Source organism: Onychostoma macrolepis, chromosome 07, assembly GCF_012432095.1.
Source record: "Onychostoma macrolepis isolate SWU-2019 chromosome 07, ASM1243209v1, whole genome shotgun sequence".
Classification (NCBI taxonomy): domain Eukaryota; kingdom Metazoa; phylum Chordata; class Actinopteri; order Cypriniformes; family Cyprinidae; genus Onychostoma; species Onychostoma macrolepis.
In genome coordinates, this window is record NC_081161.1 from 31,365,391 (window position 1) to 31,606,849 (window position 241,459).

The 241,459-nt window shown below is 37.7% G+C and overlaps 24 protein-coding genes and 2 long non-coding RNA genes across 42 annotated transcripts in view; 10 read left to right on the plus strand and 16 right to left on the minus strand.

Moving 5' to 3' along the window:
• LOC131543307 (uncharacterized) overlaps positions 1–6,703 on the plus strand; it is a 7,136-nt gene extending 433 nt beyond the window's left edge. The window contains exons 2-3 of the long non-coding RNA XR_009271874.1: positions 5,188–5,349; positions 5,893–6,703. This is a non-coding gene — a long non-coding RNA (uncharacterized LOC131543307). The remainder of the gene's footprint in view (positions 1–5,187; positions 5,350–5,892) is intronic.
• A 9,801-nt stretch (positions 6,704–16,504) lies between these two features.
• Positions 16,505–18,315, minus strand: foxb1b (forkhead box B1b). Its single transcript, XM_058780516.1, has one exon. It carries the CDS (start codon positions 17,853–17,855, stop codon positions 16,965–16,967), a length of 891 nt encoding a protein of 296 aa, XP_058636499.1. The 5' UTR covers positions 17,856–18,315; the 3' UTR covers positions 16,505–16,964.
• Positions 18,316–33,733: 15,418 nt separating this feature from the next.
• Positions 33,734–35,386, plus strand: gtf2a2 (general transcription factor IIA, 2). Its single transcript, XM_058780517.1, has 4 exons — positions 33,734–33,955; positions 34,568–34,672; positions 34,825–34,951; positions 35,046–35,386. The coding sequence occupies exons 1-4, from the start codon at positions 33,884–33,886 to the stop codon at positions 35,069–35,071; spliced, it is 330 nt and encodes a 109-aa protein (XP_058636500.1). The 5' UTR covers positions 33,734–33,883; the 3' UTR covers positions 35,072–35,386.
• Positions 35,387–36,450: 1,064 nt separating this feature from the next.
• On the plus strand, positions 36,451–60,165 carry trpm1a (transient receptor potential cation channel, subfamily M, member 1a). The gene is made up of 27 exons (XM_058781804.1): positions 36,451–36,540; positions 39,602–39,678; positions 40,208–40,406; positions 40,561–40,774; positions 40,967–41,091; positions 41,225–41,396; positions 41,737–41,911; positions 42,151–42,274; positions 45,029–45,101; positions 45,263–45,363; positions 45,528–45,701; positions 45,874–46,008; positions 46,345–46,395; positions 46,671–46,811; positions 47,275–47,304; positions 47,467–47,759; positions 47,921–48,149; positions 48,239–48,370; positions 52,904–53,041; positions 53,136–53,264; positions 53,349–53,600; positions 53,700–53,874; positions 55,094–55,114; positions 55,214–55,358; positions 55,493–55,695; positions 55,783–55,915; positions 58,684–60,165. The coding sequence occupies exons 1-27, from the start codon at positions 36,451–36,453 to the stop codon at positions 59,900–59,902; spliced, it is 4,950 nt and encodes a 1,649-aa protein (XP_058637787.1). The 3' UTR covers positions 59,903–60,165.
• A 100-nt stretch (positions 60,166–60,265) lies between these two features.
• On the minus strand, positions 60,266–65,868 carry rab8b (RAB8B, member RAS oncogene family). Its single transcript, XM_058781803.1, has 8 exons — positions 65,568–65,868; positions 63,893–63,953; positions 63,498–63,558; positions 63,324–63,401; positions 63,157–63,246; positions 62,947–63,012; positions 62,779–62,829; positions 60,266–62,594 (listed from the first exon to the last, which is right to left on the minus strand). Exons 1-8 carry the CDS (start codon positions 65,689–65,691, stop codon positions 62,502–62,504), a joined length of 624 nt encoding a protein of 207 aa, XP_058637786.1. The 5' UTR covers positions 65,692–65,868; the 3' UTR covers positions 60,266–62,501.
• Positions 65,869–67,059: 1,191 nt separating this feature from the next.
• dapk2a (death-associated protein kinase 2a) lies at positions 67,060–78,257 on the plus strand. 6 transcript variants are annotated; one of them, XM_058781797.1, is made up of 14 exons: positions 67,060–67,122; positions 67,334–67,417; positions 72,332–72,472; positions 72,627–72,748; positions 72,901–72,938; positions 73,182–73,249; positions 73,668–73,889; positions 74,035–74,173; positions 74,346–74,475; positions 75,516–75,564; positions 75,677–75,703; positions 75,813–75,965; positions 76,099–76,144; positions 76,264–78,257. In XM_058781797.1, the coding sequence occupies exons 6-14, from the start codon at positions 73,188–73,190 to the stop codon at positions 76,888–76,890; spliced, it is 1,455 nt and encodes a 484-aa protein (XP_058637780.1). In that variant the 5' UTR covers positions 67,060–67,122; positions 67,334–67,417; positions 72,332–72,472; positions 72,627–72,748; positions 72,901–72,938; positions 73,182–73,187; the 3' UTR covers positions 76,891–78,257. The 6 variants fall into 6 exon arrangements, with proteins under 6 accessions (XP_058637780.1, XP_058637779.1, XP_058637778.1 ...); XM_058781796.1 differs by having other exon boundaries at positions 67,098–67,219; XM_058781795.1 differs by lacking the exons at positions 67,060–67,122; positions 67,334–67,417 and having other exon boundaries at positions 71,670–72,472.
• On the minus strand, positions 67,523–85,500 carry sh2d7 (SH2 domain containing 7). Its single transcript, XM_058781801.1, is given in 8 exon segments — positions 67,523–68,364; positions 68,451–69,104; positions 69,200–69,391; positions 69,804–69,987; positions 70,472–70,561; positions 70,725–70,743; positions 70,746–70,957; positions 85,481–85,500. Coding segments are annotated over 7 exon segments (1,275 nt in total). The 5' UTR covers positions 70,840–70,957; positions 85,481–85,500; the 3' UTR covers positions 67,523–68,322.
• Positions 84,026–134,820, plus strand: herc1 (HECT and RLD domain containing E3 ubiquitin protein ligase family member 1). 5 transcript variants are annotated; one of them, XM_058781789.1, is made up of 78 exons: positions 84,026–84,252; positions 86,619–87,562; positions 87,643–87,738; positions 89,485–89,679; positions 89,780–90,091; positions 90,204–90,300; positions 91,021–91,164; positions 91,399–91,526; positions 91,666–91,810; positions 92,729–92,900; positions 93,091–93,225; positions 93,730–93,895; positions 93,976–94,101; positions 94,205–94,417; positions 95,056–95,208; positions 95,327–95,459; positions 95,548–95,739; positions 97,394–97,609; positions 97,727–97,900; positions 98,442–98,556; positions 98,646–98,766; positions 98,957–99,131; positions 99,898–100,180; positions 100,587–100,707; positions 100,806–100,857; positions 102,146–102,414; positions 102,514–102,738; positions 103,110–103,230; positions 103,320–103,557; positions 106,061–106,230; positions 106,318–106,473; positions 106,552–106,658; positions 106,754–106,864; positions 106,952–107,122; positions 107,677–107,916; positions 108,039–108,122; positions 108,890–109,419; positions 109,687–110,462; positions 111,369–111,585; positions 111,690–111,850; positions 112,229–112,345; positions 112,456–112,663; positions 112,774–112,895; positions 113,697–113,926; positions 114,269–114,537; positions 115,394–115,446; positions 115,594–115,794; positions 115,934–116,108; positions 116,505–116,772; positions 116,880–117,093; positions 117,413–117,669; positions 117,754–117,881; positions 117,966–118,102; positions 119,778–119,978; positions 120,067–120,197; positions 120,353–120,564; positions 120,753–120,873; positions 120,978–121,124; positions 121,251–121,352; positions 121,776–121,949; positions 122,053–122,370; positions 122,464–122,529; positions 122,628–122,753; positions 122,942–123,080; positions 123,179–123,360; positions 123,483–123,638; positions 125,310–125,432; positions 125,553–125,655; positions 125,775–125,944; positions 126,054–126,192; positions 130,928–131,097; positions 131,201–131,370; positions 131,490–131,655; positions 131,774–131,850; positions 131,945–132,197; positions 133,429–133,581; positions 133,728–134,033; positions 134,136–134,820. In XM_058781789.1, the coding sequence occupies exons 2-78, from the start codon at positions 86,648–86,650 to the stop codon at positions 134,319–134,321; spliced, it is 14,625 nt and encodes a 4,874-aa protein (XP_058637772.1). In that variant the 5' UTR covers positions 84,026–84,252; positions 86,619–86,647; the 3' UTR covers positions 134,322–134,820. The 5 variants fall into 5 exon arrangements, with proteins under 5 accessions (XP_058637772.1, XP_058637774.1, XP_058637776.1 ...); XM_058781791.1 differs by having other exon boundaries at positions 113,697–113,905; XM_058781793.1 differs by having other exon boundaries at positions 99,922–100,180.
• Positions 134,821–136,089: 1,269 nt separating this feature from the next.
• Positions 136,090–140,574, minus strand: aph1b (APH1B gamma secretase subunit). The gene is made up of 6 exons (XM_058781802.1): positions 140,192–140,574; positions 139,262–139,432; positions 138,226–138,299; positions 138,029–138,151; positions 137,819–137,946; positions 136,090–137,105 (listed from the first exon to the last, which is right to left on the minus strand). The coding sequence occupies exons 1-6, from the start codon at positions 140,302–140,304 to the stop codon at positions 136,938–136,940; spliced, it is 777 nt and encodes a 258-aa protein (XP_058637785.1). The 5' UTR covers positions 140,305–140,574; the 3' UTR covers positions 136,090–136,937.
• Positions 140,575–141,106: 532 nt separating this feature from the next.
• Positions 141,107–147,424, minus strand: slc38a8b (solute carrier family 38 member 8b). The gene is made up of 10 exons (XM_058782840.1): positions 146,211–147,424; positions 144,934–145,132; positions 144,634–144,787; positions 144,342–144,446; positions 144,180–144,237; positions 143,882–143,996; positions 143,622–143,769; positions 143,328–143,527; positions 142,700–142,751; positions 141,107–142,506 (listed from the first exon to the last, which is right to left on the minus strand). The coding sequence occupies exons 1-10, from the start codon at positions 146,406–146,408 to the stop codon at positions 142,404–142,406; spliced, it is 1,332 nt and encodes a 443-aa protein (XP_058638823.1). The 5' UTR covers positions 146,409–147,424; the 3' UTR covers positions 141,107–142,403.
• Positions 147,425–148,466: 1,042 nt separating this feature from the next.
• Positions 148,467–149,732, plus strand: exosc6 (exosome component 6). The gene has a single exon (XM_058782843.1). It carries the CDS (start codon positions 148,792–148,794, stop codon positions 149,602–149,604), a length of 813 nt encoding a protein of 270 aa, XP_058638826.1. The 5' UTR covers positions 148,467–148,791; the 3' UTR covers positions 149,605–149,732.
• A 558-nt stretch (positions 149,733–150,290) lies between these two features.
• tmppe (transmembrane protein with metallophosphoesterase domain) lies at positions 150,291–153,891 on the minus strand. The gene is made up of 5 exons (XM_058782841.1): positions 152,814–153,891; positions 152,337–152,447; positions 151,365–151,530; positions 151,119–151,258; positions 150,291–151,007 (listed from the first exon to the last, which is right to left on the minus strand). The coding sequence occupies exons 1-5, from the start codon at positions 153,529–153,531 to the stop codon at positions 150,817–150,819; spliced, it is 1,326 nt and encodes a 441-aa protein (XP_058638824.1). The 5' UTR covers positions 153,532–153,891; the 3' UTR covers positions 150,291–150,816.
• Positions 153,892–155,206: 1,315 nt separating this feature from the next.
• Positions 155,207–155,771, minus strand: mtbl (metallothionein-B-like). The gene is made up of 3 exons (XM_058782834.1): positions 155,639–155,771; positions 155,465–155,530; positions 155,207–155,372 (listed from the first exon to the last, which is right to left on the minus strand). Exons 1-3 carry the CDS (start codon positions 155,769–155,771, stop codon positions 155,272–155,274), a joined length of 300 nt encoding a protein of 99 aa, XP_058638817.1. The 3' UTR covers positions 155,207–155,271.
• Positions 155,207–165,024, minus strand: gnao1b (guanine nucleotide binding protein (G protein), alpha activating activity polypeptide O, b). Of its 2 annotated transcripts, XM_058782832.1 has the most exons (10): positions 164,439–165,022; positions 164,273–164,315; positions 163,127–163,268; positions 162,454–162,614; positions 162,200–162,328; positions 161,436–161,565; positions 157,450–157,603; positions 155,639–157,355; positions 155,465–155,530; positions 155,207–155,372 (listed from the first exon to the last, which is right to left on the minus strand). In XM_058782832.1, the coding sequence occupies exons 1-8, from the start codon at positions 164,554–164,556 to the stop codon at positions 157,168–157,170; spliced, it is 1,065 nt and encodes a 354-aa protein (XP_058638815.1). In that variant the 5' UTR covers positions 164,557–165,022; the 3' UTR covers positions 155,207–155,372; positions 155,465–155,530; positions 155,639–157,167. The 2 variants fall into 2 exon arrangements, with proteins under 2 accessions (XP_058638815.1, XP_058638816.1); XM_058782833.1 differs by lacking the exon at positions 164,273–164,315 and having other exon boundaries at positions 164,439–165,024.
• A 3,159-nt stretch (positions 165,025–168,183) lies between these two features.
• On the minus strand, positions 168,184–173,478 carry tradd (tnfrsf1a-associated via death domain). Of its 2 annotated transcripts, none has more exons than XM_058782503.1 (6): positions 173,412–173,478; positions 172,842–172,888; positions 172,607–172,760; positions 172,191–172,471; positions 168,902–169,028; positions 168,184–168,780 (listed from the first exon to the last, which is right to left on the minus strand). In XM_058782503.1, the coding sequence occupies exons 2-6, from the start codon at positions 172,860–172,862 to the stop codon at positions 168,482–168,484; spliced, it is 882 nt and encodes a 293-aa protein (XP_058638486.1). In that variant the 5' UTR covers positions 172,863–172,888; positions 173,412–173,478; the 3' UTR covers positions 168,184–168,481. The 2 variants fall into 2 exon arrangements, with proteins under 2 accessions (XP_058638486.1, XP_058638485.1); XM_058782502.1 differs by having other exon boundaries at positions 168,187–168,780; positions 173,351–173,459.
• Positions 168,689–172,180, plus strand: LOC131544351 (uncharacterized). Its single transcript, XR_009272098.1, has 3 exons — positions 168,689–168,825; positions 168,924–169,104; positions 170,663–172,180. It is a non-coding gene; the product is annotated as an uncharacterized LOC131544351 (long non-coding RNA).
• Positions 173,479–173,616: 138 nt separating the features above from the next.
• On the plus strand, positions 173,617–175,785 carry fbxl8 (F-box and leucine-rich repeat protein 8). The gene is made up of 2 exons (XM_058782501.1): positions 173,617–173,901; positions 174,806–175,785. The coding sequence occupies exons 1-2, from the start codon at positions 173,765–173,767 to the stop codon at positions 175,770–175,772; spliced, it is 1,104 nt and encodes a 367-aa protein (XP_058638484.1). The 5' UTR covers positions 173,617–173,764; the 3' UTR covers positions 175,773–175,785.
• A 29-nt stretch (positions 175,786–175,814) lies between these two features.
• Positions 175,815–181,107, minus strand: ogfod1 (2-oxoglutarate and iron-dependent oxygenase domain containing 1). The gene is made up of 13 exons (XM_058782500.1): positions 180,866–181,107; positions 180,546–180,691; positions 180,427–180,473; positions 180,243–180,343; positions 180,014–180,130; positions 179,680–179,771; positions 178,896–179,024; positions 178,701–178,814; positions 177,716–177,795; positions 177,322–177,578; positions 177,122–177,238; positions 176,917–176,975; positions 175,815–176,813 (listed from the first exon to the last, which is right to left on the minus strand). Exons 1-13 carry the CDS (start codon positions 181,020–181,022, stop codon positions 176,655–176,657), a joined length of 1,575 nt encoding a protein of 524 aa, XP_058638483.1. The 5' UTR covers positions 181,023–181,107; the 3' UTR covers positions 175,815–176,654.
• Positions 181,108–181,728: 621 nt separating this feature from the next.
• acd (ACD shelterin complex subunit and telomerase recruitment factor) lies at positions 181,729–187,606 on the minus strand. Of its 3 annotated transcripts, none has more exons than XM_058782545.1 (13): positions 187,352–187,606; positions 187,144–187,265; positions 186,799–186,889; positions 186,103–186,182; positions 185,961–186,005; positions 185,812–185,846; positions 185,490–185,641; positions 185,317–185,395; positions 185,030–185,200; positions 184,846–184,953; positions 184,424–184,755; positions 184,163–184,194; positions 181,729–182,020 (listed from the first exon to the last, which is right to left on the minus strand). In XM_058782545.1, exons 1-13 carry the CDS (start codon positions 187,469–187,471, stop codon positions 181,936–181,938), a joined length of 1,452 nt encoding a protein of 483 aa, XP_058638528.1. In that variant the 5' UTR covers positions 187,472–187,606; the 3' UTR covers positions 181,729–181,935. The 3 variants fall into 3 exon arrangements, with proteins under 3 accessions (XP_058638528.1, XP_058638527.1, XP_058638529.1); XM_058782544.1 differs by having other exon boundaries at positions 184,163–184,239; XM_058782546.1 differs by lacking the exon at positions 187,144–187,265 and having other exon boundaries at positions 184,163–184,239; positions 187,352–187,492.
• Positions 187,607–187,709: 103 nt separating this feature from the next.
• vrk3 (VRK serine/threonine kinase 3) lies at positions 187,710–199,679 on the minus strand. 2 transcript variants are annotated; one of them, XM_058782542.1, is made up of 16 exons: positions 199,314–199,679; positions 198,535–198,633; positions 198,339–198,443; positions 198,033–198,134; positions 197,706–197,801; positions 197,443–197,577; positions 197,219–197,274; positions 197,067–197,133; positions 196,890–196,971; positions 193,489–193,591; positions 193,290–193,382; positions 193,076–193,208; positions 192,871–192,991; positions 191,647–191,705; positions 191,415–191,551; positions 187,710–188,122 (listed from the first exon to the last, which is right to left on the minus strand). In XM_058782542.1, the coding sequence occupies exons 1-16, from the start codon at positions 199,474–199,476 to the stop codon at positions 188,111–188,113; spliced, it is 1,563 nt and encodes a 520-aa protein (XP_058638525.1). In that variant the 5' UTR covers positions 199,477–199,679; the 3' UTR covers positions 187,710–188,110. The 2 variants fall into 2 exon arrangements, with proteins under 2 accessions (XP_058638525.1, XP_058638526.1); XM_058782543.1 differs by lacking the exon at positions 198,339–198,443.
• A 1,595-nt stretch (positions 199,680–201,274) lies between these two features.
• Positions 201,275–207,066, minus strand: LOC131543749 (trichohyalin). The gene is made up of 3 exons (XM_058781491.1): positions 206,728–207,066; positions 204,800–205,321; positions 201,275–202,114 (listed from the first exon to the last, which is right to left on the minus strand). Exons 1-3 carry the CDS (start codon positions 206,948–206,950, stop codon positions 201,735–201,737), a joined length of 1,125 nt encoding a protein of 374 aa, XP_058637474.1. The 5' UTR covers positions 206,951–207,066; the 3' UTR covers positions 201,275–201,734.
• Positions 207,067–207,412: 346 nt separating this feature from the next.
• gfod2 (glucose-fructose oxidoreductase domain containing 2) lies at positions 207,413–212,700 on the minus strand. 2 transcript variants are annotated; one of them, XM_058781492.1, is made up of 4 exons: positions 212,427–212,700; positions 211,244–211,571; positions 210,752–210,930; positions 207,417–209,342 (listed from the first exon to the last, which is right to left on the minus strand). In XM_058781492.1, the coding sequence occupies exons 2-4, from the start codon at positions 211,494–211,496 to the stop codon at positions 208,671–208,673; spliced, it is 1,104 nt and encodes a 367-aa protein (XP_058637475.1). In that variant the 5' UTR covers positions 211,497–211,571; positions 212,427–212,700; the 3' UTR covers positions 207,417–208,670. The 2 variants fall into 2 exon arrangements, with proteins under 2 accessions (XP_058637476.1, XP_058637475.1); XM_058781493.1 differs by lacking the exon at positions 212,427–212,700 and having other exon boundaries at positions 207,413–209,342; positions 211,244–211,496.
• Positions 212,701–213,629: 929 nt separating this feature from the next.
• Positions 213,630–215,459, plus strand: thap11 (THAP domain containing 11). Its single transcript, XM_058781490.1, has one exon. It carries the CDS (start codon positions 213,776–213,778, stop codon positions 214,967–214,969), a length of 1,194 nt encoding a protein of 397 aa, XP_058637473.1. The 5' UTR covers positions 213,630–213,775; the 3' UTR covers positions 214,970–215,459.
• Positions 215,460–215,801: 342 nt separating this feature from the next.
• On the minus strand, positions 215,802–224,575 carry cog4 (component of oligomeric golgi complex 4). The gene is made up of 19 exons (XM_058781489.1): positions 224,383–224,575; positions 224,096–224,178; positions 223,838–223,952; positions 223,572–223,746; positions 222,342–222,535; positions 222,129–222,234; positions 221,882–222,039; positions 221,690–221,748; positions 221,478–221,611; positions 221,068–221,186; positions 220,647–220,813; positions 220,291–220,468; positions 219,847–219,909; positions 219,471–219,587; positions 217,158–217,250; positions 216,885–216,968; positions 216,411–216,512; positions 216,189–216,317; positions 215,802–216,078 (listed from the first exon to the last, which is right to left on the minus strand). The coding sequence occupies exons 1-19, from the start codon at positions 224,515–224,517 to the stop codon at positions 215,944–215,946; spliced, it is 2,346 nt and encodes a 781-aa protein (XP_058637472.1). The 5' UTR covers positions 224,518–224,575; the 3' UTR covers positions 215,802–215,943.
• Positions 224,576–227,945: 3,370 nt separating this feature from the next.
• nrn1lb (neuritin 1-like b) lies at positions 227,946–230,924 on the plus strand. Its single transcript, XM_058783563.1, has 3 exons — positions 227,946–227,979; positions 230,400–230,541; positions 230,630–230,924. The coding sequence occupies exons 1-3, from the start codon at positions 227,946–227,948 to the stop codon at positions 230,922–230,924; spliced, it is 471 nt and encodes a 156-aa protein (XP_058639546.1).
• A 1,129-nt stretch (positions 230,925–232,053) lies between these two features.
• Positions 232,054–236,648, minus strand: dnaaf1 (dynein axonemal assembly factor 1). 2 transcript variants are annotated; one of them, XM_058782579.1, is made up of 10 exons: positions 236,341–236,648; positions 235,703–235,802; positions 235,502–235,593; positions 235,192–235,413; positions 234,923–235,089; positions 234,707–234,828; positions 234,391–234,557; positions 233,343–233,794; positions 233,134–233,190; positions 232,054–232,493 (listed from the first exon to the last, which is right to left on the minus strand). In XM_058782579.1, exons 1-10 carry the CDS (start codon positions 236,444–236,446, stop codon positions 232,242–232,244), a joined length of 1,737 nt encoding a protein of 578 aa, XP_058638562.1. In that variant the 5' UTR covers positions 236,447–236,648; the 3' UTR covers positions 232,054–232,241. The 2 variants fall into 2 exon arrangements, with proteins under 2 accessions (XP_058638562.1, XP_058638563.1); XM_058782580.1 differs by having other exon boundaries at positions 232,055–232,493; positions 235,703–235,797; positions 236,341–236,445.
• Positions 236,649–241,459: the final 4,811 nt, after the last annotated feature.

Here is a 241,459-nt window from a genome sequence, read left to right on the forward strand (position 1 = left end):
AGACAAACTGATATTTATTTGTGTCTTTTTTTTTTTTTTTTTTTTTTACACAAATTAAAAAGCGATTCAATTTAATAACAAAGCCATAATAATGACTTAATAACTTTAAAATTCAAAGACTGAATAGCTATAACAGCCTTTATAGGAATGAACCATGGATAAGGCAAGGCAAGGCAAGTTTATTTATATAGCACATTTCATACATGGTGGTAATTCAAAGTGCTTTACATAGTGAAGTGAAGTGACATACAGCCAAGTATGGTGACCCATACTTGGAATTTGTGCTCTGCATTTAACCCATCCAACGTGCACACACACAGCAGTGAACACACACACACTGTGAACACACACCCGGAGCAGTGGGCAGCCATTTATGCTGCGGCGCCCGGGGAGCAGTTGGGGGTTCGGTGCCTTGCTCAAGGGCACCTCAGTCGTGGTATTGAGGGTGGAGAGAGCGCTGGACATTCATGAAATAGTCATTAAAAATAATAATAATCACAACAATAAAAACAAGGAATTAAAAAAATAATCACAACAATAAAAACAAAATGATAAAAAAAATTGATTTAAAAAGAATTTAAAACAGTTAAGAATAGAAAATGATTATACATAGTGCAATCAGTTCGGACGTAGCACAGTGCTCATTTAACAAATGCACAGCTAAACAGATGAGTTTTGAGTCTGGATTTAAATGTGGCTAATGTTTTAGCACATCTGATCTCTTCTGGAAGCTGGTTCCAACTGTGGGCAGCATAATAGCTAAAAGCGGACTCCCCTTGTTTTGTGTGAACCCTTGGTATTTCTAACTGATTCAATCCTAATGATCTGAGTGGTCTGTTAGGTTTATATTCAGTGAGCATATCTGCAATGTATTTAGGTCCTATACCATTGAGTGATTTATAAACGAGTAAAAGTACTTTAAAATCAATCCTAAATGTAACTGGAAGCCAGTGTAAGGACCTGAGGACTGGTGTAATATGCTCAGATTTTCTGGTTCTAGTCAGAATCCTGGCAGCAGCGTTCTGGATGAGCTGCAGCTGTCTAATGGTCTTCTTGGGAAGGCCGGTGAGGAGACCATTACAATAATCCACCCTGCTGGTGATAAAGCATAGCTGTGATAAGCAATTTGGTTCTTTCTCATTATTCGACTTAGTGGGAGCATATACAGGCAAAACAAGAATGGTGCAAGAATTGAGCCTCGTGGGACTCCGCATGTCATGGACGTCCACTTAGACTGATGCTCTCCTATACTCACATAATAACCTCTCCCTTCTAAGTATGACCTGAACCATTCGAGTACCATCCCAGAAAGCCCGACCCAGTTTTCCAGTCTCTCTAGAAGTATGTTATGATCGACAGTGTCAAACGCAGCACTAAGGTCCAGTAGTACCAGCACTGATATTTTTCCAGAATCAGAATTAAAGCGAATATCATTTATTATCTTAATGAGTGCTGTCTCTGTGCTGTGATGCACTCGGAAACCAGATTGAAAATTGTCCAGGCATCCATTTGAGTTTAAGTAGTTGTTCAGCTGATTTAAAAACTACCTTTTCAATAATCTTACCTATGAAAGGAAGATTTGATATTGGTCTATAGTTGCTTAATATGGTGTTATCAAGATTGCACTTTTTCAGAAGGGGCTTAATAACTGCACTTTTCAGGGAGTTTGGAAAAGTCCCAGAAATAAGTGAGGCGTTCACCAGTTCTAAGAGATCTGCTTCTAAACAGTTAAGCAAACTTTTGAAAAAAGATGTGGGAAGTGTGTCAAGATAGCAGGTTTACGATTTAAGGTGCTGTACTATTTCTTCCAAAATGTGGCTATCAATTGCTTCAAAAACAGACATAGTCACTTCTTTTTGAAATTGCGGTCGAATCTATGTGACCTCTGCATAACTTGAGGATGTGCCAATCTCCTTTCTGATATTATTGATCTTCTCAGAAAAGATGGAAGCAATCTCATTGCATTTGCTGTCGGAGAGCATTTCACTGGGAATCTTGTCAGTCTCTCAACAGTAGCAAAAAGAGTGCGAGTGTTGTTTAAGTTACTGTTTATAAGGTTTGAGAAGAAGGTCTGTCTAGCTGTGGCTAGTTCCACATTGAAAGCATGAAGGCTGTCTTTATAGATGCTATAGTGAATTTCAAGTTTCGTCTTCTTTTCATACTCTGCACTGCTGTTGATTTCCTCCAAGGTGATTTTTGGATAATAATAAACTTGAAAGCATTTAAACTACAAAAGAAACTGTTTTGTCATGGCCTATGTATTAATGTTTAATATATATATATATATATATATATATATATATATATATATATATATATATATATATATATATATATATATATATATATATATATATATATATATTACATATTTAAATGAACATATAAATTAGATCATATTTAATGTCATTAAAAACACATAACCTCAACGAGCAAAGTTTATATTTAATCTCAAATTGAGGTAAAATTACAGCTTGAACTGCAAATAAGTATGTCCATAGGAATGACAGGAATCCAAAAATGTATATATTTGTCATTTGAACAATTGGTTTTTGATGTCTTGATCATGCATTGTTGAACTTGTGTAGACCTACAGACCATAGCTGCACACTGCATCGACATTCTGACCCTCGGTTATTGTAATGGAGACCTCCAGGTCAACTATATTGCTATGATCACAGCCTGAAAGAGCATGAATAATAGAGAGTGTGCACTGCTGTGTGTTTTCTGAAGGTGGATGGTAGTAAATCATCAGACGTGACAGTTTTTAATCTTCCAGATTAATGTCATTCCTCAGAAGCAAGGAGGAAAAAGTGATCAGTGTGGATGATTTTGTCATTGCTCCTCTCCTTATAGGTTTCCTTTTCTCCTCTCAATTCCCCCTCTTTTTTTCTGAAAGCTCCAAAAATGTTACACTTTATTATAAAATTACATTGATTTGCATATGCCTATATATTATCTCTTTTGTGATGGCTTCACATCAGCTGTTGTAGAATATTGGTTTAAACCTGGTTAGTTTCACCAAAACACTACATACATCTCCTAACTCATTCATCTGATATTTGTACATGTTCACAGGCAAGATTTTTCATGAAATGAAACTTGTTTACAACAGCTACAGGCTATTGCTATGGGCCGGCATCTAGAATAGCCCGCCAGCACACCCTCACAGAACTAAACACATATTTGTATTACAAAGCAAACTCAATTGTGCCATAGAGCAACCCTGATCAATCAGTCATGTGCTCAGAGACAAACCCAATCATACCGACACAACACACTCACACATACACACACAGCGGTTCTAATGGACTGGAAGGGTAGAGGAGGCCAAACTCTGCAGGCCACATATAACGTAAACGTTAGACGTCTCATTGAATTAGTATCACACTGTGAAAGACAAAGCACTGGCAAATGTAAATGAGGCCAGACATGCAATACTGCTGATTGGACTGATATAATTAGAATAATATTGCCAGGAGTCTTATTAAGAAGCAGGGGACATAAATAACTGGGGAGATGAGTTAATAGCAGCCGGCTAAAGTAGCTCTTAAATATGCTAAGGCCAGCTATTTCTGTTTATCCATGGCCCACTGATAATCTGATTATTGATGTGCGGGTGCTATCGGAGGTGAACGATCTCATCCTTGCGCTGCTGGATGCAGTGGCTATTTTAATTTCAATTATTTCACTGAGTAATTAGGATGAGGACAGCCAGTGAATGCCATCCCTCTCTGCCTTAGGAATGCAGTCACTATCCACACAATTGCAAAACTTACATCGGTTAGTAGACATTAATTACTTTTTGAAAGAAATTTTTTATTTACCAAGGATGCATGAACTTGTGAAAAGTGACAGTAAAAACATTAGATTTTACAAATAAATTGAATTTCAAATAAATGCTGTTCTTTTGAACTTTGAATTCATCAAAGAATCCTTAAAAAATGTCAGTTTCACTGATTCCACAAAAAAATGAAGGACTATTTATAATAAGAAGAAATGTTTCTCAAGTACCAAATCAGCATAGTTAATGATTTCTGAAGGATCATATGGCACTGAAGACTGGAGTAACGGCTGATGAAAATTCAGCTTTGCCATCACAGGAATACATTACATTTTTACTTTATACAAATATATTAAAATGGGAAACAGTTCATTTGTAATAATATTTCACAATATTAAGTTTTTTATTATTATTACAATCAAATAAATTCTTTCAAAAACACTTAAAAATCTTAGATCCCAAACTTGTAAATGGGAATGTACCTATCATTATTTTTATGAAAGTTGACTCTTGACATGAAGGTTCATAAGGCAGCTTTTTTTTGTGAACCAAAGAAAAGATAAAGATAAAGATATTTAGTGGAATACCTCTATTTTAGTGTAATCGAATAAGAAAACAGCAAACAATAAAAAGAAAAATGCATTTATATTTACATGGAGATTATTAAATATTGCTTAAAGAAAAGCAGACAGACTGGGGGGAAGATGCATCTCATTATGTGCACTTTAAAGCAATGCAACCAACGCATTGTGTTGGCCTCTGCTGTTTTACATATAGATGCTGTGATTCTGTCATGGACCCTATTCTGGTGACACCCCGCCCTTTGCTAGATTGCATGTATAATTTATAGACAGGGGTGCCTAGAGTTCATTTGGTGTTGTTTATATCAGCTCTGTACTTTTCTTAATGCTAGTTGTTGATTCCACTTGAGCGTGTCAAACCCTCAGTGCTAATAATTGATTTGGAGACTGAAATTTCTGCACAGGTTGTTCTGGCCAAGAACGTTCATTCACAGAGATCTTGGAGATGAATATATGATTCCCCCCTCTGCTGCCCCGCAGCTTTATGAAAGCTTGCATATGAAAGAACAAAAAGAATACAGAAACAACTTATTGTCATATCTTGATTTCTTATTTTGAGTGACGTGCACACGATGACAGAATGAAAATAAGAGAACATCAAATGGCGGAAACACCTCGGGCCTCTGTCACTAACACAGCTGCCATTAATATGAGATGGTTATGTATCAAAAATGATAAAACTGATAAAATTGTTAACAGTTTGCTACTTGAGTCTGAGATCATGTGACAGTGTTTTCTAAAGCATTGTGTGCAATATAAATACAATATGCCTAGAAAAAACATTCTGGTTCCATCTAGCCTATATTTACTCTCTCGTTTCAGATGGGTTGTTTGATGCCTCTCTGTCACGAGGAGACGTTGTGTTGAGTGCTCGTTGGGGACTTGTGCTTGCCCCGTGGCCACGAAGAGAGTGCAGCGCTCTCTCTCTCTCTCAGCCTGCAAACAGAGACGCTTTCATTTCCGCGCCAAGCGCTTCCGCCCTGGGTGAGTTTCCCTTCTTTTTCACTCTCTCATTCGCTCTCTCTATCCAAACACACTGTTACACACACACTATCAGTAAACAACAGATTTAGGCCTAAAACAATGTGAATCCCTGTGGACTTCAATTATTTATAAAATCAAACAAGTACGGCTGTTTGTTATGTGGGCGGCCTTTGATGAATATAAGATAAATGCCCTGCCACAGTGAACAACCCTGCTTCCTTCCAAAACCAAAACAAAGTAAACTTATGCAGAGGCCATGCGCAGTGTCCCTCTCAGCCTATTAAAGGCGGATTCCTTATTTGCTTATTTTAATGCCGTTGTTTCAAATGAAGCCATTATAAAAGCAACATGAAACAATGGGGAATAGTTATGCTGTTCAAATGTTTGAATTTTTAAAGATGTTAATTAATGATTCTGAAAGATGTTTCTTATGCTCATTTATTTAATTTAAAAAAAGTAAAAACAGATATTTTATGAAATATTATTCCTATTTAAAATAACAATTTTCTATGCTAATTTATTTTCAAATGTATTTTTTTTCAGCAGCCATTCCTTCAGTCTTCACTGTCACATGCACGATCCTTCAGAGATCATTCTAATATTTTGATTTGCTGCTGAAGAAACATTTGTTTATAGTTAATGCCAAAAAGAGTTGTGCTGCTTACATTTTTGTGGAGACCATGATAGATGTTTTTTTAGGATTCTTTGAATAGAAAAAGGGAAACATCTATTCTTCCTTCAGAAATTGGGCAGATGGAGTTGCGGGCAGCGTGCCAACATGCAGCACCATTGTGCTATGGGTGTCCCGAGTTTGAATCCCGGCTAGAGGACCTTTCCTGATCCTGCCCCCTGTCTCTCCCACTTCACTTCTTGTCAACTCTAAACTCAAAAATCGCCAAAAAGAAATTGGCAAATGGAGCCATCTCCACAGACAGAATATTACACAGATTTTGGATTCAGACATGTCTGGATGCTTTCATCATTTTTTAGGTTTCAGGCTCTCCATGTAGATGTTAAAAACAAGGGTGGTAATGCTTATTGAATTTTATTGAATGTTACTGTGTATTAAAACAGAGTGCTGAATCTGCGAGTGAGATGAACTGTCATATCCACACAAAAGCGTGTGCTGATCTGAGATGGATAAAGAGTGTATGTGTGTGTGTGAGTGTGTGTGTGTGTGTGTGAGCACTTGGAGTAATTGATGGAGTTGGATGGGCATTTAATGTTGCGTGTTATGATGCTTGAGATTTTATTACTGAACTTAATTACTTTTTCGTCCTTTGTTTTCTTTACGAAACAGTCTTGCCACTACAAACAGAATAACATCTCAGGAAATGCTTAGGTGAACATTGTACCGTCCATGAAAGGAATTAAATAACTAATTTAAGATGCTCATGCAGAGTCAGAGCAAAAATTTGTCTTTTCTGCAAGTCAGCATTATACTCTGAAAAGAATGAGGTTGAAGCCCATTATCATGTAAAACTATTATAATTGTATCATGTGATGAAGCATGTTTATTAATACTTTATGGGTTAACGAGTGACCAAAATTAAGCCAAAACGGAAGAAAAAGAAAGCGTGGGTTCATTTATAATGGTTCAATTGAATGGAATGTATTTAAATCATGTGATATATAATTATAAGTTATGTAATCTTTATATTTATTTAGCTATTTGTTTTTTTGAAGCTTAAACTGTAATATAATATAAACTGTCACACACAGAGTGCCCTGAGAAGTTTTTCTGCATGATTTCATAATGATTTAATGTAGGTTCAGATTCCAGTCTTACATCTTTTATTTACTACAACACGAGGAAGAATTCCAGAAAGACTCTGCGACCCCCAAAAGTGTTAATATCTGATGTGTGTTTTCTGTTCTGCACCGCTCGTGGTGTTTCTGATGAAGAACAATGAAGATATATCAATGAGCTCTGTGGCCTCTGTCACTTTTCCTATCCCCTCGTCTTCTGCATGCTAATCAGCGAGCTGGGTGCGCCGCCCTGCTAGATTATTATAAATGCTGTTTATGGTCCTGCTACGACAACTGTGAAGGGCACGGCAAAGAATTTATCATGGGACGGTTTCCCTAGCGTCAAAATGCGTTATGGTATTGTAAATGACCCTTGATAATGAAAGAAGATCCTCTTGTTTCCTGCAATAAGAGTGAATAAAACATCAGGCACTTCACAGTCAGGTTTATCGTTCGAGCATGGCTCATTGCGATTTGGCTTCTCATTACAAAAGATTTTCTTTCTTATTTCACTTTTGTGGAAGTCATATCGACAAATAAAACATCCATCACCTCCAGTGTTAGCTCAGTAAATGCAATCTTGTTTTTGTTTTTAAAGCAACATCTTAAGATTTAAACATAATCCACCAAGCAGTTAAATTAGGCCATCGTGAGCTTAATATTTTGTCCTGCCAAACGGTTAATGATACATGCTAACAGAGCCAAACAGGGTGCAAAGCTCATATGTTTGTGTAAGTATGCAAACATATGGCAGTGATGGAGAGGGAGGCATGGCCTCAGGAAGTCCTCTGCAGGCATGGCACCCTCTGCATCATGGCTCCTCTACAAAGACAGTCGGAGAAGCTTCACAGACCTATGGGCTTCGTCCGTCTGTCAGTTATTTGTTAACCAAGCAAGTGCTAAAATAGAAATGCTAGATACATGTCTAAATGCTAATGATATATACAATAGTGTTGAGACGATCTTACAAAAAAAAAAAAAGATCTAAGTTTAAATTTTAGTTTTTTTTCTAACTTAAAAAATTCATGTGATCAATTAATTATTGAAATTAAACATGAAATATTATGTTAGTACACCGTATGTATGCACAGTTTTTTTAAATAATGCAATTTAGTATAACCGGCAATCATTAGTTTTAAGTAACCTATTGAAGTCAAGTGGATTTAATGATATTAAATCATATTTTTTACTTAAATACACCCACAAAATCATTCATTTGTCTAATTAAAATCAATTTTGGGTTACCTGACAAATCTTTTTTACTGGGTAAGTGATAAGAACAATTAATTACAGACTCATAAAACTAAACGTATCACATGTGTATATATATTTTTTGTATTCAGTGTAGAATGTTGAGGGTCTAACACTGTCCAATGAATGCAGTCCCAGAGCAGTTCAGTCTGAGCTTTACAGCCGACAGTAAAACATTTCAGTGCTGAAGAAATTTGGCTCTTGTTGAAATACTGGCCCCGTGTTGTCATGGATGACATACGGTTATTTTTCGTGAGGCTGAGACATATTTTATCATAATCAGTATATGACGAGAGAGTGGGGCCTTGCACACATCATTGGCTTTTCTTGCTTAGTTAGATGGTGAAGGTCAGAGTTCTTAGCCTTTATGGTTGTTTAACTTTAAAGAATTATGGCATGTAAAGAACACACCCCATTTATTTTCTCCTCGATTGGAGGCTGGTTTCTCGCAAGTACAAAGGGGTTTACTTTACAACAAAAATAGAGGAATTGAATACTTTCAGATTTTAAAGGTATGCTCATTTAGGAAAATACTTCTCATTTAATTATTTTCAGTGCATTTATATGACTTTGGTGATAAATTACTTTCTATTTGCATATTAACTGGATCAATAGTTTAGTAATAATGATACCCAGAAAATCTTGTATCGTGGTTTAAAAATCAGCAGTCTGCCAGCTTTGGCTCTGCTGTCAATAAGCAATTTACTTTTTTCTGTTATTTTACCCTACTTCATTGTAACATGACATCTGTAATGTCAATTTTGCGTAGATTACCCTGAAAAAGTAGTGATTATGACCACTAGGGGGAGAGAAAAACCAGTTTATTAGTGAATGATGAAAATGACTACAAGCTCAAATAGATGAGAAGATGATTATGTAAAGTCACACACAAAGCAGTAATACACAAAGTGTATCATAAATTTAAGCATATGCATTTTTATCATGAATTCCTCTAAAAACTGGAAAAGAATTTATTCCTTTGATTTTGATCCACTCTTAAACTCTGGTGAAAGATAGTCCTAAGGATTTCTCCTTGGTGGCAAGTCCAAGGAAAGCAGGGAGGTTTCTGTTCACTATTTCTATAGTGGTCAGACATTTAGTGAGGGATTGGCCATGTCAGAACCTCTTGTATACTTCAAAGCTACCTGTGAATAAAAGCTACCCGTTGTTCCTTTCAAACGCAAACTTGGGAAATTAAAAGTGCTTCACAAGCGCATTAGACCACCAAGCTCAGAATTACCACTCCAATACACAATGTGATGTTGACACCGCCCCCTCTTCAGTCCTGTGGAGCTCTAGGGTGGGAGTCTTTCTCTTTCTCAATAAGAGGCTTTACTCCAGCCTTATCTTACCCTTGTAACTGTCTCTTGTTGTCCTGAGTTGGGGTCTTTCTGGGTATTTTAATGAGTCAGGAGTGGGCAATGTGACCCTGAATAATAAAATCAAACATTTCAGGATGACCACAGTACAGTGTACGGAAACGTTCAACATGCTTGCCTAAATATACAAAGGGGTGAAATTACGGTTCTTTTGCACTGATTTTCAACTGTCCATTATTTAGATTTTTAATTGACAAAAAGGATTTTTGGGGAGGCAATATTTTTTATGATTTTAAATACAGTCACAAAACATATCCACTTTTAAAATATTAGAATTGTATGTTTTAGATAACAAAATATAAAGTGGTGTTTATTTTAATGATGATATGAATTGCACAAGTGAACTTTTAAAGCATCTGTGTTTATTCTGTTACTGTTTTCTGTCAACTCAATGTTAACTGACTTTCAACATCCATTAAAAATTGCCTTTAGGATCAGTCGGTTAAATTTAAATAAATAAAAATATAGCTCTGAGAAAAGCTCTTGCGTTTTATTTATTTTTTGTAATCTAATGTAACAGCATTCAGGATGAAATGCAGAAAATGGTTTCACATTCAGTGGAACTGGATTCAGTGAAATGCAAGATATACTATAGTAGGGCAATTGTTAAAAAATGAAAACTGAGAATTGATCAATGGCCAAGCTTCCCAGTGATGATCAGAAATGTAAACTTTAATAATGAGCATATAATTAAACCGTCAGAACTTTATTCAAACACTGCGCCATGAATCAGACGGTTTATGAGTTCCTGAGAGCCTTGTTTGTTGTAATGGAACTTTACCAGGAGGCAATCTGTTGTCACAGCAATCAGCTGCCACGGCTTGAATAAATCATTCTGTTCAGCTACAGCTCGTTCTGTTTGATTTGCTTTGACCTAAATAGTACAGCTCACATTGAGGTACAGTTGCCCTTTGTGTGTGTCCATCTGTATTTCTCAGAGTTTCTAGGAAAAATCAAGCCTGGTGTTTGTATGAGTTAAATAATCAGTTCCACACTCCAAATGTATATCCTGCTGTCAGGAATTGCTAACAATAGTTATTTTTAAAAAGTTATGTAAAAGTTAAACCACACTATTAGTGACAATACTAATAAATAATTTATTTATTTTTTTTGCATATTCTGCTGACATGCTTTTTCATGTCTTCTAAATTAAATGAACACATTCAGTTTTTTGTGTGTGCAATCAATATTGTGATATTGACCAGTTCTCAGTTACAGTATGTATCCTTTTCTGCTCTGGTTGAGAGAAGTGGACTTGTTGGAATGAAAACTAAGTCAGTTTCCTCCATCCATTCTGTGATAATTGGCTGAAGGGTAAAAGGGCGCAATCAAATTGACCCTTATTTAGAAAGAGTGCTTTTATGGAGGCTTGAGTAATTTACTTTCACAGACTAACTGTTTCCACTATAATCAGCCCACCCTCTTTCTTGAGGCCACACACCTGTGGAAGACCTGCCCATCCAGGTGTCAGACACACTATCATTACACTTTATAGGGTTCTGTGTGTTCATATACCACCTTTTGTATGATTCAAAATCAGATCACCATGTCTACAGATACATGAAGATATAGTGTTTTGAAGATTTCATATAGACAGTCTCAAAAAGCCAACAATTAGCACAGGCAATAGTTGTGCTTACAATGGATTTGAAACGCAAGGAATTTCATGGAAGTGCAAAGTACACTACGCATTACTAATTATCCTCTCATTGACATTGTAAATAGACTGACAGTAGAACAAAGGTAACATGAACAAAGCACAGAGGAGTTTATCCCAATTACAAAAGGTCAGTTATTAGTTCCTGACATTGGGAAGGACTTAACACAGATCAAAGAAATTCAGGCCATTGTTATGAGCCAGAAGAAAATGTACTCTTCCTTCCTTTTCATGCAGTACTGGGAGTAACGGCTTTAAAGCCAAAAGTAATTTGTTGCCTTGTTTAGTTCATTTAATTTCAAAGTTGTATTGATCATTTAGATTTAGAAGCTGATAGGTTTAGTCATACAATCATTATTTTTGATAGATATGTTCCTTCTGGGATTCCTTAAAAATGTGACTCAAAGCTGGAAGCAGCACCTGACCCCCAGCAATACATAACCCCAACTATCTCCTCTATCTGTCCTTCTCGCTCTGTGCACAGAACATGCTGCCCTTTGTCACCTCAGGTGCGAATGACCCTTTGAAGTGTCGTAGAGGTGTTAGTTTATGAGAAACAAGGAAGATTCCTGCTCGGCGTAAATCAACCTGTCAGTCAGCGGCTGCAGGGGAAACCGCAGAGTTCAGTCTGTCATTACACCCACACATTTAAAACATCACAACACCTGAGAGCTGAAGACGCCCTAGAGCTTCAGAGAAGAACTGCAGTTAAGGTGGGGTGTTAATCATTGCATTGTTTTCGTGAAAATGACTGGTTGTGTGAACTGGTTGTTAGGAAAAGTGACGTCCTGAAGCATAGTTATCATGTCAAATCTTTAGCCATCTGTTTATCTACTTGCCTGTAGTTGATTATTAAACTGGTGATTATACCTTCCTTCAGTGTTGCCAAGTCCGTAGTTATCCCGCGGAATTGGGCTACTTCAACACTGTTGCCGTGGGTTGTTTTTCATGTCCACGGGTTTAAGCGACTCCCAGAATGCGATGTTTACCTGGGTGCACCCCTCGAAATGCGATTTTGGGATAGTTTGAGTAGCGATTGGGCTGGTTTTGTTGTCAAGACCTGGCAACCCTGTCTTCCTTTACTCTCCTAATGTGTAAGGGTAAAAGCAGGTTGATACTGTATATTAGTTTGTAATGTTTCATGCCTAGAATTGTACATTCCAGCTGGGACTTGTGACAGTTTCTTTGACTGAACTTGATTAAACTAAAAAAAAAATGTCTTTGACAGTTAATACTGATACTTCTGGAGGCCTGCAAGTGATATTGTTGCATGTTTCTTTCAGCATACATGTTGTCAGCATTGCACAAGAGCAGCAGCTGGAGGACCCTTCATCTTCAGGCTGTCAGTCATCTGCTGTTATGAAGGTGGAGGGTCACTGGCGCCACCTTATCAGATCAGAATCTGACTTTGTATTAGTGAGTGTTCTGAAACCAAACTCCTTGAGGGCTTCTTCTTATTACAAGCTGTTTTCTTGCATGTCCCAATAATGTGCGCACTTCAGAAATTTGGGGTATGTAAAGTTTTTAACATTTTAGGAACGTTAACGTTAGGAAATATTATAATTTAAAATATTTTATATATATATTACGAGATTAAAGTTATAATATTTTGAGAGTAGCCTATAGAAAGTTTAAATGAACAGCATTTATTTGAAAAATAATCTTTTAAAAGTCAATAAGAGTCTTTCCCTTTCAATCAATTTAATTAAATTTAATTTATAATCCTTGCTGAATAAAAGTATTAATTTCTGTCAAAGAAAAATCTTACTGACCCAGAACCTTTTAGACGCAGAATGCAAAAATAAATAAATAAATAATACAACAGATTTAATGTTAAAAGTGAAGATTCAGAAGACTGAGTTTTTGGTTATTATTTATTTGCCCAGTGCATTCAATGATTGTTCTTCTGAAGGTGACAGAAACTCTCAACTATTGTACTTTTTAGTGTTTTTGGCACTGGGCACACATCAGCCACTTTTACATTGTGTGCTGTAAACTAAAAAACTTACTCACACAAAAGGGTGCTGTTCCTCTCACTGGAGGTCTCTTAGTGAGACAAAGCAAAAGCATTTGCCCACTCACAACACCAAACACACAGACATGCAGGGGATTGATCACTCAGACCAGCATGGCTGTGTCAACGCATCCAGTCGCCTGGCAACACGTTGAAAGGAGTGAAGTGCATTGATGGGACACAATAGTCCAGGCCAGTGTTTGCTGGCTGATGTTTATGGCTGACCAAACAGTCTTGCTCCACTCCAAAAACTTGAGAGTGTTTACTCACAATACTTTCTTTGAAATCATTTTGTGATCCGTTATCTTTTCAGATGGAGACTGATTTAGGTCTGCAAACACTGATAATAAAATTCAGATTATATAATGTTTTAGATTGCTTTGACAATATTTACTTTTAGTATTTTGCTTTTTAGTATAAGTCCAGAAAAATCCTAAGTCCAGTGGTCAATGGATGAGCATTTAACTTAGCTGTTGTTTCTTGAGCTAATATTGGCAGTCCCACCCAGTGGTGTAATTTGTCTCACATGAATTAAATGTTGACACAGTGATTTCATGCACACACAGGCGTTTGGCTGGGTCGAGCAGAGAGTGTCCCCTGCACCTGCTGCTGCTGCTGCTTTCAGCTACAGCCATGCTGATTATTACGGCTTAGCTCAAAATATTCTTGCACTGTGAATCCTGTATAAGAGTCATTGTCAGGAGAGAAATCAGGCACACATTGCTCTATTTTTTATGCTCATTAATTTTTATTCATTTAAAGATTCATGTTTTAAAAGATTCTTTGAATCTAAATATATTGGATAAAAAGGTTGTTATTGAACTGCCATTTTGGTTAAACAGGTCTTTAAAGACTTATGAACACACATAGTCTGTTTGTGTGTGTTTTATTTTCACTCTCCAGGCTCCACAGCTTGTTGATTTATGGCCATATAAATATCCCTGCCTGAGCATGTTCAGGTATTTTGCTCATAAATATGCACGCCCCAAATTAATAACGTCACAGAGAGAAATAAATAAGGCTATTTAGCTTACTGCAGGCAATATTTCCCTCCAAATAAGTTCTGTGAGTTGATTTCAAGCTTGATGACATTAGTTTTTCTAGTGATTATAAATAACAGGTTCCTGTCCATTCCATCTCTTGTGTCCCGGGGTAAGGCTGCCTCATTATTCAGGCCACTGCCCACGTGCATTAAGAAATGGATAAATTACACATGCTAATTACCTTGGATGTTTCTCCATTTTAATGCATTCATTTAATTAAAGTTGTGTATGAAATGTTATATGTAGTGAACAAAAATCCTAGACTAACCTTTAGTATGACTACAATTTATACCTGTTATCTGATGTTTTTGATCACCTAGCAAAACCAAGAGACTTAAAATCTTCTATATCTCAAAGTATGTCGTGTGTCAGTACTGAATTCAAGCTTTCAAAGCTAGAATACTTTTTTTTTTTTCAGTTCCATTTAAATGTGAAGAAATGTAAAGAAATGAAAAATGCTTATTTCTTCATCAGATCATAGTTTGGTCTAAATTCATTGTTCACATTTACTGTTGTAAATGTCTTGTTTTAAAAACCTGATGCGTTTGTTGTGTTGTGTTTTTCTGTTATTTATGTCTAGACAGTAGAAGTTATGGCTTATTGAACTGCAGCAGAAAGACTGTCATTTGAAGAATTATATTATTCAGTTCCCCGTATCAGTAGGATAAAGTTAACTGAGTAATTTATATTATTAAAATAAATGTATAGAAAAATAGGAGCTTTTTATTTTGATGGACAAAATGTGTTTAAGTTAAAGTTAAAAAGGCACAAGTGAGTGAAGATCTCTTGACATTTCTTGGTTCATAGCCTGTTCATAGATAATAGATAAATTTAATTTATGTGGGCTCAAAATATTTGGAAACTTGAGCCACAATTGTAAATGTAAAAAAAAAAAAAATTCTCAGATTATTTTACTATGATTATTTTGTTGTAAGCCAACTGGTCATGTATTTTTCATTGATGTATGAAGTCAGTTCTCCTTAAGATGTGAGTAATCACAGGTACTTCATCACATGTTCCAGTAAAGTTTAGCAAACCAGAAAGTGTACAAATATTTTGTCTTAATTTTGAAGTATCTATTTTGTGAAATGTTTTTTTTTTTTTCCCAAAAGTGTTCTTGTGGTATTTTTCTTAAGGCACTTCTAAAATGCCACTGATATTTTCTTAAATGCCAATGACATTCATATATATTTTTTAATTAAATTATAATTTTTTTATTACATTATTATTTGTTTCTGTTGGTACAAAAGCTGTTAAAATACTTTTGGGGGCCATTAGCATTAAATATACATTAAATGTATTCTATTAAGACATGTCAGACACATTTAATTTCTGAGAAGAATTCAAAAGGTCCCTGCGACTAGTCACCAACTGAGGAAATAAGCAAAATATGCAAAATCAGCTTTGTTCATATTGCACCTCACTTACTAAAAAAAGAATCAATCTCGATTCGGATTCATTGATTTTAATTAAGCTATGCAGGCATGCTTTCTTTAATTTCATCAATTCCCCGCCGATTTTACTAAATTTCTGCAATACAAAACATTAACCATTGGCCCAACAAGTGTACAGTATTTTGAGCTCAGGATTGTTTGTCTGTTCTTTCCATTTCAAAAAGCAATTTACAACATGCAATAAAGCTATTAATACATGTTGTCCATTATTATTAGGTCTACTATTGTTATGTGGTTGATTATTATTATTATTTTTTTTTTTTACCGTGCATTGAAACAAATCACTTCAACTGTAATATTAATAATACTGAGCAACTCTATTACACAAATTAAAATGACATAAGTCTCAGGATATTTTAATGAGGTTTGATGACAAAGTTTATAATTTATTTCAGTATACGTGAAAAGCAGCATGCTAGTACATCAGAGCATGTCAACATTATACAGAAAACTTATATACAACAGCTTTGACTATATTTTCAACGAAGCGGATGAATTAGGCTGAGCATTGTTCACAGAACAACATCTCTTTCGATATTTGTAACGCCACACCAAAAGTGCATTGTAGGAGTATTTCCAATTTTTATATTTCTACACTGCCACACGGAAACGCTGCAGCATCTGTGCTTATACATGCGGTTCTCAGTCATTTTCTGTCTTTCGATGAAACTTAATGGTTTAAAAATAGCCCAAAATTTTAAGTTACACGTAAAATTATCTACATGGAGAATGGTCGTCTTTGTAATTCTGCTTAATGAACTTTATTGTCCAAAACTCTTTACGCTTGTTCTCACATTTTCATTTTCATTGTGCATTTTTCAATAGGATTCTTGACCTTTGATAATATGAGGTAGCCTAAATTCATGACATATATGTCATACACAAATTGAGCTATAAGTAAACAGAATATTTAATTCCACTGTATTTTGAAATAGTCACTTTCTATCATTTCACAGGTTTCGGATAAGATGGTTTGTATACTGTCAGTTTTTTTTTGTCTTGCCTTATGGTCGGTGCCAGTGAATCAGGGTGGATGTGTAAGGAAAGTTTGAAGTCCCTCTTAAAGTTTTAAGTGACCTCTTGACAGTGCACGGCGACCGAATGGAGCAGCGAGGTCGGGCTCGGTGTGGCGGGGCTGCTCTGGCTGGGAGACGTCGGGCTGAGGGACTGTGGAGAGCGGGAGAGGAACGCTGGAAGGTGCGCATGCAGCGCCGGGATGGACGCAACCGAAGCTGGAGCGGGTTTGATTGGCACAGGGATCGCCGGTAAACTTTGCGCGCCATGACTCAGGGATTTGAGTGGTACTCCATAAGCAGTATACTCAGCATCTATCACGTTACTGCTATACATGTGGGGCCATGCCGTGGTCAGTTGATTGTGTATCTGATAACCCGTAGACATGGGCTGCATGGTGGAGAAAGCAAGGCTTCCTGGCATTTTGTAATCTCTGGCAATGATGTTTTCAATGGCAAAGGGGTGTTTGAAAGTGGAGGGTTGAGACACACTTAAGTTGTAGCTGGTCATCTGAGGTAGATGTGTCCCTAAAGCAGTCATTCTGAGTTTCGCTTGTTGCTGGAGGTAATGCGCAGCGTCCGAGGGTTTTTGCAGGTGCTCGGAGGTGATCATCACTTTGAATCTCTTCCGGCGCCTCAAGAAACTCCCGTTTTCAAACATGTCCCCGCAGCTGGGATGGAGAGCCCAGAAGCTGCCTTTACCCGGCTGGTCCGGTCTCCGAGGGATCTTGATGAAGCAGTCGTTGAAGGAAAGGTTGTGGCGAAGAGAGTTCTGCCAGCGCTGTGTGTTTTCCCGATAATAAGGAAATCTGTCCATGATGAACTTGTAAATTTCGCTGAGCGGGAGCATCTTCTCCGGGCAGCTCTGAATGGCCATAGCGGTGAGCGAAATATACGAATACGGCGGCTTCTGATCGCTGTACGTGTTTCTTCCAGGACGAGGCATTTTCCCGAGTGAATTAGGCTACCTTGAGTTCAGTTATGAATATCTTCAAAACACTCCGAGTTTGTTGAAAATCGCAGACTCATTCGAAGTGAAAAGTCAGACATCTTAATAGCTACATACAGGTGCCTCCGCTGACACTCACTTAATATCCATTCTTGTAAAAAGTTTTGAGCAAGTTAGGCCTCTGCAGTGCGTTTCATTCGTTTGTTTTAGGAGTTTGTGAATTGCTGTCCATTATAGGCTAGCCTATAACTTCAGCACAGAATCAAAATCTCAAAGTCTTCTCTCATGGTCTGACTCACCCGGACTTCTCTGTGTGTGTGCTAAAGTCTGTGAGCGTCTGTCCCCCTTTTTCTGTGTCTCCTCGAGATCCCTCTGTGTTGTCACATGACAATCTTCCTCAAAAGGAGGGGCGCGCGCACTGTCTTCTAAACAGTTTTTATTTACACCTCTTTCACGCGACCCGCTGAACCAATAATATTCATCTCTGCCTGAGAATAGTGCGCTGCAAGAGGCGACTGGATGAGAGATTATGGCATCTGGCTCTTGTGCAAGTGAACTTTGTGTAAACATACACAGGAAATGGACTCCCAGTCATTTAAGGACTTTTGTTAGTGACTTTGAGGTGACTTTTTTTTTTCTTTTTTTTTTGTCCGCACAGTAACCATAATTGAAATCGCATCGACATTATTCTCCTGATTTTTCTGAAGCATAGCCTAACTTTTTCATTATTTGTTCTTATTTCTACTTTGAATATATTTTCTTAATTAGAATCCTAATTAAGTTTTATTTATGAATTTAATTAAAATGTAGGCTACTTGATTAGCCTACAAAATGTTTCCACATAGCCTGCATTATAGCCTATTTTTGTTGCAACATTTTTATTTTATTTTCTGTCATTTCTACTCAATTTTCAACTCGTTTTTCTTCATCAGAAATGAGCTAAATTTAGTGTTCAAAAAAGTGCGGCGACTTGTTTTATTTAAACTTTCAGACGCCAATTAATCTTAAGAGTTCACTTTTAATTAGCTAATTAGTTATAGTGTAATGTTCTGTAGATATAACCATAATAACTGCGTTTCTTTAGGAGGTCTGAATCGCCTACTTGACTGTGTTCAAGTCATTCTTATATGTAAAGCTAGACAATCACTCAGACCACACGCAGACAGCTTCCCATTCACACTGCTGAAGAACGGGATTCATGTGCAGCCTATAAGCGCAATTTCGATACATGCTGGAATATATAGGCCTGTATATATATATATATATATATATATATATATATATATATATATATATATATTTTTTTTTTTTTTTTTAAGAATTGAACGCGTTAATATTCAAAATGAGTTTGAATTAAATCCATAAATGCCTTGCCATTTATTGAAGTTTTGTGATAGTCGATATCTACATATCATAATTTAGAGCGTCGGCGTGGGGAGGATCACTTCTACATATTTCATAACTGTTTCTTGTTAATTAATTTTTTTTTGTTATTAATAAATTCAGTTAACCTACTTAATGACTTCTAACGGATGAAAATGCATTTTATTGTAGGCTATTAATGTGCGAATTGACAACATTAGAGGTTAGAGGTTAAAGGGACTAACTTTATTCAGATTATCAATAAAATCGAAGAATATGTTTTTGTGACGTAAAAAATAGTTTGATTGCCATGCATATAGAGAGAGTTGTTTGTAATTGTTTTACCATTGTATGTTTTATTGTAAATTTTCACCGATAAATATAGGCTAGTAGTGGCCGGGATATAGAGAATGTGCACAGTCGGAGAAGTGCTGGCATTACAAAGGAATGAGTGTGTAAGCAGATGAGTCCTATAAGCAGACGAGGACTGTCATAATTGGTTTGAGGAGGGGTGACGTCAAGGACCTTTGATTGGAGGATGAATTTATAAATCATAAACCAAACTATGGAGTTCGTTTATCTTTTTATAATGGCACACTTAATTTGAGAAAGGTTTCTAAAGACCCCATAAAATGTGAAAATACATTTAAAATGCACAGTTGTAGTAACAACACTAATAATAAAAATAATCGTAAAATATTTTCTAACCTCAAATTACGTTTTAACTTATTAACATTAAAAAAGGTCATTAGCTCAAATTAAGTCAATTTAGTGAGCCTATCGCTTTAATAGACAAGTGAATATTTAATCTACTCGTGTCTTTTATTGTTGTCATCAATACATTTGGAAACGCATATACAGCTGGAGGAAGGAAGCATTGAATTATACAGAATGTACCAGCATTCTCCAACTGCTCCTGATGAAGTGCCCATGTATGTGGCTGTGTGTGTGTGTGTCAAAGTGTGTATAGATGCTGCAGTTAACCCTTGACCACTACAGCACAGGGTAAGACTGGGAGCAGGTTGATGCTGTATGCCGTGATGAATGATATTTAGTCTAATGGAGAACATGTGACGCATGTGTGTCTGATAGATGAGACTGGCCTGTAAATACAGCCCACTGATGACACCATGTTGTCTCATCCTCAGCCAGCTCAGAGCCTCGGCTATTCTTTATTATAGCTTTTTGTGCTTGATTTTGTGTTTGTATTCTGTTCTTTATATATATATATATATATATATATATATATATATATATATATATATATATATATATGTATATATATATATATATATATATATGTATATATATATATATATATATATATATATATATATATATATATATGTATATGTATATATATATTAATTTCATGATCTGAAAGTTGTGGTAAAACTTGTTAAAATATAACAAGAATTAAAGAGTGAACTGACTTACAATACCAATTCCTATTCACAGCTTACAGTATTAATGCTTTTATATAACTTGATGGGGCAGCTATGACAGGTCACCAAGAGTTCACGAAGATACCAAGGATCGTCTGTCTGTGGCTGTCAGCATTACAGCAACCAGGCCTCACCTACAGCATAGGGCAACAATTTGTAGTGTAAGAATGACAACAATCCTGATAAAGGGTTGACAGGTTAGTGTTGTGAGGTGAAAGATTCCTGTAACAAGTGGCTGAGGATATGTAGAAGTAAACTACTGTTCAAAGATTTGAAGTCTGTATGATTTAAAAAAAAATGTTTTTGAAAGGCTCACCAAGGCTGCATTTATTTGTTAAAAAATACAGTAAAAACAGTAGTGTAGAATATTATTACAATTAAAAATAATTGTTTTCCTTTTTAAAATGTAATTTATTCATGTGATGGCAAAGCTGAATTTGAAACAGAAACGAACAACGAAAAAGTCTTTGTTGAAAATCTACGGACCCCAAATTTTTTAACTGTGTGTGAAGAAGCTCTTCCTTGATTTTGTACTTTATAAAAATAATAGGCCATTTATGTTTTTTTTTGTTTGTTTGTTTGTTTGTTTTTCTGACAGACCTATCTAAGATCATCAGAGTAGCTTTCTTAAAAAAAATAAAAAGACCAAACTCTGGGATTTTTGATTAAATAGTTGGATTTAAGATTTGTGTGCCTGCTGTCAGTGAGATCACAGATGCTTTTTCATTTAAAATTAAAGCATTGAGTTGTCAGTTTCCTTCAAGTACAGCTCAGAGTTATTGTAATTAGATTTTAAAGTGGATTATTGACCTCTCAGCCCCTTATTTTGTTCTTAAGAGTCACAGAACATACTCTCCATGGTGTTTGTTGCCCTCTTGTTTATTAATGCTCAAGTGTGTCTGCTTAGAGGTGTGTGTTTATGTATGAATGCGTCTATGCGCATACGTTACGCTCTCTGATGGGAGTCTGTGCGAGTGGCTCTGAAGTGTGATGGCTGATGATGAGCATGTTTCATGCAAGGATGCAGCTCTTCCTCCTCTTAAGACGGCCGTGCATTTCTGGTCCTGTTGCAGAAACATCTTCTCTCAGATGGTAATGAGACCAGAGGAAGTATTGTGCCACTGTGTGCAGCGTCTCAAATGCAGTGGCAATACGTGACCATGCAAAGGTTTTTCATTACAAAGAGTTTTGCCATTATGACATTTCATTCTGTCATTTTTGGCAGATTCTATTGTTGTTTTTGTTTAACTAAAACTATTAAAAATTGATTTCATTAACTGAAATGAAGCTGAAATAATATAAAATAAAAAACACTTAAACTAGAAATATTGTTTTGAAAACTAACATTTCCAAAATTATAATAAATTGAAATAGAAAAAAACAAAATATAACAAAAATTCTAATTAATTCAAATTAAAACAAAAAAATATAAAAATAAAAGCTAATTCAAAATATTAATACTTCACTGTAAAAAGTGATAAGTTGACTTAACTTAAAACAATTGAGGAAACCTGTTGCCTTAAAATTATTAAGTAAATAATAATTTATTTTTAAAAGTTAAGCGAATTTGATAATTCACTTAACTTTTCTTCTTTTTTTTTATTATTATGTACTTAAAAATTTGAAGGCAACAGGTTTCCTAAATGTTTTTAAGTTAAGTCAACATCACTTTTTACAGTGTAAGTAATAATGAAAAAATCTGACAAATCTGAAAAATATTTTGATATTGGTCACTACTTTGAGGTCACATAAACTTTCTGTATTTCAGGTACTGAAACAACTATGAGGTTGTCCATATTCGTCCATATTACCCTTTTTTGTCATTTATCTTCTTAGGTTTAAAACACTTCAGAATGTTTTAACAATTGGACATTTATTTAAAAACGAAATGAATTCATACAATATTGAGTATGTGTAATTTATATAATTTATATAATATATTTGTACTAGAACTGACTAGAAGCAGTTGTGAATCCAGTATAAAGTAAAGCATGCAGCAATACATCAGTTCTTTAATCGTCACCCTCCCTTCTACTCAGAGGGCATCATGAATATTTAATAAATAATTAGCAACATCATTTTTCCTCAGGAGTCATCACAACTCTAATTGCATTGTGAATTAAATGTTGAGTAACATTATGGGTGGTTCCGTATTCTGTGATGTCAGGAGAGTTAAAGCAGTATTACTCTGATCAAAGAGCTTTAATCAGGAGGCAAGTCTGTGTGAGGCTATAGCTCGCTCAGTAATATGCTAATGAGATGTCTCTTTCCGAAAACATGCTGGGAGGAGCTATTCTAATTAAGCAGCCTTTTCACTTACACTTGCATATTCATTACAGTAAATGCACTATGCAAATCGAATGTGGTAGAGTGGTAATGCCCTGTTAATTTATTGAAATTTATCAGATCAGATTTCAGATTTATTAGAACACTTGTAAAATGGACCACTCTAATTATGGCAATGTCTCAGCTAGACCACTTATCTTGATGTGCGTTTGTGTCATTGTCCGAGATGAAAGCTTATGCTGTTTTTGGTAAATTTCATGTTCTGTCTGATAATATAAATCTCAGTGCAGTCCAAGTATTGTTCATTTTTTTTTTGTAATCATGGACATTTCTGAATAATAATTTTGTTCTTTGGGGGAAAAAAAAGGTTGATCAAATTGTTCAAATCTCACAACTATGCTGGTTTTGTCTTTAACTATAGAAAGCCTATCATATTGATATGCAAAATGCCAGCATGATCAAAAGTTTTCTGACAAAACTGTTTTACATAACCTGCTATATGCCTTCTGTTGTCTGATTGATAGCTTAAACTTTTGTTAGCAAGTAAAATGCCTTGAAGGTACTAAAGTACAATTCTAAAAACATACCTCTTCTTTTTGATGTGAAAGCTTTGCTGATTTTTATAATGTGTTTTTTATTTATTTATTTTGTTAGTAATATTTCAAGATGAACACTTAATGGACTGAAGCAAGTGATTTACTTTATTATCGATACAGAATTTTCTTTTAGAAAAAATCATGTTAAAATGTAAGTATCAAATATGATACATCTAGCTTTTTCTGAATGTTTTTTTTTTTTTAATATGTCAGTCATCATTATTGCATTGCATTATATGTTTTGCCTCCCATAATAAAAACTACAGAGCTTATATAAGCATTTAAATATCATCTTACTAAGACATTTTATTGGAAGTGACAACTTTATGCATTTTATGTGCCATTATGTTAAGTTGTCTGTTATACTGTTATGTAGGTCTCATTGATTTATATTACAAGCTATCAGAATTTCATCTTCGTTTTTATACTTTTGCCTCTGAATAACATTGAGGTATTTTTTCCACTTTCAATATGAGCTCCATATTCTCCTGTATCATACTATATGAGCCATTAAAAGCCTGATATATCATGATACTTTACACAGTTTTAAAAATTTAAAGTTCATATTATTTCGTCTGCTTTATGGGGTTAACGATTTAAGTTTCAGGGGGGGAAATATTATTTTAATTGCTACTCGCTAAAAGTTTTTTTTGGTTTTTTTAATTTTTTGGATATAAATGAACTGATAACCATCTAATGTTATCGAGCATCCGTGAGTTAATACAAGATGTTGTGTATTCTTATCCCGCCTTCACTGATGACCAAAGCTTTCTTAAGTACATACAAATATACAGTGCTATCTTTCCATCATCGCCACACACACACACACACACACACACACACACACACCTCCTCCTACCACCCTCTCTCTACCTGGCATATTAGCAGGGTGGATTTATGACATCGTTAGCTTAAAGTATTAGCTATGCTGGGACAGACCATGACTTTTATTAATTAGATTAATCTAGAGGCCCTTACTCAGAGTGTGATTAACTCTGCATGCCCCAGAGAAACATATCTGTCCCCTTGCTAAGGCTCTGACATGAGTGGCACAGCATGACCTCTATATCCTTCCTATTAATTATCCAAACCTGGACCTTTTTAAGGGTTAATCTTCAGGGTCTGAAAGAAAATATCATTACAAACCTGATGTTTGCAGAGCCGAAAAAAAAACCTTAAACTTCACATTCATCAGAAATAACTGTAACCGCATCCCACCCGCTACAAAAGCACGTATAAGCACATAACAGACGCCATCCATTCTTTATCATAATCATGCTGTCTGCATGAAATTGCTTGAGCGACAGAACCAGTCTACAGTGGAGCCACAGAGAGAGAGGCACAGAGCCGAGGTGATGGATACACCGCCGTGAACAGGAATAAGTGCGTTTGTGTGCTTGATAAAGACGTGAGAGTGGCGAGAGGTGGAAGCTGAAGCTGATTAAAGGAAGGAGAAGCTCCACTCCATCTTGTCTTGTGTCTTGCGTGTCTTATGATATCTTATCATTAGTTCCCCTGACAGTGATTTAGCAGCTGCTATTCTCTCTCATTGCCAGGGAACAGTGTTTAAAAGTAACCTTCTTTTAATAATCGTGGCCATTTATCACCTCCGCTGCTGTCAGAGTGGAGTGGAGGTAGTCAGACAGTAGTTTCGTGGAGTGAGTGTGATTTTCAGGCCTAAAGGGCTCAGAGGGCTCAGTCCAGATAAGAGTCAGGAATCATCAGGCCTTCAGGAGAATATCTGAAGCTGAAGAGTCCAGATATCATCAGCTGAATCAGAGCGGCTTATCGGACACTTTCCTACCTGATCCACCTAAAGACATATCTTATAGCGCAGGGGTGTTCAGTCTGACATGTGGGGGACACGGTTGGGTATTTTAACATTTAAACCAAAAGAAATGAAAACTTGATAATGAAGTGACGGTAAAGACATTTATAGTGTTATAAATGACTTTATTTCAAATAAATCATGTACTTTTTAATTTTCTATTTGTCAACGAATCCTAAAAAATGTATTACAGTTTTAAACAGCACAACTGTTTTCAACAATGAAAATAAATCATTCTTGATCTTCTTATTTTTGATCGAATAAATGTAGCCTTAGCGAGAAACGTCTTTACAAAACACACTTACTTAAATCTTATTTGCCCAAAATATGTAACATAATTGAATATATTTACAAATATTTTAAATATTTCCTATATTTATGCAAATTTTCATTTACATTTTTGTTAAATGATTTGAAAGTATTAGAGCATTTGTATTGTATCTTTCTATGCAATATAAATATACAACAATACAAATTTGCAAATCAATTTTAACTGATAATGTTTCTCTTATAATAATCAGTAGGAAAAATCATAGAACATTAATCTAATACAAAGAAATGATAAAAAATTATATTTCAGCAATAAAATTAAAAAAATAAAATATTTTGATCATTTATTTTGGCTTTATTACAGTGGCATATAAAAAGCTGATATTTTAATTTTACAAACAACATGTTGTCTAATATCACATGTACTGTTTCCCACAGCATAAATTTGTTTGTATACATGAAAAAGCATAGCTTATATTTAGCTATAGTTATGTAAATATCGGTCATGATTTAGGAACATCATAATTTGGAATCCCTGACATTAAAAAAATTGAAAACTGTGTATGTGTGTGTTTGCTGTCAAACATTTGAGGTTTCAGTGTGCGTTGTGTGCTTGTGTGTATTAGAGTAGGTTAAGTCTTGTATCTTCATAGCATGAGGTCAGTAGCTCTTCTATAGTGTACAGATGGTTAATCATGAGCCACTCTGACAGCACTCATTTTTCCTCAGCCATGTTTTCCTCCAGGTGTATTCTCATACTCTGCATGCACATGTATGTGTGTGTGTGTGTGTGTGTGTGTGTGTTCCTTCCTGCACGTTTGAGGAGAGATGAATGAGACCGTGTTGGATTCGGTGTAGTTGGTGTGAATGTGTTGACATTTTGTCAATACAGTATTGGCATTCCGGTTAAGCTGAGGATTAGGCAGATAAATGTGTGGTAAATGGATTGTTTGCTGTTGTGCCCACCATAAATCAGGTAGCACCACTTAAACACACACACATAAAAGGTTTAGGGGCCAGGCTCTCTTTCAAGTTATTACTTCACAACGGCAGAAAGGGCAGGACTGTAGGACCAAAGGCCATTAAGATGTCAAAATTGTCAGATTCATAAATTCATTTGATGTGCTAAAGTAGAAAAAGTGCAAGGTTTAACGCAAGTGTGAAATCTTAATTCGAAATCTCTCATGAGTAAAATAACACCACTTTTCATGATTTAACTGAACCTCCAACTTCATACGATGTGTAGTTCTGTAAAAATATTGGACTTCATTTGTCTATGCTCTGCTTAATCTCATCATCAGTGTGAATTAGCACATTAATGTAGTTTCTGCAGGGTTTATGAATGATAATCTATATGACACTAATGGAATGTGTTCTCTGTTCAGCAGAGGCTGAACAAGTCGTGAATCAAGAGATAATCAGAATGCTTTATGAAAATAAGATCTGCTCACTGCACACTGTAAATTAAAAGGATATCAGTAACTTTTCTCACTTGCATTTTTGGACAGCAAATATAGAAATGAAAAAATGAATGCAATGGTTAAAGGGATAAAACAGTACACAAGTTGATTTTTTTACTCTCATGACCTAAAGACTTAATGAACTCTCATGTTTAATGATTGTTTATCAGTAACCAGTGCATTTTCATGACCTTGAATGCGTGTACTTGTACTTGATGCCTTTTGTTTGTGTTAGTTTGTTTGCATGTCATATTTATTATTATACACAGGTCAGTATTTCATTGTGTGGTGTATATACAATATGTATAGATGGTGCATAGATGGATTATCTGCATTGATTATCTGCGTGTATCATTAATTATCCAGGAAGTGCTCTCAAGGTCACAGGGCTGGAAATTTAATTATGCTGCCACTTTATTAAGTGGTCCATTTAAAAATGCTGAATCGCAGTAATTAATTTGGGGGGCAGTATTCCCACAGGAAATTATTATTTTTGCTCCTCCCTCCAGATTAAGGGTGTGTGTAAGCGTAAATGAACGTGCATAGACAGTATTTCATTTCTTGTGTGAGTTGACAGCTGCTTTATTGGTGGGTGGTGGTCTTCTTCTTTGATGGCAGGGTCCTCACATCTATAGTATCATGTATACAAACACTAACAGGTTGATCAGTTCTCAATGTTCAATGCAACCTGGATTTCTCAATGATATAGTACATTTCATAAAGTTTTTGGTCTGATTAAAAAAAAAAAAAATCTGCTATTTGCATAGAAAAAACAGTATCAACAATCAAGAGCATGCATAAATTAGGTTTAGTCTACTGCAAAAGAAAATCATTTCTGTGTATCAAGATATGTGTCATTATGTAGTGTGTTAAATGAGTAGACAATAAATTCAGATGTCCAGAAAGATAAAATGTATTTTTTAATCAGTACTTTAAAGAAATTACTTTTTTTTTTCGACCAGGGTGCATTAATTTCAACAAAATTAGAAGTAAAGACATTTTTAATTTTTATTTTAAATAAATGCTGTTCTTTTGAATTTTCTATCCATCAAAGAATGCTGAAAAAATGATCACAGTTTCCACAAAAATATTATGCAGTACTACTATTTTTAGCGTTGATGATAATAAGAATTTATTCTTGAGCACCAAATCATCATATTAGAATGATTTCTAAAGGATCATGGGACACTGAAGACTGGAGTAATGACTGCTGAAAAGCTGATATAGAATCACAGAAATAAATTACATTTTAAAGTGCATTGTAACAGAAAACAATACTGTTTATTACTTTACTGTTTTTTTGTCATTCTTATCAAATAAATACAGTATATTTAAAAAAATATACTGAAGGGTTGTGTGAACATTTCATTCAATAAACAGCTGGTGTGGATATATACCATACACTATTTCTTTAACAATGTATTTGTTTATTATTTTGATTGTTTATTTACTTATTCAGTCATTATTTATACTAATCAGTCAATTGGAAGGTTTTAGTTCAATTCATTTTTCATTATTAAATGAATTCTACTAAATAAATTGAACCATTGTCACTAAACAGACTCTTCTTTTTAACGTCATGGCATCACAATAGCAGAATGAGTTCCAATGAACCCACAGCACCGAATAAAGGCAGAGGAGCAGAATAAGGGGAGGCTAATCTGTGCTGTTCCAGCAGTGGGGGAGGATGCTGCACTCATCTTCACTGCTTAACCAGGGACAACCCAGAATCACAGTGCTGCGGCTGTCGAGGATGAGCTTTGGTCTGGTGGGCTGAACGGCAGTCATCTGAAACGGGGAAATACAACTGAAAACGCTGTCCATCAAAGACAATGAGCTGTCACTGGAGTCATATTGATTTTTTTTTTTCTATTTGAACTGAACAGGATATGTGTAAATAAAATAAAGGCCTTTCATGAAGGTTTTCCTGGTCTTTCTCAAGATGCCATTTTCAAATAAAATCAGCCATTGAAAGGATGCTATAGTAGTTTTTATTTCATCTTTTCATTGACAGTACATATTCGATATTTTGATTTGATTTCTTTGATTTGAATTAAATGTGATTGTATGAGTTCATTTTTCTCTACATCACCTGACATCTTTTTGTTAATCAGAATTGATGGCCTCAAAATCGTTTTGCATTCATAATGCTGGAGCTGCATGAGAAAATATCTAGTTTGTGGTTAATCATGCTGTTATACGGCAATGGGAAAATTAATTAAGCTTATCCCAGTCTCTGGGGCATTGTTGTGTTAATTGTTCTCATTGACTTGTGTAATTATTTGTTTGCTGATCACATTTGCATACTCTTGAAAATCCTGCTGATGAATGGTGTAATGATTGGTGATAAGCTGTGCTGTCTGTAACAGCCCGTGTGCTGTAAAATGAGAGAGACTCTTAATGAAAATCAGCTTAACTGACTAGAGATGTAGTATCACAGCACACTGCCTTGTGTCCCGTATAAATGAGTTGCACTGACCCCATCTCTGCTCCGAGAGAGGTCAGAGGCCAAAAGAGGGTGAAAGTTCCCAGTAAATAACGTGGGTTACTGAGGTCATGTAGGAACAATTTTGACCTCCAAAGACTACACTCAATTTATGTATCTATCTGTATAGATTCGTTTTTTTAAACCGTTTGTGTTCGCATCTAAATCCTAATTAAAATGTCACAAAGAGTCTGTTTCTTGAACGAAATCTAAAAATTTTAAAAGGAATTATTTAATAAATGTTGACCACTGATACAATTACAGAAACAACATTTTGAAAGGGATAAATCTGTCTTAATCTTGCTTATTTAACAATGCTGCTGCAGTCCCATTAAAGAGAGTCTTTAAACAGCAAAACAGGAGTTGTTGAAACAATATCATCCAGCAAAAGCGAGATACTAAATAAATGTTGGAATACTCCACATGCCAACAAATAACTAAACAAATGCATCAAAGTGAGGGAAAAAGCAAAAAGACCAGCATAAATGAAGTATGAATAAATCTGTGGTTTAGTGGTCATGTTTTCTGATTTCGAAGGTAATTCGGTTTGACACAGTAATTAAATGAAGGAAGCAGCTCCCATTTCTGCCAGCCTCTCTGTATCCATCATCGTTTAAAACCCACCATCCTCCACTGCACACAAACACACGCTCAAGAGGAGATGAATAAGCTAAACGAATGCCATTATTCCAACACAGACAGAACAGAACCATTGATCAATGCTGATGGTTTGGTTTGAGCCCACATTCTCTCATTGTATCCAAATAATTGCATACCATTTTTTCATCTATTTACCAGGTGCCTTATTTGCATTCTCTTAAAAATGAAATCATTACAAGGATGTGTCGTTTCAAATATCTCTATAAACACTTCCATTCATTATCAACATCAGTTTATTAAGCTAAAGCACAGTGAGTATTTGACCAAATTTCTTCCAAACTATGATTTATCAGTGGTTTTCTCTGTGTAGATGCTTATTCCAGCATCTGCTGGCATCTTCATTTGTCTGTGTAAAGTGTTACTAATGAAGAGCTGTATTTAGGCTCAGCTTCTGCTTTTGGTTAGATCGAACCCTAAACCCCTAACCCTATCTCTTCAATGAATTTAGTTAATTAACTTGAAATGATTTATTAAAACTTTTGAACTTGAATTACAAAGTTGAAATGTGCAGATATTACAGAACATGCATAATACTGAGTTTAATTTCATAGTTTATTTTAATTCATTTAGAAGTCATTACAATTCATTAAGAATTGTAGATTGCCCAGAGATGATGCTCAGAATATTTGACTGATCGTGAAAATCATGAATATTTCCACTACAGTGTCATTTCCACCATATCTCAGATGTATTTTGACACTTTAAATATTTTTTTTAATGAAATGGGTGACTCCTTTGTGCTGCTTAGACAAACTTATATAAAGCTAACATTTTATGTATGCTTATAAAACATTATGTTGTCAAAATCTTTGTTTCCATAATTGACAAAATTACATTTTGATTTTAATTGATAAATTACTTAATAAATTATATATAGTCTATATAGTCTCATATTTTACTTCAGTCATGCTTTTCATTGGCATTGTTATCTACTTAACATGGTAAACAGGTAGTGTTTTGCTAAAACAGATTATGAAGATTATGACATGATTTAAAAAAAAAATAAATCAAAGAGAGCTTTATTTGTGACCTTTTTAAAAATAAGAAAACCTCAAATCTGTTTTAATAAAATGGGAAACAGAAGTGTCCAAAAAAGGTGTCCAAAAAAAAAAAAAAAACCCATGCTAATTAATTCAGAAATGTACAGTTTACATCATTTTACAAATATAATAAGGGACGTTCATGAGATTACAAGGGTAATACAGTTTTTCTCAGTCGCTTTGGTGCATTTCTCAGATCAGAAATAAATTTTCAAAACTACTTGTTCAACCTCCACATCATAGTCACTTGTGCACATCATAAAAGCAGTTTCTCATTCTTTTGAACAAGTTGCGACTGCTTTGGTACATTCATGCAACTGATTATGTACATTTATCTGCGGTTTCCTACATTTTCAGTTGCTAATATCATGTTGCTCAAAATGTATTATATAGTTCTCCGTGCAATAGTCTTACCCCTCAAAACATCTAGTAATTAGTTAATCGTATAAGTCATTAAATGCAAAATGGTTAATCTAGTTGTCATAAACTGTCAAACATATTTTCTACACATTTCTATTAGACTTTTTGTAAATTTGTCATGAATTGTGAAAGTGAATCTTGACTTTCACTAATGAAGAGAATATAGATCAACCAATTATAAACCAGTTCTCTGAAATAGCTCAAAGGTGCATCTCATGAATCTTCAATTGGAAAGCATATATAGACAGAGGACAGCAAGAGTTACAAATTCTGACGATAGATGAACATCCAGAAAACGATCAGGGTCAACAGCCGAGAGGAAGAAGAGGAGTAAAGATGCATGGTGGAAAGGTCAAAACAGAGGAAGAGGCAGACGAGGCCAAGGACAGAGGCGCATATTACAGTAGATGAAATAAAGGCCACTATTGTGGACCATGTTGTCAATCATGGCCTTACAATGGCTGAAGGGTGCAGCTAAATATTGGGAGATCGACCATATCCTCAATAATTCAAACATTTCGAAACAGTCTCTTTCAATCAGTATCCCACATACAGTAATGTGTAAATTTGTACTTTTGAAATGGATATATCGCATGCACAAGAAGCGCAGCCTTCTGCATTTCAGTTCAGTAACTCTCATCCAAACTGTTGCCATAGTTTACATCAGGTAATACTAACAGAGCGCACTGTTATATTGACAACATGACTAAACATTTTGACTTTGATCTTGTTTGTGAACAATGACACAAGGACTTTTCATTCTGATGGCACTGATATGTTCTTTGACACATAAATACTTACTTTTGAGAGATGAACTAAAGATTTTGAGTAAGTTACAGGCTTTTGCAGGAAATGCATTGTGTGGTGCTGTTTGAACGAATTGTTTTGAGAAATGCACATACTTCTTTGCAAATATTAAGGACGATTCGAGAAATACACCAAAGCGACTGAGAAAAACTGTAATAATGGCTTGGACTTGTCATTTGCTGCCATCTACTGGTATTTTGAGAAAATGTCAAGTCTCTGTGGCAAAAATCATTATTTTCTCCCTCACATCACGTGGACGGGAAATAAAGAGTGGCAAGAAATAATGATGGATAATGTTAATGTGACTAACCAACAGTCACACATATCTCTTCATTGTACTTAAACATGAGGTTCCATTTGTGCCAAAAAAGAACCGACTCTTTTGTGCTTTGTACTACACATTTGTGACCCTGGACCACAAAACCAGTCTTAAGTCGCTGGGGTATATTTGTAGCAATAGCCAAAAATACATTGTATGGGTCAAAATGATCCATTTTTATTTTATGCCAAAAATCATTAAGATATTAAGTAAAGACCATGTTCCATGAAGATATTTTGTAAATTTCGTAAATATATCAAAACTCAATTTTTGATTAGTAATATGCATTGCTAAGAACTTCATTTTGACAACTTTAAAAGCGATTTTCTCAATATTTTGATTTTTTTGCACCCTCAGATTCCAGATTTTCAAATAGTTGTATCTAGGCAAAATATTGTCCAATCCTAACAAACATCATTCCATACATCGATGGAAAGCGTATGTATTCAGCTTTCGGATGATGTATAAATCTCAATTTTGAAAAATTGATACTTAAGACTGGTTTTGTGGTCCAGGGTCACATTTGTCCTTTTATCTGAACAAGTAGACAATAACTGTAGACAAAAACAAATGTGTAGTAGCCTACAAAGCATAAAGCAGTCGGTTAATTTTTTTTTTGGCACAAATGGAACCACATACTTAAAGTTTACGGAAGGATGTGTAATGAAAAACTATTATAGCAAAATGGAAAAACAACAACAACAAAAAACAAAGCATTGTTTTATATATATATATATATATATATATATATATATATATATATATATATATATAGCCTACATATAAATATATATATATTTTTAAATATTAATATTAATTTTCGTTTTTCTTGTTAAAGAGGAACTGTACGAACACCTACTAGATGATTTGTATCCTCCTACCTTCATGTTCGGAGATTTGTGTCCCTCGCGAGTTTCCGTAGCGCGATCGGTCTAAGTTTGGATTTTGAGGAAGTGCTCGGCCAGCGGGCAAATCACAAAGCATCAGCGAAGATCCTACGGTTATTTTAAACAGAACACCGTACAGCGTTCACACTGAAAATACACTATGGCATATCAACTCTACAGAAACACGACACTCGGGAACAGTCTACAGGAGAGTCTTGATGAACTTATTCAGGTAAGAGGGTTGAATCAAAGTGAAGTTATCTAGCTTGATTGCTAGCCAGCGCAGAATGATGTAACGTTAATAGATAAACACAGATAACGGAATAAAACGAATACATCTAGTCATCTACCTTCGGTGGTTTATTATATCGTATCTTAGTGATAAATCCTACGATTTGTTCTCATCGTGGTTTGTGATGTGTCGGTTTATTAAAGTTAATGAGTGTTAGCTAACGACAGCTGTGTTTGTAATTGAGCTGCTCTTTATTAGAATAAGTTATGAATTTAAATGCTCCAGTGAGGGACAAATGAACTGTTTTAGTGTTTCTTAGATGTTTACATGAAATGTGTGTGTATATATATATATATATATATTTTTTTTTTTTTTCACATTACCGCAGATATCATAACAATCATACCTGTATGTGTTTAATAATAACAATCATGCAGGCAGACTTTGTATGTAACGTTACATGCTTATGCCTGCCTAATAATATTAACTCCACTCAAGAAAGCCTATTAGTGTTGAATCAAAACAAAAATACAGTGAAGCTTAATGTGTTAAATATGTATGAATTCTCTTAGTAACGGAAAATATTCAACTGTATTTTCTGTCCCTCCACAGACTCAACAGATCACACCACAATTAGCCCTTCAAGTCCTTTTACAGTTTGATAAAGCTATCAACACAGCACTGGCCAACCGGGTCCGCAACAGGGTCAATTTTAGGGTAAGTCAAGCGAATGTTAATACTCTACAATAACTTTAAAATGGAAGTTTAAGTTTTGTCTGCTTATGCAAGTTATTTAGGTAACTAGCTCTGCTTTGAACTGGACGTAGCTGTGACATGCTAAAACTCACTGCTGTTTGTTTTATCCACAGGGATCTCTGAACACATACAGATTCTGCGATAACGTCTGGACGTTTGTTTTAAATGACGTTGAGTTCCGAGAGGTGACGGATCTGGTCAAGGTGGACAAAGTAAAAATTGTAGCATGTGATGGCAAAAGTAAGACATTTGATTCACTTTGCTGATGTTCAATATTTTCATACTTATGGTGTTGTGATGCAGTCCTCCTTATTAAACCTCTTCTCTGTTATAGACACTGGGTCTAATGCAGCTGAGTGAAACCAAGGTGGAGAGAGAGCGTGCAAGAGAAGTGAGCTGAATTTGCTGGTTGATGGGAAGGATGAAAAGAATTGAAGACGAGGCACACAGCGGTGGGGACTGTGTATATATTATTTATTGCAAGAAACAGTTCTCCAGCCTTCATACATCAACCTGCTCAGTGGAGGACTGACAAACGTATGGAGCACACAAGGCCTTGGATGTCACATGAAATTTTTCTTTTTATAAATAAATATATATAATTTTCATAGAAATGCCAATGCTTTTCAGTTTGTTACTATTTAGCTTATTCTCTAATAAACTTGTTTTAAATGGTTTTTGGCTTCTCTTGTTTTGAATAATTTTTTTCCTTCAAATGAACAGGATAATAAAACGTACGCACCGCTGAATGTGCACTAGCTGACTGGTCATGTCTTCAACCCCGGTTTCACAGACAAGGCTTAAGCCTAGTCCTAGACTAAAATGTAAGTGAACCGTTTCAAATGAAAGAAACTTGCACTCACTGATCTTAAAATATATCCGTGCCTTTGTTTTGTCTTAAGATGCACACCGGTAATGTTTTTTCTAAGGCACGTTTATAAAAATGTCCTAATTGAACTATGGCCTAATCCTGGTTTAGGCTAAGCCCTGTCTGTGAAACCGGGCCCAAATGTTTTTGCAGAGTTTAATTCTTATTAGCTCTCATCTATAACCTTAAATGTATCAAAACCATCAACTTTAGTTCACTCGCAATTCAGTGATTCTGAACATTAAATCAGGCAGAAATGCTATCAGAAGTGTAATCTGAAGAATTCATGCCTGTCTTTATTCCTTACGTTGTGTATCAGTTGCAGGAGCAGAACAAAAAAGTTTTGGCTTCATTTACATTTCGAACCAAACTACTTAATATTTTTATAATCTTGAGATTTTAACTGATAATAATGAGAAAAACATTGATAACAGATTGTTTTGTGATCCCATCACCTGAACATTGGTACATGAGTGATTATGCTGCACTCTCCTATTCACAGCTAAGCCCTGCATTTCGATATCTTAATACTTCCCAAGTCATGACCTAACCATGTGTTTTTTTATTTAGCATTAGAGCCATTTTTGTTCGACTTTCACCCAGATTTACCTTCAATCACCATTTAATAAATCTCCTGCATTAAAGAGCATCACTCATAGGGCAACTCCATTAAGCCTGATTACACACACACACATACAGTAGTCAGGGAAGGGGGTCTTTGTGTCAACGTCATACTATTTGCATCTCACTGTGTCTGACTGTGGAATGCTGGAGTTGGACATCACTCTGTTCAGTTGTTGGTCATTTTGTGTGCTGGTCACGGAGACTGTAAGGCTGGATGGTGATGGCTGGACTTTAGGAGCTCATAAAAATGGATAACAGGGGCTTTGGAGGGAAAAAGGCCAAAGAGGGCTCTTTTAAGCATGCATCTATTAAACGCACATCCTCTGGCTCTCAGAAGGTAAGAGACCTCAACAAGCTTTGAATTTCCCCTCATTTCTACTGCAACTAACTGGGTTATCTTGAGTTGGTGAAGAAACAAGCCTGTATCGAATTATGGTTGGGAGCAGAGCCAGCTAAGAAATCTGGGCCCTTATTTAAGAAATCTAGAAATGGTTGTGAGCCCCTAGAATCGTTCCCATCTTTCACCTGGCTATGCCTCCGCTTTGGGTTGGCTAATTAACTGAAGTGATGCTATCATACTCAATTCATGCTGAATTTGTTTAGGACTGGAAATGTTTGAGGTTTGACTGATTCTTGCACTTGCATGTTTTGGTTGCATGTTGCAGGCTTGTTTTATAATGTTAACAAAACTGGGGTCTCTGTTGGTTAACTTTTTATATCGGCAGTGATTTTGTCCATGTGTGTGAACTTATTTGGTGAATGCATTCATTCTAGTGATGGTCTTGGTCTCTATATGTTCACTTACACATGTGCACATGTACAAAAACTGTTTTCAGCATTGTCCTCTAATCTCTGATAATGGCCCAGTAAAGAGCACTGGCCCGGGTAGCTTAAACCCCTGTTCTCTCTAAGTGTCAATCTTATGTGATTAATGCAGAGTTCTGTGGAAAGAGTCCAAACAAAAATGGACAAAACACACTTAGTGGACTTACAATGGACCTGAAATCATTTCAAATCAGCTCGTGTTTTCAAGGGAATGGAAAGTGGTGTACTGGAGTTCTTGAAAATTCAAGGTTGCATTAAAAAAATTCAGCAATGTCATGATTCACTTGACCTTCCAGCTCTGTAAACTGGCTGTTCCATCCTTGTCTGGGTACAAACTGACAAACAGCATTTTTCTTTATCAAATTCATACATGCTTATAATCAGCATTCACAGCTGTACATGTTCTGTAACTGCACTTTTAATCGTCCATAATAATGTTAGAATATAATAACTCCCAGAATCATATGATTTGGGGTAATCATAATGAGTGGATGGGAATTCTGAATAAAGCCCCCAAATACCTTTTACAAAATCCATTGTAACGGAATCCTGTTGCATTGTAGAATATTTACTGTATTATCTTTCTTTCTCGTAAACAGTGTGGAAACATTAGTCTTCATTTCCTATTGGCAGACAGAGTTGATTTGCTCTTTGCTTGATTTACTTAGATGAGGATTATCTGAGTTGAGCTTCTCACAGAGCTCCTTTATGTAGCTGCTCACGGGGTAGACATGTGTTAATGTGAGAGCTTTGAGGGACTTAATTGTAATTAGGGATCAGTGAGAGCAGATTTTTCTGGTTTACTCTTTCTGTTTAATTTAGTCAGTCTTTATCAGGAAGCTAGGGACAATACTGGCTATGTGGCTATCCGTATGTGTAGTTGAAAAAAAAAAAATATATATATATATATATATATATATATATATGAACACCATGTAAATAATATATTAAAAATGTGCATTTTATTTTTTACATTCTTTTGTCTTGCTCAGTCAATTAAAGTATATCATATTTTTTGCCTAATATCATATATTTAAAAAAAATAAAAATGTTTTGCCTAAAAGATAATTGTTTGAGCAGTTTCAGAGAGTGGTTTGTGTGACGGTGCAGCTTCACTTTCCACATGGGAAATTCCACATGTGTGTTTCTATGACTAAACCCTTTAGGATTTGGGAGAAATGAAGCTCTAAAATGCCCAAATCCAAAGATGTCGAAAGCTGTCGACAGATGTCTAAACACAAATCTCATATGTACTTGGGACGGAGCCAGATTATCTTTCAGCGATACTGCTCTTTGTGAATGAGAGCGCTTGTGCTTAATTTGATTTGTGTGGAAGGCTTTTTAATATGGTGCTGCTACAGCAACACAGTTTTATAGAATACCTTTCTGAAAAAGATAAAAACATGCCTACTGTCTCCAATATAAATCCTAAATTATTGACAAGACTTCAGTAAGAACTTGAGGCACCTGTATCTTTCATTTAGTTCCTATCTTTCCCAGTTTACCTCAACAAACAGCATTAAGAAGAGGTGTGGAGGGGCTAATGGGAGAGATTAGCATGCTGACCAATGAGGCAGATTAGAGAGCCCCTCGTCTCGGAGTAGGCTTTAGTTTGTGGTGTTCCGGTGGACTGGTCATGAGGTTCCAGCAGGATTATCTTCAGTGGTCATGGGACTCTGAGACTGAGGTCCAGCACACGTGGTCCAGACCTCTGCTCCATAAATGAAGGCCACAGGCAGTTGAAGGCAGGCTGGAGGAAGACTTCATGACAAGCCTGCCATTATGCAAGCCTTTTGTCTTTCTCTTTATTTTCAAGGGTAAGTGCCTGTCTAGCAAGTCAGTTTGAGCTCAAGAGATAATGTTAATGATGGTATATACCTCAGATATCTATTGGTGGAATATTGTAAGCTAGATCCTCCACAGCAAGATTTCTTGGGGGTTTTATTTAATTTATTTTTTTTAGGTATTTTCCTTTCTAGTGATGTGTTTGGCTTGCTATTGGAGCATTGAAGGTCAGGCGTATTTCTGTAAATACCCTTGTGTTACACAAATAACATTAAGCTGATAGTGCCAGATGATTTATTTATTATATATTTGTATGTATGTATCACAAGCCTGTTTTCATGTATTATTGTCTTAAATACAAGTGCAGTTAAAATTCTTAACAAATATATGAATAGAAAGTAAACAACTGTGCGTGGGAGAAATACTACTGTGTAATGTGACCTAGAAGGGTTCAGCTGTTTTCATAATTTTAATATGTCTAAAGTGTTTTCATTTACCCGGAGTGCTTTACTGCTGTTGTGAAAACCCTGAACACACATATTCATACTTGTGTACTGTATATATAGGTAACCTATATATGATCACAATTATTCTTACAGTGTGTGCTGTTTTCATTGTTTTCCACATTGTTAGTCAGAAACAATTTGATAAACAGATAAGCTGCAGAACAGCTTGTTCTTTTTTGTAGCTACTGAGAAAATTAAAGTAATGGATTACAAAAGAGATTTAGGAAATGTTTTGACATTCCAAATGAAATGACTTAAATTCTCCTCTTCTGTGTCTTGCAGTTTCAGAGGGCATGGATTGAAAGGACATTTCTAAAAAGGGAGTGCATTCACATATTCCCCAGCAAAGAGCCCAACAAGTGAGTAACAGTGTTGCTAAAATTAACTAAAACTAAAACCAAAATATTTTTTGTTAACTGAAATAAAATACAAACATTAAATGAAAAAAATAATATTTTACAAAATTAGAAATATTGTATTGGCAGCTTATAGAAACAAAATAAGTCTAAGTTGAAATACTAAAATTGCTAAATAAAATAAATGAAAGGCAAACAGAATTATGAAATATTTAAAAAACAAAAACTAATAAAAACGATAAAAGCACAACTAAATTAGTAAAACTAATATGAAAATGGAAGCTAAAATAAAAATGCTGCTCAGTAATATTTTTTGCTCAGTAATATCTCACAGTAATTTGATAAAAGACAAACTGGATGATTTACTCATTTACAAAGTACTTTTATTAATACAATAAATTAAACTTAGTGCAACATGATAGTTCTAAATCCATAAACATGCTTGTTCATTCGGCCCTCAGAAGAAGTTTATATTAATAAGGTATACTTTTGCGGTTAATATTGACTTTTTCATTTTTGCTAACTATTGTAGGTGTTGTTGCGGTCAGCTGGTAAACCAACATGTGGCTATTCTTCCTGGCTCCACCAATAAGAGCGCAGAGGAAGGCCTGGGGGTGCAGACCGAGCCTCCACAAGAGAAATGGTCGGTTGCTAAGCACACACAAGCCACGCCCACTGACGCATACGGCGTCATTGAATTCCAGGGAGGAGGTCATGTCAACAAGGCCATGGTATTTTTTTCAGATAACCATGTGATTCATTTGTTTTCCATTGCACAAAAATGTGCTCAAACACTTTGGGCGTCATCCTAAAAATTATCCTGAACCAGCATTTTAGATCCCCTAAAGTCTTATTATTTTCTCTCTCTTCCTTGTTTATCATCAGTATATCCGTGTGTCCTATGATACCAAGCCTGATAACCTTCTGCATCTGATGGTGAAAGAATGGCAGCTGGAGCTGCCCACCCTGCTGATCTCTGTGCATGGAGGCCTGCAGAACTTCGACTTGCAACCCAAACTCAAGCAAGTGTTTGGAAAGGGCCTGATAAAAGCAGCAGTTACCACTGGGGCCTGGATCTTCACTGGGGGAGTTAGTACAGGTGGGTGTTTGACAACACAGAGAAGTGCAGCCATGGTCATGGTGTGACCTAACTGACATCAATTAAATGGTCTTCTGTTCCTGTTTCAGATACTGAATCATCTGCTTTCCTGTTGTGCAAGAAACTGCGAATGACTCCATCACATGACACACTAATAATTTCATGTTTATTCCCTCTTGTCACATTACACAGGAGTGATTCGGCATGTGGGAGATGCGCTGAAAGACCACTCCTCAAAGTCCCGTGGGAAGGTGTGCGCCATCGGAATTGCACCATGGGGTATTGTGGAAAATAAAGAGGATCTGATCGGACGAGACGTAAGCCATTCATGTCATTGCACAGGGATGCACGTACTCGTGTTTAATCAGCATAAGTGAATGTTTCAGGTTTGGTTTCTGCGAAGTTTTTGGCTGATGTGTCACAACTGTGTCTGTGTTTTGCTTTGACCAGGTGACGCGACCTTACCAAACCATGTCCAACCCTCTCAGCAAACTTTCTGTGCTTAACAACAGCCATTCCCACTTCATTCTGGCTGACAACGGCACTCACGGAAAGTATGGCGCGGAGGTCCGACTGCGCAGGCAGCTGGAGAAACACATCTCTCTGCAGAAGATCAACACACGTAAGTCAACTTTTAGCAGTTACGTCAGCTTTTTGAAGAATGTTAAACAATTTTAATGAAGCCATCAAGTCAAAAGGGAACGAAACACTGTCAAAACACTGTTGGAGTCCATGAATGTTGGTCTAGTGATGGAAAGCCTCCTGTGACCTCCTGGGTTTCCCTTTGTCATCCTATGCCTGGAGTTCCTGATGAGGCTGGGACAGCAAAGGGAGGTCCAGACGTCATCCCATACTGCAGTCAAAACAACCATCTTAATCGTGCTCAAAAGCATCTTTTCATGTCTAATCACTTATTTGTGCATATTTGTACATGAGTGTGTTTTATGTGTGTGTTTGTACAGGTCTGGGTCATGGGGTCCCTTTGGTGTGTCTGATTCTTGAAGGAGGGCCGAATGTAATCTCCATTGTGTTGGAGAGTCTGCGTGAGGAGCCTCCTGTACCTGTGGTTGTGTGCGACGGCAGCGGCCGAGCATCAGATATCATTTCATTCGCTCACAAGTACTCTGAGGAGGATGGGTGAGGAAAATATTGATGATGATTCAGTGATTAATAATGAATTTTAAAGGTGCAGTTCTGCAAGTGCTTTTTTCTGAGGTAAATTGACTGCATAACAGCAGAAAAAGTAAGTTTTTACTGCTGTTCAAAAAAACCGTATTTGTGATATTAAAGGTCCCTGAACACTGAACCTCTTTGGTCTCTAAAAACTGTTTCTAAAAGCTCCTTCTCTTGGTCTCCATTACCTTGTTCTGGTGCAGGTTGGTTAATGATAGTGTTAGAGACCAGCTTCTAGTAACCATACAGAAGACATTCAACTACAACCGGAATCAGGCACAGCAGATTTATCTCATGGTGATGGAGTGCATGAAGAAAAGAGAGCTGGTGAGTAAAATAAAGGATGGGATGTCAAGAAAACATATTACAGACAACTTTGTTCAAGATTTTTGCCATAATATAAAACATACTGTGTATTTTTTTTCAACATTTTGTTTTATATTGTGTTATATTTCACAGAAATGATAATAAACATGACTGTTATTCATCTGGACTCATTTGCCTTTTTCATATCATACATTGTTCTTTTTATTTTCTTGTTTTTATTTTTTGCTATTTTTTCCTATGTTGTAATTTTAAACCACCCAGCTCACAATTTTCCATCGTATTTCCCTGTCATCCCATTGAGTGCTTTTGTCCTTCATGAAAATATAGACATGAGGTTTAAAATTATATCCATAACCCGGGGACACTGAGGCAAGTTCCTCAAAACCATGCAAAGAACACATGATTTACAGAAGCTATGGGAAACTTAGAAAACACATATCAGTAAACATGTTTGTGCATCTTGGCTTTTCTGGGTAGCAATTTGTGATGTCTCAGATCATACTTTTTTGAAGTTTAAGATATTAAATTAATCAAAGAAAGCTTTACTGTTGCTGTGAATATGTCATCTTTTGGAGCCTTTTAAAAAGTTTGCATAATGTAATATATAAATGCATGTTTTAAACAATGCATTACTCACTCCCCACTCTCATGAACAAATCATTATGATCGATCTATTGCTCACATATTATCTGACCAGCTAATCATTTATTGTCTTTCAACGTATATATACAGTGGGTACGGAAAGTATTCAGACCCCCTTAAATTTTTCACTCTTTGTTATATTGCAGCCATCTGCTAAAATCATTTAAGTTCTTTTTTCCCTCATTAATGTACACACAGCACCCCATATTGACAGAAAAACACAGAATTGTTGACATTTTTGCAGATTTATTAAAAAAGAGGGCTCTGGCTGGGCCATTCAAGAACAGTCACGGAGTTGTTGTGAAGCCACTCCTTCGTTATTTTAGCTGTGTGCTTAGGGTCATTGTCTTGTTGGAAGGTAAACCTTCGGCCCAGTCTGAGGTCCTGAGCACTCTGGAGAAGGTTTTCGTCCAGGATATCCCTGTACTTGGCCGCATTCATCTTTCCCTCGATTGCATCCAGTCGTCCTGTCCCTGCAGCTGAAAAACACCCCCACAGCATGATGCTGCCACCACCATGCTTCACTGTTGGGACTGTATTGACAGGTGATGAGCAGTGCCTGGTTTTCTCCACACATACCGCTTAGAATTAAGGCCAAAAAGTTCTATCTTGGTCTCATCAGACCAGAGAATCTTATTCAGGTGTTTTTTAGCAAACTCCATGCGGGCTTTCATGTGTCTTGCACTGAGGAGAGGCTTCCGTCGGGCCACTCTGCCATAAAGCCCCGACTGGTGGAGGGCTGCAGTGATGGTTGACTTTCTACAACTTTCTCCCATCTCCCGACTGCATCTCTGGAGCTCAGCCACAGTGATCTTTGGGTTCTTCTTTACCTCTCTCACCAAGGCTCTTCTCCCCCGATAGCTCAGTTTGGCCGGACGAACAGCTCTAGGAAGGGTTCTGGTCGTCCCAAATGTCTTCCATTTAAGGATTATGGAGGCCACTGTGCTCTTAGGAACCTTAAGTGCAACAGAAATTTTTTTGTAACCTTGGCCAGATCTGTGCCTTGCCACAATTCTGTCTCTGAGCTCTTCAGGCAGTTCCTTTGACCTCATGATTCTCATTTGCTCTGACATGCACTGTGAGCTGTAAGGTCTTATATAGACAGGTGTGTGGCTTTCCTAATCAAGTCCAATCAGTATAATCAAACACAGCTGGACTCAAATGAAGGTGTAGAACCATCTCAAGGATGATCAGAAGAAATGGACAGCACCTGAGTTAAATATATGAGTGTCACAGCAAAGGGTCTGAATACTTAGGACCATGTGATATTTCAGTTTTTCTTTTTTAATAAATCTGCAAAAATGTCAACAATTCTGTGTTTTTCTATCAATATGGGTTGCTGTGTGTACATTAATGAGGGAAAAAATGAACTTAAATGATTTTAGCAAATGGCTGCAATATAACAAAGAGTGAAAAATGTAAGGGGGTCTGAATACTTTCCGTACCCACTGTATATACAGACAAATACATATTCGATTTCTGTCCAACCATGATAATTAAAAACAGCTGTGGAAAAGTGAATAAGCAAATACTATAATTGTTTATTTCATATTTTTATTTCTCGTTAAGTACTGTGACCATGTAGGTCGATTTGTGCTTGTCCTTCATAGAGTTACACTACTTCTCTGTGGTTTGGGGTCAGTAAGATTTTTATTAATTTTTTTAAATGCAATAATAAAAAGTGGCAATACGGACTTTACAAAAGATTTCTATTTAAAATTTAAAAAAATATGTTTTTTTAAACATCCTATTTATCAAAAAAAAATCAGAAAAAATGTATCACAGTTTCCACAAAAATGTTAAGTAGTGTAACTGTTTTCAACACTGATCATGATTATTATGATTTCTGAAGGGTCATATGACTGGAGTAAAAGCCTGCTGGAAATTCAGCACTGTCATGACAGGAATAAATGAAATTCAAAAAAATATTACATTGTAGTAATACTTCACAATATCACTGCTTTTACTGTATTTCTGATCAAATAATAATGCAGCCTTGGTCAAAAGAACTTACTGTCCACAAACTTTTGAACAGTAGTGTATAATGTAGTGTATAATAGTAGTATGCTATTACATGCATTCCACACAGTTTTACATTTTGTGCTGTAACAGATCACAGTTTTCCGCACGGCCTCAGAGGGTCAGCAGGATATTGAGATGGCCATCTTAACTGCTCTGCTGAAAGGTGAACTCTTGTTCAGACCACACATCACACAGTATACAATATGGACCAGTTTTGAAAACTGAAATGTAACATTCCTGAAAAGTACATTGTTTGTATCAAACAAAATATTTTTAATGCAGCTCTTTCTCTCTTATTCCTTTTAAAATCTTTGGGTTTGTCAGGCACAAATGCCTCAGCTCCAGACCAGTTGAGTTTGGCTTTGGCCTGGAACCGTGTGGATATTGCTCGCAGTCAAATCTTCGTCCATGGACAACACTGGCCTGTAGGTGAAGGGTTAATGGAAACATAGCACACTGATTGCCTAGAGACTCAGTATTCATATATGTATATACTGTATGTATATACACATCCATACATACATATTATAGTATTTGTATTCACTATTATAAAGTTATTGAATACATATTTACATGTCTATATCATCAGCCTGCCGGGTCCCTGCCCACCTCATCCACGAGCCAGCAGGATAAACCAAAGAGCCCTATCACCACCCGTGCCAGCAAGGGTAAACCTGCCAGGGCCAAGAAGGGCAAAGGTGCCAAATCCAAACCTGAGCCTCCAGAGGAGACAGATCCTAGAAAACTAGAGCTGCTTAACTGGGTAAGGTTCATTCTTTAGTAATATTGTGTTAGTATATTACTAAAGATATATACTGTTATTATATTACTGGATTTGTATATATTCTAATTAAAATTATTCTGTCTATATGTGTGGGTATGTTCTTGTTGGTCAATTAAATTTCATGTGTGTGTGTGTGTGTGCTGTAAAATAGGTTAATTCTCTGGAGCAGGCCATGATGGACGCACTCGTGCTTGACAGAGTGGATTTTGTGAAGCTCCTTATTGAAAATGGCGTCAACATCCACCATTTCCTGACAATCCCGCGACTTGAGGAGCTCTATAACACAGTTAGCACACAATCATATATTTATGGAATATTAGAGGGTCACATAGCCACTCTCTGTTTTACCATTTTATGTTTTAATGATACAACCAATAACAAATGTGACCCACATGTCCAGTTATTAGAGCTTTTACTGCTGTTCACTTCTCGCTTTCCATGCAGTATGGTTTGAAAATGTCATTTGTGTGTTTAGTATTATCCATTATCATATGAACAATCTGTTGTTGAGGAGAAAGCACTTAGCCCACAAACATCTGTGTGTTTTACAGAAGATGAAGCCTAATGGGCTTTTCCCTGAATTGCGTAAGTGGTTTTATGATTTTTTTATTTTTTTATACAGAAATTAGGGCCGACCAACACATTGCATTTTGTGGTCAGAGATGTCAAAAAGGTAAAGTCCATTATTAATAATTTGTGCTATGGTCTTTCTTGTCTTCGAGGTTATCAAAATGAGTTAAAACATACACTGTATTTTTCTGTAATTTTATGGCCTATTTGTTCTAAAGAATAAGACGTTAATCTTCTTAGCAGTGTGTGAATGCAGTCGTGTGTTTGGATTTGTGTATGTGTGTTTTGTGTGTGAGCGTTGCATAAATAGTTTTATTTCACTCTAGTTTCAGTAGTTTCAGCAGTTACTTTATGGTGTTATGAAATGAATGTTTCCAGGGAAACCTACCACCAGATTACCAGATCACTCTGATTGACATTGGCTTGGTTCTGGAGTACCTCATGGGAGGAGCGTATCGGTGTCACTATACTAGGAAAAGTTTCCGCACACTCTATAATAACCTCTATGGACTGAAGAGAGTGAGTTACCACCATCCCTTATACACTTATTCATGCATATCTGAAAATACAAAGTCTTTTCCCTGCAAACACATTATACCTAACACAACTGCTTAGCTTAATAATATCATAGTGGCCAACCAAGACTTTTCCAGGGGCTAAAAAAACTAACAAAAATATTTGACAGAACATATAGTAAAAATATTGAAACATATATAATTTCTGATTCTGATTCTATTTTACAGAAAAATATCAAACAAAAATTACTGACTTGTCAATTAATGGGCCAATTAGTTGTTCTTGCTTAGTCTATGGTCTAGCAAAAATATAGATAATTATTAATAGTAAAATTTTTCTCAGCTTCCACACTTTTGAGAAATTAAAACAGACATAAAATCGATTAACCAGTTATTTACCAATGTGTTATTAAATAATCAAATATGCTCAAAAACATCTGATTCTCTCTCTTTTTTTTCTCTTACAGCCCAAAGCTTTGAAACTCCTGGGTATGGAGGTAAGCCACTAACAAAATAATATTAAAAAAAGGCATATTTTTTGTAAGTATTCAGTATTAATATGTATACTCTCTCTCTCTCACACAAAAGAAATTTGACTGGTAGCAAAAACTTGTAGTAGCCCATTTACAGACACAATCACTTCGTTTTGTTTTCGACAGGACGATGACCCAAGACCTAAAGGCAAAAAGAAGATGAAGAAGAAGAAAGAGGAAGAAATCGATATTGACGTTGATGACCCAGAGGTCAGTCGATTCCAGTACCCCTTCCATGAGCTGATGGTGTGGGCTGTTCTCATGAAGCGACAAAAGATGGCGCTGTTTCTCTGGCAGAGGGGAGAAGAGGCCATGGCCAAAGCTCTGGTGGCATGTAAACTCTATAAAGCCATGGCGCACGAATCCTCACGGAGCGAACTAGTGGACGACATTTCGCAGGATCTGGACAATAATTCCAAGTGAGCAATTATTATATTATATTGTTTTTACTATCTCACTTGGTTGCATGTGGCTGAATAGAATAGAATAGAACTGTTTTTGGTTTTCATTTCTTAATTGAACTGTAAACACAACAGTGTTACTTCTCATAAAACCTCTCTCTTCTCTCTCTCACACTCAGGGAATTTGGCCAGTTAGCGTATGAGCTGCTAGATCAGTCATACAAGCATGATGAACAGGTGGCCATGAAGCTTTTGACATATGAGCTGAAGAACTGGAGTAACTCCACCTGTCTGAAACTGGCTGTAGCTGCCAAACACAGAGACTTTATAGCCCACACCTGCAGCCAAATGCTGCTCACCGACATGTGGATGGGCTGCCTGCGGGTGGGCAAGAGCAATGGACTCAAGGTCTGCAATACAAAATAAATACACTACATTTTTAAGTCACTGACTCTAAATATTATATCAACATTTTTATAATTTAATATCATTCACAGGTAATCCTTGGAATCATCTTTCCTCCAACCATTCTTCTCCTAGACTTCCGAACTGGAGATGATCTGTCTTACCAAAACTCCAAAGACAAAGAAGAGCTCAAAGACAAAGAGGATGATAACAAATCTGGCAAGGTAAAAATATATACATTACATTTCTAAATATATTACAATGAAAAACATTTTTTTTATTGTACAACCCGAATTCCAGAAATGTTGGGACATATTTTAAATTTGAATAAAATGAAATCTAAAAGACTTTCAAATCACATGAGCCAATATTTTATTCACAAAAGAACATAGAGAACATAAGAAATGTTTAAACTGAGAAAGTTTACACTTTTATCCACTAAATGAGCTCATTTCAAATTTGATGCCTGCTACAGGTCTCAAAAAAGTTGGCAAGGGGGCAACAAAGGGCTGAAAAAGCAAGAAAATTGGAAAAGATTCAGCTGGGAGAACATCTAGCAACTAATTAAGTTAATTGACATCAGTTCTGTAACATGATTAGCTATAAAAGGGATGTCTTAGAGAGGCAGAGTCTCTCAGAAGTAAAGATGGGCAGAGGCTCAATATGTGAAAGAGTGTCAATACGTCAAATTGATACGTCAAATTGCAAAGGCTTTGCAGCCATCAGTAAACAACAGACTGATCACCCGGAAGCAGCTTTTATTGTTGCAGGTGACTTTAATCACTCAAACTTAAAGTCAGTGCTACCCAAGTTTCACCAGCATGTTTCCTGTCACACCAGAGGAAACAAAACCTTAGACCATGTTTACACAAACATGGCTGGAGCTACGTTGCAACACCCCTCCCCACCTGGGACAGTCAGATCACCTTTCTTTGTTCCTCACCCCAAATATGCACCCTCATCAACCGTGTGAAGCCATCAGTGAAGACCATCAAGGTGTGGCCTGCGGGGCAGATTCCACACTCCAGGAAAGGTTTCTACACACAGACTGGAGTATGTTTGCTTCTCAAGCCACCAGTGGCGCTCACACAGACATTGACTCTTACACCTCCTCTGTATTGGATCATATCAATATCACCATTGACAGTGTTACAACCCAGAAACAGATCACCACATATCCAAATCAGAAGCCTTGGATGAACAAGGAAGTGCGACTCCTGTTGAAGTCACGCAACACTGCCTTCAGATCAGGAGATGCACAAGCCTACAGCACATCCAGAGCAAACCTGAAGAGGGGCATCAAAAGGCCAAGCACTGCTACAAGCTAAAGATAGAGGGACACTTTTCCAACTCTGACCCTCGACGCATGTGGCAGGGCATTCAGGCCATCAGTGACTACAAACCCACCCACTCCACCCCCGCAGCCACTGATGTCAACTTCCTGAACGAGCTAAATTACTTTTATGCTCGCTTTGAAAGAGACAACAGAGAAACTGCCACCAAGCTCAATCCCTCAGCTGACCACCCACCAATCATACTCTCCTCCACAGATGTCTGCAAGGAACTGAGTCGGATCAGCGCACAAGGCTGCTGGACCAGACAACATCCCTGGTCGTGTTCTCAGGGCATGTGCGGAGCAGCTCGCTGGGGTTTTACAGACATTTTCAATCTGTCTCTTGCCCAAGCAGCCGTACCAACATGCTTTAAATGCACTTCCATTGTGCCAGTGCCAAAACACTCTAGTCCGAGGTGCCCTAATGACTACCGCCCTGTAGCACTCACACCCATCGTCATGAAGTGCTTTGAGCGGCTGGTCCTGGAACACCTAAAAGACTCTCTACCATCCACATTGGACTCACACCAGTTTGCCTACCGTAGCAATAGGACCACAGAGGATGCAGTTTCCATGGCACTGCACTCTGTGCTCACTCACCTGGACAACGAGAACACTTATGCACGTATGCTGTTTGTTGACTTCAGCTCAGCATTCAACACTGTCATCCCAACCAAGTTAATAGCCAAACTTGGAGACCTGGGCATCAATACCTCAATGTGCAACTGGATTTTGGACTTCCTGACCAACAGACCCCAGAATGTTCGATCAGGATTCACCTGCTCCACATCCATCACACTTAACACTGGTGTACCACAGGGCTGTGTGCTAAGCCCGTTTCTCTACTCCCTCTTCACCTCCGACTGCAAGCCTGTGTATGGATCTAATTCCATCGTCAAGTTTGCAGACGACACCACGGTGATTGGCCTCATCAGTAACAACGATGAGACTGCCTATACGGAGGAGATCCAGCACCTGGCCACATGGTGCACTGAAAATAACCTGCTCCTCAACACCACCAAAACGAAGGAGCTCATCGTGGACTTCAGGAAGGAGTCAAGAGGCACACACGACACCATCCACATCAATGGAATGGCTGTTGAGCGTGTCTCCAGTTTCAAGTTCCTGGGGATCCACATCTCGGCGGACATGTTGTGGAAAACCAACACCTCCAGCCTGGTCAAGAAGGCTCACCAGCGCCTCTTCTTTCTGAGGACACTGAGGAAGAATCAGCTCTCCTCGGCTATCCTGGTGAACTTCTATCGCTGCGCAATAGAAAGCATCCTGACCAACTGTGTCACAGTATGGTATGGGAGCTGCTCTGTTGCGGAGCGCAAGGCACTGCAGCGGGTGGTGAAAACTGCCCAGCGCATCACAGGGACTCCACTACCTGCCATCGAACACATCCAGAGGAAACGCTGTCTGCATCGAGCTCGCAGCATCCTTAAGGACTCCTCTCACCCAGCCCTCAGACTGTTTTCTCTCCTGCCCTCCGGCAGGCGTTTCAGGTGCCTCCGGACCAGGACCAGCAGATTAAAGAACAGTTTCTTCCCCAGAGCTGTCTCTTTACTGAACTCTAACCCCCGTTGATCCACTTCCTCATATATTATTAACTCTTCTCTCCTACCTCACATCGGCCTTATTTGCACTACTGAATGTAAATTTTTATTACAGTAACAACTGTTTACTTTTGTATCTTGCACTACCATACCTAAATTGGATTATGCTCATTTGCACTGCTGACTGTTGTTTACATTATCAATGTTTACATTAACATTTTGCACCGTATGTCTAATTGTAATATGCAATCACTTCCACTGCACTTTTACACCTTGTTTATAGTAATAGCCATCTGTATATATATTATATTGATAGTACATATCACCTGTAAATTCTGTTTATAGTAATAGCCATCTGTATATTTATTCACTATACATATTCACCTGTAAATTCTGTTTATATTAATAACCATCTTTCTATATATATATTTATACATATATTCAGTACATATCCTTGTCCTGCACTTATTCAACCATTGTATATCCTGCACTTGCTGCTATTGCACTTCTGGTTAGACCTAAACTGCATTTCGTTGCCCTTGTGTAATGACAATAAAGTTGAATCTAATCTAATCTAATCTAAATCTCATCAGCTACAGTGTATAACATCATCAAAAATTCAGAGAAACTGGAGAAATCTCTGTGCGTAAGGGACAAGGCCGAAGACCTTTGTTGGATGCCCGTGGTCTTCGGGGCCTCAAACGATACTGCATCACTCATGGGCATGATTCTGTCATTGACATTACTAAATGGGCCCAGGAATACTTCCAGAAACCACTGTCGGTAAACACAATCCGCCATGCCATCTGCAGATGCCAACTAAAGCTCTATCATGCAAAAAGGAAGCCATATGTGATCATGGTCCAGAAACGCTTAAAAATGGACAGTTTCAAAGTGGAGAAGTGTTCTATGGTCAGACGAGACATTCTTGTTGGAAATCACAGACGCCGTGTCCTCCGGGCTAAAGAGGAGGGAGACCTTCCAGCGTGTTGTCAGCTTTCAGTTCAAAAGCCAGCATCTCTGATGGTATGGGTGCATAGGTGCATACGGTATGGGCGGCTTGCATGTTTTGGAAGGCACTATGAATGCTGAAAGCTATATAAAGATTTTAGAGCAACATATGCTCCCCTCCAGATGACGTGTATTTCAGTAGGACAATGCAAAACCACATACTGCAGCTATTGCAACAGCATGGCTTCATAGTAGAAGAGTCTGGGTACTGAATTGGCCTGCCTGCAGTCCAGATCTTTCACCTATAGAAAACATTTGGTGCATCATTAAATGAAAAATACATCAAAGACGACCACAAACTCTTCAGCAGCTGGAAACCTATATCAGGCAAGAATGGGATCAAATTCCAGAAACTCTAACCTCGATGCCCAGACGTCTTCAAACTGTTTTGAAAAGAAGAGGAGATGCTACTCCATGGTAAACATGCTCCCGTCCCAACTATTTTGAGACCTGTAGCAGGCATCAAATTTGAAATGAGCTCATTTTGTGCATAAAAGTGTAAAATTTATCAATTTAAACATTTCTTATGTTTTCTATGTTCTATTGTGAATAAAATATTGGCTCATGTGATTTTGAAAGTCTTTTAGTTTTCATTTTATTCAAATTTAAAAAACCTTCCAACATTTCCGTAATTTGGGTTGTAATAATATTTCACAATATTACTGTTTTTCTGTAATTGATTAAATAAAAGCCCTCTTGGTGAGCAAAAGAGACTTCAACAACAGTAAAAAAAATACAATAAAATTGTACTGACCCTAAACTTTTGAATGGTAGAATAAATATTCTGTGTTGGCTTCTTAGTTTTTTATGGATCTTTATGAGGTAAAACTCTCAGGGTGGGTATTTATTTTCAGGATGGCACCATGAGCATGGACGGAGTGTCTAAGAAAGGCGATGAGGAAGATGGTAAAAAGAAACAAAAACGAGTGCCTGTTGGGAAGAAGATATACTATTTCTATAACGCTCCGTTCACCAAGTTCTGGTTCAATACGGTATGATATTACTTAAAAGCAAAAAAACATCATTAATAAAAAACATTATGTAAAATATTTTTTTTTTAAAACAATGATTAATGTATCTACTCAGACTGCGTACCTGGTATACCTGATGCTATATAATTACATCATACTGGTGAAAATGGAGAGATGGCCATCACTTCAGGAATGGATCGTCATCTCCTACATTATCACTCTTGGACTAGAGAAAGTTAGACAGGTGAAGTACACAAACAGAAAATGTTTTGCTATATTGTCATATTTATGTGTTTTTTCTTCATTGGACACGTGTGTTTGTGTGCAGATCCTGATGTCAGAGCCGGGAAAGCTGAAACAGAAGATAAACGTATGGCTTGAAGAGTACTGGAATATCACTGACCTGGCTGCCATCACCATGTTCCTCATGGGACTGTTACTGCGATTGCAGAATGAGCCTTACATGGGCTACGGACGCGTCATCTACTGTGTAGACATCATCTTCTGGTACATTCGTGTCCTCGACATTTTTGGAGTTAACAAGTATTTGGGACCGTATGTCATGATGATTGGTAAAATGGTGAGAACTAACAGAAAAACTTATATTAATGGCTCAAAAGCTTTTGTTTTCTGTTTTCTGAAGAATAATGATATTTTATGTGTGTGTGTGTGTGTGCAGATGATTGACATGCTGTACTTTGTGGTGATCATGCTGGTGGTTCTCATGAGTTTCGGTGTGGCACGTCAGGCCATCCTGCACCCGGACGAGGAGCCGACGTGGCGTCTGGCGAGGAATATCTTCTACATGCCCTACTGGATGATCTATGGAGAAGTGTTTGCTGACTCGATAGACCGTAAGACTAGAATTCATAGTAAGATTCTGTTTCCTGATTCATGTGTGGATGATCCGTCTCGTCTCCATTCCACCCTCTCTGTATCTGTGAACTATACAGAAAGATTCGTGTCTCATCTCCTGATCATGTGACCATTTACACTGCAATGGCATTCGTCCTCTACTGAATCATGTGTGATGGACTGAGTGTGTGACAGTGCCAGTCTTTACCTGCCCTGCTTGTGAGTTTTATGTCTTTATGTCTTGTAGCTGTTAATTGTTGGCATTTTTCTTTCACTTTTACACTTCACTGCTCGCTTGGGTTAAATTGTGCCTATATAATTCTCATTTGTAAGCTGCTAAATGAATAAATGTACATTTAAAAAGAATAAAAACAAGGTGAACGAATAGCTGCTATTTTAATTTAAAAATTAAATAAATAAAAATACTGTTTTTAATGATAATATGGTTAAAACACATAATATATAACATGATTTCAAGTCATAAATAAATTCTTCCAAAAAGAGTAAAAATGTAATACTTTAAATTCGTTACCTGTTCCTCCACTGACTAAAATGTTCATTTGTATGCGAGTACTTTTTTTTTTTGTACTTTGTAGTGATAAAAAGAAAATTGCCAGTATCTTGGCATGTAGTCCATTTTGGATACAGTGCAAATTAATTTCAAGTGCTGAGTTTTACTCTTTTTGGAAGAATTTAATGATAATATAGAACATATAAAAATAAATGATGGTAGTTGTACAGAAGTATGTGAAAATGCGGTTAAGAAAAACTTATTGTGCAAACCTACACTACCATTCAAAAGTCTATAGGGTTGGTTTTTCATGAGTTTTATATTAGTCTCTTATATTCACCAAGGCATTTATTTGATCAAATAAAGTAAAAATGTTACTTTTGTGAAATATTACTTTAAAATAATTTTTTAAATAGAAGACTTTTGTTAAATCTTTTTGTCTTAACTGTCAGTTTTGGTCAATTTAATGCATCCTCCTTGATGAATAAAAGTATCTTACCCAGAACTTTGAATGGTATTGCATCTTTCCTTTCTTCACCTAAAATGTGAAGTGCACAAAAATCTTTAACAATGACTATTTTAAAATATTTAACTTCCCCTCCTAATGCACTATTTTGATGGCTGGCTGATTGTGAAATTATTGATATTTGCTTAATTCTCCATAATCTTTAACTGTGCCTTTTCTCTTTCTTTTTAAATACTCATAGTCTATGCGATGGAGATTAATCGTGAGTGTAAAATTCTTCCACTATACCCACAATTAAATGTAATTATCAAACACTAGAATGATGTCATGGTTGGATCATAACCTCTGTAATGTATGGCAGCACCCTGTGGTGAAAACATGTATGATGAAGATGGGAAGAAGCTCCCTCCATGTATACCTGGGGCCTGGCTCACACCTGCCATCATGGCCTGTTACTTACTGGTAGCCAACATCCTACTGGTTAACCTGCTCATTGCTGTATTCAAGTGAGTCAAAAAATAACACAAAATGTAAGCACTGTAATGTAAAGCAATGATGAGCCATAGCACTGTAGCAGTATTATGTCCTCATAGATTCATTATCAGCACTACAACACTGAGAGAACTCATTCCTTTCACAGTAACACATTCTTTGAAGTGAAATCCATCTCCAACCAAGTATGGAAGTTCCAACGCTACCAGCTCATCATGACTTTTCACGACAGACCGGTGCTTCCTCCTCCCCTCATCATCTTCAGCCACATGTACATTGTGTTGAAGCGCCTGTGCTGCCGCTGCAGGAAGAAACAGGAAGGGGAGCTGGATGAGAGAGACCGCGGACTGAGTTATTACTCCTGTTACTCATTTTTACTGCTTCAATGTATCAATCTTATAGCAACCTATTTTAAAACACATTTTTTTCTTTTTTCAGAGTTGACTCTGAGTCTGGAGGAACTGAAGAGTCTGTATGAGTTTGAGGAACAGTGTGTCGAGGAGTACTTCAGAGAGAAGGAGGACGAGGCACAGTCTTCCAACGATGAGCGAATCCGAATTACTTCCCAGAGGTACTGGATGAAAAATAATAACTGCACCTGCAAATGCCATTTCAGGGCTCAACAATAAGGATCTTCTTTTGTGGTTCTGAATGATCAGTTTTTATAGTTAGCAATGCATTTATTTTAATTTATTCATTGTTTTTTATTTATTTTTAGAGAAAAGGAACATTTGCAATAAGCTGCAAAACACAGTTATAATATTACTCCATAAATTCATAAAAAGACTATTGTATGCGATGTAAAACATTACTGTCTGGTATGTAGTTTTCAACAGAATGTGTTTTTGCACTCCACTGCACTGCTTTCAAATTGATTCCCTTTTAAGTAAATACGTGGTAAATATGGATTTCTTTGACCGTTGCATCACGTCTGCTCTCTTTTGCAGCATCCCACTCACGATGATGTTCTAAAAATGCAGCGCTGAAGTAATGCCGTGGACATACTAGACTTTCTACAGACATTGCAATGCTCATAATATGACATCACACTGCATAATTTCAACATATAATACATTCAAAGTGTAAAAATATGCAACCTACTCCACTCCAATTCTGCATATTCATAGTTAGCATACTTTAATTCAGATAAAAGATCAAACCTTCTATTGATCACACAGCTTGACGTGATACAAAGTTGCAGGTCAGAGTTCACCAAATTTGAACATTGAAACGCAGCAAAAATTGACATGAGCTCGCGTTTCCTGTGTCCCGCATTTACACTCGCTAGAATGGAAGTCAGTCGAATGAAAACTGTAGTCTGACTATCTTTTAAAAAAGTCGCATCTTGAGTTTTGTTTTGTGAACAGTAGAATGGAAAAAATTTTTTACTTAAGGGTGCTGTTTTTAGAACGCCATCGTGTATGAGACACTGCAGAAAAATGCAGTGGAATGCAGAAATGCGTTCTGTGTGAACAGCCCCTTATGCTTTCGAGACTTTCAACAAATCCTCATCTACACTGAACAAAATGATAAACGCAACACTTTTGTTTTTGCCCCATTTTTCATGAGCTGAACTCAAAGATCTAAGACTTTTCCTATGTACACAAAAGGCCTATTTCTCTCAAATATTGTTCACAAATCTGTCTAAATCTGTGTTAGTGAGCACTTCTCATTGGCCGAGATACTCCATCCACCTCACAGGTGTGGCATATCAAGATGCTGATTAGACAGCATGATTATTGCACAGGTGTGCCTTAGGCTGGCCACAATAAAAGGCCACTCTAAAATGTGCAGTTTTACTGTATTGGGGGGGTCTGAAAACCAGTCAGTATCTGGTGTGACCACCATTTGCCTCACGCAGTGCAATACATCTCCTTCGCATAGAGTTGATCAGGTTGTTGATTGTGGCCTGTGGAATGTTGGTCCTCCTCTTCAATGGCTGTGCGAAGTTGCTGGATATTGGCAGGAACTGGAACACGCTGTCGTATACGCCGATCCAGAGCATCCCAAACATGCTCAATGGGTGACATGTCCGGTGAGTATGCTGGCCATGCAAGAACTGGGATGTTTTCAGCTTCCAGGAATTGTGTACAGATCCTTGCAACATGGGGCCGTGCATTATCATGCTGCAACATGAGGTGATGGTCATGGATGAATGGCACAATAATGGGCCTCAGGATCTCATCACGGTATCTCTGTGCATTCAAAATGCCATCAATAAAATGCACCTGTGTTCGTTGTCCATAACATACGCCTGCCCATACCATAACCCCACCGCCACCATGGGCCACTCGATCCACAATGTTGACATCAGCAAACCGCTCACCCACACGATGCCATACACGCTGTCTGCCATCTGCCCTGTACAGTGAAAACCGGGATTCATCCGTGAAGAGCACACCTCTCCAAAGTGCCAGACGCCATCGAATGTGAGCATTTGCCCACTCAAGTTGGTTACGACGATGAACTGCAGTCAGGTCGAGACCCCGATGAGGACGATGAGCATGCAGATGAGCTTCCCTGAGACGGTTTCTGACAGTTTGTGCAGAAAGTCTTTGGTTATGTAAACCGATTGTTGCAGCAGCTGTCCGGGTGGCTTGTCTCAGACGATCTTGGAGGTGAAGATGCTGGATGTGGAGGTCCTGGGCTGGTGTGGTTACACGTGGTCTGCGGTTGTGAGGCCGGTTTGATGTACTGCCAAATTCTCTGAAACGCCTTTGGAGACGGCTTATGGTAGAGAAATGAACATTCAATTCACGGGCAACAGCTCTGGTGGACATTCCTGCAGTCAGCATGCCAATTGCACGCTCCCTCAAAACTTGCGACATCTGTGGCATTTTGCTGTGTGATAAAACTGCACATTTTAGAGTGGCCTTGTATTGTGGCCAGCCTAAGGCACACCTGTGCAATAATCATCTTGATATGCCACACCTGTGAGGTGGATGGATTATCTCGGCAAAGCAAAAGTCCTCACTAACACAGATTTGTGAACAACATTTGAGAGTAATAGGCCTTTTGTGTACGTAGAAAAAGTCTTAGATCTTTGAGTTCAGCTCATGAAAAATGGGGGCAAAAACAAAAGTGTTGCATTTATAATTTTTAGTTAGCCATCTAGATAACATTGTCTTGGTGGCAAATTAGCAGAATTGCTAATTGCACATGTTCAGTGAATATAAAATGTTTAGTGGCAATGCAGCACTGGCCCGAACAAGCTCGCGACAATTCTGTCATCTGGTCAGAAATTCTCGCACACTTGCATCCTAATTGTTGAGTCCTACATTTAGAATAACTATTGAGGTTAAAACAAACAACAATCATTTGAAACACTTGTTGTTGCAGAGTCGAAAACATGTCCATGCGCCTAGAGGAGGTGAATGAACGAGAGCACTCCATGAAAGCCTCTCTGCAGACAGTAGACCTGCGCTTGGCTCAGCTAGAGGAGTTCTCTGGCCGCATGATGCATGCGCTGGAGCGGCTGGCTGGCATCGACCGCTGCGAACTGGTCCGTGCTCGATCCGGGAGCTCAATGGCCGTGGACCAATCTGGCCTGCTTCGCCGCGGTAGCATCAACAGCGCCGACGGCTACAGTTTGTACCGCTGGCACCTGGATGCTGAGGACCGTGGTGAGGAGATGTCAGGGGACAGGAAGGCCCACGCAGAGAGACGCGGTAGTATTGGCAGCAGCGACCTCCTTCTAAACCCTCATCAAGGCTCTTGCTACGGACCCACGCTGGACGTGGTGCCCCTCCGGCAAAGGACACGCTCCAGCTCCAGTGTGGACATCCTCATCTCTCCTTGCGAGTCACAAGACAGAGTCCAGACCACTCAATCCCCAAAACTCACCTCCGCTCAACACCCTAAAGATCCACAAGCTCTGCTAGAAGCTGGAATAGACATAGCAGTTTCACATCCTCTGGAAAGGGCGCAATCTCTGAGGCAGTACCCAACTGCAGCTCAAAGTAACTCACTTTCATACGAGAACAGATCCCAAAGTGGTACTTTGTACGTCTCGATGGCACAGTCGAGGTTGTGCAGTCCAGGGAATACGTGGGCTTCGGAGCCCCACGGCCTACAAGATCAAGCAAGCAGATCGCCAACGTTAGGTCGCTGGCCTCCACGCTTTGATGACAAAGTTCATCCCTCCCCATTCGGACTTTCACCCAAGACATCTTTAGAGAAATTAAGACAGAGAGAGGCCCAAGATGAAGAAGGATCTTCTAAGGAGAGCAAGTGGACAAAAACGCAACAAGGGGAAAGTGAGGAGAAGAAGAAAGATGAGGATCAGTCAGAGGCAAATAGCGAAAGCACCAAAACAGAGGGAGGAGAAGAGAAAAGAGAGGAGCTGACGGACTCAGATCACTTGTATGTTGCAGAGGACAGGATGTACCCCTCACTCAGATCTAAGAGTCTGAACACTAACCCACGAAAGGCGAAGGCTGTAGGGAACATGCTGGATAAACCTCGAGCAGCCAGTAGTGTGAAAGACCTGGCTGGGGCCTTTGAAGTCAACACCAATGACTACAGACCCTCCAGAGACAGGACAGGCACACAGACATAAGCGCAAGATCATCGCAGTAGTGCTAGGTTAAAAAAGTTGATTTTCATTGTTTTCCAGTATGGATAGCAATTCTAACTAACACTAGCTATGCTTGTGCATTGACATCTTACCTAGCAGGCATATTTTCATACATTTATATTTATGAAGTATGTCATTTTAATGCTAAAACCTGGTATGCAAAAAGGGAAATTAGGGACTACCTCTGTACTGTAGATATTAACCATCCCATTTTTTCAAAATAAAGGGACATTTTACTTCAGTTATGCTGTTTATTACTCAACAACTTCACATCTTTCCTAATAATATAATATAGATTATTTCCTATGGTAAAGCATCATAAAGAATAAATCAGGCACTTGTAAATAACTTAGAAAAGATATTTTAATCTTTTTTACATAATCTGTTAACTCTGGCATATTACAGTACAGACAAGAAAATCAAGGAAGACATGTTATAAAATAGGACATAAAAGCTTGCATTGAATGGTCAGTAAGACTTTATGCTCATATGGGAGGCTGAGTGCTGTCACTGTTTCATTGAAAAATATGCAAATGTGCCTGCCTGCATGCATATTCAAAACATGACTACTGGGCAATTAAAGGGACAGTTCACACAAAAAGAATGATTCTGTTATCATTTGCCCACCCTCATGTTATTTCAAACCTGTATGACTTTCTACAGAACACAAATCAGCATATTTTAAAGAAAGTCTCAACCGAGTCTCATTGACTTCCATCGTATGGACAAAAAACACACACATTTCTCGTTCCAAAAATACTTTCTTTTATGTTCCACAGAACAAAGAAAGTCAGGTTTGGACTGACATGAGGGTGAGTTAATGAGGTTTTATTTCTGGGTGAACTATCACTTTAATTGGAAATGGCACGCCTCACGAGCACGAGCAGGGGTTCTTTCAAACAGATGCACAAAGCCAATAGAACTCGAGCAATCGTACACCCTTAAACATAAACAGCAGAATCAATCATTAATTCGAGTAACTTAGGTGAATTCTGAAATATCTAGGCTGATTCTCAGCATTTCAGTTTGTGTTCTCAATTTGTAACAGGCCCACATGGAATCTATACATGGAAAGATCTGCAGATTTACACAGAATTTGGAACATTTCTCATACACTAAGGTAATGAGAGTTTAGTACTCTCAGCTCTGGTTAACCATGTTTAAATGTAAAAGTCCATGTATTTGTCCCCCACAGAATCAGTAATAAAAGTCTGCAAATTCCACATGGGCCTGGTAATAGCCCAGTAAGTTCAAAGGACACTTTATATTACAGCTATTACGATCTTGCACTCTGTTTTTAAATGGCTGACTTCACAGGCGGGACTTTTAAGTGGTTTATGAAGTGAGGAGGTTCTACAAGAGACCCACACACACACACACAAATAACAGTGCATGACTTCAAAAAAAAAAAAAGATACTGTTGCAGTGGTGCTGTAAACACTACACGACTTCACACTCATAAGAGTCTTATAAAAGAGGGAATTACAAAAGACAATGTACAGAATACTGAGACAACATTTAAACGAGTTAAAAAAATAAGTATTAACAAATAAATCAATCTCACATAAGCACAGGTTAACATGCTTTAGGTGCTTCATATGCAGTGGTGAGTAAAAGATGCTTGCGTCGATAGAGTATAAAAATATAATACCATTAGTAAATGTAATACTGTATATACTAATATACAGGGCCTAGCTGGCTGCTGCTTCAACAAGCATTAGGAAACGGGTCCTAGCCCTCTTTCTTTATTCTTTTGTCTTTCTTTTTCATGCTCAATATATATGAGAGATTACAACCAAAAAAGAAAGAAAAAGAAGGAGAAATTTTGACTGTTAGTATCCATCACAGTTTCGATTTCTTTTTACTTTGGTCTCTGTTGCAGTTAAAGTTAATGACATAAAGTCAGGGAAAGGGGGAAGACTAAGACCTGTGGAACATTGCTTTCTATTCCACAGTTTATTGCGGCTTTGGAACAGTAACTAAAAACACAATTAAGTACATATAAAATGGGTGACTTAAAATATAACAAAACATAACGTTCAACAACAACAAAAATTATATATATATTGCATGTCCTTCAGTTTGACCAATATTTAACTGTCAAACCATCAGGTTCTTCAGTCACTACTTTAGGTCCACAATCTTTATTGTTTGATATACTGTAATCTCTTCATATATTTTCCTTCATTAAATGGTGCTTTAATAAACCATATAAAATCAACATGACTATAAATTGACTATATGTAATTAATTATTTTAAAGATGAAAAAGGTTCTCAAAATTCAAATTAGGCTACACTAAATTGGGACAGATCCAGGAGGTTAAGGGGTAGGTAGATGGACATTTTGGCTTAAAAGGAACGTTTTGGGAACAGCGCAAGAGTCCTTTATCTAGCACACTCTCGTCATGACCTTCAATACGTATAGATGAGGCAGGCTAAAGTCCAGAGCTCTCAGCAGCAGCTAACAGCTGAAAGTCCAGTGGTACTGTAAACCCTCACACAAACACACACACGCACGCGCGCCAAACACACAAAGAGAAATGAAATCATTCACACACTGAGGCTGCAGAAGTTGCCGGGTTAGAGCAGTGCGCAGCGGAAGAAGCTTGGCTTCTTGGATCGACTCTCTGTGATTTTCACTGCTCCTCCTCCTCCCGAAGGGTTATTCTCATTCTAAACACAAAGATGCAAGCAAACAAGAATCCATTCAGCATTAGTGTTAGCCATAAAACCACATGTAAAAGTTTTTTTGGACACAATAAAAACATTTCCATAATATTAACATCTTATATTTCTGTATTTGAGTCGATTCAGGATGATAAACATTTTCTACGTGATTGTAATATTTCATTCTCACCATTTTTCTGTTTAATCTGGTCATGATGTCTCTAGCAAGAGTGACAAAGGCCTAGCATTGAAGAAAACATGCCATTAGATTAGATCAGTAAAAAATGCAAATCTTGTTCAAATAAATTAATCAACATTAGATAACTAATTCTTTCCATAAAAAGAGAATTTCCCCCACCTCTTCAACATTTGTGCTAGATTTTGCACTTGTTTCCAAGAACTTGATTCCATAATCAATAGCTAGCTGTAGCAGAAAAAAAGGGAAATGTTTAAATAAACATATCAGCATTTTTACATACTAGCTTGTTCTGGCTCGTTTCTGGACTGAGGTTTGCTTCATAAAATAGATTTTCAGTCATTTGAAAAATATTTTTTTAATGATACATACCTTTTCCCCTCTTTCTTTTGAAACTTGCCTCTTATCATTCATGTCACATTTGTTACCCAATATCATCCGTTCCACATCTGATGATGCATGCTAATAAAACAGACAGAGGGAAAATGAATCTCACTTTAAATGAAGTGAAAACTTCATGCATTAGGTCTGTTTCTCACCTCTTCAATGTTCCTGATCCAGTTCTTGATATTGTCAAATGATTTCTCATTTGTGATATCGTACACCAGCATAATTCCCTGTGAAAATGACAGAAAAGAAACACATAGATTAGGCAACGTAAGCTGTGCAGAAGCATATCTAGCATTATTTGCTCAAGAGAATAAGACCATTACCATTGCTCCTCTATAATATGCAGTGGTGATGGTTCTGAACCTCTCCTGTCCAGCTGTATCCCTTTATGGCAAATTTAAAAAACACATTTAAAATATTGTTTGTACACAATAATAATAATATACCAGGCTTGCCCAAACTTTTTACTAAGAAAGGCCAAAAAAATCTAAATTGATTGAGGGTTGTGGGGCTAATGTAAGTCCTGCATATTATCCAATTCGATCCAAATTCAATGATATGCAAAAGCAATACAAAAAACAAATTAGAAATCAACATATGCTTTAATGGAATGTTTCCCCTATTTTTCCCCCATTTGTGATACAGTATAGCGACCAAATCTTTTCACAGGTTTGGGCATCTTTGCTTTATAAAGTATAATGCAGACTTGTGCTCTCACCAGATCTGAAGCTTGATCTTCTTCCCATCCAGCTCAATTGTTCTGATTTTAAAGTCAATCCCTGCAATAATAATGTTTAGAAATAAGTGATGTGAAACACTTCATCTCAAAACCTAGCATTCACACAACACAAATCAGTCCTATCATGACACAATGTGAAACTGACTCATTTCAGAACACATCACGAATCTTTCCACTTAAAGGGGACTGTTGCATTAGCACGTTTTCATGGCGTAACCATGGAGATGGACTGTGTAGAAAGGTCAGAATGGTGTAACATATGTCTGACCGACACAATGGATGCTGTGTTGCAAAAGGCTTTGCACATGCATTTAAACCTGTTGCATTCAGTAGCAACAGAACGTGGCCCCTGATTATGGCAATTATGAGAAAACTTGGCAGTGTGTGTTGAGGCATTCAATCCTGCCACCAGTGAAAGCTCAGACAGGACATGGGACAGGAAGTGACACAGCAGTATTGTCCATGGCAATAGGGGAAGTCTGTGGCATAACAACGACAAAAGGTCAAGGAACTCTCGCATGGGTTTCACACAGGAAATGACATATTGGACCACAGTAGAGACAGGCTTACCTAAAGGTGTGTCAAAAATATCACAACTCTGAGCTTGGTGACCTAGTCCATGTTTGTACAATTTCTTGTGACGTGTACATTCTGATTTTGAGGGTTTCATATTCTACAATAACACTATAGGTCCGCTGACTTAAGAAACAGATGCTGCTTCTGTAATAGTGTTAAAATCACCACGAAAAGGAAGTAGCTACAAATCTTTTCTTCCTATTGTGACGTACATCCGACTGAAACAGATTACCGAAAAAGAAAAAATGCAGGGTGAGGACTTGGATTTTGATATGTGGGCGTGGCACCCAAAGGTGAAAGCAGATGAATGTGAGCTTGCAGGGGCGAGGTTTAAGTGTCACCAGAGAGAAGTCTGTCGTTTTTCCCAGAAAGGTCAATTGTGACACTTTAATGAGATTAGAACATGAAAAACACATTACACACATGCACAGATTAATTGTTCGAAATAGGATCTATAACATGTATTTACAAAACATAAAAGTAAGCATGAAATACATTTTAATTTCATGCCGATTTTAAAGTGAAAGTGTACGTAGGAACTGATGTACCATCACAAAAGTAACATCACCATGGTGATCAGATGTTGATGAGATAAGCCACCTGCGACAGCGCACACACACCCAAGTAAAGTGCTCGCTCTGGCCCTCTTGAACTCTTGTTTAAGTGGTAAAACGTGAATCTACTACACGTCTCTTTAACCACAGAAACGAAAGTGTAGTCCAGCACACACCGCTAGCAGCACAGCTAATCACAATGCAATCATGCTAGCTCTACAAACGCAGCATGCTTGTAACGTCTTGTTCAAATGACAGATTAAAGTAGTATATTCCAAGTGATCCTGACATTTCAGTATGTAAAATCGGGCGTTTGTCATTTTAAACGCTAGTAAAACACATGTCGATGAACAGCTCAAGTGAACGGGCTGTCACATCCACGGCCTCTTCCTGTCACTTCAGCAGACGGTCACATGTGTGTGTAAACCTCCATGTAACTCTATAACAGCTTACTTCTCCTCCCGCAGGACTACATAAGAGGCATTCCTGTAACGTACACTCAGAAAGCACAGAGTTGAACTGACCTATAGTGGAGATGAAGGTGGTGTTGAACGCGTCCTCACTGAATCGAAACAGCAGGCACGTCTTGCCCACTCCGCTGTCTCCGATGAGCAGCAGTTTGAACAGATAATCGTACGTTTTCGCCATGTTTTCTGTTTCTCCTGTCTGGCTACCTTGCTTTGGCTCGGTAGCAGAGTAACGGTATTCGGCTAACGGTACATAAAAGATGCGCTTGAACTTGTGTTTCCGACTTTGCAGCTCACAGTGAGTGAAGAGGAAGAGGCTGGGCGTGTCCGCCGTAGCGTCACCGAGCGAAAGAGGGTTTGTTATTGGTAAGGAAGATTTGGTAAATCATACTTTTGACATTAAAAGAGGATAAACGGGGGGAAATATGAACTAATGATATACCAAGTCATAATTATAAGATAAAAAGTTGAAATTATGAGGAATTTGTCATAAGGATTATGAAAGTCAAAAGTTTTTATTTCATAAATATTACTTTTTATTTCATAGTTTTGACTATTTATCTCAAAATAGTGACTCGCTGTCTTAATTTTTACTTTTATGATTATGACTTACTATTTATTTTTTTATGTCAGAATTTCCATTATACAAATCGTTTCTTATATAGCAGAAAATCTTTCTTATTCTTCTTAGTTTAAAAAAAATAGCTAAACGTACTATATCTCTTTATTTATGACAATCTCATGCTATTTTTTTTTCCTTTTTCTATTTTCATATTTATTTATTTCTCTTTTTCTGTATGTTGTATGTTCAACACAACCTACTGTGTTTTGCAACTGCTCGTGTTTATTAAATATAATTTGATTGTCAATTAGAAAAACTGCAGAAGGTATTGCTAATGGGATTTTACTTCATCGCAGTTATTCTCTTTTAAACCCTTTCACTAGAAAGATTCATTCGCTGATTTGTTCAGTGATACATTTTTAATATTAAAGCAAGATGTTTGAATATGTGAAGAGGGTGGAGAATCTATACGTGCGTTAGGTGTTTCGTCCAAAAAAAAAAAAACCACTTCTGCATAGGAAACACCCGTATTTTCTCGCTTTTCCTAACTCCTTTGGAAGTTTCCTCCGTTCTCGCAGTGCAGTACTTAGATGCATTTCCGGGTCACGGGCTGAAGAACGGAGGAGCAATGAAACGAAGCAGCGTCAATTTGTTACAGTGTTGAGACACACCCTGTTTCTTTCACATACATCTGTGTAATACCGGACTTTTTGATCCAAATGATTCATGATGCGGTGTTATTTCACTTTGTCATATTAATACCCACATCTATGTCAAGTTTCTGAATTATAAATTATATGATTATCATTTTAGGGACAAACCTGTTGTTCATACCAAATTTCCCTTAGGCCTATTTGATTTCTTCATATGCCATTTTTGGTTTTTTTAAACAATCTGGAAACATTTAAAGTGTGGTGGAAATAATGAATTTAGTTTGTAAATGTCCCCGCCTGCTGGAGGACACTGAAACTTAATCACCACCGTACAGTTCCTGAGAAAGTCTGTGTGCTCTGGAGCCACAAAGGGCCTGATAAGTAAATCTCCTATTGCGTCAGTGTTTTCAACGTGTTTGCATTTAATCTACCTTGACATGTAAAATAGTACAGCAGATTAGAACATCTGGCCTGTCAGAAGAACAACAAACATAGTATGTTTCCCTGGTTAAGAAACTGATGTCGGTGTGTGTGACTGTTTGCCTTTAACAGTCATGAGGAGGGATTGTTTTGTTATCTTGTATGACCTGTCAACATGTTCCCCTCAGTGAAATGAAGGTAAACAGACTTGGATGGAGATGGAAAGCTCTTCACTTTGAGAACGTGATCTTCAAGACACTTGATTTCATCATGTGAGTACTGTACAACTTAAAGTATAAGCATGTATAATTATCATGAATCGTAAGTTTTTCATAAATCTAATACAGTGAAGCCCCTTAAAGACTTTCAACCCTGAGTTTCAAGCTTGATGGCTAAAAAATGCAAACACAGTTTATTATATAGCATAAGGCTGTTAAGAAACCTTTAAAAGTTGACCTGCATTGGCATGAGGTTGTAAGTGGACCAATATTTAAAGTCCAAACCATTTGGAAATGTCTCAGTGGCTCAGAGATGTGATTATATCACTATCCATTAAGTCAGCTATTATCCAAATTGGCAATGGGTCACATAGCAATAGTGGTGGGCAAAATGACAAGGTCTGTTCTAAACTTTTTTTCTACAGTTTATTCGATATGAATATAAAATAGGGAAGCACATCACTTTAAAGGAGATAGAAAGCACAAAGCAGTCAGTCTACTCAATACTAACCTCATACAGAACACTCATTGTATATTATCCCCATGCTTTATTCAGTTATGGGTTCAGACGTGTAGAGAAAGACTATTGTATCATACAAACAGTGTGGATTGCTGGATTAGGGTTACAGAAAATGTTAATAGGCTGTGAGCACTATACTAATTACAAAATACTAAATTACGCAGGTCTAGTCTACATTGAAAGATAAAGTCCTGGGAGAATAGTGGGAAATTCAGTCATAACGATAGATATAATCAGAGCAGGTGTTTTACCATAACCATCTCATTGTACCATTGTATTTGCATAAAATATTTCAGTATTTTGTAAGGGTAGAAACCATACTGTACTGAAGTTATGTGTATATTGTGCACACCAGCATAACAAATGACTTTAAATGAAATATTAAATGAAAACATTAAATGAAATATTTTTCTCAGCTTTTGCATTCACTTGATGACTATTACTTCTTATTCTCCAGTCGAAGTTTCCACCACTTATGATTCTGTAAATAATAACAGTTTTTTCATTTATACAAAATAATCAGTACAAAAATTATTTATATTTCTTTGATATTACATCAGGTCTCACCTTCTTGCCCAAGATGCTTGGTGTGTGGGGTTGCATTTCATCCAAACTTGCATACGTGTTGCTGTCTGTCACTCGGATGTCCTCATAGGTGTTGCTCTCAGAAATGTGTTCGTAGGTATTACTGTCACGTTGTTCAGGTATGTCTTGATAGGGGTTTTCTGCTAGAAAGATGTTGTCAATGGGCTTTACACGGTTGTCATATTCTTGCCCGGGCTGGTCCATCTCTCCAGCACACACCACAGATGAGGTCTGGTAGAGTGGGTTGGGCTGTAGGGCTTCTTGGTCAGTATTGGGCACTCGGCAGGCTCCACTATTGCGTTTTTTAAGATCAAGGACAGCATAAGAGCAGGAGGCTGTTTTGGGTGGAGCTAAAGGAGGTTGTTGAGGGGTGGAAGGCATAATGTTACAAGAATTAGAGGTTAAAGACTGATTGTTTTCATCGTGGAGAGGCAACTTAAATTGAGAGTTGCAGCCCTCTGTGTCAAAGGTATCGCTTTTTTTGCCATTTTCTCTCTCATCGCCACCTGACCTTCCAGGTGTCCTTGATTCTGAAAAGCTGTGCTGTTCTTGTGATGAATTTGTACCAGGAAACCCGGCGCTTAAGGAATTCCGAAGTGGTGTATTCTTCTTTGGCAATGGTGGAACTTTCGCACCCTAATGATTTTACAACACAAAAATGAATTTCAACACTATGTATAAAGGTTTTACATCATAGAATTAGCCATGGTTACTAGAGCTGACTTGGTTACCTGAGACAGGCTGTTCCTGTCAATAGAGGTGGAGATTGCGAGTTTCCGGCCACTTTTAGAATACAGAACAGGAGGCGTGCTGTGCGGGACATTGCTAGTTTGTTCCCATAAACTTCTTAGAGCCTTAACGCTAACACCCGCATTGACTCTGGGGTTATTTTGAACCACATCATAAAGCTCATTTTTGCCATCCTAGAAGAATGACGATGCAAAAGGACATGCATTGTAAAACAATGTTGATATTCTCTTTGTTTTCATGTATTTAAAGGTGAACTTTGTATTAGTATTTTGTGCTTGCCAATATGCCCTACACTCAAACAATATCCCTTCCGATGCCATTAATGATTTATTCACAGTTAACCATGATTTGTTTTTTTTTCCCATAAGCAAATCTGTCTAATAACAGGGGATTACCAAGATAAAGTGTGTGAAATTTGGCTGGTCATGTGATCAAATAAAGGCTACTTATATTAAATAGATTCTTCATCTAATGTGATTGAACATGATTTTAAAAGTACTATTCATTTCTTTATACATAAGACTTTTTTAATGAAGAATAATTAATGAGTGCACCTTTAAAAAGAATGCAAAGTATGATTGATACCTCTTCCACAGAGTCCATATCTGTGTTATATGAAGTCAGATACTCTCCAAAAGGCTGGATCGGTGTGGTTTTAAAGTGATTGATCAGCTCTGTGAGACTGTTATGAGTGGTGGAATCACCAGAAACGACGAACAGGCCAGTCTTGGTTTGATTTATGACGAAATGGCGACAACGATCCTGTCCTCTGTCAGCATAAAGCATTAGAGAAATTAAACAACTGAAAACACTGCAGCTTCAAACTGTTTTTTAAAGGTTAGAACCATTAGCTAGTTTATTTTCCCTCTACATTGTAGGGGTTTTAACATAAGATAGGATCTGCTTAAAATGACAAAATTTGGTAACGCTTTACAATAAGGTCTGATTTGTCAATATTAGTTAACATGAACTAACAAATAACAGTACTTTATAGAATTCATTTGTCTTAGTTACTGTTCATTTCAACATCTACTAATACATTTCAAAAGGTTTTAAAATTTAAAAATATTTTTAAATATTACCATCTGTGAACTAACCTGAACAAACAATGAACACTTGTATTTTTATTTCCTAATGTTAAAGATGATTAATTAATTCTTATATTGCTTGTTGTTAGTTCATGTTAGCTAATGCATTTAAGAATGTTAACAAATGAGATATTATGGTAGTTACAGAAAAATGGTTATTCTTACTTGTATGAAAGAATATATCCAATGGCTTTTTCGCTGAGTCTGATAAGAAAGCAACCAACATTCTTGTCTCTGAGCTGATCTTCTGCTTCACTGCAAACAGCAACAGTTACCACAGTGCACCAGTGCAACCGCCTCAATTCACAAACATAAACATTTGCATCTCCTTCACCATTACAGTATTTAATTTGTTCTGATGCTTTTACAGCTCATGATAAATCAATTAATAAACCTCTTATCTCTCAGTAGTTCTTACTGTCTGGAGATGAAGCCTGGAACCAGGGCGGAAAACTTCCATCACACAAGATGAGCACAGCCTGAGTCTCCACAAACCACTTGAGGATGTGCTCCTTCTGTAGTCCTCTGTCCATGGTGTGGTCTTCCCCTGTTCCTCCATTCTTTCCATCTGCTTCTCATTTAATTTCTCAGATATCTTCATCTTCTGGTACAAGGCTGCCTCTATTTGCTCCATTGTGAGCATCTCCCTCCCTGCACAAATGCACTGCACGCATCCAGTAAAGCCAGCTTTCCACCGTCAAACATTCATAACATCACTCACTGCAACAGGAAGACTGGCACACTTCATTTGCTTAGTTTCCTCCTACGTAAATGTGTGATCTTGCAAATGTAAAAGGTTCTATTGTTTGAGTTTATCTGCCTGTAGTCAGTAACGACTTACGGGTTTAGTGTGATTTTGTTGCACTATCTTTGGAAGGTTCTTCCGCCTGAATTGCAGTCTTGAATAAATATCAAAGATTAAAAACCTGGTTTGGATTTGGAAAACAGATTGGATCAGGAACTAACCACTGCACACTTTTAAAGTATTAATATGTATATGAAGAGTTCAGATGCAAAAGTTAGAAATTTTCTTCTAAAATGAGCATTTTTATCAGGCTCTTATGTGTAGGTTCAGTATTTTCACTTTAATGGCAGTGAATAGGTTCTTTTCATTGCCATTTAAGTGAAATATCTGAACATAAATATAGGAGCCTGATAAAAATGCTCATTTTAGAAGAAAATTTTAAATGGCACTTAGAGGCTTTTGCATCTGAACTCTTCATACATACAGTATATATATATATATATATATATATATATATATATATATATATATATATATATATATGCATTTCGGAGGTTTATTATTATTTTTGTGTCATACTACCAATGTCAAATAGTTCACATTATTGCCATGTTTTGATACATTTTGATGATTTTGATTGTCAAAACATAAAGGACAATGGGAGGCAGGCATGGATTTTTAATTTTAATATTAGGCCTCACAATTTGCATGTCAGGTAGATATGTGCATACATTTTTATGTAACATTTAATTTTAATAGAGTGTTTTTGATTAAATGATAGAAAAAAAGAATCAGTTAGGAATTAGTCCTAAATTTATGCTGAAGCAATATATGCTGTTCTATGAGGAATGTTTCCAATTAATGAATTAAATCCAATACATTTATATCTTTTTGATGGGGCAACGAGTGAAAAAGGTCTGTAGTTTAACAGTCAAAATAAATGTCTCATTAAAATAAATAGTGGCAAATAATACATACTAAAAACACTTGGCATGCTCGTTTTTGTTATTTACTTAAAAGTATTTGCAAGTGCTTTATTACCTCATTACAAAAACTACATACAACTGTTTGTCACATGTTTAAAATGATAAGCTTTAGCACATGTCAGCAGTAAACAGAATAGAAGAGTGAGACCACGGACAACATTTATCATTCTGACTTTGACCCACAGCGACAGCAACGACCGTCCAACCTAGATATAATTCAGAAGAATCCCTTATGTCGTGTTATTTTTCAGTCAAGGGACAAGCCTGTCAATCTGTTGTCGTTTTTATACTCAGGCATGAGTTCAACAGGTGCCGTGTCCACATTTAGAAACACGCTGCTGCTGGGACTCGTGCTCTTTTCCGATGGTCTGTGAAGAGAGTCGCGTGAGCGCATGACAGGATTCAGAAACGTAACATAGTTGTTGGTGATGACAGGTAGGTACATTTCTTGTTCTTTTATTTACTTTTAATAAATACATTAGACATGCAATTGTCACACGAACTCTTTAGATTATTATGTTACCGCTGTGGGGAGCGCATTTGATGATTTATTATTGCGGTTACGTTTAATTTCTTTAATTTTCTACAGTTTGGAAAATTAAAAACAAATGAAGGGAGTGAAATTACACAGTATTTTTGGAGATCTGCTATTTATCCGGTGTTGTAACGATCACACCTACCTCCAGGATGAACGATAGTCGTGTTTGTCAGGTAAAAAGTGCTTATTTTTCGAGAGAAGCAGCTAATGCACATTAGAAGTGTTACAACATGGGAAGCATATCTTGTCAGTTAGAAAATACCTGTCAAAATAGACTTTTTCCATTGTGCATTTTGTGAGTTTTCCATTTTTTTCTATATTCCAGACACCAGATTTCCTTGGATAAATTTAGGCTAAATATAGGTGAGGCCTCATCCTTATCTTGCACACTAAAGTAAGATCTAAATTTGTCCCACCATCATGAATGAAATATTTAGGTCACAACAAACCATATAGTACTGTATGATTCGCTTTATTGTACTGTATATGCATTAAATTGATTTCTGACAAAGATTGCATAAAACAATTAGGCCTATACATTTTTGTGTGCATACTATTTGTTTTGAGTCCAGTAAATCTAATAATCATTTTTGTTTCTTAAATAAGATCACAATGGCTGTGTTCAAGCAGCAGCAGGTCGAGAATTTCTATGAGATTGGAGAGGAACTTGGCAGGTAAAAAAAATAGCTGTTGGTGGTTTATCATATACTTGCTGATTGCTGCAATACGTATGATACACATTACACAGATGGATTCATATATATATATATATATAGTTGCTAAATAGGGGGGCACGGGGTCATTCGCCTGACTCCAAAAGTTTTATCCCAGCACAATTCTAATGAAGATCAGAGATTGCTAAAACTGCATAAACAGTATGAAAACATCAACATTTTAATTGGGTCTCTGATATGATCTGAATATAACAACAATCTGCAGTGTACAAATGAAAAAATATAAAATAAAATACAACATATTATATACATTGGCCTTTAAGTGTCTATATACAGTATAAACACTTAAAGGATGCAACGCATTATGGTGTGTTGCTTGTGTCAGTGTGTGTTTTATAACTGTTCATGTGTTTTTCAGTGGGCAGTTTGCAATTGTTAAGCAGTGTCGTGAAAAGTGTTCAGGCCGGGATTTTGCAGCCAAGTTCATAAAGAAGCGTCAGAGTATTGCTAGCCGGCGAGGTGTGCTCCGAGAAGAGATTGAGCGAGAGGTCAACATCCTACAGCAGATACACCATCCCAATATTGTCATGTTACATGACGTGTTTGAGAACAAGACAGACGTGGTGTTGATTTTGGAGCTGTGAGTAGAGCTTGTATCGATGCTTATATAAATAATTTTGTTATTACATAAGTTTGGACTTGGATCATATTTTATGAGCGTATTCTATTAAATTGTTCACCTACTGTACATATCGTTATTGAGAGGAGATTATGTATATTTGCAGGGTGTCTGGAGGAGAGCTTTTCGACTTTTTGGCAGAGAAAGAGTCTCTAAGTGAGGAGGAAGCCACACAGTTTATTAAACAGATTCTAGAGGGCGTACACTATTTGCACACAAGAAATATTGCTCATTTTGACCTGAAGGTACAGTACACCCACTGGTCTCATAACACTGCCCCAGAACATTACAGTACGACACATTTGCGCTGACAAACGTGGAGTGCTGCAAAATGCTCTGTCAGAAGAATAGTGTGTCTTTGTGTGCTTATGAGTGTGGGTGTGCTCCTGTGTGTGTAATTTATTTTCCGGTTTGCAGCCTGAAAACATCATGCTTCTGGATAAGAATGCTCCTCTGCCCCGAATCAAACTCATTGATTTTGGCTTGGCCCACAAGATTGCTGAAGGGGTTGAGTTTAAAAACATCTTTGGAACACCAGAGTTTGTTGGTATGATACATGTTCTGTTTAAACTCTAAAGCCTGCAGCCTTTAACATGCACACTAAGGGACCATTCACACAGAACACATTTCTTAAAATGCATTGAGTCCTGCATTTTGAAAATGCAGTCATGCGTAAGACGCTGCGAAGACGTGAGTGCAACGGTCAAACGTGTTCGTCTAGCATGTTTACATAGAAAAATAGCACAAAAGCAGCGCAGTGGAACGCAAAAATGTGTTCTGTGTGAATAACCCCTAACACACTTTTTAAATTCTTAAAGGAATGGTTCACTCGAAAATTTTCACAATATTTACATCCAAGATGAAGATAAGTTTGTTGCTTCTTTGGAAAAGATTTGGAGATATTTAGCATTACATCATTTGCTCACCAATGAAACCTCTGCGGTGAATGGGTGCCATTAAAATGAGAGTTGAAACAAAAACGTCACAATAACTCACAAGTAATCAATGCGACTCCAGTCCGTCAATTAACGTCTTGTGAAGTGAGGGAAAGTGCGTGTTTGTAAGAAACAAATCCATTAAGATGTTTTAACTTAAAACCATCACTTCTAATCCATAGTAACGCTTCCTTCAGTGAAAATGATCCACCAGCATATTAGTTTAGAAGTTTTGGACTATTTTTGCTTGTAAACGGTGCATATTTCTCTCCTGATTCAGATATTATCAGTATTATGGATATAGGCCTTGTTTGAAGTTGAAAACACATTAATGATGGATTTGTTTGTTACAAAACACGCAGATTTCACTTTTTGTTGATTGATTGACCGAAGTCGTGTTGGTTACTTGTGGAGTATTGTGATGTTTTTAACAGCAGTTTGAACACTCATTCTGACGGCACCCATTGATTTAAAGCTGAATTTCATAAAATCTGTTCTAATGAAGAAACAAACTAATTTTGGATGGTCTGAGGGTGAGTGAGGTGAGATATTTTCCACAAATTTGAATTTTTGGGTGAACTATTCTTTTGATGATTTATTCCTCTACTGAGAATAATTTTTTTATACTTCATATTGTTTTTATGGTTTTCAGCTCCAGAGATTGTGAATTATGAACCACTGGGACTGGAAGCAGATATGTGGTAAGGATCTTTTTTTTTTTTATTTGTTTAATGTTAATTAAATGTAAATATCTCAATAATTTGACCTGTTTTTAAATGGTTAATAATCAACTTAAATGCTTTACTTTTATAGGAGTGTTGGTGTTATAACATATATTCTGTAAGTACACAAAAAACTTTTTTTTTTTTGTGAAGCCTATAAATGCATATGAGATTATAGCAAAGTTCCTATACGTCTAATATGTTGCTAATATGCTTTCTGAATGTAGGTTGAGTGGGGCATCTCCTTTCCTAGGAGAAACGAAGCAAGACACTCTGGGAAACATCTCAGCCATGAACTATGAGTTTGATGATGAATTCTTTGGCCACACCAGTGAGCTTGCCAAGAATTTTATACGACAACTGCTGGAAAAGGACACCAAGTAAGTGCAGAGGGCTGAGATCATCTAAGGCCATGCGTGTTTGATTGTGAGCTTTGTGTTTGTGACAAAACGATATATGGTGCTTTGTTGCAAGTAATATGGCATAAATTACCAACTTAATCATGTGTTTCAGAAAGAGACTCACAATTCAAGATGCCTTGAACCACCCCTGGATTAAGGTATGTTATGAGCTTGTGATTGTGTGCTTGAAAGACATGTATAGGCATTGATTTCTTAACTTTCTCTCACTCTGTCCTTAAATATCACTCTCAGTCTTAACCCCATTGTCTGTTGACAGTCTAACGAGCATAAAGAGGAACGCAGCAAAGCACCAGAGAGGAAGAGAGAGCGTAGGCAGCTGAAGACGAAACGTCTCAAAGAGTACACCATCAAGTCCCACTCCAGTATGCCTCCTAACAACACCTACATCAACTTTGAACGTTTCGCACAGGTGGAGGAGGACGTGTCGGCCATGGAGGGCACTTTCTGCCAGCTGGCGTCGGCCCACGACTCCCTGCAGGAAGACGTGGATGCACTAGTGTCCATCTACAATGAGAAGGAGTTGTGGTACAAAGAAGAAAGCGAAAGCATCAGACATGAGTTGTCCCAGCTTCGTTATGAGTTTCGTAAAGTCGAGGCCCAGAGGAGGGGCGTTCACGAAGACATGAGGAGTGTGGATGTCAGCGTTAGCCGAGTTAGCGAGCGATATAAGGAGAGGCAGACTCGATATGAGGCCTTACAAAAGGAGCTGTGTGCTGAGCTACAGTGGGTACAGGAAGTGGTGGGTTCTTTCCAGGTCACCTTCCCAAACTGTAGCTTTAGCAGCGTGTTTAATACAGATGCCAATGATGCACTGAAAGAGTTGCTGAACAGATCCTGTGGAGGAGACCTGCTGACAGGCAGCAATCTGGACCAGCAGAGATGACACATTAATAACCCCCCTCCCACTGATGACACATCGGCCAGATAAATGTGCGGAAGAGACTGTGCTGAGAATATAGACCTGAATAAAAGCAGGTATGGTCAGGCAGAGAGAACTATATACATGAAAAATATGTAACATAACTGTGTATGAGTTTATTATTTATGGTTAACAGGTTAAATTAGTTAATGTTTTTTTTATATATATTAATTGGGTCAATCCATCTCAAGTGTAAAGTTGATTGCTTGACCAATTTAATTTTCCTATTTTTTTTATTTGAGCGATTACCTCTATGTTTTGGTTTTGCAAAACCACCAGTTTTTTTATTATTATTTTAAAGGGGTCATCGGATGCAAAATTCACTTTACACGTTGTTTGAACATAAATGTGTGTTGGAAGTGTGTGCACACATCCATCCTATAATGATAAAAATCCACCCAGTGGTTTTTTTAAAATCCCCTTTCTCAAATCAGGCTGTTTTGAGATTCCTGTCAGAACGACGTAGTTCTGCACAGACCGATCCCACGATAGTTGATTGACAAGACCGTCTTACCTTAGACCCGCCCTGAGTGAGCTGAAAGCTGTCTGACTCCGGTGCAGGGGAAGACAAGGACGTCTCCGATTAAGCGATTGAGGTGCAACATAGCAGTCGTCATTTACTCCCGACATCTGAGCCGCTGAAGACGCAAAGGATTAACGTTACTTTCGTTTTGAAGTGAATGCGCCGATCCCCAATCTGCCTAAATGCATCTATGTTCGCGCGAATCATTCGTGATCCAGCTTCACCTACAGAAGAAGTGAGTATAAGGGTTTTTTATAAATCTTTGCAAATCGCCTTTCCTAATAACGTGCTAGTTAGCCAGTTTCGCGGCTAAAGTAAACAGTACTGCTCATCACCCCATGCAAGAGAGGGGCGGGGTCAGCAGAGCTCATTAGCATTTAAATCAACATGGACTAGAATAACTTGATAAAAACAGAGATGATTTTGACAGGGTAAAAAAGGTGTTTTTTACACTACCATTGAGAAATTTTAACCAAAATATGTTATAGACTTTTCATTAAGACCCTAAAGAATCATATCAGCTTGTGGAAAATGGGCATCCGATGACCCTTTTAAAATGTGCACTGGATGTTATTTTTTTATTTCAAGGAACTATAGGACTATCCTGAGCCAAGGTAATGAAGTTTCGAGGTTTCCATAAATGTTTGTTTAATTTATTGTGACCCTTGACACAAAGGCCCGTCACTGTAGTTAAACCAAGTATTGCAATACTAATACATAGAGGTAAAAAAAAATAAAAAATAGGAAAATTAAAATTGGTCAAGCAACCTCCATTGGACAGATTGACCTAATATATATATATATATATATATATATATATATATATATATACAGTGGTGTGAAAAAGTGTTGGCCCCCTTCCTGATTTTTTATTTTTTTGCATGTTTGTCACACTTTAATGTTTCAGATCATCAAACTAATTTAAATATTAAATACGTTTTTTATTATGAAGGGAAAACAAAATCCAAACCCACATAGCCCTGTGTGAAAAAGTGCTTGCCCCCTAAACCTAATAACTGGTTGAGCCACCCTTTACAGCAACAACTGCAATCAAGCGTTTGCGATAACTGGCGATGAATCTTTCACATCGCTGTGGAGGAATTTTGGCTCACTCTTCTTTGCAGAATTGTTTTAATTCAGCCACATTGGAGGGTTTTCGAGCATGAATGGACTGTTTAAGGTCATGCCACTGCATTTCAGTTGGATTTAAATCCAGACTTTGATTTGGCCACTCCAAAACCTTCATTTTGTTTTTCTTGAGACATTCAGAGGTGGACTTGCTGCTGTGTTTGGAATCATTGTCCTGCTGCATAACCCAAGTGCACTTGAGCTTGAGGTCACAAACTGGTGGCGGACATTCTCCTTCAGGATTTTCTGATAGAGAGCAGAATTCATGGTTCCATCAATTATGGCAAGTCGTCCAGGTTCTGAAGCTGCAAAGCAGCCTCAGACCATCACACTACCACCACCATGTTTGACTGTTGGTATGATGTTCTTTTTATGAAATGCTGTGTTGGTTTTACGCCAGATGCAACGGGACACACACCTTCCAAAAAGTTCAACTTTTGTTGCATCAGTCCACAGAATATTTGCCAAGAAGTCTTGGGGATAATCAAGATATTTTTTGGCAAATGTGAGACTAGCCTTTGTGTTCTTTTTGGTCAGAAACGGCTTTTGCCTTGGAACTCTCCCATGGATGCTGTTTTTGCCCAGTCTCTTTCTTATTGTTGAATCATGAACACTGACCTTAATTGAGGCAAGTGAGGCCTGCAGTTCTTTAGATGTTGTTCTGGGTTCTTTTATGACCTCCTGGATGAGTCATCTTTGTGCTCTTGGAGTAATTTTGGTAGGCCGGCCACTCCTGGGAAGGTTCACCACTGTTCCAAGTTTTCTCCATTTGTGGATAATGGCTCTGACCATGGTTTGCTAGAGTCCCAAAGCCTTAGAAATGGCTTTATAACCCTTTCCAGACTGATACATGTGAACTATTTTGTTTCTCATCTGTTTATGAATTTCTTAAGATCGCGGAATGATGTGTTGCTCTTTAAACATGTTTCACTTTGTCAGACAGGTTCTATTTAAGTGATTTCTTGATTCAACAGGTCTGGCAGTAATCAGGCCTGGGTTTGGCTTTTTTTAAACTCAGCTTTCTAAAATAATGTGGTTAATCACAGTTCTTTCATGATTTAATAGGAGGGGGCAATTAATTTTTCACGTAGGGCCAGGTAGGTTTGGACAGCTTTTTTCCCTTAATAAATGAAATCATCATTTAAAAACTGCATTTTGTATTTACTTGCATTATCTTTGTGTAATATTAAAATTAGTTTGATGATCTGAATCTTTTAAGTGTGACATGCAAAAAATTTAAAAATCAGGAAGGGGGCCAACACTTTTTCACACCACTGTATATACACAGTATATATATACTTTAAGATTACTGCTGTTAGGTAAAGAAAAAAATTAAATGGTGCTACAAAGTTTCTTTTTTCTTCTGTTTTGTCTTTTTCTCTTTTGTCTATCAATGTAAAACAGATCTGACCATTTTGAGTTGTAAAATCACAAAACAAGATGTTATGTTTTGATTTATTATTATTATTTTATTAGTTAAAATCATGATGCTTCCTTTTATTTGTTACGTGATCAGCTGTAATTTGTTCAGGCAGTGTTTACACAGAACATGTTGTCCACCTTTGGTTATTTGTGTACCAGATCAGATTAAGTTGAAATGGCAAGTGAACCAAGCTTATTTGATTAAACCCTGTTAATTTATTAAATATGCCACAGTTTCAGATTCATATTTTTTTCCATTGCTGTAGTGCTTTAGAGTAATGTGTGTTTATTTTGAATGTGTGTTTAAATTTATGTATTTAATAAGTACAGAAGGGCTGATTGTTATGTCTGCATGACATAAGTCGCTATGCTTAGTAAGATGATGCCCCTTCCAGCATGTACTCATGGACTTGTCAGAGTGTAGAGTCTTTAAACAATTGACTACACTATTGGAACAGCTGGAAAGCAATGTTGATTCTCAGTGAACTGTTGGAGAAGCTGTGAACTCTTAATCCATGTCTGATCACTCTGCTAGATTCTGCATATTACTGGTGAGTAATACAATTAAGCTTTAGCATTATAGTATTTATTATGTGGTAATTGTTGTATCTCTTAAGGTATTTTATATGCATTGTCTTTTTCAGTGTATTTATGTTACATTGCATTCATTCTTTCATGCTTTGAAGACATTCCTTTCTTCAAAGCATCCTTTTAAGGTCTGACTGCTGTACTCTTATAAATTTAAATGCATGCATGTTGTAGGATACACATAGTGTTTCCTTATTATCTATGTCCAGGGTTTCCGCGGGTCCTTAAAAAGTCTTAAATTTACTTTATCAAATTTAAGGTCATAAAAAGTCTTAAATTGTACAAGAAAGTCTTAATTATGATTTCAAGAGGTCTTAAATTTGGGTACTGACCAGAATCACGATGCAGCTTAATGTGACGATTAAACTTCAAAAAGCTATAAATAAATATGAGCGCAGCACGTTTCAAAGTCCGGAAATCCAAAAATAATGTAAGAAAGAATGAAGAACATCACACCTCTGTTTATCAATTTGCACTGGCTACCAATAGCTACGACCACTGGCTCTGCACCCCTTTACCTAAATTCATTACTTCAGACTTGTGTGCCTCTAGAAGCTTACGTTCTGCAAGTGAACGTCACTTTATTGTTCATCCCAAAGAGGCACAAAATCACTTTCACTGACTTTTACATTAACTGTTCCCTCCTGGTGGAATGACCTGCCCAACTCAATCCCAGCAGCTGAGTACTTAGCCATCTACAAGAAACGGCTAAAAACACATCTCTTCCATCTTTATTTGACCCTCTAACTCTAGCACTCTCTATTCTAATTCTATTCTTTAAAAAAAAAAAAAAACCTTGCTACGTGTACTGCATTAAGCTAACTGAGACTTGTTATAGCACTTGCATATCATTGCTCTTTTGTTGATTTTGATTGCTTCCATTGTCCTCATTTGTAAGTCACTTTGGATAAAAGCATCTGCTAAATGACCAAATATTAGTGGCTCATATTATTTTATAGCACTTGCTATTCAATTCTGTATATTATTATTTTTAAGGAATTATGTAGTTGTTTAATTGTATGCACTTAATTATTGTCCTAACCCTAAACATACCCGTTGGTAACCCTCTTGAAATATTTAACCTAATTTATTTCAATATATTCTATATATTCTGGTTTTAAATTCAGTTTTCTTGGAAAGAAAGACTTGTGTCTGTGACAGACTTCAGTTCATTAGCCGCAGCGCTTCACGTCTGATGTGTGACAAACTTAAAGTGCAGTAAATGGTAAAACACTTGTGGTACAAATTGGTGTGATTATTAGTACTTTAATAAATGTAAAATAATTTGAATACAAATACTAATTTACAACATCCAGCATCACAATGAACTGTTTTGCACAGCTAAAAAGGCTAAATGGAGATTGCTGACTCCCCCTCAAACGGTTCACGCTAGCTCTTACATTAAAAATAAGATGGAAAGATAAAAAATGAATAGTTTCCATGGATCTAGTCTTTGCATCTGTTTGTTTTATGTTTGAATCAGGTCTCCTCTGTTGGAGTAGACAGCGCTGTCCCAAAAAATAGGGTCCTAGAACTGCAGGAACATTAGGTTTTTTGTTCAGACCAATGTGAAAATCGACCCATGTTTTTACCTTGCAAACACGCAGAGCTGTAAATGTGAACTGGTGGGTCAAGAAGATAATTCATTATAAAAATCTAAACAGTAAAATGTGTTTGTATGTTATTTAATTAATATAATAATTTATTGATGATAATTGTTTAAATTAATATAATAATTAATATTTTTGACTCATCCATTTTCTTAAAAAATGGTTTAAAGGCTGAAATGTGAAGTGTATCATTTTATAAAACTTTTTGTTTTCCTGAAAACTTGTATCTGAACTGTAAATCATGCTTTTTATAGTCATTTTACAGTTTAATAGTTTACCATAGACATTGCCCTACCCCGCTCATATGGTATTAATTTTATTTGTGCAGGTCTTAAAAAGTCTTAAATTTGAGCTTAAAAATCCTGCAGAAACCCCGATGTCTCTTGACAGAAAGTGTTTTTGCAACATTTTTTGTGGGTTTTCCCCTAGTGTATCTGTCATTGTCACAGTCATGCTGTCATAGAAAAAGAACACAAAACCAGGTTGTGCAAGTTCATCTGTAAAGCCGAACCACTGACCAGGATCTTTAAGCGACACTGTCATGCCGATCAGACTTGTTTTTCTCTCCTGAGCAACACAGAGCTTTTCATTCATGTGCTGCAGCTGTTAACCCTCTTACTGATGATTTGTGTGTGGTTTCAGCAGAAAAGGCAGAACTCTAGGAGGCAAGCTTGACATTTTTCAGCTCCAAGGGGATGCGTTTACAAAGTAAAAAAAAAAAAAAAAAAAGTACAGTGTACCCAGATGTCAGCACAAGGCATTCTACTGTGACGAGGCTTATTTTCCACTTCAATACAGCATACCAGAAATCAGTCCGGAAAAAAACTTGTTTTTGCATTATTCTTTTAGTCCAACAGGAGGCAGCGTTCACCTCTTATTTACACTTGGACCCACAGACATGTAGTCCATGAGAAGTACACTGTTGTTGGGTAACTCTGAGGGCAGTGACTCACTGGTGTTTGGCTGCTGTCCCTTATAAAAGTTGGACAGGTCAGGGATGATCCAATGTTTTACTGCAATTTAGGAAACAATTTTCAGGTCTTGAGCAGCCTGTGCGCATGTGCTAAATCATGGACTCTTCTGTCAGTTTAAGCCTCAGTAATTCATTCTTATTAATTTAATGGCTTTCTTTGGACTCACAACCACATTATCCCATCTTTTTATTAGACTCAGCGTGCGTGAACATGCGCTGCTGTGTGTGCTCAGATAGTTCTGGAGAATGTTTATCTGTTTGTGTGCAGGACAGATTAAGTCGGCCTTCTTTAAATCATTATTTTTGTTTTATTCACTCTGTAGTTGACAAGTTGTCCCACTAAAAATTAAAACTTAATTGCTTATTTAATAATATTTTTAAGATAAATCCAGTTTATGATTACAGTGACGTGTTAAATAGAGGAATAGGAAATAGTTTTTTTAAATAATGTATATTAAACATTTAACAGTGCACAAAGAATATACTGGTGTAAAAAAAAATGACAAAAGCACATAACACAAAACAGAAACTAAAATTAACATGAACTGAAAATATATTTTAAAAACCTTAAAATACTACTAAATACAATAATGGTGTATAAATAATATAATAGTATATAATAATAAATACATTATAACAGTGGGAAACTGGGAATATTGCATTGGCTGTGTGTGTGTTTGTGTGTGTGAGAGAGAAAGAGAGAATGCTATTGCATCTCAAATTATTTAAAATAACGAACTACTCTTGCATATGCATGTTACATAATTCTATAAGTGTGTATGGCTGCATATGTATAGTCGCTCAGGGTTGTGAGCGCTGTTGTTCTGTGCAGTGGGTAATGAATGATAGGGAGGGACTGAGCACTGAGCCTGCCGCTTATTTCAGAGCGACTGAGTCGTGAGGGATTGAGCAGCACTGCTCTCCTCACTCCCAAATCTCAAATATTCAGCTTTACCAGGTCCTCAACCCAGCGATTACGAGCCTTTTCTGTCATGCACTGTCACATGCAGGTGCCGAGGGACCATTAATCACCATGAAAGCCACTTTCGTTCATGCATTGAATAGGCCTTTGGCAGTTTATGGTAAGCTCCAGCCTCACCTTTTCAGTTCTTTATTACCACAGCAGCCGACAGGTTCCAGCCATTTCAAACGCGACATTATGTGTAGTCTTCTGAACTTGCATTTCAGTGATTGAAACAGCCTATGTGTCAAATGCATGCCTCGTACATTGGGAAGATGTTTGTTTGGGTGCATGATTTTAATGTGAAATATCAGCAGCTGAGCTGACTCATGTAAAGAGAGTGGCGGAGGGGAGTTGATCACAGCCTGGCAACCATAGACAAGCAGCTCCACAGCCCGGCTAATGCGACAAGCTACCCGTGCTATATAGTCATACACTCACAAGACAGTTAAGTATTTTACTTGAGGCTCTATTAATGTGATAATTCAGTCAATGTACACAACATAAGACGTGAAGTTATTGAATAATTTCAGTGTAGTGGATTAGCTTAGCTTGCTGGCGTATACTGTTCTGTTAGCTATGCTAACAAGCTAACGCCTTTAAGTTCCGCTTCACTTGCAGACGCGAACACCGTAAGACGTTTCTTTTAAATATCTTTAACAAATATGCTGCAGGTCTCGTATGAAGATTTAAGCAGTCGGATATTTCTGGGGAACGTATCTTAAGTAACGCTGTTTATGCGAGCAGTGTTATGCGGTGGGTTAGCCAGCTGAATGAATAAGCAAACCGCAAGATTGTCATAACCAATACCGTTAATCATTGCAACGCAAACAGCTGGATGGAAAAATCTATCTAAATTTCAGACAATTAAAGTGCTTGTTAGCAAGATGTGATAATGTCTCTGGAGCAGAGGAATGGGTTAAATAACCTCATTTGCTGTTGTAACAATGCATTAGCTGACAACCTGTAACTTTAAAAGTTGGATTCTGTAATATAACTTGCTGTATGAATTTGCTAGTCTGTTGTTATTCATTGTGATAAGATTATGTTTAGTTCAGATTTGAATATACAGCCAGTTTCCTTTACATTAATCAAAATACTGTATTGCCCACATACCGTCTCTCTCATATAAGTAATATTTTATCTACTGGCAACATGTACTTTAGTATTATAGGATTTATTACATGTTATCATAGGCTTATGAAATAATTTGAACAAGATTAAGGTGCTAAAAGCTGAAATGGTGTATTTTATCAGGTGTAAACCATGCATTGCTTTAGGTGTGTCTGTCTTATTTGTGTTTATGATAAGATTCAACAGACAATTGTGTAAGAAGATGAAAATCTTACCCACAAAGTCTTAACGCTGGCCTGCTTATGAAAGTTAGCTGACTAGATAAATAAGTTAATAATCAATGGGATGACTCAAGACCTACATTTATGCATGTGTGTTCGGGCTGAGTACCCAAAGGCTGTCATATTGCTGTACGGATTCCAGGCTTTGATAAGTGGATTGGCAAGCTGTCAAGTATGTGTCATCACAGCCTCATCTGCACTTGATGATCTTTCTAGATAAGTCAGTTCTGAAGTTCATTTTTTGTTTTAGGAAGAATACATATTTCATCACCTTGTGTTTTTAATTTCTGTTTATGGTTCCATCAGAATGCTTAGTTGCTTAGTGAGGAAAAGTGGTTTCTCTGCTAATGTGTGTGAGACAGTTAATGTTTCAATTGATTCACTTTGGGATGCATGATCTATCAGGGCCATATTGGTTATCGACTGATAATAGAGATTTTGTTGATTTAAATTTATCTGTATCAATCCATATTTTATGTACCCTGCTATTCAAAAGTTTCTTTTAGAGGATGTATCTTATGCTGCATTTATTTGATCAAAAAACAATAAAAAGTCATATTGCGAATAAAATATCATAATTTTAATTAGGTTTTTATTTTAATATATTTAAAAATGTAGTTTATTCCTGTAATGGAAAAGCTGAATATTCAGTGTCACATGATCCCTCAGAAATCACAAAAATGCTTTTTATTAGAAATGCTGAAAACGGCTGCATAATATTTTCATGGAAACAGGGTGGGCTTTTTCCTGGATTCTTTGATGAATAGAGGGTTCAGAAGAGAAGCATTTAATTTAAATAAAATATTTTGTAACATTATATGTCTTTTGTTATGTTTTTATCAATCTAATGCATCCTTGCTGAATAAAAATATTGATTTCTTAAAAAAACATATTGACCCTAAACCTTTGAACAGTAGTGTAACAATTACCTGTCAATAATATAGATTAATATCAAAATAATAATTTATTTGTGCGTGCCCATTGTCCCTATTTTTTTAGTATTTAGATTACCTTTGTTTCTACAAGTAGTATAGAATGATTATATTGATCATTTATTAACATGATTGACCCATCTGTATCAAATATTAATACTGCTGCATCCCAAGATTCACTGTACCTCTTTATCTCTCAGATGTGACGGTGAGGTTGTAAGGTGGCACCATGGCTGCGATGATACCACCAGTAAAACTAAAATGGTTGGAGCACCTCAACAGCTCCTGGATCGCTGAGGACAGCGAGTCCATCTCCACCCGTGAAGGCGTCGCTCTGCTGTATGGCAAGCTGCTGGCCAATAAGGAGGTGGTTCTTCTCCCTCAGCAGGTGCTATGTCTGAAGGGCCCTCAGCTGCCGGACTTTGAGCGAGAGTGTCTGTCCAGCGATGAACAGGAGCATTATCTTGATGCGCTGCTGGCCAGTCAGCTTGCTCTGGCCAAGACGGTGTGCTCGGATTCGCCCTTCGCCACTGCCCTACGCAAACGTCTGCTAGTGCTGCAGCGGGTGTTTTATGCACTTTCCAACAAATACCATGACAAGGGCAAGGTCAAACAGCAGCAGCACTCAACCGAAAACACTCTGGGTTCTGCGGACTTGCAAGCAGTTAGCGAGCGGCCGCGTTCTAGTACAGACGCCCTCATTGAGATGGGCGTGCGAACGGGTCTTAGTTTGCTTTTTGCTTTGCTCAGGCAGAGCTGGACGCTTCCTCCGGCCGGTCCAGGGATCAACCTCTGCAACGATGTCATCACCACAGCCATCGAAGTGGTGGGCTCCCTTCCACCGCTCTCCTTGGCCAATGAGAGCAAGATTCCACCGATGGGTTTGGACTGTCTGGCCCAGGTCACCACGTTCCTGAAAGGAGTCACCATGCGCAACTCAGGGGCCGATGTGGTGGGGAGGAGGCTGGCGTGTGAGCTGCTGCTGGGATTGGCAGCGCAACGAGGGTCCCTGCGCTACCTGCTGGAGTGGGTTGAGATGGCCCTGGCTGCATCGGCCGGAGTCAGCAACCTGGAGCAGAGCCAGGAGGGGCTGATGGGATACGACTGCTTCATGAACATTCTGATGCAGATGAGGCGTTCACTGGTACATGCTCACTAAAACACGCAGAATTGTTTTTACATGGTGTTGGATGTTGTTAAATTACTGAATGTCTGGTGTTGTAGGGTTCATCTGCTGATCGTAGCCAATGGAGAGAGCCGACCCGCACGCCTGATGGTCTCTGTTCCCTATACGAGGCTGCACTTTGTCTGTTTGAGGAGGTAAAATACAAATATAAATATAGTCATGTAAATCTGTTGTATGGACAAGGGAGGGCCATGTCATTTTGCACATGAATCACCCAATGAAACTTTTGGTACTTTGATGCTGTACCAGACATTTGTTAAAATCTGATATGATAAATAATCGTCCAAAAAATTATTTATTTATTAGAAGTTGAGTCATTTATTAAACCTTTAGATGAAATATTTGTAAAAATTCTAAAAACAATTGCTGTTTTTTTTTTAGTATCATATCTGATAAATCAGGCTTTTGTGGCTCTTATATTGTGAAAGCTCACACTTTTATTCAGAGGCCCAAACTGAGCAAAAAATGAATATTGATGGTGATATTTATCTGAAATATATAATGCAGAACAATGATGACGTAGAGTTGTACAAATTTAAACATTTCGCAGAAGCCTTATGTATAATATTTGATAGATTTTAAGATGATTTTTCTATTAAGTATAGATTATCTTTAACTTAAATTTATTTAAATTAATCCATGACCTGAAGGGGGACATTTTTAGAATGATACAAAAAAAGAAAAGAAAAGTATAAACTATTAGTCAGACAGAAGGCATGTAGTAGACTGACAAAAGGTTTTTCGGCAGAGTTTTGATCATGTTGATAAAGGCCTTAGAATTGTACGTATCAAGTATGATACAGTAGGCTTTATTGGGTTAAGAAAACAGAACTATTTAAATGTTATCACCCTAGATTTGTTTCAAATGTAGGACGTCTTTCATAAGGATTTTACACATTCAGTTTATTCATGTTCTCAGGAGTCCAATTGACCAATTGTTTATGACCTAGAATAGAGTGAAATAGTTGTGATATTTGGTGATGTAATTTGTCAGCATAAAAGAGTCTTTGTTATTTTCTGTTTATTCTCTTATCCTTTAAAGCAGCGTTTCCCAATCCCAGTCCTCACGCCTCTATTAGTTAGGACTGGGATTGGGAAACGCTGCTATAAAGGTAGGCAGCTGCTGCCCTTTCTTAAATAGTATTGCTTTCAGATTCTTATGATACCCCCTCAAGGCCAAACTCTTTTTCAGATTGGACTAAACATCACCTTAAGCAGGATAATTATTTTAACTTATTAAATCTTGGTGCATCTATGAAAAGAGCATGCACAACATGCTCCTGCACCTATCACAGTACATAATAAAAGTTACAATGCTTTACTAACCCATATTGGAGTAAAACAAAAGTAAGCACATACAGTTTAATAATTCCAGAGTCCTTTTGTTTCCATATACAGAAGTGGTTTATTAATAAATATAAATCAAATAAAGATAAACCACTCACTGCTCTTGGCTGGACCACTTTAGCTGTAAAAGGCGATTTGCAACCAAACATTGCCATAATTTTGATTACAGACCTGCTTTTCAGTCAAACTCATTGAATCAGTCTTAATGTATGAATGTGTATCTGTACAGACTTGAAATTAGCTTACAGTGTATATTTCGAGTGGTTTGTCATCTGATGCTTGTCTTCCAGTAAATCCAGTTTCAACTGCCATTGTGCACAATTAGAGAATTTCTTCTGCTTTAAGATGCATGCTATAACATGCTGCACAACAAATCAGTCCTCCTGGATCTAAAATAGAAAATTAGGAACATATATATCATACCAATTTTTAGCATTAGAATATTTTTTTTTAATTTCTCAAATCATCCTGTGGGCTAGAATTGGGCCATGTGTTTGATACTCCAACTTTATTTTAAATCGGTTTCCTGATAGGTGTGTCGCATGGCTTCAGACTACTCAAGAACTTGTGCGAGTCCAGACAGTATCCAGGCGGGTGAGGCAGCCATGGTATCGGAGACCTGTGAGGTCTATGTGTGGGGCAGTAACAGCAGCCACCAGCTTGTAGAGGGCACTCAAGAGAAAATCCTTCAACCCAAGCTCGCTCCCAGCTTCAGTGATGCACAAACGGTAGAAAGCAATTTCATATTAATTATTCATACACTGTCAGTGTTAGTATCCTTCTTTATGCTCACAGTGAATGCTTATTGACCACATCTCGTGTCTTCAGATTGAAGCTGGCCAGTACTGCACATTTGTTATCTCCTCTGATGGTTCAGTTCGAGCGTGTGGGAAGGGCAGCTATGGGCGCCTGGGACTGGGTGACTCAAACAACCAGTCCACACTTAAGAAGCTGACCTTTGAACCTCACCGTGCCATTAAGAAAGTTTCATCATCCAAAGGCTCAGACGGCCACACATTAGCCTTCACTAGCGAGGGAGAGGTATTCAGCTGGGGTGATGGAGACTATGGCAAACTGGGTCATGGCAACAGCTCTACCCAAAAATACCCCAAACTAATACAGGGCCCTCTACAAGGAAAGGTACTAAATTCATGCAGTAGTTATGCATCGCTTAATCTTTTTGAACTCTCAGAATGGACCAGTGTGTTTAAATGATTAATGTCTTCTGCTGCTTGTGTGTGTTTGCTTGTAGGTGGTGGTTTGTGTTTCAGCAGGGTATAGACACAGCGCTGCAGTCAGTGAGGATGGAGAGCTCTATACCTGGGGAGAGGGTGACTTTGGTAGATTAGGTATATAATTGTCTATATTTATGTATATTATATTTATTGCCCACATTCATTAAAAAAAAAATTAATGGCTGCTGAAAATTCAGCTTTGCCATCACAGGAATAAAATACATTTTAAAATATATTACTATATAAATAAATACTAAATGGTTATTTTAGATAGTAATTAAATATTACAATATTATTCTTTTTACTGCATTTTTTTATCAAATAAATGCAGAAAAATATGTTTTTATGTGTCTAAATACATCTTTAGCAATCGCATCATTTATTACGTGGCACAAATTGATTGACCTCAAGTTGGCAGCCAATTAGCTTGCTTTAAATAGTTTGGTTCAGTGTTCACTGTAAGCTGGTTCTGCAGCGTGCTGTCAGAGTTCCTCTAAAACCCCCACCTCCCCAGCTCCACCTGTCTAGATCTGTTAAGGGATTTATGTATGTTTATTTATGCAGCAGCATATCTTATATGCTCACAGCCGTATGTCAACAGATTTGCAAGAGCACATCCATGCTTGCTCTGCCCCAGCAGTGAGCGTAGCAGACCTAGTGTGCCAGGACCAAATACATTAACATTGTCATATCCATCAATATGCTAAAACTTCAGAGTTGTTGTGATAAAAATGCATATATTTGTTAACTAATGCACATAAAATTTTATCTTGCTTCATTTTGTGTTGACATTTGTGTTTGTGTATCATTGATTATGTTCGTTTACACTTGTAGGTCATGGTGACAGTAACAGTAGGAACATTCCCACACTAGTTAAAGACATCAGTAATGTAGGTGAGGTGTCCTGTGGAAGCTCCCACACCATTGCGCTGTCTAAAGATGGACGTACAGTCTGGTCCTTTGGAGGTGGAGACAATGGTGAGTTGAGTTAACCTACGTCACTTGTTCTTCTGAAGAGACATTTGAAAGGGTCCTACTGTTATCGTGGTGTCAGGCACGCACTATGCACTTTGCCAGCAGCTGCATCTAGATGTGTTTGAGTTATCTTCTCTATTTTGTACACATCCAGTAATTATTGTTTGTGAAGTTGCTGTGTATACGTGATAAAGATTAATGGAAGACTATTTCACCTTGGTTGTTGTTTATCTGCAGGGAAACTGGGTCATGGTGATACCAATCGTGTGTATAAACCCAAAGTGGTGGAGGCGCTCCAGGGAATGTTCATACGCAAAGTTTGCGCTGGCAGCCAGTCATCTCTTGCCCTCACCTCTACTGGTCAGGTATGAGACATTGCTAAGTCACTAGTTATTACGTTTTGATGATAGATTACAAAAATAGGGGCAATTATGAGTTCATGTTGATTCTAATGACTGTGTGATTAGTTATAAACACACTGTTATCTATGTATTCATTGTGCAGGTTTATGCTTGGGGCTGTGGTGCTTGTCTTGGCTGTGGTTCATCGGAGGCCACTGCGCTAAGGCCAAAACTGATTGAGGAACTTGCCACAACCAGAGTGGTAGACATCTCCATAGGAGACAGCCACTGCCTTGCTTTATCGCATGGTAAGGGATCACTGCAAACCCACTGAATTGAGGACACAAATCTATGGCTCTATCTGGCATGCTTAAATGGTTGGTAGTGCAACAACATGAAAAGGAAATGAAAATGAGGCCGTAAGGGATGGAAGTACAGTGCTTTCAATAGATTGTGCTATTGTTTAACAGCATACCAATTGTTCAGCTGGCAAAATGGCTTTCATAAAAAACCTTCAGTAGACACACATTCCATAAAACAGTTTTAAAAGTTGTGAAAATGACATGATCTAGGACCTTTGTACAGTGCGTGCCATTGTAAAGACTAAGTCTCTCCCTCACAGCTTCATTGTCATCTGTTTTATATTCAATATGGCACCTAACCTGACTAAGGTCTAGGCTATACAATGCAATTAGTTTTGTGATCCTTCTTAAATATTCCCACTTTAATATTTTCACTTTCAGTGTATTGCATAAAGCATAGAATTCTAATGTAAATTCAGTAAACACTGTAAGGGTTGTGTGAACTGTAGTTTGTGATAGTGGAGAGAGGGGGGTCAGATTAGTAGCAGAAGGGTATGTGCTGAGTCAGACTCAGATAAGGTGGAGCAAGGGGGCCTCACACATGATGTCACAGACAATTTGACGCTGTGTACTTAAACTGAACGTGCTGTTCACGTGCATTGCGAAATGGTCATGCTAGTCACACATCTGCTTTTCAAAATGCATAAAACTGAAATGTGATTCATGAAATTACAGGTGCTGGTCATATAATTAGAATATCATCAAAAAGTTGATTTATTTCACTAATTCCATTCAAGAAGTGAAACTTGTATATTATATTCATTCATTACACACAGACTGATATATTTCAAATGTTTATTTCTTTTAATTTTGATGATTAGAGCTTACAGCTTTTCCCCATGTGGATGTTTTTTTTTTATACAGACAATGAAGTGTATGCCTGGGGGAATAACTCCATGGGTCAGTGCGGTCAAGGGAATTCCACTGGCCCAATCACCAAACCCAAGAAAGTGATTGGTTTAGATGGAGTGGCCATTCAGCAGATCTCTGCTGGCACCTCCCACAGCCTGGCATGGACTGCCCTCCCGAGAGACAGGTTAGCAAGGCTTTGCATTGTAAATAAATACACAATATATTTAATATGCATTTGTGCCATTAAGTTTGTTGATTCCTCCCTATGGCAAGAAGTTTTTTTTCTTTGTCTTGTTCTGTTTTTTCTTCTTTCTTATAATTAATTGTTCGAAATTTCCATATCTACTCTATTAATCTTATGTGTATGTATACAGGCAGGTGGTGGCCTGGCATAGGCCATACTGTGTGGACCTAGAAGAAAGCACTTTCTCTCACCTGCGCTCATTTCTGGAACGATACTGCGACGGTATCAACAACGAGATCCCACCGCTGCCTTTCCCATCTTCCAAGTATGTGTTCTGCCACCACCATTGACTGTAGTCAGGGTAGCACCATATTTAATTTTTGACAGGAATGAAAATGAGGCTGTTAGAAATAGAATTATAGTGCATTGAATGGATTGTACTGTTGGCTTTCTGAAAAAATAAAATAAAATCAGTTGACAAAACTCTATAAAACTGTTTTGAAAGTTGAGAGCTGTGAAATTCACATGTTCTAGGATCTTTATACATTCTGTGCCATTGTAATTGCAGTAAATGTCTCCTTTACAGCCTCATTTTCATCTGTGTAAAGTTCTATATGGTGTCTAACCTGACTTAAGCTCTATGGACGAGTGGAGCTTGCTTTGTTTTTAAAGTGCATTAAATATCACTGGAGAATTAAAGTTGTTGCTAATGTTTTTTTATTTGAGATCAAGTTTCAGTTGATTTTCTAACCCATCCGTAAAGTTATTAAATATTAAGTGTGTGTATTCTTGCACTATGGAGGGAGTAAATTTGTTTTTGGGCCAACAGGGAGCATCACAACTTCTTGAAACTATGTCTACGGCTCTTGTCCAATCACCTGGCTCTAGCGCTGGCGGGTGGTGTGGCCACCAGTATCTTGGGACGGCAAGCGCGGCCACTTCGCAATCTGCTTTTCAGACTGATGGATGCGTCAGTACCGGATGAAATCCAGGAGGTCTGTGTTTGCTGCTGTTTGTTGCTGTGATGGTTTACTGTGGCCTGTATTTTCCTCTGATCAATGTGTGCATTTTCTAGGCTGTCATCGAGACTCTGTCCGTGGGAGCAACAATGCTGCTACCTCCTCTGAGAGAGAGAATGGAACTACTGCACTCGCTCCTTCCTCAAGGACCAGACCGCTGGGAGAGCCTCTCCAAAGGACAGGTACAAGTTTGTGCCTGCTTGAAAAGAATAGACAGTTTAAGTTAACATACAAAAGCATCTGTCAGTCATATATGTGTGTGTGTGTGTGTTGTTTCTGTCACAGAGGATGCAGCTGGACATAATCCTCACTAGTCTGCAGGATCACACCCATGTGGCATCTCTGCTGGGGTACAGCTGTCCTCCAGATGCCTCCGAGCCTCCCGCTCTACCCTCCGACTCTACGCATGTGCCTGCCACTCATTCTGATACACATCCTGACACACACTTGGCAGAGATCCTCATGAAAACTCTACTCAGGAACCTGGGCTTTTATACGGTCAGTTCTGCTGATAAAGATCTTGAGGCCGTGTTTATCGTGTATCGTGTTGCCATTAGTCAGTAATAATAAAAATTTCACAGACTTTTAGACTGCAGAAAGTGCTTGCATCATTTCGAGACTTATCACTAAAAGTAATGATAACATGCAGTTTAGTAAGTGACTTGGATGTTGATTCAGTGGCTGCTTTCATGGATTCAATGAGTTCATACTGTAAATAATTCGTCAGACTGATTCATTCTAGTGTTTTTGAATCTTTTTCAGTGATTCATTAAACAGATCACCTCAATAGACTCATTTGTTTGTGAGTCAATACGCTAGCCTGTTTCTGCATGAAACCTACTCAAAAGAAATACATGTTTTATTTGTCATTATTTTGCCGCACATATATTGTATATGTATATACGGGTAAAATATTATTTAATTTGCTGTGGTGAATGTCAACCCGTTAGGATATTTTTGTAAAATGTAAACACCATCTTAAATGAATATAAAAATCGATTCTAGATGATAAATTGGATATGAGTCACCATAACATGTGTGTATTACACTTACAGTGTAAATGCAACATCTGATATACACTTCTGATTGTCTTCTCAACTTGTTTTCCTGTGTGTATGTGTGTGTTAACCTAACAGGACCAGGCTTTTGGAGAGTTGGAGAAGAACAGTGATAAGATTTTGCAGGGAACATCTTCGTCCGATAGCAGCCAACCAGCTCACCTCCATGAACTGCTCTGTTCTTTACAGAAACAGCTACTGGCATATTGCCATATCAACTGTGTTACAGAGGTGCATACACAACCAAATACATATACATATCCACACACAAATTTCATTCTTGGAAAAATCATGTGTTTGTTGGATATGTGGGATGATTTTCTTCCACATGTTGATTTGTGTTTTTCAGGGCTCCAGTAGTGTGGCCCTCCTCCACAAACACCTGCAGTTATTATTGCCTCATGCCACAGATATCTATAATCGATCTGCAACTCTTTTGAGAGAAAGCTCTGGAAATGGCACCGTGCGTGAGAAGCTACGAGGTATATCAATGTACACTCGCATTTAAGCTAAAGTCATTATCTAAATGCTAATGGACCTGCTAATTTTGCCTGTGCTTGTTTGTGGCAGATGTGATCTACATGTCTGCAGCGGGCAGTATGCTGTGTCAGATTGTGACGTCCTTGCTGTTATTGCCTGTTTGGGTTGCACGGCCATTGCTCAGTTACCTCTTAGACTTGCTTCCCCCTCTGGACCGTCTCAACAGACTTCTGCCTGCTGCCACACCTCTGGAGGAACAGGAGCTGCAGTGGCCACTACATGGTCAGATTTTCACATTCATATGAAAAATAGCTAATTTAAGTCAAGTCACTATTATTTGTATAGCGCTTTTAACAATGCAAATTGTGTCAAAGCAGCTTTACATAAGCTTGATATAAAGCTGGGTGGCTTTATATCAGCTTTACAGTATTTAGACGGGGAAATAGTGTGTCGAAATAGTGTCATTCTCCTCTGGCCAGACAAAATCAGCAGTTTAAATCTAGGCTAAAGCAGAGAAATTTAGATTATTTTATTTGAACTTTAATCATTTTAAGCAATCTTGTGTGCCCCATGGGAATTTGCTAGTGATCGACTGATGTTGATTTTTTTTATTACCGATACCAATTATTTGCATGTTTATGTGCCCCATAACCGATATTCAGAACCAATATTTCTTTACTGTTATAAAGTAAATAAATAACTGAGTGAAGTAAGTCCATACTTCACTTTGGTTTTTCCTCCAGTCATCTTAAAAAAAAAAAAAAAAAAGGTTGAAAATTAACAGTCTTTCATGTTAAATTTAATCTTCATATTACAACAATAAAAACATTTTATTTATAAAAAGCATCAGTGGCAACACTGATATTAACGATAAGATAAATAAATGTAGAATGTCAAATGAAGAAAATAAATAAAGGGCAGGCGTAATAACTTCATTTTTAGGTTTATAAGCTGTTTAATAGGCTAAAGAGTGAAGAATAATTCACTGGATAATGTTAATTCACTGAATAATATTCTCTGGAATATTGAAATATAACAAAAAAAAACATCGTATTTTATTGCATTTCTCAACTGGTATGTTATTTCAGAATTATTAATGTTTTTGTCATTCTAGATTATGAAATGCCTGCTGACAGTGTGGATTATCTATGCGTTTACACAGAACTATAGCCTACTCAAATTGCAATCGCTCGCGGAGATAATAAATAATTCATTTCCATAGAGATGTATTTATTTAGATGTGTATTAGAGAAAAAATGGTTATATAGTAAATGTTAATATAGTTTAGCGTGTTTTAAACAAGTGAATCTTGTTCAAAGTCACATGCGGTGGCAGTGTTGGAGCATTTCCTGAGCATCAACCGCTGAGTGAACCGCAAAATGAAAGCGGCAACAGAGAGCGAATTCAATTCAGCACTTTTATTTCCAACATGCACTCATTCATGGCTGCATATTATTTAATTCAGGCAAAGTTACGTCTTTATTGGGACAGACTGACGGAGTAATTTACGTGACTCCGTGAGTTTGTCTCTATTTCTTAGAGCCAAGCTGCATAAACTGCATATCAGGCATTTATGTAATACATATAATTTGTGCATTAATGGCTGTTATGTTAAATAAAGTTTACCAACTACAGCAAATCAAGTACCTGTGCACGCCGTTGTTGTTGTCTCATCTCCCCTCAGATGCGCTGCAATGGCGATCCTGCTCGCAATTCTCAATACACCCACAAGATGGCGGCTTTTATTGGTGAATCAGATATTACAAAACCGATATCCGATTATGGTAAAATGCTTAAATATCAGGAAAAATATTGGTAAATCGATATATCGGTCGATCTCTACAATTTGCCCATTGCCACTCAACACTCAAGAACCACCGTTCTCTTTTTCAGTTAAACTTCTTAAGACTACTTTTCCTTACCCTTCTTCCTGTAGGCACTCCAGATCTGGTTGATCCAGTATGTGTGTCAGGACCGGCACAGTGCTGGGTGTGGTTGGTGGATCTGGAGCGTACCGTAGCGCTGCTGGTGGGACGTTGTCTTGGAGGAATGCTGCAGGGAGCCCCGCCATCACCAGAGGAACAGCACACTACCCATTGGCTCAAAACACCGCTTTTTAGTAACGGCTTGGAGACTGATATACCCCAGCTTGGTATGCACATACACTGCAATTCCTATTATTAATAAATGTCCTGTTTTGTTATGAAATGTATGGAAGTAAAAAATGTTTTGTATTGATGTTAAAGCTGAAATGGCGTATGTGTTTCAGATGTGTGTATCAGCTCTCTGCTGGAGGTGGCTCTGTGTGGAAATGAGGAGCAAAGACCATTTGACTGTCAGTTGCATGCTGATATGAGTGTGCTGGTTGATTTGTCCCTTGGATCAACTAAAGAGCCCACACACAGCTTATGGACAAACATGCTGGACTATGCCATCAGCAAGGGTAGGACACAAAAACAGAACATATATTGAGGAATATGTAAAGAGTATTATAAATGATTCACTGATTATTAGCTTTACCTAAGTGCTTATATAGTCTCAGAAGTCACACCTTAACCTATGCAAACCTTATAATGGTTTCTATTTCTGTAGTGTTGGGTAGCCCCACCTTTGTGTCAGTTATCATTTCTTTTAAATAAAGCCATTTTGTGTTTCTGAATGTAGAATATGTCATATTTAAGCTTAGATCCCTGTGATGGGGCGCATTATTTTTCCATAATTACTGCCTTGAGGTTACATTTCAATAAAAAAGCAATTGACATTCATATCTTTTGTATGTTACAGCTGGCCATAAACCAGATCTTTATGGCGCAAACTGTCCTAACTTTGCAGTAATTGTACATTATAAGAAGTTATTGGATAAAAGCGGAACAAATTTTTCCATTAGCATTATCCACTTTTCATTTATGCAAACAAATGTCTTAGATGACCTGTTCATTTAGTCTTTTGTGTGTGTGTGTGTGTGTGTGTGTGTGTTTGTGTAGATTGGGACAGTGCATTATTGCCGAATGAGGCTCTGTTAGACACTGTGTCCCGCTTTGTGCTAGCTGTCCTGCTGAAACACACAGGGCTGCTGGGACAGGCTTGTGGAGAGGGGAGGTATGACATTATATTCTACATAACTTCAGGGAATTCTACACTGTGGACACTACTAAAGAATTTCTTTCCTATTTTCTGTCTTCCTTCAGATATCAGCCATGTAAACTCTTGGCAGAGGTGTATCGCAGTGTGTATAAGGTGCGCAATCGCCTCTTGGCTTGCAAGAACATGGAGCTCATCCAGACACGTTCGTCCTCACGAGAACGCAGAGTATGACTCTTTTTTTTTTTTAATTAATTAATTTTTTTATTATTATTACAAATTATATCATCAATATAACAGTTTGATTGAAAACTTAGTATCTTTTGAAGAAAATGAAATGAAGAATAATACAATAAAAATGTTTTTTTTTAATATTGGACCCCATTATATGTAATGCCATTACTTTTCCTGTGTGCAGATCTCTGAAAATGTGGACTCTGTGGAGATGGACCCACAGGAACACTCTTTCACCCGAACTATAGACGAGGAGGCTGAGCTGGAGGAGAGAGACAGAGAGAGAGAAAGAGAAGAGGGTCATCAGGAGCAGGAAGATGATGAGGAGGAAAGAGAGCATGAGGTCATGACCGCAGGAAGTGAGTTCTGACACATTTATGAAGGGCATGTGTGTGTGCTGCTGATGTTGGCTGATGCTTTGGGTGGCATTGAGCAAAGTTGTCACACACATTCTTACACACTTTGTGTACTTTGAGTTATTACACCTAAAAATTAATATTCTATAATAGTTTATTTCCCCCCTTATCATTCAAAAACCATATGAGATATTTAGTAGAATAAAACAAAGCATTTTTACACAGCTGTCAATCTCCATTAAAAAAAAGCATATACTGTAGGTTTGGAATGACATGAGAGTGAGTAAATAATGACAATTTTAATTTATTATTTTATTACTTTAAAGATATATTTAGGATTTGGTTTGACATGGTCTAAATTGCATTCATTCAAAAGGTTCTTACTGTCCTTTGCTCACCAAGACTACATTTATTTGATCAATAAACAGTAAAAACACTAATATTGTGAAATGTTAAATTAAAAAACTTCTTTTTTTTACAGATGAATATAAAATTAAAAAGAACACCATTTATTTGAAATGTAAATCTCGTTTGTTAATGTGAAAGTCTTTAGTTTAATGCATCCTTGCTAAATAAAATAATTAATGTCTTTAAAAAAAACATTAACTTTTGAATGGTAGCGTATACTAATAAATAACTTTATTAACCGTAGTTGTTATACAACATGGAATTGTGTAATATCCAGCTATAAGCACTTTTTAACAACGTCATGCTTCTTGGCTGCTTGCCTAACCTGGCCGCTCTGTGTCTTATGTCTTGGCGGACACAGAAATCTTTCAATGTTTCCTATCAGCACGGGAAGCAGCGCGAGGAAGGGAACGAGATCGAACCGGAAGCATGAGCGTACAGGAAGAGCCGGCTCAGCCCGGTCCAGAGCGCAGGAGCAGCACAACTCCTCAGGAGGGACAGGATCTTTACACCACCGCATGCAATGCAGTCATCCACCGCTGTGCCATGCTTCTGCTGGCCGTCAGCACACCGCTCTCTCAGCACATCAATCAGCAACCCCTGACAGGCGGGGTCAACCAGGACGGAGGCGGGTTTATGACAAGGTGAGTAGTGTCATCAGTACATTTAGCTGATTTAACGTATGTAAGCATGACTTAAGTCTTTTGAATCATAACCCTTATCTTTGGAGCCTGAAGGTATCGCTGAACTCGTTCACCTTTCCAGTCTGCTCCAGCGCTGCCAGTCCTGCCCAGGAATGCCTGACCTACTTTTCTAGATTTCACATTATGCAGTTGCAAAAGACCTTGTGTGCTGCCCTGATTTTGAAGAACCTTTAAAAGCCGACCCAATTGCAATTAAAAGCAGCGGTTACTCTGATACATAATTTCAATAAACAAAAAACATTCTTCATTAGTGGTATTAATTTATATTTAGGTCACATTTTAATGACATGATTATGTTATGTCCCCTCACAGGACGTGTAACTTCCCATTTTCATTTTGTGTGTAGGAGTGAGAGCCTGTCGGCAGAGAGTCGGTCCATCCAGAGCAGTCCCAGCTACAGACTCACAAAATCCAGGAGTGAGTCTGATCTCTCCCAGCCAGAGTCTGATGAGGAGGGATACTCACTGGTGAGATGTGATGCATGCACACACTGCCTTGTCTGCTTTACTTGATTTATAACTATATCAATTGCAGTTATATAACTTGTCTGTGTGACCCGTTTCAGAATGTGAGGAGGAATGTGGATCTGGATTTAGCTTTCACTCCTAAAAAAAGAGGTAATGGCCCCACCTTTAACATACTGATGCTGTAGCTGCGGGACATACTGTACTACTCTCTTAATCTGTATATTTGTGCTAGAGTCTATCTGTGTACACATGTAATGTGTCTCTGACAGCTCTGTGTATCAGTCTATCTTTTCTACGTGGTTAAATGGGTCCATGAAATAAGATGACAGTGGATTCCTGCTGGCTTTTTTATAGCCTCTTCATGCGTTGCCAAATTTATTCCCCAAGCCCAAAATGTGCCACAGCAAATTTCTTCTATAAAGTAGTACTCGCATAATACTAATTCATTATTTCTTATCCTTATACATGTCCAGGCATGCACACAAGAAAAGCGCAGTTTATGGCAGAACTCAAATACCTGTCTGTCCCGTTCACATTTCCCCTGTAAATCATACACTTTTGTGCTGGAAATCTGGCATCAGTTCTGGTGGTCTTTATTATAAAAAGGGGACTTAAAATAAATATAGACAAGGATTTATTTGAGCAGTAGAGTAGTTTTTTTTGGTACAATAAACGGCAAGTGGGAGTTTGCACTTTTTTTTTTGATCTACAGTAGCCTCTGTGTCTGGGAGGCTCTGTCACATAATGTTGATAACTAATAAATAGATTTTGAGGCAAAATTTTACTGTTTTTAAATCTTTTCCATAGATTTTCCCTTATAATCAGGACTGCAAATTTGAAAAAATCGATGTGATCCATTGATGTTGAGAATTTGAAACTTAAAACTGCATTAAAACACACCTAAACCAACTAATAAATTAAATTACAGGCATGTGTTGGAGCAAGTTTGAAACTAATTTCTTGAGGAACATAGTTCAGAATCAGGATTCAGCATCCACTCTATTGCTATGAGTGTGTCGCAGAATGAGTTCTGGCTTCTTGGCAGAATATGGCATTCACAGTACTTCTAGCACACTTAATGTCTAAATTTGCTCCATTGTTTTCATTCATTAGTTGGAGTAATGTAGGGAATAGTGAATGAAAATCAAATGTAACTGCTTCGGGTCAGAGCCGAGGTTGTGTTTGAGTGACCGGAGTTCATCTGCTTTGGTGTACTTCATATTCTCATGTCATACACATAGCTCTCTTCACAGAAAAAAAAAATTTTCATAGAAGCCACACGAGAAACAACACAATACTGTATTAAGCATAAATGTACATGGCACACAAATTTGCAGTAGAATCTGTTTCTAATTATATAATTTGAATTGTTAAATTATACTTTATTGTTGGCCAATTATTACAAAATGTTCAACAGATTTTGTCTTGTGTTTTCAAGGCTTTCTGTACAGTTCTCCAGACTCTTCTGCTGACTGGTTTGGAGGACGCTTGGCTCGCGAGTGTTTGTACAGCTCTCCACAGTCCTACGAGGAGTCAGACCTCGATCTGAGCCATTCATTCAGGCTCCATGCACTCATCGAGAACATAGTAAACTTCATCAGTGGAGATGTTGGGAATGCTCCTGTGTTTAAGGAACCAGAAGAGAGTGTGTCCACCAGCCCACAGGCCATTATTATAGCCATGGAGCAGCAGCAGAGTCGAGCAGAGGTATGTTCTGACTCTTTATTTGTCAGATGCCTGTCTTCACTTCCACCCACAGACTTTGTTTACGCTGTGCTTTTATGATTGTTTTGTGTATTTATACAGTTGCGTCTGGAGGCCCTTCACCAGATTGTGGTGTTGATTTCTGGGATGGAGGAGAAAAGCAGTCAGGCAGGCTCTGGAGGTGGAGCTGGACGCGCAGGCCTCAGTTTTCACTCTTCCTCTCTGCTAACATCAGTCAGACTGCAGTTCCTGTCGGGATGTTTTGGCCTTGGTGCTGTCAGCAATGGGGGGCCAAAAGGGGAAAGTGTCCAACTGCACCATTACCAGGTAATCTTAGACTTGTTTCAGAGGTACTGAAGAAGAGAAAATCATTTTTTGAATGTGTGTAATATTGTTCAACATTAATTTATGACCATTATCAGTGGATAACAAACATAGTTGATCATCTTTGTAGGTCATGCTGGCTTAATATATGCTAATTTATTCTAGAATGTGGGCATAAGGCCTTACTGAAAAAAAAACAGCTATAAAGACCCATACAATTGATCAGAATGTCTGTGAGCAATTCAGTCTTCTTGCTTTAACACATTTTGAACAATAAAACTGGGTTTGAAGAACTTAAATGTTCTGATAAATAATTAGTTATTGTTTGTTACTAATTATGTTATGTTCTGCATGTCCTTTATCTTTCCTTGTAGGATGGAGTCAGAGCAGCCAAGAAAAGTTTACAGATGGACATTCAGACAGCTGTTCATAAGATTTATCAGCAGCTGTCAGTCACATTAGAGAGAGCCCTGCAAGCTAACAAGCACCACATAGGTAATGTGTTTGAGCACACATTCAGTATGTTCATTTATGTAGCATATATTATACTGAACATGTATTCACAATGCTGTGTGTGTTTACAGAGGCCCAGCAGAGGCTGCTATTGGTGACGGTCTTTGCTCTAAGTGTGCGATACCAGCCTGTCGATGTATCATTAGCTATCTCCAGCGGTCTCTTGGATGTTCTCTCTCAGCTCTGTGGAACGGAAACCCTGCTTGGACAGACACTGCAACTCCTGCACAAACCTGCAGGCTCTCAGCTCAGCACTGCCCTCAAAGTGGCCAGCACCAGACTGCTACAGATACTAGCCATCAGCACCGGGTACAGCACAGTTCTCTCACAGATTGCTAACACCTGGTTTTTGCTGTATGTTTTCAATTATGATGCTACTCCATGAATGTTCTTTAGACCCACTGTGAGATTTTGGCATCTCGTTTACATTACCATTCAGAGGTTTGGGGTCAGTAAGATTTTTTTAAGGAAATTAATTGCATTAAATTCATCAGAAGTGACAGTAAAGACTTTTACAGTGTTACAAAAGTTCTATTTCTTTTGAACTTTTTACTCAATGAATCCTTACAAATATCTCAAAACTGTTTTCACAAAACAGCACAAGTGTTTTCAAATGGTTCTTGAACAGAAAATCAGCATATTCAGGGATCCAAACTGTGACTAAAATGGTCGCATTTGCGACCAAAAATATTAATTTGCGAGTGAAGTTTTTGCTGAGGTCGCCAATGGCGACTATGTTATGACTTGATTTTTTTTCCTGATTGTTTTGCGATCACATATTTTATGTCTACGTATTAAACTGAGATGATGCGCATCAAAGTTTTAATGGAAAAAAAGAGTTTCAAACAGTCCTCATCTCTGCCAAAATGCCTGCTAAACGCAGCTCAGTTGTGCAGCGCGAGAGATCAAAATGACGGAGACGTGCAAAGTGAAAGTGCAGAAAAGCAGTGTCTATTTCATGCACAACTTGAACAAACTAAAACAGGTAAAGCTGTCAGCTGTGTGGATATTGGCAATATCGTTAACAATTCTCGTTTATAATCATTACTAATATGGCTTCTTGTTATCAAGATCTTTAGTCTATATGCTGAGTTCTGTAAATGCGTGAACTTCATATTAGCCTGTTTGCAGCGCACTTGCCGTCCAGTAATCATAATAAGCTTTGTGCTTTGTTACTTTTTAATAAACAAAGTATCAGCTTTAACATTCTGCCAAATTCATAACAAAATTCATAAAATAAATACGGTTTTGGTGCTCTTTAATGCAGCAGGCGCAATCGCTTTAGCGCCTCAGTTCAAGCGGCAAGTGAACCCATTATATCTTTCTCTATTATAGTATGAAATGAATGTGAATTAATATCAAAAGGTAGGCTATTTTATAAGAGAGCCTACACTTATTGAAATGTCTCATGTAATCGCTCATTCTGTGTCAAACTGGAAACCTTGTAAAGCTTGTAAACAATGCCACGTTACAATACCTAACCACTGGCCATCCATAAGCTCATCAGTCAGCTAGAAAAATAATTATAAAGAGGAGCATTTTGCTATATTTATTCGCTCTTGCATATTAATATTTTTACTTAACCTGTTGTCTACATGATTAAAAAATGCAAAAACCTGTGTGATAGATTTGACAACATTTCTATAGGATGCATTGAGGAGGAGCCCAAACTAACACTGTAAAAAGCGATCAGTTGACTTTTCTTTAAAAAATTGAGGAAACCCAGGGCTCACAAAATCGCAGGGCTATTGCGTTTTCCAGTTGGGCTACCAAAATGTATCACTGCCCTGCCCAGCGGGCTAACTTAAATACTGTGTGGGTCCTTAAAAACCTCTCAATTTACTTATTTAAAACTTTTTATGACCGTAAATTTTATACATGTTAAATGGTATAAGAAAAGTCTTAATTATAATTTCAAGAGGTCTTACAGTTGGGGATGGAAAGACAAGAACCGCGATACAGCTGGATTAAACTTCAAAAGGCAATGATGTCATTGAATAAATATGAGTTTGGTGTAGGGAATATTAACAAGTCCCGCCCATTTGGAGCTGGCTCCAACCTCCATTTATACCGATCTCGGAGAAGCCCCTATATTTGCTCCTAAAGCGCCAACTTAATGCATAATTAAAGAAATACATTAAGTGAACTTGACAATTCTGAGTTACACTGACAAATAACAGTTTGAAAATGTGTTGTTCACTTTTTATTTTAAGTTGGACCAACTTAAATTTATTAAATTGCAATTATTTAAAAGTTCTTATGGTCCATGATATTGGTACAGATTCTGTGTAATAAACAATTCTTTGTGACTGTATATTTCAAGTTGGAAAAGACGTTTAGTTCCCACTTTAAGTGAACCTTAGTTCCCAGGTCATCTACAAGATGGATTAAAATGCTGATAAAGTCAAGAAAAGAGTAGACAAACACATGACTGTATGATTGAAATGTCAAAATGTTAAAAAAACAAATAAATAAAACCCATTTATTCTGTGGCACCTAAAAAAATAATTTGGTGCCTAAGTTTTTTCTTATATTTTTTGTCTGGAGCCCTGATATTGTTTATTTGAAAATCCAGCTTTGCCATCGCAGGAATAAATTAAATAATAAAATATATTAAAACACAAAGTGGTTATTTTAAATAGTGTTTTGCAATTATACGGTTTCTGTATTTTTGATCAAATAAATGCAGTCATGGTGAACATAAACATTAAACATCTTACCAACCCCAAACTTTGTAGCGTAAGTTTTCAGAAGGTAATTGGGTTTGTTTGGTCACATCACACTGTTTATACCTCTCTTATCTTTTCATCAGGACATATGCGGACAGGTTGAGTCCTAAGGTGGTCCAGGCTCTGCTGGATCTTCTGTGCAGTCAGCTGAAGACTCTGCTGGCTCAGGCTGTTGGAAGCACGCTCAGTGCAAGTACAGAAGTGCAGGAGAAGACTGACGACTGCGCAGATGCTCAGAAAAAAGATTTTCGAGGTAGGACAATTGCAGGTCAACAGCAACATGCTCAGTAAATTTTACTTTATTTAGTGTTTTTTATATATTGCTTTTATTTTGGTGTAGCATTGTTACGTAAGAGACACACAGCAGAGCTGCACCTCGGAGACTTCTTGGTGTTTCTGCGGCGAGTCGTCTCTTCCAAAGCCATTCAGTCCAAGATGGCCTCTCCTAAATGGACTGAAGTCCTTCTCAACATTGCTGCTCAGAAATGCTGTTCAGGTAGTACATCAAAGTCCCGACCACATCCTCTTGTCTGTGTGCTAGTTGTTAGGTTAGTTAAATGTGTGTATTTTTCAGGCATTCCGTTGGTTGGTAATTTGAGGACACGGCTGTTAGCCCTGCATGTTTTGGAAGCTGTGCTTCCTGCCTGTGAAAGCAGCGTGGAGGACCATCAGATGACCCAGGTCTAATTCCACACACCTCTATTGTGCTTTTTCTTTTATTTATATATCATGGAATATGTTTTGCAGAGTTAAATTAATTTGTCTTTGTGTGGTAGGTGGTGGAGAGGTTGTTCTCGCTGCTCTCGGACTGTATGTGGGAGGCACCTGTTGCTCAAGCCAAACACACCATCCAGCTGAAAGAGAGAGAGCAGGAACTCAAACTACAGGTGAGGGAGATTCAGTCAGTCAAGGGTAAGAGGTCGTAATGCTTTAAAATGTACTCAATGCCTTTAAATGCCATCTTGTTGTTTTAGGGTGAATCAGAGGAGGAAGAAGAAAATTTGCCTATCCAGGAAGTGACCTTTGACCCTGAGAAGGCACAGTGCTGTGTGGTGGAAAGCGGACAGGGATTGACACATGGCAGTGGAGGCAAAGGTTACGGCCTGGCCTCCACTGGCATTTCCTCCGGCTGTTACCAGTGGAAGGTTCTACACTTTTATTTTTTTACACTAAAGTTTAGAAGTTTGGGGTCAAAACTTACACTATTTGATCTAAACTACAGTAAAAGTGGTAATATTGTGAAATATTTTACCAATCTAAAATAACTTTTCTATGTTAAAGTCTTTTAAAATCTAATTTCTATGACGGCAAAGCTGAATTTTCAGCAGCCAATCTTACCTTTCAGTGTCACATGATCCTTCAGAAATCTTTCTAATATGCTGATTTGGTGCTCAAGAAATATTTCTTATGTTAAAAGCAGTTGTGCTTCTTAATATTTTTGTGATACATTTTTTCAGGATTCTGTGATTAAATAGAAAGTTCAATAGATTTGATTTGACAGTCTTTACTGGCACTTTTGATGAATTTAATGCATCCATGTTGAATAAAATTATTAAATTCATTTTTTTTAAAAAGTCTTCCTCACCCCAAATTTTTGAATAGTAGTGTATGTTTGCAGACACAATTTCGTGGAGGCTAGTAGAACAATATGTGCATTGTCAAGCTGTGTGAGTTTAAGAGTGTGTATGATTGTTTTCAGTTCTATATCGTGAAGGAGAATCGTGGAAATGAGGGAACGTGTGTAGGTGTGTCACGCTGGCCAGTGCATGATTTCAACCACCGCACAACAGCCGACATGTGGCTCTACCGTGCATACAGCGGCAACCTCTACCATAATGGAGAGCAGACCCTCACGCTGTCCAGCTACACACAAGGAGACTACATCACCTGTGTGCTGGACATGGAGGCCAGGACTGTGTCCTTTGGCAAGAACGGAGAGGTGTGGTGCAGCCCACTTACAAACACAAAAATACCATTTAACCAACTTTCATCAAAAGCTGAGCTGTAATACACATTAACTCTCTTGCATCATATGTGCTTATGTTCTAAACCATGTGGCAGGAACCCAAGCTGGCCTTTGAGGATGTCGATGCTACAGAGCTGTATCCTTGTGTCATGTTCTACAGCAGTAACCCCGGGGAGAAGGTAAGACACAGAAGTGCTGATGTTGACGTTGATTTAAACTCTGTGGTCTTCTGTTGATCTAAAATAACACTGATGAACTGTTCAGACTGCAAAATCATGTTGGTGAAACGTCAGTCTAAACTTTGATTGCTTTACCTTATAGAGGTGGGCAGCATAAGTACAAAATTATATCTGGATATTTGTAAATCTTTTCGGTCAATAACAAAATTGATGCATTTTTCTATTATTTGAACAGTCACATACATGGCTATGAAATAAATTTATGAATGTGCATAATTTTTCAATCCAAGTAATAAAGCTTAATATTTTACATTTGAATTTTAGTAAAAAAAAGCTTTTAATTTTATGTGCTTTTTTCATTCTAAATAGGTTTTTTATTTAACTAAAATATTTAGGTTTAATTCATTTTTATTTCAGTTTTAGTTAATTTCATTTATTTCTGTTTTGTAATTTTATTTCCGTAGCTTAAATTTATTTTATGCCAATGTAAGGTAACATTTCTCTTTTTTTTATTTTAAGTTTTTCATCATTTCTTTTCAGCTGTATTTCAATTAACAAAAATGTTTTTATTAGTTGTGGTTTGTTATTGATGATAATTTTGATGAATTGGTTTTTTTTTAACAGATTCCTTAAAAAATAAACAGTTTAGTAGAATGCAATGTAGCACTGCCATAACAGCGATATCAACAAAAATGTATACCGATTGACAATTTCCTACAGTTTTCTATATTGTTCTAACCAGTACATCACCCACCCTTTCTCTGCAGGTAAAAATCTGTGACATGCAGATGAGGGGCACACCACGTGACCTGTTACCTGGTGACCCAATTTGCAGCCCTGTGGCCACTGTCCTGGCGGAAGCCACCACCCAGCTGGTCCGTATCTTACACCGTTCAGAGCACTGGACCCAAACTATCAACCGCAGCATCCTCCAGCGCCTCCAGCAGATCAGGGGCTGCCTGCGAGAAGGAGCTCCTCCAGCAGGGACCACCAGACTGCGCAAGAGCCGCTCGGCACAGAGCAGAGAGGAGCAGGACGAGAAGGAGGAAGAGCGAGAGGAGGAGAGAGGAAGAAGCGGACGGCACGCGGCGGCTGAGCTGTCGGAGGCGCACCTGCGGACGCTGTGCCACCAGGTGTGGCCGGTGTTAGCTGTGATAGGGGGAGTAGATGGTGGGTTAAGGATGGGGGGACGGTGTGTGCACAAGCAGACGGGGAGACACGCCACTCTGCTGGGTGTGGTGAAGGAGGGGAGCACATCAGCTAAGGTGCAGTGGGATGAGGCGGAGATTACCATCAGGTGAGAGATGGGTATCTGTTTGAGTTATTTATATGAAATTGAAGCTTTTACCTCGCTCCTGCTCCCCAGAGCTCTCCTACTTTTCTGTCTTCTGCTCTCCTTGGTCTCTTTATCCACTTTTCTTCCTCCCTAATCATTTCATTGACTTTCTCCTTTGCATTAGCTCCATGACGTTGCATGTTCCCTGGCCCTCCTCCCTGCTCCCTCACTTTCTCTCTCTGTCTCTTTCTCTCTCTGTGTTTGGTTTGTCACTCCTTTTCATTGAAGCTTCCCCACTTTTTGGTCGCCCAGTGACACGCCGTTGTACAACTTGGAGCCAATCGAGCCTCTTCCCTTTGACGTTTCACGTTTCCGCGGAATCACTGCGGCTCTGCTGCTGGACCTCACTGCGCTCGCAAGCCTGCAGGACGACGGCTCCAAATCTGCCTCCGGTCGGCGGCACGAGCGAAGACATCGCCACGAACCCCAGGAAGATCGGGAGAATGAGTCTTGCACAAAACCGAAAGAGGGGACAGGAGACTTGCGCGTATCACACAGCTTAGATGAGGTTCGAGCACGAGCTCCGCCCAACTCTCGCTCCGAGAGCGAGCTCGCTGCCTACACGCAGGATGCCACACAGCAGACTCCAGCAGAGGGACGGCGCAGGCTGCAGGAGATGGTGGGGACACGCTCGCAGGAGGCGGCTGCGCAGATGGAGGTGCATGCGGTGCAGTTGTCGTATCTGTATCTGGGAGCGATGAAGACCCTGAGCGTACTTCTGAGCTGCAGTAAATATGCTGAGCTGCTGCTGATCCCCAAAGTCACACCGGACAGCGGCCATAATGCGGATTGTGCCAGCCCTGGATTGAGCGTGTGTCAGGAGGAGGCGGAACTACGATCGGCTCTGCAGTTTCTGATGCGACACATGGTGAAGCGGGCGGTGATGAGGTCGCCCATTAAAAGGGCACTTGGGCTGGCAGATCTAGAGCGGGCGCAAGCTATGATCTACAAACTGGTGGTCAATAGCCTACTTGAAGAACAGGAAGGCCACAGTTCTAAACCAGGTATATCAGAAAACATTAAACAAACCTGATACACGTAAACTGACTTTATCTACACTGCTGTTCAAAGGTTTGGGGTCAAGATTTTTTTGTAATGTTTTTGAATGAAATCTCTTATGCTCACCAAGGCTGCATTTATTTGGTTAAAAATATTGTTAATACAGTAATTTTGTGAAACATTACCATTTAAAATAAACAGTTTGACTATTTTAATATACTTTTAAATGTAATCTGTTGGTAGATCTGATTTTTCAGCAGCCATTACAGCAGCCAGTCTTCTGTGTCACATGATCCTTCAGAAATCATTCTAATATGATGATTTGAAAGTAAAAAAAGAAGAAAAAAAACAGCGTTTATTTGAAATAGAAATCTTTTTTATTATCTGACACTGATCTTAATACAACCTTTCTGAATTAATTTCTTAAAAAAAAAAATGTACTGACCCCAAACTGGTATATATAGAGCTGAATGTACAGTGTTTGCTATCCTTTACAAATATTGCTTGACATTATATATAACGCCAATTAAATTTACTTTAAAAAAATCAGACCTTGCCAGAACTCGAAGGCTAACGTTTGAATTTTCCTTAAAAAAAAATAAAATTCTCACCTCAGTGGATCTGTTTTAACATTTTATTTATCAAAACATACAATAAAATAAAATGAAAGCATTTTATTTAATTACTTTAAACTATTTTTTAAAAATGATTGGACTCTTTATGTAATGCAAATATTCTAGTTAATAAAGAAGATTGAGTTAATAATATTAATAGAAATTATTATTTTTGCTCTAATGGGCCAAGAATTTTTGGTTTTGAATAAGAATTTTCAGTTTGGTGTATTTTTTTACAATCTCATTCACAAGACACACAGTTCCCTTCATAAAATATATGAATGTGTGTGTTTTTAGTGGACACAGAGTGTGAGGAGTTAGATGGAGACCAACAGTTTCAAACTCCGGTCACCACCTCCCCATCAGCCTCCAGCAGCACCTCCTTCATGAGCTCCTCGCTGGAGGACACCACCACAGCAACCACACCTGTTACCACAGCCACCACACCTGTTACAGACGCCGAGACGGCACCGGCTTCTGAATCACCTGGAGTAATGCCCCTCAGCCTGCTCAGGTACACACACTCACACTCACACACTTTGTCTCTTTGAGAGTGTATGAACATTGAATCTTTCAGTTAGTGTGTCATGATTAATCTGCATGTGCATGTCTGAGCAGGCAGATGTTCTCCAGCTACCCAACAACCACCCTTCTGCCAGCACGTAGAGCTCAGACCCCTCCCGTCTCATCGCTGCCCACCTCACCATCAGACGAGCACGGCCGGAGACAGAGCCTCACGTCACCTGAGTCCCAGCCTGCCAGAACCACCAGCAGGACAGGTACAAATACATACAATGTTTGTTTCTTAATTAATCTAATGTGGTCCAAATCTCTGAGAGCACATCGGAATTATTATAAAATGCATGTGTATATATGTATGTATGTGTGTGTGTGTGTGTGTGTGTGTGTATATATAGGATAAATTTATTGGGAATATACATACAAGTGTGTAATTTGTAAATGTACCCCATAAAATAAACAAAAAATTAAATGTAAACATTCAACTTTTCACTCAAATTATTATGATGATGATATAATTTGCAATGGAAACAATGTATTTAATTAGAAAGGCTGTCTTTCAGATCTTTGTACATGACTGTGTATCCATACATAGTCCTGTATTAAACAGTTGATTTTGTTTGTTTATTCGCTCCAAGCATTATCAGACCCCAGCAGTCGTCTTTCCACATCTCCACCTCCTCCTGCCATCGCAGTTCCGCTGTTGGAAATGGGTTTCTCACTCAGACAGATCATGAAAGCTTTGGAAGCAACAGGTAGACACACATTCACTCTCATAGAAATGTCATGTCTAAATTCAGAATTTCTGCTTTTTTCTCATGTTATCTTATCAGACATTCAGAGTGTGTTTTGTGATGGTCTGTAGGTGCACGTGGCGAGGCAGATGCTCAGAACATCACTGTGCTTGCGATGTGGATGATCGACCACCCAGGCACAGCAGACTCTGATGAGGCTTCAGACCCCTGCTCTGGTGCGGCAGGAGGGGGTAAGAGCACAGAGAGGAGCTACCTGCGCTCACCGGGTGACATCCCCAATGCTGATGCTGCAGAGATGGAGGAGGGATTCAGTGAGAGGTATGAATATATGGCATGACATACTGTATTGTTGCATGAGTGTAAGAAAATGATGTGTATCTTAATTTATGTCACCCATTTATCATTCTGTTACTTCTTTCTCATTCTAGTCCTGAAGGTCTTGATCAAGATTTGGGCTCTTCCTCTGCCGGCCCCACTCCCAGAGGACGGTCTGCAGCCAGCAGGAAACACCGCTTTGACCTGGCTGCACGCACATTATTAGCTCGTGCAGGTACAGGGATCTCCAAAGTTACATGTTTTCTAAGTCGACTAGTCAGTGGGTTTTCTGAACAAGTCAGTTAATCGCTTTTATTGAAATCCTGTATAATGAGGCTGGTTTTAGGTTCATCTGACTCTGAGCAGACATCTGTATCTATTTATCAAAGATTTCTGAAAAAATGTTAAGCAGAAAAACTGTTTTCAACATTGATAATAGTAAGAAATGTTTCTTGAGCATCAAATATATGCATATTTGAATGATTTCTGAAGGATAACGTGACACGTTGTAATGGCTAGAAATTCAGCTTTGTTGTCAATAGAAATCTATTTAAATTTAAAATATAATAAAAGAAAAAACACTTATTTTAAATTGTAATGTTTCACAACATTACAGTTTTTACTTTTATGCAGTCTTGGTGAGTGTAAGAGACTTCTTTCAAAATCATTAAAAAAATCTTTCTGACCCCAAACTTTTGAAGTGTAGATCAGGGATGGGCAGCTTTGGTCCTGGAGGGCCACTGTCCTGCAGAGTTTAGTTCCATCCCTAATCAAACACCTTTTGGTCCCTTTTACACAATCCTAAAAACATAGGTTAGTTTTTTTTTCAGGTGTGTTTGATGGAGGTATAGTCTGAAGGACAATTATTTATATTTAGTTATTTATATCTATATTTTTATAATGAGAAAAGAAACTAGCTAAATTCGTCAACTACGCTAACTGCTTGTTCAGCGAGTTTAATCCGTTTTATGACATTCATTTTTAAGAATCATCAAAACACAATAAATGCTCCACAGTAACGTGTTTTTTTGTGTAGCTGGACTGTACCGCTCAGTGCAGGCACATCGAACTCAAGCACGTCGAGAAGGTTCTGGATTGCAGCAGGAGCCAGGGCCGCTCGGGGCGCTGTATGACTTCAATCTGGATGAAGAGTTGGAGCTCGAATTGGATCAGGAAGCCATGGAGGCCATGTTCACCCAGGAGCTTGCATCCGATTCCGACATTCTGGGAATGTGGATCCCGGAGGTACTGGACTGGCCAACATGGGTGTGTGTGACAGCAGCCTGGGGCTGCCGCTGCTTTACTACTCACCTTTAACCCCTGCACGGCTGTACACACAAACACACACCTACACTTTCATTCAGAGACACACATATTGTACTTACATAAAGCTTGCTCACTCACGTCCTCATATTGGACACAGCAGCTCTCTCGCTCTCACTAACTCCGGTGCATGTTTTGCCAGCACAGTATGGCAGCAGCAGATGCATATTGGGATGCTTCAGCCCTGATCCATGTTCTACTGGCTTTCAAATCTTCATACATGCACGACCTACTCTCCAAACTGACCGAAGTTGTGTGGTTTTGTCTCATTTGCTTGTGTGTTAGCATGTGTGTGAGACGGAGGACCGTGATGAGGTGGTCGTGTGTGAGCTGTGTGGGGTCAGCGTGTCCAGCTTCAACCAGCACATGAAGAAGAGTCACCCGGGCTGTGGTCGCAGTGCCAATCGCCAGGGTTATCGCAGCAATGGCTCTTATGTTGACGGCTGGTTTGGAGGGGAGTGTGGAAGTGGAAATCCCTATTATTTGCTCTGTGGCAGCTGCAGAGAGAAATACCTTAACATGAAGAGCAAGATCAAAGGACCACTGCCTGAGAGGTGAGAATTAGTGTTGGGCGATATGCTCCATAGTCATATCGTCCTATCGTCAGCCTGATAGATCGCGACACACGATATTATCATGCTAATTTAAGTTATTAGCCGGAGAGTGAACCAACTATGGCTAAAATCAGCCTAATGTTAGTGTAATCTATTAACTACACATTATATCTTTTTAGTCAAGTAGCATATGGATGTCATGTCACAATTTATTTTAAATATGACTGAATTTGTATTTAACAAAATTTAATAGAAGCATTGTACGTTACTAATTCTAATGCTTAAATTTCCTCAGTTATCCAAACAGCATCTACAGAAAACGAGCAAAGAACATTTACATTATCAAAGAACATCATCACTTTCTTCAGTCTAGCGCAAGTTTATGCATTTTAAAAACACTGAATAAATTATACTTACATCACACGTACATCTGCACTTTGTTGTTTATGATGAGGGAATTTGCGAGAGAGCAGAATTTAGTCAGCGCGCGCGCACTCAACAACAAAACTCTGGTGTTTCAGCGATGACGCATCTGAACGTCTCTGATTGGCCAATGCATTCATCAACATTCATTCATTGGTTAACACTGTAAAACACATAAAAAGAAATATGATGGAACAAATAAGCACCAATATTGATTAGATGGTATTACCAGCCTCATAATAATAATAATAATAATAATAATCATATTGCTATTGTCAAAAGCATCAGCCACAGGCGATATCTCAGACTGTCGTTGATACACAATACTATTGTCTATCGGCACAACCCTAATGAGAATGTGAGGTTGCATGCATTCGTTGGCATAGCTGAATTCTCATAATTCTGACGTTTTTCACTGATCTCTGTTTTTCAGGTATAAAGGTCAAGCGCCAGACCTGCTGGGAAAGCAAGACAGCGTGTATGAAGGTATTAAGTGTTCACATGCAAAACATACATATAAACCAAAAACATAATGCAGCAAGTAATAAAATCACCAAAAAGGCATATAAAGTTTGCTAGGATGAACAACCACTGTTTTGGTCAATGTGTCTGAACACACGTTTTGACCTGCAGAAGACTGGGACATGTTGGATGTAGATGATGCAGAGCGTCTGACGGGTGAGGAGGAGTTTGAGTTGCTGTCTGGTCCGCTTGGTCTTAGTGAACGCAGACCCGTCCCCGAGGCTGTTCATTTTCCAGACACCGACCCTCTCGGAGCCTCTGTTGCCATGGTCACTGCCACCAACAGCATGGAGGAGACTCTCTTGCAGATAGGTACAATAACAACACCAATGTGATTGTGTGACCCTGCCACTGTAGTGGCTCAGAGAATGCATCATGGTTTAAAATGCCTGTAATTTGACAGATATTGTCTAAGATTTGTATGTGTATCTCCATGTAACTCCGTCTATAGGTTGCCAGAGCTCAGTGGATAAGAGCTCATCGGGTCGCTTGTCTTTGGGGGAGCAGGCAGCAGGTCTGCAGACGTCTGCTGATCGCCTGGTGGCTCTGAAAAGAGTCACTGCAGCTGCACAAGTCCTGTTAGCCAGAACAATGGTCATGAGAGCGCTGTCCCTCCTGTCTGTTAGGTTAGTGTGTTTAGTGATGCAGCTGTTTATATATGCGATTTAATTGCAATATTAAAGTGTGTGTTTTTTTTTTTTTTTTTTTGAGCTTCAGGTTTGCTGTGCTCGTTTTTTAGGGCTGTTAAATTTAGCCAAATGTTTTTATTTATCTATTAATTTATCTAATAATTAATATCTATTAGTAATACTAATACTAATAATTATTATAATATCCTTATTATGAGAGTAACATTACCAAATAAAAATACTGTAAATTTCACTGTAAAATTTAAGCATTTAGGAAATAATTCATTATTTTTATTTCCACTTTATACTAATTTATGATGTCTTAAGTTCATATTCTAAGCGTTTTATTTCAATTAATATTTTATACAATTACCATATATTTCTGTTCTTCAGTGGCTCTAGTTGCAGTCTAGCAGCAGGATTGGAGTCTCTTGGCTTGACAGACATTAGGACTCTGGTGCGTCTGATGTGTTTGGCTGCGGCAGGTAGAGCTGGACTTTCCACAGGCCTTACATTAGGTCCTGGATCCTCTGAGCGCCCGCGAGGGGCTAGCAAGCCATCCAAACCCATTTCTTGTTTGGCGTACCTCAGTACCGCTGTTGGCTGTCTGGCATCGAACAGCCCCAGCGCTGCCAAACTCCTGGTCCAGCTGTGCACTCAGGTATAAAGATGAAAAACTCATGAAAAGCTTGTAAATAGAGAGACTACAAAAAGTGTTTTTTTTTGGTCTCACCTTGCCTTGCCTCGCTTTTCCTCCTTTCCTCCTAGAATCTGATATCAGCTGCCACCGGGATGAATCTGACCACAGTAGATGATCCAATCCAGAGGAAGTTCTTGCCCAGTTTCCTGAGGGGAGTGGCAGAAGAAAACAAACTGGTGACGTCGCCCAATTTCGTGGTGACCCAGGCTCTGGTGGCACTGCTTGCTGATAAAGGTGCCAGGCTTCGACACGGCTATGACAAGGCTGAACTGGAAAAAAGAGGTTGGTTGACATCTAGTTGTCAATGCCGCCACATTATTTACTTGACGTTTTTTCAGTCATTTATTTTTATCATCACTTTGTTTTGTTCAGTTAAATCTCATAAATCTGATTTGATTTGTTTCTTTTGGCAGCAGAAGGGGTTGTTAGATGAAGCTTTGTTGTGTTGCAGCCTGAAATCCACAGCTTTTGCCACCAATCACTGCCATTATAATTTCTCATATTTTTTTTTCTCGTTGTGTGTGTGTGTGTGTGTGTGTACCCATCTGTGTGTATGTTTATCTCGCTTGTGGCCTGGCTTTGTTCTGCTCGGTCATCGCAGGGTTAATGTCGCCTCTCTATGCCCACCTCTCCTGTGCCCCCCTTGCTGTAGGCCCATTGGAGCTGGCAAATGCGCTGGCGGCGTGCTGCCTCTCATCTCGGCTCTCGTCGCAGCACCGCCAATGGGCCGCGCAGCAGCTGGTGCGCACACTGGCGGCTCATGACCGAGACAACCAGAGCCGCCCGCAGACGTTAGCTGACGTGGCAGGAGACCTGCGGAAGTGTTCCACTTTCAGACTCGAGGCCCACCAGAGCAGGGTATGATTCCCCCAGAGTTGTGTGTTTGCGACGTTTAAACAGCACTGGATGGTTTCTGATGCTGAATCATTTGGTATCTTGTAGGTGATCACATGTGGGTGGTGTAGTAAAAAAGCCCTTCTGGCAACTAGCGGGAATGATGGAACGGTCCGCATTTGGAATGTGACCAAAAACCTGTACACTCTGCAGCAGACATGTGTCTTTAATAAAGGGTGAGTTCCTCTCTTTCTCCTAATTAGGCTTTTTTCTTCACCCACTGAAATGTGATGTTTATGATCTTCTTTGTCTGTTTTAAGAGATGACACTTCAGGAGAGTGCATGGGTAATCTGGGGTCTCCAGGCGATCCAAACTTGGCTCCAATGGCTTGGAGTGTCAGTGGGAAGTACTTGGCTGCTGCCATGGAAAAAATTGTGAACATTTGGCAAGTCAATGGTGAGTCGCTCACCATCACGATATACCCTACTGTTCAAAAGTTTGGCAGGCATTACTCTATATTACATTAGTCTTCGGCGTTGCACGATCCTTCAGAAATCATTCTAATATGCTGAATTGGTGCTCAAGAAACATTATTATGAACGTTTCAAGATTCTTTGATGAATGGAAAGTTTGAAAGAACACTTTCAGACATATTGAAAGAATATCAATCAAATATCATTGATTTGATGGCACTGACACTATCAAATGAGAAATGAGAAGTAAATTGAACTAAATAAAGCCACTATTGTCCAATGAAAATATTAGTTTCTTTAAAAAAATATATATATATATGTCTTGCACTACTTTTGAACAGCAGTGTGTTGATGTCAGCCAATATTAGAGTTTTTTTTTTTTTTTTTTATTTATTTATCAGTATTGGTTGATATTGGATATTTACTTGTGCTGCTAATTTGCTTTTTTTACATTTAGATTACCTTTGCCTTCATCTAATGCACACTTAATTGAATCTTTAAGAATAGCTAAAAAAAAAAAAGGATGTTATGAGCAAAAATTCATATCTCGATATTTTTTGGCTAATGTATGGTATACTGTATATATCTCAGTATTTTGTATTTGGATTAAACAAATAAAGTGAATGTAAGCATCTAGGCCCTATATTATGTGCAAAAAGGGTTAAAATCGCATTACATTCTTACATTGTAACATTGCGATCTAAAAACAAAAATAATGCTTTTAAAGCAGAAGTTAAATTTACTAAACTAAAAATGAAAATAAAAAAAAAAGCACAGACTGAGTAAAAAGGCTATTTTGATTACCCCATTACACTTTACAGTTAGTGCTATCATACAAATACACTTACTTGTAGGTTTAAAATTCTACATGTCATATTTATTGTCCAACTACAAATATTTCAGCAAAATGTATATTTTAGTCAGAGTTATTGCGCTCATTGAGCTCCGTCTGTTTGGCGCGCATGCGCGAGGCGGCACTCGTTCTAAATGAAGTCTGTGAAGTTTGGCGGAGAATCGCAAAGCAAAAGCTCGTGCACTTCTGACAGCAAAATGGAAATATTTCCATAAACATTTACAGATGGAGAATAGACCTGTGAAATGTAAGTTATACAATAAGGAAAACAGCACATCTCAAACACATTAAACTGCGCGTCTCTGACAGAAAGGCTGTGTGTGCCGCTGACAGAGCATCTGACGGGGCGAGTGTGAGCCGCTTTAAACTGAAACTAGAAACTATAGGCTATTATATCTTACGGTTTTTTTAAAAACCCTTCATATAAAGCTTGTCACATGTTTAGAACTAATTGTATTATGCACTTTCTCCGCAACAGTTCAGTCTGTCCTCCCTAGAATATTTTCAGATGCGCTCGTATCAAACTACTGTATATCGATATTAACGGTATTGCTTCATATCGTATCGCTTATAAAGAATATATCGATATATCGTACAAACTCGATATACCGCCCAGCCCTAAAGCTGCATTATAATGTTGTAATTCCTAAATTCATTTGTAGCAGTTGAAACAACTGATAGTAGTTCTCAGTGTTTTTAATTTATTTTTTAATGCCAGTCATTTTTCTGTCATGACATTAAAATAATTATTGGCTTATAAATATTGAGTTTTAACATTTGTGCATGCTGCGTTTTTGCACACAAGGTGGGAAGGCCTTGTTGGACCTGCAGCCTCATTGGGTGTCCTCTTTAGCTTGGCCAGAAGAGGAGGCAGGGTCATTGTGGGGCGGGGAGCCTCGAGAGCTGCTGCTGGTGGGTCGCATGGATGGGACACTGGGACTTCTCGAGGTCCTTGAAGATTCTGATATGCAGAGAACTGAACTTCAGCACTGCTTCAGGAAAGACGGTACTGACAGTTTTTATGAAACTGTAAACAAGACTACTTTTGGAAATTTTTTCATGTGTGTATCCATGTTTGTTGCTCTTCTCTGCAGTGGCTGTGATGCAGATCGCATGGTATAGTGAGGATCGTCCCTTTGCAGTTGGATATGCTGATGGAAGGCTTCTGATTGGTTCTAAAGAGCCTTCAGAGAATGGATCTGTGGTGGTTATTGATGCCCACAAGGTTAGAGTCGTCATGATTCATCATAAACTGACACACATGTACTTTCACGCATTCATGTATGTATTATTTCATGTATGAAGAAGTCATTTTAACATGCCTTCATTGGTCCACTGACAGGCAAACCTTTGCTCTCTCTTTGTGTGTTGTGACTATAGGAAAGCATCAGTTCATTGCGCTGGGCTCCTGGTGGGCAAGTGTTGCTAAGCTGTGCTAAAGAGGAGATTGTGCGTTTATGGGCGGGGTCAGGGACAGGTTTAGGTCAAAGCTGGACATGTCTGCAAAGCATCACCCATCCTGCTGTTGTTAATGCTGTTGCCTGGTGCAGCCTGCCTGGTCAGGGACCCAAACCTCTCAACATGTTTGCCACGTACGTCCAGACTGAGAGTACTCTAATATTGCATTTATAGTCATAAATGTGAAATTATATTTTTATTTTAATCTCTTTTTTTTTTCTTTCATAAAACAACTTCTGTGTTGTGAAGTATGCCCATAACCTAAATGAATATGATCATAAAAAACATTGAGGGATGTGCACTAAAAATCTTTGTCCCATAGATGTTGTCAGAGCGGTCTGGTATCTGTGTGGACTGTACCGCAGAACCCTTCTTCATACTCACAGTCCAGCACTGCCTGCCCTGATGCCTGGTGGGAATCAGAATCCAAATCCAAACTGATGGTAATGTGTCCTTAATTATGAGCGATTAAAAACCTTTGAATGCTTTGCTATCTGTGCTTCCTTGTCAGTTAGTATTTGTGTTTATGTGTTTTGTCTCTGTCCAGCTGGACCCCCAGCGGTGTGAAGGAGCAGTGTGTGTGTTCCAGCTGCAGGGTCACATGACTCCTGTGCGGACAGTAGCGTTCAGTCCAGATGGGCTTGCTCTTGTGTCTGGAGGGGTTGGCGGACTTTTGAACATCTGGTCATTGCGGGTCAGTGTCTACCATGGACGCACACTTCATAAGTGCATACAGACTAACTTACAATCCTAACAAACAAATTTCAAAGGATTCACTATAGTGTTTTCATGATGCTTATGTGTATGTTTATACGTGTAGGATGGATCAGTGCTGCAGACAGTAGTTGCTGGATCTGGAGCGATTCACAGCACAGTTTGGATCCCTGACGTAGGTGTAGCTGTTTGCTCCAATCGCTCAAAGGTAAAAGAATCCCGACTGTTTAAATTCTAGTTGATTTTGATTTTTATATCTAGAAAAGATGTTGGTTTTTTTTAACTCTGTTTTTAATAAAGGAATTATGGTTGCATAACACTTGTATATCATAATTAAATATAAATAATATAGATAAGTAAAATTTAATAAAAAACATGACCTTGCCTAACATTAAGTATTGACATTAGCATCTGATCCAAACATTAGAGGAAAGACAGTAGAAGGAAATTTTAATTTTTTTTTTATTTAAGGAGCAGTTACAATACATTTTATTTATTTATTTTTTGCTGGATACATTAACATACATTAAAGTTATTTTCTTCAAGTGTATATATTTCGATTGGTGTCCATTTCTGTTGAAAATTTGCAGAAAAGATGCTACTTAATAAAGAAAAATAATTTGTTCTGCAGGATGTGCTGGTTGTTAATAGCTCAGCAGAGTCCATGGCAAACAATCACGTCTTAGCCACTTGCCGCACGGCGCTAAAAAAGCAGGGTGTTGTGGGACTGAACATGGCTCCGTGCATGAGAGCCTTCTTGGAGAGACTTCCCATAATGCTTCAGGAGCAGTATGCCTATGAGAAGGTACATACAACTACTTATGATATCATTTTAGCAAATACTGTACATGTAAAAATGCAAAAAAGGGACATTGAGGTCATGTCCTGTTATACCTGGTTTGTTTCAGCCTCATGTGGTGTGCGGAGAGCAGCTTGTGCACAGTCCTTACATGCAGTGTCTGGCGTCTCTGGCGGTGGGTCTGCAGCTGGATGCTCTGCTGTGTCACCCTCCTGTCCCACCTCACCTGGCCCACTGTCCACCAGAGCCTGGCTCTTCCTCCACACCCTCATCTGGCTCCTGGGCCAACAGTGAGTGGGCGTGGCTTCACTGTTTTTCCACCACCGTCAAAACGGCCGAAGCCCTCGCACGCGGACACACCTTCCCCGAGTCTTTCATCGTCCCAGACCTGGAGCCTGTGGCCAAAGACAAACTGGCATTGCTTATGGTGAGAGAAAGAACATACAAATGTCCTGCTGATTTGATGGTGAAATACTGTGCTGCTCTTAATGGTGATGGCCTTTTTAAAAATCGCACACAGGACAACAGCAAGTGGGTGTCTGGATTGGATGAACAAATCATGTCATGGGCCACTTCCAGACCAGAGGTGAGAGCAGATACAAGCGCTAGAAAACAATTATATAATATATAATTGTGTAAAATTCAAAAGAGATATTCAAAGGTTTTTAACTTTGCGTTTTTAAGGACTGGCACCTTGGAGGGAAATGTGATGTGTTTCTATGGGGTGCTGGAAGGCATGGGCAGCTCGCCGAGGCCGGGCGAAACATTCTGGTGCCAACTCTTGCTCCCTCTTTTTCTCAGGCCCAACAGGTATGAGTGTTCACAAACATACACACATAAATTTCCTTAAAGGGATAGTTCACCTTCAGTTGCTGCTCCCAACTAAAGGTGAACTATCACTTTCGGTTTGACTTTGATTTTTTTTAATAACATGCTGTCGTAGAAATAAAATAAATAAATAGAAATGAGTTTTATTAATTATATTTTTTTATTGTCAGGTTGTTTGTGGGCAGAACTGCACATTTGTGATCCAGGCTAACGGAACAGTGTCTGCATGTGGAGAGGGTAGTTATGGCCGCCTCGGACAAGGAAATTCAGACGATCTGCACGTCCTCACTGTCATATCTGCTCTGCAAGGCATGCTGCAATCACACACAAACTCTGAATGACTTTCAATGTAGTTGTTCACAATCCCCCGAAAGTGTTAACAGCAAGAGTGGTGTGTGTTTGTGCAGGCTTTGTGGTGACCCAGCTAGTAACGTCCTGTGGGTCTGATGGCCATTCAATGGCTCTAACTGAGAGCGGCGAGGTGTTCAGCTGGGGAGATGGAGATTACGGAAAACTGGGCCACGGTAACAGTGACAGACAGCGCAGGCCACGGCAGATAGAGGCGCTGCAGGGAGAAGAAGTGGTGCAGGTCAGAAACACTTCTCAAATTCACCCTCACTCCTAAACGCACACAGATGCCTCTCCAGTTCTCCTCTTCTTCTAAGGTGTATATGATGAAGTTTAAGTTCATCAGAATATGTGTGTGTCCAGATGTCATGTGGATTTAAACACTCAGCGGTGGTGACTGCAGACGGAAAGCTCTTCTCCTTTGGTAATGGAGATTATGGCAGACTGGGGCTTGGAAACACCTCTAACAAAAAGTTACCTGAGAGAGTCAGTGCACTGGAGGGCCACCAGGTTGGCCAGGTAAGAAACTCTAATTCAAAGTCCTCTTATAATTATTTTTCCCCATTGGAAATTATATATATTTTGTATATTATTATATTTGGTAACATATTATATTACGGTGTCCTTGTTACACGTTACATATACTTGCTTACGTGTACTTAGTTAATGTTACTTGATTACTTGTTTTGATACCATATGAAAGCTGAGTTAAAGCCCTTTCCAAAGCTGTTTTTATTGAACAGTTAACGTAATAAAAGTAACAAAAGTTATGGCTGTCTGAAGTTGGCTGATAGCTATGATTTTCAGGAATGGAATTTTGAGAAAAACGGTTTTAAAGCGAGGCAATGGAAATAGAAACACAACAGTAAAAGTCACTTTACTGAGGTAAAAGACTTATTTTAGTCACTGTACATGATGTAAAAGATACAAAATGACCCCAAGGAACACAGAACACTTGCTAACATTTGAACGCTAAGTGGATATATCTGTTCATAAAACATCACAGATTACAGCATGCAGGCTCTCCAATTTTTCTCCTGCTCTACTCTGAAATTATTGCAAGTTGTAACTTTAGTTTTGTGTTTTAAACTTGTAGTTTTAGTTCATGCTGTCACCAGTTGAACTAATTGAAATTAATGCAAAGCAATATGAAATGGTGCTGGGGGCCCTTTAAGAACGACAGCTGTCTGTCAGGAGCGCTATACTGCATCATTACACAAACAGACTAACGTTACCCTGAAGAGGACAGTTTTCCGTTGTTTGTCATGGGCATAGTAGTCACTGAACTTTTGATCACCCCTTGTATGTTTAGCTTGCATGAATAGTGTACCTTGTAGTTTAAATTTAGAAAAGCAGGTGCAACGCAACTGTTCGCGCACCTGTGCATATAACAGACTGTCATCGGACTCCTCTTTAGTAACTGCATCATCCGATCCTTCATCTCTGGATTTGAAATAGTGCATTATAACATTGTTTAGGACACTGACATCACCAAGATTGAGCAGATTGAGACGAGCAAGATCGTTTAAGTGAGCAGCTACTTCAGACTGCGTTGTTCTCTTGCACTCCGCCATCTCACAATATTAAAAAAAAAAATTTTTTTTTTAAACTGTGCGCCGTAGTTTACACAGGACTGGAGGGAAATGTGCATTGATACACCTTTTTGATATTTTGATAGGTTAACTGTTTTTGTGGTATCAAGAGAAAGCGCCTCCGCAGCGCGTTCTTAACATTTGAAAAAGTCTTTTCTGCTTGCTGCAATAAATCGCTATTTTTCTGCACTAAACAAGTGAATTTTGCCAATATATTTTCAGAGATGATAGACAAGATGTTAAGGGATAATAATTGAATGAAAACCTAATTTTGACACAAAATTGACATTCGACCTATTTTTCGAATTTCCTAAATACGTCCCAGTGCAACATCCGACGGGTTTTCCCAGATTGCATCACATATGTATAATTGCACTGTAACAAGGACACATTATATTTGACATTATATTACATGTATTAAAAATGAATGGATAAATATCTTTACATTAATCCCCTTTTGCTTATATAAATGTTGTATATTTCCATGTTTGAATTGGAATTGGAATTTAAATCCCAGATTCTCAGTGTGGACTTTTGAACTGCCTCTGCACATACGCACAATTTTATCTGATGTTTATTGTGATATGGTTGTGTGTAGGTTGCATGTGGGCTGAATCACACTTTGGCAGTATCAGCTGATGGAATGAGCGTCTGGGCGTTTGGAGATGGAGACTATGGCAAACTGGGACTGGGAAACTCTACAGCTAAATCCTCCCCACAGGTACAACTACTGACACGTTAATGTGACAACACCATCACAAGCATGCAGTTAAACATTACATGTCATAAACAAAACTCTTTGTCTTCACTAAATTAAGTCTGCGGGTTCATTATTTTATAGAAAGTTGATGTTTTGTGTGGAATTGGAATAAAGAAGGTGGCATGTGGTACCCAGTTCTCTGTTGCTCTAACCAAAGATGGAAATGTGTACACGTTTGGGCAGGGTAAGCCATCTGCAGACATACTCATCTTAGGGAGAAGCTTCATACTTCTATAAACTGTTTGCTGAATGTTAAAGCAAGTCCAGTGTTTTTATTTAATTGTTTTTGCTTCAATGTGACAGATCGCTTAATCGGTCTGCCGGAGGGTCGAGCACGAAATCATAATCGGCCTCAGCAGGTCCCTGCTTTAATGGCCGTGTTTATAGAGGATGTGGCTGTAGGGGCCGAACACACGCTTGCTCTCTCTTCAACTGGAGATGTTTATGCCTGGGGGAGCAACTCAGAGGGACAGGTGTGTGATTACTAAGGGAGTTAACAAGCTAATTATGTTTCCTATTTTCCATTATCTAAATAATAGCATGGACATTTATCAGTTTGTGTTATTATATTTTTTTTATTAGCTGGGCTTGGGCCACACCAACCATGTCAGAGAGCCGACCCTCATCAGTGCTTTACAAGGCAAAAACATCCAGCAGATATCTGCAGGTCGCTGCCACAGCGCAGCATGGACTGCACCGCCTGTGCCGCCACGTGCTCCAGGTAGAGACACATACACACTGGCTATTACACACACTATACACACCACACACTATTTTTGCAACTCTGACTCACATTTATTATTATTATTATTTATTTATTTTATTATAATTATTATTCAGTATTATTGTATATTAGATATAGATTTTTATTATTGAAAGAATATAATTATTATCCAGTATTATTCTTAGTTCTATTATATAAGGGTCAGTATCACCATAGTGCCTTTCAACCCTCACATTACTAAAAAATGTTGGGTTTAATTTCCCATTCGCTTTGTCATATCATAAACAGTAGACTCTCGAGTACTGTAGAAACACATTAGCTGAGCTTCCACACATTTCTTTTAGATAATTATGGGCCATTATTCAAAGCCTAAACCATAAGTTATGTCCACCCTGTCATGAACATATATATTACTGTTAAATACGTTTTCATTGCAAAGTTAAGATGCAGATTATATTTTCTGAAAGGTATGATGTCCCTTTTCTAAACAGGGTTATTTGTTTGCTTTCAAATTATAAATACATAAAAGATTTTATGTAAACCATGTGTTTTTAAAGAAGCTCATACAATTCACACATGTATTTTTTCTTATTTGGAGAAAACTGTGATATTTTAATGCAGTTTTTTGTTTGCATGTTATTGCCCCCACACCTAGCTATTGAACACACTGGATTATACAGATGTGATTGAATTATTATTTAAAATATTATTGTAAAATATCAAGATGACAGGGTGGACCAGCACATGATGGTGTGGACACTTAATGCAGAACACACAAATCATGACAAAATATGAAAATGAAACATTTATTCAACTTCTAAAAAAATAATATAATAATAAATAATATAATTACATCAATCACATTGCTATAACGCCCCCTCCCCATACATTTTCATTCAGTCCACCCTGTCATGGTCGACATTTTGAGCTTCAATTAGCATATTAGCTTACTACAAACTGTGACTAGCTAAATATTTAGTCTGATTGTTGAAGAGAATTTGGTATATTTAAACTTACATATTTTGAAAATACTGTATTCTAATCACTTCTGGCATATTTTATGCCGACAGGGTGGACATGTTAAGCTTAGGAAAAGCAAGTAAGCAAACTCGGACTAAGAAAATGTGTCAATTGAAAAGTCACCAACTTATTCACCTCAGCCGTTGAAATTCCCGCCACTGAAGAGACACAAAATCTGTTGTCCTGATGTTATTAAAGGGAATGGCCTTTTCTTAAATGGGCAGCTTTCCCAACACGAAAGGGTGGACAACCATTCAAGGGACATGGACAAACTCCTCTTCTTTATTACATAAAAATAGAATTTTTATGACCAAATGATCAATACATTCAAATTGAGTTTAACAAAAATATTAACCCTTTAAAACCGGCGCCGACACATTAGACCAAGCTGTATTCATGTTACCATAATTTCTACCGTTTGCACTATCAAAATAATTCAAATTGCTCCTGATAGCAGACAACATGCGCTTTTCGGCAATATATGGCTTATTACGGTAATTTCTTGTGCTCCGTCAACAAATGACGGCAGATTTCTGGGAGAGCGGGAAGGGAGAATTTGAATGGAGAGATAGGGAGCGCGGAGTTTGTTATTGCATAAAATAATAAACAAAATGAACAAAAACATGGTCAAGGAGGAGTAAACAGCATAAGAGTCCATTAGGATGATTTTTGATGAGACTTTGGGAGCAGGCCGAGTGAGACTTTTTCACATGTGGTGTGTGTGCGTCGCTATAATGAGTCCGCGCATGTAAATGAATGGGTGTATGCATGTACATGCATGTGTAAATGTGTGCGTGTATGAACAAAAAAGCCTCCTGAATGAAAACTGTGCAACCCAGTGTCCCAAAAATACTTGTATATATGTATTATAGTTGAATTTTGAAGTAAGAAGTGTTGGATTATTTCGATCATGATTTTTTTTTTTTTTCTTAAAAAAAATATTCCGTTTTTTTTTATTTTTGTCTATTTAAATTATGTTTACAAACTCAAAACACAAGATTAATGGTCATTTGAAAGCCATTTGTTTTCTGAAAAAAATGACACCTTGCACTTGAAAATAGAACAAGACAACGTTTCATTCCTGAATGAATCAACCGTTTAAATGATTGTTAAATCGCAATGAATCACTTAAGTTACTTGCTGCCACCTACTGGCGATTTTAATTTCACATTCAGAGTATCTTTTATTATTTAAAATAAATTAAATAATTTCAAATATCAGTATTCAATGTTTTATTTTTAAAATATCAAAACATTATGCATTTGTAACTGCAGGTTAAAGCACTCCATGTCCCTCTGAGCTGCATTAGTTTTTTACAATAATTTTTGCACTAATAATAGAACCTTCATGTCATTTTTCAAAACTCTAGACACAAAATTCAAAACAGTCATTATTTGTAACAGGCTGTCCAATGTTCAAAACTTTGCATATTGCGTTTATATATTTAAAGAAGCCTTACATTTGCAGAAGCATTGGTTCAAAAAACTAATTTATTATGAAATATCATAGGAACATTACTTTAGATCACACACACAACATACCCATAGTTTCACTGTGTAGTTTTTAGTACAATCATTAAATGTAGTTCAAAACACGATGCAGCTTTCATTATGGTTCTACACATTCATACATCATTGTACAGACACTGGAATCATTAAACTAAATTTGAAAATGATTGATGCAATAATCAACTCACAACAGGTTTTTCAAAATAATTTAAATGAGAAAAAATTATTAAAAAAAATATATATATATATATATATATATATATATAAGAAAAAACTACAGTAAGGCCTACAGTAAAATGTCAACTGGAGTGTTCCTCACTACACTTCTATGTTTTTATCAACCCTGTCTTGGATGGGAAAGGGGAGTATGGGGGTGAATACAAGGTGATAAACTGTGGATGGGCCTGAAACAATGATTGCTCTCAGTGCCGTTGCTAGAAATTCTGGGCCCATTGCACTGATTTTGCTGTGGGGCCCCGCAAAATCTTTCAGTGGCGGGTGGGCAGGCCCCCAGCGAACATCGTTCTGGGCCCCTCTCAACCGCTGGGCTCTCACCTCTCCTCCATCTCTTGGCCAGGTTAAAGCCTGCCTCATCCAAAAATATGAATGGTTTTCATCAGCTTCCAGCTCTATCACCCTCTAAAACGACATTTACTGTAGGAAAAACAAATACCGGTAACAATGATATAGAATTTTTGGGGGATTTTTTAAATATTTTTTTTCTCCCAATAACAGGCATCTTGAAACTGATCATAACTGAACATCCTCAGTTGCTTCACTTTCATAATCTAAACATTTAATATTGTTCATCATTTCACATAATAACTATGCTTCAAGATTAATGCAACAGTTACTTAGCATTTTGAGCAGTTGTTAGATCATTATAATGAAATGAATAGACACTCAATTCAGATGTAATGTGCGAGTTGCATTTTGAAATAGTAATACTTTGATGTTAAGTTGTGTCATTTTGAACCAGTGATTTTAGTTCAATGAACAAAAGATCTTTGGCTCATGTGTATTGTATCCAAGCATTTGGGAAAAGTTTTAAGCGTTTTGAAAAATTTGCATTTTGATCATTGGTTGTGAATTGTTTAGAAAAATGACATGACGGTTCTGTTATTAGTGCAAAAATGATTGTAAAAAACTGTAAACAGTGTGTAAATGCATCTAAATGCCATCTTGCATGCTATTTCTGCAAAGATTAATTTTATTAATACTGATTTCATTTGTTTGGTAACAGCCTAAATGTCTTTATTATTCTTATTGACTGATTAAATGTAAGAATTTGACTCAAGATTTTTCAAAAAAAAAAAATGTAATTATTATTTATTAAAAGTAAAAATGCCCATAAAAGGTAAAAATCAATTTAAACTTAAGGAAAATATTAATTTCTATCACTTATGTGAACTGACCACACAGAATAGGAAGAATATCAAAAACTGCAGCTGTCCACGGTAGTCAGATATCAGCACAATAATACACTCGGCAAAATATCGTCTAATTATCGTTATCGAAAAAATCACAGAAAATATTGAGAATTTTTTTTTTTTGTCAATATCGCACACCCCTACCCTACAGTGATACTGACCCATAAGAGATTTCTACAAATCTGTAATAATGACATCAAAACAAACTACACACTAAAATTAAGGTTTTCATTTATGCAAAATCAAGGCTCAAAAAGGCTGTAATTTCATTGAATAAAAATGAGCGCAGCATGTTTCAAAGTCTAGTGCTGCTCTGCTCTGTGTACTACCATTACTGGGGAAACCGCAATTTCTGCCATTTCAAAAGTGCCACCTGCTGGCAGAGAATGAATCTGCATAGATGGATAGAGGTCACAGTAGAGAAAAAAAGACAATCGCTACTTCCGTTTCATGCCGGCTTTAAATTTGATTGAAAAAATCCTGCAGATACCCTGATTATGTATAAATAAAAACATTTACATTTTAGTGTGTAGTTTTTTGATGCCCTCATTACAAATTTGTCAAAATCTCTTCCTATGTGACGTTTTGTTACTTTCACATGAATTTGACAGAACTGTTATTTGAATATTCACTTAAAAATCCCTAAATAGGGGGCAAAATCAAATGTTTTATTTCTGAAAACCATAATTGGATTTCAATACAGTGATTTATTTAAAAAATTTAAAAAGCATGTAGCTTTGATGAGTTGTTGAGATGGAGTGTTTGTGTGTTCAGGTTCATCAGTGCCTCTGCAGCTGGGCTTGCCCGTGTGTGTGCCTCCTCAGTATAGTGCCCTAAGAGAGGTCAGTATGGAGGCTCTGAGAGCCCGACTGCGCCTGCTCTACCACTTCTCTGACCTCATGTACTCCTCATGGAGACTGCTGAACCTCAGCCCCAACAACCAGGTATACCAACATTTCATGTTTGCATCATTTTGTGTTTCTACTCTTATGGACAAAACACTGATTCAATCATAAATCATAAATCAATCATAAATTTGTGTTTCAGAGCTGCACGTCACGCTATAATGCAGGTACATGGGGTATAGTCCAAGGTCAGCTGAGGCCCCTGCTGGCCCCTAGAGTTTACACACTGCCCATGGTGCGCTCTATCGGGAAAACCATGGTGCAAGGGAAGAACTACGGCCCACAGATCACAGTCAAAAGAATCTCTACACGGTCAGTCATGTTCAGAATTGCAGCCAGAGCACTGGAGACATTCTTTGCCTCCTTTTCATTCGAGGTTGAACATAAGAAATTCTTAAATCACCCCCTTTTTTTTTGTCCTGTTTTCTCAGAGGAAGGAAGTGTAAGCCCATATTTGTGCAGATCGCCAGGCAGGTTGTGAAACTAAACGCATCTGATCTGAGGCTGCCGTCACGAGCCTGGAAAGTCAAACTGGTGGGAGAGGGGGCTGATGATGCCGGAGGGGTGTTTGATGACACAATCACAGAGATGTGCCAGGTAGGGCGATGCTGATGGAGATGTGTATTTAACCCCATTATGGCTGAGGCCTCATTGAATGGCAAGCCTTATAAAAAAATGACAAGAGTGTTAAATTGGTGCATGTCGCTCTGTGTAGGAGCTGGAGACAGGAGTGGTGGATCTTCTCATCCCTTCTCCCAACGCCGCAGCAGAGGTGGGCTACAACCGCGACAGGTGAGCACCGACAGATTTTAGATAAAAAAATATGTCTTGTATTCCACTAAACTAATAAACTGATCAGGATTTCTTGATCTTTGTGTGTCTTCAGGTTCTTGCTGAACCCCTCAGCCTGTCTGGAGGAGCACCTGCTGCAGTTCAAGTTCTTGGGTATTCTGATGGGAGTGGCCATTCGCACTAAGAAGCCTCTAGACTTGCATCTCGCTCCAATGGTGTGGAAGCAGCTGTGCTGTATTCCTCTCACCCTTGAAGATCTGGAGGAGGTGGACCTGCTCTATGTACAGACCCTCAACAGCATCTTACACCTTGAGGACAGCGGCATCACAGAGCAGAACTTCCATGAGGTGGAGTCGACGCCCATAAAATACTCATTTTTAGTTTCTCTTAGAGGATAATATAAGGAATTGGATCTTCACCAGGGGCCCTCAATATAGTTCCAATGGGCCGCAAGATGGTTTACAATGACATAAAATATGCTTTTAAAATAACCTAAAACTAAAAATTAAAAAAAAAAAAAAAAAATCAGATTTAAGCTGCACTCATATTTCTTATTTTAATTTGTTCCCTCGACAACTTTTATTTTTATTCCCACAGCCACATTCCCAAAAATGTGATCTTTAGACTTGGAAAAGTCATGAACATTAATACAATCTTAAAAAGTCATGGAAAATTTGATAAAACAATTTCTAGTTAAAAAAAAAAGTTATGTCAAGCTCTAAAATATTTTATCAGGTACAAATTTTGAGCAAAAACATTTAAAAATCCTTTAAGCATAAATGGCTAGGAAAGTCATAAATTATTTGTGACCCTGGACCACAAAACCAGTCATAAGTAGCATGGGTATATTTATAGCAATAGCCAACAATACATTGTATGGGCCAAAATTATACATTTTTAATGTCAAAAATCATTGGATATTAAGTAAAAATCATGTTCCATGAAGATATTTTGTAAATTTCCTACTGTAAATATATCAAAACGTAATTTTTGATTAGTAATATGCATTGCTAAGAACTTCATTTGGACAACTTTAAAGGCGATTTTCTCAATATTTCATTTTTTTTTTTTTGCACCCTCTGATTCCAGATCTCAGCCAAATATTGTCCGATCCTAACGAACCATTTATCAATGGAAAGCTTGTTTATTCAGCTTTCAGATGATGTATAAATCTCAATTTTAAAAAATTGACCCTTATGAGTGGTTTTGTGGTCCAAGAACATAGTTATTAAAACTTGCGGAATTACAGACTTGAATTCTTTCTATTATATTTCTTTTTATTATTTAAATAAATATTATTATTATTATTATTACTACTACTACTATTATTATACATATAATGAATAATATTTATATAAATATTTAAGTATTAAATTAATTTATCATTAATTTCCTAGTTTCTATTTAAAAAAAAAAAAAAGAGATGTTGAAAATGAGCAGCGTTGTCATTAGGGGCTTTCAAATGTTAAAATGTCTTATTAAAACATGAACTCATAAGAAGATATTTTTTATTGTTTTAATTCTTTGACTTTATTACTTAGTTTATATTTCCTTGTTTTTTTAAAAATGTACATGTAGATGATTCCACTGGACTCATTTGTTGGCCAAAGTGCTGATGGGAAAATGGTTCCCATCATCCCCGGAGGAAACAGCATACCGCTGACCTTTTCCAATAGGAAGGAGTATGTAGAGCGTGCCATTGAGTATCGCCTGCATGAAATGAATCGCCAGGTGTGTTCAACTCAACTCTCAATTGTGTCTAAACCAGTGTATCCTTTCCTTGAATATGTGGGAGTGTATCCACACCTAGATAATGACTTGTCATCTGATCCTGTTATTCATCTCTTCTGTTGTGTTCACCTCTGAACGCGCGTTAGGTGGCGGCGGTGCGCGAGGGTATGTCCTGGATCGTGCCTGTTCCCTTGCTCTCCTTACTAACAGCGCGGCAGCTCGAGCAGATGGTCTGCGGGCTGCCGGAGATCAGCGTGGAGGTTCTGAAGAAGGTGGTCCGCTACAGGGAGGTGGACGAGCAGCAACAGCTGGTGCAGTGGTTCTGGCAGACGCTGGAGGAGTTCTCCAATGAGGAGAGAGTCCTCTTCATGCGCTTCGTCTCAGGACGCTCCCGTCTGCCAGCTAACACTGCTGACATATCCCAAAGGTTCCAGATCATGAAGGTGGACCGGGTAAGAATGTGTCTGTGTTTTTATGGATGGACATTTATAGCTGGTGGAAAAGCGGCTAATGTGTGTTTATGTACTAACATGTGTTTCTACTCTGTTTTTCAGCCGTACGATAGTCTTCCCACCTCTCAGACGTGCTTCTTCCAGCTCCGCCTCCCACCTTACTCTAGCCAGTCGGTCATGGCGGAGCGGCTGCGTTATGCTATTAATAACTGCCGTTCTATCGACATGGACAACTACATGCTCTCCCGCAATGTGGACAACGCAGAGGGGTCGGACACAGATTACTGACCCCCTGCATGCACACAGAAACAGAGTGTGCTGTGTAGGACTCAGTTTAGTATTCGGTGCAGGCTTTTATGATTTTTATGATTACCGATGTTTTCACATATACATCTTAAAACACATAATCAAGTGTTTTTATTTCACTTTTGGTTTCTTAGCAATTAAGCTGAACTTGGGTGGGCCGCACAATCTGTTTACACACATGTACACACACTCGCACATGTGTTGATGTATATTCCTTCTCTTTACTTTGAAGCGCAGTCTTTCTCCACTATTCATTCTTTTTGGCTCTGCCTTTTTTCAGGATATTCTGCATGAAAGTGTTTTATTTAAAAAAAAAAAAAATGTATAGAATGACAAAAAAGAAAAAAAAAATTGTACATTGTGTATAATGCTTCATTAGGAAATTGTTTTACATGAGTATCTGTATTTATTTGAATTTTTTGAACCGCCTACACCAGGTTTCTTATGTCAGATGCAATAAATGTTTGAATCTGAAACAGCATTTTTGTTGCATTATTGGTCACAAATTGACCTGGAAAAAAAATGCCATAAAATTTAGGTTGAAGTTTTTTTATTATTTTTTTTTATTACTCTTATTCCACTCACTTTAAATTGAATGTGACAGTAGAGACATTTATAATGGCATCAGAAATGTTTCTTGAGCAATAATCATGCGATACTGATGACTGAAGTAATGACTGCTGAAAAAAAATACATTTTTCACATACTGTACATCAGGGTTGCTCAAATCTTTCCCTGGAGGGTCAGTCTGCTGCAGAGTTTAGCTCCAACCCTGATCAAACTCACATACCTGTGATTTTCTAATGATCTTGAAGACTCTGATTAGCATGCTCAGGTGTGTTTGATTAGGGTTAGAGCTAAACTCTGCAGGAGTGGGCCAGATTTGAGGATGCCTGCTGTACATTATTGTTGCTCCTCTATGCTCCACCTTTCTGAAACGCGTCGATTTTTACAAAGCTCAACGCTCTGAGAAGCGAGGCGTGCTCTGATTGGCCAGCTATCCAGTGCGTTGTGATTGGCCGAATACCTCAAGCGTGAGATGGAAATGTTCCGCACCTTACCGTATTGTGATGCCGTGTCCCGGCGCGATGACATAAAAACAATAAAACCCCATTACAAACTAGGCATTTGTTGTATCCAGTGGGGACATAACTGATTCTAATGACTTATACTGTCTTTTTACGCGTCTGCATTAGTGATCGTAGAAACGACAAACAAGCACTACTCTACACTGCTCAAAACTCGCGTTTGAATAGTCAGTGGCAAATTCTTTAAATAAGAAAACGTACTTACAGGCTGTGAGTCAGAAGCGCCAGACTGTCCTTGCAAAGTTGGAATTGCCCCACTTTATAAAAACAGCCTTTGTGCATAGCTGGCAGGCTACTCACATACTCTAATATTTGGGTTGAACTGTTCTGGAACAGTGTTGTAAATACAACTTAACCACTAATTTCTAGTTGTGTCCTCTTTTGGAACAAAGCAAAGCAAACAAAGCAATTTCGAAACACCCAGCAACAATACTACAGCGAGAATAAAAGTCCCTCCTCCTTTCTTTGCATATATGTTTGGGTGGTGTTTTGCAAATCTCCCCACACTATGATGTAGACATGTGGGGGCGTGTTTGAATGAGCCGTGTTAGGTGGGCGTGGCAGAGTCTTAACTTTTATAAAGAATATCTGTTTGGTTTTGAGACAAAGAGAAAGGAAAACTTGAAATCACATCATATGACCCCTTTAAATCTTTTAAAAAAAGTGTTGAAAAGAAAGGTGATAACAATGGATTCGAGCTCAAGCTACTTTATTGTGAATGAAAATTTCATACACCTTACAGTCAAAGGAAACTAAAAGCATATGAGTCCAATAAAAGTGACATCTAAGATGGATACCACTGGGGTCAGTGGTCACCTATGTGTTTAAAATCATCCAGATCTTCCTGTAGCATAGATTCAGAGAGTAGTGGTTTTATTGAAGAGTGGCCACTGCATTCAATCAATCAAGCCCAAGCAGTTTAAATATGTTCCACTGGGAAAATTAAACTGTTACCCTTGGGAGAGCTGAGGAGGATCTTTTAAACAAGCTTACAGAAACATGAATTAAAACAAAAACGTTACTCTCCAGGGTTTGATCGCCAGAGAATTAAAGATCTGCTCTAAAACTGATGACAGGATAGTGGCGAATCATTTGAGCCTAACTGGCCATCTAACCATAAAATACAGGAGGGAAAAGCCCGACAAGGGGGAAGAGTAAACAATTTAAGGCCAAACCTATACAAGACCTCATTTAAAACCTGCTACAAAGGAGAAAATCACATATGAAAGCAGCTCTAGACAATTCTTTAGTATAAAACACACGCACTCTTTTTGACATGTTTTCAGTGTCTCTTTCACACAGAACATGAGGTACAGAACAGAAAACGGAAGAGGAGGTAATTACAGAAAGTGCAAGATCTGCAGACATAAAATTCCTGTTACTCGGCATCCATTCTTACTCAGACTACCCAGACCATAGGCCTCCCAGAGTCCAGGGCTGCTGGCCGTGTCATCGGCCTCCTGGCTCAATAAGCCGGTCTTTGGAGAAAGTCCTGTTTGTAGCTGATGGGTTATCTTGGCCTATGATTGGCCAGCAAGAAGTCTTTATCTTTACAGGTGAGGCAGAGTTTGAGGTTCCTCAAAGATCCTCCAGCACACAAGTATGCCCAGGCCGCCATGACAGACAGTATGATGTAGGTCGGGATCAGACTGCCTTGATAGTGTGGATTCACAAATGTCTGTGTGGGAAAAAAGTACCAACACAAAGATGTAAAAACTGTCTCTCACATGATGCACTTGTGATCAGAGTGAATCAGCTGCTTGTGTCTACTGCTCTTCTCTGAGTAACGTTTACTGTTCTTGAGGGAACTGCGGGGGTTTATGAGTTGACGAAAAAATAATTAAATTGAATGCAAAATTTAAAATTAATAAATGTGCGACAATTAATCAAAATAAAACTATAAAATCACAAAACAGCTTTGCACAGTAAATACTGCTTCTCAAGAAACCCACCTCTGTACGTGCAGCGAGTTTAATGTGAATTTTGGGATACAATGTTTGCACAATTTCCAACATTTCCGTGTATTAAAAGTTCACTACTATTCCGCCAAAATAAAAGCCTGAAGTTTTGAATGTGAAGAATTTAATAACATTATTCTGAAATATAAAATATTCTTATATATATTAACCAATAATATATAATATTAACTAAAAATACATTTACTTACATAATAAAATATACATTATGTATAAATTAAATAATCTATTTTTTTAATTTACAGGACAACTGTCATTTAAAACAGCAATATATTCATTATTGTAATTAAGAGTTAAATATAATAATAATAATCAATAATATTTATATACACACACAGTATCTGAGAGGGTCAGCTGACAAAAAAAAAAACATTGCGGGAACCCCTGCATTACTTCATTCTGTGTGTCCACCTACCAGACATGATACTACTAGATGACTGATGACCACCGCTCCAAGAGCCCACCATCTCTGTCGTTCACACGACTCGAAGAAAACAACCCCCCAGAACATATGCAGCAAGATAATGGCCAGTGTCATAAAAGCTGTGGAGAGAAAGCATATGCTGAACGCTTGAGTCACTCAATATGATTCCCAGGGTTTAAACACTAACTGGCATCTCATTACCTGAGGATATGAAGTAATGTTGAGAGTCGCCATGGATACCGACGGTTCCCGGACCCAAGGAATCTGAGAGTATGTTGACCACAGAGAACGCTCCGCTCATGAAGCCAAAGCCCAGACCTGACACTGCAAACCAACGACACGCACACTTAAGCACTGGCTGTTTATTGTACTAGAAGAAGCATGTGATGGATGTTTACCATAAGCTAGCTGCCGCATGGAGATGGGCATTGTGTCCTCCTGACTGAGCGCCAACAGGCCTTCATTTGCTTTCCTGTGAGAGATACAATAACAGACGTTAACAACAACCCTCCTACACAACACCAACACTGAACGCCTGTGTGATATTTTAGTTATTTAAAGACTCCATGGAATCTGAAGAGGGATTGTGATTAATAATGTTTTCTGTCTTGTATGTTTTTTTTTTTTTTTACAGAAATTAAAACTTTTGACTGACAGAAATATAAATATTACTGACAGTAACATTATATGTTCTGATCAAATTCTGATCTTTTGTGATTTCTAATCATCAAAGAATCCTGGAAAAAAATAAAAAGTAAAACGTATCACGGTTTCCACAAAAGTATTAAGCAGCACAACCGTTTTCAACACTGATGATAATAATAAATGTTTCTTGAGCACCAAATCAGCATAATCAGATTGATTTCTGAAGAATCATTTGACACTGAAGACTGGAGTAATGGCTGCTGAAAATTCAGCTTTACCATCACAGGAATAAATTACATTTTCAACTATATTCAAATAGAAAACACTTACATTACATTGTAATAATATTTTACAATATTACTGTATTTTGATTAAATAAATGCAGCCTTGGTGAGCAGAAGAGACTACTTCCAAAAACATGAAGAAATCATACTGACCTCAAACTTTTTAAAGGTAATGTATGTTTTGTTTTTTAATAAAAAATGTGTTTTAGTTACTGCCAATGAAACAATTAGAAACATTCTAGAGAGCATTTGATTGGACTAATGCATCAATAGTTTTGCTTCCATTTACATAGGGAAGAAAGACTGTACATTTCAAATGTGCTTATCTAAAAGTGAAGTGTAGGTTCAAATGTAAACTAGCATACAGATGACTTTAAAGCTAACACACAAAACACAGCCCTCCCAATGTTAAGTGTTACATTAACGCAGTCAATGCTCAAGAACATAAGTCATTCAATTTAGGTTTATTGATCATGTGCACAGAAAATGAAGAGTTAATTCTTACTTCAGCAATCTGTAGTAACCATATCTGAAAGTCTCCTGAAGCATTACAGAGAGCACAACCCCGAAAATGAGCAGCCCTCTCTGCTGAGAGGCACTGTTCTTGTTGCTGATCTGAACTGTGATGAACCACACAAGAGAGGACAGCAACAAAGACACCAGCCAGAAGAAAGCCCTGAAACAAACAATCATGTTACAAATATTGTCACTTATTTTAAAACACACTGCTCAGAATTCTCAGGCACCAAAACGTGCTTCCCCATTCCATTGCTTGCGAGTGCTCTTAAAGGAGCGGCTCACTCAAAAAAAAAAAAAAAAAAAAAAAAAATTCACCCTTTGTTCAAAATCGACACTATCGTTCAAAAGTTTGAGGTCGGTAAGATTTTAGTTTTGAACGTTTTTTAAACAAGTCTCACCAAGGCTGCATTGATTTGATCAAAAATATCATTACTTTAAAACAAATAATTTCTCTAAATACATTTTACAATGGCAAGCTGATTTTTTTTTCGGCAGCCATTATACTAGTTTGATCTTCATTGTGAAAATCATTGTGCTGTTTCATATTTTTGTGGAAACGATTTTTTTAGGAACATAAACTTTAAAAGAACGTCATGTAAAAGTCTTACTCTCACTTTTAATCAGTTTAATGCATCCTTGCTGAACACAAGTATTAAAGAAATCTTACTGACCCCAAACTATTCGTTTAAATATCTTTCAATTTCCAAACTTTTCTTTGCGTTAAGAGTTGTTAGAGTTTAAAGTTGTAACTTTTGTAAGTCTTGTTGTAATAATATTTCTAAGCCTCAGATCCTAGTGATTTGTGTAAACAAGCAGCAGATTTGAAGGGCAGTTCTGAGCTTAGATGCAGTGCTGTATCACACTGAACCGCACTCACACCGGGGGACGAGGGCAGCACATCTGCCCTGATACCTACCCTGCTATGAGGAAGATCACACGCAGCGGGTCCTTGGCGATTGTAAACAGGAACAAAGCGACTGCTGGCCCGAAAGCGATGAACGTACAGCCGAAAAACACCGCCACTGTCATGATGGAGCTCGGCTAACCTGCTAATTCACTCAAATGACTGCCACTTCACAAGGATAAGTGCCCTCAGAGGCTATCAACACGCTTTATCCATGAGAGTCACACAGCTTTTAATCGCTTCGTATAAGCACCATAAACCAAGAGCTAACGAGGCGTGTATTGTGCGTTTTCTTCGAAATAGGTTGACTGGGTTCAGCGCTGCGCTCCAAACAGTCCAGCAAAACGTCTAAGGTTACTTCCGGTTCCTTGTCACGTGACCCGTTGTCTTTCGGAATCATATTTTCATAGCCTATCAGTTTTCTTACCTCACCCACTGAATTCCTTTTCTTATCAGCATTATTTAACCCTGCTATTGTCCTACGAACTTGACCCACAATTTAAACCTATTAAAAATGCATGAATTCTTGTTTTCAGTAGGCTACACCAGATCTAAATATCCACATTAGACACATAAAATGTTTTTATCTAATCCAAAATTGTATTGTTGTTTTTTTATCTAATCCAAAAATTATGTTGTAAAAAGCCGAATAGTGTCAAATCAGCACAAAATGTCTCTTTTCCTGGTTAATTTCATTTTTGGCACTACAATACCGAATCATGAAGTGTTTCATAGAGGTTATGCAATTTCACACTCACATAAGGCAAATGTTAATTCATTTTAATAAGTTATTGCAAATGTTCTACATTCATTCTTTATATTTGTATTCTACGGTGCCCGTCGGTTCACTTGGTCGTGTCCGCGAGATGTTATGTTGAAGGAATGACATATTTTTTATTGTGGCCACGAGTTCAATGCGTAAACAAACCTGCGTGACCATAGCAACCCGGGATTATCCGGGATGGATTCATTAATATTTTATTTAGAATTAAGAAATTATTATATTAATTATAGAAATTACATTATTAAATTATTACCATGCCTACCGTACTGTATTACGTGCCATAGTCAGCATTCAAATGAAGTTTATCATGGAATGTTACATAAAGTAAAATAGGCCCACAAGAAAACATTTATCCATCCCACAGTCTTGTAAATCCATCGTCTTTTTCCCGTAATATTTGTATATTATTATTAGCCTATTGTTATTGGTTATATTCTGATATTCATTTTTTCACCCTTCATTTCGATCTCTTTACTTAACGTTCTGAACTGTAAATAAGCCTACTGTAAGTGCTCGACATGCCAATAAAGCTTTGATTACGCTGACTGGAATTTTTACTGGAATGCAGTTTAAATCGAACATAGAATATTTCATTTTATAGTAATAGACCATAATTACAAATACTATATTTTCGTTGAGGAATTAATCATTCACGTAATTTCATTTGTAAATGAAAACACAACACGCTCATTTATCATCACACACGGTCATAAATACAATCATAAAGTCAAAACTTTATTGGCATAATTGTCAAGCGTTCACAGTATTTGTAAAATATAGGCTAGCAAATATAGCATAATTACACAAAACGTTAACTAGGTAAAGCGATACACCAAATTGAAAGGGGAAATTAATAAGCATATAACAAATATAAAAATATACCCCTATAAGTTAATGTATTATTATTATTATTATTATCGTTTAATGTTAATAAAAATGTTTTATGATAATATCTGATAATCCCGGGGTACTATGGTCACGCAGGTTTGTTTACGCATTGAACTCGTGGCCACAATAAAAATATGTGGTTCCCTGAACATAACATCTCGAGGCCAAGACACAAGTGAACCGACCATGTCACCTCGCGGGCACCGTAGTATTCATATACTTCAATATTCAAAATTCATTCCATATAACACATTTAAATAAATCTACTCTTCTTGTCTAAACCTACACAATATAATAAATATATAGCCTAAACGAAAATCCTCCAACACATTTTCTTAGTCACACACGCACAAACACACACAACATATCAAACTGAGCAGTAACAGGAATACAAGCATAAGGCACTGTGGTGTGATATTTTCTTCTAAAAAGTATGTAGTTGCTACTCTTCCCCAGTTTCAAGTATCATACTGTTTATCATTCATCAATCAAATATATAAACACATTTTGGCAAGACAATGATATTCCAAATAATGAAGACCATGACGAAGATTAAAATTTGTGCGTCAGCTCCATAACAGCTATAGTTGTGCTCTGGCCAAAGATAAAGGCTCCAGTAACGACAGTCACCACACCCCACCCTGTCAAGAGAGCTCTGGAAGGAACAAACAAACAAAATGAATTAAAGAAAGTGTTGTAAAAGGGAGAAAGTAATTAAAAACTATATTTTTAGACACACCATAAATATATTAAAGCAGCTAGAAGTTAATAAGAGACCAGAGGAAATGGCCAGGAAATTAAAATAACTTGACTTGGCTCTCCTTAAACATACATAAGATGTTACACACCTCATCCTGTGATTTATAGGCTCTGTCTGCATGGCAAAAATGAGACACAGCCCTAAAAATAAATAAATAAACATTTGGTCAATCATCTCACAGTCTGTTTGAATGTGTATCTACACTATCGTTCAAAAGCTTATTTTTCCCCCAAAGAAATTAATACTTTTATTAAGCAAGGATGCATTAAATTATTTAAAATTTAATATTTTTACATTGTTACAAAAGATTATATTTCAAATAGATGCTGTTCTTTTAAACTTTCTATTCATCAAAGTATTCTGACAAAATGTATCATAGCTTTCACAAAAATATTAAAAATAGTGATAATAATAAGAAATGTTTCTTGAACACCAAATCAACATATAAGAATGATTTCATATAAGATGATGGATCATATGACTCAAAGTAATGGCTGCTGAAAATTCAGCTTTGCCAACACAGGAATAAAAGAGTCCAATGAAATGTATTATTATTCCACAATATTACAGTTTTTACTGTATTTTTGATCAAATAAATGCAGCCTTGGTGAGCAAAAATATTAATAAATCTTACCGACCCCAAACTTTTGAACGGTAGCATATGTATGCATGCTTGTGTGTTGGTGAGATTGTAATGGTTTAATTGAGTGTCTCACCAGGAAAAATAAATATAAAGAAAGCGCTAATTCCCCCGATGACGCTGATGACCTCACTCATGTCTGGTACGCAGATGGCGATGAGGAGAGTCACAGTGATCCAGAGAATTGTTAGAACCAGACGGCACCGACTCTCAAACACAGATGTAATTATTGCCCGTCGTTCCCAAAAGCGCAATATTTGAGTTAGAATCACTGACCTGTGAACAAGACGCAATCATTGACACATGAGTGTGTGTACACAGCGTGTGTGTGTAGGGAGCTATATGCACATTTATTTGAGGTTTACGGTACCTTCCCAGCAGCAGTATTATAGGATAGATAGTGATGATTGAAATCCCAAACAGCAGCCTAGCAATAATCATCACTACATCATTTCCAGGATATGACATCAGGATATCTGAGGCTACTTCCCGTCCAAATGTAAGAAAACCAAACACACCTGCCATATTGCAACAAAGTGTCAGTCTCTTATTTAAAACTCAAAACCTTCCTGGGAAATATTTAAAATAACAACACTATAGATAACAATGAGCTCTACAAATATGACTCACCTGTGAGAGTATAAATAAGCAGGCAAAAAATCATAGAAGTGACTGAGATGAAAATCCAGTGTGTAATCTTTTTGTTTTCCATGCTGCTGTATATAGCAATACAAGCTTCATGACACTAAAATATAAAAAAAGATTACAGTTTATGAGCTTTCAGTAATCACAACAGTCAAAAGTACAACACAGAAATTTGCACAAAAAGTTTGCACCATTGATTTCAAGAAATAATAATTTTATCTCTGCACAGAAATAATATCTGCATAATTATTGTTATCTAATATATTTTTTTAGAGAATCTGACCTGGAAACCAAAACAGATAGTAGGGACCACACTGAACATGGAGGCCCACGAGTCCAGTCTGTTACAAATAACCCAAACAAACCATTGATATTAAACTCTAATATGAATAATATATACATGAACTCAACTTTATGGAAAACATGTTCTTAACATATAACTCACCCTTGACTGTGCTCTGGTGTGAGGTCTGCTGTGTGCTCATCTTTTAGGTAATATTTTGCGATTATAGATACACTCAGGTATGTAGCAGCCAAAGTTCCCAATACACTGGACACAAAGCATTAAACACAAAGAAACATTAAGAGTTAATGATGGATACGGCAGGTTAAAGTGGGACAGAGGTGAGAGATTGAGGGAAATATGCAGTACCTTTCACTAGACATTAAAAAGGCTAGAAGGTGGTATAAAAAAAGATTTAGGGAGTAGCAGATATATGTGTCAGCTTTTAACACACCTGGTGTATTTCTGGATGCCGATCTCTTTGGGTACAGAGAGTGGAAGGATGATAATGAGGCACATGACAAAGAGTGCAAAACGGTGGTCTGTGTACCAGTGATATGGCATCTCTCCTGTATTTCCCGTCACTGTCTCGTACAGAGACAGACACACTGAAACACACAGACACTTATGTTCAAAAGGGTAAAAGATCCTTTTGTGTCTTAGTCATGTGTATATATACACATTCAACTGTTACAGTTACTCACACTGAAACATAATGACTCATATTGAACAACACAAAGCACACACAACTTACGCTTATCCAGCTGATCCTGCACAACCACCAAAAAGGCCACAGAGATCATGAAGAGGTTGAAAACAAAGCAGATCTCACACAGATGGCCGATCCTCTGTCCACACACCTCGCGTACCACATCATGATACGTCTTCTGCCGACTGATTGATGAGGCGTAGCCAAGAATGACCAACCCACTTATGAGAAATACCAGAGACACCTGAGAAGGAGAGAAAAATGTTCAATTGCTTTAAGCCTCACAATCTTCATATTCTTGTTCAGCTGTATCCTCATAAGCACTGTTGTATAAGGCTTTATATGGGCTGCTTTTTACTAAAAGTTCCTTGCACATTAAACAACATAGTTTCCTTTAAAAAACCTACCATGTTTTTTTTTTTTGCTGCTTAATATTTTTGTGGAAATTGTGATGCACTACCATTCAAAAGTTTGGGGTAAGTAAGATAAAATAATAATAATAATAATAATAATAATAATAAAATAAATAAATACTTTGTTCAGCAAGGAGGACACACTAAATTGATCAAAGTGACAATAAAGACATTTATAATGTTACAATAGTTTTCTATTTTAAATAAATGCTGTTCATTAAACTTTCTATTCCTCAGAGAATACTGAAAAAACTATTACTAAAGGATTACTAAAATGGTTTTAACATAAGAAGAACAGAGCCCAAATCAGCACATTAGAATGATTTCTGAAGGATCACGTGACACTGAAGACTGGACTTACGACTGCTGAAAATTCAGCTTTGCCATCACAGGAATATATTACATTTGATAACATAATAAAATAGAAAGCAGTTATTTTAAACTGTAATAATATTTTACAGTATTACTGTATTTTGATCACAAACATAGCCATACCGAATAAGAGATTTCTCTTCAAAGTCATTAAAAAATCTTAATCAAAACTTTTGACCAGTAGCTACTGAATGTATTATTAATATCTCAAAGGATGATTAAAAATATCACACAAATCCTTGCACAGCAAGATCAGATGTATAGGCCTACAAGTTTTCAGTGGTTTAAGATTGGCCTAATCTTTCCATAACTGATATGAAAAAAAAAAAAAAAAAAGTGCATATATAAAATAATTTGGAGAAGAAAAAAAAAAAGATAAACCAGCCTAAATTTGGTTGTTGGTCGCTCACTCAGCTGGATTAGCTGGATGGCCAATTGGTCTTCCAGCCTGACAAGTTATTTTTGTTGTTGTAGGATTATACCTGTGCGCGAGCCTAGAGCAAAAATGACTTAACACCTATCAGAATTACAACGCACCATCTCCACAGTGATGGCTGTGTTCACGCCGCCAGCCTTCTCAAAAGCCCATGGAAAGTTAAGGAGTCCCGCGCCGAGGGCTGATTTGAGCATGATGAAAATGGCCCCAAACGATCCGAGTCGCGGTACGTCCGAACCCCGCGCAGGCCTGGACAGCAGACTGATGCTGCGTATACTCTCCCGGGCCAGTTCCTCCATGCTCGGTGCGAAAGACGAAAATGATCACAATTCTCCAGGTCTGTTGTATTCTAATACGAAAACGACTTGGAAGCTTCCCTTTGGAGCGTTATGTGTCCAAAGCATCCGTGGTATAGTGAGTGAGGCCGTCTCAAGTAAGACCCCTTAAAAATGTCATCCCAAGGTGAGAAATATTGTATAGACTTGCTAGCATTTGTAACGGTGGGTTCCGAGTCTAAATGATTGTTTTTCTAAAGATGCATTTTAGGAGGAATTTGCATCTGATTTCACACAGGAGCGACTACTTCAGCTTCTTTATCAAACGAGACCCTCGTTTTGTCTACAACAGGAGGAATTCGGTGTTATTTTGTAAAGTGCAGCGCCATGGCAAATTAATTAGTGCTCGTCTTGCGACTCTGTTCGAACCCTTTAAACAAACATTCATTTGAAGCGCTATTACTTGAGGCACGTGCCTCTTAAAGGGAACTTCAATTGTGAACTTCAATTTATTTTTTCCACTAGGCCTACACTGAAAACAATTTGGAGTAGGATTTACTTGAAAAAAGTTAGGAAAGTTTTTTCACTTAGAAAATGTGAGTAATTTCAATAGAATTCCCAAGTAAAAACTAAACACAAAGAACTGTAGCTTTAATTAGAAAATCTCAAGTAAAGTTTACTTGGAATCTCCCAGTAAATTGTATTGACTGTTTGTTTATATATTTTACTACACAATAATCCTAGTTATCTTATTTAAAATTACCAAAGAAAATAAGTAAATTTAACATTGCTAGTTAGAGTTTGATGAGTAATTTCTACGTAATTATTTTAAGTTAAGTCGGCCATTTTCAAGTACATTTCACTTAGTCACGGTTTATAAACTTCACTCAAACAACATAGCACTAAATATAACCATGCTATTAAAGCGTGTGGTTAATTTACGCACATATAAATAAACAAATAGACAGCTTGTTATCCTTTCTAAGATAATATGTCCACTCCATAGAATTATTACTCAAATGAACTCAGAGACATCAATACTTGGTACACCATACACAATGATGGTAACAATCAGTGGTTATTGTTTGAGTATGAATGGGTCATTTTGAGTAGAAAATGAACTCCATATGTCACAAAATAGTAAGTTACTAAACCTAACCTCAAAAGCTACCATAAAACAGTGTAAATACAACTCAAAAACAGTGAAGTGTGTAACCTTTTTAATTATTCATGCCCCAGTGCATGATGGGAAAAACGGTATCATAACTTTGGTATTTACTTAAAGAATCCTTGTAAACATAACAAACAATTTCAGGTAAAATATACTTATAAGTTCACATTTTAATTTCTACAAGCATAAATTGAGTACTAATATAGATTTTACTCCTTTTTTTTTATTCTTGCCTGAACTAAATAATTTCATGTAGAAATTACAATTGTTTTTATGTAGTATTTACTTCAGCACAAAATCATTTTTATCAGTGTATATTCGGATTTGTAAAGCATAGGCTATTAACTTAATTTATTAATGGTGTGGAGGCTCTCTGTTAGGCTACTTTTAAAAAGCCATTATCCGATTCCATAAAAGAGCATGTCTATATTGCAAATATATATTAAAATTTCATTTAAAACTGTAAAATTGCAAATAGCTAGTGTAAATATATAGAAAGAATAGTCTGTCTGTGTATTTACGTTACATTTACATTAAATATTGTACAGAGAAAAAAAAGAAGAATAGGCTGCATTCCGGAATAAGCGTTATTTCGTTTTTCTTTTCTTTTTTTAAGTTTAAACAAAGCAATGTTATGGAAGTTCACAAAGCAGGTAGGTGAAGCAAATGAAGTAGGTCTAAATCAGTGATACTCAAATCTGGCTCGCGAGATCCACTTTCCTGCAGAGTTTAGCTCCAACCCTGATCAAACTCATCTACCTGTGGTTTTCTAATGATCCTGAAGACATTGATTAACATGCTCAGGTGTGTATGATTAAGGTTCGATCTAAACTCTGCAGGAAAGTGGATCTCGCGAGTCAGATTTGAGTATCCCTGGTCTAAATAATAGCTAGGCTGTTTGTGAACTTCCAGAATTTGTGACATGGCTATAATACAGAGTTTGTTATATATACACAACATGTAAACTAGACATATAGGCTATGCATTCAGATAGTCTGAACAAACATTTTCTCGTGTGGTTTATAAAAATGCGAATAATACGCAGCAAAATATAACTTTGAAATGAAACGCATCCCAAACTGCCTTACCTCAAAATCTCGCTGTGCGTCATGTTACGCCTATCCGAAAGATGGCGGTAGAGCGTAATCATCCTGGCGCTTTTGATTCCTCGAGCAAGACTTGAACAGTTTCGCTCCTGAGAAGTAATGTTCCCGTAAACACGTGGGTTTATAGAAAATGCCTGTTGACACAAAACGTATCCGTGGACCGGAGGAATCGCAGTCCCCGCTTCTCTTTCTTTCTCCAGACAAAGCTCCCAAGGCCAGCGGCAGGCAAGGCGTCAGGGGGAATGGAGAAGTGCGGCCGGTGTTCGCGCGCTGCGGGCTGATCAGCCAGGCTAAAGGCTCTGCGTATCTCGAGGCTGGCAACACCAAGATTATATGCTCGGTTTACGGGCCGAGAGAAATTGAACGCAAGGACGAAACAGACATGAAAACCGGTCGCCTTGTTTGTGACTTTAGGCTCGCGCCGTTTTCATGTCTAAAACGGGGTGCTTGGATCCAAGGCAGCGAGGAAAGAGATCTGTCCCAGACTCTGCTGGAGAGCTTGCAGCCAGGGGTTTGCCTACACAGATACCCGCGCTCTCAGATTGAGGTCAATGTCATGGTTCTGGAGAACGACGGCTCGATCCTCGCGCATGCGGTAACATGCGCCTCTATGGCCCTGGCGGATGGCGGTATTGAAATGTATGATGTGGTGTTGGGTTGTGCGCTGCGGCAGAATGGAAACACGTGTCTGGTTGACCCATCATACTCAGAGGAGTGCGGGAGCTGGCAGGAGGGTTACGGGGAGAACCAGGGCTGTGTCACCGTGGCTCTGCTTCCCAATCTGAATCAAGTGTCTGGTCTGAATGCGGACGGAGAGATGCGGGAAGACACACTGGCCGATGCTGTGAGAACCTGCATGGATGGCTGTCACAAACTCTATCCGGTGCTACAGCAAGCTCTGACGCGGGCTGTGAAGAAGAAAGCTCCTCCACCCGAAAAATAGACTTTTACTTGCCACAAACCTCAAGTTTTGTTTTGGGCAAAATAAATGTAAATGTATTGTTTATGTGCATCGCTTATCATACTTTCTACACTTAAGAGTAGTACTAATAAAATAAACGTATCTGAAGTTGCAAATATTTTCTATTATTTCTTCATTCCACAAGTGTTGCAGTTTTTGTATGAGGTAGGTATGGTTGCAAATATGTGACCCTGGACTACAAAACCAGTCATAAGGGTTAATTTTTTGAAATTGAGATTTATACATCATCTGAACACTGAATAAATAAGCTTTCAAATGATGTATGATTTGTTAGTATAGTACGATATTTGGCTGAGATGCAACTAATTGAAAATCTGCAATCTGAGGATATAAAAAATAAAAATACTGAGAAAATCGCCTTTAAAGTTGTCCAAATGAAGTTCTTAGCAATGCATATTACTTATCAAAAATTAAGTTTCGGTATATTTACAGTAGGAAATTTACAAAATATATTCATGGAACATGATCTTTACTTAATATCCTAATGATTTTTGGCATAAAAGAAAAATTGATAATTTTGACCCATACAATGTATTGTTGGCTATTGCTACAAATATACCTGGGCTGCTTATTAGTTTTGTGGTCCAGTGTCACCAACATGCAGCTCACATGGCATTTTTAGAAAAGATGCATTTTGAGATTGGTGATTTGGTATAGTAATAACCTTTAATCAAAACTTTTATCACAACAGATAATTAATGAAGTCCCTGATTGACTCGCACAAATGTGACAGTCGAAACAGTGCACTGAATTAATTTTGATTGTAATGAAATGTCATTAAAACTGATGAAAGGGGCCTGAGTAAAACAGTAAAAATACATCTGGTAATTAAAAAAAACTGGCACTTTTGGAATGTGAATATTCAAATATTAAAGTGCTTGGATTTTTAGCATGTTTTGGCAAACAAATTACAATACCACATTAAGAAAATAGATGGCAACTAAAATGTGTAAAATGTGTCTCATTCTCTATAGTAAAACAGACCTGTTGTAAGATTGCTCAAGCAAATTGTAGTGCAAACTGTAGTATATTTGACCGATTTAGCGCATAATTATGCATACATTACTATGTAATACATGTATAACTGTGTGACAGCATGCAGGGAAATGAGGTAATGAACATATATGAATGAGATTTGTTTGTTTGATCCCTGCACCCCACAGTGTGAGGCTCTCAAGCACGTTTCAATATTATGTTTGTAATTTCTGAATGGCTTGCAATTCTCATCGGAATGCCATAATGACCAGTTCCAGGGGTCACGTAGACCATAGTGTGTTCAGAGACCCGGTAGAGTCCACAGAAAAATGGATTCATCAGGAATGCCAGGATGGTGAGAGGGAACAGCTGACCAGCGTGTGTGTGACCTACACAAATGCAAAATTGCATTTTGAGTCCAGGAGAGGACAGAAATTAAGCTTCAGCAGCATACTCCTGCATTTTCACTTAACAAAATAATTTGATTGATATTTACATACCTGAGAGTACCAGACTGATGTCTGGCCGTTGCTGGAGGGCCTGTTTGGCAGCATGAGGCTGATGTGCAAGAAGAATAATAGGACTCTCTGCGCTGCAGCCACTGAGAGCTTTCTCAACATCCATGCCATGGCCTGGGTATCTTTAACCAAAGCAACACCATGAACATGAGCCCAGTACAAAGCACATTATGCATCAGATTTGTATGTATTCAAATGAGCCTGACAATGACATCAGTGTGGACTGACCGAAGCATGCGGGCCTCGAGGTCATCAATGCCAGCAAGGCAAATCCAGTCTTGTGTTTGTTCAGGACGGAACACTTTTGCATGGCTGTTATGAAGAGCCTGAATCCCCATTGACTGCAAGAGCTCAAACCAGCCTTCAACATCGGCAGTGTAGTAGTCATGATTGCCTGAAAGTCACACCAAAATGAACGTGAAGATGTGCACAAAATGTTCATTTACATCCTTTTCACAAGTTCACACTTCCATATAATAAACAGAGTAAAGGTTATTCGTATTTGGAGTTCTGTCCAAGCGGAGGGTTCCGAGCTTGGAATTTTGGCCTGAACCCAGAGTACCCCCCCACAGGTTAGGATAGGGTTAGTTGTAAGTGCGGAGATAGGGTGTTGGAGGGATGCTGGAAAACTGTCAAGGAACAGATGTAAGTCTGTTGTGTATACATGCACCCCTTATCTTGTTAACTGGGTTGATTACTGATTGTGCTCCTCTCGTATTAATTAGGTTAATTATCTGAACTTGCTCCTCCCGAACTTTGTTAAAGGGGTCACCTAAATGCGTTTATGTTTGTGCGAATCATTCGTGATCCAGCTTCACCTACAGAAGAAGTGAGTATAAGGTTTTATTAAAGAATCTTTGCAAATCGCCTTTCCTAATGTGCTAGTTAGCAAGTTTCATGATGATTGTGGATAAAGCTTACCATCTCTCAGAGAACTGCTCGTCGCCCCATGGAGGAGAGGGGCGGGGTGAGCAGAGCTCTTAAGCATTTAAAGGGACATGCAATGAAACGGCTCGCTATGAACAGAACTGTTTTTGACAGGGAAAAAAGGGTGTTGTTTTTTTACCACTTCCATTGAGAAAGTTTAACCAAAGTATGTTATAGACTTTTCATTAAGACCTTAAAGAATCATATCAACTTGTAGAAAAGGGGCATCCGATGAAATAAAACATCATGTATCAAACAGCTACTAAGACAGACCTGTAGCAAAATAGGAGCCCAGTCGAGCCTTCATCTGTCCCAGTGGTTCTGCAGCACTCCTCAATCGACTCACCTGAGAGTCAGTCAGATCACCGACAATCACCACCACATCTACAGCATCAAACACAAGGAGTAAAATTCAATATCAGGTACATGTTAAAGGCATAGTCCACCCAAAAAAATGAAAATTCTGGCGTCATTTGCATGTAGTTACTAACCTGTAACACTCACTTTATGTTGAACAAAGATATTTAGATTTTTTTTTTAATACAATGGAAGTAAATGGGAATGGATACAGTTTGGTTACCAACACTCTTAAAAATATCTTTAGGTTCAACAGAAGAAAGACAGTCATGCAGGTTTGAAATGACACATGAGGGAGAGTAAAAGATGACACCATTTTAATTTTGGGGTGTGCTATCCATTTAACACGTTAAAGATTGCACTGATACCATATAGTTGTATAATTGTAATTACCTGGGTTCAGCTCATTCACCATAGTCACAATGCGCTGCAGTTTGGAGCGGCCTACTGTAGGTCCCAGATGTATGTCGGACAGAAGCACCAACCTGAGCCCGTTCAAAGACTCAGGGAGCTTCTCTACTGGGATCTCCACCTCAATAACTCGTGGAGGCTGGGCTGCATTTACCAACCCATACACTGCAAGTATTGCTGTTAATATCATTGCCAACACTATATGACTGACTGATCCGCCAGCGACCGCATCCTCTCCTCCTCGGTTGCGGGAGAGCAGCCTGCGAAGGCGGGTAAGGCAGCCAAAAAGAAACAGGAAGAACAGTAGGATGACATAAATGCCCAAACAGGAGAAACTCAGCAATGATAACCAGTGTGGCTCAGTGTCCACGAGGAAAAACATGCATAGGTAGCTCCCGTGCACCAGAGTAAGAAACAGCAGGACAAGAAGACGCCAACATCTCTGCGGGACAGAAGGTGCACCTCTGGCTCCGCACAGCCGCCGCACCACACGCTTCCATATGTAGAGAGAGCCGAGGAGCAGCAGGGAGTTGATGAAGAGGACAAACTGAACGCGAAACAACGAAGCGCGAGTGTTTTTGTCCACCCGCTCTGAGATTAATGTTCTAGATATAAGCATAGAGAAAAAAACAACTCCCGATGCTATTCCTGCTTTCCCCTCGGCGGAGAGGCGCCCAAATCCAAACATACTGACCGTCATGTGCTCGGCCTCTGACCCCGGCACTATACTGCATTCATTCTTATGACAGCACGGTATAACTTATAAGAACGATAAAAGAGCTACTCATACCTGTGAATTCATTTGAGTCATTCTCTAAACTGGGGCATGAGAGAAATACCCAAAACTACTTCCGCAGACAAAGACGTGTGACGGCTGCTATGATAACAACATGAAGAATACTGTTGCGGTTTCCACTAGAGAGGGCATACAGACATTGCTACACACTCAAGCTTGATAAACGTCCACTACACAATTCGCGATCGTGTAAACAAATTAAATATAAACACGTAGGTCTTTTGACAGCGTCTCTTGTCTGCGTGACAAGTGTGTGCGGTAATATCATTGGCTCATCACATTACAGGGGCGTGGCTAATGTGACGCTCTTAATTCTGATTGGAAAGGACCTCTATATTATTAACATGAATATTTTGAGTAATGTAGGCCTATTAGGTTGCAACTTTTTTTGTTACATTAAAACACCATTTCCTACCGTAGTTTGTGGTTTTGTAATAATTGTTCAGTATCTTACTTAAAACGTTATCATCTAAGAATGAGCTGTTTGCTACATTTATAACCAATGTTTGCTACATTTTTGTAACCAACTAACACTCCATTTCTGTTCTTTTTTTTTTTTTCTTTTTTTTTTTTCAGTTTTGAAGCTATTTATTTATTTAGCTCAGATAACTTATGGGTTTGATAATGTGATATAGCAAAATTATTTTCTAATAATAATGATAAAAGTGAAAAAAAATATATATATACACAAAGTTGAAGTTCTTGAAGGAAAAATGTTTTCATGCTGTCTTTGTGATGACTCAATACTTAATACACACAGTGTCAAATGTATACATGCAAAACAGCATTTATATTTTAAGAATGGGGTCCCTCACAAGGCAATCATCTGTGACCCTGGACCACAAAACCAGTCATAAGGGTCAATTGTTTTTTTAAAATTGAGATTTATACATCAGCTGAAAGCTGAATAAATATGCTTTCCATTGATTGATATATAGTTTGTCAGAATAGGACATTATTTGAGATACAACTATTTGAAAATCTGGAATCTGAGGGTGAAAAAAATAAAAATATTGAGAAAATCTACTTCTTAGCAATGCATACTACTAATCAAAAAATTAAGTTTTTACATATTTACGGTAGGAAATTTACAAAATATCTTCATGGAACATGATCTTTACTTAATATCCTAATGATTTTTGGCATAAAAGAAAAATGGATCACTAGGTATATTGTTGACTATTGCTACAAATATATCAGTGCTACTTATGACTAGTTTTGTGGTTCAGGGTCACATATCTGAATGCTCTTGGCATCGATAAATTTGAACTAAAGCAGAAAGCACACACCTACATTTTTAAATGTTCATAACCATAACACCTTGTATGCAGGAGACAGGTCAAACCTCAGCCCTTTTAGTCCTGTAACAGTCAGAATTCTACAAATGTGTGTTTTGGTAACGGCAAGAAGCTGCTCTGTTCTTACAATTTAGGCATTCTATTATTTTGCATCTTGTGGTGTATTTAGTGTACGTGAGCTATTACAGATTTTAAAGTTTAGTATCCTGCATGGATGCTAAATAAATTAGAACTCAAAGTACATCCTTTTATTTCATCAATAATCACAACAAATGCGGGAATACACGATAGAATTATATTTTTTTATTATTGTAGAACACAGTGTCACAGCACATATCACAGACTTTCATTTGCAGCAGTGTGTGTCGCAAGATTTCTCCTTGTCCTTGCACGCGCTCTCGCAGCCCTTCTTGTCCTTACTGCATTCAGATGGACAACTGCCGCAACCTACCGGGTCGAAAAGAGGGAAATCATTTCATTCTGCAGAGTTCTGGGTGAAGTGATGTTTAATAACCCAAAGTGTTAGTTATTCGACTCACTTTTCTTGCTATGTGCGCACTTGCAGTTGGTGCATTTGCAGTTTTGCCCGCAGTTACAAGATCCAGCTGCAACACAAGACAGATGGTCTTACATTTCCCGGAGATGCGTGCGCGAGTCACCGAATTGTCGTGCTAAAATTACTTAGATTGTATATATTTGGTTTATATACTTACATTTAGAACAGTCACACTGGTCCATTTTGGCACCTTGGTTCCAACGAATGTATAATGCTTTCGTGGAAAAATCTGTCTGGTACAAATAAATGGAATCGCTCGTTTGTGCGTCACAATCACGTGGGACCGTCATATGTGTGAGCGCGCTGATGGATGGACTTGGGATCTCGCTCAGTATTATGTGGGCATCAGACACATATAATAGGAAAGCCTGGCATTATTCTCATCTTTCACACTGATCTTATTTTATGTATTTATGTAACTATCCTATACGCAGCCCAGTTCTTGATAGCTGCAGGTTAAACTAGAGTAACCATGCTGAAGGAGGGACAAATCAGGACACAGCCAGTAGTTGGTGCTAAAGTGTTTTCTTTTTTAATGTAAACATTTCATTGGTCGGTCAGAAGACTAAACCCAGCAGTTACAGTGCAGTATTACCCCAAGGGAGGAAAGAGGACATTCAGTGCACCAAACAAAAAAATCCATCCACAGCAGAGAAAGAGGAAAAGAAATCTGGGTTAAGTAACAGGTCATGGTTGAATAAAGAGTGTGCATGCATCACACACGCACACGCATCTGTACACACTCTCACACATCTTTATATCATCAGTTAAAGAGAGTGAGTTAAAAAGAAGCAATAGCTCATTCGTTCAGCAATTCAGTTATATATGAATCTGAATGACTGTCTTAATATTTACGCTGTTCTCCATCTAAAGTCTGTAAGCTAGTTTGTTTGTATTCATAGCCCGACTCTGATAGGGTGCACAAAGTGTGGGGGCGATACAAAATATGTAAATACATGCACTATAGTTATATAAATAAATAAACTACAGAATAATTTATACAGAAATAAACAACTGAAAAGATTTGGAACTATTTGTGCTCATGTTGAGTGAGAATGTTGTCAACATCACACTTTGTAAGAGGCTTCATTCGCTGAAAGGCATTTTATGTCACAGCCTGAAGCCAGTGAGCAGAGTCCCAAAGAGGGGCGATGCCAGGTCTCCAACAACTTTGGCTTAAAGAGCTGCCCCTGGACAACATTCAGTTTCTGAAATGACATTCAGCTCTTCTAAATGATTCACTATATATCTTGCTCACAGTCACTCAATATTTTTAGATTTTAAGCCTGCAAGAGTCAGTGATCCTTCCGGGTTTTTGAGATGGTTTTAGTTTAGGATCATGCCAGCACTTGGAAGTCTCTTACACAGCAGAGAACCTTTGTGTGTTATCATCACCTGACAAACACTCTCACTCGTTGTGACTTACACTCACACACATGCACTCATGCTTAAAGCATCTATGCCTGGCCAAACGCTCATCTTTACACTATACATGTGCACCCATACGTTATTTACTCCAGCAAAATGTACTGACAAACTATAAAGGAAAATAAGGGATAAATATTCTGAACAAAAGACAAAAATTGACAGAGTGAAATGGAATAAGGGAGTGCCTTGGCCAAAGTCACAGGGGTGTCAGTTCAGTCCCTTGTTACCATTTGGAAGGGCAACAAGCGGAGTCGGAGCTCAGTAGAGGCCACAACCACGCAGGTTATTGGCGATGATGATGTCAGTGACAGCATCAAAGACCACTTGGATGTTTCCTGTGTCTGTAGCGCAGGTTAGATGACAGTAGATCTCTTTATTAGGGGAGCGATTCTTACTTTCAAACTGAACCTGTATATACCCCGCCGCCGCTTCGAATGTATTTGGGCCTACAGGAAAGATGAAGAGATGGACTGAGGTTTTTTTAGCCTTTTTTATATCGGTACATTTTGTTTTATATACATGTGTGCATAGCTCTTGTACCTGTGTATTCTGGGAAGCAGATAGTCAGTGGAGATTTCACAATCTTTTCTCCAAAAAGGTCCTTCTTATTAAGGAAAAGGATGATGGACGTGTCAACAAAGAACTTATTGTTACATATAGAGTCAAAGAGCATCAAAGACTCATGCATACGGTTCTGCAGAGAAGAGAGAGAAAATATTAAATCAATCACATTTACATTTTTTCAAACTGCACAATTGCCATGAGCATTTAAACTTTGCTAGCTTGTTAAATCTATATTATATTACATTACATTTTATTGTATTAATTTAGAATATACATATATGTACCATTTTTTATAAATGTGTGTGTGTGTGTAAAATTTAATTATATAATAATTTATAACGCATCAAATAATTTATAATATACACACACATACACATGCACACACATATATATATATACCATTATAAATCTACATATAAACATACGTGTGTTTAGGGGCTGGAAATTATGGAAGCATATGTGTAGCAAAATTCAATTTGTAATGTAATATGTAAAATTATCTGTATTTAAATTTACATTTTCCCATACATATGTGCAACATTTAGTGCAAAATGAAAATTCAATTATATAATTTAAATTTGCCATTTTCTACACTAGTTTTAATATGCAAATTAAAAACATATTTTAAAGCTTTATAAGTTGCAAAATTAAAATAAAAATGTATTGCCAAAATTGATTAGATATGTTTAACATGACCAAGCAAAAACTGTAGCAAAATTATCATTTAAATGCTGTTTTTACTAAATGCTTTTAGACTTAGGGGTAGGACACTTGGGATTGCATTTTCATCGTAATACCGCGTGATAATTGTAGCAAAATGCAATGAGAGTTTCAAAATGCATTCTGAGCCATACTCGTATATGTAAGTGTCAATGCATTTAAGAAAAATAAAAGACATTTAAATCACCATTTTGCTACCCTTTTGCTGCACCTTTGGCTCAGAATGCATTTTGAAACTCTCATTGCACTCTCATATGTATGTGAAAATGTAAATTTAAATACAGAAATAAATTGCCATTTTGCATATTACATTGCAAATTGAATTTTGCTACACATATGCTTCCATAGGAAATGGGGGGGACGCAGGGGGACGGAGTCCGGGGAGTGAATTTCGAGGGGGGACGGTGTTTCACTTCCAACTAGTTAGGTTCTATTGGAAATTAAATTTCTATACTTTATTCATTCAAAAGTCTACGAAAGCAATCCCAGTTCTGTATATAAAACGTAGCGTAATGTAGACTAAAAACGTACACTGAGAAAAATGATTTTGTGGTGAAGTAAATACTACATAAAAACAAATGTAATTTCTACATTAAATAATCTAGTTCAGGCAATAATTAAAAGATTTAAGTAAATTCTGTATTATTACTCAATTTAAGTTTGTAAAAATTAAAGTTTGAACTTATAAGTATATTTTACTTAGAATTGTTTGTTATGTTTACAAGGATTCTTTAAGTTATCCCGTTTTTCCCATCATGCACTGGGGCATGAATAATTAAAAAGGTAAAATTTTTCACTTTTTTCGAGTTGTATTTACACTATTTTATGGTTGCTTTTGTTGTTAGGTTTAGTAACTTACTGTTTTGTGACATCTGGAGTTGATTCATACTCAAACACTATTCACTGATTGTTACCGTCATTGTGTATGGTGTACCAGGTATTGAGGTCTCTGTGTTCATTTGGGTAATAATTATATTGAGTGGAAATATTATTTTAAAAGTATAACAAGCTATCTACTTGCTTACTTACATGTTTTTAAGTGAACCACATGCTTTAATAGCATGTTTTTTTCCCCAGTGCTACATTAAGTAAATTGTATAAACCGTGACTGAGTGAAACGTAGCAGTGCAATAAGCATACCAATAGCTGAAGATCTAAAATAAGTTAAAATGTTATTTTGGTTCAACTCAATTAATTATATTTTTAATATAAATGAGTTTAAATGTTCAGTTAACACAACTTGAAATTACTTAGAAGATTATATCATGTTGCATGTTTTAAGTAAAGAATGTTGAGTGAACTCAAATATTTAAGTTCATATAACAAAGTAAAATTGTTCCAAGTTGGGTTTACTCAAAAAGTGTGACGCAAAAATGGTGCATATATATTTTAAGTAAATCTAACACATCAGTTTTACCACTGTAGCGGGATATGGTTAGCTGCGCAATGTCGTCTTTTGCCGCAATACCTTCAGACTGCAGCCAACAGAAATGCTTCTCTATCGGTGCGCGTCCTGCTCCTCACAGAACAGATCGTGAAAGCAGACTGCAGTTTGTCATTCATTATAACAAACACAGTGTAGAGACGAAGTAAATAATAAATTCAGTGTGCAGTGTAGAGAGCTTCACTAATTAAAATGCAAGTTTGTGAGATCGCGATGAACTAAGACGGGTGACAAATTTTTAATGATTTTAAAGGGAGTTAGCAAATGTGATATTGATTTTTATCAATTTTAACAGTTTTATACATTTTTGATTTTATACAAAAATTTATATTGAGTGACTTACATTTTAGGAGCACTGTTGTCTATTGTGCTCTATTTCGTCAACAAAAATAGTTCCAAACAAAGTCACAGCTGAACCGCTGCTCATCTCCATTCAAACACAGCGGTGTTTCGTTTATGAATGAATCTGCGTTTTTTAACAAATCTAGTGAGTCAGTTTTTCAATGACCCATTCATAAAGAGAGTCACTTGCTTCGTTCCTAAATGAATCAGTTGTTTGAACGAATCGATAGAATAAATGATTCAGTAACCAAGACTAGTTGACTTGCTGCCACCTAATGGCGGTTTCAGTTTCATTTTTAAAGTATACATTGAGTCATTTAAATTGTCTTACATTTCTATATTCAAAACTTTCTATTTAAAACATTAATCTCATTAATTAATAACATTAATAATAAAATAACCAATAATTACTAACATTGACATTATGACATGCATTAATGCCACCTGTGTCTTGTCAAAAAGTCTGTAAATATTCCACATTTGTGCTCTTCTGTGCCTTGCAAAGATGAATTGTTGATGTTTAATTCGACTGATTGTATATCTTATCATTTTAACTGAATTTATTGTTTAATTAATTTTTGATAAACATTTATAAATTATTTTTTTTGGAACAAAAGATGACATGCATCTAATAAGGTTAGAAAAATGGCATTACAATGATAAGAAATAAAATAAAAAATAAGGAGTCAAATATCACCTTATAATGGAAAGATTCATTTCTGTCATTGATCAAAAGGTGTTCCTATTTTTTTTTTTTCTTAAGTAGGAGCACAAGTGCTCCTGAAAAGAAATGTAAGCCAGTCCTTAAGAATGTCATGTTACCTTTTAAAAACTAATTGCAAATGTTTTTACAAAGTGTAAACTACTAAATATAATCTACAAATCATGCAATACTGTACCACTAAATAAGAAGTGTTTTGAAGGCTTTGCTAAACAGGCTAATTAGAGACAATAATAATTCTCATTTTTTATTAGATCATTCTTTCATTTCACTAATCAATCAGTTGTTGTTTTTAAAAAAATAAATAAAAACAGGGGTTCATTAATGATGCTTACATTATAACATGTGCAAATTCATACACAACTTATCTTTAATTTGGCCAGAATTACAGGTGCAGAATTGCAGTATGAAATAAGTTTAATGTTATTATAGATTATATAAGGGTTTTATAATTAAATACATCCAAAAGGTTATCTAAAATTACCATTATTACCGACCCCCAATATATATATTATTATTTTTTATTTTTTTAATGTATATTTTACATTTATATATACTTTTTGGTGATTCAGATCAACGTCAGGTTAACAATCAAAGGATTGTTTTAGAGAACAAATAGCAAATGCAAAGATAGAAATAAACAAGTGTGCTTTTTAAACTAATTTACCATTAAATGTAATGTGAGTGTACAAGCTGTCTAAATGATTAGGTGTAAGTCTAGGTGTAGTAGTTCACCGTGGTTTCGTCTTCATGGAGCATTTGGTCATATCCACTCATTGCCACACAGAAGATAATGGCTGTCACATCCTCAAAGCAGTGAATCCATTTTTTCCTCTCTGATCTCTGTCCCCCCACATCAAACAGCCTGGGGACAAAACATCACACACTTTCAGGACACATGCAAAGCCATGTACATGCATGTGTGCACATACACAAGAAACACAATGCATGTTAAGAAACAAAATAGGTCAACCAAAGATATCAGATTTGCTCCGTCTAACATGCCGATAAAGTGAATTAACAGAAATGATTTTCCAATTCCTTATGTCAATTACTTAAAAATAGACTTTGAGGACAATTATGCAGATCTTTTTTTATTCCTGCTATTTAGCATCTGAGTGCCTTTTCATTAAACAAAATATTCCCAATAAGCTTTTTTTTTTTTTTTACATTTTCTAAATTCATTAAAAAACTAATTAAATCATGTCAGATTTGTATTGTGCATTTTACAATAAATACGGTTTCAAAGCAGCTTCAACATATAGTCATACTAATATGTCATTAAATTTAAACTGAGGAGTTTTAGGGCTGTGTGATTTGACAATATGTGTTGATAATTCAGCTCTATATATTTGCATATTTTATGCAGACATATAGTTTGATATGATGAAGGTATAATAACTTGCTTTTAGGAGGCCTGGAAAAATCCTCATTTTTGAATTCCCAAAAAAATAATACATTTAACTCACATAAGAGAAACATAACTATTCAGTAGATACCTAAAGTTAAGGTTCTTGAAGGAAAAATTAGTCTCAACAATGCCAGTGGTTTTGACTCGGGTTCGAAGAATATCCTGTTCAGTGGGGAGGTAATCTGGAGATCCAATGCGCTGCAAACAGTCTAGGTAACTGAAACAAAGAACATCCGTGTGCATTTTTTAAATATGTATAATGATACATAGGGTGTGTAGCATTACACCTGACAGTGACATGCTCATTGTACCATCTCATGTGTGTATAACTGTGGGACTCACTATTGGGCAGAGTCGTTGAGCTGATACTCTCGTGAGCGGTTAAAGCAAGCTTGAGTTCCAGCATCACTCCACAGATGGATCATGGCAGCCAGCAGTTCTGTTGAATATGGCTCTGTGTCTTCCATACGACTGACCACATCAAATACCATCTTAGCATCTGCCTATAAACACACGCCAAATGTTACAAACATCCTGTTAAATGCCTATAAGTGCAGAATGACACCCATTAAATGTGCATTGCACTGGCAACCACAATGATATTCTCTAATTAATGCACTAGGTGTCACTGTAACTCGGTGCATCCTCTGAGAAGTGTGATTTGGGTAATGCAAGGGGAGTTCAATCACCAGGAAAATCTAATGCAAACATTAAAGAACACTGCAAAGCAAAACAAGCGTACAGGTACATTAACAGTAGGCAAACTGTCCTGTTGTTTTCTGCCTCCTTGTATTGTTGTATCAATCCAATTATATTATTAAATATTAAGATGTTTATACAAAGGTAAAACATATAATGATACATAAAACATAATACATACAGATTGAATGTGTCAGGAATTTTTTTTATTTAATTTTTTTTACTTTATTTTAATATTTAAGAAAATCACACTTGCCACTTGCACTTCATTATCTCAAAGTTCGTTCACAAGAGCGTGTGCAAGTGATATACATACAATTCTGTCCTTGTTTGCGTACTCTATACCAAGAGTTTCCATTGCTCGCAAGATGGTGGCGAGACTCTGAATGGTGTTGCTATAGACCACAGGTTTAAACTGCTTTACGTCGTCTCCAGAGAACCCATCTTCGTGGATAATCCTGACGCATACAGAGAATAGCCATTATAGAAACACATGCACCATTCAAACACAACAGAGCTGACATTATGTGTGTACATATATGCATAAGGCTGGAATATGTGGAGGCAAAAGTAGTATGATGGGAGATTATGCAACAATCATTCTTGTGCTTCTACAGGTTGCATAGCCCAAGTTGTTGGTCACCTTAATATTTTAAAAGACAAGTTAAACTGTAACTATACAATAACTGTATAACAGTAATAAAAAAGTTAAAGTGTAACTAGTAAGAGTGTGTTTAAAACCTTAAAATATATCCTAGGTCTGAGATAGTTGTGGGTGCTTTGAATTACAAAAACTGCATTGATGCTGGTGCAGTGAAATGAGTTTGATCTGCAAAATGATATTTAATAATACAACAGCTAGTCAAAACTGCCATAAGAGTTTAAAATTGTTGTATGTGCAACCATAGTTATGAAAATGTAAGGTTAGGTGGCATAGTCCTGGTAAATCCGTTTAATGGGCGGATAACGCTAAACGAGACTGCAGGGATCAGGCACTAAAAGCCACCCATTAAGATTAATACAGAGAAAGATTCTAATGCCTCGCTCGCGCGCGCACGCGCGCGCACACACACACACACACAAACTCTCTCACAAGCACACACTGTCAGAGGACAAAATGAACACAAGGCCTTAATGCATAACATGGCACAACATACAAATCCAGATTAAATGCACATGACAAAAACGTGAAACATTAAGGAACTCTGGAGCCCAAACCGGCAGAGACAGCGACGAGGTACACTGCACACATTCTACTAACATACACTCACTCACTCACACACACAAACACACACATACACACTCACTCAGCGCTGTCTCTTGGGGTGCGCTTGTGTTTCAGCACTACCACACACTGAACAGCGCGACACAAACACATCCCAACCTTTAACCGTTTACAAGCATAGCTGAACCGAAAAGAAAAGGCACACAATCACGGAGTATGTTAAAACCCCGCACTTACTTCATCTGTTTGACGATGGTGCTCTTCCCCGACTCCCCTCCGCCTGCGAAGACACAGGCTGTGTAAGTGCTGTCACACACACACACACACACACACACTTCCACTCCTGCAGCATCCTTATTCAATGCACTCGTTGCAAAGCGGCCAGAGAGACATCACGACTTACCCAGCAGCAGTAATTTGACTTCTTTGGCTGCGCTTAATCCGTCTTCCTTCAGATTTTTCTCGATCGCTTTGCTCCGGTCCAGAGCCGCGCGCTCCTCTGCACTTAACGTGCATCCCATTGCAAGACCGAGAGTCGGGACGCGCGACAGCTGTATCCCAAATATCCGTCTCTGTCCCACACTCTCTCCTCTCTCGCTTGCTCAGTCTGCCGATTGTTCCTAAAGCATCCGTCTCCGAATTGAGGTCAGGTACAGGCTCGCACTCCGGCCTCTTGATTGGGAGGAGGTTGCAGCTCCTGCTCGCGCTCCGGATCGCGGGTGTCTATTGGGCGGCGGCACGAGCTCATCTCATCCTGTAGTTCCCTCCTAATGCGCGAGGGGCAAACCCCTCTCATCGCGCTGACGTCACACGAGGAGCAGGGCTCGCGAACATCTGGTTTATGGCAGCCGAAATATAGCTATAGCTCTGAGGTTGTTTAATTTGGTTGTTGACATATTGGATATGTCCCACATTCTGCTAATTTTAATTTATTTCATGTTTTGTTGTATTATCGCAGGCCTATTTTAGTATTAAGAGCCTTCTTCCACAGGATGGCTGTTTCAGTAGCCTATTGTGATATGGGTGCCATTTTTGGATGTTCCTAATATTTTTATTTCAATAAAAAGAAAATCTTAATATGATCCCCCCAACACACACAAACTATTGTTTTTAATCACTTTATTTTCATCGTTTTTTTTTTGTTTTTTTTTACACTTTAATGTGTTTAAATGAACGTACAATTTATTCAATAATTTAATACAATACAAAATTTTTACATCTTAAAATTCAAATGTTTGATTTAACAATCATCATCGCACACCTGCAGGTAACAGATAGGTGCGCAGGAAAAAAAGACAAAGAAACTAAGAAACAAAAGAAAATTCTGCACACTACCAATAGACCTACTTGCAAAAGTATCAAAAACAGTTTTGGTAGTGTGCAGGATTTTCTTTTGTTTCTTAAAATTCAAATATTTAGCACACAAGGGCTGGAAATGTTCCAGTCCTCTAGTTTGATTGGCTAAGAGTGCAGTTTCTCTTGCTTTTTTCGCTCACATACTTTGTTCCAGACCAACTTTTAGCTTTTAGTCTGTGCATTATGGAAGCTTATTTCTACCACAGAGTAAAAATAGAAATTCAATTTCTTTTCTCACAAAATCAGCACAATTCTGACTTTTTCCTTTTGCAATTCTGAGTTTATATCTCACAATTCTGACTTAATTGCGAGATGTAAACTCAAGAGTTCTGAGGGAAAAAAAAATCACATTTGCTTAATGTAAATTCATAATTAAGGAAAAAAGGAAAAATTGCAATTGCGAGACAAAGTTTGAATTTATAAATTAGAATTTTGAGATATAAACTTGAAATTACTTCTTTTTTTTTATTAAGTTTGCTTAAATAAAATTCCATAGAGCATTGCTTGGCGATATGCAAAAACTAAATTTGTTGGCTTCTTTTGTTTGAAAAGATACAAATAAACCAATTTTTGTCTGCAACATAAATTAGTCAGTTTCTTGGCAATAACTTGTTTACAGAACTATTATAAACACAATATTACAGGTGGCAATTGTGTGTAATTATATATTTTATTACATGTGTGAAGAGATTTAAAAATGTCCAAATCTCATTTGTGCAGTGATGCTTTTAAACATCACATTCATATTTATGCAACTGGAAGATGCTTTAAAACAACTTAAAGTGCATTCAAGGTAAACATTTAAATATGTGTGTCCCTTGGAAATGAAATCCCTGTCCTTGGCATTGCAAGTGCCGTGCTCTACCAGCCAAGTTACATGAACATCTTTAACATTAGTAGGGGTTTAAAAATAAAAAAAAAAGCCTCTGTAGTAATGGAGCACAGATACAGTAATATATAATACAAATATTCTCCCCTACACACTCCCAATCTTACAGCTCTAAAAGATTCCTGTGGATTTCTCTAATACCTAACCGCTGGCATATGAGCCAGATGTTCTGCTGCTGGATTTTAGATAGAAACACATAATAATGCTTTAAGAGTTTGCGCTTCAGCAACTGTTAAATGGGTGAGATGCTTTGAAAAAGGAGTTTTTAATATCTAGTGTAAATCTCTGGAGATCTTAGGATGTCATCACTCAAGATTTTAAAATAAATGCATGCACATGCATAATCATTTCACACTTAGTGTTTCTCTTTTGACTTTCTGTTGTCAGTCTGAATGTCAATGTTTGCACAGAAAAATATACATATACAAATAAATAAATGCATATACTTCTAGGTAAAGATAAATATCTGACCGATTCTTTGAAATGTGACCAAGGGGAGGGGAAAATGTAATACATAACTTCAGATTTGATTTCATGCCAAGCCCAGCAATAACTGCACAGGACTCTTCACTTTCTGAACACACCAGCGACACACACACAGGTCACTCTGATGGATTACTTTACTAAGATAAAGAGCAATATTGAGCCACATTGCCTGCTTAACATGCTTTTATCTTTATTACCAGGGTGGAGACAAAATCACAGACCCTCCTTCATAAGCGCTAACGTCACAAGTATGTTGAAATATCATTACATAATGATGATTTTAGTGAATAATAATCAAGGAAAACTTTACATCTCTTGCTAAATAAAAGTTAACAAAACATGTCACCGGACAGGTAACAATGGAACTGTTGAGTAATTTTCTCTGGTATTTAATCACCAGGTTTTTCATAAATGAAAATGTTAGATTTCACTCTAGAAAACGACTAGGAGCTTCTAAATCCCCATAACTAAAATGAATGTGATCTCTTAACCATGTAATACTTTAATGGCAGGTCTGCGTAATGCTTTAATGGAGAAAGGCCTCATCCATTTCATTAATCTGACCGCCCTCAAAAGATACCATTAAGCTAAAATTAATTTCTAAGAATAATAGCATCTCATAGCGTATAAGAACACAATCAGATCCAGATGTTGACTTTTTTCATTTTTCCTGTTTAAAATTTTTTTTTCAACTGATTATTTGACTAATTCATTTCACCACACCTTTTTCTCAGATCGAAAAACGTCAGGAAAAAAAAAACTAAACAAAACAGGAAATCCTCAATCTTTTCTCCAAATGTTTCAGCTTACCGGAAAAGGTAGTAATATGCTACAGTAACGTGGGTTGGTGTTTATTTATAGAATGTCCGAAAATTGATTTCAGGATTGAATTTCTAAAAGCAATATACATTCAACTAGGATTCTTTAATACTGCCTCATGTCATATTTATCCTTTCTAGTCTCTTTTAAAAAAATTAGATCAATATAGGTGACCTATACTCAGTGGACCGGTTTTATAATCAGATTAAGCTTTTGGACTAGAAAGCAGTTTATTTAGAAACATTATTATGAAAGTAATCTATAGTTCAGTAATATCCTTAATATGCATAACAGGAATTTGGTCCCCACAATTTAATTTTTAAAGTGGTGTCAAGCTCTGTATTTCCAGTTGTCTTTAACGTATGAGTGATTTCATGTAATGTGCCGATTAAAAGTCAGTCCATATTAGCTGTGCTGTAGCAGTAGTCCTGCTACATTAAGTGCCTTCTAACAATAACACTGCCCCCTTCAATGTGAAGGGCAATTCACTGTTTAAAAACGCACTCAAGTTCTGGAAGTTAAAGTGATGCTGTTTTTAGCATCTACAGTTTGTTGCTCTTATGCACATAACGACTCTGAGATGCAACTTTTTCTGACCTGATAAAACGCAGACAGGACAACGTGGAGGACAAATCTTGAGTTATGCATGAAATATGCATGAAAAACTCTTTATTTAAAATGTATGTCATTTTGGGCAGACGACAGGTGATTGTGAAATTTCAAGTAAGAGACAGATAGAAATTATAAGGTCATGATGAAAAAACATTTCACAAAAATGAGTGCGCACACACTTCAAATTTAGCTATATATCTTGGAAACAATCACACATGTACAAAAAGAACGAACACACACACACACACACACACACACATTCATTCATTCATTCTCGTACAGTCTCAATCTCGTGGCTGGATGCCCAGCATGATCTCTGCCATGCTTGTCAGTTTTGTCTCCTCTAGTGCACTGATAAGACGGCTCAGTTTGGCACTCCTGCCTTCTGATTGGATGAAACGTCCAATCAGTTGATAGGCCTGTTCATAAAGCCCTTCCCTCTCATACTCATAGGCGAGATTGTCGATAGCAGGGCCTTTTAGGGCACGACAGTTCTTTTGTAAAGCCCGTCCCACTCGTTTCCAGTCCCGTCCCACATGAGCAGCAAACCGCTGCTGGTCTGCTGAAGTCAAAGGCCTATCGTCTGAGAGCATAGGGAAGGAGACGACAAACATCAAACATTTTGAAGGTGAAAACTAGTCTGTGATAATAGAAATACAAATGTAAATTGCATCATCACATACATTTAAATAGTTAAAACTCACCAAAAACTCTTTTCTGAAACAGAAAGCAGTTCCTGGGCAGCTCCTGCGGCGGTTGACTGGGAGGACCGAAGCTGTTCTGCAGCTGCTGCTCCAACTGTGTGACCTCGTCATCTCGCAAACGCACAGGCTACAAAACAGCCATCCATTAAATAAACAGCTGTTCATTTGAAAACATCTGAACTATACTGTTACATTCATAGAAGGTAAGGCACAACCGGCAGCTGTTCATTTAAAAAAAGAGATTCAAAGGGATAGTTCATTCAAAAATTAAAATTCTGAAATGAATTACTCACCCTCATGTCGTTAGTTCGATCTTCAAAATGCAAATGAAGATATTTTTGATGAAATCCGAGAGCTTTCTGACCCTGCATAGACAGCAATACAACTACCATGTTCAAGGCCCAGAAATGTAGTGAGAGCATCGTTAAAATAGTCCATGTCCATCAGTGGTTCAGCCGCAATATTATAAAGCTACGACAATTCTTTTTGCGCACAAAGAAAACAAAAATACTGATTTTATTTAACAATTTCTTCTCTTCCGTGTCAGTCTTCGATGCTCATTCACAAGAGTACCAAAGGTTGAACCACTGATGTCACATAGACTATTTTAACAATGTCTTAACTACCTCTGGGCCTTGAACGTAGTAGTTGCATTGCTGTCTAAGCAGGTCGAGAAAACAAAACATCTTAATTTGTGTTCCTAAGACGAAAGTCTTACGGGTTTGGAACGACACGAGAGTGAGTAATAAATGTCAGAATTGACTTATCGGTAAGCCCCGCCCCCCCCTTAGTTACTGTTGCTCCCTCGGACAAACAAAGGGAGTTGCTCACTGTCTTACAATGACAGCTGCAGCGTGAAAACCTTGTCCCACGATGTTTTTGCACAATTTTGGACACAGAAGGCCACCAAATGGGAATTAAATATTCCATGGAGGGATTTATAAAATATTTAAAAATAAATACAGTGGGTAACTCGAAGCGAGGGTTTACAGATCACAATGTAAGCGGGAGAAGTCTCATATTACGGTCGGTCATCACGATCGTGGATGACAACATGGAGGATCAACACTGTTCATGTATCGCAGGGTACGATTAAATTAATGCACATTTAATCAGTTTAATATGGAGAGGCACTGAAATGTAGACCTTCGTTTATGTGTTTTTGACCTACACTGTACAAGACGCGAGAACAGTCCGCTATTTAAGTTTGTACATTAGCATGGACTCACTAACGTTAGCTAGTTTTAGCCAGAGATACCTTGCTAAAGCACAATAACATTAACGTTCTGCTTGAGCAGATGAAAATTGTAACTTGAGTGTATGTCAACCAGAAAATGAACGTTTTTGTCTTCATTTGTATTGGGGTGAATACTTAGGGACATTTTGCTCTGTTTTGTTTGAATTCAGGAAATGTAATAAAATAAATGATATTGCCCATCCTCTCAGGATACCTGGAATCAGTGTTACAAGTACCCCTGGCACATCGTTTTTCCATTTTTGAAGCATAAACCCCATAAAACCAATGCGAGCTTCGGATCTTCCAATGTCTCTCTATGGTGCTGAAACCTAAAGATGTCCGAGTTCCGCTCCCCCTGCAACTGATACTCGACTGCCATTGGCTAGTCTGCGTTCGAGGGGAGGGGCTTACCGATAGGTCAATTTAAATTTTGGGTGAACTATCCCTTTAACATTATACTCAAATGGTGTTAATTTCATTGGGAGTCTCACAATAATGAGATATCCTCTCACTGTTTTCATCAGAGCAAGACTGATACATCAGACTGGTTCACATAACACCTGTACGTCTACATTTGCAGACACAATGTCCATAATGAGGACAGAGAAGGACGGCTTTATAGCAAGAGGTCAGAAGCCATCTGTTCTGAATAGTTTTTTTGGCATAAGAAGGTTGTGAAGGATTAATGAGAATCCCAACAGATCTTCTTCATGTCACTCTTTGTTCAAGCTAAATCAGCAATAATTCCTGAAATCTCAGTCCGACAGCAAGCATTCCTGATTTTACACCAAAAAAATGTAAAATAGGGAAGGAAAAGGTTTTACAAAACCTTAGTGAATAATTATTTTTGCCAAATGTTTACTTACAAGAGCACCTAAAGGAACTGGAAGCTAAAGAATGGTTTTTACATCTCTGATTCTGCAAAAGTAAAAACGAATACTGATTCATAGTTCTGTCCTGACAAGGCTGCAGACAGCAGGGAAAAATGGGTTAAATGCAAATTATAAAATTGCAACCATCATAGAAATCATATAAAGAAAGTATACAAACTAAATAGGCCTATTGACTTTTAAAAGGCAGGAAAAATGCTTCTCATGTCTGTTCTTGTTGATGCCAAGTCAAGTAAGTACTTCTAGTCACTGCATCTAACTCTACAGCACAAATTAAGCTTTGAAGAAGTTGCCAGCAAATGCCAACATGTACAGGCGTGACAGATGTGTGACATCCACTCATCCTCAAAACACACTGCAGTGAATTATTGGCTGCCAAGAGCATTAAACCATCAATTTAAAAAGCAAATTAGTCTAATAGCACATTTTTCTATTCAGCCTGTATTATCTCTTGTAATCATGTTAAGAATGCATTTCGATGTTTGATCATTTTATTTACGTTTGTACTATTTGGTTTCTGTGTTGGATCTCCACTTAATGTCCAAAATAAAATTTACAGCAGAGAATCACTCCACCAAAATGCATTTTTTTTTAGTTGTTTTACACCATTGATACCTGGTACTACAATACTGTTGCAATAATTTGAAATTTGCAGACATTTCACTGTTTTTGCAAACATCACATATAATCTACCACAAAAGGAGAATAAACAGGTTTCAGAACAGTACATATGTTACAGCATTCGCATTTTGTATAGAAAACTTGACATTTAGGCAGTTATCCAAAACATGCTTATGTGATGAAAACAACTTATCTTTAATCTATGAACCTGTAGTTTCTTCTCAGAGCTGAAAATGTGTCAAGAACGTGCTCAATTAACATTTCTTATTACTTGCTAGCAATATCTAAGGCTCTCTTGATTCGGGGAATTCCCAGCACCATTTACACCAATGACCTTGTGGCCTAAATATAAACTTTGCCTAAATTCGAATCATCGTACACTTTAAGGTCAGAAAAAAATTGTAAAACTGCCTCTGTTAAGCAGCAGTGAACTGTGATTTACTTCCGTTATCTGACGTCCTGTGCAAACAGCTGCTCATAAAAGTACAGAGCAGTATAAAGCTATCCTGGCAGTCATATCAGTATAAACAAACACACATACCTGTGACTGGCGTATGTTTTCCAGACACATCTCTACATCTTGAAGGCTTTGGTCCAACGTATGTATCCCTGCTTTGAGTTGTGTTTCCGTGACAACCCCATCAGGAAGAGTAAGAAGGCGTGAGGCATGCTGGGACATAAACTGAGCAAGCGAACCACACGCATAGCTCTCCAGGAATCGCTGACAGGGAGGCATGGCCATGAATTTAAGTTCCACCCCAAGGAAAGGATCAGCATCGTGCAGTTTCAGGATTTCGTACCCTTCCAGTCCACCAACAGAATCTGGATCAAAGACAATTAGAACTGTATCAGTTGCAACACAAACACATATAAATAGACTGTATATCTAAAACACCATACTCTTTTAGTTTTTGTGCACTTAATATGTACTTTGTGGCCACTTCTATCAACGCTTACCTATAAGGGTGAGTTTAATAACCTTGAACACGCTGAATTTCCCTTGCTCGTCTTTGTAAAGTGATAAAAGGTTGTGAGCTGGACTGCTGCACCCTAAGAAGAGTACAGCACACCCTGAAAATGCACCATCATTGCCGTTGCTGTCATATAACCTCTGCAGATGAAGATAAAATCATACACACAATGTTAATTCACTTACAACATCTGGACAGACAAAAATGTAAACACAATGTACCTTTGTGTCTATACTGTCCATCTTCTGATCAAACTCCTGTCTCAATCCTGTGAGTGTGAACAAATAATTACTACACGTAAAAAACAGACAAAGAAATTATGAAAGCAAATGAGAACTCCTTTAAGATTTTATTAGACCAACACAAAAATACATTATTTTGTGTGTGTTTCAGGATCTAACCACTTCCTTATAAGGCTGTGAGCTTGATGGTCGATACTGCTAAATAAATGGGGTCAGACGTTGGTGATTGTTAAATATGCCATGCACATGTTTACAGGTAAATTAATATGATACGTCACGTTTAAAAAAGTTACCTTTTTATATTCTTAAGAAGTCAGTGGATAAAACATACACACGCTCGCTCACACAAGTCTCGTGGCTTTTATTTTTGATACATTTTACGTATCTCGTGAACAAACGTTTAACATAACGCAATACTGCTTGCCTTCAATTCACATGATAACAAACATGAAACCTGCGCTTTGTTATATATATTACATATTACTTACACAACGGTTTGGTGAACTTTGTCTGAGTGATAAGGAAGTCTAAACAGGCCTGCAAACTTACACGAAGGAAACTTTCGAGGTGTCGAAGCGCCGTCTTGGCTACTAAGACACACCCACTGCAATGTTCAACAATCTGATTGGTTAAGAGTTTCGCTCATTCGATGTTGATTGGCTCAACGCTCCACATCAGTTTTCATCGCTGCGTTTAACAACGGAACTCGTAACGCAGGAGGAAGTACTGAAGTTTGAGAACGTATATGTTTTTTTCCAGAAGTCTGACAGACATACAGACAGCAGAGTCATCACGAACTGTGCTGGATTAAGAGGTTTTCGGTTATAATATCAGATAACCGGGTTCAAGTGTATTTTAACGTACTGCGGCTGACGGAAGATAAAGGGCTGATTTGGAATGGAATGGATCTTCCAGAAGAGATCCTTGCACATATTTTTTCCTTCCTGCCTTTACAGGACAAATGCAATGCATTTACTGTTTGTAAGGCTTGGTTTAATATCATGACACATCCAAGCTCATGGAAAGATACTGAAGTCAGGTAAGAGCTGTTGGTTTGTCTTGTATCCGTCAGATATAAGGAAACCCTCCCAGAGGATCATTTTGTTACTTAGATATTGCTCTTTCACATCTCAGGAGACTTAATGGAGATTTCAATTAAACTGCGTGCAAGTATTAACGTTGTCTCACGTTTCTCCTAAAAATTCCCAGGAGAAATAATAAGAGCACATACAGAGTTGCAATAAATTTACTGACTTTATAACTCTAAATGACAAAGATAAGTCTACTTCATAAACACAGTTTAATAATAATTGATTACATTTATATTCAAATTTCACAGTTGGAGACATTATTGAGATTGAAGAAAATGTGTGAGATTTCTGGGGATTGAAAACCTTTGAGAATCAAGAGAATTAAAATCTCCATTAGCTCTCCATTTCTCATTACAGTTTCATTGCTGTCTAGGAGAAACATTTGAGACATTAAAGAAACCTCCTGTGTGATTTCTTTCTTTCTTCTTCTTTTCCATGGCCCCATATTTGACCAAAGGTTCTGTGCCGATTAAGAACCTTGATAAAAGCATGTTACGTCATTAGTGAAGACTTTGTGCTATACACTATATTGTCATAAAACTTTGTCACATGAACTTTAATACATGCTCATCATAAAAGTAACAAAACAATAAACAACAGAAATTATGCCTGTCTTGCTGTCAAACAATTAATCGCATCCAAAATAAAAGTTTTTGTTTACATAATGTGTGTGTAATGTGTATATTTATTGTGTATATATTTGTATTCATATAAATATATTTAATATATAAACATACAATTTTTCTTAAACATTAATGCATGTGTGTCTATTTATATGTATGTAAACAAAAACATTTATTTTGGATGCAATTAATCATTTGACAGCACTACGTATTTTATCTCTTGTCCTAGGTGCGAGTCAGGAACCAGTGTCCCTGACAGATTTTCTGCTCTTCTGCCACTGGTCAGAAATTTGAAACTGAGAATGTGTCTGACCGATCCAGCCAATCGCAAAACAGCACTGTGGGTGCTGAGGAAGGCAGTTGCCAGGGGTGATGGGCGGCTGGAAGGACTTTCCATCTGTTGTGTGGGGAACACACCTCTCTTTTATGCTGGTCAGGACCTGCAGCAAGGCTTAGTGGACATACTGACCAACGGATCGTCTCTAACTGTGCTTGACCTAAAGGGTGTACCCTTCACCCTCAGCGACTCCTTCGTCAGGAGTGTAGCCATGCTTTGCCCTGCTCTGCAAAGTCTTTACATCAACAATCACTCTCTGGTGTGTGGCGTCAATGCCGAAACGCTAAGACAAGTGCTGAAATGCTGCCAGTCGCTCAGCGTTCTTGGAGTTTTCCAGGCCAGTCTCTCACAAGACGTCTTTAAAGATCTCATGTTGCCAGAACGACCAGCACTAAAGAAACTAGAGCTCCGTTGCGAACGCTCACTCAAATACACCGTGCCTCTCTGTGACCAGATATGGTTAGAGTTAAAACTGAGACAACCGCGTCTCTGGGTGGAACTTGAGCTGGACCACACCCTTCCCGAATTGCACGTTCCAGGGGTTCTGCAGCCCAGTATCCCTGTCCGATGTCTTCGGCTGCTCACTTGGACTTTGCTGTTGGATGAGGTTCGGATAGTCGGCCAGAGTTATGCAAACACGCTAGAAGTTCTGGAGGTGCAGACAGTCCCGTCTCCTGAACTTAACTCTGAGCTGATAGCCTTAGCAAAGCAGTGTGTCAAGCTCCAAGAGGTTCACTGTTATTGTGTGGTCTCGCAAGAAGTAATAACAGCGTTCATCACAAACTGTCCAAATCTCTGCAGATTCACCCTTAAAACACATAAAGAGCCTCACCCATGGACCTCCACTAAACTAAAGTAATGCTCTCAAGTGCTCTTGCACTATTTTTAGGTCTAATCAAATAACTATATTTGTGACACTGATTATGTGAAATCCGTTTAGAGATGGTCAGATGTTCTTGTTTCCATTTCAGCGGAGGATGCTCTTTGGATCATTCTCAAATGATGCTGGAGAATGTGATCATCAGGTTTAGTTCATGCAGCTCAAATGCTTGTCACTACAGCAGAACAGAGACAAACCAAATACTAAGATGTTCTGATATTCATGTACATTTTTTAATTAAACTTCACTCAAATGTTAATTAAACTTCAAATATATTTCAATTGAAATCACTTAAATCACTTCTCTCATTAATTACTCAGCCTCATGTCATTCCAAACATGTACTAGATATGTAGAGGGAAAAAAAACAAGTTCTTCTTTTATGCTCTGAAGAATAAAGAAATGCATACAGGTTACATATATATATGCCTACAGTTTTAGAATGAGGGTGAGTAGATAATGATGTTGAACTACCTAAAATATAAACATTTTCACTGATGTTCTCAAACTTCATTTGGTGTTTAACACTTTTATAGATCTGTGGTATAACACAATGGGCATCAAGTGAACACAAATGTCAATATTCATGAGTTAATTATTAACATTTATTGACAACCGAGCACAAATGCTCTTTTAACAATCAAATGATTACATTTTATTTCAAGCATCACACTTAACACTGAATTTTTGTAGTTGGGAGTGAAACTTGCACATTCAAAAATGAAAGTGCCCTTATATTTCAAACGTATTTATGTTTGTGTATACTAAAGCTCAAAATGTTATGAAATGTATTGCCAATGCACTCTGCTTTCGTGTACTCCCATACAATCAGCCAGCCAATCAAACATTTGATTTTCTCTCATCATTCATAGTAGTTAAAAGAGAAGTCATAGAATGCTGTGGTATTCTGGGAAGAAAGTTGGCTGGAGCTGCTACTATTGATATGCTTGATGAACTTGAGGGTGTCTTTGTCTCTGTAGACCAGAGCGAGGGAGTTATCTTCAGGATATACTGTCAGGAGCTACGGAAAAACACAGTGTCAACAAAATAAATAATGTGCACTAGTCTGCCGTGTTTGCATATGTTATAATAAATCATTAAATGAAAACAAACAGATCACCTACCTCCTCATCTTCATCATGTGCAATATAGGATGTAAATCCCCCAAACTCTGACTTCCACCCTGATAGAAAAAACAGGCTGATGTTTAACTCTAATATTCTCTTGTACTTTTTTTCAACCCTTTGTCCCTCAGTCAAAATTAAATCATACTGAACACAATAATTAACTAATTGCAAAAAGGGCAAACGTAAATGTCAGATTTCATACCTGCACAGCCCATGTGAAGCTGCAGATCCAATGCATACTCTCTTTTGACAGAATCATGTAATAATGTATAGTCGCCATGCTTCCAGCGACGCAGTTTTCCTACACAAGTAGGAGGTCCTGTAATAATACACAGGTAAAATGATTGTAGATATAAAAACTTAAAAATAAAAATAAAAAAAATAAATGCACACTCTGATTACCTTTGTCTTTCCTCTCAGTTGATGAAGCATCAACATCAGTATTGGATGCTGATGCTTGTGTATTTCCTTCTCCATCTCCGTTTTCTGTCTCACTCTTTCCATCTTCATTCTCGCTCGCATCCTCATCGCTGCACAGATAGTGTAGACGGAGACCGGTCAGGTTGGATAAGAGGATGAAGAATGACTCGGAGGATAGGAGCTCCCAGCACTCCTGTACACAAGATGGGACGCTCTGCATATCTGCACAGCCATAACACCTAAACACAGTGACAGCCATTAATACATGAGCATATAAACAAATCACAAGAAACATACCAGAAAACAAAACGTGCATACAGGAAGAGATTAATAGTTGAAATATTATCAAACAAAAGACGGGTGGCTTGGTTCTCACCTCTTATTGGGTGGCCCCTTCCTCTCCCACTGGATTTCAGATGACTGCAGTGCACTGCGCACCTGCCTTAGTTTCTCCTCCTGACAATTATAGGGAAGAATTCAGGATATCAGCATTATAGATACTTTTAAGTGTGTAGAAATACAGTATGTAATAACAAATAGACTTTCCGGCAAGGTTCAATTCTTTAACATCAGTTAACGCATTAAGTGTCCTATCCAGCAGATCTGAATGCAAGCTTGCATTTGGTCATAATAAAGAGGCGGGATTTAATTGGACTTAATGATTGGAGAAGTCCAACGTATGTCACTAAAGAGAAATCAGTCATTCTGGAGGACAGAGTGTAGACGTTTCAATAAATTATGAGGTCAAAACAATTAAAAAATAAATAAAACATGCATGGATCAATAGCATAGAAAATAGACTTAAAAATATTATAGAAGAAATTAACATCAATTTAGATTTAAAAATTCTAAAGTTAACAAACTGATCTTAATTGTAAAGTGTTACCGTTAATGCATACAAAAAAACTATGTTTTGGCATATTTGTTGTAATTGAGCTCTATTGGTATTGTACATATAGCACAATATAAGCATATTCTTACATACGGAGTCTGCAAACGTGACTCTTACATGTGCAAAAACATAAATAAGTAACTTAGACACTAAATTATTTAAAACTTACTCTGACTAGATGCCTCTAGTGTAGGCATGGGACATGTCACTAAATTTCACATCTACAGGAATTTCTCCTTTGCATCAATTATACATGGACCTCCACAACAGCACAGACTAAAAGGGCCTTATAAAAGCATCTTCAGGCAGAGTTTACTTAGCAGTTAATATATACAATTCTAAAGTACAAATGTGTTTTGCTCATAGGGTGAATTGCCAAACCCTGATGTATATATGTATGTGCACTACTGTACATTAAACATAGCTGAGCATTTTTGTGTAATTAATAATAATGATGATGATGACTAACCTGTAAGAAACTAGGCAAGCAAATCTCAGAACTCTCTTCAAATTCCTGCTGTACCCGAGCCTGATAGCGAGGATCCAGGTACATCTCATTCACCCACTCAAACAGCAAACTCTCCTATAACAAACACATAACACACCGTGCTTCAGATTGAGAAGATACAGGCCAAAAACCTTCTCTCACGCTAACTTGACTTACATCTCTGGGGATATGAATGTGACGGGGAACTGGGGGTTCAATGTAGCGTGAGGGTCTTGGTAGAGAAGGGCCATGAAACCAACCACTCAGCGATAAGCGGGACTTCTCCTCAGAAAGAACCTCTGCCACCTAAGAGTCACGATTTCAGTTTAGTTCATTAAAACAGATGTAAATCATTAGTGAATGGAGAATCAATCCTTCTGACCAGTGTTGTGATTGTTAAAAAGACACAAAAGAAGATATTTTGAAGAATGTTGTTTTTTTTTTATTGTAGAACAAAGCCAACATACAATAACTATATACAAGCCAGGGTTTGCATTAAAAAAATATTTTGAAGAATGTTGTTTATAAACAAACAGACTTGGTTCCCATTGACTTCCACTGTATTTTTTTTTTTCATACAATGGAAGTCAACGGGAACCGAAACTGATTAGTTACCAATATTCTTGAAAATCTCTTCTTTTGTGTTCCACAGAAGAAAGTCAGGTTTGTAATGATATAAAGGTGAGTAATTGATGACTAAAACTGAATAACTAAAACTGCTAAAAATCATATTTATCCGACATAATACTGAATCAGATGAAAAACTTAAACGAGCAAAAATTTGAAATGTTGCCTAAAACAAAAAAAATGAAAGCATAAATTAATAAATGCTAAAAGCACATAACAAAACTACTAAAACTGAAAAGATAACTAAAATCATACAAATAAAAGCTAATTCAAAATATTAATAAATACTACAATAGTATAAAAATCATACTAAAACAACACTTTTTCTAACTACCTGATGAAAGGAGACAGGGGAGACTTCAAAAAACACCAGAGAGTTCCAGCAAGGAAGCAGAGACTTGACAACACTCACAGGCTGACAGTGTTCTGTGAAAAATACACAATTATAATTAATTAATTAACCAGCAATTAAATACATTTGCATATGGTCCTTGTGTATGATTTATTAGTACATATTGTATAATCTTAGAATCTTACATACAACTGTAATGTTTGTTTGTTGAATATCATGTTTCAACTGTTTCATATTGACTCAAATGGCATAATTTAACTTATTTTATACTTAATCAAACAAATTTTGATACTATTTATGCTCTTGTATCACACACCATCAGTGCTGAAGAGGTCCAGTGTCCCTCCATCTTTCACCTGCCAGGGAGGTACCAGATAGAGGATGAATGCAACTCTTCGTCCCTCCAGCTCATCATCGTGACACAGCAAAACATCTGCACAAAGAGCAGCGAGAGACATCAAGAAACCCACTGAGAGTACACCAGCTGCACAGCATCTCCTTGTCTACACCCCAGTGATTGGTCGAGAAGTGGTCAGATGGATCACCTGTATGCTCGTACTTTGCACAGGATATATCGACAGTCGCCTCCAGGTCCACCTGCAACACTTCAGACAACCAAACACGAAACTCCCCAAAAATCACAGACCTGAGATCCCAACAAACAACACGTCTGTGAGCAAAACAATGACAGAAACTTTAACGCAGAAGCTCATTTGAACTCTGGCGCACCTTATTTGTGAGATATGATGTTCTTTTCTCTCTCTCAGATCATCTGACTGCAGAAGAAACAGAATTCATGACTCTTCATAATATATTTACATTTACACCTATACATTCATGATGGATACCTGTTGAAACTTGTACAAATCATTTGACTTGCTGTTGAAATTCAGCTGCAGGAGCTCTGCTTGCAGACTTTCCACAAAGCTCTCACTCTGCAGGAAATGAGTGATCTGACAGTGAGGGAAGGGCTCACAGTCCAGGTGGACATTACCTGGAACACACCAGAGAAAGCAGGGATTCACTGTCATGACAAATACACAGACCAGTTTGCTTCATCTCTAAAAAGCAAACCGATTCTGCTCTTTTCTGCAGACAGTAACTGTATAAGTTAAAAGACTGTGGAACTCGTGTAAGCTAACTGTGTCACGTGGGTGGACAAACATACCATTAGTGTAGCTCTCTTTCCTCTGCCATGCGTCTCTCATGCCTTTCTGGGCAGATTCATCCCTCAAATCCGAATTAATCACGGCGAGTTCACCTCGTTTCTCTTTCTTATTCTTTTTACCCGTTTCGGGATCATTTTGTCGTTTTTTAGCTGGCATAACAAGACCATAAGCAGAATAAACCCAGGGGGACTTTTGTTTTCACTGCCCAGGGTCTTCTTCGTGCGGATTCTGTCAGAGGCGCTTTTGGATCGTTACTGCCCCTCCAGGTCAGCTGTGGAATAGCGCAGGGTTTCTCTGAAAACTCTTCGAAATCATATTCTGATAAAATACTGTCCAAAAAAATAACATATATGTACACTTCCGTTCAAAAGTTTGGGATGAGTAAAAATGTTTTTTTTTTTAATACTGTAAAACAGTAATATTGTGAAATATTATTAAAATTTAAAATAACAGTTTAATACAGTAAAATATATTATATAAAATATAATTTATTCCTGTGATGGCAAAGCTGAAACTCCATCAGCCATTACTCCAGTCCTTAGTGTCACCTTCATAAATCATTCTAGTATGCTGATTTATTGTCAATTTTGGAAACAGTTGTGGTTTAATATATACACAAATTGACATATGTTTGGTGTCATATATGATAGATATGACAGATAGATCTTCAAACAGATCTTCACTCTGTTTTATTTTGAAATTGTATGCCTAGTGTTTTGGCAATGTGCCCACCTTCAGTCATTTCTTTGTGACAAATCAAAGTTTCTGTTTGGTAAAAAGCATTAATACCATGGCTTAAAAGAGATAAACATGGTTACGTAAGTAAAATTGTGATTAAATTATACAAATTGTGACACAGGTCATAGTATTTGAATATTAACATTTATTACAATTTACACAGTGCAATTAAGTTACACTTACGACAGCAGCATCCATTAACAATAGGGTTTTATAGAAAATATATCTTTTTTTTTTTTTTTTTTGGACTACACCTAAGATTTAAATAAAACAAAACACTTTTGTATAACAACAACAAAAAAACTAACATCATGTCATTTGAGGTAATGGTTTATGAACCAGCTTCAGCGCTGACATCTGCACAGTCAGAGGTCCCCAGATAACGCACCGCCCACTGTATCAGATGCCCTGGGATTCTAGACAGACGCACACACACATAGGTAGAAACCAGCAACAACCAATAAATAGATCTTGGATATGAGGGGTGTAGGTTACAGTGGTTAGGTTGAAAGACGATGGCTTCATTTCCAGGGGATTTGGTTTTACTCTTCATACTGGACCGCTAATGTTACAAACTTATGTCCACTGTCTAGCACTCTGCTCTCATTTTTTTTTTCTGATGCTAATCTGGATTTCAGATTTCAATCCTAGAAAGCTTTATTATAGGTACACTAGCAGTCAAAACTGTTTCACACAATCATAAAATATTTTGATGTAAAGGAATATGCTTAAATTATGAAAAAATACAATAAAAATATGAGATATACAAATATATACTATGCATTATATTATTTCATATTAAATATATAAAATATATATATATATATATATATATATATATAAAAAATAGTACAAAATATTTTATAATAAAAATATTACAGAAAAATATACATACATACAGGTGCTGGTCATATAATTAGAATATCATCAAAAAGTTGATTTAATTCACTAATTCCATTCAAAAAGTGAAACTTGTATATTATATTCATTCATTACACACAGACTGATATATTTCAAATGTTTATTTCTTTTAATTTTGATGATTAGAGCTTACAGCTCATGAAAGTCAAAAATCAGTATCTCAAAATATTAGAATATTACTTAAGACCAATACAAAGAAAGGATTTTTAGAAATCTTGGCCAACTGAAAAGTATGAAAATGAAAAGTATGAGCATGTACAGCACTCAATACTTAGTTGGGGCTGCTTTTGCCTGAATTACTGCAGCAATGCGGCGTGGGATCAGTCTGTGGCACTGCTCAGGTGTTATGAGAGCCCAGGTTGCTCTGATAGTGGCCTTCAGCTCATCTGCATTGTTGGGTCTGGTGTCTCTCATCTTCCTCTTGACAATACCCCAAAGATTCTCTATGGGGTTCAGGTCAGGCGAGTTTGCTGGCCAATCAAGCACAGTAACACTATGGTCATTGAACCAGCTTTTGGTACCTTTGGCAGTGTGGGCAGGTGCCAAGTCCTGCTGGAAAATGAAATCAGCATCTCCATAAAGCTTGTCAACAGAAGGAAGCATGAAGTGCTCTAAAATTTCCTGGTAGATGGCCGCGTTGACTGTGGACTTCAGAAAACACAGTGGACCAACACCAGCAGATGACATGGCAGCCCAAATCATCACTGACTGTGGAAACTTCACACTGGACTTCAAGCAACATGGATTCTGTGCCTCTCCACTCTTCCTTCAGACTCTGGGACCTTGATTTCCAAATGAAATGTAAAATTTACTTTCATCTGAAAAGAGGACTTTGGACCACTGAGCAACAGTCCAGTTCTTTTTCTCCACAGCCCAGGTAAGATGCTTCTGACGTTGTCTCTGGTTCAGAAGTGGCTTGGTAGCCCTTTTCCTGAAGACGTCTGAGCGTGGTGACTCTTGATGCACTGACTCCAGCTTCAGTCCACTCTTTGTGAAGCTCTCCCAAGTGTTTGAATCGGCTTTGCTTGACTGTATTCTCAAGCTTGCGGTCATCCCTGTTGCTTGTTCATCTTTTCCTACCCAAATTCTTCCTTCCAGTCAACTTTGCATTTAATATGCTTTGATACAGCACTCTGTAAACAGCCACACCTTTCAGTAATGACCTTCTGTGACTTACCCTCTTTGTGGAGGGCGTCAATGTTCGTCTTCTGGCTGGATCATTGCCAAGTCAGCAGTCTTCCCCATTATTGTGGTTTTAAAGAACAAGAGATACCCGGAATTTATACTGTAGGGATGGTCATTTATTCAAACTCAAATGTAAATATTCTAATATTTTGAGATACTGATTTTTGACTTTCATGAGCTGTAAGCTCTAATCATCAAAATTAAAAGAAATAAACATTTGAAATATATCAGTCTGTGTGTAATGAATGAATATAATATACAAGTTTCACTTTTTGAATAGAATTAGTGAAATATATATATATATATATATATATCTCCAAATGTTTTGACTGGTATTGCATAAGTAAAAGAATACAAAACTGTGAAAGTTATTAGAGTTGTTAGATCATTGGCCATCACATTACAAGCATGTTATAATCAGCATGTGTCAGTGGGGAACACATCATACTCACTGGAACTGGCCAAGGGCTGTGGCAACCTGAGGCTGTGGATGATACAAATAGGAAAAAGGCGTTCCATCTGAATGCACCTGCAACAGGGAAGCTGGGACAATGTAGCAACATTTCTGATGCAATACACAAATAGATTAAGACTAGATATATTTTAAATTTGGTTAGTCCAACAGAAAGTATTAATAATTTCATATTACGCAAGTGAGCCACACAGGCCCGGCTCGGACACAGCAAAATATCATTAATATCATTTACACTCACTTTCCTAGCTTTGGTGGGTGGAGATGTCGAGGGCTTTGGCCCGGCAGGTGGAGACGCTAGGGGCCTCTGTTCAGAGGGTGGGGCTGTATTATGGACGAGCCACGAGGGAGGACTCAGCGCACGCTCTTTGTCTTTCTCCTGACTGGGGTCTCTGAAAGACTTATTGCTCGAGTGGGACGAACTAAACTGGGTCGGTTTCGGTCTCTGACTGAGCGTAATGCCGTCCACCGACACCCCTCCAGAGATCTGCTTTGAGAACTGGGCTTGGGTGCTTGTTGCTACAGGCAATGGGGGGACTTCCTTTAAAAGCGATTGACTTTCTTGTTCTGGGTCTGTATCAGCACAAAAATGATTGAAATGCTTAGTGCACAATTACAATGACGCCCTTATTGTGATAAATATATGCATTAACAGGAAATTACCATTTGAGTCTGAGGTGGAACGTCTACCTAATAGAGCTGGCTCTTGTGTAAACATATCCCATGGGCTCTCTCCATCCCCAGACAGCTCCCCAGTTCCACACAAAACCTCTGGGAGATGGAGGGATGGGTTTAACAACACATCATCTACTTGGAGCAGCACTGACTTTCTTTTTTAAAATCTCACCTGGTCTTGTGTGTACAAGAGTAGACGGTCCTTCATCTGGACATGAACCACTTATACCGTCCAGAGCGGCCATTGTTTGGTTTGCACTCGACGTGCTGGTTGGATGTGATTCTTCAGGGGGCGGGGCCAAGTCATTTGGCGTCTCACTCTCACTGTCTGCACCTGTGCGCACTGACGTACACGAGACAAAAACACATATGCACAGTGCGCCACATGCACGTTGAAATCTGGTTGAATGCCCAAAGGGTTGTCATGAAAAAAGCAATTAATTAGACAGCAGACAGTACTGGGATCAGCTGTCATCAGCTCCCTCTGTTCCTCCGGGATGAGAAGAAAAGGCACGGGGACAATGAACTGCTCCTGTCCCTGGAAAAAACACACACACACCCACACCCATACGCAATGATAATTTGTCTGGTCAACAGCTGGTGCCTTTAAGTTGCCAAGGAAGCAGCTTTACCCTCCAGTGAAGCCTCTCTCTGTGCCAGTGGGTTGGTGTCGCCACACTTGGACAATATGTTGCAGACATGGTTATTTTCTCCGTTGCATCATTCAGAATATTTATTATAATGTCATTGTGCCACACATCCAACAGAGACGAGAGCGAGACCCCTGAGAAATTAGGTACATAACGCACATCTTTATCATTGTCATTGAACGTGTCTTCGCTTTATAAATAATATTACGAATCAAAAAAAAAAAAAAGCATTCAGTGCAAGAGGTGTGTGTACATGCAAGCTATTAAAAGAAACACAAAGAGAAAGAGTGTGTGTAATACTTACCAGAGGCTGAACTTTCTGAACCCTCCCTGCGGGATCTGACAGAGAGCAATAAAATTAACACTAACTGTTCAACACATCATCTTAAAAACACACTGCACTTCTGTGTGTGATGTACGTGTTCACACAAACTATAAAGAAAGTCAACGCACCTCCATGTCTTTATGATCTGATCTCTGACTGATGAGAGAGTTGTACTGAAAGATAATTAGGTTAACAAAGGTTAATTGTTATTGATTTAGTGCTATCAGGAAACATCACTTTGCACGCTTAGTAGAGAGATCAGTGACTTGCCAGCTGGGGGGGTGGTGGTGCTTTGAGGCGATGCATATGATGTTCATTTGATTGACTTTCAAGTAAAACTGGCAAGATGCCTGAAAAAAAACAAAAAAGAAACAAAACAAACATGTACTTAAAATTCTGCAAGCAAAATGGTCTATTGTCAATAGTGTAGCTGTGTATGAAGCACAGTTCTCACAGAAGTCATTTTTAAAAGCAAGAAGCTTTCTTTTAGACAATACGGCAGATCTGTGTGACCAGTTTGAAACCATTGAGAAATCTGAATTCCTAACTATGCATATTCCTACTGAAATGACTGCACTTCACCTGCGAAAATTCGCTTTTTAATTTTATCAACAAGATACACTGCCATGAAGCTGAAATGCTTGTAAACAGCTAAATGCTTTACACCCCCCCCCAAAAAAAATTAAGTTAAATTAAAATATAACTCTAAAAATCAACAAAAAATATTGTAAAATTTTTGCAACATAATAAAAATTACAATAAGCATTAATAGGGCACATTATTAACATTTAGGCCACTGTATGAATTATAGGTCATATTTATGCAATATATATCAGGGTGAACTTGCTCTGTCTATATCGGATGGCTGCTTGGTTTGAAAAAAGCCTCTGCTATAATGCCATAGCATCAACACTAAAATGAAAAATGTTGAGAGGTCGGGATAAAAATTGCATACATATAACATACCAGATCAGGGTTCATGTCGAACTTCAGTTCAAAGCTGCGAACATATACTATAGCATTGTGCAGGCCTGTGAAAGACTCCATCTCCTCCAAGCTGAAGAAACAGAAGCTGACACTGTCATGTTTGAGTTTGACCGAATTACTGTCATAACACTAAAACTGAAAGTAGTGTTCTCTGAAATTCACTCATGCAAGAGCAAAATTCAAGGCAACGGTTGCTGCAAAGCTAGATTGTGCTTATTTCAGCACGATTTTCACTGGGCCCGATTATCCAGATGACTTAGATAAAAACAGGGGCTCAGGTGTGTAGTGAGTGGTGTCATAACAGAGGTTTAATAGGTCCCTCACTCCTGCAGACGCTCCCACGCGGCGTCGCTCAGCACCGCGGGAATGACAGCGCTCCCATCGGACATGAACAGCATACAGGCATCTGTGTGCTCCATCCGCTGCGAGTCCGAGATATCACACACCTAACCCACACACACACACACACACACACACGCTTCAGTACTCACACGACACACGTAGATGATCACGCACATATACTACTACTTACGCCGACAACGTTGGCTTTTACAGTCGTTTCGCACTGGCTTTGGCCGTAGTTTTGGATGAGTTTCTCGATCCACGGCTCCAGCTCAGCCATTCGGCGACGCTTTATCTTTGGTGGATTCATGGTGTGTAACTTATCTGTTACTGTCCACTAGTGTAAATACAATAAACGAGCTCATCAAAGCCTTCGCGCCTCTGTATTGAACATTGAGGCTATATTTTCGTTCCGTGTAGAAACTACACCTGGCGATTTGAGTTCCGTTACAATCACACACGTCTGAATCGTTGATGCCCCCTTGCGGTAGCAATGATCATAAAAAACAAAGATAAGTACTTTTTCTGGGTACTGTTGTTTATTTTCAGTAAGGTACAATACAACTTATAAAAAGGAAAAAATACCAAAAACAAAATTCTCTTTATAACATGAACATGCCCTTTCCCAAAGCGTAAACCTACAACAAAACCTTTACTTTTATTGATAGCAAAAAATGTAATGGGGAGAAATGATTTGTTATATATATATATATATATATATATATATATATAAAAGTCACCCTTACATTATTAACTTAACTTTTTCTTATTTAAAAAAAAAAAAAAAAAAAATCAGTGATTAAAACTCAACCTATGAGAAAAAACATGCACACAGCAATATCATTGTAAAAACCACAATAAAAGTTGCTTTTAAAAACATAAAATCTTTCTTAAACATTCCATAAAACCATTAAATCCACATTAAATCCACTCCTGTTAACACTCATCATTATGGTTTCACCTGTAAATAACAAAAAGAAACAAGTGAGACTGAGACTTCACATACTGTCAGAGTGGTCATGAATACAAGTTGCCAACTTGAAAGTTGCACATGAACGATTTATTTTTTACAGCTACCTTGTTAGCTGTTGCAGTTTTGTATTAAATACATGAGAATGATACTGGAGGGCTGTTACACCTATAATATGCAGACAACGGGGTTCCTACACATTTTCCATTTCAAAATTCCATACTTTTCCAGACTCAAATTTCCAAACCTCTCAGTAGATTTCCGCACCATATTTAACAAAAATGGTTCATACAGCATTATTTTCAGCTTTACATTTGGTATATAATACAGTCATCTGTAAATATTTAAATTTTTTCAGGTTTTTTAAAATTGATTTTCTGACAACATACAGAGTCCCTAATATAAAATAAAATCTTGTCTTGCATGCAGACAAGAAACGTTTTTTTGTGCCCTCGAGAAACTATTCACATGTGCTTTGGAATTTTTTTGCACGCTTATCAGTTACAATTTCTAGTTTTATATAACCCATTTCCTTTGTGCATCACTGCCATCTTACTATGAATAAAGCAAGAGCATGGATGCACATGAATTAATAGAGATCTACTTGCTAAAATTTGGCTTTCCTTATGGTAGTACCTCTAATGTCAAGGCCTAATGTCCAATTTAGCACATCCTCTGTGGCCGCAGAAAAAAACATGACACGAAATGGGCTAATGGCATAATACGTCTGTGTGCATTGTCCTATTTGCCAAGTTCAAGGGTCTATAATAGGGATGCACCAATACCCAATACTGCTCTCCTGTACTTGTACTCATAAAAATACTAATTTGAAAATCTGCAATCTGAAGGTGCAAAAAAATCTAAATATTGAGAAAATTGCCTTTAAAGTTGTCCAAATTAAGTTCTTACCAATGCATATTACGAATCAAAAATTAAGTTTTGATATATTTACAGTAGGAAATTTACAAAATATCTTCATGGAGCTTGATCTTTACTTAATGTCCTAACGATTTTTGGCACAAAGAAAAATCAATAATTTTGACCCATACAATGTATTTTTGGCTATTGCTACAAATATACCCCAGCGACTTAAGACTGGTTTTGTGGTCCAGGGTTACACATGGTATCGGTGCATCCCTAGTCTTTAAAAAAAAGACTGGTATTGTAAATAAGTGTTCAAAATGCGGCTGTCGTTAGGGCAGTATGTCATATTTCAAGGCGTAAGGTCTCTTTAACGCATACTCTGTGGCAGCCAAGAAACCACAACGCAAAATAGGCTGATGGCACAATAGGTGAATCAGTGTGCATGTCCTACAGTCATGGCCAAAAATATCAGCACCCTTGGTAAATATGATCAAAGGAGGCTGTGAAAATTAATCTGCATTGTTAATCCTTTTGATCTTTTATTTAAAAAAATTCACAAAAATCTAACCTTTCATTGGATAATAAGAATTTAAAATGGGGGGAAATATCATTATGAAATAAATGTTTTTCTTAAATACACGTTGGACAATTATTGGCACTGCTAGAAATGCTTATGAGTACAATATTCCCAAGTATATTCCCATTCATATTCACAATTCTGAGCACTCCAAGGTGATTATCAACATGAAACTATCCAGCCATGGCTTCCTGTTTCACAGAAATATAAATAGGAGGGAAAACAAAGCCCAAATTCCCTTAATCATCCATCACAATGAAAAAAACCAAGGAATATATTTCTGATGTGCAGCAAAAGATAATTGAGGTTCACAAATTAGTGAAGTGGCTTTAAGAAAAGAGCTAGAGCAGTGAGAATTACCATTTCCACCATCAGGGCAATAATTAAGAATTTCCAATCAACATAAAATGTTACGAAACTGCCTGGAAGAGGACGTGTGTCTATATGAGTGGCTAAAGACTCTCCAAGGACCACAGCTGGAGAATTGCAGAAAATAGTTGAGTCTCAGGGTCAGAAAACCTTTAAAAAAAAAAAATTGTCAAACAGCCCCTACATCACCACATGTTGTTTGGGAGGGTTTCAAGAAAAATTCTCCTAACTCATCCAAAAACAAACTCCAGGATATTCAGTTATCAGACACGACTGGAAATTCAAATGGGACTGGCTTCTATGGTCAGATGAAACTAAAAAAATGAGCTTTTTAGCAGCAAACACTCAAGATGGGTTTGGTGAACACAGGGATAAAAAGTACCCCATGTGTACAATGAAATATACTGCTGTATTTTTGATGTTGTGGGCCTATATTTCTGCTGGAGGTCCTGGACATCTTGTTTAGACACATGGCATCACTGATTCTATCAAATACCAACAGATAAAAAAAAAAATCAATAAGTGACTGACTCTGTTAGAAATCTTATAATGGGCCATGTTTGGATCTTCCAACCGTACAATAATCCAAACACAAACCTCAAAGACAACACAAAAATGTGTCGCTGAGCACAAAACCAAGCTTCTGTTGGCCATTCCAGTCCTCTGACCTGAACCCTATGAGTGGTGAACTGAAGAGAAGCAGCACCAACATGGAGCTGTGAATCTAAAGGGTCTGGAGTGATTCTGGATGAAGGAATGGTCTCTGATCTCTTGTCAGGTGTTCTCTAACCTCATCAGGCATTATAGGAGAACATTTAGAGCTGTTAAACTGGCAAATGGAGGTTTCAAAAAGTATTGAATAAAAGGGTGCCGTTAATTGTGGCCAATGTGTATTAGAGAAAAACTTTTATTTCATAATGATATTTCCCCCCCATTTTAAATTCTTATTATCCAATGAAAGGTTAGATTTTTGTGAATTTTTAAAATAAAAGATCAAAAGGATTAACAATGCAGATTAATTTTCACAGCCTTCTTTAATCATATTTACCAAGGGTGCCAATATTTATGGCCATGACTGTATATGCTAAGTTTAATGGTTTCTCATGCGCACATAAAAGTCTGTATATTTTTTATTTTTGCTAAAGTCCTTGAGTCTATGTTATACGGTGCTAAGAATATCGAGAAGAAGCCCAAAACACAAAACATTTTGCATAATGAAAAAGTGCACCTTGAATTCATTCAGTCGTGTTTGACAATAACTAAAGAATCACTAAACAGCTGCCATGAAAACACTTGTATGATTTATTTTCATTAATTCTTAATTTTCTATATCAAAAACTAAATAGGGCAAAAGTCTGGAAATGCAAATATTTTTCCATATTCGACTGTCTTTTTCCCATACTTTTCCAAACCGCGTAGGAACCCTGAGACAATATATAGGAGTAGTCATGTAAATATGGGAATGTGTGTTACCTGCAAATTCAGTGATTCATTCAGACTCCCACCCATCTTCTGTAAGCTCTCATGAAGCCCAGCTTTCAGAAGCGTGTAATCTGGTTTCTCAGTATACTGCAGGCTCATCACATTAGACAGGTATTTTTGTAATGCACCTAAATTGCAAAAAAAACAAAACAAAAAACACATTACATACACATCTTCGCTAGCACTAAGCACATGAAGTGAGAATAGAAATAAGCATGCTCACCTGAAGCTTTCTTCTGTTTGTAATGGCCACTCAAAAGTCCAGTGATATCAGAAATATACCTGTAGGCAGGTAGAAAACATATTCAACATAAAAGCACATAACTGTAGCCTTACCTCTGTAAAGTGGTATGTTTTCATTCTTAAATGTTCTACATCCAGTAGCAATGTTCCTTTATGATTCTAAATGCATATGGTATGTTGAAGTAGTCAGATAGCAGACGTATGTATTTAAATGTATTAAAAGTACTCTCAATAAAGGGACGGTTCTTCTGGACTAAAGGGCTTTTTCAAAAGCCAATGAAAGCTAATGGCTCTTGGTGGACTGGCAACCTTCATTTCTTATTTAATCACTAAGATGCTTCTATTTCAAAGCAGCTTATTAATGAGGAACATCACAAGCAATTTATCATACAAGAGCCAACAATATCTGCAGGACAGCAAAAAGCAAGTTTCAAAAGTAAGCAGTAGACACGGTATACAATCTAGGGTGGAAATAAAAATTATTTATTCTTTATTAGAAAAAAATATTTGTATAAATTTTATTTTTAAACAAAAATTAATTTTTAAGAAATGCCTTTATAGATTATGTTCAGGAAAATTAGAAGATGTAAAAAATGTTCACAATTTTTTGTTATATAAACTATTGTATTAAATTTACAATTTTTAATAGTAATACTTTATTTGTTCAGATATTATTCTTTTTTATTTTGAGTTTATTATTCATATTTTAAGACCAATTATTCAAGTTTTTAAAAATAACTTAATATTTTTCTCACAAAGCATTTACGAGCCTTAAAATATACAGTTCCCTTTATATTTTAGGAAAGTGGTCCATCATATTTAGGGGTCCTTATTATCAAAAACATTTTGCTCACAGTAAAGGTTTGGTTCTTGAATATTACCAGTTACCACCACTAAGCTTTAACAACTATACCACACTACTCCTGGTAGTAAGTATATGATAAGCCACTATGTTATTATTATTATGTTATGTTACTGTGTTACAAGAACTAGTCTGACCACATAGCAGTTAGCCAAGGGGTAATCAGTCTTACCTTCTGGATTCAAATTAGACCAATTTACCTTCTTATGTAACTGACTTAAAGTTGTGACCAGTCTTGAAAAATAAATTGATGACTAACTTGTAAAGCTTGTTTAAGCAGCTTATGCAACCGGTCTCTCTTGAATATATGCCTGATGAAGATGTTTTTGTGGTTTTACTGACCTCTCCTTCTCTGCAGAAATGGCCGAGCTTGTTTGAGAAAGCTGACTCCAGGGTAGTGAGCCTGTCATCCAATATAGCATACAGTAACCCAGAGACTGCAGGTCACTACGACGAGAGGGACCTGCAAAACACCCATACACATGCAAATTAGACTTGCTTTCTTACATGGATAAAGTAAGTAATGCAATGAATAACTTATGCTCACCAGCTCCCTTGTGAGAATCCACGCTGATAAAGTTGATGTTACCCTGGTGTGCAGTGCGGCTACCCTGTCTGTACTCCACATGCTTTCCACCAGGGCAAAACCTAAATGCATGACCAAACCCTGACAAGAAAACCTACCAAACAAACAAACACTTTAATACTCAAGTAATATATAGAGTATATATGTTCAGTTCATAAGGGACACACTTACTGACCTCTGTGTGACTGTCAGTGTTGATGTAAATATTTCCAGCATGGATGTCTGCATGGGCATATTCCTTCTCATGGATGAATTCCAGTGCATCCAACTACAAAACACATTCACACACATACTATATATACAGCCTTTTCATAGAGAATGGCATGGCTAGGGAAATAAAAACAAATCTGAAAGTCGTTTAATAGCACACTCACTAGTCGCAGTGCAAGCTGGAGCACAGCTTTCTCAGATAGAGTACCGTTCCCTTCATCAATGACTGTCTGTAGAGTTTCACCCATGCTAGGAAAAACTAAAAACCTGCAGGGAAATGAATATGGTTATGATTAGATTCCACAGTGAGCTCATGCTCATTGAACTGTTTTTATCTTTACATGCAATAATAAAATGTGGTGCTCGTGATGCAAAATTATGAAAATCAGTGAAATGCAAATCAAATCAAAGACGTCAGTGTACACAATCACAAAGACTAACATTATTACAGATGGGGTGTGGATAAATGTATGTAAATACATTCCACCATTTCCCAATTGCAAAATGAATTGCTGTTAGCTATAAGACTATGATAAATATACAATATATTGGCTTCAAAAGCCATTTTTGTAAAGTCAATATAATTATTTACTTGTCTGACACATAACGTCTTGTCATGAATGTCTCTTGAGGCTTTTCTTACTATGTATTGACATCTATGATTTTATGTGCACTGCCATTCAAAACTTTAAGGTCAGTAAAAAAATTTAAATGCTTTTGAAATGCTTTTTTTGATGAGAATTTAAAATTGTTCTCTAGTTTAATATATTTTTAAAAGTTATTCCTGTGATGGCAAAGTTGAATTTTCAGCAGCCATTCCTCCACAATCCTTCAGAAATCACTTTAATATACTGATTTAGTGCTCAAAATACATTTCATATTGTCAATGTTGAAAACAGCTGTGCTGCTTAATATTTGGAGGAAAACCAAGCAAACATATTTTGAGGATTCTTTGATGAATAGCAAGTTCAAAAGAACAACATAATATGAAATAGATTATTACACCATGTATATGATACCGATACTGGTATAACGCCTGTATAGCTGATTAGAGGTCTGCAAGCCCGTCGGGTCCCGACGGAGCCTGACACGCTGAGTCCATTCGGGCCGAGCTCGGGCCATTTTTTTTTTTTTTACAGATCAGGCTCGGGTCGGACTCATTTAGCTTCTCTCCTTTTATTGTGCCCATATACGCGCAGAGCACACATGGCTACTGTATTAAATACTGATTATATTATAAATATTATACATCGCCTAAGCAATACGCAACGCATATATGCACACATTAGCATACAGGTGATAGTTGACCATGCAGAGCATCAGGGAGAAGTTGGAGCGTGGAGTTACAAAAAGTTCCCAATGCTTCGGAAAAGCTGCATTTTTGATCAGCCATGCATTTGATGATGATCCTGACTGCCATCTCCTCACTGGATGCGCCTTTAGAGAGAAATGCATTTTTAGGGATTTTATAATGAAAGAGTTTTTGTTTTCAATTCGAATTATTTCGTTTTAAAATAGTAATTCAAAGCTTTCTATAGATACTATATTTATCAAGTCAGTGAGGCAAGTATATGCTGCTGTGTTTCGGTTTTTCAGAAGCGCACCGCTTGCTCAAAACCGAAACTGCTTTTTTTTCTTCTTTATTTTATAAAAGCATGTTTTGTTGATATTGTGAGTGCACACAAATAAAAGTAGACCCTTTACAGTTCCGAACAACGTAGCCTTTTACTCTTACCTTTATGAGCAAACATGACAGCGTATTTCGAAATGTTTCCAAAGCAAGTGATCGCTCTGGCGCGTCCAGTAAAGCGCGCTTCAGCTTCCATTCTCTGCACAAACTACTGGATATGCATCAGTGCACATTTATCTAGGTCAAGCGTTTAAACTAACATTGTGGAGCTGTTTTATAATTATAAATTTAATTTTAGAGAAATCGTGATGATTTGAGAAAGCTAAATTGATCAAACATAGGCTATGATCAACTCGCTGTCTGCCGCTGGCCGCTTGGTCGTTACTTTAAAAAACAAAAACTTACATTTAACGAATAAAAAAATGCTCCAAACGTTTTTCTAAATTAACTTAATAAAATAACGAAACGAAATACAATCACTTAGCCATTTCATACAAAACTGAACTATTTTAATAGCTGAAACAGTAGTAGATAAGCTGTTTTGGGAGAAGGGGGAAAAAAGACGAGCTCGGGTCGGACTCGGGCCGAGAATTCTGATGAACTGTCGGACATGGGCCGGGCTAGGGCCTAAATTTTAGGCCCGTGCAGGGCTCTATAGCTGATGTGCGCAGGCTGGTAGGCTAAGCAAAGCACGCTGAGTAGATTGAGCGCGAGGCAGTAGAGATGCGCGAGCTCGTCAAGTGAATATCCCTTTCTCACAGACATCACTGGAAACTTTGTAGTTCGGTCGGATAATGCACAAGTTACTTAACGGTAGGTAGGGAGGGAGAGGGAGAGAGAGAGAGCAGGTCGCACTTCTGTTGTGTGATCTTTACTGATGCACATGCATCATTTGGCTTAAAACTAAATCGTAAATATAAGACAATTTATAGACAAAAACTTGTGAAATACATTTTAATGGGCATAATTAAGTGTGAAAATAACCAAAGGATATACAGTCAAACCAAAAATTATTCAGAGCCCAGATATAATTTGATATTTTTTTACTAGTGGGTGCAGGACACTATTGTTCATTTAGGCTATGTAAGTGAGGATAGCAAAATAAAGTAAATTGTGACATATTATTCCCAAAAATTCTTCATACAGTGGACTACCAGTAAAATTGATACAAATGTGGGACCAAAATTTATTCAGACCGAGTCTAGGAAAAAAATTGAAGTTCAGGTTTGCATGAACCTGGTTGACAGCATGCCCAGGAGAAGGCTAAGGGTGGCCTGACAAAGTATTGATAGTTGTGTAAATATTGTCATACTAACAGCTGTCTGAATAATTTTTGGTTGATTGTAATCCATCACATACCTTTCTATCAAAGTTATCTGACATTATCAAACTGAATTTGTTCTGACACAGTTTAACTCCGAGTTCTTGCCATATTTTATTACCATTTTCTAAACTATAGTGAATAAACTGTAATAATATGAGAAATGTTGCAGGTGTCTGAATAAATTTTGGTTTGACTATTTATTTGATAAATTAAGTTAACCAACAACCATTACACACTCTTTTGGTTTCTGTACCCAATATTTAAAAATTTTACAAATACAATGAAAATAATTGGTACTCTGTATCAGCAAGTACCAAAAATTAAAGTATCGTATCGAGCAAGTACTGGAAAAAGTGGTGTCGGTGCGTCCCTAATAATATATATATTAGGGGTGTAACAGTAAACGTATTCGTACCGAACCATTTCGGTACGGGTCTTTCGGTTCGGTACGCATGTGTACCGAACGAATACAGTATTTTTATTTATTTTTTTTCAGCATCTTTGCTGAGTATTATTTCTTTAAAGCTGATATTTTCTGGGCCCAAACATTTGAACAGAAGTGTATAATAGTCTATAAAAGTTTCCGAACATAAGGATATAAACCCACATACCTATATGCTTCATGAAGACCGAATCCTACACAGGATGGAATCCCTAGGAAGTCCAATTTGTTCAATTTCAACCATTTCTCCACTATTGACAAAGAAAAAAGAAAGTTGTGGTTATAAGCCTGTAGCTGCACTAAACTAGGTCTTTATGTATCCATTACAAGTGCTAAAATGACTGACCTGCATCAGGTTTGGCTGCTCTCAGATGGAAGTTCTGCTCATTAAACAGGTGTCCCTCTTTAGCCCCCTGAAAAAGAGAACACAAAGTCAGAGACCTTCCCAAACATGTGTGTACACAGACACACTACATTGTGTGTGAACACAGCACTTACCAGTCGCAACATGTACTTGCAATCATTTGAGTCTGCGTGCTGATTTGCCTGGCACACTAGATTAGATTAGATTAGATTAGATTGACAATATTTATATCCATAAGCCACCTTTAATGCATTGCTGTTATGTTTATCTTAACCATCTGACAAAAAAATGATAAAAAGATTTAAAGTGCATAGATGGATGCATTCACTCATCAGACAGGTATTGACATACGCCTTACCTGCATATGTCAGATCTAATTCTGTTTGCCACAAAAGTTCAACCAGCTTCCACTTTTTGCTGGACTGGTCACAAACCACTGTACCCTCTGGGACAGGCTCAACAGCACACACTCGCTTCCTGGCTTTGCATTTGGCTAAAAACCCACAAAATAACAACATTTAGCTAGTTTTGACATTTATTATGAAACTAAACAAAGAAATGTGATGCAATCACTTTTAGATATCATGAAACCCTCCATGTCCTCTATAAAGTGAATCTTACATAGGCTTTGAATAACTGGAGATGTTTGCTTCGCCTCCTCGTCTTTAACCTGGGGGGAAGCTTTGTGTTTTCGAGGTGACATCGAAGATGTTTTATCTGAAATAAATCAGCACACAAAACATTTCAGGCCACACTGTTAAAAATCTCCTGAATATGTATTTATTTGTAAACGTGTGTAAAAATGATTGCATTTGTAATAATTTGGTAATATTTGCAATTTCCTACATGACTGAGCAGGAAAATCTGCTTTAATTATCTACAGCTGAGGGAAAAAAAAACAAATCTAAATTTGAAGATAAAATAGTTTCCCAGTACACAATATCTCACCTGGAGTTTGAAGTGCAACTGAAAAAGTTTGTTTCACCTCCTCTTGTTCTTTAACCTGCGGGGATGCCTTTCCTTTTCGTGGAGATTTCAGTGACTTCTTATCTGAAACAAAGCAGAAGTTTTTCACACAAAATCCTTCAGCATTCAATGTTATAACACTATTGATTTGCATTTAGAAGAGCATTTCTATATATAATAATGTAACCTTTCTCGATATTTATTCAAAACAACAGAACCTTCAGCTATAATAAAACATGCTATTTTTTTAAAGACAATGTCTAGTGTTTCACATCATAGTATGTCTACCTGGGGTTTGAGTTATTATAGCCGATGTTGTCTGTGACACTTCTTCCTCCTTTTTAACCAGAGGGAATGCTTTTCGTTTTCGGGAAGATGGCAAAGACTTCTGATCTGAAATTTAGCAGTCATCTTTCACACAAATTCTAGCATGTCTACAAAGCCTTTGTTTCCACACTAGAAACACACAACCCCTTAGACTCACATAAAGTGTCCGTGGCTGTGCTACTCAAGGTCTTCCGCCGTGTTGAGTGCAAAGGTGGGCGATTCAGTACAGATTGTGAGGAGTCTCCAGCAGAATCAACTACAAAAAGAATGTGGATTACCGTTTTGTCAATACTCATTTTAATAGAAGCAACTTAGGTCCGAATGAAAGCTCAGTCAGATTGCATATACACAGATTTACAGGAATTTTGCATATACTACCATTCAAAAGTTTGGGGTGGGAATTTTTTTTTTTTATGCAGTTGAAAGAAGTCTCTAAAGCTTGATGAACTACAACTACAATAAAAAAAAATTATACTGTGTAAAATTTTCAGCAACCATACTTCAGTCTTCAGCCACATGATCCTTCAGAAATTATTCTAATATGCTGATTTGGTGCTCAAAAACATTTCTTATTATTATCAATATTAAAAACAGTTTATGGGAAGAAAAAATATTTTCTCGCAGGTTATTTTAAACAAATATAGCAGGTTTATGTCTAGTTAACCAATATCAGCATAGACAGCACATATTCAATCAGCGAGTTAAATTATACATACTGAAATTTGACATTAAGTCCACTTTGAAACCTACTAACGTTACAGTTGGGAGATTAACAGTGTCCAACTAAATGACAAGTGAAGTGAATTATCATCTTGCTCTGCTTCTTTGATTAGAACTCTCAAACAATAAGGCTACAAAACTGTAGCCTAACTTTTTCCGCGGTCACTTTCCGGATCAGTGTACTTACAATAAGGTTGAACTAAAGCCCGTATTTACCTTCCATGGGGCTCACAGTTGAAAGCACGGAGTTTGGATGTGGTTCGGGTGGCTGTGAAGCTACAGCTTCTGGCAAGTCTTCTGGCAGTCTCCCACCACACGATGGACAGAATCTGAAACCAGGCTGTACCTTTGAGCCACACTGAGGGCAGAAGTTCAGCATTGTGATGGCGAATTAGACGGGGTGGGTGGAAATGTCCCTCGGTAAAATATTCTGACAGTCAGGACCAGAAGAAAGAAAAGCTCCTCCAACGATATTTCTAAATGTTGTGACTGCGGAGTCAGCCTTCTACAGACATCTCACGGACTGTTGCGACGGAAGCGCTGACAAAAGTCACGTGATCATGTGCAGCTGACGTTTTACGGCAGGGGACAAGGCCCAGAATGCATCGTTTACCGTTTTTACAGCATATGCAAGATGAGCAATGCATACAAATTGCCTGCTTATTTTTTCACACGTTATGGCTTCTGATTAAATTACAGAAAAGAAAGAATTTCCTAATATTATTAATATACATATATTAATGTATAATACTATATATTAATGTGTGACTACAAGACTTTCTTTTGCTGAACATAATAGATTTTTTGAAGATTACTGGAAACCAAACAGCTCTGGTGACAACTGACTTAACGTACATTGTATGGTAAAGAAAGAAAGAAATGAAATTACAGAATTTTTATTTGAGGGTGAACTATCCCTTTAAATCCTAGATTTTTTCTCTCTCTACCTTCCTTGATCTTTCTTTGTTTTCAGCATTTCCATCATCTTACTTTGCTGCCATGCATACACTAGTACATCCTTTGAGATGCTAAACTATTTTGTTTTTTAAACACTGTTGTGATATTTTATTCAAAAATATGAGGTATGGCTATAGCCATAATCAATATACTGATCAATATGGTGGTTGTTTCAATGATTGCTTCAATACTGAATGTCTTAATATAGACTGGGAGTCTTAGGTGCCCCATAATGGGCAAGCATGGTACTTTCCATTGGGCAGCACCAATGAACTAGAATGAAATAGTGAACTTTGGGTGACTTCCAAGAATATGTCAAAGATGGCACAAACAAGTATGACGAATGGCCATAAACACACCTGCATCTAGGGAGAGAGGATGAGACTAAGGTTAAACTGGAAAATGGTTCAAACGATTAGAAAGTAAACCAAGAGGAGTATGAATTCATTGTAGCAAATCTAATGGGGTAAGACCAATCAGAGGCCGAGATGTCATTTTCTGGTTTAAAAAAAGACTGATAAGAACAAGGTATAAATATGGCTGCCCGGACAGACAAAGACTCAGATGCAGCGGCTGTCATCTCGGCTTTGTTGCTGTGTTCAATAAAGTCTTATTTTGGCATCTGGAACTGTTTCTTGAGCTTTATTTACAACTTTGAGAAGACCATCGTTTGTTCCACAACAACACCATGCCAGCTTATGTGGCCATTTTCATGATGAGAAAATTTTATGGTAAAACTATATCGGCTATAGGTCTATTTTGCTTTTAAAAAAACTGAGTGAAAAAGCTCTCACAGGGTTAATAATAATAATCTAATAAAACATGGCTATCAAGAAGGATATATTGGTGGATCTTCTCCTAATTAAATGAGTCATCCTGGAATGGCCAATTTGGCAATGGGTATAGAAAATCTGTTCTCATCGGTTTGAAAACTGGTAACTTCTTGATACTAAACTGAGAATTTTTTTTTTTTAAATTTGGAGGTTCACATTTTTCTCCAAATTGTCAAATGTACAAAACAGGGTTATGACAGTATACAAATATGAGTAAAAGTCCTGTTAGTTCCTTTAAATTTCTCTTCACAATACATATTAACGCTGCAACCATCTTACCAACCTTTATGGTAACCAATACTGTCGACTCCAAAAATAAAATAAAACAGTGACACAGTGCGATAGGTTATCAACTCTAGGGAAGGAAAAACACATATGGCACAAATGACTGAGAAAGGACATTTGCTGAAAGTTTTCTTTTTATTCCCAGTGCAGAAATGTACAAAATCACTTGAATACATTCACACACTGGTCAATTTTGGAACAAACTTTGGAACGAACATGAACTTTGTGTTAACACTCATATATATATATATATGTACAGCGTGAGTAGATTCAATGAAACTGATTTTCTAGATATCTGACATGAAAGGCCTTATCACGAATCTCTATTTTAACGGCAGGTAATCTATAATTCGCATGCATGTACGTGTTTGAAATCCTGTTAGGTTAAGGTAAACTTTCATTTAGCTAAACAAAATACAACATCCCTGGCATTTCCCCCACTCCCACAACCCCATCCCCCCCAATCCAAATCAATCTTGTAAAAATAAAAAGGGTAAAGAAATAACTATTTCCATAAAAAGGAAATCCTTGTTTCCTTGTGAAACAGACATACTGAAGTATATCAACAATTGTAAAATCCAGAGGTCTGTCCCTGCGCATGAGAATTTTTCCAAGAGTCCAGTTCTTGTTTCTGCTTCTCCAGCTCCTCCTTTTCTTTCTGAATCTCCTCTCTCTCCTTCTGTAGCTCCTCTTTTTCTCTCTGGAGTTCATTCTTCTCCTTCTGGAGGTCTTCTTTTTCCTTCCGCAATCTTGCGTGTTCCTGCTCTTGTTCACATTTCTGGTTCTGAAGCACTCGGCGCTCAGCATCCATTTCACGGAACTGCTGCAGTAACTCCTTCTGCAGCTGTATGCTCCGCCCCTCTTCCTGCTGGACACGCCTCAACGCCTCTGTCAGCTCCCGTTCTCTTTCCAATATACGCACACCCTCAGACCACTTAGCACCTAAGCGACAAAAAAAAAAAAAAAAAAAAAAATTGTAAAAAATTAAAGCCTTTAATATAGGCATGGAAGCATAATCGAAGAACAACCACAAGGAGCTTTGTGCTTTGTTCTGATAAGAAACAAATTCACAGCTCTCAGATTCTGTCCACTTTATCACAAAATTCAAACAATAAATGCAATTTTGATGCTCTTAAATGTGTCATGACAAAAAAATTCCACAGCAGTGTGAGTCATCAATTCCAGTTTAATAAATGAAGCATTAAATAAACATGGCTGAACATAAGAAGATACGTGGAAAGACTAAAATGTATCATGTGTCATGTAATTACTCAATTAGCATGGGAACACAATAGGCTTGTTTGAGATGAGCAAAATCTGCGCAGAACCGATCACCGGTGATCACCGCGAGATGCATGTCGGTTAGAAAAGTGTCAGAGTTACGTCCGCCTTGCTCTGATGTCATGCTGACGTGTGCCAAAAAACTCTCGGGATGGCGAGGCGGCTGTGTCGGATTGAGCAGTTGCTCTCCACCGACTGCGCTGATCAAAAGCATGATGGGAAACTGACTGACGACACAGCTTAATGCTCATTGGTTCAGACAACCGTGATGCTGCTTTCTCTTCTAAAATGTTTTATTTTTTTAATCTGATTTCATGCCATTATGCATTTAAATTGTGCATGAATATTCCCAAACACTATAGTGCGATCTCTGTGTGAGATGTGATTGTTGTCATATTTTCTATAAAAATCTAAAATACATGTTTGAATTAAAATAAAAATGGAGGATAAATATGCCTTTCGTATGGAATTAAATAGCAAGCACTTTGAGTGTCTTGTTCATCATATTTATATTCATATAAAAGCAACAGAACTGAAATTATATCATGTTTATCAGCAGCACAGCATATGAGTGAGAATAACGCAATATCTGCCTTTGATCTCGTTCAGCTTCGAGAGCTCAGAACTGTCCGTCTTGACTGCGCTTATTTCACTCCTCTCCTCACTGCAGCCGCCTACTCTCGCCTACATTTCAGGCGAGGCGAGGCGCATCTCAAACAAGCCTATTAAAAAACAGCGTGCGATCATGTCACTTAAAGGGGTCATTCAAAATTCACTTTTACATGTTGTTTCAACATAAATGAGTGTTGGCAATGTGTGTACACAATCCACCCAGTTTTTTTTTTTTAAATCCTGATAAATGACAACCCTTTTCTCAAATCAAGCCGATCTCAGATTCTTGGCTGTGTGACGTAACACGTACCCGGGTCGCTCCCACAATTGACACTGGCGCTTTATCTTAGACCTGCCCTGAGTGAGCAGTAGACAGTCCGCCATTGTTTTGATGCCAGAGCAGGGGTAGACAAAAAAAAAAAAAAAAAAAGCTCCTAAGCGATTGAAGTGTTTTGTTGTTGGACATAATGAATATAGCAGTTGTCATTTACTCTCGACATCTGAGCCGCTGACGATGCAGTGGATTACGTTTGTTTTTGAAGGGAATGCACCTCCGATCTACCTAAACATGTCTATGTTCACGCGAATCATTCGTGATCCAGCTTCACTTACAGAAGAAGTGCAAATCGCCTTTCCTAATAATGTGCTAGTTAGCAATTTTCACGATGAATGCGGCTTAAGTTAAGAGTCTCTCAGAGAACTGCGTGTCACCACCCCACAGAAGAGAGGAGCGGGGTGAGCAGAGCTCTTTAGCATTTAAAGGGACATGCAATTAAATGGCTTGCTGTGAACAGAGCTGTTTTTGACAAGGTAAAAAGGGTGTTATTTTACACTACCATTGAGAAATTTTAACCAAAGTATGTTACAGACTGTTCATTAAGACCCTAAAGAATCATATCAACTTGTGGAAAAATGGGCATCCGATGACCCCTTTAATTTTGCATCTAACTCCGGAGTTATCTCGTGTTCATAGTTCATTGGTTAGCTACAAAAAAATGGGGAGCTTATTTACTGTTAATTATATATGCATGTTTGAATGTACGTACTTTGAATATATCTACCTTATGGGCAACTGAGTTGTATACAAACATTTTAGTTTCATTTCAGTTCAGTGAGATTCATATTTTAAAATAAAAAGCAGTTGAACATACTGGGCTCTGTTGTCAATTTTAACCTCTAATATTGTGATAATGTACCAAATCATAGGGTTCCCTGTATAGTTCACAGCATTAACAAGAAAAGATTTTCCCCTTAAGAAAACCAAACTATTGGTAGTAATTGGTATTCATTCTGTATAATCGGCTATTGGTATTGGTGGAGAAATTTAGAACCAGTGCATCCCTAGTTATTAGTATCATAGTGTTATTAATATTTTGACTGTTTTTATATAACAAAGAAAACTATAAAGTTTTAGTATTTTTGTGCATTTATATGAATTTGTTTTTACAATGCATGTATAATGTCTGTATAGTTTTCATAAGCCTACTTTAGTGCATCATGTTAAACTACCGTTAAATGAAAACCAATTTTTTTTTCCTGGCCAATAACTAAAATGAAATAAGTTTAATTTTTTTATATATTTTATTTCAGTTAATTTCTTTTAAGTTTAAGTTCTAGTTAACTATAATAACAACAATATATAATACTACAATAACTATAAAAGCAATGGCTCAACATCCTTTTCACACAAAATGTAAAACAAGAACATTGAGAAGAGGTAAAAGCAAACTATACCTGAATATCTGTCTAGGCTGGTACTGCAAGGTGTACGGACATCGCGCTTTGGCGACACAATGTGTGATCTAGTTGGGGTCCCACTTGCTAATGTGGGAGAGGAGGCAAGGCGGCTTGGATCTTCAGATTTGCGTTTGTTAGGCCGCTTTTGTGGGTGATCCTCGAGTTGTGCAAACTCATTGGGATGCTTATGCTGTAGATGTCTGATAAGGTTACTTGTGCTACTCCGGTGCTGGATCTTCTCCATGCAGAGCAAGCACAGAGCTCGCGGCTCCTGGCCAAGCTTTCGATAGTGCACCCACACGGAGCTCCACTTGCGAGTATTAGCTGGGTTGTCATCCTCTTGTATCTCTTTCCCATCCCCTTCATCAACAGGCCCCTCACCTTCCTCCTCAGCCACCTCCGCTTCAGTTGTCCCTTCCCCTGCCGCAGCACGGAGGATCCCTTTGATGGCTCCATCCATTTCACCATCTTCACCCACGGACTCCACCTCTACCTGCTGCTCATCCATCAATACTGTAACTTGATAGAGAAAAAAAAGGGAGGATAAAATTAAAATGCATCGAATATACATGGCTAAAAGAACTTTAACTGAACCTGTGACACTCTCTTTAAAATGCTGGTTCCTTGTGTTTTAAGAGTGCATAAGGACAGACTGAATTACAGACAATAAACCACACAAAATAACATTCGTAATAACCTGCATTTCAATTAACATGTATTACTAAAAGACAATGAGATGGTAAAAAATAAAAGTTATGCCAAGCTAAAGGTAAACAAAAAAATAAAACAAATGAGGGAATAGGTGCACATTCAACAGAAGATGCTAAATGAATAACGCTTTGTTTAAAAATACAAATTGGCCTTTTGAGATACACAATAATAAATTCATGAAGCGGCCTTTCGCTAGATGACGACAGAACAGAGTGTTGCTAAGCAACAAAAGCAATGATTGGACATGGAAGCTGAGCACTACTGACATGATCAACAGGTGCTGCACGTTATAGCCATTTATTTTCCTCTCTTTCTATTTCTATACGTGTTATAACGTTGGTAATATTAAAACAGGCATAGCAACAAATAATCTTAGCTTTAACCAATGACCCGCTAGTTTTAGAATTTTTGAAAAATCGCGCCCATCCGGGGATGTGACAGATGGTGCATCACGTGACAATTTCGGATCAAATACAGTTCGATACAATTCAGATTTTCGAAAACCACAGACATTATGTACAATTCACTAATCATAGATCGTTCGTATGTAATATACGATTTGATACTTCATACAGAACAGGGTCGTTTTGGTTGAAGGTTTTCTGTCCAGTTTATTGTGGACAGGAGGGGGCGGGGAGGCTCTTTCAGTCAGAGCACCGTATATTGCTGATCCAAATCAGCGACACGATTCAAAAGATTCATTCGTTTGACTGAACGAGTCGAATCGAATCGACTCCAGTCGGGGAAATTCGTTTGAGATCTTAACAAATGCGCAAAATTAGCCTTCTATAAATAGGCGACGCAATAGACAATTGTTTGAAGAAAACAACATGGCGTCGTTGCGACATCCACCCAAAATCCCGGCCTAAGCGAAACTCCCGTCACTTTGACTAAAGACTCTGTAAAATGAACCCGTTCTTACTGAGGAGTCGATACTGAATCTCACAGTCACAACGAGCGCTGTTTTGAACGATAAAGCGCCTTTGTATTGGCTCTGGACTTACATGTGGTGAGTTATAAGCACGTGCATAGCAGGCCAAAATGGAGGGGAAAACATCACAAATCAAAGAAAAAATATATACGGTGTCATTTCTAAGATCCATTACCAGCCGGCTGTCTAATAGACGTATCGGTGTACACATCGGGACACTGTACGTGATCGGTAAACACTTACAATACAATACAATACAATACAATACTTGAACCTTTCATACCTTCCACACAACCACTGTCGTTGCGTTTGGATACCGCATCTGTCGCGGGCTTCCTTTTGTCCAACGAGGAAAAATCAGAGGGGTGTTTCGTTCGTAAATGGCGAAGCATGTTTGTCGTGTGACCAAAATACAAAACCGTCTTCATACAGAGAAGACACAACACTCTTCTGTCATCTTCAGCTTGGAAAAATGACCAGACTATACTTCGCTTTCGTGCCGCCATTTTCGAACAAGTCGACTTTGAATACTGACTGTCTGATCGCCGTATTCTAGAGAGGGGAACCTTCTTTGCGTTCAATTCTCGCGCATGCGTATTGGTTCTGATGCTTTGATCAACCAGTCACTGAGAAAAAATGTGAGGGAGACACAATACTTTATCGTTTTGTTTTGTATATGTAGCATTCAACATGTCTTTTGTCTTTAAGTTGGGTGTACCCTTTCGTCTACAATGTTAAATTGTAGGCTATGTCTGTTTTGAGTTATTGTCTTGAGGCTAGTGTCATTGTTAACACTGTGTTGCCTGTTTTAATTGTAATAGTAATAATAATATTAATTTACTGTTTACTGAATTGTCTGTGACTTAACTAATCAAGGCTGTAGTGTTTATAGTAAACATAGAACTGTATATAAATACTAAGTTCATAAGAAAGTTTTGGTTTATTTAGAATTAAAATATTTTTGTTTTGAAGTTTATTGAATCTCAAGTACAAAACATTGAATTAAACTGTACATGTATAAGCTTCACATATATTCAGAATCCTCTTAGTTTTGCAAAGCATTATAATAAAATATTTTTTCTGTGCTTTCCCGTGATGCAGGATTCCCAATGTAAAAGCTGTAGTATAGAACAGAGCCGTGGAGAACAGCTCTAAGACAGAACATGTACTAGTATGTAAATCTCGCGAGAATTTCAAACGAGGGTTACCATCTAGACACGACCCTTTAGCGCCCCCTTTAGAATACCAGCAGATATTCATGTCAAAGCCACATCTAAAAAGGACAAAACAAGGTAAATATTAGTTGTTCTTCAGTAGGGATTTAAAAATATTTAATTAAGTTAATATTTATTTTTAAACTCATAACAAAGAATAAAAACACCATCCACACATTAACCCATCACTCTCTCTTAAACAGTGCAGAGACAAATTCAGCAATAAAAAATATAATTCAAGAAACTTTGTGCAGCTTAGTAGAACCGTTAATATGTCCAATGCACTGGACATCAGGCAACAAGTCACAACAGGTATATTACAGTAAGTGATATCTAGTGTCCAGCATAAGTTTATCAGTGCTGTAAAGCTTTCTCTCACACATATATACAGGAAAAAATACTCTTGTGCAGAGCACAAGCTTATCTTCACTACTCAAATAAAATATAAAAACTTAAGAGGCTCACATTTAAACCCCGTGACTTAAATTTAAACTCAAAAGATCACATAAAAATAGGAAAAGCACAGAAATAGTTTTTCACAGCTAAGCTTTGTACATCTTTTTTTGTTACAGTAAATAAACAACAAAACAACCCTGAAACCACAATTCCTATCCAGTGATGCATTTCCAGTGTTTTGCATAAGCATAAGCAACCCAACTTAAAAGTTTCAGATAGTATGCATACACTTTGTTAAATTATCTATATCAGTGGTTTCCAACCACGTTCCTGGAGACCCTCCAATGCTGCATGTTTTCCATGTCTCCTTAATCAAACACACCTGATTCAGATCATCAGCTCATTAGTACAGACTCCAAGACCTGAAATAGGTGTGTCAGACAGAGGAGAGATGCAAAATATGCAGCTTTGGGGGGCCTTCAGGAACGTGGTTGGGAACCGCTTATCTATATGTTTAAAATGAAAGCATGGTTGTTTTTATTATAAAAGAAAGTTAATGATGTTAATAGGCTCGGTCTTGAGATAGCACATGTAGAATGTAACAGTGTGTGTAGTGTTAGTTTGGCAGGGTTCTGTGGTTGTGGTTCGGGTCAACATCCTGAATCTTGACCTCCACTGACTCCCACTCTCCAGTGCGATTTGACCGTTTGATAGCATCTACAATCGTCTGTACATACAGCCCATCCTCGAAGGAGGCTGCCATGGAAACAGGATGTCGCACCCAAGAGCGCCTGTCCTCTTGTGCCTGAAACGAAAGTCTGAGCTGAGTCACCATGCCGTTCAGTCCCCTGACAGATGGCCCTACAGCTTCTCCACCATCGCTCAAAAGAAGCTCTTCTTCTTGCATGCTGGCCCGTTGGCCGTACAGCTCTGTTCCTCGAGCAACGAGTCGTCCCGATGACCCCACAAGCATGATCTCATGCACATCTGTGCCAGGTAGATTGAAGTTTAATGTCACGCTGCAAACCATGCCTCCATTCATCAGCAGCTGAAAGCAAGCGTAGTCATCTGCGGTCACAGAACGAATCCCTCCTGCCGGGCCACCTTGACGTACGAAAGTCCGGAGCATTCCATGCACTCGCACAGCTCGACATCCCGTGAGGTGGCTCAGAAGGTCAATGATGCAGGAGCCAACTGTGTGCAGGCCACCTCCCCCCATGAGCTCCTCCCATGCCCATCCATATGATTGGCTGAGCAGCGAGCCTCCATAAACACGTGCTTCACATACCTTTGAAAAGGAGAGAAAAAAAGTTTAGTGAATGGGTTCATATTTTGACCAGTCTAAGTTATGTAATAACGTAACGTATACATTTAGTCATTTACATGTAGTCATTTAGCAGACGCTTTTATCCAAAGCGACTAACAAATGAGGACAATGGAAGCAATCAAAATCAACAAAAGAGTGATGATATGCAAGTGATAACAAGTCTCAGTTAGCTTAACGCAGTACATGTAGCAAAGTTTTTTTTTTTAATTACATAAATAAAAAGAAAACCGATAGAACAGAAAAAGAATAGATCAAGCTAGTGCTAGAGGCCTTTTTTGCTTTTGTTAATTATATAATAAATAAAAAGTAAACAGATAGAATACAAAAAGATTAGAAAAGCTAGTGTTGGTTTGTTTTTGTTTTTTTAAGAAAACAAGCAGTAAATGAATAGAGTGCAAGTCTAAACATATGCCCTAATAAAGAGAAGTTAAGATGTTTAGTATTTTAAGAATGGCTTACATTAGTATTATTATACACTATTTTAACTAAATCCAACAAAAACAAATCTAAATAGTTGACTTTATATAAAATGTTAAAAGATTGTTTAATGTTTTGCAAGTAGTATTGCCAAAGCTGTTTATTTGGTCAAAAACACAGTGAAAATCTAACTAATTAAATATTATGATACTAATAAATATAATTTTAATATATTTTAATCATTTAGTAGATGTTTGTATCCAATACTGGATATAAGAAGACAATTTTATCTACTATTTTTAAATATAGTTTATTACTCCAGTCTTCAGTGTCACATGATCCATCAGAAATAATTCTAATGTGCTGATTTGGTGATCTAGAAACATTTCTTATTATCAATGTTTGAAAGTTTCAAATTTTTTTGTAGAAAAACCATGATATTTTGTTTTTTTAGGATTCTTCGAATAGAAAGTTCAGAGGAACAGCATTTATTGGTATTATATTTAATCTTAACATTTTTGTCATTATATAAATATCATTATATACACTACCGTTCAAAAGATTGGAATAATTAGGGCTTTTTGATTTTTTTTGAAAGACGTCTCATGATTACCAAGGCTGCGTTTATTTGATCAAAACCAATAAAAAGGGTAACATTGTGAAAGATTATTCAAATTTAAAATAATTTGATTCATTTCAATATATTTTTAAATGTAATTTATTGCTGTGAAGGCAAAGCTGAATTTTCAGCAGCCATTATTCTAGTCTACAGAGTTACACGATCACGAGTCCCAAGATTTTTATTTCAAATAAATTGTTAAAAATCAGCATATAAGTTTAAGTTTAATAATTTATAGCATCTTTGATGAATAAAAGTATTAATTTCTTCTTACTGACCCCTACTTTTTAACTGAATGTATACACCTTTTTTTTTTTGGGTGAAATTCCAATACCTGCAAGTTCCCACAATAACCCTCTCCTAGCAGGCGTTTCATCTGGACAAATGCAGGCAAGAAGCGCAAGGAATTTCCCATGATACTCATAAGCTGTGGATAATATCTTGCCGCTGTCACCATCTTACAGGCATCAGTCAATGTAGCTGCCTGCTCACTGATCACATTTTTACCTATACCTACAGAGAATGAGAAAAGAGAAGAAAATGATTATACAATGACAATCAAAACTGCAAATGCTGTTTGCCTAACAAGTTTCTGCTTGAAGCAAGTGCTTTATCAGCATAATCTCAACTGTGCTGAGGGGTTCACTGTGATCTAAGAATGCGACATTTGATCAGCAGGAAAAAAAAGCCCACTGTGGCTTGTGCCAAGCTGTAAAGTAAACAGTAGCACAGTAAACACTCTAGCTGAGTCCAGGAAGGAACCCAACCCAATCCCCTGAGACGGCATGGACAATCAAGATAAGAAGCAAAAGAAAATAAGTCTCACCTAGAGCTTTTACCGCAATCTGGCGTGTGTGTGGAGGAGGTGTCAATATGCAGACAAGATGGACTTCTGGATGTAACAGCACATCATCTGTCTTGTTGGTGGAAAAGGGAATGTCCAACTCGCTGGCTAATGACTCCGCTTCCTCTTGCGTATGGCCCCAAACAGCCTGAACAGGGAAGCCTTCCTTTTGGAGCAACGGCACTAAGGCACGTACCGTCTGCCCGGTTCCAAATACACCCACGCCCGGCAACATTATTATAACTTACAAGCAAGTCTGTGTCTCATTCCACACTGCTAATGTAATCTTTTTTTAAAACAGATGCTCGGCCTGTGAAGAGAGAGAAACATCAAAGTTCACTGACACTGACATTTGTACAGGGATGCAAATTAATCTCACAGTGTATGTAGTTGCAAGCATGTCGACACCAAGCTCCAAGTTAAAATTAACCTCAGGGCCACTTCAGGCTATCACGATCAATACACAATAGAGATAAAGCGCTGTATGACCCCACTGTTATCAGTGGCTCGAGTGACAGCTGTCAGATACAAGCCTAGGCGTTGCTGACCTACCAGTTGGCTTGCAATTTAATTTACATCCCAAAGGCTGTGCACCTGCCCAGCAAAGGCAAATGAGAAGCATGTTTGTATTTCCTCTGTGTACTAAACACAAGGTAGTTCCTAGTAGGGCTAGTCTTGATTTGCAAACATCTATTTCTACAAGTAAATACATAGAGAAAACGGTAGGACCATCACGAACAAAGAACTGATAAGGAAGAGTGAACTTGACGAATTATGTTGTTTTTTTATAAAGAAACGTAAACTATATAAATTTGGTGACCCATCCTGGAGGCACACTAATATTAGCATCACTTCCTCGCGCTAACCTGCGGATGTAGAGCGGATAGGGTAACCCTTGGTTTAAAAGTTTAACTTTTAAAGACATTTCTTGTGTTTTATTTTACTTAAAAACGATATAAATAATCAAACTTGATACTTTCAAAGTAAACATTCCTCGTAGCAGATACATAACGTTGTAGCTTAGCCGAAACCGGTCCATTTCAACCGCACAAAGTCACAAATAACTTACACATCCATTCGAGCTCGTGTCAAATCAGTGGCTTTTGGCTTGGTTATTAGTTCATGTTTCAACGGCTCTGTTAGTTCCATACGGGTTGTTACTTACCACAAAACAAAGCCCTGGGATGCGATGGCGCCGGTGCTGTGGAGAATGATGATGGCCAGAGGATGGTGGACACCTCCCTCTCTTTCTGCTCCACTTTAGTCAGGGCTCTGCTCTCATGTCATCTCAACAGCAGGAGGAAAAACAGGACAAACCCGTCACGCCTCCCACCCTCTCGACGTATGGGGCATTCTTCGGCCGTCTTGAAATCACGTTATACTGTTTCATGTGTACCTTCACAGTGCCGCTGCTCCTGCGCTTACTGCTCATTGCTGTGTGGGATGATTTCTAAAGCGAGACGTTTCGATCATGTGCGCCTGCGCGAAACCGTCGGTTTATCTGCCACGCCCATATCATTGAACTGAAACAGTTTGGCACATTCCATGAATTCAGTCTTGGTAAATAGGTCCCAGCAAAAAACATTATTTGTACCCATTCTAGAAAGTTATACAATTACACAAATCAGAATTTAAACCGTATTTAGACTTTCTAATATTTTGGCAATACGGCTACAAATTAAAAAAAAAAAAAAGAGAGAAAATGGAAAAATAAAATAGTTAATATGACCATTTGTTGAAAAATGTACTCCTCTCTGAGAAAACATTCTAGGGATAGTTCATCCAAAATTGGAAATTTTGTCTTCATTTACTCACCCTGTAAGTTGTTCCGACCTTGTGCGTTTCTTTCTTCTGTTGAACACAATTTGAAAAATGTTTTGAAACAAACAGTTGTCAGTAGCCACTGACTTGCATATTATGGAGGAAAAAAACAACATTATGCCAGGAACTGTTTGGTTACCAACATTCTTCAGTTCTTTTGTGTTCAACAGAAGAAAGAAACTTCTGTTGAGGGTGAGTAAATGATGACAATTTAACTTTTAGGAGAACTAATTTCATTAGGTGAAAAAGACTTCTTTATCATAGGTTCAAAGGCATATTTACGTAGTGTTCTGAGCGTATCATGAAGATAAGTGACCTAGACTGACCTTTGAGTAGATGCTTTGGACTCTCTATCTCTTTTTATATGCTGCAAGCATAGGCTACATCATAAATACACTCTAAAAAAATTAAAAACTATTATATCTTTTTTTGTAGGCTGTCTATTCTCAGTTGCTCATGCTGCTACTGTGATGTAATGCCTAGGGCAGATTTCCTAAAAAAGGCACATTCTTTGACATTTTTTGGTTTATTTTAATTTAATATCACAGATGCTGTCTGTATTCAAGTATCACTGTATTGTCCAAACAGTTAACTAGACATTATAAAGTTTAACACACTCTAACCAGTGATGTAAAGGCTAAAGGAAACAGTGTGTCATTATAACGCTGTTATTTATTTATTTATTTTGTTAGTATGTTTTACGTATTCCTATATATTTGTTTTATATGTTCTGTTTTTAATGTTTCCATTTCGTTCGGTATTAATGGCATACCATTCAAAGCACGCTCTCACATTGATTTACAAAGGATGAAACTAGTCCAATTTTTAGCACTCAAACCTAATTTCAAAACCGTCTACTTTTATTTACACATCGTGCACGTTAAAAGCACTGTTGCAACACTCCTGGCTTTGCATTGCGAAGTCCTCCAAAGGCGCACATCTGCGCAGACGCGAGTCTGCTTTCGACCAGCATTTGAAACCAAAACAGGAAGTCGTAAGTATTGTGGGACGTGTAGTTCCGCTCGTAGGCCGCTGGTCTGGATAACAGCAGACGAAGGAACCAAACAAAACAAAATTAGGGAAACTTCCAAGGGACTGCAGAAATACTGGTGCATCTTTTACACAATCATGCCCGGCTTCACGTGCTGCGTGCCCGGATGCTACAATAACTCGCACCGGGATCGCGATCTGCGGTTCTACACCTTTCCGAAGGACCCCACTCAGCGAGAGATATGGCTGAAGAACATTTCGCGGGCCGGGGTGAGCGGCTGCTTCAGCACTTTCCAGCCCACCACCGGACACCGGGTCTGCAGCGTCCACTTCCCCGGCGGCAGGAAAACCTACACCATTCGCGTCCCGACGCTTTTCCCTCTGCGCGGGGTGAACGAGAGGAAGAGCAGGCGCGGCAGGAGCAGGAAGGTCTCCGCGGTCGTGCCCATCATCAGCAACGTCGTTTCCACCGCTAACGAGTCCGCGCCCGTGGAGGAAGAGGGGGACACCGAGAACACCACCGTGGTGCAGATAGGCCAGAACGGCCAGTACATCGCGCCCGTGGACCTCACCGCTTCAGGGGACGGCTCCTGCCTCGCGGCGGTGGTCTCGGGATCAGACGGAAACCTGACCGGAGGCAGCGCGTCTTGCCCCGTGGCCGATCTCGCGCTGTGCGGGGTGGACCACTCGTACTCGCTCACCACCGGCACAACGTCCGCTGAACTGCTGAGGAAGCTGAACGAGCAGCGGGACATCATCGCGCTGATGGAGATCAAAATGAAGGAGATGAAGAACACCATCCGACAGCTGCGGGTCAACGAGGCACGGCTGCAGGAGGAGCTGCGGGAGCGGGACCGTCTGATCTCCGCCAACACCATCATTAAGAGGAAACTCTGACGAACGACGCACAGAAACGACGGACTAAAGACGCAAAGGACAGTCTGTGTTCGGTGCTTCTGTAAGACACGGCGACGACAATTAAGTATCATCGTAGTTCTCATTTAAACTTCCTCCAGGACTCAGAAGTGGTAGATAGGCTGTGTGTGTGTTAGAGCGCAGATACATGAGTTCAACTTGTATGCTCGAGCTGTCCGGCACAGCGCTACACGGGGACTGAGCAGACTGGTCCTTCTCATTTTATATTTAATGATGATACACGTTTGTGCTGTTTGTGTGTTGAAGGCAGCAGAGCCAAGATCTGTCTACTGCCACACTTCATAACCATGTTACATGCACACAGAGACTGCTTTGTAAGTGTGTAAATAACTGCTTATTATTTGGGTTTCTTTCTTTGTTTTTAATATCTCAGTGCATCAGATCAGAGCTTCTGGTCCAGATGAACCGATTCTTTACATGCAGGTTAACACAGTTAGAAAAGATGATTGGTTTGAAGTAAACTGCTTTTGAACTATAATTTGTGGGACTGTTTTTGTGGTATTGCATTTAAACAAATTATTTAGTTTGAATTCTTGACCACACAAGTTCTGAATATGTTGTGCACTATAAAAGCTGTTTCTTTTCTATTTAAAGCCTTGTGGCATCACATTTATTCCAGGAAATTTCATTTTAATTGGCTTCAGTAAAGCATCTTTGAATTAACCAACCTTTCCAGTATTTAGCAGAAATGTGGGCAGAAGATATTGCACTTTAATTGTATGAAGGGCTTATTTAAGCAAGTGTGAGATTCAAAATAGCTGAAGGACTGTTTGATTCACAATGTTGGCCAGTAATACATTTATTACATATGTAAAAAAAAAAAAAAAAAAGGAATATACAAATGTTCAGAGATAATGCACCTCCATTCAAGTAACCCAAAACACCATTTCTATGCATAAAAGCCTCAAGTGGAAAGTATTTTTTGTTTACTTCTGTTAGAGTCGTAATCTTTTAATGTCCTCGCTGCGGAAATCTACCCTTAGAGCCAAGACTTGCCGAACCTCTGCAGGGGTCAGACGCCAAGTCAAAGGCCCAGAGTTGGGTCCCCAATAATCCAGGATCTCAGACACCTAAAGGAAGAAAAACACAATCAAACAAAATTCAAAACGACACTGTTCTTATACTCATGGACCAGTTTTCAGTGATTAACATTTTAGATGGCAGTCAAAAAGCCACATACTCTCTCTAAGTTGAGAATAGTTGCCATCTGTGTGAGTCGGGCAAACTTATCCCGGATGGTCCAGGAGGTGACTGAGGAGAGGTAGGCAACCAAAGCACGCAGCTCCTTATCAAACTGTAATCCACCAAGCTGCAAACCAGAATGGAGAGGACAGTTAGAATGCCTGTCACTTTAAAGAAAATGTGTGCCTGTTCATTTGTGAAGGGAAGTTTTACAGCTCACCCTGCTGAAGGTGCATTTGAACACAGTCTTCTCCATCTCCATGGCTATGAGGCTGGTCATTAGGCTAGTCAGAGTATCATAGATGACTGGTGACAGGCCCACCTACAGAGAGGCATCTTTAGAATGGGTTTGTGTGAGCATGTGAGACCCTGGCCTGGCCACAAAACCAGTCAAAAATCATTAGTATATTAAGTAAAGATCATATTCCATGAAGACATTTTGTAAATTTACTACTGTAAATATATCAAAACGTAGTTTTTGATTAGTAATATGCATTGCTAAGAATTAATTTGGACAACTTTAAAGGCGATTTTCTCAATATTTTTATTATACGATCCTAACAAACCATACATCAATGGAAAGCTTATTTATTAAGCTTTCAGATGAAGTATACGTCTCAATTTCGAAAAATTGACACAAGACTGGTTTTGTGGTCCAGGGTCACATATGTAAAGTGGATGAAAATGAATATACCTTAAACTCAGCCATGAGCTGCTCCAACTGGACAATGAGTTGCTGAACCCAAGGATCATTGGCTTCATACTCACTGAACTCTTCCTAAAAACAAAACACACAAAACGCATGGCCTAACTTATCCTCAAAAAGATTCATAAGATAAGGAATATAACATCATAATTGTTCTTAGTATTTCTGTTTCTATCATTGTCAACTTAAGTGCAGACTGTTTTATTTCCAGTGTTTATCAGTAGTAGTAGTAATAGATATTGAAATGTTATCATATCATACCTCTTCAATATTGTGTGAGACAGACAGGAAACTGCTGATCCAGGGTTTTACTTGTGGCCTGATAGAGGTGTTATTAAGCTCCTGTAGACCCTCCTGTACATAAACCATTAATACAAACAATTTTAACCATCTACAAACAGATGACATACACAGACATTCAACAGTTTGGGGCAAATATATATATATATATATATATATATACAGTGAGGAAAATAAGTATTTGAACACCCTGCTATTTTGCAAGTTCTCCCACTTAGAAATCATGGAGGGGTCTGAAATTGTCATCGTAGGTGCATGTCCACTGTGAGAGACATAATCTAAAAAAAATAAAAATCCAGAAATCACAATGTATGATTTTTTAACTATTTATTTGTATGATACAGCTGCAAATAAGTATTTGAACACCTGTCTATCAGCTAGAATTCTGACCCTCAAAGACCTGTTAGTCTGCCTTTAAAATGTCCACCTCCACTCCATTTATTATCCTAAATTAGATGCACCTGTTTGAGGTCGTTAGCTGCATAAAGACACCTGTCCACCCCATACAATCAGTAAGAATCCAACTACTAACATGGCCAAGACCAAAGAGCTGTCCAAAGACACTAGAGACAAAATTGTACACCTCCACAAGGCTGGAAAGGGCTACGGGGAAATTGCCAAGCAGCTTGGTGAAAAAAGGTCCACTGTTGGAGCAATCATTAGAAAATGGAACAAGCTAAACATGACTGTTAATCTCCCTCAGACTGGGGCTCCATGCAAGATCTCACCTCGTGGGGTCTCAATGATCCTAAGAAAGGTGAGAAATCAGCCCAGAACTACACGGGAGGAGCTGGTCAATGACCTGAAAAGAGCTGGGACCACCGTTTCCAAGGTTACTGTTGGTAATACACCAAGAGGTCATGGTTTGAAATCATGCATGGCACGGAAGGTTCCCCTGCTTAAACCAGCACATGTCCAGGCCCGACTTAAGTTTGCCAATGACCATTTGGATGATCCAGAGGAGTCATGGGAGAAAGTCATGTGGTCAGATGAGACCAAAATAGAACTTTTTGGTCATAATTCCACTAAACGTGTTTGGAGGACGAAGAATGATGAGTACCATCCCAAGAACACCATCCCTACTGTGAAGCATGGGGTGGTAGCATCATGCTTTGGGGTGTTTTTCTGCACATGGGACAGGGCGACTGCACTGTATTAAGGAGAGGATGACCGGGGCCATGTATTGCGAGATTTTGGGGAACAACCTCCTTCCCTCAGTTAGAGCATTGAAGATGGGTCGAGGCTGGGTCTTCCAACATGACAATGACCAAGCACACAGCCAGGATAACCAAGGAGTGGCTCTGTAAGAAGCATATCAAGGTTCTGGCATGGCCTAGCCAGTCTCCAGACCTAAACCCAATAGAGAATCTTTGAGGGAGCTCAAACTCCGTGTTTCTCAGCGACAGGCCAGAAACCTGACTGATCTAGAGAAGATCTGTGTGGAGGAGGCCAAAATCCCTCCTGCAGTGTGTGCAAACCTGGTGAAAAACTACAGGAAACGTTTGACCTCTGTAATTGCAAACAAAGGCTACTGTACCAAATATTAACATTGATTTTCTCAGGTGTTCAAATACTTATTTGCAGCTGTATCATACAAATAAATAGTTAAAAATCATACATTGTGATTTCTGGATTTTTTTTTAGATTATGTCTCTCACAGTGGACATGCACCTACGATGACAATTTCAGACCCTCCATGATTTCTAAGTGGGAGAACTTGCAAAATAGCAGGGTGTTCAAATACTTATTTTCCTCACTGTATATATATATATATATATATATATAAAAAAAAAAAATTTTAAATTTAAAATAAATTAACTTTTATTCTGCAAGATGCATTAAATTGATCAAAAGTGACATTAAATACATTTATAATGTTACAAAAGATTATTAAATTATGCTGTTCTTTTAAACCTCATTTTCATCAAACAATCCTGATAAAAAAAATGTTCCACAATTTGCTAAAATATTAAGCAGCACAACTGTTTTCAACATTGATAATAGTAAGAAGTTGTTCTTGAGCACCAAATCAGCATGTTAGAATGGTTTCTGAAGGATCATATGACAATGAAAATATAGGAGTAATGGCTGCTGAAAGTTCAGCTTTACCATCCACAGGAATATATTAAATCGTTTAAATCTTTATACATATAAAAATAGAAAGCAGTTTTTAAGTGTAATATTTCACAATATTACTGTTTTTACCACATTTTCAATCAAATAAATGCAGCCCCAAACATTTGAATGGTAGTGTATTAACAGATTTTCACTGACCTGGAGGAGGTCCTTGAATTTGCTGGAGGTGTTGACCAAATCAGATAGACAGCTGTCAATCTTAGCCTTTGCATGATCTGAGCCTGCCCCCTGACTGAACAACTTGACACAATCACTCTAAGAGGTAAAGAAAGAGGAAACAATTCATCGTACCACAAAAAGTTACATTTTTTTGGACTGCTTTTATGATATGTTTGTGAGGCTTGTAAAGTTCTATTTGCATTAACTGCAAGGAAAAGATTTCAAAATTTCTCCTTTTATCTTCCATGGAAAAAAACCTCCTATATTTTGAGATGGCATGAGTGCGAGCAAAGCTGACTGAAAAAAAACAAAAAAAAACAAAAAAAAAAACAAATCAAAGTCTTATCACACAGACCTCTAAATTCTTTTTCAGGGTGCTGATATTTTCACTGCAGACCTCCACATTATTGAGAGCCACCTGAGAAACAAACAAACATATCATTATTATACTTAAATAATACAAGAGAGTGTGTGTTTAGCGATTACTAGGGTTACACTTTATTTTAAGGTGTCTTTGTTACAGTGTAATTATACATTTAAGTACTGAGAAATATTAATTAACTACATGTACTTACTATATGGTTAGGGTTAGAATTGGGTTTCGGCTTAGGGTTACTTGCATGTAATTATGCATATTTAATTATTATAATAGTAAGTACATGTAACGTTTAACAAGGTCACCTTAAAATAAAGTGTTACCAGAACTAGGTCCACGAAAACAAGTGAAAAGTGACATAATACATTTAGAATGCGTTTAAGTTTGTGTGTTGTGTGTGAGACAGAAAAACTTGATGCTGACCAAGTAGGCGCTCTTTGCCTGCTCCTGGCTCTCAATCCCAAGTGTTTGTGTGAGATTTGTTATCTTGCCATGCTGTAGGCTGCTCTGCATCAGACTGACGGCGCTGCTAACCCCACGCTGCAGGTCCTGCAGAGCACTGACTGGATATCCAGCTCGCAGCTTACATACTAACACCTCTCTGCAAACAGAGTGAGATGTAAAGGGTATAGCAAATGATAGATAGATATTCAACAACAACGGTTTCAAAAATCTGATGTAAATTTTTAAATCTTCAACCACCACTACAACATCTCTTCAAATGCACAACAGTAACAAAATACACTGAGGCTAATTAAATTCCAAATTTGTGCGTATACCTGAAGTCTGTCTCCAGAACACTGGTCGCATGATTGATCATAGCACACACGCAGTCAGAGCTGCTGCTGGTGAGGGCTCGGCTGATGCATTTCTTCACTATGTAGAACACATCATCCACCATGCTGGAGCTCAGCTGACCCACCTCAGCTGTGTCCATGGCAACTGCCTATAAAATCATATTCATCATCCAGTGAGGACATAGATTCTGCCTAAGAAATGTATCTGCAATTTAACAATGGCAAATGTAGGACAATGTAGGCAGGTACACTATAACGTTCAATAAAAGCATTTATTCCTTTTGCAAAAAAAAATCTTTCTGACTCCAAACTTTTGAATGGACACTACATGTGCCTGACAATAGCTCTGACATCTCTGATGTTGTGATAAGTGCACAAGTAATTGACTGTATATGTGTCCCACCTTGTTGACGGACTCTCTCATGTAATACTCCTCCATGGGAATGTAATAGCCAATCAGCTCCTGCATAGTGCGGCTCAGCTGGCAGTTCTTCAGTAACTGTTCTAAACTCTGCTGATGCTCTAGAAAACAAAACAAACATGAACAATGCCAGCAAGTAATACTGATGAGTATAAATTTACATAAATCAGAATATTCAACACATTTTGCTTACATCCAATTTGTATAGCCTAGCCCTAGTTAGTTACATACATTTCTTTTTAACAGGCAATGATGTGTTGCCTGAATGAGCATCATGTATTAATGAGAAGTAGCATTTGTGCTAACTTCTAGGCTACAGCTCATGACATGCACTTGCAGCAGATTTTTGTTTCAAAGAGTAGTTTCATATCCCATAAAAAGCTAGGTGTTACCTTGTATAACCGTTTCATCTGCCATTGCATCTGCAACCTCAAAGTCAGCCACTATACGGCGCCTCAAGAATCGAAAGTACAGCTCGGCTCTCGAGTTCATTAAGGTAACCTCACATAACACGGGATCCAGGTCTCTAGATTAAACATACGACAACAAATAAAACACCATGTATTCACAAGATACACAGATAAACAATTATAACAGACCGCACCTGGGTTCAATCTTTTCTGTAGTCATGCCCCTCATCATGCTGCTCTGGATAACCTGAAACTATTGCAAACCAAAAATAAAAAGTATACATCAAGTATATAACTATGCCAACGTACACTTCATTCATGGTGCAAACATTAAGTATAGTAAATAAACACACTAATACAGCATACAGTATTGACACTACACACACCTTATTGTTGTAATCTCTTTGTTGGATGAATTTGTCCACTATTTTCTGAGCCTGTTTATCACACTCTTTTTGAAGGTGTGCAAGGAGTGTGTGCAGTCGGCCTGGTCCGTAGTATGTTTCCACTATGGGCTGATGGGTTTCAACAATGCGTGCAATACCTGACAGATACAGACAAAGGCTGGTTGATCTCGATTTGTTTAAACATTATAAATACTGCTAAGTTAAACAGTGATGCATCTGCTCTTACCTTCAAGAAGCAGTGTGAGTGTGTCAGCAAAAATGACCGGTGCTCTGCGTTCGCCGAGATCAGAGCCAACAGCCAGGAGTAAGTTCTCCTCTGCCTTACTGGCCAACTGAAAGAAAAGTAAGCAAAAGTATATTAAAACCCAAGTAACTAAACAAAAGCATTCTCACCTGATTTCACTGATCATGTTAGGTGGACATAAAAACATGTTCCTACCTGACTGCAAAGGTATTGAGCAAAGCGTGCAAGTCCCTGCTCATGCAGTCCCAGTAAAGGAAGGATCTTGAAAAAGCGCTCCACTTGAGGCAAGTCGCCTGTGGAAACTGCCTCCTCCAGTCGCGTTGTGACAAGTGCCTTTAGATTGCGCTCTGCTTCCTGAAGCAATGCAAGGCTGGCTTCAACTGCACTGCCTGTATGTACAATATAAAGCATACAGATAAAACAATAAGTATTTCTTAAAGCTACTTAAAAAAAGTGCAGATTTTAAGTATCTGTGTGCATCAGTTCAAACAATATATACAACATATATTATTTCCACAAATCATCTTCTAACAATTTGCATAACACTGTTTGTAACACTGTTTACAGTTGCAGGGCAGCCACATTAATATACAATGTAAATGGTGCAGTGAAATTAATACTTTTATTCAGCAAAGATACATTAAACTGACCAAACGAGACAGTAAAGTCATTTATAATCATAACAAAGATTTCTATTTCAAATAAATGCTGTGAACATTCTATTCAAAGCATCCTGGGGGGAAAAATAAAATGTACCGTGGTTTCCTTAAAATATTAAACAGAAGAAATGTTTTCATGATTCATGTTGTTTTCATCACACTGATAAATTACATTTTAAAATAAATTAGAATAGAAAACAAGTATTTCAGACTGTAATATTTCACAATATTACTGTGTTTTTGATCAAATGAATGCAACCCAGCTGAGCATAAGAGGCGACAATTTCTGTTCGAAAACAAAAAAAAAAACGTACAGTCCACAAAATTTTGAATGGTATTATCTGTGTGTATATTACAGCAGCTTCAAAGATGACTTATTAAAGTCATAACTATCCACCAAGTAGCAAATAAAAAAAAAAAAATTGTTTAAGATGTCAGACTTTAATTGTTTAAGATGTCAGAATAATCATATCTTTTAATTTGCATCTACAAAGTTCCAAATAAAAAAAAATCTAATCAGATAAGCCCCTTTATTTGCCAAACATATTTAAATTCACTGTATTATCATGACATGAAACATGTTTATTAAAATAAAATCACTTTTTTGTTGAATTTTTTAGTAAAACTATCCCTATCATGCTACACATTTAATTTCTCACACCAAGCACCCTTGTCACAGATATACATATTTAAAAAAGACTCTAATATTACTGTTCAGTAGTTCCAGTGATAATTCTTGTTGCTAGAAAACCCCAAAAGGACTCACCCTCTCCACCCTGTTTGCTGAGCTCAATCACAGACTGGTCAAGGGAAAGATAGCGATGAATGTGGGCGGCAGCCTGCTCATAGTCCTGGTTACGCAAGGCTGTCTGAACACCATCTGTGCAGAACTTCAGATCTAGAATATCATCTGCCCTCTGAATTGCTTGGTACAGCCTTTTCTGAAACAGAACCAAGTGCAAAGTTTGAGTGAAAGCTGTCATACTGTCATTCTGATAGAGTGCGTATCATACGAATGTGTATGTTGGGCACCTTGGTGAGGTCCAGCTGTCTGACTTTGCTGCTGACGTTCTCTGCCAGGCTGCAGGTGAAGCTGATCATGCCAGACAGCTGCACAGCATCTCCCTCGATCAGCTGCAAGTTGGGTCTGAGGAACACACAAAAACACAATTTATTAGCACACTATATTCTGTTTTCTCAGTTCTACAGTGCACGTTCAGTGTTAAACACACACACACACACACACACACACACACACACACACACACACACACACACACACACACTCACCCCATCCTCTGCAAGGCGAGCATCTTTGTTTCTATGTTGCTCTGCTGTCCCATGAGACCGCCCAACTCCTTCTGCACTTCCGCCTGTCAGGGAGGTGCGTTTGTAAACAGTTCAAGTCATCAATGCATTGTCAACACTCACACAATTTCACAGTTCGAACACACGCTGATATTTTATACAGATATACAACCAATACCCAACACAGCTAACGAGCGTTTATCTACCCTTACTAGTAGTCCAGCTCATAGACACTAACGAACACTGTGTCTCCACTAATAAATATTCACCTCTTCGGCACATAGCTGCGCATACACTCTCTCCAGATCCTCCAGCTCTGTCAGACCCTCGATGGAGTCGGACTGCACGGCGGAGAGCCCCGTCGGACCACCGCGACGACGCGCAGGTGAACAGACTTCATCCATGACAGACCCACATCCACACAAACTGCGTCACTTCCGCTGACTCTAGCGCGTCACAGTATGCGACTTTACTCCCACCTAATGGTTGATTTTTTTTAAAAGGTTAAATGCCTCTCAAGCTGTGTGTAAAACATAATTCATAAATCATAATTCATGTTACATTTGTTACTCCACTTTTTTTAACTTATGGGAATCTTTAGGCCTACATTAGGCTATAATAAAGAATTTGGTATGCAGTGTGGTTATATAGGTTCATAGGACAACAGAATACAAAAATCACTATAACTTTTCTTTACCAGTGTACAGTGATGGAATTAGTTATTAATATCATGGCACTTGGCTATCTGTTGCATTGTACCGAATTACTATATTATACAGTGGTGGACAAAATTATTAGAACATTAGTATTTCATTTTCACCAGCTAAAAAATTGTTTTAAGTCAGTTATTTCTACCTTTTGCTGTAGTGTGTCAGTTAGAAATATCAGTTTACAAACATTCATTTTTCTATTAATTGTAATAATCCAGTGAGTTTTTTGTTTGCACAAGGAGTCTGACAACAGCCAGTGCTCCACACAGAGATCTGATCCAGTCTGTCTGGAATGACATGAAGAAACAGAACAAACTGAGACAGACTAAATCCAGAAGAACTGTGACAATGTCTTCAAGATGCTTCAAGAGACCTACCTGCAAAGCTACAGTACTGTTAAAGGTTTTAGGCACTTGTGTAAAAATGCTGTAAAATGTGGATGCTGTCAAAAATAATGTCATAAATAGATTTTCTTTAACAATTAACTTCTATTAACTAAATTAAATCAACATTTGGTGTGATAATTCTTTGCGTTTAAAGCAGCTTTTGCCCTGGTGCACTTGCGCTTAGTTTTTCAGGTTTGCAGGTAGGTTTCTCGAAGCATCTTGGAGACTTTGCCACAGTTCTTCTGGATTTAGTCTGTCTCAGTTTGTTCTGTTTCTTCATGTCATTGCAGACAGACTGGATGATGATCAGATCAGATCTCTGGCTGTTATCAGACTCCTTGTGCAAACAAAAAACTCACTGGATTATTACAGTTAATGGCAAAATGAATGTTTGTAAATGTAAACTGGTATTTCCTCCTGACACACTACAGCAAAAGATAGAAATAACTGACTTAAAACCAGAGGTGTAAAATACTTGAGTAATTTTACTTGATTACTGTACTTAAGTATTATTTTGGGGGATCTGTACTTTATTCAAGTACAATTTAAACTGACTACTTGTACTTTTACTTGATTTTTATTTTATCTTATGCACAATAAATATGGTAAACGGAAGCTCAAACGTGCGTGCCTGCTGTGAGAACCAATGATTATTGTTTTTATGCATCAAGCACACACATTTCTACTTTAAGTTATGACTTTCATCAGGTAAATGTCTGGCTTCAAAAGATCACTATCAAATCTGAGGAAGCATATTGAGGTAGCAAAAGTTCAGTTTTCCCAAAAAAAGTTTATTCAGTATTCATTCTGTTTTGATAGAGCCATTATCTGTGTAATATATCAGTAAGATTGAGTATAAAATTTTTTTTTTTAAAAATCAGTGATTAGATTTTAAATACAATTAATATTTTGTGGGAATATTTGTTTAATTAAATAAAAAATCTCCATAAGTGTTTAAATAAACATTGTATGTTAAATTAATTGTTTCATGTTTAGTGATGTTCTTACCAGGTAGTGGATATGTTGTATTTATAATATGTCAATGGACTGTCAATTTGTTTTTTTTTGTTTTTTTTAATCTTAATAATTACATGATTTGCTCATTAATTAATCTAATTAGTCGCAAATAATTATTTATCAATATTTGCTGAGAAAAAAAACTCTAAATACATCAAATAAACAATTAAAAGATGAATTATCCTTGTAGACAGTGATGTTGAATAGACAATACACAAAAAAAAGTGGCCTTTCAAAACGTTAATTTTGTAATTCTATGACTCTCTGGGATAGTTCTGGAATAGGAATAGTTCACCCAAAAATGAAAATTCTCTCATCATTTACTGACCTTCATGTCATCCCAAATGTTTATTACTTTCTTTCTTAAAATGAACTCAAGCAAAGATTTTTAGTCCAGATAATGCAAGGGGACAGAACCACTTCAGAAACCACACAAAGTAAACATGACGGTCAAGTTTAAAATATTAGTATTTGATAGTATACATATGACTATCGTGTCACTTAAGAAGACACTGATTCATTAACAGGGGTTGCATGAGTTACTGTCATACTCACTTTGCATAGTTTTTGAAGTATCATTTTTGGATGTCCCATACACGTGATTTTTTCCCCCCCTAAAACTCTTAATTTGTGTTCATCTGATAAATGAAAGTCATATGGGATGGCATGAGGGTGGAAAGGATGGAGTTTCCTTTTAATCCCTTTCCCTGTGTTGCGCTGTGCTGCATTTTATTTGTTGTTGTTGCACACATGTGTCATTGCATTTTGTTTCGTTTTCTCCCTTTAATCAAACTTCTGAATGTCTGTCAGAAAAAAAAAAAGTACTTCTACTTTTTTAATACTTGAGTACAATTTAAAGTTGTACTTTTTTACGCTTACTCAAGTATGTTTTTGGCCAGATACTTGTACTTTTAATTGAGTAAAATTTTGACTGAGTATCTGTACTTTCACTTGAGTAAAATTTTTGAGTACTTTTTACACCTCTGCTTAAAACCATTTTTAGCTGGTACAAATACTAATACCATGCCATATACCATATACATAGTTGTTTACTTAAAGAATACCATGGTACTACAATTATTCCATGTCCAAAAACACATTAGATGAATACTAGGAAAACAGTGACAGATTCAGTGACAGAGAAAATGAGAGAGTTGATAGTAATGGCTTTATATAAGAGATAGTAATCCGTCTTTATTCTCCTCTCCCTTTAGATTTACGCAATGACATAATCCCAGCCTGTCAATCAGACAGAGGCTTGTCCACTGTGTGTGTATTAGAAAGTACCATGCTGGAATTAAAATGACAGTCCAACTGGGATTTTTTTTCCATCTGTTTGTATATTGTGTGTGAGTGTGACAGAGAGTGAGAGAGAGAGACAAACAGCCAATACTCTAAACCATATAGAACCATTGTCATGAGAGCTATATTCTTCTTTTCTGATATGATGAACAGTGAAGCCGGAAATAATCTTTAATCCCAGTTTTCCCCCTTTTTTTAATAATCAGATGTCACAGCCCCCGTTTATCCATCAGGCTCAACAGTTGGCTTCAAAGTTGCAGTTCTTTTCTGAAACAGGAAGGTGAATGAGATGTCAAGGAAGGTGAATGGGACCTCAAGAAGGTTTGGATTATTTGTACATGATTGTGTGTTAAAGTGCAAACGTTAGGTGCTCCGGTGCGTGTAGTCTTCAGCTTAAAATTCTGGCTGTTCAACGGAATGCATCTGCTGCTGTTCATTTTATTCTGCCTCAGTGAGTAAAAGTCTTTTTTACATTCAAACTTGTGTTTTGTGTGTGTAATATCATTGTTTGTTTTACAATGTTATATATATATATATATATATATGTATATATATATAATTTTTTTTTTATATACATGCATGCTGCATATATATACAAATCTTTATGTCTGTATGTATCTTTATGTCAAATTTTTATGTCTGTTTTTATTTTTGAATAGATGTGAATTAGTGGCCATGGTCAATGGTCATAGTATGCTGTACATACCATAAATGTAACGTTCAAAAAGAAAGACAATTTTTTGAGGCTCAGAAATTTCTGATGTTACTATAGCTAATGTTCCTGAACTACTAAATGTATAAGTAGTATCCTTTATATTTCTCTTTTAAAATAAAGATAGATGTGGTTAGAGGAGAGAAATGGGAAAAATGGAGGAGATTTGTCTTTTCGAGCTGTTCTGCAGCCAGATTAAATGTAATTTTTTCTCTGGGTCTAATCCCTAGATTAATCCATGTGATTTATGACAACATCTAACAGTATAGTGAAATAGACACACACAGACAAAAATACAATAAAATGTTACCACATACAGAGTATGTGGCCTTAATAATATCATAGAGTTCCAGAAGACATGTCAGCTAACAGTTCTGTCACTTTATGCCATTTGTAAAAATTAAAGTGTATTTGCAATCAGAGGTCTAATATTTTACAACCCGAATTCCAGAAATGTTGGGACGTATTTTAAATTTGAATAAAATGAAAACTAAAAGAATTTCAATCACATGAGCCAATATTTTATTCACAATAGAACATAGAGAACATAACAAATAAACTGAGAAATTTTACAATTTTATGCACAAAATGAGCTCATTTCAAATTTGATGCGTGCTACAGGTCTCAAAATAGTTGGGACGAAGGCATGTTTACCAAGGTGTAGCATCTCTTCCTCTTTTCAAAACAGTTTGAAGACGTCTGGGCATCGAGGTTATGAGTTTCTGGAATTTGGTCCCATTCTTGCCTGATTTCCAGCTGCTGAAGAGTTCGTGGTCGTCTTTGATGTATTTTTCATTTAATGATGCGCCAAATGTTCTCTATAGGCAAAAGATCTGGACTGCAGGCAGGCCAATTCAGCACCCGGACTCTTCTACTATGAAGCCATGCTGTTGTAATAGCTGCAGTATGTGGTTTTGCATTGTCCTGCTGAAATACACAAGGCCTTCCCTGAAATAGACGTCGTCTGGAGGGGAGCATATGTTGCTCTAAAACCTTTATATACACCTTTCAGCATTCATAGTGCCTTCCAAAACATGCAAGCTGCCCATACCGTATGCACTTATGCACCCCATACCATCAGAGATGCTGGCTTTTGAACTGAACGCTGATGACACACTGGAAGGTCTCCCTCCTCTTTAGCCCGGAGGACATGGCGTCCGTGATTTCCAACAAGAATGTCAAATGTGGACTCGTCTGACCATAGAACACTTTTACACTTTGAAACAGTCCATTTTAAATGAGCCTTGGCCCACAGGACACGAAGGCGCTTCTGGACCATGTTCACATGTAGCTTCCTTTTTGCATGATAGAGCTGTAGTTGGCATCTACAGATGGAACGGTGGATTGTGTTTACTAACAGTGGTTTCTGGAAGTATTCCTGGGCCCATTTAGTAATGTCAATGACAGAATCATGCCGATGAGTGATGCAGTGTCGTCTGAGGGCCCGAAGACCACGGGTATCCAACAAAGGTCTTCAGCCTTGTCCCTTACGCACAGAGTTTCTGCAAAGCCTTTACAATTTGACATTGAGGAACATTGTTTTTAAAGTATTCCACAAATCTTTTTACACACTCTTTCACAGATTGGAGAGCCTCTGCCCATCTTTACTTCTGAGAGACTCTGCCTCTCAAAGACATCCCTTTAATAGCTAATCATGTTACAGACCTTATGTCAATTAATTTAATTAGTTGCTAGACGCTTTTTTAAATTTCCTGCTTTTTCAGCCCTTTGTTGCCCCCGTGCCAACTTGTTTGAGACCTGTAACAGGCATCAAATTTGAAATTAGCTCATTTATTGGATAAAAGTGTAAAATTTCTCAGTTTAAACATTTGTTATGTTCTTTATGTTCTATTGTGAATAAAATATTGGCTCATGTGATTTGAAAGTCTTTTAGTTTTAATTTTATTCAAATTTAAAAAACGTCCCAACATTTCCGGAATTCGGGTTGTAATACTGTTATGTATTATATTTACATTTTGTATTTTTTAAAATTATTAATGTGTTATTTCTTGTTTTATTGCTTAATTCCTGTCTGCACTATGTACGTTCTCCTGTATTGGAAGCTCCTGTCACCAAGGCAAATTCCTGTGTGTAAACATATCAGGCAATAAATGTCTTTCTTATTCTGATTCTGAACGGCTTTCATTTTTCCTTCTCAGGTCTCTGTTCTTCTGTGCTGAGTGCAGCAATAACCACTCCATGTAGTTCTGTATACAGGGGCTTTGCTGAATGTCTGGTCACTCTGGGTGACAGTGTGAGCTCCAAGGCTGATAACCCACAAGACATCAACTCCATTTGCGAGTGAGTCACGTTCACACACAAATACACCCTCCACCAAATACAGCTTCTTTTTTTTTATCTCAATACATTGCACTTTTCACATCTGCAGGTCATGGGATGCTTTCCAGGTGTGTGTGAGTGGTGTCTTGTCAGGCTGCCGAGGTGACGCAGCGGAAATTTGGGAATCTTTGAGAGCAGAGTCCCGGAAAACAGCATTTGCGGGTAACCTCTATGACATGTGTGCCAGTCGTACTGCAGCTGCGACTGCAACCACACCTCTGGTTCCCAACGCTGATCAAAGCAACCAGGAAACACTCAAAGGACTCGCTCATTCTGTCAGCCACTCAGTCAGTAAAGAGCTGCTCCTGATATGCTTCTCTATTCTCCTGCTGCTTTGGATGTAACCTATCCATTTAACATAGCTGAACTGATGCCAATGACAGTGCTACAGGCACATACATGTATCTGCATAGACTCTTTATCTTGGTATATTTCATTTCCTTTCATGTGTAATTTAATATGTAAGCTCTTTGGTAAGATATTCAAGACACTTATGTATTTGCTTGTTTAACAATTATTACAAAAAGGTTTCTATAAAAATCAGTGATGTTCTGTACTCAAATCTAATGGTTTGGTACAGGATTTAATATCTCTAGTTTGTGTCAAAAGATCATAATTATATAATATTATATATAATTATATTAATAAATTATATATAAATTATATACAAGTGTCTTGAAGTGTTTAAAAATACATTTATAATATCTGTAATAAAATTCAAAGCAAAATGATTTAGTTATTGCATTTTTTATTATTTTATTTAAATTATTAAAATGATTTGGTGATTTAAAGTTAAACACCTTTTATAAATCAGGTAGACATCAAATATAAAGGGAGAGTTCCCCCAAAAATAAAAATTCTGTCATTAATTACTCATGTCGTTCTAAACCCGTAAGACCTTCCTTATCTAATTAAGATATTTTTGATGAAATACAAGAGCTTTCTGACCCTCCATAGACAGCAACGCAACTGAAAGGTTACCAGGCCCGGAAACATAGCAAGGTCATCAGTAAAGTCCGTGTGACATCAGTGGTTCAACCGTAGTTTTACCAAGCTATGAGAATAATTTTCGTGTGCAAAGGAAACAAAAATAATGACTTTATTCAACAATTATTCTCATTCCACCTGCCCCCATTGTGGAGAGTGTCACGACACATACACATGCTTTCCTCTGCTCATAAACAATGCATGTGGTGAACACGCATGCTCTGTGCGCTGAGCAGAGGACAGCATGCGTAGTGATCCTCTCCATAATGGCGGAAGACGGTAACTCAGGGGAGAAGAATTGTTGAATAAAGTTATTTTTGTTTTCTTTGCACACAAAAAGTATTCTCATAGCTTCGTAAAATTAAGGTTTAACCACTGTTGTTACATGGACTATTTTACCGATGTCCTTACTACGTTTCTGGGCCTGGGTACATTTCAGCTGTGTTGCTGTTTACGCAGGGTCAGAAAGCTCTTGGATTTCATCAAAAATATCTTAATTTGTATTTCGAAGATGAACTTCGGGGTCTTATGGCTTTGGAACGACAGGAGTAATTAATGACAGAATTTTCATTTTTGGGCGAACTATCTGTTTAAATACATATCCAAGTTTTGTGCTGGAGCGCCTCCAGAAAACACTATAATGTAGTTTCATCCATTAGTTCAACAATAAAAACTTAGTCCAGTTCTTCAATCAGAACAGTCTTTCTGTTTTCCTCTGGTTTTGGGAAGTCATCCCCTGCCTCTGCTTGACTGGAGAAGGCAGGACTCTGCTGCTTGACTGAGGTTCTCTTAGTGGAGACATTAATAAGCAGCTGAGATTGATCAGTGGCCACAGCATCTGACTGAGGCCAGTTATACAAACTTGTAACAGCTTCTGATTCTGTGTCATCACCAGAGATGACCTGAATCTTTGGACGCATCACATTCTGAAAAAGTAACATGTAAACCTCCACAACTTGGCCATAAAATTTATTCACAATGTTTCATCACAACTTAGGAAATGTCATCATGTTATAATTATATGTGACCCTGGACCACAAAACCAGTCTGAAGTCGCTGGGGTATATTTGTAGCAATAGCCAAAAATACATTGTAGGGGTCAAAATTATCGATTTTTCTTTTATGCCAAAAATCATTAGGATATTAAATAAAGATCATGTTCCATGAAGATATTTTGTAAATTTCTTACCATAAATATATCAAAACTTCGTTTTTGATTAGTTATATGCATTGCTAAGAACTTCATTTGGACAAATTTAAATGCGATTTTCTCAATATTTAGATGTTTTGCACCTTCAGATTACAGATGTTCAAATAGTTGTATCTCGGCCAAATATTGTCCGATCCTAACAAACCATACATCAATGGAAAGCTTATTTATTCAGCTTTCAGATTATGTATAAATCTCAATTTTGAAAAATTGACACTTAAGACTGGTTTTGTGGTCCAGGGTCACATATATGCTCTTTCACCAAGTGTTATTTTAGTATCATTGAGATACCGTTATAGTATTTATTCATATTTTAATGTTTTAGTTTTAGTTAATTGAAATAATCCTGCACTTACCTGTGACATTGTTGGAAATATCAGGATATTTTCTTCATCATCAAGGTCTGGAAGATCCTAGGGAGAAATCAGGAACATCAGAAATGTTATTTGCAGTGAAATATTATACAAAGTTTCTGTATAAATCAAGTATACAGTGCAGGGAAATTATACTCATTGTAAAAGCAAATTGTAGTTACACTGATGTGAGCAATGGTGTAAGTACTCACATCAATTGTTAATCCAGGTTCATCTGACAGGGTGATAGACTCTATTTCATCTTCAGAGATCAGCTCAGTGACGAGAGCTCCAGGACCTGCGACTGAGACTAAACCGCTCTGATGTGACTGTGATGGTTTTGTGGGAACATTCATTTTCTGGTACTTCTCCTCTTCAGTCTTCAATCCCCGGGTTGATTCGCCAGTCTGCTTCTGATCAAATGATTGATGGAGAATCTGTTCTGAAACTGTCTGCTGTCTCTCTGGTTTTGACTGGTCGGAATGATTTTGAACAAATGTTGTTTGGGTAATCTGTTCCTCATCATTTGAAGATTTGAAAGTGTAGTCCATCTCTGAAGCTGATGGATCATTTTGTTTTTGCTCTGTTTTTGAAGAGTCACTCTCTGCAGTTTCTGGTGTTTCATCTTGAGGGCTGTGATCCTCAGTAACAGGACTTGGAGGCTCTATGATTCATAAGGGTAAACCATTAGCTTTTAATGATGCTGTGTGTCAGAAGGAGGTGAGAGAATATGAGTGTGTACACACTACTGTTTAAAAGTTTGGGGTTGGTCATTTTTTTGAAAGACGTCTCTTATGCCCACCATTTATTTGATCAGAAATACAGTAAAAGCAGTAATATTGTGAAGTATTATTGCAATTTAATATATCTGTTTTCTATTTTATTTCATTTTAAACTGTAACTTATTCGTGAGATGGCAAAGCTTAATTTTCAGGTTATTCATGCCTTCAGTATCACATGATCCTACAGAAATCATTCTAATATGTTGATGTGGCGATTCAACAATTCTTATTATCAATGTTGAAAGCAGCTGTGTTCCGTTTTTGTTTTTGTAGAAAATGTCTACATTTTTTTCTGAATTTTTTGATGAATAAAAAGTTCAAAAACATTTATTTGAAATAGAAATCTTTTGTAACAATGTAAAAGTCTCTGTCAGCTTAACGCATCTTTGCTGAATAAAAGTTAAAATTAATTTTAAAAAATCTTAGTGTCCCCAAACAGTTGAACGATAGTTAATATGTGAACAGATTGTGAACTTGCCTTTCTCCAAAGGCTCTCGAGCCTGCCGCCGTCTCAGTGCGTTCTCTTTGATAGCGGTCATTGCATCCAAACTGTCCTGGATCTTCCTTCTCTCTCTCGTTTCCCACATTTCTCTTTCTTTTCGCTCACCTTCCAAACCACCAGCTGCCCATGCCTCTGCACATGCTCTGTGAATTAATGCAAACTTCAATAAAAGACTCAACAAAAGCCTCTAGATGGACTAGTAACAAAGACTAACTTTGTAGGGACTAACCCTAACTGACCATGGCAGTTGTCAGACAATTAATGCTATGGCACAGAAAACAATGCTGCTAACCTGTCTTTTGGAAACACAGGCCGGTCATCTAGATAGGTCAGCTGCTTTAGACGTACAATCAGAGTATTCCTGTAGTTTGGGATTTTTTTGATGACCTCATTACCCATTAGATTTAACACCCGCTGGCAAATTTAAAAAAACAATAGCAATTCAGTCCACATCCAGAAGTAAGCATCACTGATCACATATACAAGGAAAGAGATACACTGTTTTTACCAAGTCGGGCATTCTCTCCAGAACACCGATGAGGGCTGGGTCTCTGATGCGGTTGTGAGACAGATCAAGAACACTGATGGATAGACAGTGTGACAGCTCCTCCATGTCACACACATTCTCCAGTGAGTTATGGGAGATCTGCAGCGTGGACAGCTCACTCAGGCAGGCTGAAAAAAAAAGAGAGATAAATGACTTTATGGTATATTGAGGAACAGTTGTTAACAATACATTGTGTGGTTCCATTTTCATTTGTGTGAGCAAGTACTCACATATGTTCTCAACGACCTTGATATAATTGTTTGAGACATTGAGGGTGCAAAGCTTGCTGAGCGGTTCCAGGTTTTCCAGAGTATGAATTAGATTCTGATGGAGGAAAAGACAGCAAAGCTCTGTCTGATTCTCCAGATTTTCAATCTTGCGAATGCCATTGCATTCCAGCCATAGGCAGCGCAGGCCAGTATATTCCTCCAAACCCTCAATACAAGAAAAACCTACAATGCAGAGGTACATAAAGAGCTAAAAGAAAATATAATAAAGATGAAATATAAAAACAGTCTTTCAAATGCAGAAATTTCAAACCTTTATAGTGAAGATAAAGTGCGTCATTCAGCCTTGGTGTCAGGTACAGTTTGTTTTTCTTGCAGTGCTCCCTTAAAAACTGTTTGGTAATTCTTAGAAGATACAAGAAAAATCATTCAGTATTTTGTTCTTCTTAGACAACAGCATATGTTTTCCCAAGCAAATATCATACAGGTATTATAAAAATGCGTATTTTATCACCTGGGAACTGAATGCATTGTGCTGCTCTCTGATGCTTTGGTTTCTATTGTGTCAGTGTTAACCTTTGTCCCATCAGCAGCTGCACTCAGAGACTCCTGGCCTTTGAAAGACATTTTATTACTATTGGGCATTCCTCCTCCCCAAAAAAGGTACAAAATCAGACATTAAAAAATAAAAATAATAATAATAATTTAAAGTAAGCTTTTTTTTCCTTTTATCAAAAAATTATCAGTAAAGGAAGGGACTTAGCCTTCATAAAATATTTATTGTCTACCAAATGTTGGTTTGTGTGTATCCGTTTTCATCATTTTATGAATGAAATCATTTATTATTATTATTTTATCATTATGTGTCATGTGTACAACATGCTACTTTTAGTACATTATCTACGTTAAACATGCTACTTTTTGTCGCGGCACTCAAAGTGTAACGTTAGTTACAGTATTTGAGTCATTGCCATTTTGAATAAAAGTCGAAGCTGCAGGATAGAACCACGAAAGAACAGAATTTAAAGATAATATTGCGGTACATTACAAAATTATTAACGCCGGACAAGACTTTGTTGCCGAGTCAGTTGTTTTAAGTCTGATATTTTGGTGATGGCCTTTGAATGTAGACTTTAAAAAGGTAAACGTTACCTGGAGCGAAAGACACAACACCTTCACTCGTGTCTTTTTCTTCAGATTCAGCACCTGTTCCTTCCTCCGCGTTCAGTGTTGTGGACACGTTCATTTTTGTCTGCATTTCGCAATGATATTGGACCGCCGACCAACCGTTAACTTAGCTTAATAGCTGCTACACAGTGCTTGCCTTGAAGTTTGTTTAGTTTCCATAGAGACCGGACGCGTTCGATCTTCTGCTGGCGGGCGGCGGGCAGCTACTGAATCCGCCTGTGCTGATAGACCTACTCAGAGATTTAAAACAGTGTACAACCAGAGAAGACTGAGGAAATTATTTTGGGAAAACTACTGTACTATGTAGCATGTGCAGCAATGTAGGCTACTATAATAAAGTACGGATACTGAGAGGACAAGAATGCTGTGCTTTTTATTATTGCAGTATGTTAGTGCAGAAGAAAATTAGGCCCGTTTCCAAAAAAAAAAAACACTACCCAAATATCAGGTTGTAATGTAAACCCAAAATTTAATCAGCTTTTAATGAAGACAAATTGAGTGGAATATAAATTCTCAATTGATTAGGCTATATAACAATAGAGTTGTGGGTTAAGGATACAATGTGTACAGTAGCTAACTGTTATAGGCTATAGAATAGAAGTGTTAACCGAACATTTTGCAGAAGAAAAAAGATATCCTATATATGGTATATCCTGTTTTTCTTATTAATTAGGCCTATACCTACAAAACACATGCTGCCAACATTCAGTCAGTACTAGTCTGTTTAACGTCATATTTAAACTCTAAATGAATTAAGGATGGTAGAAGGCTAAATATCCCAGTGCAGCATCTATTAGTCAATATCACTCAATAATTTTCAGAGTATGATGGGGGCGGTTCTAAACCCTTTTTAGGAGGGCTTTCTAAAGGTCTCTCTGAGGGCTAAGCCCCCTCATGAAATCCTAGAACCGCCCCTCATGTAAGAGTACCATGTAAATAAATTTTAACATATAGCCTACATTTTCAACTGGAAAAAAGAAAGAAAGAAAATCCTTATTACAGTAGAAGTGAACATAACTGATTAGTCAAACTAATATTGTAACTCAGTGGTTTCTCTATGTTTGGATACTGATTTGCACTTCACTCCTCCTAGCTAAAGAATCGGAGGAGTTTTCTGTCTGTGTCTGATTTTCATGTAGCTTCTCACAGCACAAACATCGAAACATGCTATTTGCATCTTTCCTTAAGAAAATATACAGCAAAGAGTCAGCGAGTGGATTTAAATACACGAAGATTCCTGACACTGAGAGTAAATAACCATGAAGTCTTAGACCAAGCTCTAAGGAAAACATTATAATGATGTTTTGAATAATGCTTGGCAGAAACAACACAGTGTAATTAAAAAGTACAAGGGCCAGAATCCTCAAAATCCTCTTCTGCTCATTAGGGGTTATTGCGACCGAATTAGACAGTGCCTTCCATGATCCCACAAAGGAAAACAAAACCAATGGATAAGGCACCAATAAAACAAATACACTTAAGATAAATGCATGTCCCACCTTCCCTTTAAGTGCAACAATCACATCAATCACAATAATTCCACTTGGTATTGCCCAAACCAACAAGCATATCAGAGCTAAATTTTTAGAAGTGTTATGAAGTCGGTACCAAACAGGGTATTTGATCATTATGTATCTTTCCACAGAGATACAGACCATGAAGCCAATGTTAACTATTATGCACCAGGAATAAATATAGTAGATAAATGCAATTATAACACTGAATGTACAAAAATTCAGGATAGGTCTGAAACAAATCTGTATGACATCAGTAATAAAGAGGTTTATGACAAATACAGGAACAGTATGGTTAGGTCTGATCAGACAGCACAATCCATAGAATGCCAAGGACATGACAAGAAACTCAACAGAGAAAATAACCCATATAACCACAGTTTGAAATGTGGATCCACAAAGCATTTTTTCCAGAAATGTCCACATCAAGTCATCAACTTCCCATGGAAATTGGCTTATTTCCAGCTGGAGTGTCCTATTAGTTGATGTTCCAGTATAAACCATTTCCTGTGTCTTGGATGGACTCTGGATGGTCAAACGATGACAAAAACAAGTTATTTTTTAAATGATACAACATTTTTTAAAAATATATTATTAATATACGTATGTTTACATGCTCATGCACTACAAATCATCTTGCACTGTTCCCCAGCCAGCTGCTTGACTCACAATGTTTCTTTTTGCACATGTACAGTATTTATCTGAAACATTCGTATAGTTTGTATTAGTTTATGTGTAGGTAAATCTTTTTATATATATAGTGTATTTATAGTCAAAATCTATCAGTAGGATAGTTGTGTATAGGTTTATACTGTTTTTACTTCATTGTTGTATGCCTGTATTTATGTAGCACCGTGGTCCTGTGAGGCACGGCATTTCGTTCCACTGTATGCCCCGCATGTAGCGGAATGACAATAAAGCTCAACTTGACTTGACTTAACATAGTTAAATTGCGAAAGTTTGTGTCCTAACCTTTTTTTCTTTTCAACTTTTGAATTTTCTGAAAATATCCTCCATCTGTATTATTCTGTGAATTTAGGAAGGCCCCCTGAGAATTTACACAATCTCAGTGGATGGAGGAAACAGATAAATTCTCTGTCCAGAGATTCTCTGTCAGTTTCATTTAAATGAAAGCCAGTCTTAAGGAAAATACAATTTGTGAAATTAAAGGGATAGTTCACCCTCAAGTTGTATCAAATTTATGTGAGTGTCTTTATTCTGTTGAACAAAAAGAAGATATTTTGAATAATGTTGGTAACCAAACAATTTCTGGTCCCCTTTGAATTGTACAGAATTTTTGATGAGGGGGAATAAAGATGAATATCCCTTTAACACCAGTCAACAGATGAATACCATCACCTTTACAAACATTATTTCAGCTGTAGTTTTAAATGTTTCATTTTATTTAATTGTTAATGGCAGAAAGAGACATAATTATGGAAATGTACAGTCCATGAATGTGCAGATTTCAAAAGGAAGCTTTGTGTAGATATTTAAGATGAAAAATCAATTTCGATAATAGTTTTACTGATAAAAATATGGAAACTTGTTAAACAGATTAGAGGAGCTTCATTAAACACAAAAATTATAAAATTATAAGCAGGAATAAGAAAATACTAATTAAACTTACAATGTACATTTATAGAGCACAATAGAAACATGTCCAAACACACCTTGATTTCTGTAGTGATTATTTGTCCTATCAGTTTTTGTGAAAGTGACACTTCAATCGAGCTGAAATACATATGTACAATTTTTAAAATACAATTTTTCTACACTCTCATAGTAGAATCATTCATTTATTTCCCAATAATTTATCATTTATTTCCCAGACCATATAAAATACTCAAATTCTTGAATGTCTATTTATATTCATTTATAACACAAAGTAAAATCATTGCATAATCTGATGGCACAATAAATTAAAAATAAAATTAATATTCTGAATCTGATAAATAATTTTCTAGACAATGCACAGTGACTGTGCAAACATAAAGAGCAAAAGAAACGGGTTTACCTGACAATGAGCTGCTGCTGCTGTTGGTTGATTATGGTTGAAAGTAACTGATGAAGAAACAACAGAGAGAGAGGAGCCGCAAACACTTAACCAGATCCATCCACCACGAGCACTGCATTTTCATCATATCATCATGCAGTCAGATAATATTTGGCTAGCATTTCCTGAAACTTGATTATGCTAACAGTGATTGACAGAAATGTTGCTACATTTCAAATGTGAGTAATGATAAGAACTCAGTAAAGTGGTAAAATGCAATAAATTGTTTCCTGTGCTGTCTTTGATACTTGACACAAATGAAACTTTATACACATCGAGTTAAGGGGGATCGAAATGAACATAGCAGCTGCTGAATTGAAGGGCTACACCTGATTTTCATGCTGCTTCTTACAACACAAAAATCTAAGCATGCTATGAGCATCCTTCCTTATGAAAACATACAGCAAAGAGTCAGCGAGTGGATTCAAATACATCATGATTCCTGACACTGAATGTAAAGAATCATAATTACTTATTCCATGCTTAAAGGATACTGCAAAAATGATGTTTTGTACAACGCTTGGTAGGAACAACACAGTGTAATTGAAAAGTACAAGAGCCAGAATCATCAAAATCCTCTTTCTTTCATCAGGGGTGACTGCGACCGAATGAGACAGTGCCTTCCACGAACCCACAAAACAAAACACAACCAGTGGATAAGGTACAAAAAACAAAATTACATTTAGAATAAATGCAAGTTCCACATCCACTTTAAATGCAATAATCACATCAATCACCATAAATCCACAGAGTGTTGCCCAAACCAGCAAGCATATCAGAACTAAGTTCCTACACGAATGATGAAGTCGGTACCAAACAGGGTATTTGATCATTATGTATCTTTCCACAGAGATACAGACCATGAAGCCAATGTTAACTATTATGCTCAGGATATAAACATGAAATGCAAAAAAAAAAAAATGATTTTGTTCATTGAATGTACAAAAATTCAAAACAGGCTTGACACAAATCTGGATGATATCACAAACAAATAGATTTATGACGAATAAAGGAACAGGATGGTTAGATCTAAGCAGAAAACACAATCCATAGAGTACCAGACACATGACAACAAACTCAATGGAGAAAATAATCCAGATGACCACCATTTCAGATGAGGATGCACAGAGAGCTGTCTCTATAGATGTCCAATTGAATTTCTCCAGTAACGAAGTGAAAAAGTTTACTTCCAACTGGAACGTGACATTGGTTGAGGTTTCAGGGCAGGCCATGTTCTGTTATCCTGGATTTGGACGTTGAAACTGAAATAAAAACAAATGTGTTCGTGATTAAAAATTCATGTAATTGGCTTTATTCATGTACATTTTAGGTTGTAAGCTCATGATATCACAGATTACATAAATTAATTAGACGCACTCCTTTATACTATGGATCTGTTGAATGCTTGAATCTAATTGGGTGACGGACGAAGGTGTAAAATTATTTTTAGGGAAACACATGGCTAAAGTATTTCCAGGCAGGTTTTGACTGCTTTATGTGTCCATATCACATC

Coding starts and splice junctions, on each gene's coding strand:
- acd (XM_058782544.1), bottom strand. CDS start 187,471: ATGAATCCACCAAAGATAAAGCGTCGCCGAATGGCTGAGCTGGAGCCG. Junction 186,183..186,798: donor TCGACATGAACCCTGATCTG/GTATGTTATATG, acceptor GTTTTTTTTCAG/GCATCTTGCCAGTTTTACTT. Junction 185,201..185,316: donor GCTGATGACAGCTGATCCCA/GTACTGTCTGCT, acceptor CGTGTACGTCAG/TGCGCACAGGTGCAGACAGT.
- mtbl (XM_058782834.1), bottom strand. CDS start 155,771: ATGACGGTCCCACGTGATTGTGACGCACAAACGAGCGATTCCATTTAT. Junction 155,531..155,638: donor CCAGTGTGACTGTTCTAAAT/GTAAGTATATAA, acceptor CTTGTGTTGCAG/CTGGATCTTGTAACTGCGGG. Junction 155,373..155,464: donor GTGCGCACATAGCAAGAAAA/GTGAGTCGAATA, acceptor TCGACCCGGTAG/GTTGCGGCAGTTGTCCATCT.
- dapk2a (XM_058781797.1), top strand. CDS start 73,188: ATGGCTGTGTTCAAGCAGCAGCAGGTCGAGAATTTCTATGAGATTGGA. Junction 75,966..76,098: donor CTGCTGGAAAAGGACACCAA/GTAAGTGCAGAG, acceptor CATGTGTTTCAG/AAAGAGACTCACAATTCAAG. Junction 76,145..76,263: donor TGAACCACCCCTGGATTAAG/GTATGTTATGAG, acceptor GTCTGTTGACAG/TCTAACGAGCATAAAGAGGA.
- thap11 (XM_058781490.1), top strand. CDS start 213,776: ATGTTTTACGTATTCCTATATATTTGTTTTATATGTTCTGTTTTTAAT.
- cog4 (XM_058781489.1), bottom strand. CDS start 224,517: ATGGATGAAGTCTGTTCACCTGCGCGTCGTCGCGGTGGTCCGACGGGG. Junction 224,179..224,382: donor CGCAGCTATGTGCCGAAGAG/GTGAATATTTAT, acceptor CCTCCCTGACAG/GCGGAAGTGCAGAAGGAGTT. Junction 217,251..219,470: donor AATTCAAGGACCTCCTCCAG/GTCAGTGAAAAT, acceptor GTTTATGTACAG/GAGGGTCTACAGGAGCTTAA.
- exosc6 (XM_058782843.1), top strand. CDS start 148,792: ATGCCTGTTGACACAAAACGTATCCGTGGACCGGAGGAATCGCAGTCC.
- rab8b (XM_058781803.1), bottom strand. CDS start 65,691: ATGGCGAAAACGTACGATTATCTGTTCAAACTGCTGCTCATCGGAGAC. Junction 63,954..65,567: donor CACCTTCATCTCCACTATAG/GTCAGTTCAACT, acceptor TTATTATTGCAG/GGATTGACTTTAAAATCAGA. Junction 63,402..63,497: donor CATATTATAGAGGAGCAATG/GTAATGGTCTTA, acceptor TCATTTTCACAG/GGAATTATGCTGGTGTACGA.
- slc38a8b (XM_058782840.1), bottom strand. CDS start 146,408: ATGGAGGAACTGGCCCGGGAGAGTATACGCAGCATCAGTCTGCTGTCC. Junction 144,238..144,341: donor ACACCAGAGCACAGTCAAGG/GTGAGTTATATG, acceptor TATTTGTAACAG/ACTGGACTCGTGGGCCTCCA. Junction 143,528..143,621: donor ATAATACTGCTGCTGGGAAG/GTACCGTAAACC, acceptor TCTTGTTCACAG/GTCAGTGATTCTAACTCAAA.
- tradd (XM_058782503.1), bottom strand. CDS start 172,862: ATGGACAGTATAGACACAAAG. Junction 172,761..172,841: donor TGGACAGTATAGACACAAAG/GTACATTGTGTT, acceptor CTTCATCTGCAG/AGGTTATATGACAGCAACGG. Junction 172,472..172,606: donor TATTAAACTCACCCTTATAG/GTAAGCGTTGAT, acceptor TCTTTGATCCAG/ATTCTGTTGGTGGACTGGAA.
- trpm1a (XM_058781804.1), top strand. CDS start 36,451: ATGGATAACAGGGGCTTTGGAGGGAAAAAGGCCAAAGAGGGCTCTTTT. Junction 53,265..53,348: donor GACTAGAGAAAGTTAGACAG/GTGAAGTACACA, acceptor GTTTGTGTGCAG/ATCCTGATGTCAGAGCCGGG. Junction 53,601..53,699: donor TCATGATGATTGGTAAAATG/GTGAGAACTAAC, acceptor GTGTGTGTGCAG/ATGATTGACATGCTGTACTT.
- fbxl8 (XM_058782501.1), top strand. CDS start 173,765: ATGGATCTTCCAGAAGAGATCCTTGCACATATTTTTTCCTTCCTGCCT. Junction 173,902..174,805: donor TGGAAAGATACTGAAGTCAG/GTAAGAGCTGTT, acceptor CTCTTGTCCTAG/GTGCGAGTCAGGAACCAGTG.
- aph1b (XM_058781802.1), bottom strand. CDS start 140,304: ATGACAGTGGCGGTGTTTTTCGGCTGTACGTTCATCGCTTTCGGGCCA. Junction 138,300..139,261: donor GGTTACTACAGATTGCTGAA/GTAAGAATTAAC, acceptor TATCTCTCACAG/GAAAGCAAATGAAGGCCTGT. Junction 137,106..137,818: donor ATCTAGTAGTATCATGTCTG/GTAGGTGGACAC, acceptor TTTCCCACACAG/ACATTTGTGAATCCACACTA.
- LOC131543749 (XM_058781491.1), bottom strand. CDS start 206,950: ATGGCGGCACGAAAGCGAAGTATAGTCTGGTCATTTTTCCAAGCTGAA. Junction 205,322..206,727: donor CGACAGTGGTTGTGTGGAAG/GTATGAAAGGTT, acceptor TTCTCTATCAAG/TTACAGTATTGATGGATGAG. Junction 202,115..204,799: donor CAGCCTAGACAGATATTCAG/GTATAGTTTGCT, acceptor TTTGTCGCTTAG/GTGCTAAGTGGTCTGAGGGT.
- gtf2a2 (XM_058780517.1), top strand. CDS start 33,884: ATGGCATATCAACTCTACAGAAACACGACACTCGGGAACAGTCTACAG. Junction 34,673..34,824: donor GCAACAGGGTCAATTTTAGG/GTAAGTCAAGCG, acceptor TTTTATCCACAG/GGATCTCTGAACACATACAG. Junction 34,952..35,045: donor TGTAGCATGTGATGGCAAAA/GTAAGACATTTG, acceptor TCTCTGTTATAG/ACACTGGGTCTAATGCAGCT.
- gnao1b (XM_058782832.1), bottom strand. CDS start 164,556: ATGGGATGCACGTTAAGTGCAGAGGAGCGCGCGGCTCTGGACCGGAGC. Junction 164,316..164,438: donor AGTCAAATTACTGCTGCTGG/GTAAGTCGTGAT, acceptor GTGTCTTCGCAG/GCGGAGGGGAGTCGGGGAAG. Junction 163,269..164,272: donor ACCATCGTCAAACAGATGAA/GTAAGTGCGGGG, acceptor TGTATGCGTCAG/GATTATCCACGAAGATGGGT.
- tmppe (XM_058782841.1), bottom strand. CDS start 153,531: ATGACGGTCAGTATGTTTGGATTTGGGCGCCTCTCCGCCGAGGGGAAA. Junction 151,531..152,336: donor GGGCTCCTATTTTGCTACAG/GTCTGTCTTAGT, acceptor TGTGACTTTCAG/GCAATCATGACTACTACACT. Junction 151,259..151,364: donor CTCGAGGCCCGCATGCTTCG/GTCAGTCCACAC, acceptor CTTTGGTTAAAG/ATACCCAGGCCATGGCATGG.
- dnaaf1 (XM_058782579.1), bottom strand. CDS start 236,446: ATGCAGACAAAAATGAACGTGTCCACAACACTGAACGCGGAGGAAGGA. Junction 235,803..236,340: donor TGTTGTGTCTTTCGCTCCAG/GTAACGTTTACC, acceptor TGTCTTTCAAAG/GCCAGGAGTCTCTGAGTGCA. Junction 233,191..233,342: donor AACCTGGATTAACAATTGAT/GTGAGTACTTAC, acceptor ATTTCTCCCTAG/GATCTTCCAGACCTTGATGA.
- foxb1b (XM_058780516.1), bottom strand. CDS start 17,855: ATGCCTCGTCCTGGAAGAAACACGTACAGCGATCAGAAGCCGCCGTAT.
- gfod2 (XM_058781493.1), bottom strand. CDS start 211,496: ATGTTGCCGGGCGTGGGTGTATTTGGAACCGGGCAGACGGTACGTGCC. Junction 210,931..211,243: donor GATTGCGGTAAAAGCTCTAG/GTGAGACTTATT, acceptor CATTCTCTGTAG/GTATAGGTAAAAATGTGATC. Junction 209,343..210,751: donor GTTATTGTGGGAACTTGCAG/GTATTGGAATTT, acceptor TCCTTTTCAAAG/GTATGTGAAGCACGTGTTTA.
- nrn1lb (XM_058783563.1), top strand. CDS start 227,946: ATGCATCTGCTGCTGTTCATTTTATTCTGCCTCA. Junction 227,980..230,399: donor GTTCATTTTATTCTGCCTCA/GTGAGTAAAAGT, acceptor TTTCCTTCTCAG/GTCTCTGTTCTTCTGTGCTG. Junction 230,542..230,629: donor GACATCAACTCCATTTGCGA/GTGAGTCACGTT, acceptor TCACATCTGCAG/GTCATGGGATGCTTTCCAGG.
- herc1 (XM_058781789.1), top strand. CDS start 86,648: ATGGCTGCGATGATACCACCAGTAAAACTAAAATGGTTGGAGCACCTC. Junction 89,680..89,779: donor GCTTCAGTGATGCACAAACG/GTAGAAAGCAAT, acceptor TCGTGTCTTCAG/ATTGAAGCTGGCCAGTACTG. Junction 113,927..114,268: donor TACTGGACTGGCCAACATGG/GTGTGTGTGACA, acceptor CTTGTGTGTTAG/CATGTGTGTGAGACGGAGGA.
- vrk3 (XM_058782542.1), bottom strand. CDS start 199,476: ATGCTGAACTTCTGCCCTCAGTGTGGCTCAAAGGTACAGCCTGGTTTC. Junction 197,578..197,705: donor TCCAGTTATTCAAAGCCTAT/GTAAGATTCACT, acceptor GTGGGTTTTTAG/CCAAATGCAAAGCCAGGAAG. Junction 192,992..193,075: donor GGATTCTCACAAGGGAGCTG/GTGAGCATAAGT, acceptor GGTGTTTTGCAG/GTCCCTCTCGTCGTAGTGAC.
- ogfod1 (XM_058782500.1), bottom strand. CDS start 181,022: ATGCCAGCTAAAAAACGACAAAATGATCCCGAAACGGGTAAAAAGAAT. Junction 180,344..180,426: donor CATCATATCTCACAAATAAG/GTGCGCCAGAGT, acceptor TTGGGATCTCAG/GTCTGTGATTTTTGGGGAGT. Junction 178,815..178,895: donor ACATTCATATCCCCAGAGAT/GTAAGTCAAGTT, acceptor TGTTTGTTATAG/GAGAGTTTGCTGTTTGAGTG.